Consider the following 260,409-nt stretch of genomic DNA (forward strand, 5'->3'; position numbering starts at 1 on the left):
ACCACCTAGAAACTTAATTTTTTAAAAAAATTAAAGCTGAGAATCCAGGCCACCTAATGGGCTAAACTGGCACTGGGTGACATGGATAGAATCTGGGTAAAACCCAGCTAACCAGCCAATATGGCAACCCTACTAATAATCAAGACTGCTGTTATCTGCTTAGCCCACCCCGGGTTCTATTTCTTGCTCAAGGTAGATGGACAGCAATAAAGTAAAAGAACCCAGGAAATGGCTTCATGCCTTAGGGCAGCCTTTCCCAACTAGTGGGCCACCAGATGTTGTTGGACCACAATTCCCATCTTTCCTGATCATTGGCAATGCTGGCTGAGGCTGGTGGGAGTTGTGGTCCAACAACATCTGGTGGCCCACTAGTTGGGAAAGGCTGCCTTAGGGCTTGTCCGCACCCAAGTTTAATGTGGTTTTGAAGCTCCTTGTGTCTCTACATTTTTTTCAACATCCACATGACGTTCTCCTCATCAAAGTGGCAGCCCACACTTCCCCACCACCACCACTAATTTTGGATTTTCCCAATCCATGGATAATCCAATAAGAGGGGAAAATCTAATATAAAATGCTGAAGTGCATTGTGTGGGTGCACTTTTTTTTACATGTGTGTTGATGTGTCTCTGTGTGCCATCTATAGCCACACCCCCTACTTCAATTTTATTTCCATCAGTTCCAAGGAAAGGTTGCAGCCTGGCCTTTTCCACCAGTTGCCTGCATGTAGAAATGGAAGGATCTGTCAATATCGCTTATCTCCATTTATTATTTATTTATTTGATTTTATTATTTGATTTATATCCTGCCCTTCCTCCCAGCAGGAGCCCATTTTTTAAAAATATCATTTTTAACATCTTAAATTCAATTCTCCACATTTCTGCAGTAATTTGGGGGGGGGATTAAATCCTCATGAAAATTGTTCAGAATTTTACTGCAAATTTCTCCCAATAAACACAATTTTGTATGCAGTTTTGACTAATATACACAATTTTGCAAGCAATTTCTCCTAATATAGTGCATTATGTATGTTACTTTCACTGATATATTCATTTTTATGCAGACTTTCTCCTAATACATGCATTTTTGTAAATATTGTTTGGTTGCAAACTGCATTGCAAAATCCAGATGAGTGCAAATTTCAAAAGATTCTCTTGTTGTTTCAGAAAGGGTGGATTTGATAGATTCAGCATTAAATGAGAACTGAATTGAATTTCTGCCCCATCCTACCTACATGGTAATTATTTTAACAAATTTAAAACAGCTCTTTTGTGCAGAAGTGCTCTGGCACAAAACAGCTATATACAAAATAAAAACAAAATTTGACCTTGCAGGTACAGAAAGCTGGAAAGGAAAAGGAAGCAACACTCCATGCCAGTGACTCTAAATCCTTGCTTGGCTTGGAGGATACTTTTATTAGTGTTGTTTTGTGCAAATCTAGTATCTCAGAAAATGTGTGTTTCAAAAATAACAGAAAATTTTAAAAAAGCATGTATACAGGTGAATAAATACCTGCAGGCATGCCTACATAAGATCTAAAGTTACCTGGCTTGAAGAACACACATTTTTAATTATTATTTCTGACTGCTCTTTTGTGCAAATCTGCTATATTGGAAAGGTTGTATGCCCACAAGGTATGGTGGGTGGGGAAGTACTAATTGAGGAGAGGGGACAGGAACACACCGCAGGAATACATCCAATCAAGCACCACAAACTAGTGTGGACAGAAACACTGACATAGATTTTGGAGACATAAAATTTAAAGCACTCGTGTGGATAAAGGTGCACAAATATGAACTTGAAAAAATTGGCCCACATTTGCCCGTAGCGTGCACACAGCCATATACTGTCATCATAGGAGGAACTGCAGAGTGGTAATCCTTCCTCAGTGGCATGCAGTAACATGAAAGAACCAGGCTACATGGAAAGAGTTCAAAGTGTGGATCCTACCCATGTTGCAGAGTGGGCATTTCCCATGTGGCTTGCAGTCCTTCCTGGCAACTTGGAAGAGATGGTGCTACCATAACTCCCACATGGGCAGCATAATGTGAAAAGGGGGGGACAAGGTATCTTAGAATCTAAGCAAGACTGACTTAACAAAGCTGAAAGAGATTAGAGATCTTTTGAAAGGTCCACTAGAAATTAGGTGCGAGAAGGGGACAGTGCAGATAAGGTGAGGCCAGCAAAGACTTTCAAGAAGAAGGTTGAGAAGGGCTTTAGAGAGGAGCTGGAAGACTGTTTGAAGGATCAGGTAGAGTCTGCACTTCATGAACTTTTGCTGGTAGGTGCAGTATTGGATTTAGCAACTCTTTAGTGTTATCAGAAGTTACATAAAAATGAAATCAGGAAGGATGTGAAAAGTGTTATCAGTATTTTGAAGAGACACTGTGCTATTGAACTGGTATTTGTCTTCAGCTGATAGTGTGAATATTTTGACATTTTTTCTTATTATTATTAATCTCTTTGGCCAGTCTTCCCCAACCTGGTGCCCTCCAGATGTTTAGGACTACAGATTCCATCCTCCCTTACTTTTGGCCATACTGACTGGGAGTTAGAGTCTAAAACATCTGGAGGGCACCAGAATGGGGAGACTGTCTTAGACCACAATCATAATTCCCTCCCTTGAGGGAAACCTGAGACATCTCAACACCATTGCCAAACAGTAACTCCCGGGATCCTTTGAGGTAGGCGCTGACAGCTAAACAGATATATAAATCTATTATTATTATTATTATTATTATTATTATTATTATTATTATTAGCCTGTCTAGACTTAGAGTGCACCCAGACTAGATTGTTGTCATTTTATAATTTATTCTGGTAAATTTGTTTCCATTCACCCAAAAAGAAAAAATAAAGGGGGGCTTGATAACTCAGAGGTAGATCACATGTAGAAGCTCCTGGGTTCAATCCCTGACATCTCCAGTTCAGAGGATTAGGTGATGGGAATGATCCTTCTCTGCCAAACACTGGGAGTGACACTGTCAGTCTTGAGTAGCCAATACTGAGCTAATGAACAAATTGTCTGAACTGATATAACGCAACTTGCTATGAGATAGGATTGCAAGAGCACAAAGCTGTAATTCATTCTCATTCGAAATGGTGTATTATTGGACTATTCCCTTTTCCCCAGGGGACCTTTCCAACAACTCTGAATTCTAGCCATTCAAGGGAGCTCTGCTAAGCCTTTTTTCCCCTTACATGCTATGAAATTTGCTGAACTGTTCTCCAGCACAACTCAGAAGCAAAGTACGTGTGATGTTAATTGTGTGAATGCAATGAATGCACACGGCTTTTGTATGTAAATAGCTGCTAAGGGGAAGCCTGAGCAGCCCGAAAAAATGTGCTGGGTGGGGAAAAGGAGGAACATTGCAACCTGCCATACACTGAGTCCAATCCTTGGTCCATCTAGCTCACTGGCTGGCAGCAGCTCTCCAGGGTTTCCCAGCCCTACCCAGAGATATCAAGGATCTGCTGGTAAAGCAGATGTTCTAACACAGAGCTACAGCCTCTTTCCTGCCATAATCTGAGGTCATGGTGGGGAACGCCTCTCCACAACTACTCTTTGCTTTTGGAGACGTGATTTTTTGTAGGAACCATTGCAGGCCTGTAGCCAGCCTAAAAGTTGGGGGGGGGTTACACCAAAAAAAGTGGGGTGCAGAATTTTCTGTAATAAATGTATTTTTTTTGTACAAAAAAAGGGGGGAGAAAAATTTTAGGGGGCGTGGGGTCCTAGCTCTCGTGGCTATGGGCTCAAACCACAGTATGGAAAGAAAGAGTGAAACTTCCCCCTCCCCCTTTCCATGGTCCCTATGCTGCTCAACCTTCCCAATGGTTGCTATTTACATAACAAAAACATGCAGAAATTCCTACTTTTTTTATCACCTTTGCATCCAGTAAGGCAAGGCACCTGCTGCTGACTTCGCTGCATACGTGCTGAGAACAGCATAGCCACACAGGATGAATACATGGCCTGTTTTGCAACTCATGCACAATCAGATGGGTTTTTCCAGTTCCTGCGTTAAAAAACCAAGCTTGGGCATGCAGGGCCTGATGGCTTTGCTTACAGCTCTTGCCAAACCCCAAGCTTTGTGGTTTCACCAAATGCATGATTAAGAATTACAATGCAGCAAGGCCTTTATGCAGCTAAATGGCTTGGGGACATCCCCCTATGTATATATAGAGATTGGTATCTAGAAACAGACAGCCACAAATATTAATTGGGATGTTACCATTATAAAACTTTTAACTTCTAATTGCCTTTTGGGGAAAAAAACAAATTTACATTTCAGAGGTAAGAAACAAAGGAAAAAGAGGCACATACATTGGCAATTCTCTTACAAAGGGATGTTGCTTTTTCTGGTTGTTACTTTTTTTCTGGGTGTGGCAGCTGAGGGAGTTCACTTAAAGCTGCATAACAAGGAATGGATGAATCACACAGATGTGGCTCTCATCGACAGTCTCACCTGTGTCAAGCTAGACATGGGTTGAGGACAGGACAGGGGGCAAAGGTGATAACTTAGTTCATCCCAAGGTTGTTCACTTACAGGCTAGGTGGTTCTCAAGGAAGCAGTCAGACAAAAGTACAATAAGCCAACTGAGCAGTATTCAAGTGTTATGGAGACATGGTGGAATAGAAAATAAATAGGGAGGAGGCTGAACCAATCAGATTTCAGTGTAGAAACAGTAGCAGAACTCACCTTAAGCTCTCCCAGCTATAGTTCCTCAGCCCCCAATGGATAGGATTGCCCATATTACACTCAGCATCTTTAGCTCAGAGCAATGTGGTGGATCCTATTTGGGCACTGCCCCAAAACTTATGTGGGGAAAGCATGTGGAAGTAGTGGATGGAAAGAACAGGTACACCTTGATTCAGCAATCCGATGCATGCTTACCCACTGAGCTCAACAGGACTTGCTGTCCAATAAAGGGGGAAATTTGGAACAGGCAGTCAGCCTGTGGGGAAAAGGTCAAGCTGTTCCGCTGCTCAAAACGGCAGCCTCATGAGTTGGTTTGTTGTTGAATAAAATGGCCATCAGGGCATTTATATGCAATGTGTCATTTGCCTTCCCTGTAGATTGCAGTGCAACCTTGTGAATACTCAGAAATAAGTCCCACTATCCTCAATGAGGCTTACTTCCTAGTAAATATGTTTAAGATTGCAGCCTTAATTTCTAGAGCTAACATGGCAACTACTGTTTATTGTAATTAACATCAGATGATAATCATAGGGAGGGATGATGGTGAATCTGAATAACTAGAAATTCTGATGGTTCCCAACCGCATAAAGGATGTTCTACATCTTACTTTTATTCAGAAAGCTGTTTGTGTCTGCAGCCAATGAAATCTGAAGCCCTCCAGCACACAGCTGCTCGGCAAATATAATTTTCCTATCAACTTTGACAAAGAAAAATTGCTAAATGGTTCCCACTTCTGCCATCATTGCTCTTGACAGTGTTTTAACAAGCTAAGTGTTTTCATATGTTTGCTTTATGTAAGAGATACAAATTGGCAACATCCAATGACGGCGGCTGCTAATGCCAATGCAGGCATTGTTAACTCCAAAGTTGTAAAATTTAAAACAAAAAATCGTTTCTTTTTCCCCAAAGGAGGATTCTGATCTGATCTGGTCATGAATTTTTTGTGCTTCTAATTAATAAAATAAGCTATTAGGCACTGAAGAGCCCAGCAAGTTAGAAGATGGCTCTGTGCACCACTAGGACTGCTGGTTTGAAAAGGGAACTACAAGCATTTCCCAATGGGACACACACAACCTTCCAGAATCCTCCTGGCCAAGGGAATCTGACACTTGATGGCCAAACTGGTGATTGGTATAACGCTTGCCAGTGTGGGCAGCTTGTACCTATGGGAGGCCAGTAGGTTCTCTCTCTGGTCTGTCAGATTGCTGCTCTTTGGCCTGTCTCCCTTGTCATCTGCTTACCCAAAGTATATGATTTATTTGTTTATTTATGCATGAAGTCTCAGTGAGTTCAATGCCATTAACTCGCAAATAAATGTGCATGTAGGATTGCAGTCCTAACAAAGCATTACTGTTTCAAAACTTCTGTTGCCCAGAATTTGTGCCTGGCTTCTCCACCATGATGCCCAGGGATGTCATGGTGTCCGCCAAGTGGCACCTGCAAGGATCTTCACTCCCCTCCATGTTTGATTAAGTATGAACTTAAGGCTTGTGCTGGCATTTGTATCCCTGAAGCTGCCCATGCTCTTTGCTCCATGTGCTCAGTCCTTGACCACTGCCATGTTGTAGTCTGCAGGAGGCTTCAACTTGCATTCACTAGAACGTGAGTAGAACCTTCTGTATGACTGAGAACACTAGTAACAGCAAGGCCACCAATCACACAAGCTGGGAATGAAGGGGCAGGGACAGAGATGCTAAGAGAGGGGTTTACATGTGTGACCATGTTTTATGTCTGACCACGCCCACCATTGTAGCCATTTTGTGACTGGGCAAACCCCACCCTGGTAGCCATTTTGTGATGAGGCCATCAAACACTTTCTCAAAATTCTCATAAAAGGTTGAGAATCCTTGCTTTATGCAATCCAAAGAGATTACCTTGGTTTTATATAATCTACTGGGGTCCCATGTGTGGCAAGGCATGCTGTGCTATGTAACTATAATGGTCCCAGGACAGAAACTGAGGTAGAGACTGGCCCTCATCTCCAATGGCTTTCTTCTCAGGCAATACAAAGGAGCACCACAGTTCACACCAGCCTAGTCAGCTTCTGCAAAACCACTGTCCCACACTGTCCACATCTACTGTGACTCTAATATTTGCCAATTGGAGGACCATGAAGAATGGCAGGGCCTTCAGCAGGCTGATTATTAAGGTTGTGGGAGAAATTTGATTCAGTTCACATTTAAAGGTGAACCTAACTAAGTTGCACTTTCCAAAACAATACAAGAAACAGAGCTGTGCACTGGAATTGTCCGAGGCCTGAGCCAAATCGGGCCCATTCAGACGTTTTTGGGTCTCAGTCAAGTAGGGCTCTGACAGCCATGGATCACTATGGGCCAAATTTGATCAAGCAGGAAGAAGAGGCAGCCATGGCTCTTCTTCCTGCCTGATGAGCAGAGGTAGCAAGCCTTCAGGGGTGCAGGTGCTGTTTTGTAATGCACAAAACAGCACTGTATGGGATCTTTCCACTCATGAGCTGAGGGAGTGTCTCAGGAAAGCCCTTTGCAAAACTGTATTATAAAGAATCACTCCCTCAGTTCATCGTGCAAGATAAATTGACCCTGCTCTCAGTCAGGAGAGAGGAGGAGATGCCTCCTTCCTCCTCCCTGCCATGTTTCATTAAGGGTTTTTACCCTAATTAAATATGAAACCTGCCCCTGAACTTTTTCAGAAGTAGGCAGGTGGTCCCCTGGTCAACCTGATGCCCCCCCCCCGGACTGGAACCACAGGTTGGATAGAGGGGTCTGTGCACAGCCCTAATGAGAACCAAAACACAACCATCCTTCTGCCCTTCTGTGGATTTTGCAATGCAGTTCTCCAGAATAGGCACAAAAATGCATACATTGGGGTAAAGTGTGCATAAAAATGCACATAGTAGTGACAGTAACATACAAAGTGCATGACAGTAGTGAAAATATTATTGCAAAAATGTGTATATTAAGCAAAATTGAATGCAAAAAGTATGTATTAGGGAGAAATTCACACTAAAATGTAGATTAATTTTCAGAAGGTTTTTTTTAAAATGCAAACTGTGGAAATGTGAAGAACCAAATTTAAGACTGGAAGAATAAGAAGCTGAGAGCAACCAAAATTAATAGATTCACCCATCCCTACTGATGATTGACCTTTTATGCATAAGAAAGGCATGTCTTCCCACCCTCCATTTAACAACAGTTGTGACTTCATTGATACTGCAGGACCCACAACCTTATGGAAACATCTTGGTTTATCATTGTTATATAATGCTTAGCATGCATTATTAGTATTATTGTCACTATTGTGACATTAATAATAATATTCTCACACCCTTTGCCAAAACAATTGTGCTGGCCAAAAGCATGCCATATGAAACGCACATCATAAGGACATCAAAATCAGGGCTAAGTTGGACTAGACACTACAGAGAAAGAGGATAAGATTGCTGTTTGGGGCAACAGACCCCTTTTCCTTGTAACATGTAACTCCACTCTTAAACACATGCAGTTCTGGTAAGACTGCTAGCTACCCAGCCATAGTTGTCTGCCTCATTTTTTCAATTCATGGGTCAGTTTTTCTCTCTCAGAGCACATACAATGTTCGCATTCTGTGGTTCTGTCCACATCAATGGGCAGAGAATGACCCCCTAACCCAGCGTTTCCCAACTAGTGGGCCACCAGATGTTGTTGGACCACAATTCCTATCTTTCCTGACCATTGGCAATGCTGGCTGAGGCTGATGAGAGTTGTGGTCCAACAACATCTGGTGGCCCACTAGTTGGGAAAGGCTGCCCTAACCAAACATGGTCATTTACCATATGGGCTTTGGCAGATTGGTAACAGGGACCAGATGGTCCGAACATATAAAACCGATTCTGGCCCACTTGCATTGGTGCCTGTATGTTTCCGAGCTTGATTCAAGGTGCTGGTTTTAACCTATAAAGCCTTACACAGCTTGGGACCACAATACCTGATGGAACACCTCTCCCGATACGAACCCACCCGTACACTACGTTCAAGATCAAAGACCCTCCTCCAGGTGCCTACTCCGAGGGAGCTCGGAGGGTGGCAACAAGGGAGAGGGCATTCTCAGTGCTGGCCCCCAAATTATGGAATGATTTATTTGACGAGGTGCGCCTGACACCAACACTGTTATCTTTTCGGCGCCAGATCAAGACTTTCCACTTCTCGCAGGCATTTTAGCATGTGTTTTAAATTGTGTTTTAAACTGTTTTTAAAAGATGTGTTTTTAAATTTGTATATTTGTTTTAATGTTTTTAGTTACTGTAAACCGCACAGAGAGCTTTGGCTATGGGGCGGTATATAAGTACAATAAATAAATAAATAAATTCAAAGTTAATGTGCAAAGCAGAATATAGCCTACAACAAAATCAAACAATGTGTCACAATTAGGCAGGATCAAAGCACAACAGTACCAAAATGAACGGATTTAGTTAACATTTTCTGATCAGATTCAGCTTTAAATGTGAACTGAATCAAATGTCTGCCCCATCCCTGCTTGCGTCATGTTGCAGCACCAGGTTAAATAAAGAAGGAAGGGGAGGCCCAAAGAGGCAATCAGACTGGTGGATAATGATACAAATGAGTCACATATCTTTGGGTCAAACTACACAAGACATTCATCACATATACTTTCCCCACTAATTTTTGAGACATTATTTATTTATAGTTATATAATTATCTTTTTCAAGTAAGAAATAATAATAAAACAAAGTAAGAGAACATTGTGATGATGCCATCAAGTGTATGAAAGTGTGGGGCTTTCTTTAAGATGGCTAGCCCTCCAGATGTTATTGGACTACAACTCCCAACTGCCCACGGTGTTTGGGGCTGATGAGCGTTGGGGATTAAGCAATATCAGGAGGGCTACAGATTTCCCATTAAACAACAGAAACAAAAACCCCTGTAATCCTCTCCTCATCCCCCATCCAATCTGAGATCAAATTACAAAGATATGCAAAGGCTGTAATCCCATGCACACTTACCTAAGAGTAATCTCCATTAGATGTGATGGGACTTACTTTTACCTGAGCAAACATATATGTTCTGAGTCCGTGGTTCTGAAACCCACTTTGCCAGACAGTCAACTCAATCTCTCTCTTTTAATCAGAACTATTTTATTAAACCAGAAAACACAAAGGTATATAGAAACTTAAAGGAAATCATACAGTCTCTGGGGATGATGAACTGAGGAGGGTGATGATGATGAAGAAGGTTGATAGCAGGTAATTATATTGCAGGATTGTTGATGAGGTAGATTAAATGGAGGAAAGTTACCTTCTGAGGAAGAAGCTTCTGCAAGAGGCAATTCTGGTAGAGAAGTATCTTCTGCGAGAGAGATAGCTTCTGAGAGAGAGATAGCTTCTGAGAGAGAGAGAGATAGGTAAAAAAGGAGTGTTGTCCTCTGGTGCTACTAGGCCTGCTGCTAGCTTCACTGATGACTGAAACAAACTGAGGCAGGTTTTTGGAGGGAAAAAATAACTAACCAATTAAAGAGAGGGGTGATGTCACCTGACAGGAAGTTACTATGAGGCTAAGGGAGCATAGAGACAGCCCTCTAGAATTCCATAACTCTTAACCAAATAAATGCCTTATTTAACATAACAGGAGTATCTCTATATACAATTCTAACCCTGCGGAGGCAGAACAATATATATGATTGCTCTGCATGACTGCAGTATTATGCACACTGCCTTGGGAGGGAGTACATCACATTGAACTCAACAGGATTTACTTCTTAATAATCATGCACAGGATTGCACTGTTATACAGTGTTTAAAAAGATGCAACATGGGAAACTGCCTTCTACCAAGTCAGCTCATTAGTCCATCTAGTCTAGTATTGTCCACTCTGGCTGCAGGGGCTCACCATGGTTTCAGACAGAAATCTCTCCCAGTTAGGGTTGCCAGGTCTCTGGATTTTTGGGGTCCTCTACAGGTCTCTGGGTGAGTCACCCCAATCTCTAGACTCTCAGCTTTCATTTAAAAAAAATAAGTTTCTAGGTGGGGTGGTTCAAGAGATATACCCCAAAACGTCAGCCCCCCCCAACTTGTTAAACGAGCTCATAGCTGACTGCTCTAACACTTGCCCTTTCATGTTTGTAGCCAATAAGTGAAGTCAGGGTTGTGATTGACAAGGGATTTGTTGACCTCCAGGCAGTAGCTAGAACCCATTGCAAGGCCAGAAAATTGTTGTCTTTTCCTGCTTATCTGAAAATCTCATAAATTGTTTCCAGGTCAGGAAACGTAGAACAAAAAAATCACAGCAGGATCGCGGTAGGCAATTCTTTACCATAAATAATTTCCATTATGATTATAATGAATGTGTACATGCAGGGTTTTTTAAATTACTTGCAAAAATAGCATGTTATACATTTTATCTTTAATTTTTTTTTAACAGAAATTCTACTACCCTTAACAAATTGCAGTTCCCATGTTTCTGTGGTGGGATTAGTGTGCTTCAAATGTGTGTTGAACATGCTTTTTGCATTTTATTACTTGTATTTATTTATTTATTTATTTTAGTCTTTTAGATTGGTTTGATTTTTTTTATTTTTTGTAAGTCACTTTGGATTCACATGTGTGAACAGAAGTGACTAACAAATGTAATTAATGATCAATAATATTAATAATAATAAATACAGCAAGACATGACAGCATGACAATATTGTGTGGGTATGTGTGGGGCCTCAGCTAGCAGGTCACCATTCAGAATGTTGCTTGTACTGCTCTAACACTGCTCCAGCAAATCTCACAAGATCTAGAGATGATTAGGTACACAGACACAAGGAAATAAGTTCCCATGAATACCCTCAACCAAGATCTACAATTTGGCTTCAAATTTCTAATGGCAACAGGGTTTCAGCTTCAGCTGTCCTTTCCCCTTCACACCCCAGATCTCCAGGTCTCAGTAAAATGCACCTTCCCACCCACCCCCATGTTTTATTTATTTATTATTATTTATGTATAAAATTTACATCCTGCCCTTCCTCCCAGTAGGAGACCAGGGCTGCAACCCCCCCACACTAAAAGCACTCTAAAACACCATAAAAACAGACTTTAAAATGTATTAAAACAAAACATATTTAAAAAAAAATTAAAGCTTTAAAAACATCTTAAAAAGCAATTCCAACACAGACGCAGGCTGGGATAAGGTCTCTACTTAAAAGGCTTGTTGGAAGAGGAATGTCTTCAGTAGGCACCAAAAAAATAACAGAGATGCCTAATATTTAAGGAGAGGGAATTCCAAAATGTTGGTGCCGCAGCGCTAAAGGTCCTAAATTGTGCGGAATGGACCTCCTGATAAGATGGTATCTTTAAGAGGCCCTCACCTGCAGAGTGCACTGACTGGGTGTATAAGGAGTAAGATGACATTTCAGATATCCTGGTCCAAAGCTGTTCAGGGCTTTTTACACCAAAACCAGCACCTTGAATTTAGTCTGGCAGCTAATGGCCCAACAGCTAATTTACAGGAGATGTTTTCTTGTGTCCTTTTTTAGAGAAAGCAGACACTCAGCCTGTAATCTTTAATAGGAGAGCAGTGTGGGGAGGAGAGCATCTGAACCCTTGCCCATTTTCCACTTCCAGTTTACACACCCATGCCTGCAAGTTGCTTATGGTCGCACAGGAGGAAAAGTATGAATTTGGGAGTAGGTCTGAATGACCTCTCAGGATCTCTTCCAAGGCAGCAACTCTGACAGTAAAGGACTCAGGATAGCAAGAGCACACTATAAGAACTGGTTTGGCAGGATCTTTGCCCAGACATGCTCCTCTGTTGACTGGTGATTACCAGCTCAGGCAACTGCTACTTTTGTGAATAGGCCAGAAAGACAGGAACATGACTCATCCTTTTGTCTCCCACCTGGCAAAATGGATAAGCCTATAGTTTAGAATAAAAAAGAATCAGGTTGAGGATATGAGGGTTCTGCTACAAATCTGATGGGAAGCAATGAACTGATGGAGTTGTGTTTGTGTTCCCTTATGCTCAGCTAGTATATGTGTGTAAATAAAACTATAGTATATCACAAAATGCCACTTTCCTCCACTGACCTCATTCTCTGACGATGTTTTGAAGGCCTGAGGCCACCTCCTTGCTGAAGCTAAGGTGAGTGCCTGGATGAGTGGCCACCTGGGAACCACAAGTGCACTACCTTTGTTGGGTTCCATGGCCAAAGAAAGGTGGGAGAGAAATGTAAGTAAACAAATTAATTCAATAAAATACAACCTGGGAACACACTGCTGCGGCCCTAGAGGTCTCAGTTAGGGATGGAAGAATTGGTCAGTGTTGGTTCTCTCTGTTTCTCATTTTCCCAGTTGTTAATTCAGTTCTCTAGGTTTCTCCAGCAATTTGCAATTAAAAAAAAACTCATGAACATTCTGCAGCATGTTAGTGTACATTTCTCCTAATACACATTTTTGTATGCAGTTTTAAGTATTGTACACATTTTTGCAAGGAATTTCTCCTATAATGCATTTTGAATGTTATTTTCACAAATATGTTCATTGTTATACACATATTCACCTAATATATGCATTCCTCCTGCTGGGAGGAAGTGCAGGATATAAATCAAATAATAAATAATAAATAAAATAAATATTTTTTTGTAAACATTGGTTGGTTGAAGAACTGCATCGCAACATTCAGATAAGTGTGAATTTCGAAGGATGCCTGTGTTAAGGCTCTCATATTGTTTCAAAAATAGCACATTTGATAAATTTGGCTTTAAATAAGAATTGAATCCAATTTCTCCCCCACCCCTAGTCTCAACACTACAAGAACTGGGACAAGGGTGACAGTACAGTTTCCACCCTTTTATTTTCTCCAGTGGAACTAAAAGCAGTTGGGAGGTGCAATTTGAACATGGGAAATTCTCTTGCTTTGATACTGTTTGCTTTTCCACCTCCCAACTGTTTGAGAAGATTAGCCACACCACCCAAAACAACAAATGTAGACAATAGAGACTAGCCAGAAATGACTTGGGGCAGAGGTGCTGTAGCTCAAGTGGAAGAGCACAGACTTTGTATGCAAGTGCAATTGCTTGACATCTCCATTTAAAAAAAGTTGTCAGGCAATGGGGAAGACCCTTCTCTGCCAGACACTCTGAAGAGCTGCTTGCAATCAAAGGAGTCTATATTGGCCTAGATGGACAAATGGTCTGACCAGGTATAGGGCAGCATCCTATGTTCCTCTGTCAAAAGGGTAACAAGTGAACTGCCATTACTACCACATGAACTGGGATCATAACGTGGTTCATTTCTTTGCCTTCCTGCCAGCTGCTGCCAAGGACATGGATTGGAGCTGGGAAGCTTTTCGTGTGATGAGGCTAAATCGTCAGGTGCCATTTGGGAAATATTACCATGGGGGTGCCAGTCTGGTCCCAATGGCAACTCAGCTCCAGGCTCCAGGAACAGCCATCCAGCTTGTACAAAGTAGCTCACGTATTGGAGTCTGGCAGCTGGCATACTGAGGAGAGTAACCTAAATTGCTGCTGGTTCCATGCAGCAATACAAGTGCAAGCTAACTGTGCCCTGTGGCTTGGGACACATTTCTGTCAGGCCTGGCAGTGCTGAACAACCTTCATCTAAAAGGGTGATGTGTTCAGGGTAACGTGCCTTAGATGTGTGGCCTTGCAATCTGCGTTCGCTGCTCCAAACAAAGTTATGGTGTTAAGCCCTATAATGTTTGTCTAACTCCATAATCAAAGGGATTTAGGTTTGGAACTTTAGAGACTCATCTGGCCCAGGATGTCTTTTGGAAAAGAAATATTGATTTGTAGCTGTGCACCTGTTTGCAAAGATTTATGTTTATGCAGATGGATATTTCTAGATCTTCTTCCTGAAGCTTAGCCCTTGGCAATCTACCCACTCTGGTGCTATTTAAAACTGCATTAACTGTTTGGGTCCTCCTCCCCTTGCTCTCCCCCCTCCCCATTTCTCAAGTATCTATGGTGAGCTAATAATGTGAACAATAAGACTCTCTTTATTCTTAGTGATCATAAACTTCAACTTCTGTATGCTTGGCACTCCGTTTCTCAGCACTGCTGCCTAGGAATGTGTTCTCCACCATCTCTGTGGATTAAAACACACTGCGAGAGCTTTTTGCAGACAGTTTGCCAACTGTATTTAATGTTCTCATCAGAGCTCAACTATGGAAAAGAGACCAAGAAAGTCATAAAGCATTCTCTGGGTCCAACAGAAAAAAAGGTACCTAAGTAAAAGAAGCCTTAACCATTTCTCCTCAATAGATTGGTCAAATCCCACAGTCATTACTGTAGCTTTGACCCCCTGGCTCCTGACTGGTAGCCTTTTCTGCTTGGCAGGCTAGGGTCATAAAATGGCTCCCCTCAAGAAGCAGGAAATACAAGAGCAACACGATGGACAAGTAGAGATCTGCAACATTTGAGGCGTGGAAAGGGCTGTCCAGGCAACAAGCCCTGGTGTCTCACCAAGAAGGTTGAGGAGGAATGGTCTACTTTAGACCACGCTCTTACCTCTTTTCTCAAATAACTGGAACAGTCACGGCAAGAAATTGTACAAACCAATTTCAACCACAACTCATCCACTTCATGCTCTACTCACAAGCAGCTCTTATATCAACTAATACAGGATTAATATATTAATTGATTAAAAAGCTACAATGAACATCTGTAAATAAAATAAATACGCTTCCTTACAGATGAAAATCCATATGGGTGTGCCTCAGCATCATGTCAATGTGCAAGTGCCCTTTACTGTGGCATGTGGACAGTACATCACCATGTATTTGCCAGTGCCAGTGTTCAGCTCAGTGCCAGCAACTGAGTCAGCCTGTGCTCTCTAAACCTGCTTGAAAAGGCAATGGTGAACTTGAGCAGGTATAGAGTGTTAAAAGTCTAAAAAAAAAATTGCACTGCCTTCCTATACTATTGTAAAGGGAGGTAGAGGCTATGTTTAAGTTTTTAAAAGAAGGTGCCAGGTGAGGAGTGGCTAACCTGTGGCCCTCCATATATTGTTGGACTCCAGTTCCCATCAGCCCCAGCCATCATGGCCAATGGCCAGAGATGATGGAAGTTGTAGTTCAGCAATATCTCTGGGGGGCCACAGGCTAGCCACCCTTGGCCTTAGACCAGCAGGGAAATCCTCTCCAACAAGTAGTCCTTAATACTACTTGTGTGGGGATGCCTTCAATTTCTTAGTGGTCCTTCTCATTATCATATAATATCTGTTTCTTTATAGAGGGACATGGATTGAGGGATGGTACAAAATGGGTGTAGTTAAAAGCATCTACAAGATATTGTGTTTATCCTTACACTGCTAGTCAGTCTCACCTCTTTTTTTAGCTGTGTCAGAAGAACTGTAAAGGAAGGTCTGGATTAAAAGAGTTAAGGTGGGCAGGATTCGTTCCCACCAATGCTGCTGGCATGCATTTTATATTTGAAGGAACTCTAAACCGGAAACTACAGCTTGTCTCCCACAAGGCCTCGTTGAGCCCCATCTTTACAAAGAGCTTGCTAAGAAGCGCCACAACATTTCAGCTTAAAAACTCAATTTGCAGCAAATGTAGCCTGAGAGATTTTGTGGCAGGTCCAGTCAGATGCAGTTTTGACCCTAAGAAGCTACCCCGGGATGAGAGGGATTCGCTTTGGAGTGAGGGAAAGATCAGCATTATCTAGTTTATCTATTGTATAAAGCTGCTGAGGGGAGGGGATGGCACTAGCTGGTGGATTAGCACTTTGACAAATGCCTTTCTTTTTGCATTCATTCTGGATTAGCACCTGCCCAGACTAGCTCAGGAGAGGTTTCACTATACTGATTAAACGTTACAGAAGCACCTCCAACACCATTTCCTTACGTTTAGCAGTTGGCAGCTTCTTCTCCCCCTTTTTTTTCCAGTTTAGAAAGAGGCTTGTCATTTTCCTTTTCCCTGATTGGCTATTTGAACAGCGTTTTAGTACAAAGAGAGCCCTAGTTGTCCTTATAGTGTAGATTTATATTCAGTGCTTCCTGGGAATGTTTTAGGCTACTGATAAAGGCTGCCCCCTTGTGGCAATTAGTATTAAAAATAGCATATCCAAGAACAATTGGAAAAGTTAAAATCAAGGGAGTGCACATTTTAATAATTAGATTAATCAGGTGAATCCTTCACAGAGTAACCAGTGGGGCTGGGTGTTATGACTCAGGACCGGGAGGGGCTTTGAGGAGGGGGACTCTGACTTTGAGGTCTGGGGAGATGACTTGAGGGAGGAGGGCTTGCAGCGCGCCCTGGCCCCCCTGTGGAAGCGCAGCCTGGGCTATCAGAGGCTGCTCCTTTGAACACTCTCCCCTCTCCCGCACCTGAAGTGCCGCCTTGCCAACTTGCTGATCCCCAGCCAGGCGCCCAGCCGCTTCCCACACCTGAACAGACTGTTAGCCCCTCTCATTCAGAAGGGAAAGCTGAGGTACAGCCCCCTTCACCCCGTTCCCGGCAGCTTTGGAGGCGCAAAGAGCAACGGTCAAGGTTAAGGAGGAGCCAGCATCTTCGTGCAAAAGAGAAACCTATTTAAAGTGGTGCTGAAGGGGGGAAGTTGCTGCATCAATGTCTGTGGCTGCGAAGACATGCTTAGTCAGTGTTAGAGAGGGATTTAGTTCCTAAAAAGCATAGTTAGGTGAATGAGTGGGAAGGCTTTTGACATAACTGTAACTCTAATAAAAAGAGAAAACCTCACAGAACCGTGTGCATCTGCATCTCTTGGCTTCAGGCAGGACAGTTTGACCCAGCCACATCCTTCTCCCTCTGACACCACCATGACCGAAACGATGGAAGTGAATGGTGGAGCAGGGAAGGACCTTCACCAAGCCATGCAAGCCATGTTAATCAAAGTCCAGAGCCTCCAAACTGAAACCCAGTTCGTTCGAGCCGAGAATCAAGCCTTGCGTCTTCAAATGACTCAGTTGGTGACCCAGGGACTCCCTGTGCAACAGGTGCAGGGAGGCCCCCAGCCCCGGCCTGCACCTTGAAGCTAGGCTCCAATGGGAATGCCAGCCTGCTATAGGGGAAAAGTCAAGCTATTCTCCACATTCTTAGCCCAGTGTGAACTGTACATGCGAGTGCAACAGTTGGAATTCCCCAATGACGATGTGAAGGTGGCATTTATCACCAGTCTATTGGAGGGAGAGACTGCCCAGTGGGCCACCCCATTGCTGCTTTGAAATGATCCTGTCTTTACCCAGTGTACTGCCTTTGTTATTGCCATGGCCGAGATCTTTTGGGACCCCCAGGGCAAGAAAACGATGTCCAGACAGTTGGGGCGCTTGAAACAAGGGAAAAACTCAGTTGGAACTTACACCAACTCTTTTCAAATCCTGGCTCAAGAGACAGATTTCAATTACTTTGGACTGATGTTTTTATACCAGCAGGGGCTCAGCTTGGAGGTTTCACTGAGCACTTTCTCAGAACTTGTTCAGCTTTGCCTATAGATCGACAGCCGGCTTGAGGGTCACTGCCAGGAACGCAGGGCTGAGGCGGCTCGAACCCTGCCCCCCTTACCACTCCCCCACATCCACAATCCACCCAGCGTGAGAACTTCATTGCAGTCAGGGGTGAAGCCCATGCAGATAGAAGGGCGCAGCCACGCCTAACAGAGGAGAAGGAGAAGAGGCGCAAGGAGGGCCTATGTTTATATTGCGGGAAGGCAGGGCAAGTCGGAAAAGGCTTGGCCCCGCAAAGTCAGAATAGGCGCTGGTGCAGGAGAACTACAAATCCCAGCCCTTGTAGAGGTCCAAGAGCTGGGATTGTCTGCAAGTCAGCGACCTCAAGTTAAGCCTGTCCCACCAAGATCTGCCTTACATCTACCTGTTCGCTTAGCCTTGCCAGGAGGGGGAGAGGATCAAGTGTTTGCCATGGTGGACTCAGGAGCTTCCAGTAATTTTATGGACTTGGAATTTGACTGGAGGCACAAAATGCCCATCGTGGAGCTTGAGTTGCCCCTCATGGTAAAGACCATATATGGGCAGCCGCTGAAATCTGGAGCAGTTGCCAGAGCTATGGAGCTGTTGAGGGTGGAAGTGCTCGGGCATGTGGAACGGCTATTTTTCTATCTAGCTGCCTTGCCATGTTTCTGGTGGTGCTGGGTATGACCTGGCTGGCTCAACATGATCCTGTTATTTCCTGGAAGGAGGCTACCGTGACATTCCAGTTGGATTATTGCAAGTAGCACTGTCAAACCCCCAAGAAAACTACACCTTTAACGTTGGCTGCCATGTCCCTGCCTGAAGAGATGCACCTACCCGCAAAGTATCAGGAATTCAAGGATGTGTTCGATAAAAAGGAAGCTGACCAACTGCCCCCTCACTGCCCCTATGGCTGCACCATAGACTTGTTGCCAGGGGCTAGTATTCCATTGGTATGCATCTACTCCCTGTCAGAGCTGGGAATTCCTGTCAGCTTTGCGGGAATTCCTGGATACTAACCTGCAGCGAGATTTCATACGGCAGTCCAAGTCTTCCGCTGGGGCGCCACTGTTGTTTGTCAAGAAGAAGAACAGGGAGCTATACCCATGTCAGGATTACCGTGGGCTGAACAAAATAACTATTCCCAACCAGTACCCCCTCCTTTTAATTGTGGAAATGCTGGAGCACTTGCTTTCGGCTAAAATTTACACCAAACTGGATTTACGTGGAGCTTACAATTTGGTCAGAATCAAGGAAGAGGATGAGTGGAAGACTGCTGTCAAGACATGTTATGGACACTTTGACTACTTAGTCATGCCGTTTGGACCCTTGAATGCACCAGCTGTCTTCCAGTATCTCATGAATGACATCTTCCAGGACTATTTGGACCGCTTCATGATAGTTTATTTAGATGACATTCTCATTTATGCAGACTCCAGCAAACAGCACGAGGCACACATGAGAGTTGTGCTACAGAGACTCAGACAGCATCACTTGTACGCCAAGCTAGAGAAGTGCAGGTTTGACCTGACCACTTTGGATTTCTTGGGGTATCACATCTCCCCTGCAGGAGTAGAGATGCATCCAGAGAAGGTGCGTTGTGTGCTCTCATGCCCCCCCCCTAAAACTAAGAAGGATCTCCAGTGCTTTTTGGGGTTTCCTAACTACTACCGCCATTTCATCACTGCCTTTCCCAACAAGACAGCCTCCCTTACTGGCTATTTAAAGGGTTCGGGACCTTTTCATGGGACTGACTCTGCACAACAAGTGTTTGAAGAGTTAAAGCAGATGTTCACCTCAGAACCAGTACTCCAGCACGCCGACTTCCAGCAGCCTTTCGTGGTGGAGAGTGATGTGTCAGACATGGCTATTGGAGTGGTGTTATTGCAGCCAGCCCAGAAAGGGGAGGGCTTGCGACCCTGCACTTACTTCTCCAGAAAGCTGACAAGTGCTGAGCGCAACTACACAGCATGGGAGAAAGAACTCCTGGCCATTCAGGATGCTTTTGAAACCTGGCATCACCTTCTGGAGGGGGCACGACACGAAGTGGAAGTCCACATAGATCATCGAAACCTGGAGAGCCTTCAGACGGCCTGGAAACTGAACTAGCGTCAAGTGCGTTGGGCGCAGTTCTTTGCTAGATTCTGCTTCCACATTAAATATATTCCTCAAGCACAGAATCATTGGGCGGATGCCTTGTCCTGCAAGCTAGAGTTCAAGGAGGAGCAACCTGCTACTTCAGAGCATCACATTATACCGTTGGATAAGTTGGTGGTGGCCAGTTCTAACTCTTGGGCCAAGGACTTGCTTAGCACTCAAGAGAAAGTCCCGTATGCTCAGGAGCAGATATGAGAATTGGAGCAAGCAATGCAGAATTGTGCACCTGGATTCTCTAAAAGGGGAGGGCTGCTTTACCACTATGAGGCTTTGTATGTGCTTTCTGGAGAGTTACAATCTAAAGTCCTCCACCAGTGCCATGACACCCCCACTGCTGGACATTTTGGGGTTTTTAAAACCTTGCAGACAGTCACAAGGGGCTTTTGGTGGCCAAAAATTAAACATGATGTAGAGACGTATGTCCAATCCTGTCCCACTTGTGTGGGGCCTAAACATGTGCAGGGACGACCCTCAGGCTTGTTAGAGCCCCTTCTCATACCCAAGGGGCCATGGCAAATGGTGACTCTTGACTTCATCATGGATCTCCCCGCTTCCCAGGGGAAGACGACTGTTTTGGTGGTTGTAGATGCTTTCAGTAAAATGGCACATTTCATACCCTGTACCAGGTTGCCAACTGCTCAAGAGACTGCCCAATTATTTGTAGAGCACATTTTTTGGCTCCACGGACTCCCCTCCAGTTTGGTTTTGGATCAGGGAACCCAGTTCACCGCCAGCTCCTGGCAAGCATTATCCGTCCACGCACCACCCCCAAACAGATGGACAGAGAGAGAGAGTAAATGCTACTTTGGAGCAGTATATCCGTTCTTATGTAAATTTCCAGCAGGACAATTGGGTAGCTTTACTGTCTTTGGCAGAGTTCGCATATAACAACTCTGTGCATGCCTCGACGAAGCAGACTCTGTTCTTTGCCAACTTGCGATATCACCCGCTCACTTTTGCCCATCCCAGCGCTACTCCGGCTGTACCGGCGGCAGTGGAGTTTGTGCAGGAACTGTAGGCAATGCAGCACTTAGCATGGGTGAAAGCTAACTGTAAGTGGCAGGTGGATCAACACCACCAGGCCCAGAAATACAGCTTGGAGACAAAGTGTGGCTGTCCACACGTTACTTGCTCAGAAGGGTTCCTAGTCAGAAATTGCAGGCTCAAAGACTGGGACCCTTTGAAGTAGAAGCCCAGATCAACCTTGTGGCATTTCGTCTCTGCCTCCCACCTTCCTTGAGAGTCCATCCTGTCTTTCACTGCTCTCTGCTTACTCTAGAGCAGCCACTGGATCCCCATCAAACAATGGAAGCCCCGCCTCCCCCCTTGGTGGTTGATGGTCAGGAAAAGTTTGAACTGGAACAGATCCTGGATTCTCGGCAGCGCCAAGGGAAGTTACAATACTTGATACAGTGGTTGGGGTACCCTCCAGAGGAACGATCTTGGGAGGCGGTGACCGACGTGCATGCACTGGATTTGATGAGAGAGTTCCATGAATCTTTTCCAGACAAGCCCAAACCCCCAGGGTTGAGAGAGCTTCAGCATGGGAGGGGGGATGATGACCAGGAGGACTCTGACTCTGAGGACTGGGAAGATGGCTTGAGGGAGAAGGGCTTGCAGTGTGCCCAGTCATCTGCCCCCCGCCCCCCAACGGAAGTGCAGCCTGGGCTGTCAGAGGCTGTTCCTTTGAACACTCCCCCATAGCCCATGCCTGAAGCACTGCCTTGCCAACTTGCTGATCCCCAGCCGGGCGCCCATCTGCTTCCCACAACTGAACAGACTGTTAGCCCCCCTCATTTGGAGGGGGAAGCTGAGGTACAGCCCCTTTCGCCCTGTTCCCGGCAGCTTTGGAGGCACAAAGAGCAACGGTTGGAGTTAAGGGGGAGCCAGCATCTTCGCGCAATAGAGAAACCTATTTAAGGTGGCACTGAAGGGGGGAGAAGTTGCTGCATCAACGTCTGTGGCTGCTAAGACATGCTTAGTCAGTGTTAGAGAGACATTTAATTCCTAGAAAGCATAGTTAGGTAAATGAGTTGGAAGGCTTTTGACATAACTGTAACTCTAATAAAAAGAGAAAACCTCACAGAACCGTGTGCATCTGCCTCTCTTGGCTTCGGGCAGGACATTGGGAGAAGAACTCACAGCTTTTATAAATTGTGAGGGTATTTTGGTTTTGGGGTATTACTTTAATAGTTAATTGACTATTTGGTCTTAGTTTATTATTGTAGGGGAATGAAAAGAATCAAATATTTAAAATAGCATTTCATTCTAAAAATGAGTGGTAATTCCTGCTCATTATGTAGTTAACTTATAGATTCTTCAATATCTCCAAAATGATTCTCATATTGGTAACAACCAGATTTAACTGAAGCTAATCAATTAAATAGCTATTTTGACACACAGTGAAAGTAAGATTATTTAACTGACTGACAATCCTTATTAAAATCCCAAGGAGGCTTTAAGCAACATTTCAGTCTTGATAAGGCCTTTAATTTGTTCCGCTCAGTTGCTGGGCAATTGGGAAGAGTGCGATTGTGTTAATGTCCTACTTGTGGGCTTTCCACGGGAAACTGGTTGGCCATTGTGGGAAACAAGATACTGGACTGAGCAGGCCTTTGACCTGATCCAGCAGAGGTCTTCTTACGTTCTTATGCTGCAGAACTGATCACTATCCAGTGAATAACAGTCACTATACTTAAGAGAACAATTTGAAAGGACAGTTGCACCCAGGGACAATTGATTATTCTATGGAAATCTGATGATGTTTCTCAAGGTTTGAACAAGAATTTTTTTTAAAGAGTGCTGTTAACAAGAGCTGGCAGAAGAGCTTTTTCCCAATTTGCTTTACCTTCATTCATTTCTGCATTTTACTTAAAACTTAAGGTTTTCCAAATGTCGCTGGACAATAGTTCTCATCCCTGACCATTGGCCATGCTGAGAGTTGGGAGTCCAACAGCATCTGGAGGGCCACAGGTTCCCCCACCTCTGATTCAAAGACACAGGAAATGCAAGATTCAGCATGCGCTGGCTGGGGCTGATAGGAGTTGTAGTTCAAAAAAGTAACTTTTCCAAGCTCTGCTTCTAACAGGGGCCAGGCTCTCCTCCCTCACCCCAAGAGCATGTAACAGGAGCAGCTGTTACCCTGGGCTCCTACTTGGAGGAAGGGCGTGATATAAATTTAACAAAGAAATGAACAACAACAACAATATATACAGTAGCTGAGCTCCCTTGCTGTTTTGCCCCTTGACAGAAAGGCAGCTGAAACATGGGCTCATTGATAATAATCATCATCAACTGCATATCACATGGCCCCAGCAGATAATCATAGAATCATTGAATAGTAGAGTTGGAAGGGGCCTATAAGGCCATCGAGTCCAACCCCCTGCTCAATGCAGGAATCCAAATAAAGCATTTCCGACAGATGGCTGTCCAGCTGCCTCTTGAATGCCTCCAGTGTCGGAGAGCCCACTACCTCTAGGTAATTGGTTCCATTGTTGTATGGCTCTAACAGTCAGGAAGTGCTTCCTGATGTCCAGTCGAAATCTGGCTTCCTGAAATTTGAGCCCATTATTCCATGTCCTGCACTCTGGGATGATCGAGAAGAGATCCCGGCCCTCCTCTATGTGACAACCTTTCATGTACTTGAAGAGCGCTATCATATCTCCCCTCAGTCTTCTCTTCTCCAGGCTAAACATGCCCAATTCTTTCAGTTTCTCCTCATAAGGCTTTGTTTCCAGGCCCCTGATCATCCTTGTTGCCCTCCTCTGACCCTGTTCCAGTTTGTCTGCATCCTTCTTGAAGTGCGAAGACCAGAAAAGCTTCTTCCAGAGGCTGCAAATCTCAACAGAGGAGCACTGCAGTGGGAGCAGGGATGTATGGTTAACCCATATCCCATCAGCCATTCCCCAGTCAAAATCTCTTCCAGGTGCATGTTTACAAACAAGAGAAAATACACATTGGTTCCAGGGGTGGGAGAAGCAGCTGGGGAGGATTTTCAGCAGGAAAAACAGCTGGCAGGAAAGGGTTACACACAGGTACGCCACTGCTTCTTCCCTCAAACTTGCAGTCTCTTGAAGCTACGTCTGATTGACTACCATGATTTTGTTGCACATATTTGCATATATTGTCTGGTTTCCTCAGCTTCACTCTACAGAACAGTGCCATGAGTCTCAGCATCTGCGGCAACTTCACCAATCCTTAACTGGGAGTCCTGGACCATGGACCACCATACTGCAGCCTAGGCCTGGAGGATGTGGAGAGACAAGAGGCTGGAGCCAATGGGCAACACATACTGCTCTCTTGAGCTGCCAAAAGCAGAAGGCTGTGCTCCTGGCTCTGATACTGGGCCCAGCCAATCAAGAGGCCTACCATTCACAGGTGCTGATGCCATATGCTCCCATTACTCTTCTGTACCTGAAGAGAGGACTGGAGGGGGGGAGGCTTGAGTTCCCCAAGGTAGGCCCTGGCTTTCATCCACTGGATTCCTAATTCAGTGACAAACTGCGTTTTGCCATTGACTTCTGGAGTGCTAGAACCTATCAGCCTGCTCCTTCAAGTGACCTCTGTGAGACTCTGAGAGATTTAAATTGGAATCCCCAAGAAGAGCAGATGGCTAGGAAGAGCTGCTGTTTTCAGCATTTTCCTCAGACTGAGAAATTATTTGCATGCCCCTTGTTACAGCTGGAGATGCAGATAGTAACTGAGATGCTTGCAGGCAAAACAGGATAATGATGTAACAGCTTTCCAGGCAACTAACAACAACAAAGCCTGTTCCTCAGCCTTTAAAAAATGTTATTATAAGAAAGATAAATAAGAGATACACACCTTAGGAATTTAATGCAAGTAACGGGGTGAACACTTACCTTGCAAAAATCAGAATTAGAACAACAAACATCACCCCCCCCCAAAAAAAGACAAACCACCATTACAATATTCTGCAGGTGCTCCACTAAAGAGTGCAGCACCTCTGACCAACACTTAATTTCGCTGCAGTCAGCATCAAAGTGAATGCCGTTCATTGGATTCTACCACATTGGAATGCATAACTTGAAGTGCCTCTTTGGAAGCACTCTCTCATCAAAATCTCCCTACTTGTAAGGAGCCAACACCTAACTATTTTTGCTTCTTCTGCAGTTTCCTGTTCTTGGGGAAGGTGATTGAACATATGGTGGTAGGGCAACTCCAGGGACTTTTACATATCACTCATTATTGAGATAATATATCAGGCTGGCTTCAGGCCCAGTTTTCATACAGAGTCTGCCTTTGATAACCATCTCTGGGAGAGAGACGAGGAAAATGTAATCTTAGACCTCTCAGTGGCTTTTGCTCTCATTGACCATAGTATTTTTTGAGTCCGGCTGGATGGGTTAGGAAATGGAGGCATCTTTTCCCCAGTCATTCCTTTCTTACCTGTCTGGCAGGTTCCAGAAGATGGTGCCTCAGGTACAGCAGCTCCATCCCATGCGTGTTGTCTCATGTGGTGCCACAAGGATTCATCTTATGTGGCATTGCTCCCCAACCATCTTATCATTTATTTCAAATCTCTGGGAGAGCTTGTCCAGAGGTTTGAACTAAGGTGCCGCTACTACCATCCTGATGACAGCCAACTTTGGTTCTCTTTATCAAAGGTGTGCAAATGTTTGGGCATGAAAATTAGTTCAGAGAAACTCAGAGCTGCAACAAAATGTTGCAGTGTGGAGTGCTCCTGTTCAGTTCCAGCCAGCCACACATCTTTTATAAGACTACACTGTTCAGTTCCCCTACCCCCCCCCCCCGTTTTCCTCCCTCCTCCAAAAGTCAGCCAGCATTTTATGGTTCCTGAGCAGGCTTCAGTCGTGAAGTTTCACCCCCAGTTTACGTTTTCCCCCTAAATAATGTGCTTTGATGAGGCCGTTTTGGCTACATAGGGCTTCACACTCAAGAGTATGAATTTGTTATTATTATACAGGATGTGGTGGGCCCATAGAATAAGCCATAGGAAGCCTATTATACCCGTGCAAAGAGAAGTTGCAACACCTGGCACCAACACTGGCATCTTTTCAGTACCAGGTTAAGACTTTCTTCTTGTCCCAGGCATTTAATGGAATATGATACAGCTGTGTCAAGGCTTTATATTATTAGTGCCACTCAAAGTTGCTGGTTAAGTTTTCTGTTTGTTTTCTTCAAAGGCTGGCATTGTTTTATGAATTGATTTGTTAAATTTTGATGGCTGTTTTTAATAATTTTATATGTTTTTAAAGTTGATTGTATGTTGGCTAGAGACTGCCCTGTGTTAGGCAATGAACAAATTAAATAAACTACAATAACTGCACTGGCTCCCAGTTAGTTTCTGGGTGCAATTTACAGTACTAGCATTAACCTTTAAAGTCCTAAGTGGTTTGGGCTCAGGAATTCCTTTGGTATGACTTCTATTTGGCCCTGGTTCAAGTGTCAGCATTGTCTGAGGCGAGATGGGGTTGTCTGTCACAAGCAGGGCCGGCTGCAGGCATGCGGGGGCCCTTGAGCATCAGCTTGCCCTGGCCCCCCGGTGGGTGGGTGGGTGGACGCGTGCGCGCCCCCCCACACCCGCCCACCTATCTAGTCTTTACCATTGCCCTTAATGAAGATTACGGCTGTGGTTTCCCTAAGGGGAATGAAGCCTCCGCCACCATCTTTGTTGATGGCACACGTGCATACTATGCGCGCACATCTCTGCCATCAACTAAGATGGCGGCAGCGGCTTCAGTACCTTAGGGAAGCTGTGGCTGCCATCTTCATTAAGGGCAATGCTAAAAAGCTGGCTGAAAGGTAGTGGGGGCATGGGGGGGCACGGATCACGGAAGGGGAGCAGAGGGCCCCTGAGGGGCCCCTCGGGCTCCTGTAGCTCCGGGGCCCTCAGGCCAGTGCCCAACCTGGCCGCCCTTTAGAACCGGCCCTGGTCACAAGGATCAGAACCTTTTCAGTAGTAGAGCCCACACTGGGGAACTCCTTCCCTACTGAAATTTATCAGTTCCACCTCCCTATAGTCATTTTGCAAGCATGCAGAAATTTTTTAAAAATGGGAATGTTATGGTAATTAAGGCTTATTGTGGTTAATGCTGCTTTTTCTTATTATTGCTATAACATCTTGTTCATGGCACTTTCACTTTAAAAAATACTATTTTTATTAAATTTATATCCCACCCTTCCTCCCCATAAGGAGCTCAGGGCAGCAAACAAAAACACTAAAAATACTCGAAAAGATCTTAAAAATAAAAGACGTTAAAACACATTGAAACAAAAGATCTTTAAAAACATATTAAAGCAAAACATCTTTAAAAACATTTTTGTTTTTTATAAAAAGCTTTAAAAACATCTAAAAAGTAATTCCAGCACAAATGCTGACTAGGATAAGGTTCCTACTTAAAAGGCTTGTTGAAAGAGGAAGGTCTTCAGTAGGCACCAAAAAGATAAGAGATGATGCCTGCCTAATATTTGGAAAAATGGAACTGGGACTGCCTTCAAGTCGATCCCGACTTATGGCAACCCTATGAATAGGGATTTCATGGTAAGCGGTATTCAGAGGGGGTTTACCATTGCCTCCCTCTGAGGCTAGTTCTCCCCAGCTGGCTAGGGCCTGCTCAGCTTGCCAGAGCTTCACAAGCCAGCCCCTTCCTTGTTTGCAACTGCCAGCTGGGGGGCAACTGGGCTCCTTGGGACTATGCCACTTGCCCACGGCTGCACAGGTGGCAGGGCACGTAACCCCTGAGCTAGTCACTGTGCGGGTGACCTTTAGCTGGCCCTTGACACCCAGGAGACACGAGCGGGCATTTCAACTCACAGACTCTGGACTCCCAGCCAGGCTGTCCTCCCCACTGTGCTATACCAGCTGTGGTCTAATATTTAAGGGGAGGGAATGCCACAGGACAGGTGCTGCCACACTAAAGGTCTGTTTCCTATGTTGTGCAGAATGGACTTCCTGATAAGATGGTATCTGCAAGAGGCCCTCACCTGCAAAGCACATTGATCGACTGGGGTAAGATGGTCTTTCAGGTATCCTGGTCCCAAGCTGCACAGGGCTTTGTACATCAAAACCAGAACCTTGAACTTGGCCCAGCAGCTAATGGACAGCCAGTGCAATTATTTCAGCAGCAGGGTGACATGGTGGTGATACCCTGCCCCAGTGAGCAGTCACATTGCTGCATTTTGCACCAGCTGTAGCTTCTGGACAAACCTCAAGGGCAGCCCCAAATACAGCACATTATTGTAATCCAGCCTGGAGGTTACCAGTGCATGGACAACAGTGGTCAGGCTATCCTAGTCGAAAACTGACCACAGCTATCTTACCAGCCAAAGCTGGTAAAAGGCACTCCTAGCAACTGAGGTCACCTGGGCCTCTAGCAACAAAGATGGGTCCAGGAACACCCTCAGACTACGGACCTGCTCTTTCAGATGGCTTACAACCCCATCCAAAGCAGGCAACCAAGCAATTATCCAAACTCGGAAATCACCAGCTCATAGGATTCATCATCTTGCTAGGATTCAGACTCAGTTTACTGGCCCTCATCCAGCCCACCTCCAAGTCCAGGTACCAGTCCAGGGCTTGCACAGCCTCTTCCGATTCAGATGTTACAAAGAAATGTAGCTGGGTATCATCAGTGTGGTGTAGTGGTTAAGGTGGTGGACTATGCCCTGGGGGATCAGGGTTCAAATCCCCACACAGCCATGAAGCTCACTGGGTGACCTTGGGCCAGTCGCTGCCTCTCAGCCTCAGAGGAAGGAAATGGTAAACCGCCTCTGAATACAGTTTACCATGAAAACCCTGTTCATAAGGTCACCATAAGTTGGGATCGACTTGAAGGCAGTCCATTTCCATTTTTCATCATCAGCATACACTGCACCCCAAGTCTCCTAATGACCACTCCTAAGGGCATATAGATGTTAAACAGCACTGGGGACAAGATGGTACCCTGTGGCACCCCACAGCACAACTGCCAGGGGCCCAAAAGACAGTCACCCAATGCCGATCTCTGAAAACAACCCTGGAGATAGGATTGGAATCACTGTAAGAGTTGACTCAGAAGGATACCATGGTCAATGGTATCAAAAGCTGCTGAGAGATCAAGTAAAAATAACAGGATCATACTACCCTGTCTGTGTCCTGATAAACGTCATCCATCAGGGCCACCAAGGCCAATACAATCCCATAACAAGGCCTGAAGATAACCCATTTCATTCAAGAGTACTTGCAATTACCGCACCACAACCCTCTCAATCACCTTCCTTAAAAAGAAGGTATTTGAGACCAGTCGGTGGTGTCACAAACCAATGAGTCCAGGGTGGGCTTTTTCAGGAGTGGTCAGATCACTGCCCCTTTCAGGGCAGCTGAGACCACACCTGGGATCCACTCAGTTGAAGTACAAGAGGATGTGTCTCTGCTCTGAGTAGCTTACAATATAAAATTTGATAGGTTACAGAGGAAAGGAGACAGAGAAAGGAAGTGCATTTATTTAGCACTCCATGCAAGCCTAAGCAGGTTTAACATCAAATTAAGTCTGATAAATTCAATGGGGCTAACTCCGAATTAAGTCTGATAAATTCAATGGGGCTTACTCTTTAGTAAGTGTGTATTGTTAGGTACAATAGCGTATAGGGACAAAGTGGTGTGCCAAAGGTTTCACAGGAAAGGTACATCTGGAGAAAGAAAGGTGGCGTCACACATTTTTAATGTATGTTTTATTTGAAGTTATGTATTGTAAGCTACTCAGGACAGAAATCCAAGAAGGCTTTTTAAGAGTAATGTGGAAAGATATAATTTAAAAGCATGTGCGCACGCACACAGAGCAAGGGAGAAACTTTAGCTAGAAGTGGGGAATTTGTAAGGCGACTTCTATAGTTCCCACAAATTCTCCTTGAGAAGGGAAGGAATGAGGAGCGGGTCAGGTTACCTGCAGGCCCAAACACACATACTAGGGGAAAATACCCAATGAAATTCAAAGATACTTTTGAGTAAACATACTAGAAAGAGATCACATTATTACAATTTTTGGTTTAGACCTCACCTTATTGCTACTACCACCACCTTTAATCCATAAATATAGAATGTATACCACTTTGGTAGTAAGACTCCTGCACCTTGGGAAAATGGGACATGAGGACTGACCATTAGCCACAGAGCTAGCCAGTAGTAGGAATAAAGATATGGGAATGAAGGGATTAAGCGTGTTGCTTAATTCTCCACAAATTAATTTTGAGCCATGGGATACAAGACTAAGGACAAAAATGCTTCCCTCTCTAAGCGCATGAGAAGATTAATTTGTTTTCAAACATGGCAGGTACAGGCAGATACCAATCAAACTGAACCAAAAATATAAATTGTTCGGGTTTTGTTTTAATCCGATCACCGGCAGGCAAAATTTTAAAGTTTCAAGAACTTGCCATTTTTTCAAATAACTCTGGCCCAATAAAGCACCGTTTCACCTGTTCAGTGTCATCTAATCAACACTGAAGTTTCTCTGGGTAACTATACTGCTCTGCTGCTGCACTATGTAACAGCAAAGGCCTGAGAAACAGAACATGAAGTATGGGCTGGATTACTATTGCCCTCTACAGGCTGTATTGCATAGCCTGCAATCGCAGACATTGTTTAAAATAATCCTCAAAGTAGGAATTGGTCTTCACACATACATGTGCAGGTGTTTTGAGAGATTGAGCATCAACATCAATTCAGATTATTAAATTTATGTCTTTGGAAATGAAGCAGAGACTCAAGACACAAGCAGGCTGGGAGCATTTAGTGAACTGAGTTCAGTGCCTCAGGTGTGCACAAATACATATACAGAAAAGGTACGATATTGCACAGATTTCTGTGAACCTTTTCACCATGTAAATGGCACTACCATGTGCACAGACTGCAGTTTCAATGATCTACTGGGGGAAAGCACAAGGCCAGTGCAGCTGCTTCCTGGCTTCTAGGAAATCAGGTGCACAGAAGAAGCATGTACGAGACTTCCCCACCGCTGCCTGGGAAGTCAACAAAATGGCTACTGGTTTATTTTGTCTGTTCTACTGTTTCATTTTATTTTTTATGCAATATGGGGGGAAGTTCATGCAAGTAGGAAATTATAGCTGATCACACACTTAGGCTGCAATCCTAACCCCACTTACCTTGGAGTAAGCCCCACTGAAGTCAATGGGACTTAGCAGCGAGCGGAGATGGTTACAATTGCAGCCTTACTATCACAATTTCCTTTTCATACACATCTTACAGGTTGAGAGTACATCCTTGTCCAGATAGATCCATTCAATTTTCTATACTCTGAAGAAAATGAGGTCAACTCGAATCATAATTTTTTAGAGACATGGGGGTTATAGTTCCAGAACTAACTGGTGATTATCTTACCATTGCTGATAAAACCTCCATTACGTTTGCATGATTGCTAAGGCAGTATGTTGTATCAACACTTTCCCCACATTTATATTGACAATCGCATTAAATGAAACACACATAATGTATAAAGTCAAAAAGTCTATATGCTCCAAGAGTGATCTTGTCAAGTTATGTCCTTCCATTACGCAGGAGATCTCCAACTTTTGATAAACACATACTAGAGAAACTGAACTGCATCAGTTATTATGTTGAGTTTATAACAAAAACAGAAACGTGGATTGGTTGATAAACAAGGCTGTTTATATCAAATCAAAGAATGAAGATTGCACAATGACAGGGGAAAGTAACAAGCAGGTTACAATGGCAGTAACCACACACTAAATTTAAAAACAAAACCCAAAGCATTTCCAAGACAGTTTAAAGCAAAAAGTGCTACAAGACTGCTATCCATCTTGTTCCTGAACTTCCAGTTCTCTAGTATTCAACAGTTTTATAAACTGTTTCATCAAATATAAAGTCTTCAAAGTGGTTGTGTTGAACCTTGTATCAGTTTCAAGGAGATATCCAATGTAGAAGTCAACATTTCTACCCTAGTGTTGGGAACACCTCAGTCAACAGCGTCATCAAACTGGCCATCCACCGGCACGGTCTGGAGCTGTCTCAAAGGCAGTGGTGCTACATGATGCAAACTTGGGTCATACAAAGGTTCTTCTTGAACTGAACATGATGCCACTGGATCTTGATCCATACCTCCACAGTGAATAACATCTTCAAAATCTAAAGAGGTAAAGTAGCAGACTGTTAGTGAGAGCTGTGCTTAAGCCACCTGTCACCAATCCTGGGTCTCATCCTTGTCACTCCAAACGCTGTAACACCTGTGTGTACCTCAGGGAGACAGCTACTTTTACAAGCACTAGGACAGGCAGGACATATTACATCAAACAGAACATCACCTGCAGGTTCTGCAATATAATTTATGTCATCGAATGTAAAAGACCAGGATGTTATATCCAATATGTAGGTAAAACCACAACTGACCTATGCACACGCTTCAGAAACCACAAATCAGCAATCTTAACAAAAAAAGTGGAGCAACCAGTTGCAAAACATTTCAACATGGATGGTCACAGTCTGTTGAACTTTTCTATAACAGCGATGGAGATGCCAACGGACCCAGCAGCACTGACTAAAAGGGAGAACTTTTGGATTTACTCTCTGGACACATTGGCACCACATGGCCTGAACCTGGAGGACAGTACCACCACTACTTAGCTTTTGCAAATGAAGCCCCTCTGAGCATTCCATCCTCAAAGCTCTATAACTGCCACCTTAGTAACAGCATTTGTATGTCAGCAGCTGATGAAGGCGGAAGCTGAAACGTTTTGTTAATACAATAAAAACCTCTGTTTTGTTAATTTCAAGCAGGGCCGGCTCCAGGCATGCCAGGGCCCTTGGGCACCAGCCTGCCCTGGGCCCCTCCGCTCCCCTCCCGCGCAGGACAGGAGCTTCCTAGCTGCCTGCCATCCCCCCGCTTCACCTACCTTTCTCTGCTGCTTTTTGTGGCTACACGCATTGCGAGCGCAGGGTTGCCATCAAACAAGATGGCGGCAGAGGCTTCAGCCCCTTACGGAAACTTCAGCCGCCATATTGATTGATGGCAACCCTGCACACACTGCAAAAAACAGCAGAGAGAAAGGTAGGTGAAGCGGGGGGATGGCAGGCAGCTCGGAAGCTCCTCCTGTCTTGCGATCTGCAGCTCCTGCCGCAGATCGTGGAAGGGGAGCAGAGGGGCCCTTCAGGGGCCTCTATAGCTCCAGGGGCCCTCAGGCCAGTGCCCCACATGGCCACCCTTTAGAACCAGCCCTAATTTTAAGAACCCATGCTAGGGAATAAGGCCCTACTGACATCTGAGTAATATTTTTTTATTTTAACTATTACTCCTCATACTTATACCCCTCTCTTCCTGCAAGGAGCCTAGGGTGGCACACATGGAGAGGACCCATTTTATCTTCACAACAACCCTTACAACCATGTTGCCAGCTCCTCCTTGCACCAAAGAGATCAGAAAACTAAATACATGCACAATATTAAATATTAGAGCATTTATCCTAGTTTTAATAAAACCAGATCACTTTTATTACTGGGTCTCTGTCTATAAAGACTGGATCTAATAGACGAGTGAGATCATTTTATCAATTATAGTAGGACATGGAAGAATTTAACCCTTCCTTTTTTGAGTATTTAAAAATTAAGAGACTTTCTAGTCAATTTGATAAGAAAAGTACAGTGAAGACCTGCATGCTAGCTGCTCCAGGGTGTAAGTGGCTGGATGATTTTTGGAGCTTTGTAGAAGGATTTTTAAAAAATAGAAAGAGGCAATGATGCAGCCCTCGAACCAACTCATAATCCTAAAGTGGATCCGATTTGGATCATGATCTGTCTAGATCAAATAAGGTGAGTTTGCTCTGGAATCTGAGTTCTGTGAATTTATCCTCCATCCCTGCTCATAATACTAGAATCTGAAGTCATCCAATGAAGCTGAATGTTGGAAGATTCAGGAGAGACTAAAGGAAGTACTTTCTCACACAGCATATAATTAAAAATGATGGAATTCGCTACCACAAGATAGTAATGGCCAACAACCTGGACAGCTTTAAAATGGGACTAGACAAAAAAAACATGGAGAGTAAGGCTATGAAGGCTACTAGTCATTATGGCATGCTCTGCCACCAATATCAGAGATGGTATGCCTCTGAATACCACTTGCTGGGAACCACAAGTGAGGAAAGAATGTTGTTGACAGTTGTATCCTGCTTACAAGCATCTGATTGGCCATAGTGAAAACTGCATGCTGGACTAGATAAGCCTTTGGTCTGACCCAGCAGGGCTCTTCTAATGATCTTACAATATTTGCATTAGTGTGTTAAAGTGTCTGTCCCAAAAGCAGTTCTATAGATATCTTCTCACACACACCTCCCCAGACACTTGGCTTTCTAGCATTTGTTCAAAGAAACCATATTGAGGCACCCACCTACCATACGGATTATTATTTTCACTGTCTGCCAGCTCTTTATCCCAGTCCTCTTCCTCATAGTGGGATATAGTTTCCACCTCAAGAAAAGCTGTATCTGTGAGCACACTGCAATCTTCATCACCAGAATCCCAGTCTTCACAGTCTGACTTCAAGTCTTCGAATTCCTCAACAGCACTTGTTACTTTCTCCACTACACCTTCTTCCAGACCTATAAAAAAGAACCCATCATTAATTTATTTGAAAATTAAATAGTGAGATCAATCAAGGAACCTAGGAAGTTTAGTGGATTAAAGCTATATATCAGCTTAGCCATTTCCTCATTTCATTACTTGGAATAGCAGAAAACATTGTATTGAGCACCAGAATACAGCTGGATCTGTTAGATCCAGTCTTTATAGACAGAGACCCAGTGACAAAAGTGACTTGACTTTATCAAAATTAGGATTAAAAAACCCTGTTGTGATTGGAAATTGACACCAATGGAGTTCTTTTCCTCCTAAAGCCAATAGCAGTGCAGGTGGCAGTTTTCATAGGTATCACAGATAAGGAGGATCTTCTTTGAGACAACCTTTAGCAGTATTTGATTATAAATTCACACATGATAACCTTCTGTTCTCAAACACTACAAATACAATTATTCTAACCTTATCTTAGCAAAGCATGCTTTCTAAATCCACTACAAAATCTACTCAATTATCCCAAATTCTATCTTATTTTCCCACATTCTTGACAACAAGAAGCAGGAGCCACATGTACAAACTGTGTACCAACTATGTTTTCATCCATGACTCCATCCCAGTGTTCTTGAAACAACTTTCACAGACTCTGTGAAAGAGTCTGGGGAGGGAGACAAATGTTCCACTGACACTTCTGCTCTTGGATCAGCCAAGATTTACACCTTCTGAAACAGATCATGTTTCTCATTTTGGAGTGCTTTGTTTTTGCTGAAATCGGCCTCTTTCACCCCCTCCCCACCCCCATCTCTCTGATTCAAAACTGCTGTTAGCCAGCCTAAGGACTGGCAATAAGCTGCAATGTAGATTTTAAGCAGAGCGTCACCTGTCCTGAGTGGCATATTTTTTTGAGTAGTGTGGCAGATGATATATGCATATTCATATTTTTGTGATGAGATATTTGTTGAATGTTTCTGCTTTGCTTTTAATATATTTCACAAGGATGGTTGCCCGTGGGAAACAGGCTAAATAAAAACAACTAGTTGGGGATGAGACAGTTCTCAGCAGTTCTGGCAACTGCTGCCAAGGGAATCGGAATGTTGGGGAAGTGACAGTTGGGGCAGTCAGGCCAGAGAGAGGGAGAAAAAAAGGAATAGTGGGGTCAGTGAACACTAAGAACGTCCTGTGAATTTGTTAAGTAGCTCTGGTGAAGGGAGAACTCTGATCAAGTTCTGGAAGTGACTGTGGCAGACAGAGATGGAACAAAAAAGCAACAGAGGCAGAACAACTGTAAAGTGTGGCAGGATCCAGCAGCCTGCAACCTCAAGGAGCAACGTGAGTGTTGCCTCTGAGAAACATCTGGGCAACACTGTGGCATCGTAAGGGACTCAACTGAGAAAAAGGATGAGTGTTGTTTCATTTTACCAGAAAGGATACAGTCTTGTAAGGGTATTATGTGCTAAGCAAAGTTATTGCTTTCCTCATTTATAACGAACATTGTTTTAACAATGTTGTTTGAGCAGGCCTCCAAACTTCTGTCTCAAATTGTGAACATGAGTGTGGTGGCCTTCCACCCCTCACAGCAGCAGATATTGAGGTAAGACAGGTGTCTGCTATCTGCACTCTGCAGAAACAATTGAATATATATTTTGTTCTGACAAGCTTTCCTGGCTGGATGAATAAATCTCTGCCATGGGTGTCCATTTTGTATTGTTTTTTAAAATTAATCTTGTTATTTTTGTGCCATTTTAAACTGTGTGGTTTTAAAAACGTTTAAAAATTATATTTTATACATCAACTTGAGATACGAGGAAGGCATTTAACTGACAACAACAGAGCAGTAGCAGGAGCCTTTGCTCTAGTTCCAGCATCATAGATCTCATTTAAAAAAAAAATGATATAAGGAGCTACCATCTACTGAACAGGACCAATGGTTCACCTAAACCAAAAGGACTAGCAGTGGCTCTCCTCTTTCCCAAAGCCTCTTACAGTGACTGAGTTTGCAAGATATACAACATATGTATTCTACCACTGAGCTATAGGTCCTTCTTCCAGACATATGGAAACCTCTTCTATACAAAGCTAGAATTGTACCTCTCAGCCACTTCCCCCAATACCTTTTCCAGGCCTCCAACTGAAAGTCTTCACCCTCTTCACTTCAACTTCCTCCTGTTCAGCAAAAACAGATTCATCAGCCTTTTTCTGCAGGGCAGAAATGCTTGTTTAAAAAGTCAAATTATTCACATCTTCTATAAGAATCCTCATGAGACTGGCTGTTAGCAGACAATGAATGATCCTACTCTTGAGGTTTTGCTTTCTTTTTGAAAGATTTTTATTATATTTTATTTTGCTAAATGTGTGTGGCCAATTTATGTGTATTTTACTGTTAATTTCACTGTTAACGTGTTTTGATGAAACAAGTTGTTGACTGATGATTCCCAACATATGCTTATTATTAGCTAGCCTCACTTTCTAAACCTCATGAGAACAATTCCCAATACCTGTCTTAAAGAAGTGATGTTGGGCAAAGGGATCAGGGCAATGGTAAATGCATCCTTGGAGGAGGGTGCAATGCCATTAGCCCTCAAGGAGGCAGTGATAAGACCTATTTTGAAAAAGCCCTCCTTGGACCCCCAAGATTTAAACAACTTTCGCCCAGTCTCCAATTTACCATTCTTGGGCAAGGTGATTGAGCGTGTGGTGGCTAAACAGTTACAGACACACTTGGAGGAAGCAGATTATTTAGATCCTTTCCAATCGGGCTTCAGGACTGGACACGGAACTGAAACAGCCTTGGTCGCTCTGGTGGATGATATGAGGAGGGCGTTGGATAGGGGAGAACATACTTTCCTCGTCCTCCTGGATCTCTCAGCGGCTTTCGATACCGTTGACCACAGTATCTTGTTAAATCGCTTGGAGGGATTGGGAATGGGAGGCACTGTTTTACGGTGGTTCCGTTCCTATCTCTCCAACAGATATCAACGAGTAGCGTTGGGGGATGAGGTTTCAGACCCTTGGCCCCTTAATTGTGGTGTGCCACAGGGCTCTATCCTCGCCCCCATGCTATTCAACATTTATATGAAACCGCTGGGAGCTATCATCAGGAGTTTTGGGCTGCAGTGTCACCAGTATGCGGATGACACGCAGCTCTATCTCTCGTTTAAATCCTCACCAGAGTTGGCTGTGGAAACCTTGTCCAATTGCCTGGAGTCCGTAAGTGGATGGATGGGAGAGAACAGGCTGAAGCTGAACCCCGACAAGACCGAGGTGTTACTGGTGGGGAATAAGGGAAGGTTGGGAAACTTTGATCTGGTGCTTAATGGGGTGAGATTGCCCCTAAAGGACCAGGTCCGCAGCCTGGGGGTCATTTTGGACTCTCAACTGTCCATGGAGCCCCAGGTAGCTGCAGTAAGTCGGGCAGCCTGGTACCAACTTCATCTGGTACAGAGGCTGCGACCCTACCTTCCTATACATCTGCTTCCACGAGTGATACATGCCCTGGTCTCCTCTCGATTAGACTACTGTAATGCACTCTACGTGGGGTTACCCTTGAAGACGGTCCGGAAATTGCAGCTGGTACAGAATGCGGCGGCACGCTTAATAAAGCAAAGCCGTTGCCGGGATCATGTCACCCCAGTGTTGATGGAGCTACACTGGTTGCCAGTTGTATACCGGGCCCAATTCAAGTTGTTGGTATTAACCTTTAAATCCCTAAACGGTTTCAGCCCAGTTTATCTGAAGGAACGCCTCCAGTATCACCAAATATGCCACCAAACAAGATCGGCCTCACAAGACCTTCTCTCGGTCCCACCAGTGAAAACAGCTAGGCTGGTGCGGACCAGAGAGAGGGCCTTCTCGGTCGTGGCCCCCACCCTCTGGAACTTGCTTCCTTTTGACCTTCGACATGCGTCCTCCCTGATGGCTTTTCGTCGAGCCTTAAAGACCTTGTTATTCAGGCAGGCCTATGGGATTTCTGGGGTGGGTTAGGCTATTACTAACAGGTGGTTTACTGTTGTATGAATATGTTTTAACTTGTGTTTTATATTGTGTAAGTCGCCCAGAGTGTCTGTTAAGTCAGACAGATGGGCGACTAACAAATAAAATTTTATTATTATTATTATTATTCCACTAGATGTACAAGGGCATTATGATACTTGCTCCCTTAGACTCAGAAAAGGAAGACATGCAAAGTATTACACAGTCCAACACTTTTGCTCAGAGGTAGGAAATTCTACTTCTAAAGCAGGATATTACCAAATTTATTCAAATGAACAACAACAAAAGCCTAACAGACTCCACCAAGATTGTTCATACTTGATTGTTCAAACAATAGCGGTTCAGGGACAAAACTATAGAAAGGGAGAGATGTGGGATCAATCACAAGGAAAGACTCTAGGGAAGGTGGGAAAGCCTTCAGAAAGTAAGTAATTTCTCCAGTGAACCCTAGAAAAATAGAAATGGCCCAGACATGCGTAACATCTAGCCCAGTACCGACTGCTCTGACTGGTAGTAGCTGAAATAGTCTATCTCATCTTTTGGTACCTGAAACTGAAAATTAAATGTTCACTGAATGGGCCTAGGAAATCTCTGAGGGTGTACAGACTACCTTTATAATTACAGCGCTGAATATAAACAAAGTGAAAGACATCTCATTTCCACTGGCATAATTTAGCCTAAGTTTAACTGTCTAGCCTCTTTAAAAAAATTATCATTTTGCGCATTTCCCAAATAACTTTGTGAGGTTTTACCCCAGTTCTACTTTCTCCTTGGCTCTTTCTTTCCTTCCGCTGTTTCCTTGGGTCCTTGCTTTTCAGCCCACCTAAGCCTATTATCTACTCTCAATCCTTCTTTCAGCCACCTTGCTTCTAGGCTCCCTGCCCTTTAGCATTTGTGTGGGACCTTTTCCCAGCTCTTCCCACAAAACAAATCTATCCCTAGGGCCTGCAAGAAATTTAATCCCAAATTTAACAAGTTTCCCTTATCTTTCAAAAGCTGGGACGACGACTGACAGTTTTGTTCCCTGGGAAGTTGGAATTTTATGAACATAGACCACACCCCTCAGATGTTCAAAATGAGTAAGTGGAAATGTGGCCATGAACATTAGCCCCACCCCAATGTCCCTCAGGAAGGTAGCTTCAGACTTTTGTGCAGTGACGTCTGAAAGACTGTAAGTGCAATCAACTGAACATACTTAGAATCTCATTTCAGACCTTTGCAAAGTAGAGCCAACACACATAGGGAAGTTGGGGGCAGGGCTTACCCATGCATCCCCCACTCCCTTCCCCAGTTTAAGTTCATATGCATTCCACATGGTTCATCTGAATATGACTCCCATGTAATTAAGCCAATCTATGCCAAAGGCTTCACCACAAGTCCAATACAATACCATTGATGACCATTTCAGTCACGCTAGTGCTCCAGGCTTGATTTGAATTTTTTTTATATACAAATCAGGTTGACTAGAAATTACAAACGAACTACCACAATTTTATTCAACTGATGTTCTTGGTGCAGTTAGTTAACACAATAAATCAGGTCCAAGATAGATGTGATGTTAAACACATCATTAGGAAGCCCATCAGAATGTGTTGGACTTTTTTAGTTAATAAAGGCTTGATTTCGCCAAATGTGAGCTTTGGGAGGATGGGGAAGTAGCATGAGGTGTGATTTTCATCTGAAGTTAAAATCAATGCAGGGGGATGGTTTTCATGGGGACCACAGCTGGGAAGGGAAGGGTCACTTACACCAAGCATCTCTGAGCCTACCAGTAAACACATTTTAAACATATTTAGTGTTACATGTAGATTGATCTTCAGACACAAAGAGGAACACAATAAAAGGGCAAAAATGTATGTGGAAAGCAATTGTAAGTGACAAAGTGGAAGGGGAACTTTTTTTAGATCTTCAAAAGGCTGCCATGAATACACTGTAGGTAGGACATGAGGCTGTAAAGAGTCTGGATAAAGTTTCCTTAAAGGCAGCTTCAGTCAGTTTTCCCACCATGCGGAGAGATGGATTATGTGAATCCTTAAAGCAGGCATGAGCAAAAGGTATATTGCCAGCTGATTTGCAGTAGATCAGCAAATGATTGAGCCCCAATTGTTCAACAATAGCAAAAACAGAAGGTCCCCCATCTTCTAAATTAGGCTTCTGTGATTAAGAAAGCTTGAAGGGAAAACCAGGAGCGCATTTTTGTGTGACAGGATGAAAAGCTCAGTTCTGGTACTGAAAACAAATTTCTGGGCTGAGCATGTAGTCAGAAGTACTCCAGGGAATAGTAATTTAGAATATCTAGAAACTTTGCTTGTTTGTCATGACTGGAACACATATGCAGCCAGTCTATGTCCGGGTAGTTGAAGTCACCCATTACTACTACATTTCCTAGTTTGGATGCTTCCTCAATTTCATATCTCATCTCAAGGTCTCCCTGAGCATTTTGATCAGGGGGACGATAGATCGTTCCCAGTATTAAGTCTCTCCTGGGGCATGGTATCACCACCCACAACGATTCTGTGGAGGAGTCTGCCTCTTTTGGGTTTCGAGCTTGCTGGATTCAATGCCTTCTTTCACGTATAGAGCAACTCCGCCACCAATACGTCCTGCCCTGTCCTTCCGATATAGTTTATATCCAGGGATAACCGTATCCCACTGGTTTTCTCCATTCCACCAGGTCTCGGTTATGCTCACTATATCAATGCTCTCCTCTAAGACCAAGCACTCCAGTTCTCCCATCTTGGTTCGGAGGCTCCTAGCATTAGCGTACAGGCACTTGTAAGCAGTGTCTCTCTTCAAGTGTCTTTGGCACTTGTGGTTTGGCCTGTGGTAATTTTGCTCTTCTGAATTTATATCCTGTGCCCCTGATCTCACAATGCCTACTTCTAGGCCTACCCCTTTTAAAATTTCATCATTTCTTTGGTTTTTATCCCAGGGGGGAGGTTTATTCCGAACCGGACCTTCCTCAGCTCCTGTCGGGTTTCCCCCCTCAGTCAGTTTAAAAGCTGCTCTGCTACCTTTTTAATTTTAAGTGCCAGCAGTCTGGTTCCATTCTGGTTCAAGTGGAGCCCGTCCCTTTTGTACAGGCCCGGCTTGTCCCAAAATGTTCCCCAGTGCCTAACAAATCCAAACCCTTCCACCCGACACCATCGTCTCATCCACGCATTGAGACTGCAAAGCTGGGCCTGTCTGGCTGGTCCTGCGCATGGAACTGGTAGCATTTCAGAGAAAGCCACCTTGGAGGTCCTGGCTTTCAGCATCCTACCTAGCAACCTAAATTTTGCTTCCAGGACCTCTCCAGAACTCTTCAGTAGACTGGGTGTTAAACAAAACATAATGCTGTTGCCCTGAAGACTGCAGTTTATAAGTCTTAAGCTGGCATGCAGGAGGACTTAAGCCTCATTAGATGCCACAACCAGTGGAGCAGAGACAAAGCACCACCACTTATTTCACAGCTTATTTTTCTGACTGGGAGTGCTGTTTGCCAATCCTCTGCATTCCGAATAAGTTTTTCTCAGACACCCACCAAATAAGCAATGCAAAAGGTATATGTTACATTAATATTATGGGTTAAACTGCCACTTTTATTTTTTTAAATTCCAACGTTTCTTTATTATGACTAACCAAAGTATAAAATAGTAAGCAAGATTTTGAGTCTATTAGAACTCTTCATCAGGCTGAATGTTAAGTGAAGGGGAGGAGGGTGAATAAAAAAAACTGACTTGGTAGTGAAACCACAATGTATGGCAGTAGTGAAATACTCGTTTTTGTTGAATGAAAAGGGATGGCTTTTGGGGGCTATCATAAAGAGTGCCTGCTGGTCAAGTTAGATTTCAGGTGCACTACAGAGGCAAAGAAGAATCAATGTCTCTTCCCTCATTTTGAAAATAAAACCCAGTAGTTACTCAGTTCTGTCTCCAGTCCAAATTGGAACACACAGTTTCCTTGTGAGAACAAAATAACATTTATATTGCTTTATATTAGCAAAGCTGAGGTTTAACTTTTACTAGTGCACTAAATGAAAATCAACAGAGGCCAAATTGGATAGCATTACCTAGTGTTTAGATTTACCTCCAAAGAACCATAATAATGTTCACTCCCTTCCTACAAAAAAACCCTTGGTCTGAAAGCCGCCTCAAGTTATCCAAAACAAAGCCACCCAGGTATCTGGGAAGCTGTTAAATACACAGTAGAGGAAAAATAAGCCCTTCAATCTCCAATGCTGGGGAGAAGAGAATTTTAATATACCCTATTCCTAAAACATTTTTCTGCCACCAGGAAGTCATTCTCTTACTTCCAAATAACCCTGCCCCAAAGTAGCCAAACTCTTCGTGTATCAGAGCCACAAAGCCAGGATCTTCCACATGCCTCCGAGTGATCCTCTCTCCTGCCCGCCCTCTTTCTGTCCGCACGCTAAATTAACGCTCCGTTCATTGCCTCTTTCCTCACCCGCTGCTCTAGGATACGCCCTGGAAGATCAAGCAGCCCGGCCGTCTCCATGCCCGGCGGGCGATAGGCCTGTCTCTTAATTCTCCCCCTCAGCCTCTCCCAACCATGACACAGCCACCTCTTACAGCCTAAGCGGCAAAAGCGCTTACTCCGCAGCCAGGCACACGCACGTCACGTGCCCAACCCCGGGAGTGACATTAAGGAACCAACCAACCCGCGTCCAGAACCGAGAAACATCCCATTGCGAACTCGCGCGCGCCACCTGCGGCTTCCCAGAGATTCGCCCGAAGTCGAAAGGAAAGCGTGGTACTCTAAGGGCTCTGCTTATTTTTTTTTAGTTTCTTTTTAACTACAGCCAGTAGTTACTCGGTAGCAATTCCCACTGGATGCAACGAGGCTTAGTCCGAAGTCATTGTTCGTAAGATTGCTGGCATGCAGCCTAGCCCTATGCATGTTTACTCGGTAGTTGGACCTCCCTTGTTTTATAATTTATAAAATCATTTGTGGACCATACTATTGTTAATACTAAGGCAGCGGTATTAACAATAATTTGAAAACGTCTGCTGGTGAAAACACTTTTATTCCCAGTGGATCTTACACAACAGGGCATGATTTTCTGTTGCTCTGATGCAGCGTCACATACTGTATTGAGGGGAAATACCCCCTGGGCAACAAGCAGAAAGGCACGCTAGTGCTAGCAAGCTAAGGGCCGGTTACATAATAGACAGAGATTAGTATTTCTAAAGAAACGAATACAAGAATGCCTGGAAGGCCTGGTTCCTTTTATTTTAATATATTTATATTCCACTTTTCCTCCGAGGAGCTCAAGGCTGTGTTCATTATTCTCCACATTTTATACTCACAATACCCCTGTGATTGGCCCCAGGTCATCCAGTTAACTTTATGGCTCAGCGGGAATTTGAACTTGGGCTCCCTGGTTTTAGTCCAACAAGCATGGCCAAGAAGTGTGTGCGTGTGTGGTTTTCAGGCTGGTTGTCAGAAAAGAAAGGGACAATGACAGCTTTTTCCTGCCCCATTCCGCCATTCATATTTTTGAAAAGCACTACGCATAGATTGAGAGCTTTTAGACTGGATATTGTCCCAGACAATAAAACCACTGGGCTCCATCCAGATACTAAAGTTATTCCAAGAGTTGGCAACTCTACCTGGTGACTAAATCCCACATGTGTGTGTTAAGCTATCGATCAATGACTACTGACTGATAGCTGTGGTGTGTGTACTTCTATCAGAGGCAGTATGCTTCTGAATACCAGTTACTGAAAACAGAGGGGAGAGTGCTTTGCACTCAGATCCGGTTTGCAAGCTTCCCTTGGGCATCTGGTTGTCCACTGTGAGAGCAGGATGCTGGATTAGATGGGCATTGGCCTGATCCAGCAGGCTCTTCTTCTGGTTTTATTGCTCAGTGGTAATTCTGGCAAGGAAAATGTATTCTGTATATACTCAGAAACACTCTTTTCTCCAGGACTTCACTTTCAAGGCTGAACCCTGGCATTAACGTTCTGTATGTGCTCAGAGGCACTCATGTACAAAAACTGGATCCATTGCAGACCTTTCAGGGCCAAGCCTTGCCTCAGGTTAGGTCTTTTCTAGGCATTATAATTTTATAGACACCACAATTTGACAAACTTCATTTTTCCATATCATACTTGTCTGGTGCTCAGGCCCAAGAGAAACAGAGTAGTATAAGTGGATAATGCAGTTGTCCAGCAAGAGGATCTGGCATTGTACTTCAGTACAGCAAAGAGGAATTCCAGGCAAACGGGAGAAAAGCAGGAAGCAAAGAGGGAGAAGAAAAAGCTTAAATGCATCTTGGATTTCTTAGGCCCTTCATCAGGGAATTTCCAATAAGGATCTGGCTTTGTACCTCAGTGGCAAGTTGCACAGACCAAGGGAAGATTGTAGCAGATGCCAGAGTGATATCCAGCATTAGTCACACTTGGAGTTGGACCACTGAAATCAATAGACTTTATTTCAGTGGCTGTACTCTGAGTGTGACTAATATGACTGAGTATGCCATAAAGAGGATGGATATCATCCTCTTTATGTCAGTCAGTATCACCAGATTGGCCCTCTAGCTACATGACACCTGATGATCCCAGGCCAGGAGGAATATTGTGCAAATAACTCAGCTGGAATTACCTGTAGTTCCCTTTTCTAACCAGTAGCACTGGTGATGCAGGGGCCAATGTCTGATTTACAGAGCTCCAGGCTCTATGGGCTTGTCAATACGTAAGTAAGATTATGACCTAGTAGTCTGCATTGATGAGAGCCAGTGTGGCGTAGTGATTAGAGTGTTGGACTACGACCTGGGAGACCAGGGTTCGAATCCCCACACAGCCATGAAGCTCACTGGGTGACCTTGGGCCAGTCACTGCCTCTCAGCCTCAGAGGAAGGCAATGGTAAACCCCCTCTGAATACTGCTTACCATGAAAACCCTATTCATAGGGTCGCCATGAGTCAGAATCGAGTTGAAGGCAGTCCATTTCCATTTCAGTCTGTATTGATAATCATTCATTGAGTGCTACGTACTCACAATTACTTGTAGAGATTTGATTCACCACTTCATCCATACAAATGCATTCAGGCAGGTGCAGAAAAATATTAGCATTTCAGCCACCTTGATTCTGGCTGGCTGTGAAGGAACAACTCATTGGAACGTGCCTTTTTCTCTGAATATGTGCTCCTTTCAGGACTGTCACTCCAGTATTTGTGAAGATTGCCACCTCCATATATATTTATTAAAATATAATAAATATATAAAATAATTAAAATATGATGCAATGTTTGCATTTCTGGTACAAACCCCCAAGTATAGGAAATGTAGGATTTGGTTAGCAAGTTTTTTGAATAAGAAGCTTTCTGGTAAAGACTAGCAACTTTTTGTGAAGTGTGTTTTTATAGCTAGATTTCCACACTCACTATATATGAGGTCTGGAAAAGGTACTTGGGCTTAACGTTAATGCAAATTCAAAAAGAAATCAAATTCTTGGCATGTCAAATAGATTATATAGGATTTTCAGAACTGTGTTGATTTGGTTCTTTCTCCAGCACCATGCATGACAAAATATATGATAAACAATGCCAGCACAAACAGGTTTTGCTTTGCTTTTAACGCATTGTAAAGATATCCATTATGTGGCAAGAAAGTGCTAAACTAAGTTTATAGTCAACAGAGTTTGTTAACACATTCATAAGCTTTAACGGTTTTAATAAAAACCAAAATTAAGAAATGGTTTCTGTTCAAAAGTGAGGGAAAACATCTACTGCATTTCCATTATTATACTTCCTATCTTCCAACTGTTTACAACTACAAACTTTGGGTTGCATCCACAGAGGTGTAAATTTAGTGATTAGCACATTCTGTTAACTATGTTCCAAGTGCAGGCAAAATACTGCACAGGAAGAATCTGGAACTGCATTAAATATGTCTGTACATGGATTACATTTAGTTCCTCATTGGAAAGTGAGCCCTGAATGCAAAGTGTTCCTTCCCCCTTGGAAGGTGCTTGCAAATACAGCCACTTTAAATCCCCAAGCCCTGGACAAGCAAGTCTTGCTGTCCAATGGGAAAAATGTGTCTTCCACCCATGGGGTATGCTTTGCAATGTAGAACTGCATGTATTTTTATTTATTTATTTGTTTGTTTATTGTATTTGTATACCGCCCCATAGCCAAAGCTCTCTGGGCGGTTTACAGTAACTAAAAACATTAAAAACAAATATACAAATTTAAAACACATCTTTTAAAAACAATTTAAAACACATTTAAAAAATTTAAAACAATTTAAAAAACACATGCTAAAATGCCTGGGAGAAGAGGAAAGTCTTGACCTGGCACCGAAAAGATAACAGTGATGGCGCCAGGCACACCTCGTCAGAAAGATCATTCCATAATTTGGGGGCCACCACTGAGAAGGCCCTCTTCCTTGTTGCCACCCTCCAAGCTTCCCTTGGATTAGGCACCCGGAGGAGGCCCTTTGATGTGGAGCGTAGTGTACGGGTGGGTTCGTGTTGGGAGAGGCGTTCCATCAGGTATTGTGGTCCCAAGCCATGTAAGGCTTTATAGGTCAAAACCAGCATCTTGAATCGAGCTCGGAAACATGCAGGCAGTCAATCCAAGCGGGCCAGAATTGGTTTTATATGTTCGGACCGTCTGGTCCCTGTTACCAATCTGGCCGCTGCATTTTGCACAAACTGCAGTTTCCGAACCATCTTCAAAGGCAGCCCCACATAGAGTGCATTGCAGTAATCTAGCTTGAAGGTTACCAGAGCATGGACAACTGAAGCCAGGTTATCCCTGTCCAGATAGGGGCGCAGCTGGGCCACCAACCGAAGTTGGTAGAAGGCACTCCATGCCACCAAGGCTACCTGAGCCTCAAGTGACAGAGATGGTTCTAGGAGAATCCCTAAGCTATGAACCTGCTCCTTCAGGGGGAGTGCAACCCCATCCAGGACATTAGGACTTTCTTTGCCCTATGTAAGGCACTTATAAAACAGTTAAAACATAAAAAGTGAGGGTGGTAAACAGCTTGTACAAAAGGAAACAAATTTCTAGTTTTCACTTAACTTTTCTAGCACAGTGCTCTGCTGCTAAGTCAGAAACAGTGCTTCCTTGAGCAGAAGAGGCTTTCTGTTTACAGAAGGGCATTTTTAAATCTAAACTATTGGCACATTATAAATAAAGTTGAAAAGAGCAAACTGACTAGTCAATTTTAAGTTCACTTTAACCGGGATAATATCCACACTTTCCAAAATGTCTGACAAGAGTGCTTGGGTATAAGACAGTGGATTATATATTGGGCAGCTGACTAGTTGCTCCATGAGCATTGCTAGCTAGTTAATGTTAGTTAGAAACACAATTTATTTAGGATTTGCACTTATAGTCCATCCTTCAGTGTATGGGCCAGGGCAGGTTATAAAAATGTCACAATTAAAGCAAGCACAATTTACAATTTCTGGACATCATACTTTAAGAAGGATGCAGACAAACCAGAACAGGTTTCAGAGGAGGGCAACGAGGATGATCAGGGGACTAGAAACGAAGCCCTATGAGGAGAGATGGAAAGAACTGGGCACGTTTAGCCTTGAGAAGAGAAGACTGAGGGGAGATATGATAGCTCTCTTCAAGTACTTGAAAGATTGTCACACAGAGGAGGGCCAGGATCTCTTCTTGATCATCCCAGAATGCAGGACATGGAATAATGGGCTCAAAATTACAGGAAGCCAGATTTCAACTGAACATAAGGGAAAAATTTCCTGTTAGAGCGGTAGGACAATGGAACCAATGACCTAGGGAGTTGGTGGCCTCTGCAACACTGGAAGCATTCAAGAGGCAGCTGGACAGCCACCTAATGGGTATGCCTTAAGTTAGATTCCTGCACTGAGCAGGAGTTGGACTTGATGCTCTTATAGGCCCCTTCCAACTCTACTATTCTGTGATTCTGTAGGTACAATACAACCACAAAATAGTGCTATAGGATTGGGGATCAGTTTGGTGTCTTCTTTGGATCCCTTCAACAGCGTGTGGTTTATATCTGCAAACAGTAGTGTAGTGGCAAATTCAGAAGTGCAGGGCCCCTTCATGTTAGTCACACACCCTTCCCTTCCCCCCCCTTTTTTTTTTGCTGCTCGGTGGAGAATGAGATCCTTGCTAATGCCTTCTCCAACAACATCTCTAGGAGACAAAGAACATGAAAAGGGAGCGTGTTAGCTACTGAAAAGAGTCTTCTCAGTAGCTGACTTATGTCCCTTCACTCAGATAGCTCCAATGAGCAGAAAAGGACAAGGAAGCATATTAGAAGACTCTTCTCAGTGGCTAACACACTCCCCATTTATGCTGATTGGGTCGTAGGATGCTGGAGACACAGGGACTCTGCTGGGACCCTGCTCCCAAAAAGGTAAGGGGTCTAAGACCTCCGAGACCCCAGACGACTACACCTGTCTGCAAGGTTGGGTTCTGTAGAGGGGGGAACTGATGAAGTGGTCAGACTATCCTCTTTGTTAAATTAACTGTTAAGCATCTTTTTGCATGACAAAAGAGTTGGCCAAGTACCAATGTATTGTCATACAAATGACTTCCTAATGATGCTTCTACAGGAAGGGGGCAGGCCTTTCCCTCTCACTTGGCTGAAGGTGATGTCATCTTGGAGGTAGGAGAACAATAGAACAGAGGCCAGTCTTGTCTGGTCTTCTGTTGGGCTGAAGATGGGAGACAAGCTTGACTTGCTGTCTTTGCTGAAACTAAAGCTATAGCTTTGTTCCCCTAAAAGCTAATGAGAGAGCAAGATCTGCTAGTGTTAATGCTGTAAGCCTTTTCATCAGATGCTCAGCCTGTAAATATATGTAAATAAAACCATGTATTACAAATACACCACTTTCATTAGGGTCTTTCATTACAAGGAAACCAAACCTGAGGTATGTGCTGGCACTTCTCACTGACTAGTGCATGTAACAATAGCCAATGACAAAGTAACAAACTGGCAGTACAGAACAGCAGTGAACAGCACTGCAGAAGGAAATCACACATCTGCAAAGTGGCTCAGTGGCAGAGCACATGCACTGTACACAAAAGGTCCCAGGTCCAACCCCTGGCATCTCCAGACAGGACTGGGATAGACCCGCATCTGAAGCCCTGGAGAGCTGCTGCCAGTCAGGGTGGACAATACTGAGCTAGATGGACCAATGGTCTGATTCAGGATAAGGCAGTGTCCTGTGTTGCAGGGCAGTGTGCAGCAGCTGCGAAGATGGCAAATTCCCTGCTAGGGATCATTAGGAAGATATACTGAAATAATGCCATTATATAAATCTGTGCTGCACCTGCATTTGGAACGCTGCATACGGTTCTGGTCGCGTCATCTCAAAATGGATATTGTAGAGCTGGAAAAGATTAAGAAAAGGGCAACCAAAATGATAAAGGGGGTGGAGTGACTCCCCATGAAGAAAGGTTGTAACATTTGGGGCTTTTTAGTTTAGAGAAAAAGGCAAGTAAGAGGTGTCACGACAGACCTGTATAAAATTATGCATGGCATTGAGAAAGTGGATAGAGAAAAGTTTGCCTCCCTCTCTCATAACACTAGAACTCGTGGGCATCCAATGAAGCTGAATGTTAGAAGATTCAGGACAGACAATAGAAAGGACTTCTTCATGCAGTGTAGTAAAACTATGGAATTTGCTCTCACAACAGGAAGTGATGGCCACCAATTTGGACTGTTTTAAAAGAGGGCTACACACATTCATGACGGATAAGGCTGCTGATGGCTACTAGCCACAATGGCTGTGCTCTGCGCCTCTATAGGCAGTCTCCAGGGTCAGTCCAAAGTCAGAGTCCATAACAACAACAAAGGGGGTGAGGCAAGACCAAGATCAGAGCAGCCCAAGGTCAAGATCTAAGCAGTCTAGGGGCAGAGTAGGGCAAGGGCGAGGCAGGAGGCAGGTCTAAGGTAACGGCTGCAGCCAAAAGATCAGCAGACAGGCCAGATACAGAGCTGGTGTATAGACATTGTTCCAGCAACACTCTGGGAAACATCCCGTGTAAGGAGGGTGAAATCTGTACTGTGGAAGCTGGCTGTTCTCACTAACAAGCTATGAGCTCATTAGAGACACCTGTGTAAATCAGTCTCTGACTGGCTGTCAAGGCCAACTACCTTAGCTACTGTGTGAATGCATATACACGATGGTTCTGAAATCGCCTGGAATATTACATCTTCCAGAAACCTTAGGATTAGCCAAGGCTTGCCATAGGCCTAGAAAGCTCCAGCCAATTTGCCCCCGATTGGTCAAGGCTTCCCCCAGGCGTAGAGGAGTCCAACCATTTACCCCTTTGATTGGTTCCAGCATGCCTAGGCCTGGAACATTCTGTCCATTTGTCCCTTTGAATGACCCAAGAATCTGCCTTGCTATTGCTAGACTATTCCTATAAAAGTATTTGGAAAGTCCTAGTTAGCTGCCCATTTTCGTCTAGATTCATTGTGACCCCGACTAGTATGTTCAAGAGTTAGGAACATAGCAACACTTCTCAATTGTCTCTTTGATGTTTTGTGCCTACACAAGGTTTAAGGAATTTGCTGCTGCTCTATGTATTACCTGTTTTGATGCACATTTATATTTTTTGCATATTTAAAAAAAATATTTTTATGCACTTCTGATATTTTTAATAAAGCTACCTCGTATTTATTTTGGTGCATATTCTTTCAGGCAACCAGGTATTGAATTCAGTACCTTGGCTTCTTTGACTACAAGCTGTTGAGTAAGTACTCTTTTTGGCCTGAGACTCCAGGAGCAGAACACGTGGCTTTTTAGCTCTTGCTTCCTTGGAATTCCAGGCAGGTCCTGTTTTATTTTTGGGAGCTTGGATTTTTCCCCTTAAAGAGTGGTGGTGGCAGCTTATCTACCTGGCACAGTTGGGTTTTGGTTCTCTTTACCAGCTGTGGTCGGACTGGCATATGAGGGTGCTTTATCAGGGCTGGCATCCTCTTTTGAAGTCAAATGCGACTGTGTTGGATTTTCTTGGCAACTGTCCATTTACATGTATGTTTAATTTAATAGCACTGTAACTGCTTCCAATCGGTCTGACAACACTTACGTCTTGCATTGGGTTAGAATCTTTCATCAACATAACCCACCCACCCAAAAGCCAGCAGTGAACACAGAAACACCCCAAAGTAAGTATTTATTTGCCTTTGGGTGAAAACAATAGCACACAATGTAAGACGCATCTGCAATTACATTTCTCACAGGTGCCCAGTTTGCAGCAACGTGTACTTTGAAATAAAAGTTTCCACATGTTCTCCCTGCAGTGTTTTCATAGCTCTCCAGTGAATACTGCCACAGTTCTCAGGTTTGCCTTGGGAATGATTCAGCTCCTCTCTGATGTAATCCAGCCAAAGATCTTCAAAGGGAAAAAAGCCTAGTTAATATTGTGATAATGGAAATGCTACATGAAGAGAGGTTCCCATAGGCCCAAAACGTAGCAATGTATGATCCCGTGTATCTCACTGGGGACACCCAGATTCTGCAAATGCAAAGTGTTTTTGCAGAAGTCCAGCACAAGTGCAAAGGACTAAAACTTGACAACTGCCACAGAAGCTGTAGTAGCTCCTTTTGAAGATTATGTACTCTGTTACAGAGAGGGGGAAGTGGTTGCAGCAGCTGTAGTGATGGCTGAATCCCACAGGCAGCAATCCTATGCATATTTACCTGGGAGTAAGCCACAATGAAAACAGAGGCTCCCTTCTGAATAGATGTTTCCTTATCCTATATATTTCCTCCAACAACTGATTCCCAGCTAAGAAGACAGGCTGACAAAATCTTTCCCCAGTCTCAGTTTCCAACAAAATCTCCCCAATCCATAGGAGGAAAATTACAGAAACACATGCTTTTGTTCATTAGCAGAAAGAAAACTGAACAAAAGATCCATCTACCTCAATTTGTTGACTTCTTGCTTCAAGAAAGAAGAAGGCAAAAGCAACAGACTACTACATGTTTCTGACTAAAATACGGACAGCCATCCTCTCTACAAAGAGGGTTGTCCTGCCATCACCAATATGGCAGCTTCAAACTGATTTGTTACAGGAATGGTAGCGGCTCCTCCTTTGAAATCCTATCACCATTCTGAAATGTTACTTATTGGACAAGGATACTTATGGGGATGGAAAACTTTAGATTGGATGGTATGCCCTTGCCCGACACCTGACATGAAGATATGATTGTTGTAATCTCCAAGCCCTTCAAAAGACCCCTTGAAAACTGAATCCTAGAGGCGTATTTCGATTCAACATGGGTTACAGATATTCACTGGTCTGTTAACAAAGAGATTGTTAGTAATATTGCATTTTATATATCCAGACTGAGAAGCCTATTAGGTGAATTTTGAATTTACCTCAGCAATTGTTGCTATATACTCCACCTCCCCTAAGTGACTCCAAAAGTATACCATTAAATCTTCAAACTAAACAAGGTTTCCCTCCCCCGGCCTCTTGTGTGGTTTTTTATGCTAGAACCCTTGACATGCCACCTTTGGAACAACCCTGAAATAAAGGATATATATGTAAATAGTTTGCCTCATTTACTTAGTTTATATGCTGATGATATGGCAACTATAACATCAGACTCCATGAGAGCTGTGCACCCTATCAAACGAGAGCTGAACCATTATGAAGAGATAGTAGGTTTATAGGTAAACTTTAATGTCAGAAATATGATGACTTTTCATGTAACTCCAGTGGTACAGAAATTGTTTTCCAAAGTATTTGTTTACCCCTGTTTTGAGAAATTTAAACTGATCGCTCCTGGCCAACTCCAGACCCATTTGGAAACAGATCAGGCTGGATATGAACGTGTGTTCCAAACTTAAATTGACCCTGCAAGAATAGCAGCAGTTAAAATGTCATTATTACAAAAAATGACTTTCTCTTTCACTCTCTCCCAGTTGGAATCACAGATAACCAATTCAGCTTCTGACAGAAAGAACTTGAAAACTTTATTTTTAGCAAAAGAAAAGTTTTAGAGTGAAAGACTGAGAGACAAAGGTAATGTATAGGGTAGTGACAGTGTATGTTGAACAATGCCATCGTTGATCATGAATAATCTTTGGGCCAAGTTCAGAGTAAAATAACTTGAACACCATTTATTGAGAAAATATCCCTTCCCTCCACTCCTGCCCATTGGATGGCTATGGCTGCCAGCCTCAGCCAGCTCCAGGTTAACTAGATGCTTATTCCAGGGACTGGGGAAGGGGGAGGAGTTCATCTGAGGGGATTTGCCATTTGGACTGCCTGCCTATTTATCTGCTGACCTCTGTCTTCTTTATTACCATCCTGGCCCAAGTAGGCTCTCAAGCTGACTCACAATAAAATATCTAACATCAAGTTTTCTTTTGTTTGCTTTTAAAAAATGTAGCTCTAACCAAAATGCAACGGAAGAAAGACTACTTCACTTGGAGAAAGAAAGTTTCTTACCAGAGTCTGTGGCACCAAACTCTCTCAAGGCACGTTCGTAATATTCTCGGATATTGAACATTTTACAGGATTCCTTTAAAAAAAGATGGGTAGGGAAGGGGAGGAATAACTTAGCAGGTTGAACTTACCTTCATGCTACCAAAGATTATGGCAGTTAAATACACTTGCTATATGGACCAGATCGGAATATTTCTGTAGTAGTGTGAGACATTCCATGTACATAAAACAGTACATTTTTGCTCTTCTGTCCACAGAATCAGCTCCATGAATTAAAAATGGACAGGAGGAAGGGAAGAGGCCGTGGCAGACTTGGGCAATAAGCTATGAGGAGCTTTCCCCTTCTACTCTCCAGTCACATGGCTCTTTTTCCTGCCTCACCCCCCAACCCGTGGGCCCTGAACGTTTCTCTAACCCCTGCCCATCATTCCAGCCCTGAAGCAGCCTTCCTTCTCCACTATCCCACACCCAGGCTCCCAGGAACTCCCTGAAATCTGTCAATAAAAGTGCACACAAAATTTATTACTTGAGATATTCATATCCTGTCAAATAGATCTACAGGTGGCAGCTAATGTGAAAGTCAAAAAATTAAGAAAACACACAGCAAGCACATAAAATGCTACCTTATACTGAGTCTGCCCCTTGGCCCGTCTAGCTCAGTGCTGTCTACACTGACTGGCAGAGGCTCTCTAGGGTTTCAAACAGAAGCTGGGAATTGAACCTGGGACCTTCTGCATGCAAAGAGATGCTCGGCCACTGAGCTACAGCCCTTCCCCAAAACACAAAACAATGTAAAATCAAGCAACAGATACAACACACAGAAAACAAAGGGCTGTAAGTAATAACAAAAATCAACCAAAGCTTAGGCCAAGAGGCCTGTCAATACAAAAAGTTTTGGGTCACAGCAAAATGCCATCAGAGAGGATGCAAGATAGATATCCCAAGGCAAGGAGTTCCAGCGAGTGGACACTGCAGCCAAGGAAGCCCTCACACATATCCCTGCCAACCGTGTCTCAGATTGAAGGGTCAGCGAGCGGGGCTGAGACATGCAAGAGGGCCTCCCTCAATGACCTTGGCAGACTAGCAGGATCATACAGGAGGATACACTCTCTTAGATATCTTCGTCTAGAGCTGTTTATGGCTTTAAAAAAAACCCAAACAGCATTCTGAATTGTGCCAGGAATAGCAACAGTGCAATCCATATAGGTGAATGCTTTTTAAAAAAAACCTGGCCGTAACAGTCTTGTTGCAATGTTATGGATTAGTTACAGTTTCAGGATGGTTTTTAAAAGGCAGCTCATAATAGTCCAGTCCCAACATATTACAGCACATTAACTGCTGCTTCCTTTAGAAAATTCACAGTGATGCGATACAGCATGTCATAAAACTAAGTTTGCCCTAAGTTACATTTAACACTTACTTGCTCCTTTTCAATCTGAATCATCTTCTTGAAGAACTCAAGCGAAAATGGGCGGCTTTCATGCAAGCTAGGACATAAAGATGGTGTGTGATGAATGCAGTTGAGGAAGGTAGAAGACATACATCATTTTAGATGTGTGCGTTTTAAAAGGTGGTTTTCTAACCTGGTAAAAATCTTCTTTGCTTTCTTATAACCACCAGCCTTGTAAGCCCATTCAAGGTACTTTTCCTTCATGGTTACTGAGTTGGCAGGAAGCGTGGCAAGTAAAGATCTCTGCAAGTTAAACAACAAAATGAACCTGAACATATTTAAAGAACACCTATGAAGCTTTTAAGTATGTATTATCGACTAAGAGAAGTCAGTATAATCTAAATTAAGCTTACGGAGAGGGCCCTGCTAACGTACCAGTCTTGAATGGGATATTTCAACCCAAATCTAAGGACACAGATTGAGTACAGGACATAGGTAACTAGATGGAAGAATACTCATTCAATCAAGTTTAGAAATCTGTTCCAGAGGGTTTTCATCAGTTTTTCCTATGCATTTGATGTTGTGATACTTATATATTATGACTTTGTACATCGCTCAGAGTGGCTCAGTTTCCAGCCAGATGGGCGATAAATAAATCGCAGAAATAAATAAATTTCATACTTTTGAGATCGTGCTTGCAAATCAATATATTTAGAACTGGAGATGGTGTATAAATGCATTCATACACACACTATTTCGGGGCACTTTTTATTTTGTGCCCTTGTTTTTTGCTTTTGGTACCATTGTCTCCAGTCATCCCATCCCATCCTGTTTGTCCACACCCTTGTCCACCCTTCTTATCTTGTTACCTCCTGCTTTGCCTGGAGCCTTCACTACTCTGTTGTCAAGAAACAAATCTCAACACCCACATCTTCAGTAAAGCCACTCTGCAATTATGGTAGTCTGTGTTCATTTACAGATCTGACACTACATGATCCTCCCTACTTTACCAAAGCCGTCTGTAAGCCCTCGGGTCCAGCTTCGTCTGTCTCCTGTACGCTACAAGGCTCTGACTTGGGATCATGTCATTTCTTTGCTTGGTAGATTATCCCGCACAGCGTTAGTTCAAAAATTAATGTTAAAATGATAATGTTAGTAGTAGAATAATTTCCATTTGCTTTCCCAATAGTTACCCCATGCTGTGGTGTTGTTTTTTTAAATGGGATGTATAGTACCTGATAGAGTGCTTCAGTTTCGGCTGTGCTATTGACACTTTCACTCAATTCTGTACATAAAATCCACAATGGCAAGCTGTCCTAGGAGCAAGAAGAGGTAAGATTAGACCAAAAACAAAAAACCCTGGGCAAGAGCTGTGCTACACACACACAGAGCATACCCAGCATTCGGGACTTTTATATTGCAAAGTACAAGGCCATTCAGCAGGTTTTTAAAAAGCCACCAGAAAGCCCAAGTGGTTACAGGGAACAGTATGGTGGCAGAATGAATGCGTTTCTCTTCTACTGGAGGAAACCAGATAGAACAAGCAGCTGGAATCCTTTGCTACAGAGATTAATATCAAAGGCTTGCAAGGCGAAAATAAGGATGTTTGGAGGACACCCATGTTCCTATTACAACTATGTAGGCTGGTCTCCTGTCCTGTAAGTGTTACAGGCAAGGGGTGTAGAAAGCACAACAGCAGTAACACTGGGATGCGTCACCATAGTTATGCACCATGCCCCAAATGGCAATCGTTACTCACCCTGGGGGGGGGCGGCAGATTATATGAATGCACTAAAGTGTTTACCAAACAAATGCACACATATATCCTCCCACTAAGGCTAGGGACAACCCATGTGCTGGTGTCATTCCAGGGGCATTCTGGGAGTAGGTGGCCAGAGCTCTGCTCTGGCTAACACCAAATACAAGTGGCAAATGAAAAAAGCTCCTGTCCTTGCCACCACAGCAACATCCCTAATTGCCCTGTGCCCCTGAAACAAGGCAAACATTTTCCCTATGAAAAATCAGCACCCCCCCGCCCTCAATTTGCCACCTGCAAATGAAGGGGCATACTGGGGAGAGGGGCATTTCAGGTAAGTTCAACCTGCCACTGAGAGACTCGCAAACATAAATCCTTTCATGCCACACAAGGCCGCTTACCTTCACTTTAACCACTTTAAAAGCTTCCTCGAAACAAGAAGCGACACCATCAGCGTTCAGCTTGAGTAGCAACTGCAGCCTCATCTCCCACATTTCTACCAAATGGCTGAACTGTCTGGTTGCTGCTGCTGCCACCTCTTCAGCTTTCTCTTGGAGGTCAAGCTCCAGTAACAGCTGAAGCTGATGAGATGCAATTCAAAGATAAAATAGAAGTGTTTACTGAGACATGTGTTCAAGAGCCAAATCCAGTCTTCCTGTTCTATGTGATGAGAAGCTTTCTTAAAACTGCAAGAGCCACATGCATCCTTACCCACTGCTTATAGAGAGAAGCTGGCAGCAGCTGCGATTCATGAGCTTGACTGAAAACACTTAAAATCCTTTTCAGCCTCTAAGTAGGGATAAGAAATGAATCAACAAATAATTAAAAATATAATAAAAAATAAGAAAAGAATAAACTTTACTGCTGTGGAATAAACTCCATGAAAATAAAAGTAAACTTTTGAAAGCCAGAATCCTTCATACTAACAGTGAATTCATTCTTTGCCTGAGCATAGATCCTTATGTAGCCAAAATGGGATCATCCATTTTAGCAGATTGAGGGGAACCCCAAGGACTGCAGAAGTAAAACAGAAAACCTATTGGGGGGGGAAATGGCCCAATAAGAAGTAAGTATGCTTAGTGGGCACAGAATACTGGCTGGCTATGGAGAGTGGGGAAGGAATGGAGCATCCTGCAAAAAGCCATGGCTGGCTTCGGCACCCTATACAGGAACACTCCACACTGCAACATTTTGTTGCTGGTCTTACTCATATCATACCACCTTTCAGCAGCAGAGGGAGCACCTTATTCCTGTAAAGCAGCCGGCAACAACTGGGCCTTTGATATTATATCTACAATTGCACTGTAAGTTGCAAAACTTCATTTCTACTTCAATGTTCAATGCATCTATCAGGTTCTTGTAGCCCCCCCTTTTAAGCACGTGTTTCTAGATCAAACCTTTTAAGTTGGCGGCAGTGTCTGGTAAACAGCTTTGGGCACTTTAAGTCACACAGTGTCCTGCATCTGCACACTGACATTACAACAAACAACCCTAAGACAGTTCATAAATGCTCCCTATCCTGTTTCTGAAAGCATCTACCCACCATTTTCCACTAAGGAGCCTTTTAGTCCACTTGATTTTGCCAAGTAGACCAGGATGCACATCGTCAAGGTCATAGGTATTCAAATGAACAGAAGAACATATATCAAAATAAAGTATCAAGACCTTTATTTGTGTTACTAAAGACTTTCCTCTTGTAACAGGGACCACAAGTGAAAACAGACACAGGCTTAGTCATCATATCTTAGTTTTAAGGGATGAAGTGCGTTTACACTTTTGCAGGCTGCATTTTAGCACCTAAATTAAGGAGTTCCCAAGGAAGTTCCTCCAGGAGTGATCTCACACACTCACTCCCCTGATGGCAAGAAATCTACCTTTTGCCTTAATTCTTCACTGTTAGTCTTCCGGTTAAATCTCTCCAAGCAAAAAGTGACGTAACATTTCCACATGTCCTCTGGAGGATTAAAAACATTTTAAAATGGCAGTTACTCCTTTCAAACAACAACAACACAGCCTTTCCAAGGTCCAGAAAAGAAGAACTCAGTTATCAAGCAATCTCTATCAAATCAACAATTAAAAAAAAATTGTCACAAGACCAAACTGCTAATTTACAACAATTTTTTTCTTCCCTCAGTTTTTATTTAGTTAAAAATGTAAAAACCGCTTGATCAAAATGCTCTCCAAGCAGAGTACAACTAAATTTGTAGATAAAACAGAGCTAAAATCCACAGGGTACAGACATGGGATTGCCAGTACTAACCCCAAGGCAACTCTGGGTCTTTCTCCAGCTGCTTTCTGAGTCAGCTAGAAATGAAAGCATATAAAATCTGACTTAGAGAGACGAGTGAACCGTGAGGGGCGGGACACCAATGAGCAGTCACATTCTACCTACCTTGTGCTCTTCTCTGCTGCCCTAGCCATACAAGAGGCAGTGGATGCTCCTTCCCTTTGGAAAGGATTGTTTCATGGTCCTTGGGAGGAAGTGAAAATGTAGTTCTTTGCCTACCAGGCTTGTTGAGCTCACTCAGCTATTCCCTCCTCCATGCAAACTATACAGTGTAAATAGGTCCCTGAGGTGAAGCAGTTAGTAGCAAGGCGCAGGCAAACAACTTGCCCTACAGGAAGATGCAGTGCAGCCCCGCTCCTTCCCACCACCAACATTCTGGATTACTTCTCACCTGCAGCACCTGTCCCACTTCAGATTGCAGGCTGGGATTTACAGGATAGAATGATCTCTCATGAACAATACCACCGTCCCAATCACAGAAACCGAATGTGTCAAACAGAAGGTTAGCTTAGAACCCTTCTCCTTGAAATCCAATTTTCTGCGTGGCAGGATTTGGTGTTGCGGAATATTCAGTCATGCAAATCCCCACCTGCAGTCCGAGAGGGTAACATTCAGACACGTTTATACCACCTCATCTGCTGTTTGCTAGAACTAGCTGCCTCAGCATGCAATAAGCCTCCAGCTCCTCTTAAAGCTTAACCATTATTTTTGCATGAATTATTTTTGTTGGAAACTAGATTAGCACACAAGTGGATGGGAAAGATAGGCTGGACAGATACTAAGAAATAGCTCTGCCTTTCTGTGCTTCTGGACGGGCACTTATTCTGAATCGGATGCTCATCACACATGTAAATTTTTCACAGCATCCATGTGACATTGCTGGCATAAAAATACCAGCCTGTATTGCCCGCACCCCATTTAATCCAGATTTATCTTTCCTGGGGAAAATCCAAAAAGTTACACTCAACAGTAGTCCTACTCAAAGCAGACCCACTAAATTTCATTAATTTCAAAGGGTCTACTTTGAGTAGGATTCAGTTGAATACAACCCTAACTGCTGAGCTATCTCAAGGACCTGTTCATAACATTCAGCCCCCCTCTGGAAGCACTCTTCATTGCCTTCCTTCATAGTTTCGTAATAAATTCAGGAATCTTGACCACATACAGCTTCAAAGCTCTACTACAAGAATTGGGGGGGGGGGGAAGAGAGGCGGCAAGTACTATTTAAATTTTAGAGATTTTTATCGTTTATACATGCTTCTAAATAAATAAATATCCAGGCTAACCTGTGGGAAGGGAGGTGACAGCTTTCTCAAACACTGTGCAACAACGTTCTTCTTTGTGGGCCACTTCCAGGGCTTTTGACTGTTTAGACAGATGTTCTGATGATGGCAATGACTCTTTCCCCAGCTCCTGACGTGCCACGTAATCCCACATAAGAGGATCGTTGGCGTATTCCGCCTGCAAGCTAACAGAAACCTGTATTGTGCCATTACTCCGTGTGCCACCCTCTTGGTACAAGGAGTATTAAGAGTGCTTTGTTCTATAATTAAACAATGATGTAACAATATTTTCCTTATTCTAACATATTGTTGACATTGATTTAGGTGCAGCGATGCCAGACATAGCCTGGTCTACATCTCCAAAGAACAGAGTGAGGGTAAGGTGATGGAGATGTGAGGTCGTAGAAGAAAATTTACCACTCCAAGACTGTGGGTGAGGGATCACATTTCGATGAATCCCGTATTAATAAATAAATAAATACTCCTAGGAAGTAGAAAACGTGCACAGCAGGGAATAGGCTGGTCTGGCAACTTTCTCCTTTCTCTGCTAGTGAAAAAGAGATTAGAGGTACTCTGTATATCTAAGGAGAAGCATGCTTACAGAGCAATCCAAATGCTGGGGAGCTGACGGAGGAGGAGCCATCGGAAAGGTCCGTGGGATCCTCCTCCCGCTCAGCACCCGCTAGCCCAGCTGAACGCTGGCTCTGTCAGGAGCAGTGTGCACAAGCCAGCCAGGAAGCACCGGCTCCCACAAACAGGCCTCTCAGGGAGTAAGTAGTCCCCATAGGCCATAGTAGAAATTATTTTACTGTGCCGGCCTTGTCGCCAGCAGAGCTTCCGGGTGCAGCGGGACCCGGGGGAGGGCTCTGAATGTGAGGAGGATCTTACCAAAATCCCCCCATGCCTCCTCCACCACCATGTTCCTGGAAGGCCCCATTTTCGGGGCTTCCGCTGGCCCTCTGTCTGCCGGGCTGGCTGTCCCTGGCAGATCCCCAGGGCCACCGGCAAGCCCCTGACAGCGCAATGGCTCAGCCATGGCAAAGGGCTGCTGCCAGCTTAGCCGGGGATCCACAGCATCCAACTCACCCAGCGTGGCGGAAAGGTGACTGCACCCTTAGTGGATTATTCTGTGCTTACATTACAACAGGAGCCTTTGCCATACTTGCCCTAAGCACCTCAAATCACTTGATTGGCGTGAGTGCGTGTGTAGCCTCCAAGCATTTCACATTGCTAGTTTAAGCTAGTGGCTGATGGTTGAGCTGACTTGTACTGATCACTGCTGCCATTTCTCCATGCTTTTATTATATTTTTATTGCAATGTTTTATTTTAATTCTATACCATCCTGGAAGCTCATGTTGAAGACCGGCTAGCAATTTTACTAAATAAATAAATATAAGCAAACAGTCAACAATGTAGCATGCTTTCATCTCTGCACTAGAGGAGCCCTGTAATGGAGGGGAAAACATCCTCATTTTGAAAATATGTGACCAGAACAGAGACCAACTTGCATAATTAATGTCAACCACAATTCCTAGGACAAGCTGAAAGTAAAATTCTAGACAACAAGGGACTAACAAGGGACTATTAGGCGTAGATCAATACCAGCAAAGACTGTGTGGGCTGAACATCAAGCCATGGAAACCATGCCTTTTCAACACCCACCCCAAACTTACTTCTCCAGGATTTCTTTTTGAAGGTCATGTGTAAAATCAAAGAGTTTTGCAACTGACAGCAGTGACAGAAGAAACTCTGAACCTAAAATGAAAAAAGAGACATTAATTATCCAAGGTCCAGAATCTTACAGCACTCTCTCCAAGACATCAAACATTTAACTTTAAATAAAGCATGTCTGTTCTAAACCAAGCCTAATTGAAAATGCCCATAAAAACTATCCAAACTCTTCTTGAAACAAGTTGATCTAATGTCGCGTGTCAATTTTGCCCAAAGGCTTAGATAAAGTTGTGTTTGCACTTGTCTACTCAGATCTTGAATGCTCAGTACATGCAGGTAATAATGGGCCAGAGACAACTGGTCCATCAAGTGAGGCATCCTGAGTTTCCAAATCTGGATTATTCAAGAAACTTAACATGGAAGGCTAGAGGTATTTGCTCCTTTGCAGTAGACTGAAATGAACTGCACCCATTCAAGGCCTTAAGAAAGCTAAACAATTCATCGTACGTACTAGGAAACATATTTATTTAAAAAAGCTTAGATGCTGCTTTTGATTTATAAATTCGAGCCTCAAAACGATTCACAATATACACAAAACCGTTAAAATCAATAAATGATTGTTAAAATATCCCACATAGTAATATAATTTCAGCAACTAGAGAACAAAAAACAGAACTCAGTTATCAACATGCAGGAAATGCCAGGGCAAACAAGGAAGTCTTTAGCTAACTGTGAAAGCATCCTATCACAAAGACTTGCACTGCACAACAGGAGTTCCTCCCCCTTTCTTTTCCCTGAGCCCCCCCCACCTGCTCAGGAGGGTTGGGGGGAAACCCCAAATAGACTGTGGGGGAGGGGGGAAAGGAGAGGAAGTGCCATTGTGGATGCAGAAGTCCTTGCATTAATGGGACAATTTCATTGGATACAAACTCTGATCTCCATAGGAAGCTCATTCTGCAAAATCGATACCTCAGTAGTAAAAGCTCTCCTCTGAACCCCAGCCAACCAAACTTCAAGAGGTAATAATACATTTATTTTTAAAACGTATTGCATAGTTTATTTATTTATTTATTATTAAACTTAGAAAAACACACACAAAAAAACATTTGGTTACCTTTGATTTTTTGAATAGCATTTCTGCAGACAATTCGAGCCATTTCACCGTTAAGTACATCCTCAGAATAACTGAATTCGCCCTAAAATGGTAGACAAAGTCCTTTTACAAGTAAGCTTTCATTTCCTAGATATTTTCAGATGAAAACACCTTTCATGGCACATGACCAAGACTTTTTCCTCCATAAATCAAGTTGCAGTTTGAAGCTCCATTTGGGCTCCATCACACATATGGGCCTCTACACAAAAAGGGACAGCCACATACTCCTCAGTGTCAGAGAAATGCTCCACATATATTGACAGGCATCAACTACATTCCCAGATATTTTAGAGAATACAGTACGGTCTCTTTTTCATCGAAGTCAAATCTCCACTTGCCCATGAGATAGGAAGATTGCAGTACAAAACTTTTAATGAGCCTGGTGATGACTGAGTATGTTAAGTGGGCACAAAAAGCTGCTTGACTATTGGGGAGGGGGGAAATGAAAAACTGTGTGTATGTTAGGGGAAATGGAAAGGAGTATTCTGGAAAAGGGTGTTGCTGGCTAGCTACAAACCAGAACCAGAGCACTCCAACACTGCAACATTTTGTTGCAGGTCCCACTTACAACAATCTCTCAGCAACAGCGGAGTACCTTATTCTTGTAAAGCAGCCAACAACTGAGCCTCAGATATTATATCTACAACTGCACCGCAAACTTCACTTTCACTTCTCCTTTAATGCCCAAAGTTGAAGAAGCATACCTAACTGATTAGCTTTGTTGGCATTAGACACGTCTATTTTCAATCAGTGACAGGGGAGGAGAGAAGGAAAAATACACCAGGTCACAAGAAACTTGCAACCAGGGCTGTGGAGTCGGTACACCAGACCTTCGACTCTGACTCCTCTATTTTTCTACTGTCTGACTCCGACTCCTTCATAAATGGCAAATGTATATTAACTAGTAATAACAAATTTACTGTAGTAAAATGGTAGCACAAGGCATTTCATCACCACCACGTGAATCCAGAGCTTGGAAAAGTTACTTTTTTGAACTACAACTCCCATCAGCCCCAGGGATTGGGCTCGTGGGAGTTGTAGTTCAAAAAAGTAACTTTTCCAAGCTCTGGATTCACGTGGTGGTGATGAAATGCCTTGTGCTACCATTTTACTACAGTAAATTTGTTATTACTAGTTAATATACATTTGCCATTTATGAAGGACTGCCGAAGTACCTTACATTGTTTTTGGATGATGCACAAGCTTGACGCTTGACAAGTTGCAAGCAGGGCTGTGGAGTCGGAGTCGTGGAGTTGGGAGCAATTTTGGGTGGAGTCGTAGTCGGTAGAAATGTACCGACTCCGACTCCACCCAAAATTGCTCCCAACTCCACGACTCCAACTCCACAGCCCTGCTTGCAACTTGTCAAGCGTCAAGCTTGTGCATCATCCAAAAACAACGTAAGGTACTTCAGCAGTCAGGAATAGGAAGGGACAGAAAAATTGAGCTTATTCCCTGGGATGGGGTGGGGCGTATGTTCAATAGGAAACAGAAATTAAAAAGATACTTGGCAAACAACATTTTTCACAAGATTTGTGATCTCTGGAAGATCGCATTCACTACATGAAACACAATCCAATTTTCATTCTGCATCTGTTAACAGCTACACAGCACATCTGTACATTTCTGACTTAACACTACTACAGGAACACAGACACATAGTTGAACAGGAGAACATCATGCTAGCAATGTTCCTGGAGCCAGAGAGACTCCCTTGCAAGTCCTTCCTGCACTTTAGGGACAAGCACAAAACCAGTAAGAGATGGCTTGGATTGCTTTTTGCTTTAGATCTACTACATGGGACACAGAGGACAGGAAATGTACTGTACAAATAAATAAATGTGTGGTATAAATGTGCAGTAATTACTGCATCCTAAACAGACACTTCACATGCCAAAACTTAACCATCTGCGTCTGGAATGGGGAACCTTTTTCAGCTCAAGGGCCAAATTCCCTCATGGGAAGCCCTGTGGGAGCCGCACGTCAACGGTGGACAGGGGCCAGGAGGAAAAGCAGGTGGGACAAGCAGCTGTGACGCTTACCTCTGTACAGCTGCTACATGTCAGCAGCACAACACTCAGAGGTTTGAACACACAGGCGCTTCTCCATACAGGCAAGGAAGAGGCATTTTCACAGTTCAAGAACTCATTTCAGCCAGGAAAAAGCACTTTGAGAAGGGCGCAGAGAAGGGACGAGGGGTGTGGCCAGGAGAAACGCCCAAGCGTAAACTAGACAGATCTGGACAGCAGTGTTTGGCCCTTAGGCCTGAGGTTCTCCACCCCTGACCCAAGAGGAATTTTTCCTGCCATGGACAGACATTTTGAGTCACAAAGACATCTGATTTCTTACCAAGTCCATCTTTGCTTGCTCAAATTCTTTCTTCTCTTGCCTTTGCTTTTCAGCATGCATTAGTTCCATTCTAAAATACTACATAAACGAAGAAAGGAAAAGGGGAACATGAAGAAGTGACAGCTTGAAACCTGAGTTTCAACTCTTGGTTCAGAAGGACCCCTTGTTAACATATGGTTAATAGTGGTGCTGATGTAAAACTTAGCTACAGTTAACTCTGGAAGGGGAAATGTGCAATTCTTCAGCTCACTTCCAATACTATAACAGTAATTTAAGGACTCTCACCATTATGGCCAGTCCAGGAAAAAAACACACACAGCAGTTTTCTTCTTCATGAACTTTGTCGTGTTTGTTCTTTGGACTTTTTATCTCCCACTACTGTCCTTGAAATTATTGAAGATTTTGCCCAGTTAAGTGCTTCACCAAAAACTAACATCATGATTATGGATTATCAGTTTAAAGCACAACAGTATGTTCAACCACATTTGCCAGTGAGTATGGAAAACCAGCAAGACATTCCGTCCGATGTTCAACAGCTAATTGTCCATGAACAAGAAGCTTTTAACAGAAAGGAGCCAGCTGCACATGTGGGGTGAGGCACAGGGAAAGCACCAGAATCGCCCCTTACCTCTTGATAGAGTTTGGGACATTCTGGGTGGAAACGCAACGCACGAAGGAACAACTGCCGGGCACTTTCAGAGGACAGACGGTCCTCCATTTCCCATTTTGCAGCCATGATCCAGAGAGCTACAGCAGAGAGAGAGAAAGAGAGAGAGAGAAGGGTGATGCTGTTCAGTACAGCCTCTGCAAAACCAGCTGACAATCAAGAAGTCATTCCAAGTAGCAGTTCTTATGCCCTGTTCTGCTAGCCCAGCCTTCCCCAACCTGGTCCCCTCCAATATCCCTGGCCATTGGCCAGGCTGGCCAGGACTGATGGGAGTTGGAGTCCAAAAACATCTGGAGGAGACAAGACTGGAGAAGGCTACTCCAGTATATCAACCTAACTTGTTCCATCAATTTAAATGAGCCCGTTCAGGCAAACTAAATGTGGGGCTTCCAGGTCCCATCAGTCTCTTCCAAGACTGCCTACTCTCCTCCCTTCATTTACAAGGAAGAGTTACTTACTATACCTGGTTTGTGTGGATGAAGGGCTAACATGGAAGAAAACACCTTGCTCAGCTGTATTTTCCTGTTCTATTAGGAAACAGAAAAGATCTTATCACATTCTTATATTGTTCACTTTTCAAGCTGAGATACCTTCATTACAGAGGACTGTGATACTGTTGGCTTGACACCCTACAGTGAAAGACATATAGACCTGCGGTGCAAACAGTTTACGCATTCCCCACAACAAAAGCTCAAGGTGTTTGAGTGAACAAAGCCCAAATAGCACCAAGACTGTAAAAGAGCACACAGTCACCCAGGAAAGAACAAATCACCTTTTGTTCTGGTAGAACAATAGGAAACCATGAGGGGTAATTCACACAACCATTTTTGGCACAGACTTCCAATTTCAATACAGCAGGGGTGGAAGCCTTTGGCCTGCAGGCCAATCGTGGACCACTAGCAGGTCTAAGTCGACCCCAAAGCCATTTCTCCCAAAGGTGCTGGCAAAGCAGACACCTCCCCCACCCCACAGGTCAACTTTGACAGATGGGCAGGACCACCCACCAGTCAGTCACCTGATGCGGCATCATATGATTAACAGGTGGGTGGTTCTTCCCATCTTTCACATTTGACCCATGGGGGGGGGGAGAGATAAAGAAAGGTCTGGCCCACTGCTGCCATACAGTGACAATGCCCCAAAAGTACTTTTAAGCTGAAGTAACTTGTAATCTTACCAGGGCAGTAAACCACCTCCCCCGGTAAGAATGGAAGAGGAAAAATAATTTTGTAGCAGCTTTTTCACCTTTAAAAACATGGCAATGAATACTGGTCCACAGCTAATATTCTTCTTTCCTTTTCTTAACCAGTTCCTTCAGAGGCCCACTGCTCTGGGTATTGCAAACTCTATCTGTTGTAAACTCTGTCGTGTATACTCATACATAAGGAGGTGAGACTCACTCACAAGCTTTCCATAGTATGAGCAGGTAAAAAACAAAAATGCAAGTCCAGGCATTTCAGTAGAGTTCTTCCAAATTACCACCAATGACAAGACTACATTCAGTGGCTCCCCTGAAGAAAGGCTGATATCAGCTCATTTGCAATACACAGCTTGACTGGGCCAACACTCACCCATTTCTTGCAAAATGCAACATGAGACAGCCACAGCTGGAGGTCATCCTATTGGGATGAAAGAAAGGGCAGGGAAAAGAAGGATAAGCTAAGAACATGACCACCATTCATCCAACATAATGATTCTTTTTATAACAGTCAGTAAAAAAACCATCAGGAGAAAGATAGGGGGGAAAACAACACTTCCACAGGCTGCAGTTCAGAGACAAGGCAGGATCATGAAAGAGCATCTCACCTGGCAGCCACTGATGGCCCTGTCTTCCAGAAGCAAGAGGAACCAGCATGCCAATACAACCATTTTAGAAACTAGAAAGGTACAAATAGATTATTTGACCATCTGGTTTGTTCTCATCTTACCACTCATGGTTTGTTTAGAGCAAGACAACGCACAAGCCCGGCTTCACAATAATGCTAAGCCAAACCATGCCGTAGCTCCCAGAAGAGTGGTAGCAGCAGGTCCAGGCGAAGAGTGAAGCAGCTGCGATTTCCTAACTGTGCATCAGCACACTTGCTCATTCATGCTACATGTGAACAAAGTCAACATCGTATCAACCAAAGAGGTTGTACAAAACTGTCAAGTTCCACAGAATAAAATAGGCTTACCTTCCATTTTGTTGTGGCACGTTTGAAGACACCATGTATTCTCTGCACAATGGAGTACTCAATCTCATCTTTCTTGAACGAGTAGCCGGTGCGCTAAGGAAAACAATAACTAACTTTACAATCCTTGAAAATTCCATAAGAACTTCTTCAAGTTTTTGGTGACTTGTTAACTTACCAATCTTCTTTTCTTAATCAGTTCCAATAGATTGATTTCATACTGGGAAAGAAAAATATTTGCAAGGTCAACAATACTTCAAGTTTGATCAAGACTAAGTAGCCAGTATAGGAAAAGCATGCATTTATTGTTTGTACAAGTATATGACAACTGCAGTTAAAACCTGCAGTACCCAATTCCCAATCATCCTATCTACCAAGGGTGGAAAAACCCTCCCCCACAACCCAAGGGCAAACACGTACCCCATTCTCTCTTTCTCTCTCTCACATACAGGCACTTTTTGCCAGGTAGGGTGCAGAAGACTCCTGTCTGCAATTGTACAGAGCTGCTGCTAATCCATGTGTAGATTGGGGTAGGAAAGCCGTGGACCTCCAGATATCGTACTGCAACTGCCATCATCCCCAGCAAGCATGATAAACTATTATCTAACCCTGGTGTAGACACTGCTCTGACAGTATAAGCCAGCTTCCTGTATTCTTAAGATACCCTCTCTTCATCCTTTATTTATTATTTGATTTATATCCCACCCTTCCTCCCAGTAGGAGCCCAGGGTGGCAAACAAAAGTACTAAAAATACTTTCAAACATCATAAAAACAGAATTTAAAATACATTAAAACAAAACATATTGAAAAGCATTTTTAAAAAGGTTTAAAAACATCTTTAAAAACAAGGTTTAAAAACATATTAAAAAGCAATTCCCACATAGATGCAGACTGGGATAACGTCTCTACTTAAAAGGTTTGTTGAAAGAGGAAGGTCTTCAGTAGGTGCCAGAAAGATAACAGAGATGGTGCCTGTCTAATATTTAAGGGGAGGGAATTCCAAAGGGTAGGTGCCACTACACTAAAGGTCCACTTCCTATGTTGTGCAGAATGGACCTCCTGATAAGATGGTATCTGCAGCAGGCGCTCACCTACACAGCACAGTGATCGACTAGGTATATAAGGGACAGGACAGTCTTTCAGATATCCTGGTCCCAAATTGTATAGGGCTTTGTATACCAAAACTAGAACCTTGATACCTTAATAGGTAGCCAGTGCAATTCCTTCAGCAGCAGGGTGACATGTTGGGATACCCTGCTCCAGTGAGCAGCCTCGCTGCCACATTTTGCACCAGCTGCAACTTCTGGAACAACCTCAAGGGTAGCCCAACATAGAGCGCGTAATCCAGCCTGGAGGTTACAAGTGCATGGACAACAGTGGTCAGGCTATCCTGGTCCATAAATGGCCGCAGCTGTCTTACAAGCCAAAGCTGGCAAAAGGCACTCCTAGCCACTCAGGTCACCTGGGCCTCTAGTGACAAAGATGAACCGAGGAGCATCTCCAGACTACAGCCCTGCTCTTTCAGATGGAGTACGACCCCATCCAAAGCAGGCAACTGACCTATTATCCAAACTCAGGAACCACCAACCCACAGCGTCTCCATCTTGCTAGGATTCAGACAGTTTATTGGCCCTCATCCAGCCCACCACCAAGTCCAGGCACTGGTCCAGGTCCTCTCCCAATTCAGAAGTTACAGAGAAATACAGCTTAGTATCATCAGTGTACTGCTAACATCTCACCCCAAATCTCCCGATGACCGCTCCCAAAGGCTTCATATAGATGTTAAACAGCATGGGGGACAAGATGGTACCCTGTGGCACCCCACAGCACAACTGCCAGGGGGCCGAAAGACAATTGCCCAATGCTACTCTCTGAAAACAACCCTGGAGATAGGATCAGAACCACTGTAAAACAGTGCCTCCAATACCCATCTCACCAAGTCGGCCCAGAAGGGTACCATGGTCAATGGTATCAAAAGCCGCCAAGAGATCAAGTAAGAATAACAGGGTCGCACTCCCCCTGTCCTTTTCCCAATAAAGGTCATCCATCAGGGCGACCAAGGCCGATTCAGTCCCATAACCAGGCCTGAACCCAGACTGGAATAGGTCAAAAATAATCTGTTTTATCCAAGAGTACTTGCAACCGCTGCGCCACAACCCTCTCGATCACCTTCTCTAAAACGGGGGTATTTGCAACCAGTTGGTAGTCATCACAAACCAATGGGTCCAGGGTGGGCTTTTTCAGGAGTGGTCAGATCACCGCCTCTTTCAAGGCAGCTGGAACCACTCCCTCCCTATCCTTATAACTGCACTGAAAATAATGAAGAAATTTGATCCAACAAAATTTAGACCCTAGAAACATACCAAACTGTGTAACTGGCCGCTAAGTAGTACTTTCCTACATTATGTTTTTGGTTCATACTGATGAGAAACAAAAGACAAAGCAATTTATGTAAGATATAACACATGCTAACTATGATAAATATCAAGAGATGAAAACATCTAGAAAATAACTCTCTTTAAGAAAGCTACCTGGATATAGCTGATAAAATCGTCCTTATGAAGTGCTCTCCGTTGTATTTTATATTCAAGGGCTGAGGTCTTCTTAATAACTGCCCTGCAGAAATATAGAAAAGCAAAATCCTTTCATGGTTCCTGATCCATACAACATATAGGCATTACACCATTTTTGAGAAGAGGTGCAAACAACTTGATGGGGTTTACACTCTACTTTCTCCTAATCGCTCAAGTCTGATGAGGCCATGCAGGTTCCAGACTGGTGCCTAGCTGCTATAATGGGCTGGATGAGAGCCAATGAAAATGAAAATGAATCCTGATAAGGTAGAGATGCTGTGGCTTGGCTGTTCACAGGTCTGGGAATTAGGTGAACAGCCTAATGCCACTGAAGGAGCAGGTTCATGGTCAGGGGATTCTCCTCGATTCTCCTCTGGAGACCCAAATGTCTGTAAAGGCACAGAATGCCTTTTCTCAGAACTAACTGATTTGTCAGGTACAGACACTCCTGAACAGGGATAGCCGGGCCACAGTAATTCATGCTCTGAAAATCTACCAATTGGATTACTGTAAATGTGTAAAATGTAACTCAAAATTGCAGCTAATGTAAAATACAGCAGCCCAACTTTTGAGTAGAGCTGCTAGCTGAGCCATGTTATACCTGTCCTTAATTGGTTGCCAATAAGTTTCTGGGTCAAATCCAAGGTTTTAAAGATTTATTTATTTATTTATTTATTATTTGATTTATATCCTACCCTTCCTCCCAGCAGGAGCCCAGGGCGGCAAACAAAAGCACCAAAAACACTCTAAAACATCATCAAAACAGACATTAAAATACATTAAAACCAAACATCTTTAAAAAAACATTTTTAAAAAGCTTTCAAGATCTTTTTTTAAATAAGATTAAAAACATATTGTTGATGACTTATACAGTAGGGCCCTGCTTCTCGGCACCCTGCTTTTCGGCATTCCGCTAATACAGCGCCAGCGGGGCGATCAGCTGGAGCTCCCCGAAGATCAGCTGTAGCACGCTACAGCTGATCTTCTCCTCTTCTGGTGCGATCAGAGCCCCATGCTCCAGCTCGTCATGCTGGAGGAGGGGAAGATCAGCTGTAATGCACTACAGCTGACCCTCTCCTCCTCATGGGTGATCAGACTCCAGCGCTCCAGCTTCCGGCGTGATCAGACCCCCACGCTACAGCTGATCTCCTCTGGCGCGATCAGCGGGTTAGGTTCCAGACCCCTGCGCTACAGCTTTTTGGCGGTTTTCCCTTTTCAGCAGGGGTCTGGGACCTAACCTGCCATATGAGTGGGGCCCTACTGTAAAGCTCTGAACTTGGGACCCTAGTATTTGAAGAAACATCTTTCCCTGTACAGTCCCACCCAGGAGTTGTTCAGTTTTTTTTATTGTAAAAAAATTTTATTGAATAAAACATACAATATATGTGTTTACAGAGGACTGGAAGGATATTTTTTCAGGATCATTTATCCTAAAACATACCTCAATAGCAACAACAAATAAAATAAAGTACAGGATCATTGTACTAACATCTCCATCCAGGAGTTTAAGGTCTGCTGAAGAAGGCCTGCTCAGTGTCCAACCATTAGGAACTATACATCATGCTGTGATAGGTGGGCTTTTTCTCTTGTTTTTGAACTCCCTACCAGGGGCATCTACGTTGATGTTATTTATATGTCAGCTGAAATGTGGCTTGTTATACAGGCGTTTGGAAACTTGTTGATGCTCAGACAAGATATACTTGCATTTTTATATATTTCTGTGATTTTATTGGTGTAACATTGTTATTTTGATGAAGTTATCATTCCTTGCCCTGGCATCTTTGAAGGGCACAGTATAAATATTTAGCCTGATAGATATTGGGTAACTTTTAGCATATATCCTTCTATAGCTATATGGGGAACCACAAAGTTTTCTATATTCCAGTAACTGAATACAGATATCAATAATCAAATTATGTCCAGTATTTTAAAGTATTTTGATTTATATCCTTCTCTGTGTTTTTGTAGAATCTTAATTCAATCACTTTTCCAAATCCCATCCACAACATTCCAGATTCCTACACTACAAACAAAAATTTGACTGGAGAATAGTATATACAAATTATGTCCATTTATAGGAGCTTAATTTAATGTGCATGATTAATTATACTCACAGAACCTGTATTGCTTTCAGAAATAGTGGAATCAGAAGAGAAGAGAGATGTTACATATGGGGGCAGAAAGTGTGTTTGATCCTATTAATCATGAGAAAGATCAGAAAAGTGCTTTCATATCTGTAGAAAAGTCCCTTGTAGTTGCAGGCTTATCTCCTTATTCAAGATGTATAGAATCTCCATTAACACAGATTATCAGGATTTTTTATACATGGAGTACAATCCTACCCATCTTTACTTGGAAATAAATTCCACAGTGTTCACTGGGACTTACTCCCTAGTAAGCACATTTAGGATGGAAAGCTTAAACTGGAAATTATAACCAGCTTTACATTTTAATTTTCAGACAATTTACCAAATTATTTCTATGATTAACTCAAATTTAGTTTGAAAACTCAGACTCCAGTGCCTACAGATTGTACAAAGACAAAAATATTACTTCACAGCTTCAGTACAACCCAACATTGGTAGATGATCTAACATGTGACTATAGGCTGCAATATTCTATGGTTTTCTTCACATAATACTCTGCAGAAAATGTGTTCTTCTACAGGAGGGGTTGCTAATCTTTGGCCCACCAGATGTTTCCATACCACAATTCCAATCATCCCTGACTATTGGCTGTGTTGGCTGGGGCTGATGGGAGTTGGAATCCATCAACATCTGGAGGGGCACAGATTCCCCACTGCCATTTTATAGAGTTCTGTGGTTTTAATTTGAGATTAGGTTTCTCTAATGCAGAAGTGTACACCAAGAGAAAGGAGGAATCAAGCCATACTTATGTAAAGGTTTAACTTGACCATCCTTTACTTGTCTAATAAACTAATTAAACTGGGGCTATTAATTACAGTAGAGTTAGAAACAAGTTCTGTAAAAGCAATTATTGATGAGCCATCCTATTCATATAAGAATCACAGGAAGACAAATACCTATTTCACCAGGTTTGGGAAACAGGATAACCCGAAAAAGCATGCTACACATTTCCAAGCCCTCACCGATGCTCCTCTGTTACAGATATCAAACATATGACCACCAGTCAAAAAAGCTAGGCGTATAATCGAGATCCCGAGTTAATAATCGGGAGACTGGAGGTAGAGAATATAGTGGTTCTGGATTATTCAAAACCATTACAAAAAAAACCCCGCGTGATCATGCATATCTATTGAAGGTTTCTACAAATTTGCCTCTCAACCAAAGCCGAAAAAGAAACGTTTTTCCATTTTTACTCTCCCTATCCCCAACAAACGAGTCATTTTTCCTTCCAGCTCTCATGAACATCTATACGTCCCCTGCTTCCATCCCCGATCACTAGGATCTTTACTTCCCTAGAGATCTCAGAAGAGAGCCCTAATAACCGCGTATGCCAAGACCTACGCCCCAGCCTCGCTCACCTGATCTCTTTACGAGTGAGGAGCCCAACCCTCTCCAGCTGCTCTAGCTCGGGGATCCGGTCTTCAATGCGTTGCTCGATCCTCTCCGCCATGACGGGGGAAAGCGTTCAGTCTTCAAGCGGTGCTCTGTATATGCACAGCAACACACGCACATGTAGGACTCTCGCCTCTGCTTCCTGTGGGCTGAGGAACGACCGCTCCGGGTTGTCGCCGCGTTCCCCTTCCGCCCTAGACTGAGCCCAGGGCTCCATCTGCTGCCCCCTTGCGGCTCCCAGAGCAACTGCAGCACTTCTGGCTCGGGGCAAGAAAGATAATCGGGACGTATCTACGCCACTGTGACCTACGGCCGGAATCCTGTCCTTCGTTACTGCAAGTAAAGCCAGGTCTAGACATGCGGTAAAATGAGGCGGTTACATCCTGAACTGGTAGAGTGGGTGGTTTCATAGAACTAACATAGGATGCTGCCTTATACCGAGTTAGACTATGGTCCCATCGAGCCCAGTATTATTATTTATTATATTTGTTGGTCGCTTTTCTCAACAAGGTGACCCAAAACGACTTACATCAACCAGAATCAGTAAAACATAAAAACTCTTCTGATAATTAAAAACCAGTTAAAATAAACACCATCAATACAAATAAATACAAGTGAAGGGCAGCTGTACAGGTCCCACCCCACTAGAAGAGGTCATCACTAGCCAAGACCCTATTGATCAAAGGCAAAAGGCCTGGGTAAAAATAAAGGCCTTTGCCTGGTGCTTAAAGATGGATAAAGATCGTGCCAGGCGTGCCTCCCTGGAGAGAGCATTCTACACCCAGGGGGCCACCATAGAAAAGGTCCTTTCTCATGTTGCCACCCTCCAAACCTCCTGTGGAGGGGCCACACAAAGAAGGGCCTCTGTTGATGATCGCAGGGTGCAGATTGGTTCATATGGGGAGAAGCGGTCCTTGAGGTATTGGGGTCTGAGCCACATAAGGCTTTAGAGGTCAAAACCAGCACTTTGAATTGAGGCCAGAAACTGATTGGTAGCCAGTGCAGTTGTGCCAGAATTGGTGTTATAGGTTGAGCAGGGATGGGTGAGAATTTTGATTCAATTCTCATTTCCAGCAGAATTTATCAAATTCGCAATTTCTGAAACAATATGAGAACCGAAACACAGCCATCATTTGATATTCACATTGATTAGAATTTTGGGATGCAGTTCACCACAAAACAACATTTACAAAAATGCATATATTAGGGGAAAATGTGCATAAAAATGAATACAGGAATGAAAATTACATGCAAAAAGGCATGAAATGATGAGAAATGGCTTGAAAAATTGTGTACCTTTGTCAAAACTGCCTACAAAAATATAATAATAATAAATAATATAATAATAAAATTTTATTTATGAGTCGCCTATCCGGCCGAATTAACACCCACTCTAGGCGACGTACATTAATACAATAAAATACAATATACAATCAATAAGACCATCATTTATCTAAGCACCACTCTACCAATTAATAACATTAATAACTAACCCGCCCCAGAGATCCCATAGGGCTGCCTGAATAGCCAGGTTTTCAAGGCCCAGCGGAAACCTATTAGGGAGGGGGCATGGCGAAGATCGAAAGGAAGGGAATTCCAGAGGGTGGGGGCCACAATCGAAAATGCCCTCTCTCTGGTCCGCACCAGTCTCGCTGTTTTAACTGGTGGAACCGAGAGAAGGTCTTGTGTGGTTGATCTCGTCAGGCGGCATAATTGGTGATGCTGGAGGCGCTCCTTCAGATAAACTGGGCCGAAACCGTATAGGGCTTTAAAGGTCAACACCAACACCTTGAATTGGGCCCGGTAAACAACTGGTAACCAGTGTAGATCTACTAACACTGGAGTAATATGATCACGGCGACGGCTATTCATGAGCAACCGAGCCGCTGCATTCTGTATCAGTTGTAATTTCCGGACCGTTTTCAAGGGTAGCCCCACGTAGAGTGCATTGCAGTAGTCTAAGCGAGAGGAGACCAGAGCATGTATCACCCGTGGGAGCAGATGGGCTGGAAGGTAGGGTTGTAGCCTTCGTATCAGATGTAATTGATACCAAGCTGCCCGGCTCACAGCCGAAATCTGAGCCTCCATAGACAGCTGGGAGTCAAGAATGACCCCAAGGCTACGGACCTGGTCTTTCAGGGGCAAGCTTACCCCATTGAACACCAGGTCTATATCTCCCAATCTTCCCTTGTCGCCCACTAGCAACACTTCGGTCTTGTCGGGGTTCAGCTTATTATTTATTTATTTATTTAATTCAATTTTTATACCGCCCATAGCAAGGCTCTCTGGGCGGTGTACAAATAAAAATATATTTACATTCAATTTAAAACCACCTAATCACCAAATCAACAATTTAAACATATAACAAAAGCAAGATTAACATAATAAACCCATATTAAATACAAATCAAAAGTAATTCAAAGAAAAAGATGGAACATATAACTATCTAGGCTTCAGCCTATTCCTTCCCATCCATTCACTTACGGAGTCCAGGCACTTGGACGTGGTATCCACAGCCAACTCTGGTGAGGATTTAAACGAGAGATAGTGTTTATTTGGAAAAATTCGCACTAAAATGGTGGAGAATTTTCATGAGCATTAAAAAAAAAATTGCAGATTGCTGTGGAAATGTAGAGAACTGAATTTAACATTGGAAAAATGAGAAACGGAGAGAACCGAAACTGACAGATCTTTCCATCGCTAGTTCAGAGTAGACCAACTTACCCTTGTCAACAGTCTGCTGAATTCTGCACCAGCTGCAGTTTTTAAACTGGTCTATGTATAGCATGATCTATCTAAACTAGCTAGCAGTGGCTGTCTATGGTTTCAGGTAGGGGTCTGTCATCTGACTTGGAGATGCTGATTACTGAATCTGGGACCTTCTGCAAGCAAAGTATGTGCTTTATCACTGAGCTATAATCCTTCCCCCACTATAGGCTAGAGGTGTGGGTAGGGCAGTACCATTTTAATACTGTATGTATATCAGTCAAATAGATTATATAATTGGTAGTAGAAGATGGAGAAGCTCCATACTTTCTGCGAAAACAAGACCAGGAACAGACTGCAGTAGAGATCATGAACTGGTCATATCGAAAAATCAGAGTAAAGCTAAAGAACGACGAAGCAATCATAATGCCAAAATACAATTTAAATAACATCCCAGAAGAATATAAAGATCAGATAAGGAACAGATTTGAAGCTTTAAACTTAGTTGATAGAGAACCAGAAGAACTATGGATTGAAGTCAGAGATATTATCAGGGAAGAACGCAAAAAGACAATACCTCTAGTTAAAAAGAGAGAAAGACCTCAATGGATGACTGAAGAAATTCTTAACATGGTTAAAGAAAGAAGGAAAGCAATAGCAAAAGGAGATAGAAACACGGTCAGAACCGTAAATGCAGTGACTAGTACGTAGGGACAAAGAGAACTATTACAATAGTTATTGTACAGAAATAGAAGAGAACAACAAAAAAGGTAGAACAAGAGCCCTATTCCAAAAGATTAGAGAAATGAAAGGGAAATTTAAACCAAGTATAGGGATGTTGAATAATCAACAGGGGAACACACTGACTGACCGAGGTGAAATAAAAGGAAGATGGAAGCAATACACTGAAGAACTCTATAAAAGAGACGCAAGGATGACAGATTCATTCACAGAACCAGAAATTTTAGAATGTGAGGTGAAAGCTGCTCTTAAAATACTTGGAAGAAACAAATCACCAGGAACAGATAGCATACCAATAGAGTTGCTACAAGTTACTGAGACTGAATTGGTCCAGATTTTGACAAAAATTTGTCAAGAAATATGGAAAACTAAACAATGGCCCACAGACTGGAAGCGTTCAATATATATCCCAATTCCAAAGAAAGGGGATCCCAGGGAATGCAGTAATTGTCGAACTATTGCCTTAATATCCCATGCAAGTAAAGTAATGCTCAAGATTCTACAACAAAGGCTGTTAGCATATATGGAGTGAGAAATGCCAGATGTCCAAAATGGATTTAGAAAAGGGAAGAGACACCAGAGATCATATAGCAAACATACGTTGGATAATGGAACGGAGCAAGGAATTTCAGAAGAAAATCACCCTGTGCTTTATAGACTATAGCAAAGCCTTTGATTGTGTAGATCATGAAAACTATTGAATGCTTTAAAAGAAATGGGGGTGCCACAGCATCTGATTGTCCTAATGCACAACCTATACTCTGGACAAGAGGCTATTGTAAGGACAGAATATGGAGAAACCGATTGGTTCCCGATCAGAAAGGGTGTGAGGCAGGGGTGTATTTTATCATCCTATTTGTTTACTATATGCAGAACATATCATACGGAAAGTGGGATTGGACCAAGATGAAGGAGATGTGAAAATTGGAGGGAGAAATATCAAAAATTTAAGAGATGCAGATGATACCATACTACTAGAAGAAACCAGTAATAATTTGAAATGAATGCTGTTGAAAGTTCAAGAGGAAAACACAAAAGCAGGACTACAGCTGAACGTCAAGAAGACTAAAGTAATGACAGCAGAAGATTTATGTAACTTTAATGTTGACAATGAGGACATTGAACTTGTAAAGGATTATCAATACCTTGGCACAGCATTAACCAAAATGGAGACCATAGTCAAGAAATCAGAAGAAGGCTAGGACTGGGGAGGGCCGCTATGAGAGAACTAGAAAAGGTCCTGAAATGAAAGATGTATTTCTGAACACTAAAGTCAGGATCATTCAGACCATGGTATTCCCAATCTCTTTGTATGGATGTGAAAGTTGGACAGTGAAAAAAGCGGATAAGAGAAAAATCAACTCATTTGAAATGTGGTGTTGGAGGAGAGCTTTGCAGATACCATGGACCGCAAAAAAGACAAATAATTGGGTGTTCAACAAATTAAACCAAAACTATAACTAGAAGCTAAAATTATGAAACTGAGGTTACCATACTTTGGGCACATAATGAGAAGACATGATTCACTAGAAAATACAATGCTGGGAAAAACAAAAGAGAATAGAAAAAGAGGAAGGCCAAACAAGAGATGGATTGATTCCATAAAGGAAGCCATAAACCTGAACTTACAAGATCTGAACAGTGTGGTTGATAACTGATGGTATTGGAGGTTGTTGATTCATATGGTCACCATAAGTCATAATCGACTTGAGGACACATAACAACAAACAACAACGTGTTTATATTTTTTAATCTCCCTTAAACAAGGAAACTAGATAATCAATGTTAAATGTTTTCTCCTTGCAAACTGTCCCCCTTCTCAGTTCCAATAGAAACATTCAAAATTGTGGACTTCTTCTACCTGCCATCTACAGTGGTGCACTGACGTTGGAGGGGACGCTGGAGTCGACAATCCATTCTATCACCTCAGAACTATACAGCCTCAGGTGCAGATTAGCGTCACATCTCAACCCCACTGAGTTTAATGGCTCATACATAAACCCATGTAAATGTACACGGGATTGCAGAATAAAACTGGTTTAATAGTCAATTCTTTTCACCATCTTTTGTGAAAGTGGTGGCACCAGAGGTCTTAAATAGATAATTATTTTCATCTAGGGTTGCCAGGTCAGAAGCATCCCAAACCCTGAGATTTCAGGGGCAGGCCCTAGTGATGTTGTGGGGGCAGGTCATAGTAATGTCAAGGGGTTGGACCGTAGTGATGTCATGTGGCGGGCCCAAGTGATGTCACAGGGACAAGCCTTAGTGATGTCACAGGGTGGGCCCTAGTGATGTCATTAAGCATGCTACATTAAGCATCAACCATAGTTGCTTGGAGCATACAATTCAAATCTTAGCGAAAAGATAGAGCCTGGATAGGGATAATTTAATCTGGCCTACTTGCTTCTGGCAATAAGGGTTTAAGTGACCTCAGGTGAGCCCAGTCACCAGAAGGCTGTTGTAGGAAGAAAGGAGCCTAGTGTTGTGGTGGAGATGTTAGATGGGAGCACTCAAGAGTAATGGATGCCCCTGAAGGCTACAATTCTAAACACACTTACTAAGCCCCATAGAACCCAGTAGGACTTACTTCTGAGTAGATATGGTTTGGGTTGTGCTGTTGGTAAAGCTTGACTAGGGATCCTCTGCAAAGACATCCATATCCAAGCAGGGTTGGCAACCCGCTGCCTGGAATGCCCTGCCCCTACCTTTTAACATGGCTGCTCCAAACCTCTTTACAGTTTTGACCCTTCACTTCATAAAGAGGTTTGAGAAATGAATAAGATTCTCTACCCTTTTCTGTCTACCTTGTGGGCTGATATAAACTCACTTTGACAGCCAACCCAATTCCAGTGAGTAATAACTGACAGACAGAAAACTTACCGGGTTTGGTCTACCTTCACAAGCAGCAGCTTGAGAACAATGATTGCAGCCACACTTTCCAGTATGTGAATTCTCTTGTACCACTGTCGGGCAAGAAACAAACCATCATGAAACCAACAAGGCGCATCATCAGTGGGTTTAAGGGGGTTGAGCTGAGTGCATGGAACCACTATTGTTGCTTCTATGGATGTAAAGGAGTGAGGTTAAAGGTAAATGCAAACAGAAAAAGAACAACAAAAGACAGTGATGATTTCCTAAATGCTATACCATACCAACCACAACAAAATTCCTATGTGTAAGGAAGAAAACTCAGTATCCCACAACCAGTCAGGATTCCTAACCAAAAACCCAAACTAAAAAAATCCTGGCAGCCAGTCAGCCAAGGTCACAGTAATCCCCATGCAGCACGACCAGTCTTGGGGGCTGCAGTCAGGGCAGAATGCTGGGGCACAATTGCTGACAAGAGTGAGACCCTATCAGCGCATAATACCTCTGCTCTGAAATCTGCACTGGTTGCCGATTTGCTACCAGGCCAAGTTCAAGGTGTGCTTTCCATGTTACAGGTGCCACATAGTACTTGTTCTGCTCTTGTAAGAAATCAGTCCTTTTTTGTGGCAGCACCTATGCTTTGGAACTCCTTGCCTATTGACATTAGACAGACGCCTCTTTTCAGCACCTGCTAAAAACATTTTTGTTTAGGCAAGCCTACCTAGGCAGGTAGAAGCTATTGTGTTTTTTGTGTTTTTAACTCATTGTTGGTTTTATTATTTTGAATGTTTTTAAATACCTCTTTAACTGTTTCTGCCAATAATTTTATTGTTTTAATTCCTTCTCTAAACCGCTTTGAGATTTTTTACAATAAAGCAGTATATAAATGTGGTAAATAACATACATAAATAAATTTTGGAGTCACCGTGGCCCTTCAGTCTCTTCCCACTTTTAGGAACAAAGGAATCTGCCTTATACCAACTCAGGTCATTTGATACCATCTAGCTCAGTACTGATGACATGGACTAGCATTGGCTCCCCAGGATTCTAGGCAACAGTCTTTCCTGAGATTAGATTTTCGACCTTTGCATGCAAAGCGTATGCCCCGCCACTGAGCTACAGCCCTTCCTCTGTTTAAACAAATATATTTTAAAATAGTTACTTTCAATTCACTAATGAATGCACATCATACCTAGGGCAGATCCACATCATTCTTTTAAGCACATGCTATCATGAGTGACTAACCTCGACTACCTACATTGTAGCTGCTACAACAATGTAGAGGTGTGGACTAATGCATGTGTTCCAGTATGTGAAGCAAATCCAAATCTGCAAATTAATGATATCCAACAGTTTGGATCCTAATGAAAGTCCTTGGAATAAAGGTTTCATGCCTCCCTACCCCTCCAGTTCCCTGAAAAGCCTGTTGGGGAACAATTTGGGATGGGGGGGGAGGGGAACAATTGCCCAAAGTCAGGTTTGGATCTTAAAGTAAATTAACTTCAGGAAGTTCACAGAAGGAAAGTTTCCTGTCCCCTTCCCTTTTAGCAGCCTCCCATGCCCGTTCCACATTGCTCAAGAACCCCACCCCTGATCCTCCAGAGTGCCTTTTATGGGGGCACATGGGGAGGAGGGAATAAGAAATGTTCCTCCCTTGGACTTCCTTAAGTTGACTTATCTTAGGATCCAAGCCCATATAAAAATACTTGATTTTGTGCATACATTGGTAGAAATAATTCATCTCCTCTGAGTATAAACCAGTTCTATTCATAGACTACACTCCGCTGTTTATCCTCGCTATCCTTTTCTTCATTATGTATGTGCAAAGAGTATGGTTTCATAAATATAATGAAGCCTTTATTTAAGACAATTAAAACTTTTAAAATCCATCTGAAGCATTCTTTCTTGGTCCCTACCAACATTCTGGAGAATAGATGTTTGGCATGATCTCTCATTTCCTCAAACCTTGAAGACAGACGTTAACTGGAATATTCTCAATGCAATAGCTATGAAAAATGGAAATGGACTGCCTTCAAGTCGATCCCGACTTATGGCGACCCTATGAATAGGGATTTCATGGTAAGCGGTATTCAGAGGGGGTTTACCATTCCCCAGCTGGATAGGGCCTGCTCAGCTTGCCACAGCTGCACAAGCCAGCCCCTTCCTTGTCCGCAACTGCCAGCTGGGGGGCAACTGGGCTCCTTGGGACTATGCAGCTTGCCCACGGCTGCACAAGTGGCAGGGCATGTAACCCCTGAGCCACTCACTGTGGGGGTGATCTTTAGCTGGCCCTTGACACCCAGGAGACACGAGAGGGGATTTGAACTCACAGACTCTGGATTCCCAGCCAGGAGCTGTTGACTGACCATTGTCACAGGCTTCTGTGTGTTTACTGTGGAGGCATTAAAAGCTTTACCATTTTGGATTTATAGGACAATATATCTGTATGCTACATTACTATTTTACCACCACCTGAATTGATGGTATTTTCTTCCATGGTTTCTTTCCTCCTCTCCATACCATATTAGGATGTGGCATGCATTTCATCTGTTTTGTGACTGCAGCATGCCATCCAATATTCTTTATAATAGGGTCTATTCCCCCATAACTATGGATTCAGCAACTTTATAGCTCACATCTATAAAGATCTCCCATCTTCTGGAGCAAGGATGATGGTGGGATTCTTGCTGTGCTGTTATCTAGCTGGAATCCATACATTTGAACTACAAATATATAATTGCTACTCTACTGTCCCAAGGAATTGCAGGTCGGTAGAATGCCCTGCCATGAAGCGCAGCTGCCTCAAACACTTTTTTCTGTAGTTACCAGCAGGTTATATGAAACACCTTCTAGAATATCGGTTGGGAATCTGAGTGTGCACAGTAACATCCTTCATTGAAAAAACAGAACTATATTATGATTAAATTAAAAGAGGCATTTGCTACCAGGAATAAATGAGTGGTATCATCACTTGAAAAAGGCAGGCTTCTTTTCGCCCACTGGCTAATTGTGATGTCTCAAAGCACCCTTAGGCTGCAACTCTGTGCAAGCTTAATTGGAAATAAAAACCACTGAACACAGTCGGACTTAGTTATGAATAAACATGCCAGAACTGGACTGCAGATGTAAACAGGAAGCAATGGAGAGCACATTAAGACATAGTAACCACTCTTTTGTGCCCCCTTACCTGGAAATATAATGTTATAACCCAGTCAGCTTCAGGGAAGAGACAGTGATGAAATACTCAGTAACAAGACCATCAAAAATGCCATGTGAGCCCTAACAGCAGCAGAGCTTTTTTCACTACTGTCATCCAGCTACAGGCTATCAGTATTACTGCTTAGCAAAAGCTGTTAATGCAGACATTAGCAGTAGTGAGTAAGGTGGTGAGTGAAAGAACATCCTATTCACAATAGGAAGAATAAACTCTGAGGCAAGACTTGGGAATGGAATAGCAACTTCAGTATCTCTTTGCTGTATCAATATGCTTAAACCCAGCAATACTTTTGAGCTGTAATCCTGGCATGATGCAAAGTGGGAGACAAGACTGTGTGATTTAATTTTCCTACCGGTGAAAAGAGGAAAAGCAAGTGGGGAGGAGAGTAGTTTTTCCTCTTCCCTTGTTTTCACTTCACTAGCCATCCTTATGTTGAAATACCAATCTACTCACCAGTGTTGGACATACAAGTTATTCATATGCTGTCCACAAAAGAATAACAATATAAAGCAATGCTGACCCATTGACCATTAAAAGCACTTGTCAAGGTCTTACAATATCCCAACTGATATGAGCATACAGGCAAAGCTGAAACCACTCTGCATGACCCATAGCTGGTAGACTCAAAGCAGAACAAAAGGAAAGCAAGTAGTGTATAGCAGGACAATGGAATTCCAAAGGTTGTCTACTTTGGGTGTGCCATAAAGCCTCTTTGCTAAAGATACAAACACTGAATGACAGCAAAGATATTTAAAATGTAGAGACAAACTTGGGGGTGATGTTACATGACTAATTTAAGTACAATTAAGAACTGAAAAAAGTCATATTGTTTCTGAAAACAATATCCCTAAAATAGGCAGTATGTGCACTGCACATAGCAGTCCAACAAACTAATCCTTAGAACAATTAACATTATGGACTGTCAGAAGTACTCAGACCAAAATAACAAATGCAGTGCATGGCAGGCAAGCAAAAACCAGACCCACAAGAACGCTGCAGAGTAGATTTGGAATGCAAATCAAAATGCAACCTGACATGTCCTTTGTTCTTTCCCCCTTCAGCAAATCTACTTTAAATGCTTCCCATGTGCGCTTTTTGTGAGCTTATCATCTGAATGGATCATGGAAAATTAGGGGGAAAGGATCTATTCCACATAGTCGGGAAGACTATCTCAGAAATGCTGCAGTGGGATAATCAGAAGGTGGCCCATTACTGTTCCTCATGCTCTGTTGCTGCTGCAATCTTTTAATCTTATATTTGCTTAAGAGCAATTTGCCCTTGACCAAATATATCAAGTACCATACATGACTCTGATCCTCATGGTACAGGTTTTTGTAAGTCACCTAAACTAATGCTGCTAAACTAGGTCCCATCAAAGCATGGGCAATGACCACACAAAATAATATTGTCAGTGTTTGTGTAAGGATAATCAACTTAACCAATTTAAATGTAATTTATGGAACATTATGTGCCACTTTTTAAGTTGGTTGAAGAAATGAGATCTTAGCCATTTCCTCCACTAAAAGAATAAATACTTCAGCATTCTGAAATAATCATACTGAAAGGGTTCTATTGCTACCCCTTACTTTTCTTCATAAGCCTTTTCTTAAGAAGAAACATCACTATTCCATATGTAATTTCTGGTCAAGTATGGTATTCCTCTCATGATACTCTCCCGCTGCTATACCAAAGGGTACAGCACAATTGCTCTTCATTTCAGTAACTGCAGAAAACAGTGGTAGAATGTTCAAACATCGTACATGGCTGGGGAACATGTGGCCCTCCAGATGTTTTTGGACTCCCAACTCCCATCCCCCCCCCTTGCTAGCATGTCTAATAGCGAGGATGATGGGAGCTGTAGTCCAACAACTGGAGGGTCACAGATTCCCCAACTCCGATATATGACAAGGAAAACAGCCCTAAATTTCTGCTGTCAGTAGCAGAAACAATGAGCCTATGCTTTCTTTGGATTTTTCTCCTGACCCAACAGTTGAGTCCAAATAATCCTTATCATTTGTTTTATATCCTTTAAGTAGGCAAGACTCAGGAAGACCTTACCTGCTATTGAAATGTGGTTTCTGAGCCTGAACTTTTTATGACACATAATTGCCTATTATTCATACTCGGACCAAAATGAACTGCTTCTTGCCTCTGGATTCAAACATCTGTAGGCAGGACATTTTCTGTACGTGATGAGATTGGTATGACTTGAGTTTTCCCCTTAAATATTAGTCAAATATAGCTCACATTTTGTAGCATATCTACTCTACTGTCTGCATGAGACACTAGGAAATCTGCTGAGGCCTTTTATTCTGTTTGAACCCATTAGTATTAGGTTCCATGCAGAAACATCTTTATTACTACTGTCATTCCCACACTTTTTACTAAGACAAGATACTGAACTTTGTTTTCTTCAAAACCTGTTGTCAGTCCCATCCCTTTAACCAGGATTCGTTTATTTGGCACTTGGAGCTCTTTTGTTCTCCAGTTCCTCTGCCAGCAGAAGACCACTCACTCACCCAGAAGAATGGAACTATGGTTGGCTGTGACGCCCTTCCCTGGCTCTCCCTGTCAGGTTCCTACCTGCGCGTGGCTACTGCCTGTCACTAGGCACCACCAGGGACTCCACCAGTCCAGACCGCTCTCTCTTATGGTTTCTCTCCCCGCTCTAGCACAGATCTCAACAGATCCCCCTGCTAGGCAACCACCAGTCACGTCCTAATACTAGTATTCCCAGAGACTCTGAATACTGGTATTGTTATTCTCTTCACCGCTGCCACCATTTGTTACAGTTTCCCTTCAGCCTTGGTCATTACCTTACCCTCCCTTCTGGTCTGTGAAACCCCAGCCAAGGATCAGGCCTTTGGTAAACCAAATTAAGTCTTTATTAAAGATAACAAAGCTAACAAGATTAACAAGATTTCTTCTTAAGGCACATAAGCATATGGTTTTACTCAATACTAATCCGAACTCCACCCCCCTCCTTCTCCACTCTCTCCTGGTAAACCACTCTCTCAAACCCACCAAACAACCCACTCTTCTCCCCCCAGATTCCACTCTCACTCTTCCTTTTATACCTTCAGCCATTTTAAACACTCAGCCAATCATCTAGCATTCTACTGCCCATTCACTCCCCCTCCTCTTTCACTCCACTTACCATGTATCTTCTAAACAACCAACACTTACCATATATACATTAATATAGGAACATCACATTTCCCCCCCCCCTTAAACAACGGCAGAGTATTATTCCTGTTCCAGGATTTATACGTTGCGTTAACAATATAAACAAGTCTCTATGGGGAAAATGTCTTTCTTTGTCCCTCCGTCTGGTCACGTCACTGCAGTCCCGGCCACTTGCCTGGAAAGTCCATCGGCCAGTACATTGTCCTTGCCTTTTATGAACTGGAAGTCCACTTGATAGTCCTGTAGGGCCCAGGACCACCTCTGCAGCATAGTGTTATGGTTTTTCATAGTCTGCAACCATAACAAGGCCCGATGATCCGTAGTTACTGTGAATCTTCGTCCCCACACGTATGGGCGCAACTTGTTCAGTCCCCACACGACCGCTAGGCACTCCTTCTGGACCGACGAATAGTTTTTCTCCCTTGGCGTCAGCTTGCGACTCAGGTACGCCACTGGATGTCTGGTGCCTTCTCCTGTAGCAAGACGACTCCCAGCGCCAGGTCCGACGCATCTGTAGCCACAATGAATGGTTTCTCATAGTCTGGTGCTATTAATATGGGTCCTTGGCACAAGGCTTGCTTCAGTAGATCAAAAGCCTTCTGACATTCATCCGTCCATACCACATGCTCAGAACACTTCTTCTTTGTTAATTCATGCAAGGGGGTTGCTATTTCCCCAAAATTTCTCACAAACTTCCTATAAAATCCACCCACACCCAGAAATGCCCTTACTTGTTTTTTGGTTAAGGGGATAGGCCACGCTTGTATTGCCTCCACCTTGCTCCATAAGGGGGTGATTTTCCCACTCCCCACCTTATGTCCTAAATAGATTACTTCCTTTAGTCCAAACTGGCATTTCTTAGCTTTTATTGTGAGGCCTGCTTTTCTTAAGGCCTCCAATACTGTTGTCAGGTGTTGGACATGCTCAGGCACCGACTTGCTAAAAATGGCCACGTCATCGATATAGGCCACTGCAAAATCTGACATGCCTCGCAACACAGTATTGATTAGCCTCTGAAATGAACTTGGTGAGTTCCTTAGTCCCATGGGTAAGGTCACAAACTCATATAACCCATCTGGTGTACTGAAGGCAGTTTTGGCTCTGGATTGCTCGTCTAGTTCCATTTGCCAAAATCCTTTACAGAGATCTAGTGTAGAGATAATGGTTGCTGCCCCCAATAACTCTAACATTGCGTCTACCCTAGGCATAGGATACGCATCTGGGACAGTAATTTTATTGATTAGCCGATAATCAATGCAAAACCTTGTCGTTCCATCTTTTTTCGGAACCAGGACAATACTTGAGGCCCAGGGACTGATGGATTCCCTGATCACTCCTAATTCCAGCATATCTTCCACCTCCCTTTTGATCTCATTTAAAATTTTCCCATTCACACGGTACGGAACAGATCTGATTGGGGCATGATCTCCAGTATCAATGGAATGTATAACTATACTGGTTCGGCCAGGTTTGTTGCTAAAGAGATTCCTATAGGTTTTCAAAACTCTCAGAATCTCTTCTTTTACTTCCTCCTTCACCTCCTCTGACCATTCCACTTGATCTACCCCTCCTTTGTCTTTGCTTTCCTGTACCAAATCTGGAAGTTCAGGCCCACTTCCCTCAGGGAATAAGGTAACTTGCAACACCTGTGCATCCCTGGTATGGTAAGGCTTCAACATATTTACATGAACCACTTTGCTTTTGTTTAATTGGTCTGTGGTGATTACATACGTCACTGTGTCAAGCCTTTTCTCTGTAAGTTAGCCTGTAATTTGTCATGTTTCCTGGGTATGAACGCCATAACCATATCTCCCACATTATACACACGTTCCCTGGCTGTTCTGTCATACCAGTAACTTTGCTTCTGCTGAGCTTGACTGAGATTCTCTTTCACCACTTCCATCATTGATGTTAATTTATTGCGGAATTCCAATACAAAATCTACTACAGATGTTTTGTACTCTCCCAGGGTTCCTTCCCATGAATTTTTTAATAGTTCCAAAGGTCCCCTCACTTTTCTAGTGAACATGAGTTCAAAGGGTGAGAAGCCTGTTGACTCTTGAGGGACTTCTCTATATGCAAATAAGAAGCATCCCAACCGTTCATCCCAGTCTTGTGGGTGATCTTGAACATAGCTTCTGATCATATCCTTCAAAACGCCATTGAATCTCTCTGTTAACCCATTAGTGGCGGGATGGTAAGTAGTGGTCTTTAGATGTTTTAGACCACAACATTTCCACATACATTGCATCACTTCTCCCATGAATACACTGCCTTGATCCGTCAGCACTTCATGAGGGAAACCCAGCCTCATAAAGATTTTTAATAAAGCCTCTGCCACTACAGGGGCTTCTACAGATCTTAGTGCTTCTGCGTCTGGGTACCTGGTGGCAAAATCCACCACCACCACTAGATATTTCTTGCCATGCCTTGTGGGTTTGGAAAAAGGGCCCACCAAATCTATTCCCACTCTATAAAAGGGTTGTCCAATTATAGGAAGGGGCTTTAAGGGTGCCTTAGTCTTTACTCCACTTTTTCCCACCTTTTGGCATATTCCACAAGATAGACAATGTTGTTTTACATCTTTGGAGATGTTTGGCCAATAATAATGTTCCGCCAATCTCCTCTTGGTCTTTTTTATTCCCAGATGTCCTGCACATGGGACATCGTGGGCTACCTCTAGCAATCTGGTTCTGTATTTGCTAGGCACTATCAATTGCTTCACTGGTTCACATTCATCCTTTCTCTCAGCGGGCATCCACAGTCTATATAAAATCCCATTTTCACACACAACTTGATTCCTCAGTTTGTCAGTGAAAGGAATCTGTTGGGTCAGAGCTTGTTCCTTTATCTGCTTCAAACTTATATCTTTATGCGGCTCTTCCCTGAATTGCTCTGCTTCTTTCTTATCAGAGACCACTTGATACAGTTTGTCTCCTTCAGCAGGCCCGCTAGTGGTTGCTATGGTGACCTGAGGCTGGTTAACAGATTCCACCCTGTTTGTTTCAGCCCCCCTTAATATGGCTTCTTTTTCTCTGCCAATTTGCTGTCTGGTCACTACATATATCTTTCCTTGGGCTCCCATTACATCTCTTCCCAGTATTATTGGTTCTTGTTGCTGGGCATTAATGCCTACTTTATATCGGCCCTCTCGGCCTCTCCAAGTCATTTCCACCAGTTTGCCACAGGCAAACTTTCTGGTTGACCCCTCACTCCTTGGATAGTCACAGTTTCCTGAGGTAATATTACCTCAGATTTTATTAAATCTGGCCTCAGTAATGTCTGAGCGGCACCAGTATCAAGCAATGCCCAATAATTTGCCCCTTGTACACTCACTTCCTCTCTCAGACTTGAATCAAGGTCTGTTACTTCTGTCCAGTTTATCTGGCAGAACTGAACCTTTTTCGCTGTTTCTAAAGCCTTGGGCTCTGTTTTCACTGCCCTTGTCTGAGCAGGATTACTAATGGGGTTGGCAACCTCACATTGAAAACGTAGGTGCCCCGGTCTACCACATTTGTGGCATAATTTCTCCTCACTTTTAGGGTACACAGATCCACTCTGGGGTGTCCTGTGCCCTTCAGATTTTACTGGAGGACTCACTCGCTGTGGTACCACATCCCTTCTGCCAGCATTATATGGTCTGGGTTTAAAATCTCTTGATGTTTTCCCCACCCAGCCAGTTCTGTTGGAGGCGAAGTGATCCGCCATCTCTGCGGCCTCCTGCACCGATGTAGGGGAACGGTCTTTGACCAGGAGCCTTATTTCTGGTGGTAACTGATGGTATAATTGATCCAATATCATGAGGTTTTTCACCTCCTCCACAGACTGAGCTTTTGCACTTGTCAGCCATTTCCCAAATATGTCCATCAGTTTTGCCCCCAGCTCCACGAAAGACCTCCCTGTCTGTATCTGGCAGTTTCTGAAAAGCTTTCTAAAATAATCAGGCCCCAATCTGAATCTTTTAAACACTGCTTCTTTGAATTCAGCATAGGTGACGGGCCTGTCTGAGGGGAAATATTGGTATACCTCAGCCAATTCCCCTTTAATCAGGTTTGATAAATACTGCATGTATTTATCTTCAGGTAGCCCCCACAACTGAGCTGCCTTTTCAAAGGTGCTGAGATAAATTTGAGGATCTTGACCAGGCTCATAGACAGCAAAGTCCTTTGGAGTAATTTTTATTTTTGCTCCATCTCTGTCCTTTCTTGTTTCATCAGAATGAAACTTCTCTCTTTCAAATTTTAACTTTTCTACTTGTAATTCAGCATCCAATGCTCGTTGCTGCTCCCTCTCCTCAAACACCATTCTCATTCTCTCAGTTTCCATCTTCAACTTCTCAGTTTCCAACTCCCTCTGCTTGTCTTTTTCCTCAGCCTCCCATCTTAACTTCTCTCTCAAGTACTCTATATAAGCGGGATTGCTTAAAAATCCTTCTGGGGTCTCTTCTCTGACAGGTTATTTTTGCTGGGCAGTTGCAAATCCTATAAGTGCTACCCTCAATTCATCTACCCCTTTACCCTCGTGAGGTAAATTGAATGTTATGCACTTCTCCACCAGCTCCTCTCTTTTCATTTTTATGTATTCAGCCATGGTGTTTGAGTTCACTCACTCTTTGCCACACACTCTTTGCCAGTCACTCTCACAAGTAATCTTGATTTGTTATTTCTGTTTGACACACCACTGTTAGGGATTCTCTAGTATTCGTATCTCACTGCTACAGCCAACACCTGCGACGTATTCTCCTGTGTTCGGATCCCACCGCTACTGCCACCACCTGTGACGCCCTTCCCTGGCTCTCCCTGTCAGGTTCCTACCTGCGCGTGGCTACTGCCTGTCACTAGGCACCACCAGGGACTCCACCAGTCCAGACTGTCCTTTTTTATTGTTTCTCTCCCCGCTCTAGCACAGATCTCAACAGATCCCCCTGCTAGGCAACCACCAGTCACATCCTAATACTAGTATTCTCAGAGACTCTGAATACTGGTATTGTTATTCTCTTCACCGCTGCCACCATTTGTTACAGTTCCCCTTCAGCCTTGGTCATTACCTTACCCTCCCTTCTGGTCTGTGAAACCCCAGCCAAGGATCAGGCCTTTGGTAAACCAAATTAAGTCTTTATTAAAGATAACAAAGCTAACAAGATTAACAAGATTTCTTCTTAAGGCACATAAGCATATGGTTTTACTCAATACTAATCCGAACTCCACCCCCCTCCTTCTCCACTCTCTCCTGGCAAACAACTCTCTAAACCCCACCGAGCAATCCACTCTGTTTCACCTCATCCACCCCCAGATTCCACTCTCACTCTTCCTTTTATACGTTCAGCCATTTTAAACACTCAGCCAATCATCTAGCATTCTACTGCCCATTCACTCCCCCTCCTCTTTCACTCCACTTACCATGTATCTTCTAAACAACCAACACTTACCATATATACATTAATATAGGAACATCACATTGGCTCTCCCCATCATTTGAGAATACTCAAATATTAGAATAATAGTGATCCATTTAGGTAACTAGTATCACACACATGGATCGCTTACACAATTTTTAGTTCAGATGACAATTTATTATTAATAATAAAAGTCACTCAACAGAAGCTCAAATTGGCTTCCAGAGTAAGTTGTATCTCCACACTTGCCCACTTTTGTTTACTTTGTCTTCCATTAGCTTTTAACAGAGATTCACTGGTGGGAAGCCATTACTGCAACAGTTTCTTACTGGTGCTTACAGGAAAGTTCAAAGCGCTGCTTTTGATTTCTGATCCTCTAATTACTTAAGCTAAACTTATTTAAAAGACTGTGAAGAGTTCTCTTTTAGATCTCATGATATCTAAGATCAACTTTGGATACAATACTAGACGTACTTGCTTGAGAATAATTTTTATGAAACCATGGAAAGTCTTACTTTAAAAACACTAAATTGCCTATGTTGGTGGGGTTCAGAAAGTCAGAACATGTAACATCAATTTTACATCAATTGCACTGGCTACCAGTGTGTCCAAGCCCAATTCAAAGTGCTGATATTAACCTTTAAAACAGGTGGAGAAACTAGTTCCTCAGATGGATCCCAACTTCCATTAGCCCCAGCCAGCATGGACAATGGTCAGGGATTATAGGAGATGTAGACCAGAAACATCTGGAGAGCTACAAGCTCCTCACCACTATGTGACTTTGGACCAAGTTATTTAAAGGACCTCCTTCATCCACATAACCCTACCCTTATATTAAGATCAGTTTAGATTCCTGCTTGTGTGCCTGCTGGTAAGATTGATTAGGTCAATAGACATGAGCGACTATTCGTTCTTAGTGGTGGCCCTATGACTATAGAACTCCATTCTAAATGAATTACACATGGTTCCTTAATTGCTGGCTTCCAAAAGGGGTCTTAGAAGCAAATATATTTCAAGCTGCCTTTCCTCAATGTTTTAGGCTATGTGACTCAGGCAGATCAATCCTAATTCCAGCTGGACATCATTGTGACATGGCAGAGTGGTATAGTTATCACATCCACCACTCATTCTGGTTGCAGTGGAAGGTAGCCAAATCTTGTTCCACACTGGAGCTAGGATAGGTATTAAGAACAATGCCATAAAGAGATATCAGTGGGGGCAGCTCAGATCCAGTGCATGCTGAGCTGTCTCAGCCCCTCCCTACACCCCATTTTGGAGCTTTCAGCAGGCAGAATGGGGAGACCTCCACACACATCCCGCTTCCATGTAGTGGATTGAAGATTTGGATTGCACCATTTGCAAAACCCTATGGCTTTATTTAAGACTATGATGCCAAAGTGCTGTCTCTCAGTAATTAATTGTAATTTGATGTATCAACTATTTATCTATGTATCTTTTCCTTATTATTTATTTATTTATTTATTAAACTAAATAACTATTATCAATCAATCAACATATATTTTCCTATTGGAATCATATAAAAGGATCAGCCTTTTGCAGCTAAGAATCTCCAAACTATAGGCCATGATGTATATGCAATATGTGGGTAAGTCATGATCTTACACATGTATCCATTATGGCTGTTATTCTCCTGAATGAGTTTGCTCAGTGTAGGAATATATTCCTTGTCAGGTCATCCTCACATAAGTATAAGATTCCTTTAAAATGCAAATTTTCTTAAAATCATGTTAAGATTATTCCTAAAAGATATATGGCTACTTGAGTCAGGTGATTATTAGCATCAGTGAAAAAGGCAACAATGGCCATTATAATGGTGCTGCATAGAAATATGAGCCCTCATTCCTATGCATTTTTAACATGCTTAGAGGTAGAATTTGAAAATGATGTCTCACAATGGGAACTGACATGCATGCTCCAAGCAAAAGAGATCTTTCCCAGCTGGTCCCCTCCAGATATTTTGGACTACAATTGATGGAAGTTACAGTCCAAAATACCAGGAGGGCACCAGATAGGAAGAGGCCAATTTAACCTGAAAAGACTCCCTAGAAGTGACATTTCATTTTCTAGGTAACTGTTGAAGGGGTGAAGAACCCAATCTTTTTTTTCTTAAATTGTTGAAATTGTATATTTATATTCCTGGCTTTAATGTATACCACTTCAAGATCTATTTGATAATAAGTGGTCTATGAATGACAAATAAATAAATCCTTCATTGTTGCCTGTTTCAAGGTCCTGCAAGGCTAGGTAGGGAACTGCTCCAAAGCATCTCATACTGCTCTTGAGCAGTGCTTTGTCATTACCCTCCTCTACACTTCTCTTTCATTGCTGTTACCCTCCTCTGGAGGAAAGATCAAGGAACCAACTGTGAATCATGCAGCCTGGTAAGACCCTTCCCCCTCTGAACTGTGTTGATGGATTGACTGCCTGTTAACTTTCATTTTGCTTTGTGCTTATGTATTAGGCCTAGGTTTTTTTTTTTGGTACTGTTGAATTTACTCTATGTTTGTTAAATTGTTAATTTTGTCCCATTTGAATTTATTAAGTTTTGCAAAACTGGTTTCTCTTCCCACCCCAATGTTTTGTATTCTAAGTGGATGTTTGTTGTAAGCAGTTTGGCGTGGAAAGGTGGCACAGAAATAAACAGACCCAAGACAACAGCTACAAGGATAATCACTCACTAGTAATTCCGGGATTTTATTGTCTTTAAATTGCCATCTGGGCTACCTTTTAGTAATGTGTTAAAGAGAAACAGTTTGAGCACTTATGAAAAGTGCTATTATAAAAACAAGTCCAATAAGTAACAAACTAACTAACCAACAATTCCATAAAAAAAGTTAGAGTTTGCAATGTAACCAATATCTTGATAAAGAAAACAAGGCATCTAACCATAGGTATCTGCAGGAATTTTACTTAGGGGTGGGATTTTTCCAGGGGCTGAGGGCAAAGTAGAACATTTAAAGTGGAGACAAATAGTGCATGTACATTTTTGTTATATCTCAGGTTCTACAAATGCTAGCTCATTCTTTAAAAAAAAAAAGAAAAAAAAGAAAGCTGGAAATGTGGGGATTATGGTTCATCAGGGAGCCTGCCTCTCTACCATGGACACCTATGCATCCAACCAACAAAAACAATCACAGAATCATAGTAGAGTTGATCAGTCCAACCCCATGCCCACTGCAGGTATCCAAATTGACAGCATATCCCACAGGTGGCTATCCAGCTGCTTTTTGAATGCCTCCAATGTTGGAGAGCCTGCCCCCTTCCTAGGTAATTAATTCCATTGTTGTACCACTCCAACAGTTTAGGAAGTTTTTCCTGATGTTCAGCCAAAATCTGGCTTCCTGTAATTTGACTTTATTATTCTGTGTCCAGCACTCTGGGATGATCGAGAAAAAATCCCAGCCCTCCTCTGTGTTACAACCTTTCAAGTACTTGAGGAGTACTATCATACCTCCCCCCTCAGTCTTCTCTTTTCAAAGTTAAACATGCCCACTTCTTTTAGCCTCTTCTCAGAAGGCTTTGTTTCCAGTCCTCTGATCATCCTTGTTGCACTCCTCTGAACCTGTTACAATTTGTTGGCATCCTTTTTAAACTGTGGTGTCCAGAACTGGATGCTGTACTCAAGATGAGGCCTAACCAGTACCAAATAGAGGGAAACTAGTACTTCACGTGATTTGGAAACTATACTTTTGTTAATGCAGCCTAAAATAGCATTTGCCTTTTTTGCAGCCACATTGCAGTCTTGGCTCATATTCAGTTTGTGATCAACAACAATTCCAAGATCCTTCTTGCATGTAGTATTGCTAAGCCAAGTATTCCCCATCTTAAAACTGTGCATTTCGTCTTTTTCCTAGGTGTAAAACTTTGCACTCATCCCTGTCAAATTTCATTCTTTTCAGCCCAATGCTCCAGCCTATCAAGATCACTTTGATTTTGTTTCTATCTTCCAGAATATTAGCACATGGCCTTAGCAACAATTCCCAACCTACCTCTCACCTAGGACAGCCCACTCGCTTCCCCTCTCTCAACCAACAGACTCTCACTCTGCCATTTATGAGCAGCTTAACACGAATCTCTCACCCAGTATCAACCACTATTATATCAGAACATTCTGGGGCAGATAGGCTCTAGGATTCAGCCTGGCAAATTAGGATGAGTCCGAGATTAGGGTACCTCACGCTTTCCCCTCAAAAGAAAGAGTCAGGTTCCACCATTTAGATCTAGTCTACCCATAGAACTGTGGAGCAGTGACTTTCTAGAATGTTCCCCTATACCATGCAAACAGAAAAGCACCACCACCCCATGGACCAAAACAGCCTTCCTTAGTGCAGGTTGGGGCTAATGAGAGCTGTAGCCCAAAACATCTGGAATGGCCCAGGTCAGGGAAGGATGGGGTACAATTTTTCCCGGGCTGGGTGTGTTCCGTATGCCAGCGTTCAAAGATGGTAACCGACATCTTACTCCGCAGCACGTGTGGACATAGCGTCACTATCGCGTAATCACAGGCGCCCACAGACATATAGGTTCAGTGCGCTCAAACTCGGGCTTTAATAGGGAGAGCATTCCAGAAAACACGGACTGGCAATTTGGAGCGACCTCTGTAATTAGACGTGAGACGTTGGTTCAACGACAACCTAGCCTAGCCCTTTCCCGTCATGCACCGCAGCGGTGAAAGCGTGGGGGGAGGGGGAAGGAGCAGCTTCGCTTTCCCGCGAATTCAGTTCAAAGGAAGAAGAAGGGGGAGGGGGGAAGGAAAGCTCCCAGCGGAGAAGCGCGCGGTCCAACCAAACTCTTGCAGAATCATTCTGCCGTCACGCCTGGGCGGGATCTCCAGTGCCCAATGATCCGGCGCGGCGCCATTGCGGGAGCCAATGGGCGCACGGCGGTGGGGGCGGCAGCGGCGGCGGCGGCGCCGTCGGGTTTGGCTGGACAGAGAGGGCGCTTGAGGAGACGGAGCGAGGGGGACTTCGAGGAGTTCAAGCGCCTTCACTTCCTCATCTCCTCACCTTGCTCATCTCTGGTCCTTATCTCCCTCCCCTGCTCGCTGCCGATCCCCGTGTCGCCACGCTCCCGCCCCCGCTCCGGCGGAAAGGCCCTCATGGCTCCCCAAAAGCACGGAGGCGGCGCGGGGCCCAGCTCGGCTGCTCCTAGCGGAGTGGGAGGCGCCGTCGCTGCCACTGCCACGAGCGGAGGTGCTGCCGGTGGATTTGGCGGCTCTACCTCAGCCGCCGCGCCGGGCGGTAAATCCGGTGGCGCTGTCGGCGGAGGTGGCGGCAGCAGCGGTTATTCTGGCGGCAGCGGCGGCGGCGGGGGTTCCTCGGCGTCCTCAGCGGCGGCTGCTTCGGCGGCGGCCCTTCCCCCGGTGAAAAAGCCGAAGATGGAGCAGATCCAGGCCGACCACGAGCTCTTCCTTCAGGCCTTCGAGAGTGAGCTTGGGGTGTTGGGGTGGGGAGCGAGCGAGGGTCGAAAGTAACAACTCCCCGCTCCTCCCGCTGCCGCTGCATGCCCGAATCGAGGCGTGCTAGGCGGGGAGGAAACAGTGTCGGCCGTTCTATATGGGACGGCGGGGCTGCCTTCTTTTTCCCGTGTGCCCGCGATGTGAGGCTTCCTCAGGTCCTTCGGCGGGAGGTGTTGCTGTTGTTGTTGTTTGCTGGGGAGGGGGCGGCGGCTCTGTTGCTCTTCTGTCAGGGTTGTCAGTCCCAGGGGTGCCCATAGGGAAATCCGTGCTTCATTAATTGTTACATTAATGAGGCAATGCCACACACGCCCACCTCTGAGCTTTTCGGGGGCAGTCAGTTTGCTCCTCTCTGTAGGATTATGTTTTGGGGCTCGAGAGAGAGCGCTGAGGATGTAAGCTGATACCATGTTGTTTGATGTGTCTTCGACTCTACCCTTGAGAACTTCTTCGGAAATAGGAATAAAGACACCATCGGAAAGCGATTTAATGACTGTCCTCGTTCTACAAAATAAAACTTCCAAAGTTGAGATTTTGTCAACTATAAGAACAGTTAAGGGAGGCATAGAGGGTTAGACAGGTTGCCTAAGGTTTAGGAAGTTAAAAATTGGGCCAAGGTGGCTTATTCTACTTAACTGCTTAGTACAAATTTCAGACTTACCATTTAAGATTGCATCATAAAGAATGAAGGTGTGGACAACTGTGGTTTAGAATAAGTAATGGAGAATGTGTGAAGGAAACTTGTGGCCACAAATTAGGCCCAATTCCTAATGAAGAGTGCCCAGATCCAGTGTTTGTTGGCCTTGCAAAATCACTGGATGCGTAGAAAATTTTTTAGCTGATTTTCCCATTTGGTTGACTAGTTCTTAAACTTAACAGGCTGAGTTCCAGTAATTTTGATCTAACGGGACAAAACAGTTTAAAAAACCCAGTTGCCCTTAGAATATTTAAAATTTCTTCTGATTCTAATGACAAAAGAACTTGCTTGTAAAATGAGGTTGTGAATGGAGGTTGTGAATGGTAAACCTCTGATATAGTTTATTGGATTAGATTTAACTTGCATGGGAGTGGAAAACAAATGACATTGTCTGGTGACTTTCTTAGTTCTTAGAAGTCAATTTTCCAAGTATTTGAGAAGTTTTCTCCTAACATGGTTAGATTTTTTTCAGAGGTTTTGTAGAAAGTTGTAGGTTGACAAGCATACTTCTTGTGTAAGCATCTGAATATTCATTCTGTGTCCCCCCTGCTCCACTGTGGATTTTTCTCTCTCTGTAAATACTGTTTTTCATAGAGGCTTTGCTAATAAAGTAGCTTCCCTTGGTTTTTTAAGTGTCAGTAACATAAACCTCCATCTTCATAAAAGTATTTTTAATTAAGTTATTGGTCTTAATGTTGTATGTTCAGGGTGTTTTATTGCCTAATACATAGAGCCACATTTACCAATGGTAGCTGGGGTGTCGCACAGTAACAGTTTTTTTGTTGTAGTTGGTAGTTACTAGATTACTACTTGAAAGTTCCCACTCACCTCATTACAGTCCAGGTATTTATATAATAAACATGTTTGATGTGAGTGGATGATGTTGCATATTCAAATCTGTTATGCTTATGGAAAAACTAGTCAAGTGTCAAATTGATTGCTTTATAAAAGATTGCTTTACTTTCTCTCACAGAACCAACACAAATATACAGATTCCTACGTACCCGCAATCTTATAGCTGTGAGTAATTGTTAATCTTTGTCTTTAGTTTTATAGAACCTCTCATGGCAATGTTGAATTGACTTTTTTCCTTTTCTGTTGCAGCCAATATTCTTGCACAGAACTCTTACTTATATGTCCCACAGAAACTCCCGAACAAACATAAAAAGGTAACTGGATATTAAAAATGTTTATTTAATATGGTAAAGTCATCCCCTCTGCATCAAATGAGATAATATTGTGGAACTGTCCATGTATTGTATGAATGGTAACTCTCTGAAATTGGCACCAAAATTCATTTGGCAATATTCAGTTGAAAATGAACTTAATGACTGCACAGCATGCGTTTATGTAAGAGAGGCTTAACATTGTAACGTATTTGTCTTAAATTGCGGTTTGGTTTGGTTTGGTTTGCAGTATGAGGTTGGAAGTGGCAGGTGTTTGGAGATTTGCTTTCTTGATGCTTAGCAATGAAAAATATCAGCTGTTTGCTAGCAAAGATGTTAAAGATTGCGCAGATCAAAATAAGCATAAAATTTGATATACATAAGTAATTAAGAGTGTTTGCTAATTAATGTGGAATAGTGCATGCCATTTAGCTGTTACTGCTTTTGCTACTACATCGTAAGTCATAATGCTGCTCTTCAGGTCAGTGTGGCTAATACTTTTATCTTAAACGTCTTGGTATAAAGTATTTATAGCCAATGCCCGGCAAGGTAAAAAAAAAAAGGTATTACTAACCAACTGTTCATATTTGAGCTCTCACAGTGGGTTTAACAATCGGGAACTTGAAATACTAATACACTTAAAAATAATTAAAACTGCCTTTATCTTTGAGTCCCTTGCAACATAATGTTTTTATCTGAGATAAGCTACAAAGATTAAATTTGTAACTCCACTTGAATGGAACTAGTGGTACAAAACACTGAGTCAACAAGATACACGTAACATACATCAGAAGATGGAAAGAACATAACAGGGATTAAAATGTAAGACCTACACTGTTTGAAGGAATGGCATAGAAAAGGGAGCTACGGTGGGAATTAATCCTTAAACATATAGAGCTGCTGTGAACTATTAAAATAGATATCAACACATTTAATGTAAAAAGGTTTAATTAGTCATAAGACTATAGTGGAGTAAAGTTCAGTGAACACCTTAGAATATTGTTGGATATTTGTAAGAATTGAGTTTGTGTGCTGTAGGGTGTTAGTGCAGGCAAAGCAATAAAGCCTTGATCGTATTCTGATTCTGGGATATTTCATCAAAGAACTTATCATGTTTAGTACTCTAGTAGTCATTGCTGCTACTGGATGATGCGGAATACTTGCATGTAGTTTTTTCCCTTGTATATCTTCTTTTTCTTGTATATCTGGTATTGAAAGAGCACTGGCTACTCCATGCTAATATAATTTCTCAGACCAAATCTATTTTTTTCTCCAACAGTATCTTACATTTAGCCATTTAAAGTATTGGAGCCTGCTGCTGCAGATTGTAAATGAAGATTTTTTTTTACTGCATCACCTGTACTTTGCTTATATTTGTCTGCAGTGTACTGAAGAAAGATGACTTTGCTATGTTTGCATGTCATGGTAAGCCATAAACCATGGGTTGCCCTGTATGAATGAACTGTGTCTGCTTCACTCTTTCACATGCCTGCTTGGAAGAAACAAACCTAGCATTCCTAACAAAGGGTCATGGTTTGTTTCCCCTACTTTTAAAAAGCCATGTTAATAAGCCAAGGTTTGTTCTTGGCTTGCTGCTTGTAGATTGCTTGAGCATAATAAACCATGATCTCCGATTTGGATGTAACATGGTTTTATCCTCCCAGCATGAGTGAGAAGGAGCAAAGCAGGTGCTATTCTCCTGTGCATAGTAAGTCATAGCTTACTGTCATGTGCAAATGCTTCCATTATGTATATTCCTTTCTACTGCTGCAGCTAATTGGTTGAAAGCATTGGTGAAAATCGTACTCTAGTCTATAAAATGGCCTAGATTTTTACCTTTAATCTTTAAACATTTGGCAAGAAATTGCATCCAAGAAGCCAGGAAGTGAAGCTTTTATAAATGAGAGACGTTCGCTATCTCTTCCATTTATGTGACATAAATGGCTAGTTTGGATCGGCTATTAAAATGTGTTAAAGCTTATAACTCCTTGAGGTGTTCATAAAAAAATACTAATTTGCAAACACAGTAATGAGAATTGCGAAATAAGGTGATACAGGTAGGAACTCTATTGTAGGTGAATGATTGTTGTTTATGGCTGTCAACTATTTTGCAAGAAGTAAAATTATTTGGTTCAAATTATTTTTCTGTCTTTTATACTGAAGTGTACTCACGGCAGCTCACAACTACAAATTGTAAAATACAAACAATGAAGTGGTAAAAACCAGTAGTTGAAACGAAGAGGCCAAATTAGAAGAATGCGTGCTGAAATAAAATTTTCTTCACCAGTAACCAAAAGGCAGGATATGAGGGGGCCATGCCACACTTCTGTAGAAGAGCCACAGCTGAGAAGTCCCACTCTTGTGCTCGCTCACCATACTTCAGATGACATGGGAACACATGAGGGCCTTTCATTATGGAATCTAGAGGAAGCCTTCTGTTGTGGAACAGAGTTCTTGAGCAGATTCATACAGGAGATGGTGATTCATGGCCTCACTATCTAGGACTTCAAAAATCAAAGCCAAGCCAATCTTGAATTGAGTTTGGAAACAAATTGGTAACCAGTGCAGTTGATAAAGGATCAGAGTGATGACCTCTGACCTCCTGGCCGTTGCTGAATTGCTGGGAGCTGTGTTCTGAACCAATTGAAGTTTCTGGACTGTCTTCAGGGGCAGCTTTACGTAGATTGTGTTACAGTAGTCCAGCCCGAATGTGGCTAAATTATTTGAGGCTTAGGTCCAACCTCTGCAGGGAAGAGTATAGCTGGTATACCACATGGGGTTAGTGAAAGATGCTACTGGCCAACACTCCTACCTGTGCATCTCAGCTGAGTACTGGATCTAGGAGCACTTGCAAGCTGTAAACCTGCTGCTTCAGCGGCAGTTGTAACCCCATCCAAACAAGGCTGACACGTTCCTTAGCACTGCCAGATCCTCCAAGTAACAGTACCTTTGTTTTGCCTGGATTAACAACAGTACCTTTGTTTTGCCTGGATTTTTCATCCATGCCCAAGCCAAAATTGCTCCAAAGCACTAGTCTAGAGCACTTATCTTCCTGGGATTGGACAGTAGAAGCTAAAGGTAGAACTGGGTGTCATCTGGATAAACACCCACAGCCATACCTCTAGACAACCTCAGCCAGCAGCTTCATGTAGATTTTAAACATGGGAATAAATGGAACCCTGTGGCACATCGTAAGGCAAATGTTATGGGGCACAGCAGCACTTCCTGGAACTTACCATAGAGAGAAGTCTGAAGCCGCCACAGTACACTGCCTCTCAGCCCTATCCCAAGTAGGTAGCCCAGAATTATGCCATGGTAGATTGTATCAAAAGTGTCTCCAAGGTCCAGAAGAATCAACCGGATCACACTTTGCCTGTCCAACATCAGGGCAACCAAGGAAGTTTGTTTCCTAAATCAGGCTGGAAATCGAATTAGAAAAAAATCCTAACAAGTATTATTCAAGAAAACCTGCAGCTTGTTTACCACAATGTGATTAAATATTTTAATCAAATTGCAGATTAGAAACAAGGCAAAAGTCATTCATATTGCGGGATTATGCAACAGTATTTGCAAGAGGGGCTTCACAGTTATTTTCTTAAGTCCTGTGAAACTACCTCTGCAACCAAACCCTGTTCTGACTGATTTTACAAGCCAGGATGGACAAGAGATCAAGCGTACAAATGATGGGTGTTCCAGTTTCAAGAATCGTGTCCAAATTGTGCAAACTGAAAAGTATTCTTACCAAAATGATGACATGGAAACATAGTGCCAATCAGGGCTGGCTTTAAAATAAGCATGTCATCTAAGAGTGGATGTGATGATTTTGTCTCCAATATGTCTTACAAACTGGGTAGCATGTCAGAAGTCTGATCCTTTTTGCCCCCTTGGCCAGGATGTAACAAGGTGCTTAACCTGGAACAGCCCCAGTGATGGCACTGAATGGAAGAGATCATGACAGAGAAAGAGACTGGGCCCTAAAATGGAACCTATGAGCATTTGGAATCAGCCTGAGTCTTCTCCCATTTCCGCTCTGGTCACTGCTTTACTAATTTCACCACCCCCAACTACTCATAAACCAAGGAGAAAGTTTGACTCTGTGGGAGAGCAGAGGATCACTCTTAGGTGCTTTGAGAGCCTAGACAATTTCCACATTCCAGTCATACCCCAGGATGGCAATAGGAATGCTAATCATATTAGTAATGAAATCCTCCAGAGACATCAGGAGACCATCCGGATTCATAAGCCTCCAAGGATAGGCCATTCCAATAGGCTGTCCTTGTGTTGAGGTCAGAGGACGTTCGTAGTCTAAAACTAACTAGGTAGTAATCTGTTCATGAAAAGGAACCACATCCAGTGCCACTACGCAGTTCACTCTCTTCCTGCCCAGAGCAGAAGACCAAATCTAGGTCAGAGATAACCTAAGACAGACCCAGGGTTTTGATGGTGATGATGAATTCCTGATCTGCAGTTGACAATGCAGCCCTGGTGTGCATGTTGAAGTATTTCAAGATAAGCCAAGGGTTCTCCCAACACCACCTCTAGTAGTTGAGGCAGGGAGATCATTGGGCAAAAGTGTGGACAGTTTACCAACAGAATCCCTATCGTGCCTCATAAAGCCAGTTTTAAGTACAAACACAGGAAGCTTAGCAGAGTGCTGGACAAAGCTCCTTGAAAAGGATGGATTCCAACGACCAGGGTGACACCCCCATGTGTTCATGCAGTTCAGGCTGCTGCTGTATCAACCAACCTAGTGGGAAGAACCAAGAGAGATTTGCACCCCCTCCCCCAACCAGATCTTGGTAATATACAACAGGTCCACTTTCTCATCCAGAATAAAATCCTGGATGAGTGTTGTTTTTGTGATCACTGACCTTGCATTCATCAACAACATTTAAAGACTCACTGGATTGCTGGCAAGGCTACCTGAGTTATCAGGACCGGAGGAAGAGGGGTCAGAGGTGAGGAGAGAGAATTGTGTGCTATCTTACTTTCCCATTACCAGGCATGTTCTTCACTATCCCAAACCTCTTCTTGCCATACATATGTTCAATAACAGGGCCCCATCAGCCTGGCCTTACAGACATACTCCTCAAAACAACAACAACAAAGTACTTCACAAATCTGTAGCAGCAGTTCCCCGCAGTTTCACGGTAAAGGGCTGCAAGAGTAAACAATTCATAAACTATTTTTTTAAAGCCTTGAGCTGCAAAGGCACCAAAATACAATGTTTTTTACATTGAATTATTAGAGGCACAATTTCTATGTGTTCTAAAATATTTTTAATGATAATTTTTATAGGATGTAAAGTAAAATTGCTTGGCTTAATGCATAATCAGTTTTTAGAAAAGCATCAAAATGCTGCAACTACAATTGCTGGTTTTCTGAATGCAAGAGGGCTACCTGCCTGGATGACTTTGGAATATGTGGTACTCATTTTGGAGTGGATTGTTTTGCATAGAGATATTTTCATGTTTCTATTTGAATAAATTATTTACAAAGTTATGAAATCTCAACCCTATAAAGGACTTGTGCTGCTGTTGCTTTTTTACTTTGGTCCTTCACTTTACCAATTGTAGTTAGGCCTTATTTGAAATTTCTCATAATGTTTCTTAAAAAGTAGGTTGATGGCAGCTCCATGAGTAACTTGGATGTTATATAAACGTTTTCTCAAAGTATTTATATTTGATATATCTACAGTCGCAGATTAAAGTACTTTCTAATTACCAACTTTAATTTCTCAATCATTCACAACTTGAGAAATGAAAGTACTACGGCTTGACAAATCCAGTGCAATCCAGTGAAACATTTAAAGATCCATTTGATAGGAAACCAGCATATCTCAATTCTTAATTCTGTTTTACTGTTTGGCAGGCTGATGTGAACAATGAAGCAATTTTGTTTAGTTATCTCCATGGAGAAATACATCTGGCTAACACTTATTGGGTCCTTCTTGTGCTGTACTATACCTAATGTCCAGTAAAGGGCTAGTCATATAATGGCACCAGTAGACTACTAAGCCTGAATATTTTTAGTGTGAGGAATGTATGTGGCTAATATTCAGTTGACCTCCCACAAAACAAATAGCAATTCTAAATTCAAATTGTAGAACTCAAATCATGATGCCTTTGTGTCAACATGCTGTGGTCTGAAGGCACATAAGGCCAGCTCCCTGCTTAAAGCTAAGCAGGGTCAGGTCTGGTCAGTGCCTGGATGGGAGGCCGCCTGGGAACCATATGTAAGCCGCCCTGGGTTTCGTGAACAAGAAAGGCAGGGTATACATGTAGTAAATAAATGAATAAAATACTGAAACATTTTGAAAATAGCCATGGCTGAAAAACACTTGAAATATTTAAGGATTAACACCACACAAGACAGCAGCATTCTGTGCTATGTTGTGAAAGATGTCACAATTTTGGGTACCTGGGACTTTTCTAGGTCTACAAAAAGGTATTGGAAGAAATCTTTATAAAACAAAGCTTACAACATAATGGAGATCAGTGAAATTTCAAAAACAAACTTTTATTACAGGAAAACATTCAGAGTAGACGGGATGCTGACGAAAGTAGAGAAAACAAAGGGAGAACACGACTTGCAAAGGTAAAATTAATTTTATGCACTGATAATGTTTCAGTAACAGTGTTTCAAATAGGACTAAATATTTTCTATGTCAGTAGAAGTCATGCAGAAGTATGACATGAATTATAATGAAATTCTGAGAATAATTTACATCTGCTCCCATAATAAAATATCTACAAACTAATTCTGCTGGAGGTATTGTGTGTGGTGTCTGTTTGTTCTCTGGTAAACTTGTGCTATAACATTTAGCTCTTAACACAGATGAAATAAAACATGAGATGTGTATAGAAGGCTTCTGTGCACATTCTTCCAAATAGGTACTAAACATGCAGACTGGATCTAGTAATGTATTTTTTTGAAATTTCATTGATTTCCATTATGTAGCTGAATCACCATTTATTCTGTACTGTGTGGATTAGGATGGAAATGTACCTTCCCTTCTATTATTATAGGTTGCTTGTTGCCACAACCCCTTGTTGTTCAAGACCATTGTTGCATTGAGATCAGTGAATATCCTGAACCTTGGACAGTTTAATTCTTGCTCTAATGGAATGTCTTCAACTAGCGCCAAGGGGATTTCTCCCCTCTCCACTAGCATATGTCCTGCACCATTACCATATCTGCTCTGGAGGGTTGGGTGGAACCCAGAACTGACGTAGGGCGACTGCTGGGAGAGGAGAGGGGGGGAATGTTCAGTTACAAAAGGAAAAATCCTTGCTCTGACAGAACATTCAACTTAGAGTGCTACATTGAATACAACCCTTTGTCAGAAAACCTGTATAAAAATACCTGTAAGTTGTTTGACATATGTTATGGTAGAATTCTCCATGTAATTTATTGCAAATTGTTGACAAATAGATGCTGACATTTCATGGAGCGAAGGTTGCTATCTAACTGGAAATTTAAATACAACCAGCACACTTTATGTCACTTTGTGTATTTGACAATCTGGGGGGAGGGGGGTTGAAGAAGAAAACAGATGACCGATTTATCTCTAAAAGAGTCAAATTGCAAGACTGCTAAACAAAAAGGCAAAACTACTGGAAAAACTGATGTCTACCATCAGTTTATGGAGGCTTCAAACACAAAACTGAAATTAAGGTTCTGGCCATCTGATCTTATTTATACATGGTGGATAAGAATAAGTTAAATAACGAAGATAATAATTGCTTTAAAAAGCAATAATTTATATTATAATCATACTAGTTGTTAGAAGAGTAGGTATCCCCTTGAAATCACAGGTTCATAGTTTGGGAGTAATTCTGGATCCAGCCTAGACCCTGGCTTCCCAGTTGACAGCTGAGGTAGAAGATGTTTTTGCCCAGTTTAAGTTGATGTGCTACCTAGATCCATTCCTCAAAGGCAGATTTGGTTAGGGTGATCACATTGCATATGATCTTCGTGGGGAAGCCTTTGGAGAGTGTTTGCAGAATTAAACTTGTTCAAAATATGCGGCTAAGGTGTTAAATGGCTTTCAAGGGCATTTTACACCATTGTTAAAACAGATGAATTGGCTCCCAGTTGTTTTCTGGACCCAATTCAAAGTGCTGATTAGGACTTTTAAAGCCTTGTATGATTTGGGACCAGAAGGGTCACTTTCTCCATTATGAGCCTGTTCAAGTATTAAAATCATCTGCAGGAGCCCTTGTGCTCCTGGGACCAGAGAGAAGGCGTTTTCAGTGGTCTTGGAACACTTTCGAACCCGCTTTCCAGAGAGACCTGCCTTGTTGCTTTCCCTGATTAGTCTTCCACTGCAATGTTAAAACCTTCCTTTTTAGGCAGATCTTTACTTTGTTAATGATTTTAGTGCACCTGATTGACCATTCTTAAAGTTTTAATGTTTTTGTTGCTCTGATGCTTTTAGGTAATTAAGTATTGTTTGAATCTTGATTGTATTGTATGTATTTATTTTTGTCAGCCACCTTAAACTTTTTGGAAAGGTGGGATATAAAGAAAAATAATTAAATGCCTTTGTTTACACTTTCATGACCTTGTTTAAAAACTTGAATTTAGCACAACACCAAGCTATTTTGAACTTGTTAAAATAAATATGGCCCTGCTACCATTTATTTTATTTAAGCAGTCTATAAATCTTTAAACAAGTATACACGTGATAATTATCGATAAAACAAAGGTAGAATCAGTGAAACCTTTAAAAACAGATAACTAAATTATATGGGTTGCAGCCAGTGCTGGCATTCCACTTGTGCAACCCCTTCCTCTCCTCTTCCCTGCATGCAGCCCCCATCCACCCTTAAAATCTGCTCCAGAGAGTTGGGGGAATCTCTGGAACAGATTGGTGGGAGGAGTAGAGCAAGGGGAAGTTCGGTTGCCAGGATGGAAAAAACTGCCCACACAGCATTGGATACAACCTGATATCTGGGTAGGCTTGCTGAAAGACAGTTTTCAGCAGGTTCCTAACACAATATACCAAGAGCACCTACCTGACCTCAATAGGCAAAAAATTCCAAAACATAGGTGCTGCCACAGTAAAATATTGACTCCTCGCAAATCATATACATCGTTCTTGTTTGCAAATGATGTTAGACTGTGGTTGGTTAAACTCTGTGGTTGGTGTTGTATGTGAACCCTGCCTAGTGGCTTAACTGTGGCTAGTTTACTGCTAACTAGCCATGAACTGAAGCCATGGTTTGTTACAATCATGGCTTGGCATTATGTGCAACCCCAACACCCTTATTTAATCATGGAAGGGTGTTGACTACCCCACCCCAGATGCTCACCAAACTAAAAGGCATAAGGGAAGGTTAGCTGGGAAACAATCCATGGTTTAATTGCCTGTTGAACAACCAGTGGTTTGTTACACACCATAGTTTAGTAATATATTTGGACTAAACCTTTGAGTAAAGTCTGCTTTTCTATATAAAAAAAATAAGTGTGGCTGGGGCACCTCCGAGCAGAGATCTGTCTAGTTAGCATCCTGTTTCCCACAGTCGCCAACCAGATACTTCTAGAAAGCCTACTAGTTAATTACAAAGTCAGTAGCCCTCTGCGATGGCTATCCTCCCGTAGCTGTTCTTCAGTGGCATATCCATGGAAGCTGTGTATAGCTGTCATAGCTATTAACTATTCATCTATCCTTCATGAATATAATTGCTCTTTAAATTAAGCTAGCAGGGGGCTGCAGATTCCATATATTTTGTTGCATGAAGAAAATACTTTATTCTGAAATGTCATGCCAATCCAACTTTATTGGGCAAGCCTATTCATGTATGAAATGGAGAGATGGCTCTCTCGCGTGCGTTCTCTCTCCCTACCTTCTCCGCCCCTTGCATAATTTTATAAACTTCTGTCATACAGGCCTGAAGCCAGACTTCCCCCAGGTAGAATCCCTTGCGTGAAGTATTACCCGAACAATCCTGTGATCCTGAATAAATGGTCTGTCTTTGTGTATTTGCATATCTGTAAGAGAAGACAGGCAGAACATTAATTCACAACTGACCCCTCCTGTCTCCAAATAAAATTCTGTGGATTATCCTCCTATATTGTATAAAAGCTCTGTGTGCTTATAAATCAGTATGTGGTGTTGGTCATCTGTTAGGAACCTAGGAAGCTGCCTTATACTGAGTCAGACCATTGGTCCATCTTGCTCAGTTATGTCTACACTGACTGGTAATGGCTCTTCAAGGTTTCAGTCAGGGAGTCTTTCTAGTCCTGTCTGGAGATTCCAGGGATTGAACCCAAGAAATAACCTGGTTTAAATTAGTTTGTTATGATTAAATGCTGAAGTTATTGAACAAATATATAAATACGTAATTTGGAGTCAGATTGAAATTGTGAAAATTGCAAGAACACATCTGTCTTATGAAAGGTTTTATTTCCTAGGCAGCAAAAGCCATTTCAAATATAATGGTCATGTAGTGCATATGAAAATTTCAGTCTTGGGTGAGTTTTAGAAAAGGAGACCCAAAATAGTGCTGAAAGCACTGTGCACTGAAAGCCTTAATTAGCAAGTTAAGATGAACAATCAACCTTATTTTTGTGCCACTTTTCCATTTAAAAATGCTGAAACAGATAACTAAGGTTATACAATTAAAAACTAATTTAAAACATAACCAAGAAAAAGTTTAAAATCCCACCTTGGCACATTACTATTAAGATACCATGTAATCAATTAAAATGCATCTCCAAAGTGCGCTGGAAGAAATACATTTTCACCATCTATCAAAATATAAATAGCAATGGAGTCAGATCATGCCCTCCTGGGGGCATGTTCTGTAACTGATGCTACTGCAGAAAAGGCCCTGTTCCTTACCTACCCACCATGCTTGCATTGGCAAATGGATGCAGAGCAGAGATCAGAGATGGTTCTTAACTGTAATCCTTGCTTTAGGGTGTTAAAGGTCAAAACCAGCACTTTGAATTGGGTCTTGGAACAGATTTGATAACCAATAAAGATAGGAGATGAATTGCATGGTTTTACAACGTGGCAGCTCAATTTTGAATGAATTTAAATTTCTAAACTGTTTAAAAAGGCAGCTTCATGTAGAGTGCATTAACTTAATATAACCTGGATATACGTATTGCATGATTTAACGAAACTAGGTTAGAAAAGAAAAGGTGTAGATGATGTACTAACTGAAGCTGGTAGAAGGCACTCTGCCTGACTACCCAGAATCAGTGCCAGGTCCAGGAGCACCTCAAGGGCAAATCTGATTCTTAAAAAATCTGTACACCTAATCTCAGTTCAGTAGACCCTTCAGTCAACTACTTCTGTTTTTCTGGAGTAAGTTGATCTTGGGTCATTACAGGACAAAGGTTAGGAACTGAACATAAGAAGTTCAGTGGGTGTTTTTAACAGGTGCTCAAACGTTGCTTGTGGTATTTATGTTTTAGCAGGTAATGTGTAACATGAATATAAATTACTTTATTAAATGTGCATAGATGCCTAAAGAGTTAATGTCTTGTATACAAGAGTAAACTCTACTTTGTTTTCTTAATTTAGTTTGTCTGCTCATCTGCAACTCACTTTTACTGGTTTCTTCCATAAAAATGGTATGTATTTCACCTTGCACTTTTTCTTTCAATGCCATTAACAAGATACTGTTAGCATACAGAGTCATGGCGTAAGGCTAAGACAGTATAAACACCAAGTGCCTTCTTGCTTCATTGACCAATTAATTCTAACCCCCTGCTTTCCAGCGCAGTAGTAAAATGTTAGACAGATCTATTGATTCATTGGCTATAACATTTGAGGTTTTCAGGTGATAAGCTTAAACTATTTTACATAAAATATGCAATGCATGTATAGAATATTAATTATAGATCTTAATAAGAAACATATATTGGAACTGCTGTTCACAGGTTTGTAAAGACATGCTTTTCTTACCTGTTACTGAGTTTGAGTTGAGTACTGAGCTGCTATTGAAAGAAGAACATACATATGGAAATAATGCAGTTATGATATATAATACTTTGTCTAAATCTGTGGAAATGGAATTTTTCTTTAAGTATTAGTTACAGCGCGGGCTTTATTATTTGATTTATATCCTGCCCTTCCTCCCAGTAGGAGCCCAGCAGGAGCTAATTATGACTGACTTGAATAGTATCTCGTAAAGTTTTATAGTATGCAATATTTTGGGGTGATGAGAAGAAATAACTTTTGTACAATCTGATTTACTGGTAATATATAAACTATGTACTGTTAGATGAAAACAGTTCTCCTGTGTTAACAGCAAAGACAACTAAAAATAGCAATGAAAATGAACTGTGCTAGAGGCAAGACATATTTAAATTTTAGTGCTGTAATTCCAGTGGGATATGTGCAGGCAGACACCAGTAAAACCTGGCCTAATCTGTTGAATGGTATTTAATAGTCAGGAAGTGTGTCCTCAGTTGAGATCTACTTGTCTATGAAAATGGCAAAAATTGTCTTGTACTGCAGATTACTATTTGCTAGCTCCCCTAAGTGAACAGCAGTTGCATGGTTGGCATCAGATTTGAAGATGCCCTGGGCAGTGCCCTCCTGGGGTGCCTCATGCTTCCCTCATCAGGACAGGAATCACTTTTGGAAAAAATGTTACTGATGTGGCAAGTTATGAAGGACCAGACTAGGCAAAGCTGCTGCCTGCCATCTTTATTTCCCTAGAATGTATCTGGGCCTAGTAGTGGCTGCAGACCCACCTGACCTGGTATAGTGCTGGGCTGGGTACTGTTGCCCTAGTTAACAACTTGAAAAAGAAATGGATATATCAGGGATCAATGTTGACCCTGTCATTTGTCCCACCATGTGGAAATTGATTGGACCTGAGTAGTTGCCTCAGTATGTACAGTTGAGAGTCAAAGTGCACTTGTCCATCCAACTTTTCAGTTATCTCCCTCTCTCCCACCCACCCCCAGTCCTGGGGAAATGGGTACAACGCTATAAGTGCTGTGCATAAGGCTCTATATTTAAAAGGCCAGTAATACGTTAAAGCAAAAGGACAGCACCTATCCTGACAGATAGCGTACACTGTGTATAGTTTACCTGGGCTGTACTGGAATAGAATTCTTTTTTCAGAATGTTCAAATAATTTCCCCTTGGGTTCTTTTAGATAAGCCATTGCAAAACTCAGAAAATGAACAAAGTTCTGTAACTCTGGAAGTACTGCTTGTAAAAGTTTGCCACAAGAAACGAAAGGTAAGTTTAGGAGTGGTTTAGCAATACCAGGAGAAAGCAGAATTTAACTATCTATACCTGGTAGCGTTTTAAAAAATATGTAAATATTTATTGTTAATGACAATATACAAAGGTGTTAAATACAATGCAATACAATAGTACTTATCTTCCATATTATATCAAAATCTCACAATGTCATCATGCTGAAGTTTTGCTTGGCCACAGATAGGTGGCTCTGTGAACTACAGTGAGGCAAAAAGTGGTGGATGGGTGACCCAGGTGGGCCTTGGAGGGATAGCCAAAATAGGCTGCAACTGTCTCCCAGCTGAGCTAGCTCCTCAGCCTGTCAGCCATGGGGCCCTTGCATCTGGGAACCAGATCCCCAGGTCGACCAGTGCTGCTTTTGGCCATGTTCGTCCTCAGCCAGTTTCAGGATTCACTGCTTCTGCTGCCCAGCAATTAAGATGAAGAGTTGGTCTGGCAGGAGGAGCAGCTCAGGAAAGTGGAACATGACCAAAAGCGGTGGCCAGTCAGCCTGGTAATGTGCTGCTGCAACTGCCACTGGCTGCCTTTCTCCTTCCTGCACTGCTCCTCCTGCCAGACCAACTCTTTATGCTAATTGTCCTGTCAGCAGCAGCTTAAGGTGGAAATGAGAAGGTCTGTTGGGATCCTCCCTGCCCTTCTTCTTTGCACCTCTGACATAGAAGTGGGGGGAGGATCATAAACACCTTGTTGTGAACTCTAAGGAGAGGTGAGTGATTTCAGTGAGGAGGTTAGGTGGTGGGATGCATGAGTAAAATGAGCATGGGCAGCAGCCCCTAGTTAGAGAAATACCAAAAATTTGTTTATAAATTGTAGCAATCATTTAAATATTTCTACAAATCCTGAAGAAAAATGTGTCTAAATCCTCATTTTCTAGGTTACTATTTTATCTACTCTTCCTACTTTTAAACTTCCCCAACAAAGAATATTGGTTCACCAAGTCTTTCATTTTGTTGTTGCAATAAGAAATAAGCAAAATCCATTTCTTTATAAAATAAATTTATTCGTTGTTTACCCTCTCTTACTTTAACCAGATTTGTTAACTTCATCATACACATTCCAGACTTTTGACTGACCAAGCATCTATAGAAGGGGGATGGTGCTTTTCTAGTTTTGAAGTATTATCATTCTTACTGCTATTAGCAAATGAGTAGTCATTTCTGTGTCATCTTCTGGTATGCTGGCCTTGAGATAACCAAATAATAATACTTTGGGAGCTCATGGCCTAAAATATTTTTTACTTTTGTTAGTACAGAATTCCAGAATATCTTATCGTTGTACCTGTCCACATAATGTGGATACCTAGTAAAGTTTTATAGCTTGTGGACAATAGGGCTGTTAAAACTAGAATGCTGTTCTTTCAGAGGGTATTAATTCCCCCCCCCCCCAAAAAAAAAACATTGACTTGCCTTTTGTTATAGTTACAAATAGGGGCTGTTCTTCATTTCCCTTTAGAGTTTTGGACAAATCTGGGAAGGCATTTTGGGTGAAAACCTGAAAAGGGAGGTGTCAAGTGATTCAGAGTGGGGGCCAGAACTGTTCAGGGAGGTTATAATTAAGGAAGGCTTCTTTCCTCTATTTTGTCCCCCCTCCAAAATCACAGCACTAACTGATACCTTAATAACATCTAATATTGTAGATTGTTTTAAGTAAAGTTAATTTGCCTAGACTCAAGAGTCAGGTAATATGATATTGAGCTCTCCACTAACAGGAAGAGATACATAAAACAATATAAAAAGTATTAGTTATTTGGACCCACGGGTTTTCAGAAGAATTCTGTAAAAATTGGGTGGGCTCCAGATTTGTCTTTCCATGAAAAGAACTCCTTTCAGTAGTAGAAGAGACTGGATGCTATAGGAATTTCCCTTTCCCTAGTAATACCTACAGCCAGGGCCGGCTCCAGGCATATGGTGGCCCTTGGGCATCAGCTTGCCCTGGCCCCCCGGTGGGTGGGTGTGTGTGCGTGCGCGCACAGGCCCCCCACGGCCCTCTACCTGTCTAGTCTTTACCATTGCCCTTAATGAAGATGGCGGCCACGGTTTCCCTAAGGGGAATAAAGCCTCCGCCGCCATCTTTGTTGATGGCACACGTGCGTGCTATGCGTGCACATCTCTGCCATCAACTAAGATGGCGGCAGTACCTTAGGGAAGCTGCGGCCGCCACCTTCATTAAGGGCAATGCTAAAAAGCCGGCTGGCAGGTAAGTGGGGAGCATGGGGGGGCACGGATCGTGGAAGTGGAGCGGAGGGCCCCTCGGGCCAGTGCCCAACCTGGCCGCCCTTTAGAACCGGCCCTGCCTACAGCCCCAAGCATTGCAACCTATGCTATTCCAGAAGGTCCTTAATCCCTTGGAGCAGGTTTTCTGGGGGTTGAAGGGTAAAACTGAAAACTGTCTCTCCTGCTTCCTCCAGCAGAAGAGTCCTGTGTGCAAAATTCCTAGTGTATAAAATGAGTGACTAGCTGTGGCTGTTGCTGAACTATAATTCCCACCAGCCCCCACCAGCAAACCCAATGACAAGGGATGATAGGAGCTGTAGTTCAGTAACATCTGATTAGCCACTCCGGCATAAAAGTTTTAGTACCACCTTTTGACTTCTCTATTCAATGAATATGTTAAAAATAATCAATTACTAAAGAGCTGGAAAGAAACTAAAATAATCCTGATACGTAAACTAGAAAAAGCTGGGCTGGAAGTGTGTAAGAGTCTTCAGGTAGCAGTGTCCAGACTTTGCTCTCTGCCTGCATTTCTTGCTCTAGAGTGGGAAAGGCCAGCAAGGGATCAGTTTGGCCAGGTGTGGCCAAGGATTCTCATGGCTGCTAAACAGTTCCCAGCTTTTCTCTAACTTTCGAGTTGGTGGCGTTTGCCTGTAGCTTCAAAGTTAGAAGAAAGGCGAGCTGCTCTTTATGCTCCCCAGAGGGTGGCACAACACATGGCGTAACTAGTGGATTTTTTGAAGCCTGCTTAGACTCATTTCACTTCTAAATCAAGATTATTAAAACTTCATCGCAGTCTACTAAATTTTAAAAAATACGTAAGGATCAGACAGATTTTGCCTTTAATAATAGATAAAGGAGTCCTTTCACTTTAATACTTTATGGCATAGAAACAAATAATGATGTGTCATTCCTATGCAGGCTTACTACTTTGTCTTTTAGATTTAGACTACTTCAATGTGATTTATGAAGCAGTTGCTAGGTTTTAGGAAAAAATGCTTTCTAGTAAAATTTTTATTTAAGACTAATCCCGTGAAGCGTGTTAACTCATTGCCAGTGCTAGATCATTGGTCTTCAGCAAATGGAGTGGGACCCACATGTGGGTCACAGGCTAATCTCTGGTGGTACTGTTGCCACTACCATTTTGTTTTGTGAGGAAGAGGGACCCCCTCTTCCTCTTAAACCTTGAAGACTGAGCAAACTGCTAGTGTGATGTTCGCCAACTCCCATTGGCCTAGAAAGAGAGGAGGTTGTATAGAGCAGTACATGTTCAGAAGGAAAAGTGTACCAACAGGCAGCAGCTGCCTTTCAGCTAAAATGGAGTCTGTCCCCTTTCCAGATTTGAGTTGCTCCTGTGTTTGCAGATTAGTGCTCCAAGTGCATCCCTCCTTTTTGCAAGTTGAAAATCAGTGGTTTTAGCCAGTAGGTTGTTTTGATTGAAAAGGTGGTTTGATTATTCTGCATGTACTGTGTTCCTGTGTCTCAGTATTGCAGATATTCTGAGCTACACTCAATCTTCCAAACTTGTTGGAGAATAATATGCTTTTTTGTGTCCTGGTTTCAAGGGAAAGTGAAAACCACTTTGACAGCTAAGACAAAAGCCTTAAAGACTTGTACTTGTAGCTTTATTTGTTAAATCTGAATCAACCAACTGTATTAAAGAAAAATTAAAATTAGTATTCTAGTATATGCTTTGCTGAGCTGGTCTTGTTTGAGTATAGTTGGATTGATAAGCATTTAAGTTCTAGTAATAACATGTTCCATCATCTTATTTATCAACATTTTTAAAAGGGTCTTCATTTAACCTCATAAGCATTTCTGCTTTCCCTTTTCAGATACTGAGAAATATTAAACAAATGTATTTTATGTCTACAGGATGTTAGTTGTCCAATAAGGCAAGTACCTACTGGTAAAAAGCAGGTACCGTTGAATCCAGACCTCAACCAAATGAAACCAGGCAACTTTCCATCACTTGCAGTTTCCAGCAATGAATTTGAACCCAGTAACAGCCATATGGTGAAGTCTTACTCATTATTATTTAGAGTAACTCGTCCAGGAAGAAGAGAATTTAATGGGATGATAAATGGTGAAACTAATGAAAACATTGGTAAGCATGTTAAGAACTTATTTATTTAGTCATTCCATCTAGTGAGTAGATTAGCTGCTTAAAAGAAAAGGATAGAGCATGTTCTTGAATGTGTGGATGTTCATTGCCTAATAGTTCAGTCCTGTACTCAACAGTTTTGCTAGCTGTGGGGTGTTAGGATGAGACAGAATGTTCCTGACAACACTGCTGCTGCTGTAGACATGTCCATGGAAATGCCTCCATGCACTGCAGAAAGGCTTTGGTGAAGTTGTGGGTGGCACAGGGGAAGAGCACATCTGTGCCTGCCTCTAGCCTCTCTCATTCCATGGATAAATCTACACCAGGTCAGAAGCATGGTGTAAGTAATTTCCCTCCCATTAATAATAATAATTTAGAAATTGCTCCCTTTCCTACTTCCTGAGCTGGAAACTGTTTGAATGCCACACTGGCATAACTATGGCACTACCACCACTCCAGCTGCAATGTGTGTATAGGATTTTAAGAATGCACTCTGCAAGAACATTAATGTCTGGGTTTGAACATGAATTTTTATCACATTAGAAGGAGTTTCCAATTTTTAGGTGCTCTTGGAGGATTCCTAATTGATCCTGATTTTAATAAAATAATATTTACAAAGTGCCTTTGTGCCACAGTGATTGAGTCAAACAGAAAAAACCCTGCCGCAAGCTTATAGTCCACAAGACCAAGAGGAAACGTAAAAAGACTCAAGTATAATTGATGACTTTGCATAATTTTTGAAATTATTGTATCATTTGTTGGAATGCCAGCTGCTTTTTTGGGACAGAAGACAGGGTACAAAGAAACACTGAAATGAAACATCCTTCTGACACAATCCCACAGATCTTTTAGGGTTTGCTGCCATTGTTGACAGTGTAGAGTGAAACTCTATATGGTCTCGAGAGGGTTGAGTACCCCTGTATCTAAATAGTTAGAGTGCTTTCAGGTTTGCTATAAACCTGCTGTGCCCAAGACACCCTAATTACTCACTAGTCTGCAAATGGGAAATCTTGGATATATCCCTTGAATTGGAGGTCTTCAAATGTAGCCTCCAATTGGTAAAAGTACCTTGCTATCATTGAATGGTCAATGTTTGAGACATGGTACGCCTTATAATAGAGGTCAGCACTGAGTAGGCTACAGTATAGGACTGAGTGTTGGATTCTAGGGATTGCGTTTTTCTTTCACATTGCTTGCATCAAGAAGCTGAATTGGATTTCCATTAGCAGCCAGAAATGTGTGGTGTTGCAAAATGCAAGCTGAATTGACTTGTGTTTATAAAAGGCCAGTTTCTGGCTCTAGTCCCAACCAATTTCTGGTCAACTGCATTCTGGTGATTTCTAATTAGAGGGTTTACTGCTGTTGGGAATAATGAGAAGTCAAAACCTTTCCTGGGATGGGGGCCTTCCATACACCCAATAATACAGAAGTAGGCAACCATTTTTCTGATCAAAGATTACATGGGTGGGGCTACCCCCTTTGTCTCTGCTGCACTCATGAAATTAAGTCAAGGAACATAGGTTGTCATCCCCTATAATGCATTGTGTATTTTCCAGTGTGCATTGGAGCCACTATGTCCACAAGGAATTTGGACATTTATTTAAATACAACAAATGTTTATAGTATTTTTTAAAGCTCAAGGTAATCCTAACTCCTTGACTTCTTATGTCCATTTACTAAAAATATGGTTTTGCTCAAATTAGTTTTGATTTTATATCTGAATCATCATGGACCTCATTACATTTCTTGCTCCTCTGTCCCTGCGCCTAGATTCAAGTCATTTGCTGAATAGCAGGACACATAAGGGATATAATATCTCTTTGTGTTCTACTCTTTAAGATCTGCTTAGTGGATGAGGTGTTTTTATTGTGTTGCGCTTTTGAAGACCCTGATACTGGCTGAGCTGGTGCAGTAGCTTGGAATATTTAGCTGCTCAGGAAACTAAACAGTTTATAATCCAATTTTTACAAAGAAAGGGAAAATTGTTAGTGTAGCTGGGATTAAAATTTCACACAGACTAATAATTGGAAACATAGACCCTTGGAACTCAGAGAGATGAAGGGACATAGAGCCTGATGGAAGGATTTGGAGTATGCAATGTACTGAAGATGAACTTGAAAAAGAATAAGTAGAGTAAGAGGCCTGGAAAAGGAAAGAGGAGACAGGAAATCAAAGCAAGAAGGAGCTTAAAGAAGTTCTGAAAACTTCACAGTTAAGATGAAAGATTGCATGCTATGGGTTAGTTGAGCGGAGAGAAGAGGGTGAGGGAGCTAAAAGTGGGGGAAATTGGCTTTGGCTTGAAAATCCTTGAAAAGCAAGGATTGAAGAAAATTGAGTGATAAAGAAATGCTTTTGAAGAAAGGGTGAGCCAAGTAGGAATATGGGGGAAATACACAAAACCTAAAAACTGGAGGGACTGTGTACTGATAACAGGACGTGGACAGGCATCAGAGGGGCCAAACAAGGCATAGAAGATCAACCCCGTGTGATGGCACCTCAGCTGCCCCCTGGTTCCTGTGGTGTGTGGGGGAAAGGAGTACCCCTCTGCTTGCCAACCCTTCCCTTTAGACCTTTCTGTTGCCATCAGGTGAAAGAGTTATTATAGCCTGGCTGCCTTTCACCAAACAGCCTAAAACCTGCCTTGTGTCACCCCAAGAACAACTTGAAAGCACCATGACACTTTGCTTAAGAGTGGGTAGTGTATAAAGGAGAACATAAGGTTTTAATGAAACAAAGAATAGTGTGCTAAGCAGATTTTTAAAAGATTGTATTTAGGGAAAGGGTTTTACATAGGAAAAGTTACAGAAAACCAGCATATCCCACCCATGAAGCAAGAGAACAAATAAGCACAGAGATACACAAACCATTTTTTCTCTAGTTACAAACCATCATGATTCTTTTGTCTGCTGAGATCACACCTTGATCTAACTCTCAAAGCCAGTTCCTGGCAGATAAAGCCTGGGGCTAGTGACTCCAATCTGCAAAACCTCAAGGATATACTTGGGATCTTTGCCCAACAGCAGGATAGATTTATATTTCTAGCTAATACAAAAAAATCTATATACTATAATATAAAAACAATCTGTTTCCTTCACACCCTGACTGGAGATTTTCCAGATGTGACATCCTACCACCACTGCAGCATTGCGACCTGGGAACCTAATTAGGCAGCAAGTGTCAAAAAGTAGAGTGGTATCTGAATTCCACACTAACACAGATGCTACAGTCTTGTGGGACAAAGAAATGCAACCATTACAGCATTGAAAGTCAGACAAAAGGGGTTCTAGGTTGGCATCAGTCTGTTCTTCGTTAAACCTCCAGTTCAGAGAAACCTATAGCCACCATAAGCGAGGGAAAAGCCCTCTTCATATATTTGAACCAAGGTAGGATGAATGCATAAATGGAGGAAGAGAGGGTCATGTCATGTCTTCTGTCCTAGACCTTGATCTGAACTTAGAGATCAGGGTCTGCGATGGTAGACATGATGTCGCTTCCTCCTACTGATAATTCTTTGTGAGATTCAAGCATGAAAAGATAGTGGCAGCTGAGGATCAGGTTAATATCCAATTCTTTGGGGTCAGATAAATCCTTGTTTCACCAGGCGACTCTGCGTAATCCAGCTCCTCATCTAAACAGTTGGGTCTGTCACCCCCATTCAGTAAGATGGTGTCCTGGCACATCAAACACATGCCTTGGCTTACTAGCAGGGGTGTAGTCGTACAGAGTCTCAGAGGGTCTTAGACCCTTTACTTCTATTGGGAGCAGTTTCCCAGCAGCGTCTCTATGTCTCCAGCATCCTGTGAGCCAATCGGCATGAAAAGGGAATGTGTTAGCCACTGAGAAGCGTCTTCTGACGTGTTTCCTTGACCCTGCTGATTGGAGCCAATCAGAGTGAAAGGTGAGTCAGACACTGAGAAGACTCTTCTCAGTAGCTAACTCTCCCTATTTGTGCTTATTGGCTCCTAGAGATGTCTGTTGTGGGGGAAGGCATTGACAGCAGGAACTCAACAGCAAGAAAGGAAGAGAGGGTGTGGCTATGACTAAAACAAGGAACCCTGCATTTCTGAATTTGCTGCTACACAACTGTTTACTAGCCAGCACTTCTTTGTTCTCACCAATTCCTTTCCTATCTCCCATGTCCTTGGGCCTGTGCAGAGGGCTTGAGGGGAGAGGCACAGGTTTTTCTTTATACTGTGGTATAAGGAAAGTGAGAAACAGTGGGAGAAGACTTCTGCTGTTCTTAACCTTGCCCAGACTCTGGCGCATATGAGAACTTGAGGGGGAGGGGACGTGTGCATCACACTGAGTGTCATTCCCAGGAGCAGTCATGAGTGTTTTGTAGATAGATACCTCCTGGCAAGTGAAGTAGTTAACTCTGTTACTTCTAGGCTGTAGTTTTGCTGGACTCATGTCATGGGCAGTCCTGTTTAGAATTTGGAGGACTGTATAGAAATTATTTGGACTCTTTAATAATCATCATCCTATTTGTTCAGCTACAAAATCAGAAGGGAATGAAACAAACTTTCCAATCATTTTTTAAAGAGCATTTTTATTGGTTTTCAAAGGTATGTATACAATATTATCCATGAGTAGTACAGACAATATGAAAACCATTTCATAATATACATAACATAACAAAACTTTCCAACCATGTTTGTGTTGATCTAAAACTAGGAAGATAGGAGCCTGTCTTACACCAAGTCAGAGCATTGGTCCATCTAGCTCAGTAATGTCGACATAAATTAGTAGTAGCTCTCCAGGGTTTCATACAGGTCTTCCTCGGTTACACAGGGGATTGAACAAGAAAGAGACATCTTGCTTGTCTAAAATTCTATACTATCATTAAAAATCAAACCTCATTAAATCTAGTGACTCTAGTACTGAACAGTTATACCAGCAGATTTGTGTATGTTTATCCCCTGCAACTAGAATGTTTGCTGTGTTTAAATGCAGATGTTAATGAGGAGCTTCCAGCTAGAAGAAAACGCAATTCTTCCAACCGTGAAGATGGGGAAAAGACTTTTGTAGCACAAATGACTGTATTTGATAAAAACAGGTAATATTTTTAAAGAAGGGGCATCTGCCTGAGCATGTGCTTCTAACTGTAAACAGTATTGAAATTTCATTTTAATCTTTTAAATGTCTTCTGCTAAGTGAGTGCTTTATGTCTGCTTGACACTGGAGGCCTGGAGGATGAATAATTTTCTTTGTTTTACTGTAATGGTAATGGTTCCTTCTGTTTTTATTGTTTTTTACCTGCTCCTCAAACTGGCAAAACCAAAAGAGATGCTAGGTTCTTTACAATTTAGCAGCTTGTAGCTCCATATGTAAAAAACAATTGAACATAAATTCAATTTGAGATTGTCTGGACAAACTGTACTTTTAATATACCAAACATGATAATATTATGGCAAATTAGGTTTTACATAGTACATTTTACATTCCTAAAGTAACAACATGACTTGATGGGTAAAGGGCAAAAAATAATAAAAAATAGAGTTATTACATATATAAAAGATGCTGAAAGTCTAAAGCTTGTGATCTGACCATGACAAGGGACTGTTGTTAATATCCCCTGCTTTCAGATCACCCTGTTTCTGCCTAGTCACGAAAACAAGATCCAGAGTGTGGCCTGCCACATGCGTCAGGCAAATGACATGTTGGGACAGCCCCATGGTTATAGTGGCCATGAAATCCTGAACTGTCCCAGAATTAATGGTCTTTGTGTAGATGTTGAAGTCTCCCAGAACTAATAGTCTGGGAGTCTTCAACCCGGTCTCTAAGACCATCTCTGTAGCTCAGACGGGGAGACTGCTGGGCAGTGAGGCGGGCAGTAAAACAACAGAATCCCTAATCTGTCCCAGTTACCCAGTGCCAGGTACAAACATTCTAGGTCCCCACTCAAGTAGACAGGAGGCCTGGAGAGGGGGATTGAATCTCTGTAGGTCATAGCAGTTCCCCCTACCCGATCCTCAAGTCTACCCTGATGCTGCACTGAGTGCTCAAGTGGGCACAGGTAGGTGAGACCAACTCCAGTAATGCAGAGTAGGTTGGCCTTCTTATCCACAATCAGGTCATATATAAGGGAAATCTTATTTAAAGCTGATCAGCCTTCAGTAGCAGCAATTGCAGACCCGAGGGCTGGCTGGTAGGACAGCCACCATTTCTTAGACTGGAGAGGAGGGCAGCCCATGGTACAACCACTAAATTTCTGTGCTGTGTTCCCCTTACCTGGCTTGCCCTTCTTCCCACACCATACCTCCCCATGCCCAGGACTGCTGCAGTTGGGGGTCCCCTTGCACTCCCCAGCTGCTTTTGTCCCAGACACATTTTCCTTCTTCCCACCCAGAAGTTTCACACTATAAAATCCAAGCAGATAGACACTCCTCCCTTGGTGTCCAGACTCAGGCAGGGAGGCAAGATTTCAGGACAGCAACAGCGTGCAGGCAGGGCTGGTTAAATGGCTCACCTGCCAAGGTGAGTGGCTCCAGCTGTTGCTCCCTGTTCAGTAAGCCTCTTCAACTTTTCCAGTTTTTGGGGGGGGGGGGAACAGAAGGTTTTTGGGGTGGGGGACTGCTTCTTGGAGATCTTTTGCTCTTGCATGTTTGCTCTGCTCTGGTCCTTTTCCTCTCTGAGACTTCTTGTATCCTTTGGAATAGCATTATATTAATGGATAAATTATTTAGAAATTGATGAAATACTGTCAAGAAGTAAAGCCAACATGCTTCTGACTTATGTGCTCCTTTTAAAGTGTGTATTTACTGGAATTATTCCAATCTGGTAAAATGCTTAAAATATTAAGGAAAAAGGTAGAACATATATCCTTTTCTGTAAGTAGGCTGGACGGTTGTGATTAAATTGTAGCACACTGAGTGCACAAATTCTTCACATGAAAACAAAGCAAAAGCTACAAACTTGCAGCTCTTAAGTTTTGAACAAAATTTAATCAGCCAAGTTTTACTACTTCTGTTCTGTCCTTTCATGCATGATACTGGAACTTGAAGTCTAGAATTAACATGTTGCTAACATAGGTATATGTAGGTTTTTTCAGGTCTGCTGTAATGGGTTTAACATAGCCTTGTGCTTAGCTGTTTGCAAGGGCAGCTGCTGTTATTCTAATGAAATTGCACCTTATTAAATATTTTTTTCCCAGATTTAGGAACATTTGTGTTTGGTTTTTATGTAAAGTTGGGTATTTAGCAAACTGGCTGGGATTCAGAGTACCCCTTCTTCAGATGTGGATTTGGGGTAAAGGTGTGACATGCAGCTGTAATAGAAAGGGAAGCTTTTAAAAGCCTGAGTGTGCATGCAGTCCTGCCATGATATATGTGATGGATTCATGCAAATTACAATATAATGTAACCATTATTGAATATCAGCAAATGGAATTAAATTTTTATCTTTTTTTTTGTGGAACAGACGGCTGCAACTGCTTGATGGAGAATATGAAGTAGCCATGCAAGAAATGGATGAGTGTCCAGTCAGCAAGAAAAGAGCAACATGGGAGACTATACTGGATGGGAAGGTATGTATTTATTTATTTATTTATTTATTTATTTATTTATTTATTTTATATTCTGCGCTTCCTCCCAGAAGGAGCCTAGGGCAGCAAACAAAACACTAAAATGTCTCAAAAACAGATTTTAAAATATATTAAAACAAAACATATTTTTTAAAAAAGCTTTAAAAAACATCTTAGCAAGCAGTTCCAACATTAGATACAGACTGGGATAAGGTAAAGGGTAAAGGGGTGGTTATGGATAATAGCAGCCTCATTCCCCAACACTATGGCTCCCACTGAACTCCTTTTTTCAGCACTCAGCATGTGTTGTCTTTGGATGCTTGCTAAGTGCCATTTGTTAGTTGCTGGCTGTTCTGAATGTAGCCAGTGAGTTTGCAAATAAGTGTTGGCTTTGAGAAGGGGCATGCAGCATGTATTCCTCTGTTCAGTTTTTCTCACTGCATCAGCCAAAGCTTGCATGGTAGCATCTTATCACTGAACTATACCAGTGGCTTGGAATTAGTAGGATGGTCAGCAGTTTTGGGGGAATGGGAAGATGAATACTGAGGAGGGCAAACCCTGGGACCTCTAGTGCTACCCCCATTCTATCTGGGCGCGCCCTCCCCCCAAGAGTGTATCAGATCATACAAACCCTAAGTGTGCATAGGCTTGGGCATCAAGAAACACAGCCATGGGTGGGGCTATGCAGATAGAGCAATCTTAATTTTTAATAATGGGGGTCACCAGATGCAAGGAGCTGATTTAATCCTGACCACAGTGGCTTCTCTTATACGGGAATAGTTGTGCTTCAAATGGGAATGCTGCTGTTGTAGAATAAAAACTTATACCCTATCCCCAACATTGGATGGCCCAGTTCTCACTGAGAAGGGTCCTGGTGAAGGTGAAATTAGAAGTGGAGTGCATTGTGCTTCCTGTTTGATTCTTGCCATATAAACACAATATCTCCAGCTGTAATGGCAATAGTATTTTTTTCTCATTTCAGACTTGCAATATTTTTAAAAGCACTGAATGTCTTTTTGAAACTTCTCTTTGAAAATTTCAAAAAACAATATTTTTATTCCAGAGGCTGCCTCCATTTGAAACATTTTCTCAGGGACCCACACTTCAGTTTACCCTTCGATGGTCAGGAGAGGCAAATGATAAACCTACAACTCCTACAGCTAAGCCCCTTTCAACACGGAATTCAGAAAGTCTTCCTCAAGAAAACAAGCCCAGCTCTGTTAAACCTACACAGACTATAGGTAAGCAAATACTTGAAGTTGACATATGCCACCTACACAAATAACACTGCTTGCTTATCTTAGATTTTGTTTTCCTTAGCCCACTTCTTAAAACTGTTCTAATGTAGTTTTTGTGTGAGACTATTTGTAGTCTAAAATCAGAGCAAGATGTATGTTTGCGTGAAATTTAGCCAAAGTTTGGTAGGATTATGTGGATCATACTTAAATGTATTCGTTTGGGGGATTATCTACATGATCTTGTTGTGTCAGAATGCAGAATGTGCCTGTTTGCCCCCTGATAGGTTGTCCAGGAGAGATTCTGTCAGTTGTATGCTGGTCCATCTACGTTGCTTCAGATTTGTTCCTAGACCTAATTAAAGACGTTCAAATGTTAACCTTTAAAGACCTTAATGGTTGCATCCTGCATACCTTTGAGAACACCTGCTTCTATATTCATCACACCATGAGATCAGCAAATGAAGGCCTTCTCTGTGTCCCATCACTTTCATTGGTGAAATCTGTAAGGGGTCTTGGGAGAATGTTTTTTGGAATTCTGTGCCTAGGGAACTCCTGTTGATCCCTTCTTTATACAGGGTCTCTGCTCATTATTGCAGGTTTTCTAATGTTTGTTTCTGTTGGTGATTGTGACTTCAGTTTGTTCAACTGGTTTTAAGTCTATTGTGTTGATAGGTTTTTTCTACTTGCAGTTTTATTTCTATGCCACTTTAAATGCTTTTATACTTTAGATATGTATAATATAGAACAAATGTCAAGCTGTTAGCAAATGCTTGTGTTACCTGTTTTTCTGAAGCATCTAAACAGACTTCAGTATAACTCAGCTGTATTTTTTATTTTATTTTCATGGCTTGGATCGAGAGACATACCAATGGGGACGGGTAGGGAAAGGTGATTTTACACAGCACCCCAAAAGTATGTCACAAGGAATGAGGGATTGTCCTGAATGGGTTGGGCTGTGTGGTGAGATGCTAAGCAGGAGGAAGGGAGTTGCCAAAGATCAGATAGACAGCTTCTATAAGTGGAGCTCCACTTGCCAATGGGGCCTTCACTTCACATCTGCAGCATGTTTGTGATAGTTTTTTAGTTACACATAGTTTGATTAATTTTGTAAAATTTTCCATTTTCATCTTTCAGCAATTCATAAGCGACAAGAAATTGAGATTTCTGATAAATTACAAAAGGTGTTTAGGTTGAAGTAGGCTTACTTGGGTTTGTGGAATCCTAAATTATGCTTTTTGAGCTTTTTCGCAATCCTTATCCTCTGCTCTTGGCAATAAAACTGGGATATTCTGAATCCTAGTGTGTTTTGGAATGCAGGTGACTATATTGTGAGGAAAACAGCTATTTGCAATGTGTGTATCGTGTTCTCAAATTGGTCAGCCACATCTTGACAAACCCAGAAGCCTATTTTTAACAAGAGAATAATCTGACAGGTACCGATTTTTAAATCGTTCAAGCTTTGTTGCCTTTTGGTTTTGAACATTTTCTTGACACTCTTTCTTTTTTTCCCCTCAGCAACCTGTTAAAGCTTACTCTAAAGACTTCTCGTAATGGATTGGGAGTCGAGATTCAAACTGTAAAAACTCTAGTATTTTAAATGTTTCAGTAGTTTCAAGCAATGCTGGAAAAATATTCTTAGAACTGGTTTGATTCAGTTTCTTTGAATACTTGACCTAGGGATGGCTGAAATTGTGTTTATTTTTCCCCCAGGAGCTTCTAGTTCAAATGTAGAACAGTAATGTTCTCATGCATTTAGAATGCAGTATGGTGAGAACAAAGTAGTATTGGAATCTCCTTTAAAACAAGACAACTGCATAGGGGATTTATTTCCAATACTGTACTGAGTTAATGGCTAACTTTAATATTAAGATAGTTTGTTTGTATGTGATAATAGTCTCTAAATGTATGATGTAGTTTTTTTCATAGCATTCTACTTTTGTCGTTTATGAATTGCCTTTTATGCTCAAAGGCGATATATAGTCAGATAATAAAAACAGCTAAAATAGTTTTTAAAACAGTACAAAAAACTACTGAAAATAGATTTAAAAGCAAAACAAAATGAACACCTGAGGCAGAGAGACTGTTTCACCCAACTGGAAAAGCCTGGCAAAACAAAAATGTCTTCAATTGTTTCAGAAAAGTACAAATAGTGGGTGTCTGTTGTGTCTCAGCAGAAATGCTGTTCCATATTTAACAGCAAGTTGTTAAAATGATTTTCTTTGTATGTGTAAGGATAAGTACTACGATGCAGTTGCTGACTATTGTAACAATTAGAAACGTCAATAAATACCTGTGCAGACAACCATTGAGTGCTCCCGCCCCAAACAAGCAAATTGCTTAGACACGCTTTAACAATGCTGTTGGTTAGCAAATTCTGGTTAAAAGGAAACCCTGGCTAACGTTAGCATTGCTATTATGTCAGCAGAAAAGAACACAAGAATGGGTAACAGTTCCTTGGGGCGGTTGCAACAGTGGCAAAGTGTGCATAATGTGTGAGCCGTATCTCTAATGGGCATACAAAAAAAGTGGAGGTGGGAGCCTGTTTTTACTCACCTTGGCAGCATCTTAAGAGCCTGTAGATACAGAGCAGTTGTGGATGCGAGTACAAGTTTGTACCTAGTTCTTGGAGGAGATGGGGAAGAGAAGAGATGTGCTGTGTCCTGTCTACCACTTGCCAGACATTAGATGCCACTTGAACTACAGCAGTGCACTCCGCTAATTCTGCCACTGCAGCTATAGAGCAGCCTTATAGGGTCTGACAGTAAAGCACTTTGTAGCACGTCTAGATTACCCATAAAGTTAGGAAATGAGTCTGCTGAGGACATTTAAGGATAGATATCTGATGGCCCCTACCAAGAGTGTGAAAGGCTTATTGATTAACATTGTTTGTCTTTAGCAGTAAGGACTCTTGAACCATCTGTGTAGTTGCACAAAATTTCCATAATCTGAGTTGCTTCCGGTTTTTTTCATCAACATATAGCAGTGATACAAGTACTGTGAAGATTTAGATGCAGAGCAGTTTTCGCTCCCCAAAAGGTGGGAGAAGTGAAATTGATGTGAGAATGGCATGCATTTAGCCACAGTGACAGAGGTATTATAATGTCTGAAACATCATTTTGCCTTTTCTTTCTGAGGGTTGATATGGCTTTCTTCTTATCAAAAGATTCTCTAAAACCATAGTACGCTGCCATGCATATGGGTCAAAAGGAATGATCTACAGGGAGAAATTAAAATACAAGGTGTTTTTGTTCAGTTACTTGTTAACCAGTTCATATATTCACTAGGTTCTAGTGTGATATAGTAGATGGTGTGTCAGACATAGCTGCTCAGCCATGAAGTTTCTGTGTTTGCAATATTAACTTAATTATTTCTTCAAGAACAAATCTAGGCAGTATGTCAAGAAGGATAGATTGAAAGTAGTGCTAAAACCTGTCCTACATGTTGTCTTAATTAGAACACCTGTCTTGTGTTCTGAAACATGTTTAACTTTTCATTGAGACCACTCAATTGCCTTTTGCTAAACCAGCCATTAATAACAAAATTGTGGTACTCTGCTGACAAAACATTGAGTCTTATACAGAGTGTATTAAACTGTAGTACAGTTAGTGACAGCTATATTCTCTTTCAGCTGTAAAAGAACCTTTGCCACCAGACCTTCAGGCAAGAAAAGAAAGGGATGTTCCAAATGAGTCTCGACAGAAACTGAGAATATTTTATCAGGTATTGAAAATCTAATGTTTGACTGATAACAGCATATGATTAAACCTGGCACTAGCAAGCGCTACTTCCACTCTGCATAGAAAAAGAGGAGACAACTTTATATTAATACAAACTGTTGTTTTTGCCAGTTTCTGTACAACAACAATACAAGGCAGCAGACCGAAGCTAGAGATGACTTGCATTGCCCTTGGTGCACGCTGAACTGTCGTAAACTTTACAGCTTACTCAAACATCTCAAGCTATGTCACAGCCGGTTTATTTTCAATTATGTGGTAGGTATTCTTCCTTGTATCTCTAACATCTCTTGTATGGACAGAATCCAGTTACTGCTCTTGTTCTCACAAAATGACTTTTGATCTAGCGGAGGCATCCACTAACAGAAGAGTACAAGAGGTAATTCTGCCAATTCCCCATCCCCCATGCATCCCTGGTAAATCAGCTCCAGAGAGTTGGAGTATCCTCCATAACAGTGTGGAACATGGCATGGGGGACTGCAGGGGAAGATGCTTCCACTGCCTCAAACACCCTTCTCTGAGCCAAGGGTAGCAATTGGTATTACCTGCATGGAAGATTGTTCTTTTTTTATATACATTTATGTGATAGTGAGTCAGAAGGTCAAATGGAACAAATTGGTACTTCCAGTGCAGAACAACCAAGAGCGCAGCTACAGTAACTGTCATGAATAATGTGTCTGTCACTTTTTAATACATTTAATAGCTGAAAACATACTAATGATGGCTGAAACTCGGTTTGTAATCATTATGTGACAAGATTGGAAAACTCATTATTTTCAATCCTGTTAGCACTGCTTTTTCAGTATCCAAGGGCTTTAGCTAGAGTAAGAGATGGCCAAAAACAGCAGTTTCACTAAAGTAGAATTGTTGAGTTGTGGGAGGAATACCTGCTTGCAGTTAACCCTTACTGTGCTAAATATTTATTTATTACAGTATCATCCAAAAGGTGCTAGGATAGATGTTTCTATCAATGAATGTTATGATGGCTCCTATGCAGGAAATCCTCAGGATATTCATCGTCAGCCTGGGTTTGCATTTAGTCGTAATGGGCCAGTCAAAAGAACACCAATTACACACATTCTTGTATGCAGGTTGGTAGAAAACTGTGTTCTGCAAATATCTGTAAATTTTTGTATTTCCTATCTGTAAGATATTATTTGTTTGTTGAAACATTTCTGTACTGTCTTCCATTGAAAATCTTGAGAAAGTTTACAACAGTTTTATTCCAGCGAGTTCTTGATCATGTTTTTCTTACATTGTCACATTGGAAATTTAAAATTGCCCTCTTTGTTACGACATGGATATTATAGTGGTACATTCCATTAAACTTTACTGGTACCTATGCTGCTTGTAAAATAAAGCCAGTGGTGGTGACTGACGTAGAGCCAGAGCATTTCCTCTCTGGCATGACCTTTCAAGTAGAGACCTTACCCCAGTCTGCGTCTGTGTTGAAATTGTTTTTTCTTGTTTTTAAAGCTTTTTTTTAAAAGATGTTTTAATGTTTTTAAGGATGCTTTGTTGTAATATTTTAAAGTCTGTTTTTATGATGTTTTAGTGTGTTTTTAGTGCTTTTGTTTGCTGCCCTGAAATCCTGGGAGGAAGGGCGGGAAATAAATAAATAAATAAAAATCAGCAAGTCTAAACAAAAGTTAAATTTAGGACCATCAACTGAAGAAGTTTAATTCTGTCTGCCCTTTAAAACACTTGCATATTACCAAAAATCATGGTCGCTTTGCTCTTCCCCAGTCCTGGAGCTAAGCCGTTGTTTTGATTAGCATTATATCTGAATCCGGGCTCATGGTTTGGCTCCCCAGGCAGCTTGTGGTTTGTTTTGGAGCAAGACACCATTAGCCTGAATTCAGACATAATGCTAAGTCAAACCATGGCTTAGCTCCCTGGAGCGCAGCAGAAGCAGGGAAAGAGCAAAGTGGCCACATGATGCTTGCTTGTTCATGCCAAGCCATAGTCTGACATGGTGTTACATGTTAACATGGCCACTGTGGCAAGTGAAAATGTGGAAGTCTGCGTTGACATATTGAAGGAATTATTTTCAGTAACTTAATCTGCAGTCCTAACCCTTTTACTTGGGAGTAAGCCCTGTTGGATTTAATAGGACATACCTCTGAGTAGACAAGGTTGGGATTGTGCTGTTACTGTAGTGATCAGAAACCTATAGCAATAGGAGTCAGAAAATTAAAAATGAAATCTCTTTATTCTTATTCTGCAATATCCAACTAATGTTGTTGGCAGGGTAGTGTCTGTGACGCTCTCCTCTTACCAGATTGTGATTTTGAGTCAGGGTCATGGATTACATGATATGCAATGGCAGAAAACTCAAAACTGGCTCTTTTGGGTTCTAGGAGATGTGATGTAACTGAGAGCTGACTCTGATCCAATTCAGATACGTTGCAGATTCCTATTTCATTGCTGCCAGGATGTTTATGTTCCTGCTACAAAGCATGCATGCTTCCTTTTTTAGACCAAAGCGTACAAAAGCTAGCATGTCTGAGTTTCTTGAATCTGAAGATGGCGAAGTGGAACAGCAAAGGACATATAGCAGTGGGCACAATCGATTATACTTCCACAGTGATACATGCTTACCTCTCCGTCCACAAGAAATGGAAGTTGATAGTGAAGATGAAAAGGACCCCGAGTGGCTAAGGGAGAAAACGATCACGGTAATTTTGTTATATAGCCAAACTCATAGAGTTAATCTGTGTGGATCCACTTGCAAATAGTCCTTATTTTGCTAAGCAATATTTCTGCTTTCCGACAAGCACAAATCCACATAGTATGCCTTCCACCTGGTATTCTTGCACAAATCACTTTGTGCTACCCTGTCTTAGTCTACTAACATAATTGTGGGTTGGTGAAATCTTGGATGAGAACAACAGATAAGGAGCTTGGCGATAAAAAGAGGCCAGATTTATAGTTGTGACTGGCAGAGGGCAGTTATGATAACATGCTCACACATCTTGTGCTGAAAAACATTTCTAGAATTGTCAGATACTAAATGTCTGTTAGTAGCTATTACGGCAGAATACATCTCTTGGGCAGTATTGGAATATTGAAGAATACTGATAGGGCTAATCTGGCAAGGAAACATTTTTAAGAGTGGCATCCAATGTCAGATAAGCAGACTTTGCCTGCCTCTCCTCACACCTGTAGTCCCCATGCCCCCACCCCAGATCTGCTCTGGAGGGTGCCCCACCCTTCCAGGTTTTTCAGGGTGCTGTAGAAGAAAGGGGAATTCCACCACTGATGTCCATGATGGCAGACTGACATAGTTTGATTTCACCCTAATAATGCTCCTAATACCAAACTTTGGCCTGGCAGAGTTTGCGGTGATGAAGATCTCGCCTCGGACCAGAAAAGGATCCCAATCCCCGTTTTAAATCTTTAAATATTCCATATCGATAACACCTTTAGATTCCATTAATTTGATACAATTTCCTTAAAACACACTATTTTTATTCAACTCCAGAATTTTTGTTTCACTGCAATCTCACCAAATGTGTAACATACGCTTTTTGATGTTTGCCTATCCAGCATTCAGCTTTACCTCCCATTTTCATCTTTGATTTAACATGGGGTCGTATCCTATCTAGCCATTATTTTAAATGAAATCTCCAATTTGAAAAACAGTAAATTTAAACAAAACCTGTTCGGGTGATTTACATCCACCTGTAAAGGGGTGAGTGGACTTCTGCCTCTCATTTCTTTGCCACGGGAAAAAGTAAGCAAAAGAACCAAAGCTATTCTCTGTTAGTGTAAGCATTTAGATGTGAGTGCAAGCCCCTCTCCCTGTATTCCCCGTTTCCATTCCCAAATATCTTTAATGTTATGTTTTCGATTTCTTTCTAAAGGAACTTGCAGGACAGTTGGAGTAAAACCTTTTGTCTTTATACAGCTCTAGCTGCATAGTTCTAGCTGTGGGGCATTGTACAGACTATGCAGAACAATTAAGGCAATAATAAGCACACGTTGGGGAAATAAGCAAAGCATCACCACACTAAAAATCATGCATGTTTATGACCTTTAAATGGTTGTCTCACTGCAGCAAATTGAAGAGTTTTCTGATGTTAATGAAGGAGAGAAAGAAGTGATGAAACTATGGAATCTACATGTTATGAAGCACGGGTATGTTTGAACTTTACATGTCTTCAAACTGGAAAGTGATTAGGTTACAAATAGAAATAAAACAATAACTGTTTTAATGTGTCTTTTTTGGTTGTGTGAAGTACTGAACGTTTTAAAACGCACATGTAGGAATCATGGAGAGGCAAGTAATTCATGACAGCATGTCTGGACTGGATACTGAGAAAATATTGAAAACCCCAATTTTGGTATTGTAGCCATCTCTGTGCACCCAAATCTGTAATAATACCTTGCCTTGTTTTTTATGCTACAGGTTTATTGCTGACAATCAAATGAATCATGCCTGTATGCTGTTTGTTGAAAATTATGGACACAAAATAATTAAGAAGAACTTATGTCGAAACTTTATGCTTCATTTGGTCAGTATGCATGACTTTAATCTTATAAGCATAATGTCAATAGACAAAGCTGTTACTAAGCTTCGAGAAATGCAACAGAAGTTAGAAAAAGGAGAGTTTACTGCTACCACAACAACTGAGGAGATTTCTGAAGAACAAACTGGGATAACTAATGGCTGCAGTGAAACTAACACTAGGGAGAGACCTTCGGAAATGGATACTATCTCATGCATGACAAAACAAAATAGAAAACAGAAGATCTGAAAAGAAGAGTAAAGGGCATTCAACGGACAAATACTGAAATGACATTTTAAGATGCATGAACTATGTAAGGAAAGATGCACAAGGTTCCTAACAGGCACTGCTGGAAACAATGGATTTCAACAAGGATAGTGTTAATATGGTTCCTATTGAGTTAATTATGCAAGTGCTACATGTATATCAGTTCTAGTGATGTAATGACAATACTCAAAGTTTGAGCATGAAGAGCAATACAATTTTTGGGAATTTTAATTATGAATTGTACTGAATTTACATAACTTCAGTATATGTAAACCAGTTTTGATATAAAGATTTTTTGCATCTGTACTGGCTGTCTTTCCTACCATGGAATTAAAAATTAGGGAAAGAGATTAGGACAGTTTATGATTCGTACTTAAACATTCTTTAGGTTAACTTTTTGTGGCAAAGTACGTGCCATTTAAAGTTTACCTTGATCTTTTTTGTTTTTATAAATAAGTGTCAAACTACAGATTGCAAATTTTTAAACACACTTTTTAAACATTCAGCTGTAACATAGCACTTCTTTGTCTCATGTCTGTTTGGAAAAACCTTTCCTTTTCTCTTTGCAAACACAGGGAAATACTAATTGTGACCGTAGTCCAAAAGAGTTTGTAGATAATAGATCACCAGGTATACTAGATCAAAACTTTTACCTACTTAAGCAGAACTGTTTAGATATGTATAATGGAATGCTGTGTTAACACCTAGAAATACTGAAGGCTATGGTGGGCAGTGCCTGGATATGTGCTTATTTTGCCTATATACAGACTGCAAGATCAAAGCATGGAGTTAAGAGAATTTTTGGATGCCACTTTTGAGGGGGAAGTGCACTGTAAAATTAGGCCAGAAAATGTGTTGCACTTATGCAAGTATTCTGTCATGTATTGCATTCAATACAGATGCTAACTAAATAGTCTTGTGCAGTCTTGCACTGCTGTTAACACATTTTATGCATATGTTTACAGATTTTCTTTTTTCCAATGGAAAGTAGTTTCACTACTGGTACAGTATCAGCACCAAGGGTTTATTCCAGCAAGCACTGTGGCTGAGTGACATCACCTCATTTTTTAAATTCTTAAATAGTTCATTTCTCATATTCTTTATTTATAAAGGATTGATTATGTAAATACAGGTATTGCTATTTTTTTTTATTTCATTCCACCACCGCAAGAAGGCAGTTTCTTGTTTTTTGTTCGGGGTGGGGGAGAAGCTTTTTAATGGTTTTTTCCAGAAATTTATAAAACTGTAAATACTGACTTTGGTCCCTAAAGATGTGTTTAACTGTGAGACTATTTAACTAATGGTGTGGCTGTGATTTGTCATCCAGTATTAAGTTCTTGGTCACAGATTTGTGTCAATAGGAAAGAGGGAGACGGCAGCTTTCATTAGACTTCTTGATTTTTCTGCTCTGAGTTGTAGCAAACTCTTACTACACATAAATAGCTGGTCAAGCATTTCTCTTGAGCTTTTATTTGCTAAAGCTGTGCACATATGTAAAAATATATATTTTAGGAGAGATGTAGTTCTAGATCTATTGCTTATGTCACTTCTTAAGCAGTCGCGCTCTTAATGCTTAAAAGGAGGCTAGCATTGTTTGCACAAAAAGTTGGTGACCCCCAAAAATAGTAATGAAATTACTTCTGTCCAGTAAACTTTGTATGTCATGTCCATTTATAATAAAAACTGAGAATCCCTTTGTTTCTATTTATAATAAAGATGGATTTTCTATATGTACCCTTAATGACTCTTTCAAGAAATCATGTAAACTGGGTGAACATTTGAATGGTACAGTAGATATAAAGAGAAGTGTTTAATGGACCTTTTTGTTTTTACATTAAATGTTTATTTGAAATTGGATTTTGTACATAAAGTTCAATAATATAAAATCTGCCAAGGTGTGCTGTTGAATCTTTTAATGTGCATCCAGATTCTTTTTTCATAAAAAGTATGATTCGGACTTGGAACCAGGCATATCTAGTTCTGAAAACACTTTATAGTGTCTGAATTTAGAAGATGTATTGTGATCTGCAGTCTGACATGAAATGGACAGTTCTCTAGGCATTGTCACTATATTTTTCTTTAAATTATATCTGCGTATTTTCCCCTTTTTAGCAAAAGACAAGCTGTTACAAGCAATCCTCATTTCATGCCTCTGAGCTTGAAATGATTTAGCCAGGCATGCATTTGACTGGTGATTGCACAGTAGTTCTTAATAACCTGATCCCAGAATTCTGCCTTAAATTCATGAATTTGTTACTAACGGTAATGGAGGCTTTAGGAATTTGCACACCCCAGTGGCAACAGTGTATCCATGAACGTTGAAGCCATTTCCAATTTATGGATTAAAGGGTACATTTAGCCTTGTTTTTACTTCACTTGAACACTAGGTGTGACTGCTTGGCCCACTCTTGATAAATATGCAGAATCTCAAAGCAAGAATAATGGGAGTTCGACAATCCAGCCCTTTCAGTGCTTCTGAATAAATGTAGAGTTCTGAAGAGTGAGTAGCTGGCATCTGGTTGCCTGCTCCTAGCTCCTTTGGGCTGCTGTCTGTCCGGACAGCTGAAGTCCCTGGTTAGTGCTGCAAGGACTAAGACCCCCTGCCTGGCCCTTGCTCCAGAGAGAGGCTGTAGTTAATCTCACAGCCCCTTGCAACAGCTGCTGGTTCGGCCAGGAGGCATAAAAGCCCACCTGTCCTTGGGGAGCCCCTTAGGGAGGGCGAGGGCACTACCCCCTTCTGTTACTTATTCTTGTTTTGTATTTCTTAATTTGTTTTCTGTTAACCAGTCTAGAGGGGATTGGTGGTGGGGAGGGTGTGTGGTGCATGTGTAGTTCCTGCACAGGGTGGGAGCCTGTGCAGTGAACTGAATGAGAGGAGAAAGTTGCCAGATGCCTTCAGAGTGAGAGTCTGTAACTGGCAGAAGGCTGGCCCTCCCTGGGTGTGAGACAGGAGGGGGAGTCGATGGGCCCTGTGTGAAAAAGTTTGAATGGGTGTGACTGTTCCCATTCCTCACAGAGGCCTACTGGGATAATTCGCTCCGGCAGGCTTTGTTGGTGGGCTTGTGTTGGGCCCATATTAGGTGTCTAGGAGGAGTCAGTGCGGAGGAACATGGGTGATGCTACCCCAATTTCAGTGATTACGGGCAGAGGGAAATATAGCCATGGGGAGGTGGTGAATTACCCTAGAAGGCGAAGGCAAGGCTATCTGCGCCTTGTTCCTTGCTGCCACTCCTCTCATGGTTTGGTTCCTCGTTGCTCATCTGCTGTGCCCACTGGCCTGTGTGTGTTGTTGTTTAACGCCAGATCGGTACATAACTCTCATCCATGACTTGATTGTGGATGAAGGTGCCGATTTGGTGTGTATTACCGAGACATGGGTGGGTGAGCTTGGAGGGGTTGATCTGACCCAGCTTTGCCCACGTGGATACTCGCTGCTGCACCAGCACAGGCTGCAGGGACAGGGGGGAGGAGTTGCTGTGGTCTACAGAACTTCCATCTCTGTCACCAGGAAACCACTCTGTCTTGGAGCTGGCTGTGAGGGCCTGCACCTGGTGTTGGGCCGAGGAGACAGTAAACTAGGATTGCTGCTGGTGTACCGTCCACCCTGCTGCCTCGCAGCTTCTCTGACCGAGCTGATGGAGGTCATCTCGACTGTGGCGTTGGAGGAGCCCAGAACAATAGTGCTGGGTGATTTCAATGTCCATGCTGAGGCTGCCTCTAGTGTTCTGGCTCGGGACTTCATGGCCTCCATGACGACCATGGGGCTGTCTCAACTTGTTACTGGGCCAACACATAGGGCAGGGCACACCCTCAACTTGGTTTTTGCTCCAGGTGGAGGAAGGGATGGTCTGGAGATAGCAGGGGTGGATGTCACTCCATTGTCATGGTGAGATCACTTCCTAGTGAAGTTTAGACTTACGGCTCCAATCCCTTGCAGGGGTGGTGGACAGATTAAGATGGTCCACCCCTGGAGCCTAATGGAATCCACTGGATTCCTGAATGCCCTAGGGGAGTTCCCAGTAGATAGAGCAGGTGACCCTGTTGAAGCCCTTGTCACGCTGTGGAACAGTGAGGCGCGTCGGGCTCTCAACACAATTGCCCCCGAGCGCCCTCTCCGGCACTGTGGAGCCTGGCTTGCACCTTGGTACACCAGTGAGCTAAGGGCAATGAAACAGGCTGGACGACAGCTAGAGTGCAAGTGGCAAAAGACGTGCTGTGAGGCTGATCGGGCACGAGTAAAACAACATAACCGTGCCTACTGTGTGGCGGTGAGGGTGGCAAAGAAGGCCCACTTCTCTGCCTCCCATCGGACCCTCAAGTAGCTGTCTGGTGGAGCTTTTCTGTATTGTCAGGGGTCTGTTGACATCAACTCCAGGAAATGGGAGTTCTAGACCCTTCGGAGGCCCACTGTGAATTGTTTGCAAGGCACTTTGAGTTGCTCGTCTCCTTAGCAGTCTTGATGCCCCATCCACATCTACTGTAGTCCCCAATGAGGTGTCCAGTGCAACGTCTGCTGCAACTTCTTGGGAACGGTTTCAGTTGATGCAGCCTGATGACGTGGACAAAGTGCTTGCGACGATGTAGCAACATGTCTTCTCAACCCTTGCCCTTCTTGGCTTATTAAAGCTGCTGAAAGGGTTTGACTGAGTGGATCCAGGATGTGGTCAATGCATCATTGCGAGAGGGAGTGGTTCCAGCCGCCTTGAAAGAGACAGTGATTTGACCTGAAAAAACCCACCCTGGACCCATTGGTTTGTGACAACTACCAACCGTTTGAAAATACCCCCTTCTTAGGGAAGGTGATTGAGAGGGCTGTGGCACAGCAACTGCAAATACTCTTGGATGAAACAGATAATCTTGACCCATCCCAGTCTGGGTTCAGGCCTGGTTATGGGACTGAATCGGCCTTGGTTGCCCTGATGGATGACCTTTATTGGGAGAAGGACAGGGGGAGTGCGACCCTGTTGTTCTTACTTGACCTATCAGCGGCTTTTGATACCATTGACCATGGTATCCTTCTGGGCTGAGATGGGTATTGGAGGCACTGTTTTACAGTGGTTCCGATTCTATCTCCAGGGTCGTTCTCAGAGAATAGCATTGGGTGACTATCTTTCGGCGCCCTGGCAGCTGTGCTGTGGGGTGCCACAGGGTATCATCTTGTCTCCCATGCTGTTTAACATCTATATGAAGCCCTTGGGAGCAGTCATCAGGAGCTTTGGGGCGAGGTGTCAGCAATATGCTGATGATACCAAGCTCTATTTCTCCATAACATCTGAATCGGGATAGGCCATGCAAGCCCTGGTCCACTGCCTGGACTCGGTGGTGGGCTGGATGAGGGCCCATAAACTGACTCTGAATCCTAGGATGACGGAGGCACTGTGGGTTGGTGGTTCCCGAGTTTGGATAATTGGTCAGTTGCCTGCTTTGGATGGGGTCGTACTCCCTCTGAAAGAGCAGGTCCGTAGTCTGGGGGTGCTCCTGGATCCATCTTTATCACTAGAGGCGCAGGTGACCTCAGTGGCTAGGAGTTCCTTTTATCAGTTTTGGCTGGTAAGGCAACTGCAGCCGTTTCTGGACCGGGATAGCCTGACCACTGTTGTCCACACACTGGTAACCTCTAGGCTGGATTACTGTAATGCACTCTATGTGGGGCTGCCCTTGAGGTTGGTCCGGAACCTGCAGCTGGTGCAAAATGCGGCGGCAAGACTGCTCACTGGAGCAGAGTATCCCCAACATGTCACCCTGCTGCTGAAATAATTGCACTGGCTACCCATTTGCTACCGGGCCAAGTTCAAGGTTCTAGTTTTGGTGTTCAAAGCCCTATACAGCTCAGGACCAGGATACCTGAAAAACAGTCTTACCCTTTATATACCCAGTCGATCACTGCGCTCTGCAGCCTCCTGCACAATATAGGAAATGGACCTTTAGTGTGGCGGCACCTAACCTGTGGAATTCCCTCCCTTTGAATATTAGGCAGGCGCCATCTTTTCGGCGCCTTTTGGAGACTTTCCTCTTTCAGCAAGCCTTTTAAGTTGAGACCTATCCCAGTCAGCATCTGTGTCAGAATTGTTTAATATGCTTTTTAATAATGTTTTTAACCCTTTTAAAAAAAATTTAAAATGTTTTTAATGCAGTTTTGTTTTAATGTATTTTAAGATCTGTTTTTATGATGTTTTAAAGTGTTTAGTGCTTTGTTTGCTGCCCTGGGCTCCTGCTGGAGGAAGGGCGGGATACAAATTGAATAAATAAATAAATAAATAAGAGCAACTGAACTAACTAGTATGTGAGCTCTTCACACGTTTAGTTGTCAAATGACCTCAGTGGATCTGCCTATTCTTAGGTTCCTTAAATCATAATTTTAAGCACCTCATCTTTTCCTTCATCCGTGCCCCTCTTTATTCTAATGGCAAATGGTAGAGAAGGGTCAATCTATCTATGAATAAACAAACAAACGGAAGTGCTGGTAGTGTAGTGCCTAGATGATACTTGTTAGTATAAAGGCATCTGAAGCCATAAATGCATTGCTCAATAGCCCTGATCTCTTCTGCTTAGTCTGATGCATGTTTATACATTTGCTACTGTTCTATGGTCATGTATTAAATTTCTAATTATTTTGGGTAACAGTAAGAGAGTTCAACTGGTGCTTAAAACATCCAATCTCAGCTGTATATTTTGATGGACAATGCATAATATGATCACTCCTTTTTATAATTAGATTTTATTTTGACATTAAGTTGAAAATAAAAAATGTAAACGTACTGCCTTCAAGTCCATTCCGACTTATGGCGACCCTATGAACAGGGTTTTCATGAGGCTGAGAGGCAGTGACTGGCCCAAGGTCACCCAGTGAGTTTCATGGCTGTGTGCGGATTGGAACCCTGGTCTCCCAGGTCGTAGTCCAACACCTTAACCCAGTGATTCTCAAACTTCTTTGTTTCGCGGCACACTGTGAAACATAAAAATTTTCTGGCGCACTTTGTGTACAAAATTAAATATATATTAATATATTTTAAACTATGAATAAAAATAAACTATAGAAAACTATTACCCTATACAAATGGGTTTCTTCTCATTTTTAATATATACTTTCATAATATTTGAGGCACACCTAGCTACCTCTTAGGGCGCGCTAGCGTGCCTGGGCGCACCGTTAGAGAATCACTGCCTTAACCACTACGCCACACTAGCTCTTAAGTGGAAAATAGATGCCTCCTGGAGAAAGGTGCATGAGAAATTGTTGAGGAATCCAAATTACATTCTTGAAAGGACGTGTATTTTTTTTCTTACAAGTTGAAAATAGATGCGAGAAAAAAATACACCTCCTTTCAAGAATAATATAATTTGGATTCCTCAATAAGATAACCTTTCCCCAGGAGCCATTAGGTAGGGCCATGTTTTAATGCCAATTAAAAGTCCCTGAGAGCCATATGAAACAAATGTGGAGATGGCTTCTTTTGGCAAGACCTCATATACCTCATTAACACAACTCACTTTTTTCATGATTACAATACTAAGACATACTGAACCCTAAAGCAGAGGGCCTGAGAGTTCAGAATTGAATAAAAGGATTTTATTTGAAAAATTGTCTTCGGAAGACAGCTATTTTTAAAGTAAGCGTGTTTGCTGTTACAGTGCTCTGAATCAGAGATGGGCCTTCCAGAAGTTGGTGGACTCCAAATCACTGATGGGACTTGGGACTCACATAGGGTTGCCAGGCTCAGGGCCTGAGAATGATTCTGTATCTTTAGGAGAAGAGAAAATTCAGCCAAGTGCAGGTTTTCTTGCAACACTATAATGGGAAAAAACACAAGGTGAAATTCTCCCTTCCCCCTGCACAACTTTTAAAGATACAGAAGACCTCTTGGAGGCTGGGCCTGGCAACCAAGAGGTCTTCTATATCTTTAAAAGTTGTGGAGGAGGAAGGGAGAATTCCACCTTGTGGTATTTCCTGTTACAGTGTTGCAAGAACACCTGCACTTGGCTGACTTTCTCTCTTCTCCTAAAGATACAGGATCAGTCTCAGGCCCCGAACGTGGCAACCCTAGGGCACAGTCATGGCCCCTTGCTAAGCGTTACACCAGTTTAATGAGAAGCGAGGGGTGGGGAGGTTCTATGGCTTAGAATTAGGAAATGGAAACTTGGCAATGTAGGAAAGGCAAGTTTGAGGATGGTCAATGCTGAGTTTGGGGTAGAAAGCATAAGAAATTGCTTATTATGTATGAGGTAAATGGGTGAACTTGTGACCTGGAATTTGACAGGTGATTTTGCTTCCCTAGACTTTGATGGAGTACCTTTTAGGAAAATATTTCTTCATTTGTACTGTCTTTTGGGGAAATTGTTGTGTTTAGGTCAAGGGAATATCTAGTATGCGCCATTACCCATGAGTTGTACAACATGTTTATACTTTTCATTTAAAAGGCAATAGTTTATAAATGTGTCTGTCACACACACCCGCCTACATGCTCAAAATGAACCTGTTGTGAGAGTAGGTTAAGTTGTGTTGGGGAGGGGTAAATGTAATGTTGAGTGGCCAACAGGCAGAGGAGATTGGTTGGAAAAGGACAGCATGGCTTTCTGAGGGACAGAAAAGGATGGGGGGCGGGGAAGAAATAAGAGATGGAAATATTTACCAGTCCTCTCAGTCTTTAAGTGAACTTGATCCACCCAGTGGGCTGATTGCCATTGACAGGGAGCTGTTTGCAAAGGAACAATTGGGAGCTCAGTGATGGTCTCAATAGTTCCTTTGTAGCCATGTCTGTGGGATAGGTGGATGTGGCTTGTGAGAAATGGCCCTGTGGGCCCAATTGGAACCCATGCCAAGCCAGAGGTTTCTTGCTGCTGCTTTAAATGACTATAGTTCAAGAAGGTTAAAAGATACAGGTGTGAATGGAGACAGGGAGAAGAAATCACAGGTGGAGGCATCGGGAGAGGTGATATTTCAGGGGCTAGATTTCTGACCAGCAGCTTTTGAAAGGCACAGGTTTCCTTCCAGCTCTGTCATTCCATTCCATAATGTTGTTTCTATTTAATTTAATTTTTGTATATTGTATTGCTTATATTGTATATTATTATATTTTTATACCTGTGTTTATTTTTCTTGTAAGCCGCCTTGAGGGCCTTTGGCCAAAAGGCGGGGTATAAATAAACTTTAATAATAATAATTTAATAATAATAATAATAATAATGTGGATGGTACTGAGTACCATTTGGAAACGTGTGACGTGGAATGGTAGCTTCAGTTGCACAGGCCCCATGTATCTATTCCATTGGAGAGACACTGGGACTTAAAAGGTCTGCCACTGAAAGCCATCTGACTCTAAGGAAGTGGTGAAGCTGGAAATAACCACAGACCAGGATACCATATCAATATTCCCTAAATAACGTATCTGTCAAGGGCATGGCATTTTGGAGCTTGGATGAATATGGAAAGCCCTTAACATGTAAAAACAAAAGGGTTTTTGTTAATTGAATTGTTACATAATTGGAAAAATAATACTTTCTGGAGAGTGGGGAAGAGAAAAACTTGTCACCCTCCCCTCTCCTGAAAGCAGGGGAAAGTTTTTAGCACACATTACGGCTATACCATGGATGAGAGCCAGTGTGGTGTAGTGGTTAGAGTGTTGGACTATGACCTGGGAGACCAGGATTCGAATCCCCACACAGCCATGAAGCTCACTGGGTGACCTTGGGCCAATCACTGCCTCTCAGCCTCAGAGGAAGGCGATGGTAAACCATCTCTGAATACCGCTTACCATGAAAACCCTATTCGTAGGGTCGCCATAAGTCGGGATCGACTTGAAGGCAGTACATTTCATTTTTTTCATACCATAGATCCTTCAAGCAAGGCAACCCTCCCTTATTCAGGGAAACAGCTGCAGCACTGGGGGACTGGAGAAGACCTGCCCTGGGAGTGAGTACCTGAGCATCTGGGTGCTTGTTCGCTCTGCGTTGCTGTCTCAGACAGTTGAAGTCCCAGGTAAGTGCTGCAAGGACTGGGACCCCTTGCCTGACCCTGACTCCAGAGAATCTTGCAGCCTCTTGCACCAGCTCCTAGCTGGTTCAGGAGGCATAAAAGCCCAGCTGCCCTTAGGCAGTGGGTCTGCAGCTGGTGGCGTTGCCCCTTGGGGAGCCCCTTAGAAAGGGTGAGGCTGCTACCCCCTTCTAATTAAAAAATAATCTGGAGGAGAATGATAGTGGGGAGGGTATATGGCATATGTGTACTTCCTGCACAGGGTGAGAGCCGGTGCAGTAGGGTTGCCAGATCTATGGCCTGAGACTGATCCTGTATCTTTAGAAGAGAAACTCAGCCAAGTGCAAGTGTTCTTGCAACTCTGTAATGAGAAAAACCACAAGGTGGAATTTTCCCTTCCTCCTCCACAACTTTTAAAGATACAGAAGACCTCTTGGGGGCCGGGCCTGGATACTCAGTGCAACAACAGCACAGACTGCAGGAAAGGGGGAGGGGGAGGAGTTGCTGCAGTCTACAGAACTTCCATCTGTCACCAGGAAACCACTCTGTCTTGGAGCTGGCTGTGAGAGCCTGCACCTGGTGTTGAACCAAGGAGACAGTAAACTAGGGTTGCTGCTGGTGCAAGCAGCTTCTCTGACCAAGCTGGCGGAGGCCGTCTCGGCTATGTATTGGAGGAGCCCGGAACAATAGTCCTTGGTGGTTTCAATGTCCATGCTGAGGCTGCCTCTAGTGTTCCGGCTTGGGATTTCATGGCCTCCATGACGACCATGGGGCTGTCTCAAGTTGTCACCACACCCTCAACTTCCAGGTGGAGGAAGGGGTGGTCTGGAGGGAGGGGGGTGGATGTCACCCCATTGTCATGGTCAGACCACTTCTTGGTAAGTTTAGACTTATGGCTCCAATCCTCCCCTGCAGGAGTGATGGACAGATAAGATTTTCCACCCCCAAAGACTAATGGAATCCACTGGATTCCTGAATGCCCTGGGGGAGTTCCCAGTAGATAGAGCAGGTGACCCTGTTGAAGCCCTTGTCATGCTGTGAAACACTGAGATGCATGGTGTTTTGACACTGTTACCCCTGAGCGCCTTCTCCGGCATTGTGGAGCCCAGTTTGCACCCTGGTACACCAGTGAGCTAAGGGCAAGACGAAACAGGCTGGACGACGGCTAGAGTGCAAAGTGGCGAAAGACGCGCTGTGAGGCTGATTGGGCATGAGTAAAACATAACTGTGCCTACTGTGTGGTGGTGAAGAAAGCCCACTTCTCTGGCTCCATTGCATCCTCAACTAGCCATCCAGTGGAGCTTTCCCATATTTTCAGGGGTCTGTTGACATCAACTCCAGGAAATGGAGTTTTAGACTGTTTGGAGACCCACTGTGAATTGTTTGCAAGGCACTTTGAGGGTAAAGTTGCTTACCTCCATATCTATCTTGATGCCTCATCCACATCTACTGTAGTCCCCACTGAGGTGTCCAGTGCAACGTCTGCTGCAACTTCTTGGGAACGGTTTCAGTTGATGAGGCCTGATGACGTGGACAAAGTGCTTGCGACGATGTAGCAACATGTCTTCTCAACCCTTGCCCTTCTTGGCTTATTAAAGCTGCTGAAAGGGTTTGACTGAGTGGATCCAGGATGTGGTCAATGCATTGTTGTGGGAGTGGTTCCAGTTGCCCTGAAAGAAGAAGTGATTCAACTGCTCCTGAAGAAGCCCACCCTGGACCCATTGGTTTGCAACAACTACCGCCTGGTCACAAATACCCCCTTGTTAGGGAAGGTGATTGAGAGGGTTGTGGCGCAGCACTTGCAAGTACTCTTAAATGTAACAGATTATCTTGACCCATTCCAATCTGGGTTCAGGCCCGGTTATGAGACTGAATCAGCCTTGGTCGCCCTGATGGATGACATCTCGGCAGCTTTTGATACCATTGACCATGCTTTCCTTCTGGGCCGACTTGGTGAGATGGGTATTGGAGGCACTGTTCTACAGTGGTTCCAATCCTATCTCCAGGGTCGTTAGATAGCATTGGCCAATAGTATTTTGGCTCCCTGGCAGTTGTGCTGTGGGGTGCCGCATGGTACCATCTTGTCCCCTATGCTGTTTAACATCTATATGAAGCCCTTGGGAGTTGTCATCAGGAGATCTGGAGCGAGGTGTCAGCAGTACGGTAATGATACCCAGCTCTGTTTCTCTGTAACATCTGAATCAGGAGAGGCCATCCAAGCCCTGGACTAGTTCCTGGACTCTGTGGTGGGCTGGTTGAGGACCAATAAACAATCTGAATCCTAGCAAGATGGCGATGCTGTGGGTTGGTGGTTCTCGAGTTCGGATGACTGGTCAGTTGCCTGCTTTGGATGGGGTCGTACTCCCTGTGAAAGAGCAGGTTTAGGGGTGCTCCTGGATCCATCTTTGTTGCTAGAAGCCCAGGTGACCTCTGTGGCTAGGAGTGCCTTTCACCAGCTTTGGATGGTAAGACAGCTGTGGCTGTTTCTGGACTGGGATAGCCTGACCACTGTTGTCCATACACTGGTAACCTCCAGATTGGATTACTGTAATGCACTTTATGTGGGGCTATCCTTGAGGTTGGAACGGAAGCTGCAGCTGGTGCAAAATGCGGCAACGAGACTGCTCACTGGGACCTTTAGTGAAGTGGCATCTACCCTTTGGAATTCCTTCCCCTTAAATATTAGACAAGCACCATCTCTGTTATCTTTTCGGCGCCTACTGAACAACTTCCTCTTTCAACAAGCCTTTTAAGTAGAGATCTTATCCCAGTCTGCATCTGTGTTGGAATTGCTTTTTAATATATTTTTAAACCTTATTTTTAATGTTTTTAAAGCTTTTAAAAATGTTTTTAAAGATATCTTGTTTTAATAAGTTTTTAATGGTTGTGTTTTAATATATTTTGAAGTCTGTTTTTATGATGCTTTGAAGTGCTTTTAGTGCTTTTGTTTGCCACCCTGGGCTCCTACTGGGAGAAAGGGTGGGATATAAATCAAATAAATAATAATAAATATTCACACCTTCAGTAGCTCCTAATACTGTCCCACTTTCATTAATATATATATATATTGGGAGGGTCACAACTATGAAGAAACTGCTTCCTTAATGTTTGGGTATCCGTCTATTTCTGAACTGATAGGCATGAGATCACATATGATATTAAATAATTATTTTATACTTATTTGTGAAAATAGGTTTCCAACAGCAAGAGGTTTTACAGTAAAGCTATTTATCAAAGCATAAGTGGAGAAATATATTGAAATAATAGACATGGGGTAGTATTCATTAGAAAGGGATTCTGCTTTTTGGAAACTGATTTGTCAGACATCTAGTGAAGGATGGTTTGTCTGTCTGTTGCCTCTTGTTACTGATTTAGGTCTAGGCTCTTTTCATATGTTTCCAGTACAGGCCTTGGCCACTGTTCAAAACTGTCTCTTTGCTGTAGCATGTTGGCACATAGAGGTAAAGATGAGTAGAGAAGATGTGGCCACTTTAATCTTACAGCATCTGCTTCATTTTGAGGTTTGTTGGGAAATGGTTAATATGTTCAATTGACTAGTACAACATTTCCTATCATATGATTCACATATCCTCTATGGAAAAGTTCAGTGTGTCTTTTTTTTATTAAGAGTGGATGCATGGCGACTCTCCTAAGGTGCTCAAGCAAAATTGGGGTCAAATTACATTTGACCCACACCACCTCCATTTTAGTTTTTTTCTTAAGTGTACTGAAATGTCTCTAGCACTTTAAATACAACGTGGAATGTGTACGAGGCTTTCAACATGGAGAAATGTAAAACAAAGTAGCACTATTTTATATTACAGTAAGGAAGAATGGCATTCTCACTTCTCATCTTTCGTAGACACATACACTGTCCAGTCAAAAGTCTTAATGTTAGATTAAATCCAGGCCAATCCAGGTTCAAATTCCTACTAAGTGAGTGATTTTGGACAAGACACTCTCTGTAACATATCTCACTGGGTTGTTGGGAGGATAAGAGTGGTGGTGGTTGGGAAGAGTAGGGAAGCAATGTATGGGTATTTGTGTATTTTATGGAAAGGGTGGGATAAAATGTAACAAGAATATTAACCATGTAATAACGCTAGCAGATGGACAAACTTTTATTAAAAAGTCATAATACAAAGTATGCTGAGGTAAATAGATACAAGTTTTCTAAAACACATTCCTATCCCAATTATGCCTCCAAGTACTGTTAGCTTGGTGACACTGTATGGGGTAATGTCTCTTTCAAGAGACCAAATACTTTTAGGTATTAAGTATGAAAAAATACAGATTACTAGCCAGGCATTTTATCACATAAATGTCCAGGTTCCCCTACATCCCATTAACCCTTTTGGTCCTCATATCAGCTTTATTTGTAACAGCTTCAAGCCATGACTCTGGATAGCCCTACTGTTTCCTAGTACAACTTTCTCACACATACTTTCTCTCCCCCATTTTTTCCAGATGTGAGGAGTCAGCCAATGGTAGAAAAGTGTTTAAAGAAGAATATTAGAAATGGCAAAACCTTAACCATGGGTCCGGTGGCTCGCTTGTACTTTGTTCTCTTCCTCATTTGGGAAAATAGGGTTGAAAAGTACATTCTAAAGAAAAGATCCTACTTTACTGTTGTAGGAGTGGTGAAGCCTTCTTTTACAGACAGACCTAGACTGTGCATCTCTCACACAGTGGGATACTGAAAGTGAGACTTGGCCTCCTGCTCTCCACCCCTCAGTGTAAAAGGTTTTATATGAACCATGTACTTTACACATGTGGTGTTGTTTGACTCCAGTTCCCATCAACCCCCTTCCAGCATAGCCAATGGTCTGGAATAATGGGAACTGTAGTCCAACAACATCTGGAAGACCACAGGTTCTCTGTGCCTGCCATTGAGGGAGGGCAGCCAGATAATTGGGCAGGGTATCCTTTTACTCAAAGATACATTTACAAGTGCTGGTTCATTTATCTAACATTCCCACCCTCCAGAGCTGAATGTGAATTGGCCCCTATGTAACATTAGGGTGGCATCTAGAGTCTGCCTGCTCATACAACAGGATTTCTCCTTCTCCAACACCTGTGGACCATTAAGGAACATACACAAGCAGTTTTGCGGGGGGGGGGGGGGAGAAACGAAGAGTAAATTCTGGCATGACAGTGGCAATTAACATAACATTTTATATACTTGTTTTACTCTCTATTTCAAGTACGTATTTGCAAAGATCAACAGCAACACAGAAAACCCACTGGTATTTGGTTAGAACTTTTATTTATTTATTACATTTATACCCCGCCTTTCTTTTCATGATAGAAACCCAAGGCGGCTTACATATGGTTCCCAGGCGGTCTCCCATCCAGGCACTGACCAGACCTGACCCTGCTTAGCTTCAACAGGGTGCTGGCTCATGTGCCTTCAGACCACAGCCTGGGGCCTTCTTTTAGGAAGAAGCCTCTAATTCTCCACCAGTGTTAATATGAAAAGACTAAGGTAAGCTTATTGTCCAAGTGCAAAAGAATATTTTGGTAAACGGCTCAATTTCAAAGGGAAAAAAATGGTTTTATGTGGCTCAAGCAAATCCAAAGGCCACAACAAAACCCCAGCTTTCTACTGAACAGCTTGAGACCAAGGGGTGTGGGAAGAAACCTGTGACTCTTCAGATACTGCTGGACTACAACTCCCATCAGTCCTTGCTTGCTAGAGCAGATGGAAGCTGTGGTTCACCAATATCTGGAGAGCCAGAGGTTCCCTACTCCTGAGCTACAGGATTGTGTCCAGAGTACCAAGTTATACTTCTTGAACCAAAGAAGCTACCATTATTGCTGTTTCAGGCTTCAGGAAAGATGCCCTTATGTGGTGCAGCAATGGGCTTTTTCAGAGAAGAGGTAAGCCATCCCCTTGTGCCCCAATTTAGGGGTGTCTGGATGTCCTATGCCAGCACTGGAGCTCTCAGCATCAGTGCAGCATGAAGACAGCCGGGATATATAGCAAGGTGCTTTCTTGTTCTTAATCAGCAACTTCTTACCTTGCTAATCCCCACAGGATGGTGTGGTAAACAGAGTCTTGCTGGTGAAGAACAACTACCGTTTAGGACAAGACCTGGCTAAAAAGTAATAGTTAATGAGACCTTTCTGGTGCAGCATAACTACTACAAAAACTGGGATGGGCAGGGGTACCCATTGTGAGAAGGGGCACTCATGATTTGGACTATATTTTAAACAAGAAGTGAAACCCTCTTCAAAATGACGTGTTTCACTTGTATGGGTTACATCTCCCTGTAATTTAGGCCTTGGATACATAAGCGGCATACATGTGCTACATAGCAGTTATTCCCTGTTTAATATCACTATCCTGTCTGTGCACTGACTTTGTTAAGTCAGCAAAATATTAAAATCCATAATGGATGGTGCACTTACAGGTTCCTTTTTCTGCTTTAGCATCATTCACATACTACACTACCTTCACCCCACTATGTTACTGCCAAGTTATTCTTTGAACTCACACATGGGTAAGAAACAATGTAGAAATCGGGTTAATTTTGACTGCCAATAGCTGTGGATTCCCACAGAAATGTTCAGAAGTTATATGAAACCTTCTTAGAGAAAATCCCTACAGAATGGGGGTGGTTCACTTTTTTTGGCCCACGGGCCACACTGAGGGTTGATCAACCCACTAAAAACCACATGCCAAAAGTGGCCAACATGTTCACCATCCATATAACACTCAGACGGCCCCTTCCCGTTGGCTGATCGGCAGAAGGGGTGGGTTCCTTTCCTCCTAACCCACAGCTGCCATGAGATGGAAAACCCTTTTTACCTTGGAAAAGTCCCTTCTTGCAAGAAAGAGCTCAGGGAACAGGAAGAAGGGCTCCTTCCCAGTTACTGAGCCTTTAAGACCTTCTTGCAATAGTGCTATGTCAGAGGGAGAAGAGACCTTTTTCGAAGGTAAGAAGGGTTGCCTGATCTTGCAGGCCATTGGAAGTGGCTTCATGGGCTGGATCTGGCCTACAGGCTGGCAACCCCTACTGCAGAATTTTTTGTGATCACGCACCGTTACCGTGGTAGAGGCACTTCCTGTGAGACTTTCTACAGTGATTCTGAAGCAAAAGGTAATAAAGCATCATTTAAATATGGAGCTCAATTTAAATGCCAGTCATTTAGTGGCACTTAACTGGGCACTGCATGGCCACCTTCGAAAGCTTATTCTCCATCCTATTCAATACTGTTCAATTAAACCAAGGCACATAGGTAGAGATAAGACTGAGGTACTGCATGTTAAAACAAATGTTTCAGCTTTGACTTCTCTATTCTGCAGCAGTAAATAGGGTAAACTGACAAAAAATAAAGCATCTGCTGACAGCATGCCCAGCTATAGTTTCAGTACCATATTATGATGAATAGGATAGCATGCCTATAACTTTGGTCCATTAATCCTGAGCCAAAAGAACAGCTATTAGGCAAAATTAGGGCTGTTCAGTAAGCATAACCACACAGAGACAGGAGCACAGTAACATCAACTCTGGATTTTTTTCTCCCTCAAAAAATAATACACATTTGATAGCAACAATGAAGCCTACTTATTTTACCATATTACTCTAAACGCTTCAGTATTTTAAATTGCATCCAGTAAAGAGAACAGGAGTTCAAGTAATATTTATCACATAGACAGGTTGTGTTAAGAGGCTTACTCCTGGCACAGACTCACATCAGTGTAATAAAAAAGCCTGCATTAGCAAATGATTGCATCACTGAGTCCAACCATGTGAAGAATGATACATTTTAAAACAATCACTGCTTCAGAGGTGAAAAAAAAGTTAAAACACCAGCACTTTCCAGCCTGGATAGGAGAACGAACACCCAAAATAGAGTGAACCGCAGCACTGATCAAGTACCCAGTCAAAGACCACTTCCCTGTTGTTGGAGCCAATTGTCACTCTGAGTTTGAAGTTCCCCCCCTCATTATTATTGGAAGGGCCTAAATTCACAGCTTCCATGTCAAATGTCACAGCTGATCCTGAAGTAACTGCAGGCAACTGGTTTGTCATCTCTTTTCCATTTACAAAAACAGCACCTGAAACAGACAAGGCAAGAAACATTGTTGATGCACCATCACTAACTGGACATGAAAATCCAGTTAAGTCTGAGCTATAGATCTGAATATATCCACACCCTTAACAGCCCTGCAAACAACATTTGGCCCTCAAGAAATCAGCACTTGGAGCTCATTTCCCTCTTCTAAGAAAGTTGCCTTTTCTGTCTTCTGGAAGCAGATGTCTTACTTGCAGCAGATGATCAGGCAACTGGGTATTTAAAAGCCTGCTCTAAAAGCCCTACCTTTGCTCCATTATACATTCATTTTATGTACGTTTCCAGAGGGACCGCAGTGTTGCAGTAAAAACAGCGAAGAATCTTGTGGCACCTCAAAGATCAACAATTTTATTATGGAAGAGCTTTCATGGACACAATCCTACTTCATCAGATGCATGATATGTTGGATGGAAGATATATAACAGAGAAAATGGAAACATGAGAGTTGAATGGTAATGAGATGCAAAAATTACAGTCCACAATAATAAGTGCTTAAAAGTATGCTAAACGGGCACACTTTTTGCTGAGGCCATCAAAGGGAGAAGCAGCAACACCCAGGTACCCCTCCATCATGCCTAGATACAGGTCCAGCTGAGAGCCACTGCTATGTATATGGAGCTAAGTTACCTTGTATGAAACTAAGCATCTTTTGTAAGCTGACTTGGGAGGGCTTGGCCCTGAAGGGTAGCATATAAGTACTAAGAAAAAACAAATAATTTTACCATTCTAAGATTTTATATAGTCCTAGAATTTGTAAGCTGTTAGAGGACACAGTAGGACAGAATATGAGTGAAATAAAGATACTCTCACTGTTACACAAAACAGTTATACATGTGAATTCTTATTACCCCTATGCTTTACTGACTCCACTGGCTCCCAGTTTGTTTCCGGGCCCAATTCAAAGTGCTGGTTTTGACCTTTAAAGCCCTAAACAGCCTTGGACCAGTGTATCTGAAGGACCGCTTGTGCCCATATGCTCCTGCCCTGGATTTAAGATCATCTGCCTCTGGTCTCCTCTGTGTGCCTGGAATTAAAGATGTCAGACTGACAGTCACACAAGAGACAGCCTTTTCAGTTGTGGCTCCTAGGCTTTGGAATTCACTGCCTCAAGAAGCCTGTTCTGCTCCATCTCTGATGGTTTTCTGGAAACTCGTAAAAACTATCTTGTTCCGGAGAGCCTTTGAGAAGGTCTGAAGGGTGAGTCTAACATTGTCTCTATATTTTCTATTTTTAATTTTTTTAAAAATTTTTATCTTGTCGTTTTTACTATTGTTTCCACATATATGCACTCATGTTCTGTTTGTTGCTTTCAAAACTGTCTATATATTTTCTCGGTTTCTTTGTGTATGTATGCTTATTGTATTTTATGTATTTTAAATAATTGTATTTTATCTTACTGTTTTGTCTTGTGTTTTTATTCTGTATAATTTTACTATGTATGTGCGTGATTTTATTGTAAGCTGCCCTGAGTGCCCCATTGTGGGGTAGAAGGGTGGGATAGAAATATTTTAAATAAATAAAATTCTTGAGCAACTCACCATTTGTGCCAACACACACTGCTTTATCTCGCTGCAGAGAATCAAAGCCGTTCTGCTGCTCCACACAAACTCCTATACTGTCTTTTTTGTCTGGCTGGCCAACTGTTTCAATTCTGTGAAGAAGCAAAGTAAGATGGCTGCATTCTGAAATTTTAATATTTAATATTTAATGATAATGTTATTTAATGATAACATGCCCTCTTATAACATTATGGTCTAAGGCTCCCTGAACTATAGTGACAAATGAGGGCTTTTCCATTCACTTCAGCGTTAAGATTATCTCAGCATATAGCAACACCATGTGCAAGTAAGCTACTCAACACTAAAGGAAACAGGAAAAGCCATGACAGCTCCAGAGGTACGATGGAGCCAATATATTCACGACAGCTTTGTCTAATGTACTTACAATTTTGACTATGGGTGCTCTAACAATGTTGAACAATCACATTCATGAGAAATGCAAAGTGCTAAGAGAACACATTAAAAATGTTTCTAGATTCCACTGCCAACAATCACTGGTGCTTTTTTTTAAAGATTCTAGTCCTACAGATTTAGAGAACAATTTTAACCAAAAAAAAAATCACAGGTTTTCAGATTTTAACTCAACTTGTATTGACTCTGACCAAGTCAAATATCACATTTATCTTCCTATTTAATCAATGTGACATAAGGGCTACTATGTGAAACCATTATTGCTAAGAGGTGGATGGGCCACTGTTGTTTTAAATAAGGTAACCCATGAAAGTACAAGGGTCTTCTACAGTAGTGGACAAGGGAGTTGTTTTGGTAGCTGTCTAGAGGTAGTAGTGGGGGCACTGTGCAAGCACAAGGTTGCTGACTGGCTATCAGCTCCTAGCTTGGGCTGCTGATATCAGGAAGGGCTTCTAGCCAGTCAGCAACCACAGGCATGTGCAGTGCTGATGGAGCTGCCCCCTATTGTCACTGCCATCTCGATGGCTACCAGTAAAAGTAAGAATTCCCCTGCCCTCAGATGGCCACGCAACAATGGTCAGTGATTCTCACTAGTGAGCCACTTCAGCAACTGCTGCCAGTTCCCCTTTCTGCATATCTTAATAATGGACTATTTCCATTTCTATTATACGGAGGGCAACGAGGATGATCTGGGGACTGGAAACAAAGCCCTATGAGGAGAGACTGAAAGAACTGGGCATATTTAGCCTTGAGAAGACCGAGGCGAGATATGACAGCACCATTCAAATACTTGAAAGGTTGCCACACAGAGGAGGGCCAGGATCTCTTCTCGATCGTCCCAGAGTGCAGGTCATGGAATAATGGGCTCAAGTTACAAGAAGCCAGATTTCTACTGAAGATCAGGAAAAACTTCCTAACTGTTAGAGTGGTACGACAATGAAACCAATTACCTACTTACCTAGGGAGGTGGTGGGTTCTCTAATACTGGAGACATTAAATGGGCAGCTGGACAGCCACTTGTTGGGCATGCATGTATTCCTGCATTGAGCAGGAGGTTTGACTTGATGGCCTTATAGGCCCCTTCCAACTCTACAATTCTATGAAACTGCAGTGGGGGTGCAACTTCTATTGCAGTTATTTTGTTTAGTTGCTAATGATGCTGTATTTGATTTTGTATGTTTAAGAGAATATTTTGTTTTCCTGTTAATCATGCTCTTTAAATGTGTATTTTGTATTTGACCTTCATTTGTAATTTTTTTAATTTTGATACTTTGCAGTGATCTGATATTTGATTATTTAAGTTAGGTTGTGTACTGCTTTCATTTTTTTTAAAAAAAATATAAAGCTGCCTAGGAATTATTTAAAAAAATAATAATCCAGGCAGTCACCAAAGTCAGAGGTTTCAACACCCCACCCCCAAGTCTCCATCCAGGCAAAAAATAGGCATCCCCATAGTTCAAGGATACTTTTCAATCATGCAAAAGCACTCACAGATGCAGAGCACAGCTAGCGAGGGGTGTGGCATGGGAGATACCCAAGGGCCTACCAGAGAGACTCGAAGGGCCACATTTGGTCCCCGGGCCTGAAATCTTCACCCCTGGGCTAAAGGAAAGACCTGCAAAACAATGAGCTAGTCCTGCAGAACACCATTACGCAAGATCTGGGCATATGACCCTCCCTAAGTCAGGCCTACTTCTTTAGAGTTGGACTGAGCAAAGAAGAAATCTGCCCCAACCTGGGCTTTGTTGTCTCAGACCTTGTAATTGCTCACAAGAGCTCAGGAGGAGACAAGTCTGTCATTGCATCATGGAGGGAATTGCAGGTCAGTGGCAGAGCACATGCACTGCAAGCAAAGGTCCAAGGTTTAATCAGTGGCACCTCTATTGAAAAGAATTCATTTGCAAGTGATGGGAAAGATCTCTGCTCAAGCCCTTGTACAGCTGCTGCCAGTCAGAGTAGGCAATACTGGGCTTTTAAATGTGCACTCTAAATGTATGTTTCTGGGTGGATTTTTAAGAATTTTCCATTTAAAACCTGCCTGGAAACAGGAGAGGATGGGCTTACTCACATTCCCTCTGAGAACTAGGGCAGACCAGACTTTAACAGATTTGCCCATCCCTCACTGGATGGACTAATAGTCTTTACCTGGTGCATGGCAGTTTCCTATATTCCTATGATACTGGGCGGCACCATGCAATTCCTCAAACAAAACAATGAGCTCTCCATCTGCAAGCATAAGCTAGCAAGATATTTGCTATTGGAACTCATTGCTGCTGTCTTTTTCTTTATGGTCTAAACAAATTCTTACATTTGCATCTAATTCTTCCAAAGGTGTCTTGGAAGACAATTCTACTACCAGTGGCTCCATTTAATTAGCAATGTAACAAAATGGCAAGCATCTGTTATTAACCTCTGAAGTAGTTAACATAGCTGAATTTTATAATGGATTGGATCCAGACACAACTGGGAAAGTTCTGGGTGTGCCATAGTGGAGGGGAACATGATTTTTTCCCAATTTCCTGCTTTCCCTTGCAGCCCTTTGAAAATGTGCTCGGAACAGCAGTGTAGAGGCAGCACAAGGAACTGGTGGGGTGGGAGGGAAATTGGTGACTATTGCCTCCTCTGCTTCTTCAGTGGGCATCTCAACCAGACTTTGGTCCCTTCTATGAATGGATGGAGCCCTTCTAACCCAGTATTAACAATGTAAACAGCTTGAAGTAACCTACTATGTGACAATCTGCTGCATGGGCAGATGTCAGATATTTTGATGTCGTAACGACCTGATCTGCAGCGTATACAAAAATGCTACCCCAAGCAAAATAGGACGAGTTACTTTCAAGTTCCCTTCCGAATCCATAGTTATGACTCTAACAAAAGCTCAACATTTGTTAAGAACGAATCGTTCCATTTGAAAAAACAAAACACAACTAAATTTAAGGAGGACGGCTATCAGGCTGACCAATGAGACAAAGCACCTGCAGATCAGACCTACACAAGGTGAGAAGCCAATGTGCTTCAAACATTTATGGTCAGCATATCAGTGAAGTTGCAGGCACAAGACAAAAGGGGCCAGTTTTGTAGAGATGACATTATTATTGTAGAGATGACATTAGTTTCCTAGCGCCTGTAATGACGACAAACTGGATATAGAATGTGTGTCAAGCCATGCAGAAATTTAAGCATGGCTTGACGTTTTCAGAGAAGGAAATAAAAGTGTTTGGTTTGGATTTCAAAAAAAAACAAGGGCAGATTGGGCAATAATGAGTTAAACATTTCAAGATATTTTGAGTGCAGCTCAAAACTGGAACCATATTCTGCTACTAATACATTTGAAGAAGAAAATCACCCTGTGCTTTATAGATTACAGCAAAGCCTTTGATTGTGTAGATCATGAAAAACTATGGCGTGCTTGGACAAGAGGCTATTGTAAGGACAGAGTATGGAAAAACCGACTGGTTCCCCATCGGAAAGGGTGTGAGACAGGGGTGTATTTTATCACCCTATGTATTTAACCTATATGCAGAACATATCATACGGAAAGCGGGATGGACCACAAAGGAGGTGTGAAAATTGAAGGGAGAAATATCCATAATGTAAGATAAGCAGACGATACCATACTACTAACAGAAACCAGTAATGATTCACTAACAGGCAAAAAACCTTGCGGTTTAAGAATGTACCTATAGCCCACAGATATTTCTATCAAATTAAAAAGTAAAGATATTGGGTAGCTATAGTGAATGCACCAGGGGAGCAGGAGACTTGACCTCCTCTCTGAGATATTGGACTGCCTTACAAATTTGTCAAAATGCAAACACCATTTGGGTTGGTCTTTCACAGTCCAATCCACTTCCTGTGGAGCTTGGAAGAATTTGGTAACATGTGCCTCTGAGCATATGGTGAGTGGTGGCAACACCTGCGATCAGTCCAAATAATAGAAGGAAGACATGTGCTGTGCTCATCTTGTTTTAGCAGGGAGGAAGCAACATTATTAAGACAGTTGATATCGTTCAGATGGTCACTTTAAATATGTCTGATTTGCTTTGCAATTTAAGTGACGTTTCCTATAGGAAATCATTTTCTTTTGTTTCTGTTTTTGTGAATATGTGAAGTACAGCAAGAGTTACACTACATTTGCAAGATTTGGAAGATTTATACTAAAAAAACTCCAAAAATAATTGTGGAATAATGGCACTGATTATTCTGCAGAATAGTCTCCAGTGGTCATCAGGAGTATCTCAGTTGGCACTGAGAAAACAGTGGGAGGTGAAATATATTCTAGCAAAATTCTAGGTGCGCTCTATGTTTTTAATTGACTGTGCCCACCTTGCCTTAAATAAAGTGGTTTAAACATAGCAGGCTGAAAACTTGCATCCTCTTTTTTCCAACAGCTAGAGTCACTGTTGAAGTACCAACATATTGTAACCAGTCTGATTTTACATCAAACTGCAGTTTCAGATCCAACTGTCAATGCACCCAAAACAGAAATAGAACATAACCTCCAATTTGAAACACAAAATGAGAAGACATGATTCACTAGAAAAGAGGGCAAAACAGCTTTAGGAGCCCAGAGATTCCTATTGCCTGGTGTCCAAACAACTCACTTATCAATCACATTTCTGACTTTACTCATTGGCTAATAACACTAACAGGCAGGAGCAGCCACGCTGGCTTAAAATAAGGAAGCACTTAGAGGGTACCTGCACATTTTGCTCTATAACTTTTCTTTTAGGAGGGCTAGAGACTTACTTTTAAAAAAAATGAAAGCTCAGATTCTGGGCTACCTATTTGGGGCACCACTGAAGGCTGCCATGGTGCCCATGAGGGATGGGTTGGCGACCCCCAAGCTAAGGTCTCTGCCAAGCGGTGGGGGGAGCAGGGCACAACTGTGAAGGAACAGGTTTGTAGTCTGGGAGTACTCATGGATTATAACTTGTCACTAGAGTCCCAAGTAACTTCTGGGGTTAGAAGTGCTTGTGCTGGTTCACCAGCTACATCCATTCTTGGACTGGGATAGCCTGGCTTTAGTTGTCCATGCTCTAGTGACTTTCCATCTGGACTACCATAATGCACTATATTTAGGGGTACCTTTCAAGACAGTCCAAAGGGTGCAACTAGTGCAGATAGGCTGGTAAGCCCAATGGGACCATGTGTCACCAGTCCTGAAAGCACTGCACTGGCTGCCTATGAACTACTGGACCCAATTAAATGGCAATGTCATTGAGCAAGTCTTTCATATGAAATATCTTGGAATCCAAATGCAAAGCTCTGGACTTTGGTCTCAACAGCATAGGCAGGCAATCGATTTAGCGAGTCTTAGCCAACAGCAAATTTTAAGATTTTTCTTTTTACAAGGTGGCCAATACATTGGTGCCGCTATTCAAATCTACAAAACAAAGACAGCTTACATACGGTGTTCCAATCTGGATTTTGGGCTTTAACTCCCATTTGGAAAGAATTCAATAAATTTTCCTTAGGAAATTACTGGGTCTTCCCCTCTGTGTGAGTAACGCTGCTATCTACTTAGAAGTAGGTATCTGCTCGGTAGCTTGCAAAGCCTGGATCGACACCCTGAAGTGGTGGCTGCGACTACATTTCCTAACACCTCCTGGTAGCTATCTTTCCCTACTGCTCTCAGATTCTTTTGAGAGCCGCTGGATGCACGCAGTGGTGAAGAAAATAAACACCTCGGGTTTTTCTCTTGAAGTGCTGGGGAATTATGGGCTTGAGAAGGCTCAGATTTCTGTTGCTCAAAGATTAACTGATATAGATTTGCAGCACTTGAGAAATGTAGCTAACAAATTCTGCTCCCCATTAATCTATAGAAATTTTAGCAATTATGGAATTACTGTAGCCCCCTATATGTTTTCATTGACCATTCCAAAATATAGGAGAGCATTTACTCTTGCTCGATTTAACGTGCGCCCTTCGGCGCTGTTGGAGGGCCGTTTTAATAAGATTCCAGTTAGTGAACGGATATGCCTCTGCGGAGCTGGTGCAGTGGAGTCTGTAGAACATGTTCTTCTATCTTGCGAGTTATATAAAGAATACAGAAGGAGGTTAATTTCCCCTTTGGTAACTGCTTTGCCTAAGGGCAATCCCGTTAATCTGGTGTCGATCTGTCTAAGTGATGTGTCATCTTATGTCATCGCTAATGTCGCAAAGTTTCTTCTCATCTCAATGCAAATTAGGAAAAAATGTTCTCAACCCGCTCTTTAAAGAATTGTCTATGGGCTTTTGGAACTATGGTAGCTTTGTATCCTAAATATTTAAATCCTCCATGCTGTATGTTTGCTTTTTTATGTCTCTCTTTTAATATCTGGTCTGCGACCGTAATAAAATGATTCAAACAGGAGCCCCCATCCCACAATGCTGCCTGGCAAATCTCTTTTGAAACAAGGGGGAGTTCCATAAACTTTGTGACAAAGCACCAAGAAATGCCATTCAAAAGGGAGGAAGTTCAACATTGCATTGAGTATTCCCAAGGCTTTCGGTGGCAAGTTTTCAGAACCCATTTTCAACCATTATCTTCTTTCCTCTATTTATATCTACTTGTTATACTGGACCCAATTCAAGATTTTTAGTACTAGTGTATAAAGCCCTAAATGACTTGGGAACCAAATATGTAAAACAATGCCTTCCCCACTATCAACCATCTTGAACCCTACAGTTGGCAGGTGAGGCCTTGTTAATGGTGCTGCCACTGGGGCCTGCCAGGCTGGTGTTGACCTGTGGCAGGGCCTTTACAGTGGTGGCCCCCCATTTGTAGACTGCCCTCCCAGATGAGGTGTGTTTGTCTCCATCATTATTGACTTCTAGGAGGAATTTGAAAACATTCCTGTTTACCCAGGCATTTGATGACTGAATGAGACTTTTTCTGGCAACCTGGAAATCACAGGATGAAAGAATGTGTTTTTATAACTGTTTTTAGAAAGCTTTTTTTTAAAAAAAAATGCTGATATGTTTGTCACCCTGGCCTCCTTTGGGATGAAGAGCAGGATATAAATTCAATAAATAATAATAAAAAAGCTGTGGACGCAGAAGCCTTTCATTCAATTAATTAATTACCTACACACAGAACACTACTGTCCCCCAGCATAGAGTTTGGGAGCCACTGTCCTAGAAACTGTGATGAACATTGTGGGATGTAAAACTATTGACATCACTCTTAAGATGACTCTGTCAAAGCAATTCCTGAGTCAGAGATTCATTAGCGGAGGAATAAAAAAAGGTGAGCTTTGTGGGCGGACAGCCTAATGAGAGTTCTGAGGCAGCATGTTCATTTGAAAACATTTCCATCCCACTTTTCTGTTTAAAAAGGGTCCAGAATGGCTCATAGCAGCAAAATATAATTAAGAACAGCCCACACAACAAAACAAATCATGGAGAAAAACAGCAGAAAGAAAAACACCACAATGGAAGACCAATGCAACAACAATGCAGGATAAGAAAAAGAACCCTCAAATACCCTCCAGAATAAATTTGTTTTCATTAATCCTTTTACTTGAAACATTCCTAGGTCTGCATGGTGGGTGACCACAAGAGAAAGGGCCTTTTCTGTGGTGGCTCCACAACTTTGGAACTCTCAGTATGGATATGGCAGGCAGCTTCACTTAGGCTTTTCAGAATGCCTTTAAAGACTTATTTGTTTTGATTGGCCTTCCTTGAGGAATTTTCTGTCTCATTCACTGGATGGAGGTAGGAGTATTGTCACATGGTTGAAGTTCTGTTTTATTCTTGATTTTAGTCATAACTGATATGTTATACTTTTACCGTTGCAAGTTGCTTTGGATGGGCTCTGCCCAGAAAAGCAGCATACAAAATGTTTTAAAATAAATTTTATACCCCACTTTTCTTCTGTCAGGGTAGGGTACCTGCAATTCCCAGGTGGTTGCCCATTCAGGCACTGAACAGACTTATAGACTAGCTTAGCTTCAGCAAGGTGGCTGCATCATGTGCTCAAAGTCTATGACCTGGGAGAGTGTTCACATCCTGGTGGAAACCCAAAAGGGGGGGGGAGGCAAACAGGCTTCTCAGGTGGGGGGGTTCCAGAACCTGGCTGCAATAGACAAATAGGCCCAGTCCTATGTGTCCACCCACCACTAGCCCTGGAAGACTGGAGGATGGAAAGTGGGTCCTAGCAGAGCTATACGCAGCTTGTTACAGCAAGTGCAAAGCCTATTAAACGAGGCTTGCTAAAGCTAAGCGTCTGTGTAATACAAGGACAGCCGCCCCAGGCACTGAGAAGCAGGGCAGTTGCCCCGGTCCCCACGCTTTGGGGGCCCCTGCGCTTTGGGGGCGCCTGCACTTGGCGATCTGCTCACCAGCCGGCTCCTCCCTCCCTGCCTGCTCGCCCTCGCCACGCCAGGCAGGGCGCAGTGCTCGCTCACTCTCTTTCTCTCCACCTGGGACAGGGGCTCGCTCGCCTGCCCGCCATGCCGAAGCCGCCACCGCTGCTCCTTCTGTGGTCAGCGAGATGGGCCGGCAGTTCCAGGACTGGTGCCTGCGCACCTACGGCCACTCGGCCAAGACCAAGACAGTGACCTGGAGCAAATGTGGGGGGGCCCTGCACATGCTAAGGCAGGGCCTGAATCCAAGAACATGTCTCTTACCCTAATTACAACTGGCACCAGGTCAATTCCACAGGGGCCAGAACAGCCTTGTCCAGCAGAAAGCAGCTTTGCCAAGATTTCTAATCTCATTGTCGTGAATTAGAAAGCTTAAATCCAAAAGCCAACACAGCGCAAGCTGTCTCCTCCCACAGGGTTTCCTCTGAAGCCATCCATCCCAAGCTTAGTCTGAGCTATAATTAAGGTGGGGGGTAGCAAACGTTGGACATGAATGACTCTATAAGCGTTCACATGGAAAGAAAGCAGCTGCAAATGGAATCTTTATAACAGCTCCAGCAGAACAAGCAAGCTTCTCTACCCAGAAAAGAAATGACTAGTTAAGGGACCACTCAGAACAATTTAGGACTCAGTGGGCTTTAAAGATCTTTGAATTAAGGCTGATCAAAACATAATTAGGATTAGTCATGGAAAGAGCCTTTCAGCTTCTGCAGTGCTTGTAGGGCATCTATAACTGGTGTTCACAGCAATAACATGATCACATGCGCTAAGCAGGCGTTGTGATCCAACAAAATCTGGAAGGGCAACTCCCATCATTCCTGACCACTGGTTGTGCAGTTGGGGGGGGGGGACTGATGGAGTAGGGAGTCCTACATCATCTGGAAGGGCCACTGGTTAACCACCCCTGCAACAGATGCTCTAATGCCTATTAAGGACATGCAGCTTTCAATGTAAAGGAAGCATGTGGATGCCCCTTCTCTTTCTCTGTAAGCCCTCTCGCCACCTCTCTCTTATGTCTCATATGCTTTTCTCTCCACCACCCAAGAAGGAAAATCTTAACTCCGGGATAAAACAAAACCCAAACTAAATTTTATGACTAGTATATATATGTCGGGGGGGGGGTCAGAGCTGGGATCCAGAGAACTGCTTTGGCTCATGCAAGGAGCTTGCACTATATTTTTTACCTCCCCCGCCCCACTTTGAACAGCAACCACGCTACAGCACAAAACTGCTCCTGAAACTGCCCTCCGTTTCAAAAGAAGTTGTCAAATGGTGGCTGTTTTGAGTCTCAAGGTCCCTCTATCTTTATTTGTGTTCTTTTTTTTTTCCCAAGTATTATGGAAGGATTTTTTCAGAGCTCCCAGTCACAAGGCAATGTCAGCTTCGTATTTTGGGAGTCTCTTAAGCAAGATGGCCTCAGTAGAACCCCTCCCCGCTGAATGGGCCCACCTCCTTGTCACTGCTATCACTGCCTTTGTTTGGATTGGGGGAGGGGGGAAGAAACTGTGGCCCTCCAGCTGTTCTTGGACTCCAACTCTATCAGCTACCAGTCAAGAAGGACAGGGAGTTGTAGTCCAGCAAACCTGGAGGGCCACAGGTTTCCCACCGTTACTTCAGGTACCAGGAAAGCCTCTTCTGGTGAGGGCATTCTACAACTGGCCAGTGGCCTGGGATGATGGGTGTTGTTGTCCAACAACATCTGGAGGTCACAAGTTGTCTGTTCCTGCTCTGCTCCCCCCCCCTGCTCAGCACCACTATTCAGGGGACTTTGTGGGTCATCAGTGGACTCCTTGTTAGGATGCAGCCCTTGCCACGTGGTTGATGATGCCACCTAGCCCTGTTGCAAAAAATACAGTTGTGACATTATTATGCTCCAGTAATGCTGGGTACAATAAGACAACACACAAACAGTAGAAGGTATCAGCCACTGAGTCAACAAGTGAGGTGATTACAACTCTCACACTAAGCTACAGCTGAAGGCAGAAAGAAACAAAAATTCATGAAATCCTACTTGGAAAAACATGACATAACATGCTATGCCATGTGATCTATGCAGCATGACTTACCGGAATGTCAATGTCTGACCACAATAGTAGGTTGGAGCCCTGGAGTACAGCACCCCACCCACTTGCGAATTATTTCGAAGTGCGATGTTTCTTCTGCTGCTCAAGCTGTAGCCTTCAAAGCCAGTTGCCCATTCTAATAAAGTAAGTGTAAATAGTAACTATCACACATATGCACATCACTCAGATGTGAAAAGTGGCTTTAAAATGCTACATAGTCTTCTCAGGTTGTTGGCACTATGGGCTTACCCCCTGGGAAAACAGGTACGACGACGTTCATTTTTAGAGTATGATCATCTGTCCTCCAAAATGGGAAGACTGTGTTATTTTAAAACAGGAAAAAGTCTCTGCAGAATGCATGCACTTCAATAGCTTTTCAGAGATAAGGCTCTGATCCCAAACAGGATTACAGTACAGTTTGACCCAAAGATGTTTAGTCAGAAGTCAGTCCCACTGGAATCAATGTCTTAGATCCTAACTAAGTTTCCACTGGCAAGAGCGTTCCTTGAGCTGAGTTCCACTCATGCAACATTCCCATCAGCTCAAAGTGGAAGGAGGTGACTTTCACAAATCTCCCCTTCTCCTCTCAAAAATCTGGTCTCTGTGGCAGCATGAGAGGCAATGCAGGGGTTGCTGGGGAAAGGGGAGATTGGAAAAAAATGCTGCCCCACCCCATAAACTAGTCCCAGGTCCTTCTGTGAATGGAAGGAATCCATCTGCAGAGGGTTAGTTAGGATCCAAGCCAGATGGAACTTGCATCCTTGCAAGAATGCTCAGGATAGCATCTTTACTTGGAAACTAATGCAAGTTACTTCAAATAAATGTCTCCATGGCTGAGATTGGACCATTGGTCTCACCTGAAGGGTGATTTTCATAGGAGGACTGCCATCAAGCAGGTAACATAGCTCCACCTATCGTCCAAAGGCAAGAATGTTTTGAAGTCAAGACTAGGGGCATCAGGCCCCTCCCACTCTCCAGTTCATTCGCAGTGAGTCCAAAGAGAGATATCTAAAAATGCAGGAAAAAAGGCCAACGGGCCTACCAGCAAGAACATAACACAATAGCAATATTTATAATAATATGACTCTAACATAGCGATATAACAGTAATAGCAGTCTTGACTTCACTAGTAAATCTAAATATAATAGCGTAACAGGAATATATAAAAACCCCAGAAAAATGTCTAGGTATCCTCCAACTGGGAGGGTCATGATGGCAGTCCTCCTATGAAAATCACCCCTCAGGTGAGACCAATGGTCCATTTTCCACAGGAGGACTGCCATCAAGTGGGATGTACCAAAGCAGCCCATAACAGGGAGGGACCACCCACATCCTAATCATCATTAAGAACCTGTTGCAAAACTTGCCTGCCAAAAGAGGCATCGGCAGAGGCATAACGATCTATTTTGTAATGCCTTATAAACGAATGTGGGGTAGACCAAACAGCAGCTCTGCAAATATCAGCAACAGGAGCGTTGGTAGCCATAGTGGCCGCTGCTCTAGTGGAATGAGCCGTTATTTTAGATGGAACAGGAAGCTTAAGGGACTCATAAGCTAAGGTAATACATGCGCGCAACCAGCAGGATAAGGTGGAATTAGCTACTTTATGCCCCATAGAACGTGGATGAAAGGATACAAACAAAGACTCAGTTTGTCGTATATCCTGGGTCCGAGACAGGTAGGTCTTGAGAGCCCTACGAACATCCAACGAATGCCAAGCCTTCTCTAGAGGATGGGTAGAATTCAGAAAAAAGGAAGGAAGAACAATGTCCTGGTTGCAATGGAAAACTGAATTGACCTTGGGATGGAAGGAAGGATCAGTCTTCAGCACAACAGAGTCCTTGTGAAAAACACAGAGATGGCGGGCAGAAGACAATGCGCCCAGTTCCGAAACTCATCTCGCAGAGGTGATCGCGATCAGAAACAGGACATTGAATGACAACAGACGTAAAGGCACAGTCCTAAGGGGTTCGAACGGAGGACGTTGTAAAGCCTGCAGAACCTTCGACAAACTCCATGAGGGAAAGTGGTGGAATACAGCCGGTGAGAGTAGAGCGGTTCCCCTCAGAAAACGTTTGATGAATGGATGCGAGGCAATAGTAGCACCAGTGGAGGACACTGAGAGAATGGACGACGGAGTGGACGCATGTCGACGTAAGGTGTTGGGTCTAAGCCTCATCATGAGGCCCCTATGAAGCAATTGCAGCACCTGTTGTATTGTGGCCGGATCGAGGTTCTGGGACTGACACCACCTGGAGAATGCCACCCAAGTATGTTGATATATACGAATAGTAGATGGTTGTCTCGAGGCCAATATAATGTCAATAACAGCGTCAGACAGGCCAGCAGACCTCAAATGTCCCCGTTCAAAAGCCACGCTGTTAGGTTGAGCCAATTGGGGTCCTGATGCCATATTGGGCCCTGGGATAAGAGGTCTGGCCTGACTGGGAGCATCCAAGGGTCCATCACTGACATGGCAAGGAGATCCGAGAACCATGGTCGATGGGGCCAAAATGGTGCTATCAGAACCAGCTTGGCCCTCTTGCGTCGTGCCTTCCTCAAGGTTCTGGCTAAGTGGTATTGGAGGGAAGGCCATCCGGCCACGGTAGTGACAGAGCATCCACCGCTTCCGCTGTTGTGTCCAGGTATCGTGCGAAGTACCTGGGTAGCTGGCAATTGCGACTGGAGGCAAACAGATCGACTGAGAAGACGCCGAACCGACGCTGAAGAAGATGAAAAATGGTCGGATGAAGTTTCCATTCTCCCGGAAAAACCTGTTGTCTGCTGAGCCAGTCTGCTGTCACATTCCAAATTCCTCTGAGATGTTCTGCTTTCAAGGATTGTAGATGTTGTTCTGCCCAGTCCAATATGAGGTAAGCTAGATTCTGCAGAGAACGGGACCTGGTTCCCCCTTGTCTGTTTAAATGAGATTTCGCACACGTGTTGTCCGTTTGAATGAGAACATGGTCCAAGGGGAACAGAGACTGAAAATGGAGCAGAGCTAAGTGGACAGCCTTTAGTTCCAGCCAATTGATGCTCTGAGTCTGCTCTGCTTCGGTCCAAACCCCCTGAACGAACTGGGAGTTGCAGTGGGCTCCCCAGCCGAGGAGACTGGCATCTGTGGTGATAACAGTCCTGCGGGGTTCTCTGAACGGAGTGCCCTGGGTGAGATGTTGGACCCTCGTCCACCAGCGGAATGACAGGCGCAGTGCGGGGCTCAAGGGGATTGTTCAATGATTGGACCTGGCAATGTCCTGCTGAAACGGTAACAAAGCCCACTGAAGTTGGCGAGTATGAGCTCGGGCCCATGGCACAATATGGATGGTGGACACCAACATTCCGAGAGCCCTTGCTAGAAGCATGTTGTCTGCGGTTGCGTGGTGCATCAGAGACCGTGTGATGTCTATGATAGCGGTTATGCGGTCTGGAGACAGGAACACTGTCGCCTGCAGGGTGTCTAACATCGTCCTTAGATGTTGTAGGCGTTGGGTTGGTTGGAGATGGCTTTTGTTGAAATTGACTAGCCAGCCGTAGGTCTGCAAGACATGGAGCGTGAGCTTTAGATGGTGATGAGCCAGCTCCCTGGAACTCGCCCGTATTAAAAGATCATCCAAGTAGGGGTAGATATGCACCCCTTGAAGCCGGAGATAAGCCACTAGGATGAGTAGCACCTTGGTAAATACTCTCGGGGCAGACGAGAGACCGAACGGCATCACTCGATATTGAAAATGCTGGGGGCCGAAGGCAAACCGAAGGAATTTTCTGTGGGCTATGCAAGTAGGCACATGGAGATACGCTTCCTTTAGGTTGATAGAAACCAGGAAGTCTCCTTCGTGAAGGCTTTCTGTAATGGAGTGGAGCGATTCCATTTTGAATCTGCGATACTTTACGAAATGGTTGATGAACTTGAGGTCCAACACTGCCCTCCATGACAGATCTCGTTTGGGCACAGTAAATAGGAGGGAGTACACCCCTTCCGACCTCTCTGTTGTAGGGACTGGCTCTACTGCCGCTGTGTCCAAGAGGTGATGTATGGCTGTCTGCATGAAGCAGTGCCTGGATGGTGCCTTGGGACGAGAGGGATGAAATCTGTCTGGAGGGGTTGCCCAAAACTCTAGTGTATAGCCATAACAAAAAAGATCTCTGATCCAGGTGACCTGAGTCAGACGCAGCCAATGGTTTCCAAACAGAAGCAGTCTGCCTCCGACCGGTATCGCGTCTGTACTGTCTGTGCTGGCGAGACCCTCCCCGATATGAGGACATTGAGGTACCTCTGCGTCCCTGGTACTGACCTTTGCCTGGGAAACGTCTGTTCCAGGCTCCCCTGGAGGAACGGAAATCATTGGTTCGGAAATCATGGCCTCGTCCCCCGGGCCGCGCTCCTCGAAAGGGCTGGGTCGTGCGGTATGAGGTGAAACGTCTGAAGGGCCTGCGATCAATGTTCCTGACAGTGGCCAAGACCGTCTTCCAAGCATCCTTGGGGTCAACAAGTACTGCCTTTAGGGCTTCCTCGCCAAAGAGTAATGAGCCCGAATAAGGTGCCCTTGATAAGTTAACCCTGGCTGTAGAGTCCGCTTGCCAGTGACGAAACCAGAGGGTCCGCCGAGCGACTACCTGAGCTGCCATAGCTCTTGCTCCCAGCTGATTTGCGTCCAAGGTGGCATCAGCCACAAACGCCACCGTCTTGCGTAATTTCACCAGTGACCTCCTCAGAGAGACAGGATCGGGATTAGGATCATCTAAGAGGTCATCCAACCATATCATCGCTGCCCTGGAAAAGATGGAGGCTGATGCCGAGGCTCGCATGGAGAAAGCGGTGGCCTCATGGTTTTTGTGTAAGGCGAAGTCCAGCCTCCGCTCAGTGGCGTCCTTTAAATGTGAGTCCCCTTCCTTCGGCAAAAGGGATCTAGAGACTAGACTGGAAATCAGCTCGTCTATGCTGGGGCCGGCCAGTCTACTTGTAAAATCCAGAGCCAAAGAGTAAAGCTTGTCCGCAAGGGCGTTAAAACGGCGTGTTTGTAATGGGTGAGACCATTTGTCCTTGGCCAGTTTGGCAATAGGATCTGGCACAGGAAGGTAGTGCTCTGCTGGTGTGGGGGATTTCAGGACCCTGGCCCCTTTAATAGTGAGAGTGGTAGCTGCAGGTTGAGTAGATTGGAGACCAAGGGTGTTCAATACTCTGCGAGCAAGGGGCTGATAATCGGAGGCATCAAACAGGCGATAAGATGTATCCTCCTCTTGTTCCGACTGATCACTCCACTCGTCTTCTTCGGCTTGCATAGCAAATGATGGATCCTCCCCACAAGAAACGTCATCAACAAACCTGCCCCTGGCAATGTCAAAAGGGTTTGAAGAGCATGATGGATCTGCCTCATTGCGTGCATAGTGGCTCATATCATCGGGTTGTCTGCAAACACTCCGCTGAGGCATGGCAGTGACCTGTGACTGTGACTGCGTTTGAGAGAAGAACGACAGCATGTCTTGTAGTTGCAATATGAACTCCTGAGAAAGCTGCAGCCCCGGTGTGGGAGATGGTTGCACTTGTAGAGGCAAAGATATGGGCGTTTCAGCAAGGTGAGAAGATGAATGAGCCCTAGGTGGTAATATGGGAGGAGGATAGCTGGCTGCTGGCTCGTCAGGAAACCCTGCAAAGTCCTCCGCGGAGGATGCGGCCGGAGAATTAAAGAGATTCGTTAATGGTTCTTGGCCCGCCTCCTCAGAAACCGGGACAGAGACGTAGCATGCCCGCTTGGTTGTGCTGTGGCTGGATATATGCTTGGTTTTGGCAACCGCTTTGGTGTGCTTGTGCTTGGTTGCCTTAGATTGTTCAGGCTTGGTTGCCTGAGCTGTCACTGGCTGTTCCGCCATCATATATTTTCGAGGGGGTTCAGTACACGGCCACAGATGGGGCAGAATGTACAGACCCAACAGGCTCAGTACACGGCCACGGATGGGGCAGAATGCACCGGCTCAGATGGCTAAGTATACGCCCGCAGATGGGGGAGAATATACAGTTCCAAACAGCCTTAGTACACGGCCACGGATGGGGCAGAATGTATAATTTCGAACAGCCTTGGTACACGGCCACAGATGGGGCAGAATGTACAGTTCCAAACAGGCTTGGTACACGGCCACGGATGGGGCAGAATGTATAATTTCAAAAAGCCTTGGTACACGGCCACGGATGGGGCAGAATGTACAGTTCCAAACAGCTTCAGTAGTCAGCCTCAGTCAGCAGTTTGAGTTGAGAGACCTGTGTTCTACTCTGCAGCACACACAGAAACTGACAAAAAAGGCCTTGAAAAGAATCCTTTACTGTTGTAAGGGTTAACCAGAAAGGGCGGGAAAAGGGGGAACAAATAAAATGGCGCCCGCTAAAAGAGCGGGAAAATAAGCCAATCAGAAAAGTGTAGGGACGAGGAAGAAGCAATGGCGGTCACTGAAGAACATCAGTGAGCTGAAACAGGGCTGACCAAAAACACTGCTGCAGCAGAGCGGCGTCAAAATAAGCTCTACAGCCGTAGGGCTGAAGGACGCAATCGCAGCTTTAAGGGCCAGCCATGAAAATCACTGCCGAGGAGGCAGAACGGCCTGCGAAATCCCTACAGTCGTTGAGACAGTCGCAGCTAGCGGGGGGGGGGGGCAATCGGCAAAGAAAGCTGCAAAACGGGAAGGAGCCGCAGCCGCAGGCTCCTGAGGTCAGTCGCGGCGAGATTTAAAATGCTGTGGAACGAGCCGGGGAGGGAGGGAGACGGAGCAGCCCAACTAAAGAGCCACTGGAAAGGCAAAAAGAACCGCAGCCGCAGGCTCCTGGGGAGGAAAGACCAAGGGAGCTGCCGCGAAAGTAGGCAGCAATCTATAAAATACATGAGACAGCGGAGGCGCAGAGCAGGAAGCTGCAGCCGCAAGCTCCTGGATTAAGGCTGCGTCCGCCGCCTGAGGAAGGGAGAGCCGCAGCCGCGGTCTCCTAGTAAGTCGCCGTTCAGGCAGGGACTGAGGAAACAGGGGCGAAGAGCAACCCCCCAAAGAAATTCCCCAAGACAATAAAAAACAAAGACAGAAAAAGATCAATCAGTCCCACACACACTAAATTAAATAACAGAGGGAAGGAAACGACCAGGAATACACACACAAATCTCTATACCCTGTCACACAGATACACAAAACTTATCTACGCTATCTTATACTCCAACTTGCATGGACAAAAGGCAATAATGAACTGGAGAGTGGGAGTGGCCTGATGCCCCTAGTCTTGACTTCAAAACATTCTTGCCTTTGGACGATAGGTGGAGCTATGTTACCCGCTTGATGGCAGTCCTCCTGTGGAAAATGCAACAAGATTCAATTCACATTAAACATTTATACAAGCGATATTTAGCATCATATGAATGAGGTTTTTAAAAAGGTAATTTCATCATAGAGTTCCATGATATAGAGCAAAAGCACAAGGAAGTTATAGGGGCAAGGAAAAGACAGAAGAAGTGAGGGGACGGAAGTGAGCATGATCGAAAAGTTAGGCTGAAACATTGCATAATTCTCTGTCCTGATATTGTCTTATACAATACCTATAAAAACAGTCAATAACAGGACATGATAACTATAAAAGTAAAATAAATCAATAATAGCAGGGATAAATGATGATTATAATTATGTGACATCCTATTAGTGCTCTTCGTGCTGTTGCACCAGCAGAACCATCTGCTCACAGAAGAGGAGGCAAGGTGAGTTTTACAGATTCCCCTTTCCCCCAGCAGCCTGCAGTGTCCCCCCTTAAAAAAAATCGGTTCTAAAACTTCCCCGATGATCTAAAACAAATTTGCAGGGGGAAGGTGCTAGGGGCTGCCAGGGAATCAGCAAAAATCACCTTGCCTCCTCTTCCATGAGCAGGCACCGCCCCTTGGATCAAAAAGTCTTTGCGCCAACCGGGCATCACCCAATAGTAGTGATGATGATGATGATACCATGAGGCCCTAATACTGAACGACCAATAATAATAATAATAATAATACCGTGAGGCACTAATGTAGAACGACCAATCTGAGAAACACTCCATGGGCTCCATTCCTGACGCCCATCTCCTCGAGCACAAACCCTGAACTGGTAATCGACATTGGGATCAATATGAAGTACTATGAATTCTGTGTCTGAGCCGACATACACATCTTCAAAGTGACTGGCCGTACTCTTGCAGTACTGAAGCCTGTAGTCTTGTGGTATGAAGTCGTCATCAACCTAAAACAGAGTCATTTATTAGATTAACACGCTACCTTTAGTTTTCCTTCACTAAACTGTCTTCCTAGCTCTTTGAAATGCAATGTGTCAAGGCAATATTGCACAGCAGTAACACATATCCTTGCTGGTTCAGGGATACACTGGGCAGGAAGTCCTCAAGAAAACTCTTCCAAGGAACAGCAGGGCAATGCAGGTTCTCTTGCTACAGGAGCAAAAGAACAAAAGTCTCAGAATCAATTGTAGTCTGTAGCTAAAAAAAAAAAAAAGTGCCCAGGATGCAGCTCAATCCTGGGCTCTGAATAATGTAAACAGGTTTTTATGGAAACCATGTTCAATTTGCAAGGAATACTCAGTTTGCATGTTATATTTGAATCCCGTTTTTTTGGGGGGGGATTTCTTGGGGGCCTGGAGAAACTGTTGAGACAAGCATTCCCCTGAACTTGAATCTAACTATTCATGTTCTGATCAAACTATTTTAATTCTTCTTTTAACGGTTTTAATTCTTAAGCTTTTTAGCAGGTTTGTTTGATTGTATATTTTAATTATGGATGTTTTTAATGTTTTGATGGAATTGTTTCATTGCATATTTTAATTCCATGTGGATGTTTTTTAATTGATTTTATACTTGTAGACTGCTTAAAAGCCATTTTGATATGTAAGCAATACATAAATAACCACCACCAACAAACAACAACCTGGGCAGCTTCAGAAGTAAAAGTATGGGACAAATGGGAGGTTGCAGTGACACGCAGCAAGAAATCACAAGGAAGAGAACATGTAGCCATGAAGAGCAAAAAAGATGTCTCCTGAACACTGGAGTTTGTTTGGCTGTGGCAAAAATGCTATCAGTGGCAGAAAAGACCAACTTTGTACAAGTGTCAGGAAATTCCCTCAGAAAAAATAGAAGAGTATATATCCAAACAGAATTTGCCCGAAATTACAGATCTTCAGAGACAAGCTATTAATGGTCCTATTACGTCAAGAGAAATATCTGAGGCTATAAGTAAAATTAAATTAGGAAAGGCGCCAGGACCGGATGGACTATCAGCAATGTATTACAAATGCTTGGAGGAGGAACTTTTACTACCTTTACAGTATACAATGAATTCTATTTTACAAGAGGGGAAGATACCGGATAGTTGGAAAAATGCCAATATAACATTAATACGTAAAGAGGAGCAGGATTTAACTAAAACAAAAAAGTATTGGCCAATATCTTTACTGAATAATGACTATAAAATTTTTACAATGATTTTGGCTGAAAGAATGAAAATAATATTGCAACAATTTATTCAGGAAGATCAAGCGGGGTTTTTACCTAAAAGACAACGTGATAACGTCAGGAATGTTTTGAATGTGTTTGAATATCTAGAACAACGAAATGACGTACAGGCTGCTTTGATTTTCTTGGATGCTGAGAAAGCATTTGATAATTTGAATTGGAAATGTATGTTTAAGGTTCTAGAGCAAATGGACTTTGGAGATAATTTTATAAAATGGATCAGATCGATTTATACATCACAGAAGGCACAGATAATTGTCAATGGGGATTTAACGGACTCATGTGAAATACAAAAGGGTACAAGACAGGGATGTCCATTGTCCCCCCTTCTATTTATTCTGGTTTTAGAAGTGCTGCTTAGAGACATAAGGCAAGATAAAAGGATTTCGGGAATAAAGATAAAAAAAGAGGAATATAAATTGAGAGCATTTGCTGATGACTTGATAATTGTATTAGAAAATCCCTTGGAAGGAATCAAAGTATTGATGGATAAATTAGAAGAATTTGGACCATTAGCAGGATTTAAGATCAATAATCAAAAAACGAAGATGCTGGTGAAAAATTTATCTTTAAGAGATCAAAAAGAGTTAATGGAGAAGATAGATTTTAAAATAGAAGAAAAGGCGAAATATTTAGGTATCATTATGACAAATAAAAATTCAAAGTTGTTTCATAATAATTATGAAAAACTATGGACAGAGATTAAGAAAGATTTGTTAAGATGGGATAAATTACAGTTGTCATTAATGGGTAGAATATCTGTAATAAAAATGAATGTATTGCCGAGAGTGATGTTTCTATTTCAAACAATACCTGTCATATACTCTGATCTACCTTTCAAACAATGGCAAAAACATATTTCTAAATTTGTTTGGCAGGGGAAAAAACCAAGAGTTAAATTTAAATTATTACAAGACGCCAAAGAAAGAGGAGAGCTGGGATTACCAAATTTGAGACTTTATTTTGCTGCTTGTTGCTTAGTCTGGATAAAGGAATGGATTCTATTGAGGAATAAAAGATTATTGGATTTGGAGGGTCACAACCTGAAGTGGGGATGGCATGGATATCTATGGTATGATAAAGTAAAAGTTAATGTGGATTTTAATAATCATTTTATAAGACGTCCTTTGTTGAATATATGGAATAAATACAAAACAAGGGTTTTTTTTAAAATACCACTATGTGTTTCAAGTCAAGAAGCATTTTATAGAAGAGAAATGGCTGGAAAAGAGAAATGGTTAACTTACCAAGAACTATTAGAAAATGTGCATGGTGAATATATAATGAAAGAGAGAGAACAACTAATAAAGGAAGGATATAGTTCACAATGGTTTGCCTATTTACAATTGTTAGAAAGATTTAAAATGGACAAGAAAATGTATGGGTTTGAAATAAATAAATCTGATTTTGAAATAGGTTTGTGTACAAATGATGAATGCATAATTGCAAAAATGTATAAATTTTTATTAAAAATGGACATGGAAGAAGAACAAGTAAAAGAGTGTATGGTTAAGTGGGCAAAAATTTTTGGTTATAATATACAAATGGATCAATGGGAAAATATGTGGAAAAAAGGTTTGAAATTTACATTATGCTATAATCTTAAATAAATTTTTTATAAAATGATGTATCGTTGGTATATGACTCCAGAAAAGTTGTCAAAAAAGTATAGTAATGTTTCTAATGTATGTTGGAAATGTAAACAACAAGAAGGATCTTTTTATCATATGTGGTGGTTGTGTAAACAGGCAAAATTATTTTGGGCACAGATAGGTAGGATGATGCAAAAAATCTTAAAGATAAATATTCAGTCAAAAACAGAATTTTTTTTATTGGGTTTTATGGATAAACAAAAGGAAAAGAAATATGGAAGAATAATATTATATATGATCATGGCAGCAAGATTACTATATGCACAAAAGTGGAAAATGGAATCGATACCAACAATGGAAGAATGGCTATTGAAATTAATGGACTTAGTTGAGATGGACAAATTGACATGTCTTATTAGAGAAAAACGACAGATACATTTCTTAAGGAATGGAAGCCTCTTTTGGACTTTTTGTTGAAAGAAAAAAATGAAATGATGATAATGGGATTTGACGATTAATTAAGATAGACTTTGGAAAAAAGTGAATTTCGTATGTTCTAGGAGACAGGTTTGATATATATTACATACTTATAGCTGATCTGTAACAAATCGGAAGTCAAGTTTTTCTTTTTCTTTTATTTTTTTTCTGTTGTATTGTTTTTGTTGTATTTGTATTTGTTTTTATAAAAATTTGAAAAAAAAAAAAAAAGACCAGAAAGCAGCCACTGACATGATGATCTTTTTTAACTGCCCCAGGGGCTTTCCTTGTGGAATTTTTTTAAAAATGGATTGTTATGGGTGCTTACTATTGCACTGTATTTATATTTATTTATTATTACATACTTATCCCACCTTTTCTCCAAGGAGCTCAAGGTGGTGTACATGGTTGTCTTCCCTCTCCATTTTTTCCTCACAACAACCTGTGAGGTAAATTAGTCTGAGAAACTGTGACTGGCCCAAGGCCACCCAGCGAGCTTCATGGCTGAGTGAGGATTTCAACCCTGGTCTCCCAGGTCCTAGTCCAGCACTATAACCACTACACCACAATGGCTTTCAATCAATGTTATATTCTGCTCTTCTATACAGTAACACTATCCCTAATTTTTCTAATCTTGGCCTACAGGCCACAATAATAATATATATATTTAAAATGCATCAATCAATATGTGAACATTGTAGCTCTTTGATGTCACTACCAGGGAGGTTAGATACTTGCTTTTCTTTAAAACTGAAAAACAAAAGTTATCCAAAAAATGCACCATATATCAGCTCCTGTTGATCCTGTTCTTGATCCACTAGATCACAACCAGCTCACAAGTGATACAGAATCATTTTTAAGAAATATTGTTCATCTTCTGATGAATGTTGTTACGATGTCCACACAAAATGCAAAGCCACTTAATTTCATTTCAACCCACTTTGCGTTACTGGGGGGAAAAGATATTTTAAAAGCATAAAGAGGATTAGAGGCTGGGACTCACTCACAGGCTCTATTTCATAGTGTGCCAGATGTCAGGCAGACCACTGGATTAATGTTAACTCAATGAGGGCACCATCTCAGAGCAGACCAGATCATGAGGTTAATAATTGCTATTTGTATTATAAACTCATGGGACAGCCTTTAATTTGTGGGGAAGCTTCCTGAGTCTATGAAATATGAAACAATTAAATATACTATATTTTCAAAAAGGGAATAATTTGGGTCAAAGAAACAAAGAGAGAGGAAAGTATGTTTTCTGTACTCCTCTTCTCATCTTTGGAATTAGATGCTGCAACTTATTTTTGTTTTGTTGTAAACTGCAAGAAACCTGCAGAAACTGTTCAAAGTATCCTAAGTCAAAGCAGATAAAAAATAGATTGTTGAACACCTGGAATTCATATAAAAAGACGATAACCAACTAAGGCTGCAGTCCTACATCCTGCTTACCTAGACGTAAGTCCCACTGAATTCAACAAGACTTACTTCTGAGGAGATATGGTTAGGACTGCCTTGTTAGTCTATGAAATTGTAGTAACTGCAAGTTGTCTTGCATGAGAATCAAAAACCATAAACTGTTCTAAATAAAAGCGATTTAAGCAAAAATCAAAGGAAAAAAATTCATAGTGTGACTGATCTTGAAGAGACTCTTTTCTGCCCACCTTACACCATTTCACAAGGATACCTCCAGGCTTCTCAATCAGCTCTTCTATCTGTATTGGTGGTCGAGATGCTACTGTTCCATGGTTAAAGATCTGACTTTTCACTATTGTAAGGAGAGAGTCATCCAGTTGAGCTGATAAACAAGGCACATCAACCAACGACGGCACTTCTGGCAAACTAGAGAGAGCGAGAGATACTATTAAGAACTGCTAGTAACTTGATAAGCACCAATTTTCATCCACAGCCTTAAAAAAGAAACCAACAAGGGTTTGAAGCTCTTGATATGGTTATTGAGAGAAGATTTACAAAAGAATGCACGTGTATTTGATTATCTCCCCCACCCCCACAAGTGCTGCAAAAACCTGGACATCAAGAGAAGAATGTCAAAGGAACTTCAAGGTCCAAATGTCAAAAACTCAAAATAGCTGAAGTTCAGCCCAATTGAGTTTCATAGTAAACTCTTCTGAAATCAAGGTTAAATGCCACAATAAACACCAGTTCTGCCAGTCCATATATAAGCACACCAAGAAAGTCTAACCAACCTTCCCCAACCTGGTGCAAGGTTGAGGAAGGCAGGTCTAGACTGTACCTTCAAAATAAGAGGTTTTCCTCATTCAAATGAGCTCTCCTAGGTAAGAAAGAGGAAGGCAATGGTAAACCACCTCTGAATACTGCTTACTATGAAAACCTATTCATAGGGTTGCCATAAGTCGGGATCGACTTGAAGGCAGTCCATCCATCAAGTAAGAACAGAGGGATCAAGATCAACCCTCACACACATTATCAGTCGCTCACTGAAGTATCAAATTTCCACCTGCAATTCATGGTTCTTACCTATCCAGCTGAATATGCAACGCCTTTTTGGTAAAACTGCAAAGCTTGCCACTATCCGCCCCTGTTACACCATGGATGACCATTTCTCCTGGAATCAAACAATTTGTAAGAGAGTCCTTTAAAGAAGTAACCCTCCTTCACATGACAACAAAGGGTAACCTGAACAGGAGGCAGCAATTAGACACATGCAACATTCACTGATGTGTCAAAAGTTATTTATACAAAATATACTGTAACTGCTGGGAAATTATTAAGGTGAACCGAATACAAGCTGCTTATAATGAGGAAAGGCCAAATGTGATTAATACCAATCCTGGCCATGAAGAACATTCTTGGAGTTCTCTATATCATTCCATTCCAGAACTGTAACAAGATGACCTCAGGGGAAAAGGGGGGGGAATAAATCAAGCTGGTCTCTTTAATCATCACTGCACTCTGAGCATGGTCAGGGTGTGGTGCACAGACTCCTTACCCAGGATATACCATCCACATCCATACCTCTCTCAGCCACCCATTTCTGCACGGCTTGAAATAGCCACAGGTGAGAAAGAAAGGGAATATGCCAATATCTTTTCATGTCCCTTTTTTCCATCCTGATCTGCTCACTGTCTGCCATACATATAATATGTTGCTATCATCTCTCAGTCTTATTGTGATGTGCGAACCCAGAGACTGTGCACACTTCTCTGTAATGCAACTAGAGAGAATGGCAGATAGAGAATTGGTACAAGCGTGATCCAAAGTTAAGCTTTGCAGGTTTTTCATATTTAAAGTTTTAACAATTTTATTTACTGATATTAATGACGACTATTGTTAGTTTTGCTTTTATTGTAACCCACCCTGAGATTGCTATACAAGGAAGGGTGCGATAAAATAATAATATAAATTATGTTGAGCATTGCCCTGCCCTGCATCATTGGCTTTTGATTAGGTGTGTCTGTGTACATATATGTATGTGTGAATACTGAATGGGATGATATCATGTCACAGAGCTTGTTCAAATAAACGTTACTGAGGTGACCCAGAAGGAGATATGGGGCAATGGCAGACAGTCACACAATCCCCTGGAAAGCTGCTGACAGAGCTGGCAGCATTGAGCTTGATATTCCACCTTTGGTCTGGCTCTGTCTATGGCTGTTCTTGGCACCTTCTTGCATTCTGCTGTACATCACGCAGACAAAACAATGCCACAAATATGCTCTAATCTTCATTTTGGGATTGAAATGTCCCTCAAATCTAAATTCCCTGCCTGGTTATATTTGTAATCCACCCCCATGCATTTAGCACAACCAACCCCACCCTGGTGCCCTCCGGGTGTTTGGACCTGAACTCCCATCATCCCTGTCTGTTGGCCATGCTGGTTGGGTCTGATGGGAGTTGTAGTCCAGCAACATCTGGAGGGTAACAGGTTGGAGAAGACTGATCTAGCACAATGAGCCCAAAACCTTATGCTATGTGTACTGTAAATGAAAATTAATGCTTGTTGGAGGGGGTTCACATAAGGCACTCCATGCACTTAAAGCACACTTGGAGGGAAAGACTGCACCAACTGTCTTACCCCCAACTAATGACACATGTGTACCTATCACAGCCCGGCACATTTGATAGTCATGTGAACAGGTCCTAAAAGCATCCTAGCATATGTGCATTGGGCTCCTCTGCCTGAGGGAGGAGCCAATCAGGATTCCACTCGCTTGGAGGAGCCCTGTGTGCATATGTTGGTATGGATATAGGGCCAGTTCACACAGCTGCTATGAAGGGGGCATCATCAGGAGAGGAGTGTGGCAAGCCAGTGGAATCCCTTCATGTGTGCTTTCAGCAAGCAAGGGGGCTTATATAAGCCCCTTATGCTAAAAAAAAAAACCCTGTTATGTTTCTAAGATCGCTTCCTACCTTCCTGGAGGAGTTCATCAGCGGTGCCAACTCCATGTTCTATTAGCTTCTGGCACTCATCCAAGGGTTTGATGCTTTCCTGTTCTATGGAATCCACTTCCTGCAGCAAGGACACTAGCCGCTCATCCAGCAACTTCCTCAAGGTCCCTTTTAAATCATTAAAATGCTGTTCAAGCACATCCCTTGTCAGCGCAGCACTGTCTTTGATCTGGATGGAGACAAAATACATTGTAAGTCAGGCCAACCTGGGGTGAGCCAAAACCAAACAGGCTCTTACCATTCAGAATTTGGATGCCCACATTTGCTGGCAGGAAGACATACTAACATTCACAAACTTTCTCACAAAAATTAACAAATGCAATCAAATATGGTCAATGTCATAAAGCGTCTTGGAAAAGGGCACAGCTCAGAGGAGATGACAAAGAAAATAAACCGTCACCATTTTGTTCTACAGAACAACCAAGACATAAAAAATAGCCTTTGTAACAAAAAAACAAACCAAGAGAAATCAGTAAGTTTTGCACAGGATTTATTGACAGGTTGTTTTAAACGGCATCCTTTATGCTGGTCTTACCACATTTACTGCTGAAACCTATGCATGTTTACTCAGAAGTAAGCCCCTCTGAATTCCACTGTAGTTACTTCAAGGTGAACATAACGCAGAATTGCAGTCTGCCAGGAGCCTTCCCCTGAAGAAGGTAATAAACAGATAGCCTTGGGCTGAAGAATAGTCACCTAACATGTTTTAGGAGCACCCTCTAAACAATTTAGCACAACAGAACAGAATTAGAACAAGTCAAATATTATGATGATTTATAAATGCACTCATTACATCCGTCAGAAAATGACAACAAACAGCGCAATCTGTATTCTTAAATCAAAGAAGCAAGGTCCCCAATCTAGATCACCCCCTCACAAAGCTATTGTTAGCTTCATGTGGGGGGGGGGAGAAGATACATAATCCCCCTCAAGCAGTAACCGGAGCTTCAGGGACGGTGGGATGTAAACACTTTGTGGGGAGTTTGCTCCTATAAAGGTTATAAAATGTAACACCACAACCTTTTTGGGAATAAGCTCCTCATGTTTTCTCCAATATCTAAAATATTGTCATCGTTGATAATATTTTAGATTGAAGAAGTGGCACAGGAGGGTGCAGCATCTCCTTCTCTCATTGCCGCAATCAAACCTGGCACTACCTGCATACATTTTAAAGTTAAAAAAAAAATAACCCCAAGAGGTAAGGAGATCTGATTACAGATCTCCCACATCACATCTGGCTTGACCTGGGGCCGCTTAGCATTATTCATCAAAAGGATCTTCCTCACAGTGGGAAAGCAAATATGACAGAATTAGGTAACTTTCCCCCCAGAATTTCAAACATCCCTAATTAACAAAACAGAACAAAGCATCCTGCTTGCATTAAGAAAAACACAAAGCAGTGTCTGCCCCAAAATAAGGCTTTTTTTTAAAAAAAAGTGATTGAGCACAAGACATTCTCATCCATTCCACAAAGGTTCGTTGCTGTCACTCCAGTTTCATCAACAGGTCTTCCCTTCTGTTACTACAACAGAAGGACAATAATACAAATTAAGAAAAGCCAGTAAATGTATTGCAACTGGCTTAATTTATTCCAAACGTCTGAATTTCAGAACAGACATTCTGACGGAAATCATCACTGCAAGGTGCCAAAACTTTGTTTACAATAGTGGTTCACATGACAGTCAAAGAATATATATATATTAGTATATATTGACTAAATTTAGCTTGGAGAGAGAATAAAATCACTGAGTAGCAAAGAAATAATTCCTGGGCCAGATGGGAAAGTTTTTAAAGCTCTTCATTCAGAAAGACTGCAGAGATGTTAGCCAGATGTAACTCTTGATCTTCAGAAGCACTCACAAACACAGGATGCTCTACCGTTATGTAAAGCTCAACTTCCTCTTTAAGCCACATTCAAAGGGCTTTGTGTCCCCTTGCAGTTAAGGCTTTTCTTCACTCGGTCTTTCAGTACTTCAGAAAAAAGGAAGTATATGGCTAGATACATGAAACAGAGGTGGCAGGAAAGGGAGAAGGGAAGAACTATATTTCCCCCCCAGATATTTTAGTCCTCTTAAAGTCTAATTCCTTTGCCCTGCTGTGCAAAACAAAACAAAAAAACACATAGGACCAGATGAAAGGACTCCTGGCTGCATAACTTATCTTATGAGCTGTATATTGTAAATACCTAGGAAAGTAAGGAAAGCATCAGTGTGAGAAAGGCTGCACTGATGCAGCAACTGAGAACAGTCTAACCGCACCGTGCAAGGCCTTTTAAAAATGATATATATTGTCCATTGAAATTGATTCTAGGGCTGTTTACAATAGATGAAAACTACATCCACGTTTAAAAAATACACTACCAAAAGAAGTTTAGCAATAAAACTGAAACAGTAATTAAAATGCTTGGGCAAATAAAAGGGGTTCCATTATCATTTAGGTTAGGGATGGGGAACTTGTGACCCTCCAGGTTGTTGGGACTCCAACTCCATCAGCCCCAGCTAGCATGCTCTGGCTTTGGATTTCTTGCATCAAGCAGGCAGTTGGAAAAGATGGCCTATAAGGCATCTCTCCATCTCTATGATTCTACGAGCAGACACTTGCATGAATGAGCCACTGCGCACAAAGAGCGGTACAGCACACAGATGTAGGATGGGGAAAGAGTACCATTAAGTGTGATTCTATCAATTGAGTAATGGAACTGTCTTGAACAGGTGCAATACTTCAGTAACAAAACACAAGCATCCATGCAAAAATTTTAATGCCAAGGCCCATAATCTCAACAGAGGACAGGATTCTGATTCAGAACAGGATCTAAGATGCCAGGTTGCTCCAGTGAAGAAGGATGTGCAGGCAGCTACAGACTTGGATTAGGTTTCTAAACAGCCATTTGTTTGGGCATCTAGAAAGAATGGAGATTGAGTACTTTTTTTTCTAAGTAGTCCACACACAATCTAGATCTAGTGCATATTTTTTGCTCCTGAGAAGTACTTCTTGAGAAACTGATTTCACTCCAAAAAGAATAGCTCACTGAAGATTGATTCTGCATTATCTCACAGTATGTCCTTTTGAAAATAGATGTAGGTGGTCCCAGCAATGGAGGGAGGGGGAATCTACACCTGCCCTATGCCATTGTGGATGGTTGGATACCAAGATGACAATCACCAGTTCCTTCTTCTTTCACCTTGGACATGTGCAGGGAGGAAACAGCTTTGATAACCTAACTAAGGGGAGGGTTTTCAAATGCGTATCACGTAACCACACCCACCCTTATGGACAGCAGGATCTAGAATAAATCTAGATCAAAAGCAGCACGTTGAGGACAATCATGAACAACAGCAGATTGAGGAAAAACTCCATTTATCCACAGGTTAGTGTGTATTCAGCATGGGGGAAAATAAGAACTGCATCTAGCATACCCAGTAAGAAACATTTGCTCTAAATTTGATTGTTTTCTTTCTTTTAGGCCACAAACAATTAACACAAGCACAGACGGGCAGGTGATCTGATAAACAATGTTGCGGACTATGCCTTCTGTGGACTTGCTTGTAAGGTTCGGTAGATATACTTCCAAGTTCATGTGTTAACAGAATCTCGATACAGTACTAACAAATATTCATGGACAGATGAACAGAGGCAGCTGCCTTATACTGAGTCAGGCCATTGGTCTATCTAGCTCAGTATTGTCCACCCTGACTGGCAGCAGCTCTCCCGGGCTTCAGGCAAGAGTCTTTCCCAGCTCAGTCTGGAGAGGCTGGGTACTGAAGCTGGGGCTTTCTGCATGCCCTGCAATTGTCCTTAGGCGATATTCTAAGGCACAAGATCAAGGAAACCCCCCCCCACCTGTCCTCAATCAATGACAATTACTATTTTAAAGAAATATATCTGGGAAGCAGCTGCTGTGGGTACCTTCCTATGTTTTATATGGTATTTACTATATAACAACATGTCCTTTCAAAGTCAATCCCCCCCCCACCGCGAGCTCTATTGTCCTAGGATTGCTAGAGTATGTAGGTACAGGGAAGTTACAGCCGATGGAGGATAAGGACAAGAAAAAGAATGCTGTAACAAACACAAGGTTACTCACCATGCCTACTCAGAAGGAAATATTTCTGAGTTCAATGGAGCATATACCCAGGTAAGTGGGTATAGGACTGCAGCCTCAGTTAGCTTCATGGTTGAATGCAGTTTTGAACCCAGACCTCCAGTCCAAGCTCAATATTTTATTTATTTATTCGATTTATATCTCGCCCTTCCTCCTAGTAGGAGTCTTGGGTGGCATTCTAACCATTACACCACACTGGCTGTTGACATTCTCTAAGTTCAGATTTACATTTGGCCTCAGAGTCACCATGTGGCTATTTCCCAGCATGAACCTCAGTCCATCAAAAAAGGACAGACGTTTATAAAATTATGTATGGCATGGAAAGAGTAGACAGAGAGGTTTTTTCCCTACTCATAACCTTAGAATGTGTGGACATCCAGTGAAGCTGAACGCTAAAAGATTCAGGCGAGATATAAGAAAGTACTTCTTCACACAGTGCACAGTTAAGCTATGGAAATCGCTCCCGGAGGAGGCAGTGATGGCCATCAACTGGGAGGGTTTTAACAGAGGATTAAACAAATCCATGGGGGATATGGGTATCAAAGGCTACTAGGCACAATGGCTACTCTCTGCCTCCACAGTCGGAGGCTGTATACTTCTGAATACCAGTTGCTGGAAACTGCAGGAGGGAGAACACTCTTGTGCTCAGGTCCCGATTGCAAGTTTCCGACAGGCATATGGTTGGCCACTGTGAGAACAGGATGCTGGACTAGATTGACCACTGGCCTGATCCAACAGGTTCTTCTTATGTTCTTATTAAGTCATTATGACGATCAACCTACAGTTGTTTCGATTAGAGAGATTAGATGCACAAATACAAGGGCAAATAGCAACTGGATTTTGCAGCAAACATTTATCTGGCACCAACAAAGGTTGGCAGGAACAGGCGCCAAAAGTCTGAGAAGTTTTAGCGATAAGCAGTTGTAGTTAAATGCTGCCGCTTCTGCAGTGAACAGAGTGCCATGAAAATATTGGATAAATGAAAACAACACTGTTTGGCCATTGATGAAGGCACAAAACTAACAGAACAACAAGAAAGCAATCAACAATGATCCAAGAAGTTTAGTTTTCATTTATCCAATAAAATTTTATGACACTCTCTTTACTACAGAGAAGGCAGTGGCTGAGTTCAGATGACCTGCTAAACCAGGTGTGGAGAACCTCTAGCTCTCCAGATGTTGTTGAACAATAACTCCCATCAGCCCCAGCAAGCATGGTCAATGGCCAGGGATTGTGGGAGTTGTAGTTCAGCAACAACTGGAGGTTCCCTACACCTGCGCTAAAACATAGTTTGTTGTGATGAGAATGTGTTGCAGCAAGCTTTAGGCTTGTGTGCTCCCCACTCTCCTCCAGCACAGCCGCAAGGTGGATGTCAGAAGATTTTACTTCTGAGTTCAATTAACCATGGTTTAGTGTATAATTGAAATCTTAAACTGCAGTTAATGTTAACCATGGTTTGTTTAAACAAGCCAGTTTCATAACTCATAATTCTTGATTGCACAGGCAGCTTAACATTTTATGCTGATGCCTAAAAATGTTGACTATTTTTTTCCATGAACAGTACAAGGTTGGTGCTGGTACATGTCAAACTGGCTCCTTTTTTAAAAAAATATTATGGTATCTAAGATTTTGAGATCTTCTTACAATCCTTTAAGAATTTAAAGTATTTCAGATCCCATCAAATTCTCAAGCACCTGAGAGTTCTTCAACCTTGTTAAAGGTTGCTTTTTGAGTTGTTGTTAGAAGAGCTAAATACTCAGCCATTGACCCACATATATCAGCTCCCCAGAATAGGTATGCAACCTCCAAGGCTGCTTCTGGAGTATGCTCTTTTGTATGTTCCACTTTGAAAATTGAAGATACTCTTCCAATGTGACTCAGAAGAAACAACTTTTATCTGTGTCCTCTAAACCAGGGATGAAGAACCTGCAGCTCTCCAGATATTCTTGAACTCAATTCCTATCAGCTCCAGCCAGTATGGCAAACGGTCAGCAATTATGGGAACTGTAGTCCAGCAACTTCTGAAGGGCCAGGGATTCCCCACTGTGACATTAAACTATGTACCATGGAAAACACCACATAAGCCCCCTTTACACAAAATGCTACCATATGAAAACTGATTGGTTCCAGTTTAGAGCAGTATGAAGGCAAACAACATGGCAGCCAATCAACATGGTAAACTGTTATTATACACAATTCACTTGCAACAGGGATAGAATTTAAGGCAGCCACTTGGCAGGCCGACCTGGAGCCCTAATATAAACAGAAGGCACCAACAGGGCTTACACCTTATTTCTGAGGTTAGAGGATCAACGTCATAAAACACATCCCTACAAGGGAGCGGGGAATAAAGCTGAATGGAATATCATCTCTCAAAATGACTTACTTGCTTCCTAAAAATGGCAAGAATTCTGACCAAGAAGCTTACGTTATATATTCCTTCCTCTCCCCCACCAGAATAATCTGACACACAAGTTAGTAGTATGTTCATATCTACGTTGAGGCCATAACGTGAGCTGTGTCCCAGCCCTCATATATCCCACCCTAAACACAGACTTCTCAGCAATTTCTGCTTTGTCACCATTTGCAATCCAGTTAACAACAGGTGCCAATGGAGCCAGATGTCACCTGGGTTCATGCCACATTATCATAGATATGCTAATCAACCAGCACCTCCTACCTTTCCTTCTAAATAAAACAATCCTAGTTTTACTTAATCCTGCCCTGACCATCCAAATGTGGTAACTTCAAAGGCACACCCACACTCACAGAATTATGGCTTCAGAGCCAAAGCTTTATACAAAAATTACAGTGATGCACAGCGGTCAAAATATTGAACTGCATCCTAGATTTTTAGCCATTTCCAAGAGAGAGCTGAGACAGCGGGTTGAGGAAGTCTATGAAAAACCTTCAGCTATTGAATTTTGTTAAGTTCATTGCTACATAGAGAACAAGAACTGCATTAACACTTTCAGACCAAACACCCAGTCTCGTTCTTCCCCCCTCTCTTAAGCCCCTCTGACACATATATCTATATGTCTCCAGCTCTTCACAATAACTACAGGCATACCCCGCTTAACGTTGCCCCGCTATAACGTACATGCTCCATTCGTCCCCATACCCCGCTTAACGTTTGCGCGCTTCGCAATAACGTATACTTTATTGGCATGACGCCGCTGCCATCTAGTGGTGATTGCATGCAGTACAAGTGAAGACAATTGCTTCACTTAAAGGTTATTTTCGCTTAAAGTATACTCTCCAGTCCCATTGCATACATTAAACCGGGGTATGCCTGTAACTGAAATCACATGAAGTATTCACCCTAGTGAGGTCAGATATGTGAGCACCACAATAGTTCAATTGAAGGCAAGACCAATAAACTAAATGTTAGAACGATCAAGCTAATTCTATCATAAGGCCACAAGAAGCACGTGCAGTACAGGGTTTTGTTTTTCTCGGCTCAGTAGTCACATCACCAACACATGCTTTCAAGCAGTTTCAAAAGATGCTTACAGTGTGGCAGTCAGGGCAGGCTGTTGTACAACCCTGTGTGACAACAGTAAACACTTTTCCAAATCGTAGCTTGATGAGGACAATTAGATTTCAGCCTTAGGAAATTTTTAGAACAATATAACACCAACTTTCTTAGAAGAAAATCTCACCAAAACCAATGAGACATTTCAGAGTAAATGTACTTTGGATCAGACTGCAGACCTCATAAGAGCAGCCCTGCTAGATAAGACTGCCAAAGGTTCACCAACCAGAGATGACCAACTAGGGTTCCGAGGAAGTTTGCCAGCAGGTTTGTTGGCTCTTGCCCCATAGCAACTGGCCTTCAGCAACATATTGCCTCTGAACAGTTTGGTTTCATTTAGCTATATCATTCCTAAAAGACACTGATACGCCTATCTTTCATGAATTTCCCCCTTTAAAGGTACCCAAGCCATTAGCTATTCCAACATCTTGTGGCAGTGAACCCAATTAACTTTGTGCTCTGTGAAGATTTTTTTCCAAACCAAAAACCCTTTTTTCATATGGAAGATGCTCCAATCTCTTATTTTTAACCCACTTATTGTTTCACACTACAATGAGGTAGTGCCATTCCAGAAAGGGCAAACAGGCCAGTGCCTACAGAAAAGAATTAATGGGCACATCAGAAATGGCAGTATTCAGAAACAGGCAAAGATTTCAATAAACTGATTTCTGCTACTGATCATAAGGTGGCCATCCTTGAACAAAGGAATTTCAAAGGGAGCCTGTAACTGGGGATAATATTTCATGCATTGGATGAAGTGGACTGTAGTCCATGATAAATCTGTTAATTTTTAAGGTGCCACAAACATCTTTGTTGCTTCTGCTGCAACACAGACTAAAATGGCTACCCTTCTGGACACTATATTCATTGAAATTGCTTTTAAAATGGTATTTTATATAATTTAATTCCACATTTAACTAATCTGGTTTTAAAGTGGCAAAAATGGCTTTGAACTTTTAGAAAAGGACAAGAAACAGATTATGATCTATTTCATTCCTATCTACTGAAGAGGCACAAGAGTTGATTTGCATTTCAAGCTGTCCGGGTCCATTAAAAACTATCTCCTATGGGGGTCATGCTCGCAGTTCTTCTTGTAATCAAAACAACCAAGGATTTCATTTAAAAATAGAAAAACATTTGAAAATTGCTTTGTACAGCAACAGAAAGAGACACATTCATTGTATGTGTTTTTAAATCATTCCTGTTTGGTTGTTACTTCCTTAAAGCATGAAACTATTCCTCTCACACACTTAAAGTGGCAAAGTGTGTTTTAATCTTTATCCACACAACAATCCAGGGATGGAAATGGTTATTGATCAGGGTATTGATATTTGCCCTGGGAGAAGTCACCATGGTTCTTGCCAGCATGCAAAGGCTTTCCTCTGTCCCTCCCTTTGGATCCAAAACGCTTCAAACCATACAGTACGCTCGATCTCAGTTGCTGAAATGGTAACTGCCTTCCCGCTGAATGCCATCCCTTGAAGCAGCCACACTATGCAAAAAAGAGCAGGGAGCGATGTTAGGAGGTGCGGAATGTCATGCCTGCGCAGCAGCTGTTGAAGGCACAGAAGCCGTGCCAGCAACAGACGAGTATGGTAACTCAGTTTAATACTCCACCAAGCTGTCTCGAGCACCTTAAGAGAATTTTGCAATGATACTCCGGCAGTTGCAGTCTGAGGCAAGAGCTGAAATATTCGAGCAGAGAGCATTTCGCCGTACTGAACAGAGAAACGCATTTCCCTGCCCTAGCCTAGAAGGGCTCAATGCACTGCGGAAGGGCGTGCATCCCCCAGGTTTTACCTCGCGCCCGCTCACCCCCACCATCTTCACAGGACGGGTCCCCGCCAGACTGTGCTCGAGCAGAAGCACGCCCACTCCGTTACCTGCTGGCGGGCTAGATGCAGCCCCTTCAGGCGCTGTTGCAACTCACGGCGATAGGTACGCGCCGCCTCGATGCTCTCGCGAGCCTCCAGCAACAACGCCTCCGTCTCCAGTTCCATTCCGCTGTCGCCAGCTAACCGTCGTTCAGCGACGAGGATGGCAGGCCGCGATAGACCTACTACTGGCAGCGGCCTCACACACGGAAGAGCCCAACATCCGGGTTTCCAGCCGTGAAAGGGCAGGAAAAGGGCGTGATCTCAGAACTTGCGCTCTCCCTCTTTCTTGCACTTTTTTTTCTGAAGGCGGGCAGATAAACGGGGACAGGCTTACGTGTAATAGGTTGTTTATTTATTCAAAATATTTTTAGCTCGCCCTTCGTCGCAAAGCGATCTCAGGGCGGGGTACAAATAGAAAATTAAAACAATGGATTTACTGTCATAGATATGATTGCAATCTTAGTTTTCAAAGGAGTTTGGTTTACTGTTTTAGCAGTCGCCGTCATTACTCCAGCAAATATTTTATTCACCTTAAAATAATATAACGAAAATATGGTGTGTGATTTAAAAACCAGAGTCAAACAAAGGAAGAGGAATAATCTCAGGCTGCTTAGACCTTTAAGCCAGTATGGTCAGGACAAAAAACCTTTAATATCCTCACGTATGAAAATAGCAATATGATAAAATTACTTTTGAACCCAATAATAGAAGAAAATGCAACCTAAATAAGATGCAAATATAAAATTATTTTACAACGTTATTTTTAAAGATCATATGCCCAGGGGCGGATTATCCATTAGGCTTAGTAGGCTGAAGCCTAGGGGCCCAGAGCTCTTGGGGGCCTGTGGGGCATTGACGATCCGTGGAAGCAGGACAGGAGCCGCGGATTGCGGGATGAGCTTCCAAACCGCCCGCCATCCCCCCGCTTCACTTACCTTTTTCTCCACTGTTTTTGCGGTTTGCCATCAATCAAGATGGCGGCCGAGGTTTCCCTAAGGGGCTGAAGCGTGCCTAAGAGGAGAAGGGCCCCCCAAACACCAATCAGCCTAGGGGCCCTCCTCAGCTTAATCAGGCCCTGCATACGCCCTGATATAAACACTCTGCATTCTGGATTCACTCTGAAGCAATTATTCCATTTCAAAATGTGCCACTGAAGATTGTGGGGTCAAAATGCATTTGGCTTTCAGTGTTGTTCAGTCAATAAGACTGTTCATGACAACTGGAAGTATTTTAATTTGCAATGGGCGGTTATGCCAGTTTGTCTGCTTTTCTGGTAAAAAAATGAGGTGGGGATAGATTATGGGGAAATTGAGGCTTCCACTGATAGGCAATTACTAACATTTATTCGTAGTCTCTACGAAAACACTCGTTTGCAGGTAAAATGTGACCGAGTTGGCCATCTGTCTGGTCCCATTCCAACTTCCAATGGAGTTAACAGGGTTGTATCCAGGCCCCTACCCTGTTTAACTTCTACATTAATTCCTTGGTCAAAAAAGTAACAGATGCCAATCTTCACCCCCCTAAATTGGCATCCAGATCCGTGTCAATTCTGCTTTATGCAGATGATGCGGTCCTTCTGTCTCTGACATGCATAGGGTTGAGGTGTCTTTTAAGAGCATTAGACTCCTATTGCAAAAACAAACTGTTGTCTGTTAACTATACTAAGACCAAGGTACTGTTTTTTACTAAGAAGAGAATTAAGCACAGATGGCAGATAAATGAATATACAAGTGAACAGGTCACATCCTATAGATATTTGGGAGTAGCATTTCATTCATCAGGCTCATAGAATCGTCAAATAAATAATGCCTATGAAAGAGACAACCCTGGTCTCAAAGGAGCCCTAAATGAATTATACAGCCATGAGAATAGCTGTATACTAAAGTCAGCATGGATTTTTCGCATTCCGCAATGTTAAATGGAAAATGCCCCCCATGCCATTCTGATCCTTTCCATAAGCTCATTTCAAAACAAAACCTTACAAAACAGTCCTGAACTCAGAAACACTTGCTTAACAACCCTCTAAATTTGCATGGTGGTACACAAAACAGTCAGAGAGAATTGAGAGTTCAAAGTGTAAAAAGAGAGAGAGAGAGAAACAGACCCCTTTTGGACTTTTTTCTGCCAGAGTTCTCAAAATCTGTTGAAGTTAATTAAAAATGAGCCATGTTCACAGAGTACCTCTAATCCTATAACTGACCTTGCCTCATATTCTTACCTTCATCTTCTGCAGTTTAAAGGTTTAAAAAATGCCTGGCTGATTTTTAATTAATTTAAGAACATTTGGTTGGATGCAATGATAATGTCGGGCATGCTCAGTAAGAACCAACTGTCAGTGTTCTAAAAGACAGACTCACAGCTGCTAGGCTTGCCTAATCAGGGGACCACATCCACACCAGACTTTGATTTCATGTGATACAGTCATAGTTTCCCCCAAAGAATCCTGGGAAATCTAGTTTGTGAAAGGTGCTGAGAGGAGATTCCTATTTCCCTGACAGAGCTCCAGTGGCCAGAGTGGTTTAACAGTAAGATGCTCTGACTGAAGTTCTGTGAGTGGAACAGAGCATCTCCTAGCAACTCTCAGCACCCTTCACTAACTACATTTCCCAGGATTCGTTCAGAGAAGCCATGACTGCCTAAAGTGAAATAACAGTCTGGTGTGGACGTGGCCAGGGACAGCTTTGGTTTCAATTTGGGTAGGAGGCTACATGTGCCTGCTGTAGAATAAAAAGGTGGGGGAAACCCTGAAAAAGAATGATACTGTTTACAGTGTTTTCCTTTTGGAAAGGAAGGGGGCTTTCCCATTGCCCACCCACTCAATCCCCCTCCTCTCCCCTCCCCCCCACCCCTCCCCCAGGTCAGTTTCACCTATCCTAAGCATGATTGCACAAGAGTATATCCCACTGAACTAAAAAAGCATGCAAGGGATCAACCCTGCCCTCCCTTCTTCCTCCCTCCTATCCCCTCCCTCTTGCCCCCTCTCTATCCCTCCCCCATCCCCTTCCAATCCCCTCCACCCCTCTGCCCCCTCCACCCCTCCTCCTCCTCCTCCTTCCCCCATGGTCAGTTTTACCTATCCTAGGACTACAACCTGGGTGACCAGGATACAAATCCCTACACAGCCATGAATTTCATTGGGTGACCTTGGGCCATTCACTGCCTCTCAGCCTTAGAGGAAGGCAATACTAAACCACTTCTGAATGCCACTTACCTTCAAAACCCTATTCATAGGGTCGCCATAAATCAAAATCGACTTGAAGGCAGTCCATTTCAATTTCAAGCATTATTTCATGGGAGTAAATCCCATTGAACTCAAAAAGTATGCAAATGATCAAACCTGCCCTCCCTCCCCCCTCCCATCACCTCCCTTTTGCCCCTTACCTCCTCCCCCTCCTTCTGCTCCCCCTCCCCCTTCTTCCTTCCCTCAACTCCCCCCTCCCCCTCCTCCCCCCTCCTTCTGCTCCCCTCCCCCTTCTTCCTTCCCTCAACTCTCCCCTCCCCCTCCTCCCCCCTTCTTCCTTCCCTCAACTCTCCCCTCCCCCTCCTTCTCCCCCCCATGGTCAGTTTTACCTATCCTAGCCATGACTGCACAGAAGTAAATCCCATTGAACTCAATAAGCATGCAAATGATCAGACCTGCCTTTCCCTTCCTTCCCCTCTCCTCTGCCTCCTCCCTTCTTCCTCTCCTCTCCTCTTCTTCCTCCTCCCCTGCCCACTCCAGGCTTCCCTCCCCATGGTCAGTTTTACCTATCCTAAGCAAGATTGCAGGGAGTAAATCCCACTGAACTCAATAAGCATGCAAATGATCAGTCCATTCTCAGCAGACTTGCACAGGATCCCATTTCTTACCTCCTGGGCTAAAAAGTAGGGAAATTCACTAATAGGCAAAAAACATTGCTGTTTAAGAATGTATCTATAGCCATTTCTATCAAACTTTAAAAAGCAGGGAAATTGGGCAGCTATAGTGAATGCACCAGGGGAGCAGGAAACCCGACCTATCTGAGATATTGTACTGCCCTACAAATTTATCAAAATGCAAACACAATTTGGGTTGGTCTTTCACAGTCCACTTCCTGTGTAGCTTGGAAGAATTTGGTAACATGTGCCTCTGAGCATATGGTGAGTAGTGCCAACACCTGCAGTCAGCCCAAATAACAGAAAAAAGACATGTGCTGTGCTGATCTTGTTTTAGCAGGAAACAACAATATTAAAATAGTTGATATAGTTCAGATAATCACTTTAAATATGTTTTATTTACTTTGCAATTTTAGTGACGTTTCCTATAGTAGTTCTCTTTTGCTTCTGTTTCTGTGAATATGTGAACTACAGGAACACTTTGCAATACTAAAAAAAAGCTCCAAAAACAATTGTGGAATAATGGCACTGACTTCTGCAGAATAGTTTCCTTTGGACATGAGAAGTATCTCAGTTTACACAAGATCAAACATTGGGAGGTGAAATATATTCTAGCAAAAGTCTAGGTGTGCTCTATGTTTTTAATTGACCATGCCCACCTTTCCTTAAGTGGAGTAGTTTAAGCATAGTAGGCTAATAACATGCATCTTGGGCAGGCCAAGTTCCCCCCCCAACAGCTGGAGTCATTGCTTATGTAGCAACATATTGTAATCCATCTGATTTTACATCAGATTCAACTGTTAATGCAGCCAAAATAGTAATAGAGCATAACATCCAGTTTGCAACACAAAAGGCTATCTTCATCATCATATGACATTGACCAGTAAAAAGGCTTTGCAATTAATAAAAATAAATTTGACACAGATTTCTATGATGAATAATGAGAGAAATATAATTTTCTAGGTTAGATTCTCTGTAGGAACAGTAGTAACACAGAAAAGAAGCCAAGTAAGAAGAACGCCAACAAACATACAAAACTGTAATTCTCCATCTTTGGAGATGGCAGGTATTGCCCCCACTCACCATATGCTAATATGTTACCAAATTCTTCCAAGCTACACAGGAAGTGGACTGGACTGTGAAAGACCAACCCAAATTGTTTGCATTATCTCAGAAAGGTGGTCAGGTCTCCCGCTCCCCCAGTGCATTCACTACAGCTGCCCAATTTCCCTGCTTTTTAAAGTTTGATAGAAATGTCTGTTGGCTATAGATATGTTCTTAAACCACAAGGTTTTTTGCCTATTAGTGAACAGAATCATAGTTACAGTAGTTGAACAATTCTGCACATGGAGTTTTCCCGTGGAGAGGTAAAGGTTACAAATAACCGCAGGACCAAGTTCTTGGGAAGACAGCTGAACAGAAAAAGGAGGCAACAGGGAAATAAATCGGGAGGAAACATACAAGTCATGAATGAACTACTAGGCTGTAGTTTAGGCTTCCTTTCGGTAGCCAGGCTGAGAACCTTTAGGCTCGCGCGACTTGGCGAAGCAGGCGGGACCTTCCACCCTTGTTCTATGCTCCCCTGTCACGTGACCTCCACCGGCGCACGCCCCTCCCCTTCAAAGTCACACAATCCTCGGCGTCCGTCCCGCGCGCGCTTTTCTAGTTTTGCCTGATTGTTGCCTGCCGCGCGAATTTCTGACAGGCTTCTCCCGCTGAGTGGCCGGCGAGAGTCAGTAGGCAGCGGAGAGGGGGAGGAAACACGAGCGGTTTCCTCATGCCTCCGAAGACCTGTTGTCGGCTCTGAGGGACAATATCGCCGGCCGTTACGGGGAAGGCAGATGGTGGGGAGAATGGCTATGGCCGCGGAAGCTGCGGCTTCCCCAACCGGCGGAGACATTCAGGTGAGAGGGCAGGGGCAGCTTTCTCTATCTTCGCGGGCTGTGCGTGTAAGCGAAATGAGTTGGGAACGGCTTGGTTTGGAGGGAGGGTTGCGAGACGGCTTCCCACGGGCGCCAGGGGACGGATTAGAGATGTCAGTTCGGAATGGCAAAAATAAGGGTTAACAGTAACGCTCCACCACTGCACAAGCCTTTTTTCTACGATCTCGGTGTTTCTGTTAGTCCGAATGAAGATCTATACGACTAAATCGGGCGTGTCTTCATGTTTGTCATGTCATGTTTGTCTGCATTGAAACAAATAAATAAATCGGTGGCTTAAAAGTTGTTTCAAAAAAGTCAGATGAGAGAAGATCTAAGATGGTGGTTTTTGCTGTTTCACTGGAGTTGGTAGGATAGGTGAGGAAAGTTTCCAGTACAGATGTCCCTTGTACAATATGAAAGATCACACAGGAGGCCTCAAGTGAACCGCTTTATTTGTAATGCTGCTGAGGGTGTATTCGCACGGTGGAGTTAAACTGGTTTAATATCTCATTTTCTGTCAGCAGGAAATCCTGGAAACAGTAGTGCTGGGTGAGAGAGGGCTAGGAGTCTGTAACGGAGAAAACGTAGCAACCTTGTTAAACTCTGACCATTATTATTGTCTGCACGGTAGCTATCTCCCCTGTTCTCAAAGGGATCATCTTTCAAAGTAAATGTATGTATGTTGTTGTTTTTAAAAGAGCCCTGTAGGCTTCTCAGTAGGGAATGCTGGTCACAGTCCAGCTTAACTGTTGAACATCCCACTGTGATCCTAAGGCTCAGGGTGAGGAATAAGTAGGGAAGAGGAGGGTGAGGAAGTATCAGCTGAGAGTCCAGGTGGTTGAATATATTTATATTGTCCTTTGTGTTCTGCAAAGCTGAACTCTGAGGTTCCCAGGTCTGAGCCCAATTCTGTGTTCAGGTCTGAGCTCAATACTATGGTTTTATATATATATAAAATTAGAAAAATGCATGTCACTTGTGTTTGTAATAATATTCCCAAGGTCTTCAAAATAAGCACTAAAGTTCATGTCAGTTTAAAAAGCTTTGAGTTTGCCTTTGCTATTACATTTGCTTTTTTCAGACATTGGGTATTTCATTAAACCTACCTTCATAGGTGACAATCTGCTGTAAAAATATGTCCAGCTTAAAGGTTTCTGAGCAGACATGTATAGGATAGGTCAAAGCTCATTTTTATATTTCTGTTAACAATCAACATGGCTTTCCTCTGGAATTTGCTTTGTTGCCCCTTTTTTAAAAAAAATAGAAAAGCATGTAACTTTTGAATAATAAGCATAACAAGCATGTTAGACAATTTGTTTTCTGAATATGGAAGAAGACAGATAAGAGATAAGTACATGAAGAATTCTCACGCTAGCATTTGTTTATATAAAACAACTTTGCTTTTCCTTTATAGCCATGTAAGAAACGGAAAGAAGATGATCCTTCAATTAAAGCAATTACAAAATATTTTTCACCATTAGGAAAAAACGTTGATAGAGTGTTGTCACCACCGAAGTCCAACAATATAATGGATTATTTTAAAAAAACTTCCCCCATAAATGAGAAGATTATTTCACCTGTGACAGAGAAGGAAAGCCAAACAAACAGATCATCCTTGGAAAATTCTTCAAAAGCTTTGTCAAGGCTTAAGAGGAGAGGGAAGAGATGTAATTTAAATCATAAACTAAAAGAAATGAAATCAGTTGGGCATGACCTTGTGATAGAAATTAATAGCGATAATAGTAGAGAATATCTCAGTCCAAAAGAAGAGGACTCTAGAACTAGTTTCATGGGTTACAGTGTTTCTGCGATGCTTGGGCCCACAAATGTGGAAGAAATGTTAAATGATTGCAGCAAAAAGCCTCTCAGCACTGTTAGCTACAAAAATGAAGAAGGAAAAATGAAGACAGATGGGGATGGAATAAAGAGCAACGTGAAAAGAACAAAGAAACGGAAACACAAAGATGACATGGAGTTGTATGAAAGCTTTTCCGCTGAAATGCTACATAAGGATCAATGCAAAGAAGTTGATGATAAACAACTTGTATCTACTAGTGGGCCAGGAAATAAAAGCATAGAAAATATTCTGCATCCTGAGACTAATGCACATGAAACACCACTTTTAAATGATTGTACAGTAACTGTATCATTTGAAGACTTTCTAAAAAGCCAAGGTGAAAATGAAGTTGATCAAATTCCAGAAGCACAAACACCAGATAGTTCCAGTGCATCCTATGAAACAGTCAATTGCCAAACTGCACAGCAGCTCCCACTTAAGAAAGTAACTGTCCTTGCACAAATTCATTCTGTCCCTCCAAAGTCTCCCTTCTCTAGGAAAATAGCCTCTATCTTTTTAAAGCAAAAAACCAAAGAAGCTAAAAGACAAAGCAGTCTGTCTGCCCCAGAAGTGGCATATGCTGAGCAAATTACTCATAAGCGAAAATCTAATGTGGTGATAGCCGAAGAAGAGTTAGAGCTGGCTGTATTAGAAACTACAGGTTCAGAGACTGTGAAGTCAAAATGTACTGCAGAAGAAAGGTACCAGTTTATGAAAGCTTTTAGACAACCAGAATCTGATGCAGCAAAAAATGGATCTAAAAAAGGACCTGGTAAACAGAAGGAAGTAGCAGAAAAATCTTCAAAACACAAACTGGAAATGGAAGAATTTGAAAGTGTTTCTAATAAAAAACTAGGAAATGAAATAACATCTGATTTTGTTTGTGGTGATTCCCATAGTAATAGTAGCAAAAGGGATCGTACCAAAGTAAGAAATAACAAGCTCAGCAGGAAAAAGGTGACACTGGAAGCAAAGGAGAAAGACTTAAATACTAATGAAAACCAGAACAATGATGCTGATGATCAAATTAAGGGAACCACTTCAAGTGAGACACAAAGCAAATTGTCTCAGGAAAAGAATGGATTGAGAAGTCCACGACAAAAGAAAAGCCAGGGTTCCATAGATACTACACCAGAAAAAGCAAGGTTTTCTGGGACTGTTGCTGAAAACCAATTAGGTGCTATCCCTGTACAGGCGTCTACTCCCAAAACAAACAAATCATTTAATAAAAGTGACTTGTACAAGGCTGAGATGATTACAGAACTCCTTGATTCAAAGAGCCCAATAAGGTAAAATTATTTTTAGAGTGCAAATCATTTTTGTTTTGGCATCTACATTTTATCTGGAAATGGTAGCTCTGAACATATGCAACTTTAGCACTTTGCTCTTTTCAGTATGAACGGGTGATTTTTTAAAAAAATAATAAATGGGATTTTTTTCTCACACAGGATGAAATTCACTCGAATTAATACATCTGAAAGATTTATGCAACAAAGTGTTAAGGTATTGTATTGAATAAATGGGACTGTAATTAAGCATTTGAATATGACAGTGCAGTAGTATGAAATATTTCAGTGTGAAAAGTTGTTGCAAGCCCTTGAATGATGTACCAAATATTTCTGTTGTGCTGTTCAAATGATATTCTCCTTTCTCCTCAGGCTCACTACTTCTATAAGCAGCATATGCTTCTGCATGCCCTCTTTCCAACTTCCTCGCTGCACGTAGGCTGTAACAAATTAGGAGATGCTATCTTCATGACCCTGCAGTCCAAATCTTGCTTTGAAATAAAGCTGGGGTGATATCCAATAAAGTCATACTTGATTTCAATGTGTTTGTTTTATGACTTACATTGGCTATCACTCAGGATCTCCTGTTCAGGCATTATGTTTACACAAATGAATGGTGTTTGTAAGGAGGGCAAATCTGGGACCCCTTTTGATCTTGGTGCACTTACAGGTTCATGGAGTGAAAGTATTGTTTGAAAAGGTGCTTGAGATAGACCCATATGCTTGGGTAGAGCAATTTTTGATTACTGACATATACAGTATTTCTTTGTCCAGGGAGAAATAGTTAATATAATTATTTCATTATTTTCACTTTTTATGTCATAAATAGTTTTAAAGATTTACCCTTTTTTATATATCAAAATACAGTGGCTCTGATCCAATAGGGCTTTACTGAGCAGAAAGCATTTCTGTTTATACAAGGCATGGTGCCTAATTTTCACCAATTTTCCCCTACCTGTTGCAGCTCCATGTGATATCCCATGCTGCTCTGGAGAGTCCCCCAGCCCTCAGGAGCAACTTTGGGGAGTGGGGCTTCAATGAGTAGCAGGAAAATCCTTTCCACTTGTGCATCTTTAGATCCAAGCAACAGCATTTATCTGCTCCTGGTCCATTAATGGTTACTTTTAATTTTATGATAGATGAATTCCATTTCTAACAATGTATCCAAAGCAAGGAAATTGGTTGAGAAAGCAAAGGTTTTCCAGCATAACAAAGCAACAAGGATTATTGAAGAAACATTACACACACCTCTACGACGCTCTTCTAGACAACAAGCCCTTGCTGAAAAGAAAAAGTTACAGAACACAGAAGTAAGTACATAAATTTGAGCTTATTTATAGAATAATCTTTGCTGTTAGAGTTGACTTGCTTTAAGCAATAGTTTGTCTCTGACTCTTTCTCTATTCTGCAGCATCAGGGGGTTTGAAATTACTTGTGATGACATTGTATACTTAACATAGTCATTGCTATGAATTTGTCTGAAAGCTTTTTTTTAGTATATGTTCTAATGAATGTGATAAAATTGATGACTGTAAATGCTGAACAATCCCAAATTAATTTTATGAATAATGAAAATAGATCCTGACATCTTCAGTGAAAGCTTAATACCCTTTTTAGAAAAATTGAACTGATAGTTAACTGTATCTGTGCAATGTACTCTCCAGTCCATATGTCATTTGCACAGCAGCCCTGGCCAGTAAGTCATTCACTATTCCTGCTTTACACATGGGCACGTGAGACCAGGGGAAAGTGGCTTGTTCAAAGATACCAAGTGAATTTAAGGGTGAGCAGGAATTGAGCTCAAGTGCCCACATGCAGCTCTGCACTATATCTGGCCTACCACACTGGTTCTATAGAGAGGATTGTTTTTATTCAATATAATACAGGGAGAAGCTTGTATGAAAATGTGAATGTTCATTTAAAATATAATAGTAGTAACTAATGCAGTAGGAACATTGGAACCAAATCCAAGTTGTTGGAATTGCTTTTGTTATTTAGTATTAGATCTTTCATTTTGCATTTATTTATATTTACATGTTTTTAAAATATTTAAGATGTGTGGATTGTTTGCACAGTTTTGTACACCACCTTGCAATCTTCGGCAGTTAATAGATATTTTAAATAACAAAATTAATGTCTGGACTGAGGTGTAAGCACAGAACTTGATGCAAGTATGTACTTGCTTGTCTGGGAGCCTCTGTGCACTAAGAATGTGTGAATTATCTAACAGGGAAGTGAATGGTAAGAGTGTTTTTCATGCAGGGCTCCATGTGCATATTTAAATTGCATCAGAGTATAAAACTATAAGAATTTTAAGAGAAGGTTTACACTAGTAAACAGGTCGTTAAAAATATTGAGTAAATTCTGCAACTATTTCCAGTAGTAATATTAATTAATCAAGTAATATCTATTCTGTTTGTGCTCAGGAGTCAGTGATTATTCCTGATTCAAGCATCTCTACTGTTTCAAAAAGTGTGAACAAACCAAAGAAACTGCAAAGCTTGAATGATGTATTAGGGAAGAAGGCTGGAAATGTGAAGAGAACTATGAAATCAAACGGTATCCAATTTTACTTAGCCATCTTATTCTTTTCCAGTTTCTAGCCCACCCTTCATTGCTTCATAATGCCAGCATGGGTTAAATAAACAATGATAAAACAACTCACAATTTAAATAATATTTTTTTAACAGTCATTTTAGCAAAAGCAGAGAGACAATTCAGTAATTTGCAGCTGTCCTCGTTACATTTGCTACTATGGCAGCTGCCATAGAAGCCTGGGAAAAGAGATATGGTTTCAAGTGGTACTGAAAAGTGAGCAACATTGGCATAATAATTTAGTGGGGAGGGCATTCCACAGACGGGGTGTCATCACAGAGAAAGTACTATCCCACAGTGTACTGAACAGTGGGACAATGTGTATGGTATTAAGCAGCTATCATAGAGTCAAAGTAAATTGAAAGGTTGGAGTTTTAAGTTTTCATAAAGGCAGCCACAGATTTGGTTGTGGGAGTTATTTAGCTTGGGACCATGATACTAGGGGCGAAGGTTAGCTCTTTCAACTTGTACTATTTGCCCAATGAAAATAACTTCAGCATGGGGGGAGATGCATGTTATACGCTCTATTGAGGTAGTACTAGCTGTGGTATGGGGAATTTCTGTCAGGAAAATCCTTCAAGGGAAAGGGTCTTGATCTGGATTCCCCCCTCCCAGCTGCTTTTTGTAAAGAGACAGGAAATATGATCTGTTGTTGGATCTCCAGGGTCTTGCCTAATCTGGCCATTAAGCACTAACTATCAAAGTTTTTAAATATACGTGTCATAGGTAGTTTAAACATAACCCTGTTGCCTATGTTCTTCTGTTAATTGGGGAGTTTGGGCTCAGTTTTGTATGCCTAAGGAGAAAAATGCTTATGCAACTTGTGAGAACTAAAAGCGAAGCTGACGGTAATTCAAGAGCAGCTGCTAAATAGCTACAGTCACACAGTAATTTTGTGCTGAGTTGTGAAAATTCCTAATACTTTTTACAAAATTAATATCAGACATTCTTATGGTAATAATCTTAAAATGAATTTATTTGCTTTTTCTTAAATATGTGCTCTATGCTACTCATGTTTGTTCAGGTAGGGAAATGAACTGTGAGTAGTTTTGTGCTTATAGAAAATTAAAGAGTTGTAGAAACTGGGAGAATATCTGTCCTATGACTATGTGTAATGTAGGACTGTGAAATTCAGCTATAATCTGTGCAGTTATTATATCATGAAGGAAATTAAATGGTATACATTAAAACATTTTATTAAATCATTTGAGAATCTGAGATACAGTGCCCAATTAATTATTTTTGTGATTAACTAGATTTATATCTGTTCCTTTTATTACTTCATGATGCAGCACAGAGTTAGGGCAGTAGTATTACCTGCCCATACTTCATTGCTAATATGGCAATATTTTATTTTTAAAGGCAAAGACAAAGTGTCTTCGTTAATTAGGAAAAAAGTCCAGAAGCCTACAGATGAAGCAGCTGCTGTTTTTGATGAAAGCAGGTCAGTTTGTTAAAGATTTGTAGGAAATGAAATAATTATTTATGGAAGTTACTGGATTTCTAAATGCAAGCTGAAAATAAAATTGCATTTTGATGCTGTGTGTTTGTTGTTCCTACTCTAATGTTGCAATTCTGTTTACGTGTTTTGCTTATTGGACAGGAATAGGATCACTCCTCAGTCATCCTGAACTGGTAGGTGTCAGGTCCCTTCCTGTCAGGATCCCACCTCAGGCGCCACCTGCTAGGATCCTGCCTGTGGTCACTGCCTTGTCACGGTCCCACCTCAGGGTCCTGGTCTTTAAACAGTTCTCTCACCGGCTCTAGCAAAGATCTCTCAAGATCCCACTGCTAGGCAGCACCACCAGACACTCCTTGTAAAACAATATTGCCTTGAGACTGTGCCTTAGTCTCCTCCTGGCCTATTGATACTTTGTGTCTGGGTGCACTTGCAGGCCACAACCCCCCTGTATCTTTGTGCCTATAAAGAATACAGCCCTGGGTTGCTCTGGATACCTGATGATGTTACACTATCTCTTCACCGCTGCCACCATTGATACTGTTTCCCAACCTTGGTATATGCCCTGCCCACCCTTCTGGTCTGTGTAAACCCAGCCAAGGATCAGGCGTTTAGGTAAACCAAGAAATGTTTATTTATATACACAGGGAATAACAAGATTACTTAAAGGTATAGTCAACAAGCATGTGGTTTCATAAGATGCGTTACTCTTTATGTTTCTAGTTGTCAATAACCTGCCTCACTACCCGCCTAATTTAATCCACCCTCCAAAACCCAGAACCAATCAATGAACTCCTAAACCCACCAACTAAAACCAACCAAACCAACTCCTAAATCCACCAACTAAAACCAACCCCAAACCAACTCCTGTCATCCTCTCATTTATACCTTCAGACCTTCAAGCGCTCAGCCAATCATAATACAACACATATCAACATTCCAACCCATGTACTCCCCCCTCTCACTCAGTCCACTTACCTCATTTACGCTAATAAACCCACACTTACCATATTTACAGTATTATAAATACAGAGGCGTCACAGTAGGCCCCAAAGATTTACTCATGGAGGGAATCCACATCAGCAAAGTTACATCTTTCTGCCAATAGAGCTGAATCAGCACAAGAGGAAAAATGGGGCAGAGTCGGGAGTGTGTGGTGAAGCTTAGTTGGAATCCTTTTCTCAAGCCTCACTACCATTGCCTGTGACAGTGTAATGTTATACAGTGCCTTGCAGAAGTAATCAGACCCCTGAGCAATGCTCTCATATTACTGAATTACAAATGGTACATTGTAATTTTGTTCTGTATGATATTTTATTTTGAAACACTGAAACTCAATATCAATTATTGTAAGGTGGCATTGGTTTTATGTTGGGAAATGTTTGTAAGAAACATAAAAAACTGAAACATGTTGCTTGCATGAGTATTCAGTCCCTGTGTTGTGGAAACGCCCAGTTTACACAGATGAAAGAAACTGCCCTATTGAGGACACAATTACCTTACCATTGGCCTCCACCTGTGAACCATTAAAGTTGCTGGCACATTGTCAGGATAAAACCCCCACTGTTGATGGAGCATTCTACAGAAGTGAGAGATAATGTAATATGAATGCATAGATTAGCAAAAGGGTACAAAATATTATCCAAGTGTTTGGATATCCCAGCAAGCAAAGTTGGATCAATAATCAGGAAGTGAAAGCTGCATCACACCACCCAGGCACTGCCAAGAAAAGGCCGTCCCTCAAAACTCTAACAAGGAGACTTATTAGAGAAGCCAGAGAGGCCAACAATCACTTTGAAGGAGCTACAGAGTTCAGTGGCTGGGAGTGGAGTAATGGTGCACCAGTCAACCATATCAAGAGCTCTGCATAACACTGGCCTGCATGGGAGGGTGGCAAGAAAGAAGCCGTTACTCAAAAAGTACCATCTGAAAGCATGTCTGGAGTTTGCCAGAAAGCATGAGAGTGCCCCAGCTGCGATGTAGGAAAAGGTTTTGTGGTCAGATGAGACCAAGATAGAGCTTTTTGCCAAAAACTCAAAGCGCTATGTGTGGCAAACCTAACACTGCCCATTCCTCAAGACACACCATCCCTACAGTGATGTATGGTGGTGGCAGCAACATGCTGTGTGGATGCTTCTCATCAGCAGGGACTGGGCATCTTGTTAAAGGAAGGAAGAATGGATGGAGCAAAATACAGGGAAATACTGCAAGAGAGCCTGCTTCAGCCCACTAAAATGCAGCTTGGGAGGAAATTCACTTTTCAGCAGGACAATGATCCCAAGGCCAAAGCAACATTGGAGTAGCTTAAGAACAAAAAGGTGAATGTCCTACAGTGGCCCAGTCAAAGTCCTGATCTCAATCCCATTGAGAATCTGTGACGCTCTTTGAAAATTGAGGTCCACAAGCAACATCCAACCACCCTGAACGACCTGGAATGAATCTGCCAAGAAGAATGGGCCAAAATCCCTCCGACACTGTGTGCAAAGCTGGTACATACCTACTTCAAAAGTCTTAAAACTGTTACTGCAGCAAAAGGTGGCTCTACCATATATTATTGTGTGGGGGTTGAATACTTATGCAAGCAGCATGTTTCAGTTTTTTATGTTTCTTACAAACATTTCCCAACATAAAACCAATGTCACCTTACAATCTTTGATTTTGAGTTTCAGTGCTTCAGAATAAAATATCATACAGAACAAAATTACAATGTATCATTTGTAATTCAGTAATATGAGAACATTGCTCAGGGGTCTGATTACTTTTGCAAGGCACTGTATGTGCAAAAGAGGTGGTAAAAATAAAAACATTCATTGGAAATAATGGAGAGGCGTAGACAACTTGCTGTCTCTGCTGCTGCAGGCAACAGGATTCTTAGTGATTCATAGTAATTGTAGCACACTTGTATGAGTTTATAAGCCAGGGAATACATTTCATGTACATCAGTAGAGGTGGCAAGGCCCTGCATAACTCTACATCCATGTTTATAGAATCATGAGCAGTATAACATAATGCATGGAGAGTCTGACTAAGACTGACCCAGGCTTCTGTCCCTGCACATCTGTGAAGTTCAGTGAACGATCCTGACAATTTCTATCAATGTAGCTTAACCTCACAGGTTGACTGTGAGGATAAAATATGATGGGGTGTTTGCAGTAGCAGGGTGGCACAGCTGTGGCTGTCTTACTGATGTGGCTTCCCAATGCCAATGCCATGCCAGTTACCAAGAATGAGAGGAGCAAGGCAGCAGGGAGCTGAACACAGTGCAGGCACCGTGTTGGGAACCATTGAGCTCCCCACTGTCTTGCCCCCCCTCCTCTTGGTAACCAGCAGCAACATGCAGCGTTGGGAAGCCAGGGCAGCAGTGCAGTCCTGCCCACACTGTCCCACTAGTCGCTACAGGGTATTTTACTGTACAGGTATTCCATCTTGAGTGCCTTGGAAAAGAGTGTGTTTTAACATTATTAGCACACAAATGGAAACTTGGTGAAAGGGTAGTCTGGTGCAATAAATCAAATAGTGATGCTGCATAAAGTGAAGGGTGAACAATTATTGTTTGGTGGTATTCTCCCAGTAGAGATTGTTTTGTTTTAGTATATAGCAGGGCCCTGCTCATATGGCAGGTTCCTTTCTGGACCGCCGCCGCAAAGCGAAATCCGCTGCAAAGCAGAACACATTGACAAAAATGGCGCCTGGCGCCCGAAAAACGCCGTAAAACTGGAACACGTGCCATAGGAGTTGGGGCCTTTCTGAAATTGAAAACCGCTGTATCGGTGGAACACTGCAAAGCGGAGTGCTGCAAAGCGGGGCCCTACTGTATTTTAAAGTCTCTTTTTAAGGTGTTTTAGAGTGTTTATAATGTTTTGTTTGCTGCCCTGAACTCCTGGGAGGAAGGGTAGAATCTAAATTTAATTCATCGTCATCATCATACAACTAATGGTCATGGAGAAGGTGAGACAGGGTAGGATGCTGAAGGCTAGGCAAAATGACAGAGATCTTGGGCTGATGGTAGCCAGTCTTTGCATGATTTACTCTGGCTTTTCACTACAGTGACATGCAGTATTAGCCAGGCATAGTGGATACCAGCACCGTGGGACAATAGGATTGATAAATATTATTTACAGGTCAATATGTATTATGCTAATACCTTGCTGGCTGTTCCTTGAAAATACTTGTCTCCCATTGCTGATCTTCTCATTGAGAAGTATAGTAAGCTTCTGAGGAGTCTCAAATTTTTCCTGAACAGTTCCAAAACCTTTACTGTAAGGAATGTATAAATATATGTAATGTTGAAACTTATGTGCTTTTGGTTACTGCTTATATCAGTGATCAAGATTCCGAAAATTCTCAAGATGACAAGCAGTTCAAAGCAAAACGTGATTTTTTAACGAGTGGTTTGCCAGAATCATTAAAAAGGCAGATTGCAAAGAAAGCAGCAGTGTTGGAAGCGTATTCTTCAGCCAACTCCTGTTTTCAAACAGTGGTCCATGTCCAGCAGAAGGATTGTGGTGAGTATTGACCTCATGAATTTCTTGTAAAGAATGCACGTTATTGGAGCTTTTACCTTTAAAGGATAGCTTGACACTTTTTTCACTGCAAGAGCCAACAAATGCTTTGATGTTATAAATTTAGAGGAGTTTTAGATAACAGTAAACAATATACTTAATATTCTGCCTGGAGTTAGAGCAGGAGTGACCACCATGGCTTGGACCCCCTCCTTTTCATAAGCTGTTCAGTCAGAAGCAGCTGAGAAGGGAAAAGTCTTTGATGTTGTGCAGAGTTTTCAATTAGAGCTCCTTCTCTGCAAGCAGATCTATTACAAGAAGATCAAAGCAGAGGGGGAAATATCTTAACAGAGAGGTAGAACTGTGTTCCTTGCAAGTATGGGGGAAATCCACACATTCTGCAATTTTGGGGGGATGCAATTGCAATTTTGAAGTTAGAGGATCTGAATAGCTAATAAGGCAGGGTTTTCAGTTCACCTGTGCATTGACATTATTTGCATTATTTTGCTGGGATTGCTGAGGGTTTTTTACCTTTTGAACAGTTAGCACAGATAAAGGGTGTTGGAGAGCTTTTTTTAACAAAGTTTTACAAAGTATGGAGAAAATGGAAAGTGAAACTTGAGTAGAGTTTGAGTAGAGTTAAATATATGCCTCTGTCTCCATGAGAAATAGCTGTGTGTGTGTGTGTGTGTGTGTGTGTGCGCGCGCGCGCGTCCGTCCGTCCGTCCGTCCACCTATTGCTGGAATGCAGGCTCTGACAACTTTCCATTGTGATAGTGGAGTCCTCAGCTCAAAAAATGTTCCCTACCCTTAGCTTAGACAGCAATTGCTTCTTGCTTTTGAGGAAACTGAAGATGAATAGTCCTGTGAGAATGTGACCATTTCCTTCATATGGAAGATGGCAGGGACCAGAGTAAATGTGAATCTAATCCTTTCTCTCCTCGCCCTTGCCCCAACTATAAGAGGTAATGTTGCTAAACATTTTTAATAGCTGGGAGAACTAGTAAATTATTAACGTTTGTGCTTTCCTAGAGATGTATAATATTAGAAGAATGATAGCTCTATTGAAGAACCATAAGAGATCAAATGTTAAGGACAGCTTGCATAAGAACAGCCTAGAAATATATATTTTAAAAAGCGAATACTAGTTTTTTAATGGCATGTATAGGATGGCAAAGTGCTGACAGTGCATTCCAAGGTAAGTTGGTCACTGGTCCATTACTTTTTGGCTAAGAGACCTACTTGTCAGGTTCCTTGAATTCAAGTGTAGCCGTTGAATCTGAATTCATCCTTTTTTGTTTCCTCTTCTCCCAGGCATTTTAGCATGTGTTTTTAAATTGTTTTTTTTTAAGTGTTTTTAAATTTGTATATTTGTTTTTAATGTTTTTAATTGTTGTAAACTGCCCAGAGAGCTTCGGCTATGGGGCGGTATACAAATGTAATAATAATAATAAAGTAATGCTTTTTGCAAGAAGCCTGCCTAATGCCAACAAGAGTTTTACAAATATGGAAATACTCCCCCATTATTTGATTATCCTGTAATTTCTATCCAGTAATATATTTCTGAAACCTCTCTTGTTAACTGAGTTTTTATTCTTACATAGGATCTTTGATGTGGAGATTGACACCACCCTCATACCCTCTTCTAACTAATCTGAGAGAAGTAAATTCTGAAGTAACTGATATTACAAAACTTACTTGTTCACTTGGTGAATTTTCCATTTTAAAAACACAGCCTAATGGCACTGATTCTCCAATTATTGTGGTTAGTATTTTGTAAATGTCTATTGCCATGGTGATTTTCATTTCACTTGATCTGTTGAATAAATACTCTGTTTCAATTTTATTATTAAACTGATTTGTTCCTACTTAAATGATATTTTAAATTGCATACCTCATTCCTTTCTTGTGTCAGTGTACTACTAAACTGTTTATTAAATACAAAAATATTGTGTATACAAATATTTGTGTTTTTTCTATTTTGCAGTCTTCTGGATGGCGACCAGTTTTTTCTCAAACACAAAGGCATTGTTTGTTGAAGGAGATTCAGTCTTCCAATACCCAGTTTCCTGTGAAACAATACTTTGATTTACTCTTGAAAAAACAAGCTGCTTCTGAAAATAACAAACAAGGTCAGCAATATAAGTAATTGAAATTTAAAATGTTGCCCTAAGTAGCATCTTTGTTCAATGGAACTTACTCACAGGAAAGTATGCATAGGATTGCGGCCTAGGTGACTTAAAAAATCTTGGCTGAAATCCAAAGAAGCCTATGCGCACAAGCAGAGTTCTCCTGCAAGCATGTAGTGGTGATGGTTTGACTTTTTCCTGCTGGCAGCAGCTCCCTCTTTCTTAAAGGCAGCAGCTGCTATTGCAACAATTTCCCTGACCTTTGGGCGGAGGATGGCGCAGATTGCTTGGGAGTACACAAGGTTGTAAGAGGGAGCTGAAAAAATCCCATGTATATGCAGAACACTTCACACACTGCTTTAGATTTGGGACTTTGTTACTAAAGCCTTTACTTCTCGACTAGTTGGTTGTGGCAACAGTGAGAGGTGCTGGGAATTGCTCAGTGATATAACATGCTGCATATTTTGTTTTTGTCTCGGACTAGTAAACAAATATGAAGCTGGGACAAATGCAGGATCTGATAATCGAAAAGAAACAAAAAGAAAACGAAAAACTGAAGATCACAAATCCAAAAGAAGGAAACAAATGGAAAAAACAGAGATTACATTGACAGACAAAGTACATGGAATGGAAAACATAATCCCCACAGTAAATATAGATGAGACAGAAGAGTTTGAGACAATAAAAATAGAAGACTCCGAATTTGGATCAGAAATTAATTCTGTTTCTGGTAACTTTTACTTCATCCATAATATTTTAGAACATGTTCAGTATGGCTGTTGTGATAAGAATATAGTTCATACTTAACTTGATATAGAAGCGCCTCCAATGGCTGATCTGAAATGTCCTCAGAGTAATCCCTGTTGCACTCAGTCTTTTATAGATACTAGTGAAGTTGCGGGCTATTGAGTCACGGAGAACCTTATCAGAGCACAGTCCAATTAAACATAACTGGGATTAATGTTCAAAGAAATAATTAAAACTCCATTACTTGGATCCTGTATCAATAGAAGGCATTTCCACTTGTGCAAGATTTGGCAAATTTCCTTGTCAACCCTTGAAAAAATTATTTTATGGGCTTTTAAAGTTCTGGACACAGTTTTTTCAGGGAGAGGGTACCGAGAGTAGCACACAGAGAGTGGGATCTGTAACACACACATGCTTTCTGCTTGAACTGCGGAGTCTTTTGAGTCCAAGCTGCTGAGTTTTTTATGGTACTATTTCATAAGGAAGACCATTGATTTTTTTTAAAAATTAGTTTCTTGCAAACAAAACTACAACTCTCAGTGTAGTTATTTTCAGTCTACTTATTCTGGAGATATCTTCAGAGTGAGTAGTTTGAGTATTTGTCTTAGCTTTTATTTCTCTCAAAAACCAGATTTAATAATACAACTTACTCACATTGAGATAAATATACTAAGATCCTGTGCTGCCTGTTTGGAAGTTATTTCTGTTGAAAATTGTAGCATACACTTTCAAGTAACGCATCTAATACTGAAATGTAAAACATTATATAATTAGAGATTATATTGTATGGTGAAGAAGGGATTTTCCCACAGCGTTGACTTATAAATATTGATCACAATTGATTTTACTTTTTTATTTCCGTAAGCCAGACTTCAAAAAGTGAAATAATCAGTTTTATTTGCATGAGTTGATTATTAAAATAGGTAGTTTCTGTGTTCATGCCTGCAGATTTTGCAAATGAAGACATGCTCTGGACAGAGAAATATCAGCCACAGAGCTCCAGTGAACTTGTAGGAAACACTGCAGCAATTAAAAAACTACACAGGTTAGAAACTTGAATTTCTTGTATCAATTTTTTAATTGCTTGTTGTAACAACTGGGTTTCCCTATGGAATTTATATGATCTGCTTTGATGATTTTTCAAAGCCTGCTGAAGGTCATTCCGGTTATACTTAACTAGGTGTAACACTATACCATAGTTATATGCTGGCATAGGGGAGTACATGAGTACTGCTCCCAGTCCCTTAACTTGGTTAACACATTGACGCTGTTAAGTGTGCATCAGCTCAGTAGCTATGATTGCACTGGGTCTATGTGGGCAACTTCATGAAGTCCCCAAACTGCTTTAAAAAGCTCTGAGGATTTCACATAAGAATCTCCAAAGAGAAAACTGTCTCTGGTGATGTGCACTATTCCACTGCCTATTCAGTGTTCTGTTTGGATGCACTGCACGTTTAGACAGTGGCCCTGTTTGCATGTCATGTAGAGTAAGGCATCACATGCTTTAGGCTCATGCACTCCCCTGTTTACCTTCCAAGCAAATGAGAAGAGGACTTCAGCAGTTTCCCCCCTCCCTACTTTCTCTGAATCTTGGCTTGTCATCTGGACCAAGGATTGTGGTTTATAACGAACTCTGGACATTTCATTTATTTTCAGCGTTTATATCCCACCCTTCAACTGAAGGTTGCAGGGTGGGTTATAACATAATACATTATATAATAAATCAGCCTTTGCAAACCAGAACTTTTGGAGGGCATCGCTACAATCAATGATATCACATATATAATTTAATAATAAAACTTGTTAAATGTGGTACTTCATCCAATACAAAATTACCTCTCATCTTTAGGGGAAAGTGGAACTAAAAGCTGCCCAAGTTCTGCTTATGTATGTCTTGCTAAATCATGGCTTAGCATGATATATGTGCTAGTCCTACAGTATATATCGCAGTATATAGATTTGTATATATGTTCACATTTGCACAAACACACACACACCAACAAAAATAGAATTATATCTTTGTTTTTAGGTGGTTATGTGAGTGGAAACAAAGAGCTGATTGGGAAGAAGACAGAACTCCAAAAAAAGCAAAAAGTGGCAGTCAAGATGGTACTTTTGAATCTTTCTCCAGTCTGTAAAATAAGGAGTTTTACATTAATATGAATTGATTATGAATTTTTGTGTGATCTACCTCAAAAGTAGAATTGGTTTTTTGTTTCATCTTTTTGTCTGTAAGCTGCTTTGGTTTTTGTCTTAGGCAGGCAAAAAATATATTAATAAAATAATGCAGCCAAACATACATAAGAATTATTTATGTTTATACCATCCTTGTTTTCACCTTTGATAAGACTAATATTATGTTTACTTTGATATTAGAATCTTTCGACACTCAGGATTTTAAAGATGGCAGATCAGACAGTGAAGAAGAGACTGTTCTATGCAATACTATGCTGCTTATCGGCCCTCCAGGAATAGGGAAGACTGCAGCAGTTTATGCTTGTGCACAGGAGCTTGGCTTCAAGGTTTGTATTGGGTAGCTATTTTCTAATAAATGTGGACTTTCAAAGTAATTTTGATATTAACAAATTAATTTTATAACTTCCCTACAGATATTTGAAGTTAATGCTTCCTGCCAGCGCAGTGGAAGGCAAATTCTGTCTCAGCTAAAGGAAGCTACTCAGTCTCATCAGGTCGACAAACAAGGTGTAAATGCTCATAAGCCATGTTTCTTTAACAATTACACTAATGCTAAATCACCCAGTAAGTAAGGTGCTTCTTTGTTTTATCAGTAGTGTAGTGAAAAAAACAATTGGAACATGAAGTTATACATATACATATACATGAATATGTATATTCCACATCTTTATCAAAAAATGTATTTCAGGGCAGTGTACTCTCATCGTTCGTGACTAAAAAGACTTTTGACATCTTGATTTTCATGTAGGTGGGACTCCGATAGGATTGTCAGGTCTCCGGTTTTTGCCTGGGGACTCTGGATTTTGGGGAGCTCTCCGGGTGACTCATCTTAATCTCCAGACTCTCAGCTTTCATTTTTTAAAAAGAGAAATTTCTAGGTGGTCTGATTCACTAGATACAGGCATACCCCGCTTAACGTCGCTTCACTTAACATCGCCTCGCTATAACGTACATGCTCCATATCCCTGTATTTCTCCAGCAGCAGAGGCTTTAGCGCATGGGGGTGGAAATAGACGCGATCGCGCCACCTCAAATCAGCTGGGAGACGCGATCGCGATCAGCTGAGAGGCGCAGCGGCGCAGCAGCAGAGGCTTTAGTGCGGGGCTTTGAGGCTCCGCATGAAGGAGAGGTAAAAAAAGTTTTGAAAGGTAGTGCTTCACTTTAAGGACATTTTTGGTTTACGTACCTGCTCTGGTCCCATTGAGTACGTTAATGCGAGGTATTACTGTATACACCAAAGTGTCCGCCCCACCAGCAACTTCTGTCAAAGGAGTTTGTAGCTGGCTGCTGTAACCCCACCCTTTCAGGTTTGTAGCCAATAAGTGAAGTCAGGGTTGTGATTGGTTGCTCTCCATGCAGTAGCAAGACCCCATTGCAAGGCCAGAAAACTTTTTTTCCTGCTTATCTGAAAATCTCATAAGTTGAGTAAGAATATAGCTTTCACTTTTTTTCTCTCGTGTGCAGGAGTCAAACAAGTTTAAATTTCCCTGGGCTGTTGAAGAGGGCAGTGTTTTGAAAACCTTCCCAATAAGAAGCTTTAATCCAATACTTGCTTTTCTGAGAGTAAAGCTGCAATGCTAATCCCACATACCTGGAGTAAACCCCATTGAATTCAATAGGACTTTCTTTTTATTAGACATGATTAGGATTGTGCTGTAAATTAATGGGACGTTTGAGTGAACTGTGTTTGTGTTGTAAATCTTTCTCTCCCCCACCAATCCTATTGTTAAAGCAATTAGGCAGGACTTACTTAGGTATCACTGCTTTTATTATGTAGGAAACTAATACTGATTTTATTTTTATTTTTTTAAAGTTATATCCTTTCTCCCAGTAGGAGCCCAGGGCGACAAACAAAAGGACTAAAAACACTTTAAAACATCATAAAAACAGACTTGAAAATATATTTAACCAAACCAACCATTGAAAACATTAAAACAAAACATCTTTAAAAACATTTTTTAAAAGCTTTAAAAACATTTTTTTTAAAAAGGTTTAAAAACATATTAAAAAGCAATTCCAACACAGACAATAAACTATTATGTTTTGACAAACTATTATATGGGGTGTATGTATTTTTAATCTCCAGTGTGTGCGTGCGTATGGAGTTTTTCCAACTTCCCTGTGAGGAGGTAGGGTTGCCGACTGGAAACCAAGGCAGCTCACTATAAGAAATAAATCCCTTTAAAATTCAATAACCATAAAAACAAGTATAAACAGTTACAAAACAGCTTAAAGTGGCATGATTCTAAATTTTGGGTTTGGTGAATGAAGTTCCTTATCACTTGAAGCTGCAGCCCTGTGCAGGCTTCCTTGAGTAAGCCCCACTGAACATTGGGACTTGCTTCTGAGTAAACAAACATAGGATTGCACTATAAATATCTTTACAGGTTGTGTAAATAATAAACATCTTTGACATTCATGCTTATATAAATATTTCTTCATACTATGTCCCAATAAGTATCTGATTTCACACAATTGTTATATATTATTATTTCCTCTACATTTTAAGTGTGCCCTTCTTCCTTGGGGTGGTCATGGTTCCTCTCTGTTGTTCTCATCCTGAGGAGCAGATAGGCTGAGAGATGGTGAGTAGCCCATGGCCACTTAGTAACTTTTACAGCTCATTTCCATTTAAAAAATTAATTAAAATGATTTACATGCAGGCAAAGTTTATTAAGTAGATCCATACAATACATTTAAAGCACATCCAACTCTCCTTTAAAGTGCATGACTTCCCTCAAAGAATCCTGGGAAAAGTAGTTTCCCCCTCACAGATATTGTTCCCACCACCCTTAAACTACAGTTTTTATTATTCTGTGGTGTGATTCCTGTGCTTCAAATGTGTGTTGAATGTGCTTTAAATAAATGGTGTGGATCTGCCCTTGGTGTGATGTAAATTCATTACTGAATTGAAAAGAACAATTTTAAAAGAGACTTTTTTAAACGAGGAAGGGCTATAGCTCAGTGACAAAGCACATGATTTCAGTGCAAAGGTCAAAAATCTAATCTCAGGAAAGACTGTTGCCTAGAATCCTGGGGAGCCAATGCTAGTCCATGTCATCAGTATGGAGCTAGATGGTATCAAATGGCCTGAGTTGGTATAAGGCAGATTCCTTTGTTCCTAAAAGACGAAAGAGACCCAAGGACCACAGTGACTCCAACATTTATTTTATGTATACTGCTTTATTGTAAAAAATCTCAAAGTGGTTTACAGAAGGAATTAAAACAATAATATTGGCAGAAACAGTTAAAGACAGGTGTTTTAAAACGTTCAAAATAATAAAATCAACAATGAGTTAAAATTGGATAAAATACATAATAGCTTCTACCTGCCTGGGTAGGCTTGCCTAAACAAGAATGTTTTTAGCAGGTGCTGAACAGATTACAATGAAGGTGTCTGCCTAATGTCAATAGGCAGGGAGTTCGAAAGCATAGGTGCTGCCACAAGAAAGGACTGATTTTCCTCAGGTAGCCTGCCATCATTTGGGTACTAGCGCCATCTAGTGTCCGAAGGCAAGAATGTCTTGAAGTCAAGACCTGGGGCATCGAGCCCCTCCCACTCCAGTTCATTTTTGCCTTCGTCCGAGGTGTTTGGATTTTGCTCGTTTAGCTAAGTTGGTGATTGAGTGTGTGGGACTGATTGGTTTTCCTTTTTCTTTCATTCCCTTCCCTCTTCCATCGTTTTATTTACCTGGGACATTTGTTGGGGGATTTTTTCTTTACTTTTTTCTTACCTTTTATTCCTCTCCTCAGTCCCTTTGATGGGGGCTCCGGCGGCGGCTGTTCCCCCGCTTAGGATCAACGTCTCTCATGAGACTAGTCTTGGCTGGGAGCCGCAGCTGTGGCTCCCCTTTACAGCCTTTTCATCTCCTCGCCACCGCCTTCCTTTCCACTGAGGCAGCGGTGGTTTTTATTGTTGGCTGCCTTGTTGCCTTCTGTAATTCCAGGCGGCGGCGGCTTGTAATTTGCTGCGGAAGGCTGCAGTGGCTATTTTTAGCACGCAGTGCTTTGGAGCTTGCTCCGGTGGCGGCAGCTTGTTTTTCACTGTGGGAAGCTGCTGCGGCTATTTTTAGCATGCAGCACTTTGAAGCTCGCTCCTGCTGCTCTTCTCTACGAGCTTGTAGGCAGTCTCGTGACACCAACCGCGGCCTTTAGATCTCTTCCCCTTCCTGGCTCGCTACTGTGGCTGTGAAGGGGGCCTCGACTCGTTCCCTCCAGCTCACTACTGCGCCATTTGGAGCACGCGGAGGCAGCTTTTTCATTATTTGGCTGTGTTTTCATCAAGATTCCCTTTGTTAAGGCTGCAGGTGCTCCCTTACGACCGCCATTGCTTCGTCTCCTTCCCGGCCGCCATTTTGATTTCAAATTTTCCCACCCTTTTCAGCGGGCGCCATTTTGTTTTGCCCCTTTTTTCCCGCCCTTCCTCTTCAGACTCTGCTGGCTTCCTTTCTGTGTGACATAGTTCAGAATTATTTAGACCGTTTTTTATTTTAAACAAAGTGCAAAAACTAGACCGTTTTTATTTTAAACATATAATGTGCAGAAAAAGTTTTCACAAGGCACCTCCACAACAGCGGTTCTATAATACAGTGCATTTGGGGCTGTACATTCTCCCCCACCTGTGGGCATGTACTGAACTCTCCCCCCACACGACTTACCAGCACAACAGCTGCACATTTGGGACTGTACGTTCTCCCCCACCTGCGGGCGTGTACAGAAGTTGACTTGGCTACACAACTGCTGCACTGTGCATTTGGGACTGCACATTCTCCCCCACCTGTGGGCGTGTACTGAAGTCCGATGCCACACCGCATCCCCACCTCTGTGCATGTATTGGTGATATTTACCGCATCTCTGGGCGTGTACAATGGCGGATCAACAACCAGAAGGACATTCGTCTGGGGCAAAGCAGCCCTGCAAGGCCTCGCATCACACGTCTGCTAAGCACAAACAGCCCAGACTTCACTCCAAGGCTGTGGCTAAAACCAAACACCTATCTAGCCACAGCACCACCAAGCGAGCATGTTACGTTTCTGTTCTGCCTTCTGATGCTGCTGGCCAAGAAGGATTAACAGCCCTCTTTCATTTGCCAGCTAGGTCGTCTGAGGATGACTTCGAGGGTTTTCCTACCCAGCCTGTGGATGGTCCCTCTCAACCCATTTTATCTACTACAGCTCATGCATCTCATCAATCTAGTGAGCCCCCTGTAGTGGTGCCTCAACAAGGGCAACCGCCTGCTTCTTTACTGGGACTGCAGCTGTCTCCTGAATTCCTTTTGCAGTTGAAGGATATGTTGAGCTTCTTATCACAAGAGCAGTTGAGAGTCCAAACGATTCCATTACTTCAGCACAGTGATCAATGACTTTCCTGTGCTCCGGCTCATTGTGGCTGTAGTGATGTGTGCCCTCCTTCCTCACCTAACCCATTCGTTGTCATCAGAGGCAGGATTGAAGATGAGAATCCCGGCTTGGAGGATCTAGCGTATTCTCTTCAAGCCGAGGGAGATGAGTGGAGCGATGATGCAGAACTTGAGGAGGACACGTCCTATCACCTGTATGATACGGTCGACTATCTTCCCCTTGCTCGTAGAATTCTGGGCATGTTAGGCCTTCAGACCCCATAACCTGAATCTACTGCTCCTCTGGTGAAGGGGGCTAAAGTTCTCAAATCTCCAAGATCAATGGAGTACTACCTTCCTGTGCCAGACCCCATCGACAAACTGGCCAAGGAAGAATTGGATCGCCTGCTGCAGGCGCACCGCTTTTCTATCATGGCTAAAAGACTTTATGCATTGTCCCCGGACTTCATGAACCACCTGAGTGACCCGGGAATAGACGAGCCGGTCTCTAGTTTAGTTTTGAGGTCCCTCCTCCCAAAACAAGGAGAATCACAGCTAAAGGACCCGTTTGAACGCCACATGGGCTACACCCTGTGTAAAAATCATGAAGCTACCACCTTTACTATTCAGGCTTCTGCTGCAGCTTCCAACTTTTCAAGAGCGTCTATGATGTGGCTGGATGAACTCTTGGATGATCCGAATCCAGATCCAGTAAATCTCAGAAAGGGCCTGGTAAAGCTACATAAGACTGCAGTATTTGTGGCTGATGCCACCTTAGATGCCACTCAGCTGGGAGGGCGAGCCCTAGTAGCACAGGTGGTCGCTCAGCATATGCTTTGGCTCAGGCACTGGGACACTGATTCTACTGCCAAAGTCAACTTGTCTAGGGTACCTTTATCTGGGTTCGGCATCCTCTCAGTGGACCTGTTTGCATCCAGTCACAATTGCCAGCTACCTTGCTACTTCTCCAGGTATCTGGATGCCAACACAGAATCCACAGATGCCCTGTTAACACCGTGGCCGGAAGGCCTCCTATATGCCTTTCCCCTGATAGTGCTACTGGGCACAACCTTGAGGAAGCTGTGACGCGAAAGGGCCTGCCTGATCCTGATAGCCCCATACTGGCCTTGCCGGCCGTGGGTCTCAGATCTGCTATCCCTGTCAGTGACGGACTCTTGGAGGTTGCCACTCAGGCCAGATCTCCTCTCTCAGTGTCCGATATGGCATCCGGATCCCGAATGGCTCAGTCTGACAGCGTGGCGTTTGAATGGGGACACTTGATTCATTTGGGACTTTCTCAGGAGGTTGTGGATACAATCCTCGTGTCTAGAAAGCAGTCAACCTCTCGTATCTACCAGAGCACTTGGTTTGCCTTCTCTAACTGGTGTGACTCTCAGAACGTCCAACCATCTCAGGCTACTGTTCAACAGGTACTGCAATTTCTACATAGAGGTCTGAAGATGCGACTTAAACCTAACACCTTGCATCGCCACGCCGCCACCATATCCTCTATTCTCTCTGTCACATCTCCTAGTGCTCCTATGGGCTCACACCCACTCATCAAATGTTTTTTGAAGGGAGCTACCCTACTATTGCCAGCAGTTTGTCACTGTTTTCCATTGTGGAGTTTATCGAAGGTCCTGCAAGCCCTGCAGCATCCTCCTTTTGAGCCCCTTCGATCTGTGCCATTACGACTTTTATCCTTCAAGTTCCTGTTCCTGATGGCAGTCACCTCAGCGAGAAGAGTGTCAGAGTTGGGGGCACTGTCCTCAGCCCGCCATCTCTGTATTTTCCATAAGGACTCAGTGGTATTGCGTCCAGATTCCTCTTTCTGTCCCAAGGTCGAGTCGCCGTTCCACTGTAACCAGGACATTGTTCTTCCTTCTTTTTGTCCGAATCCCGTCCATCCACTGGAGAAAGCCTGGCACTCGCTAGATGTCCGCAGAGCCCTCAAGACCTACCTGTCTCGAACCCAGGACATACGCTCAACTGATTCACTGTTTGTATCCTTTCACCCTCATACTCTGGGGAAAAAGGTGAACAGTTCTACATTATCTTGTTGGTTGCATGCCTGCATTTCATTGGCCTATGAGTCTTTCAGCTGCCAGTGCCTTGTAATATAACGGCCCACTCAACTAGGTCAGTGACCACTACTGCTGCTTTCGCAACCAATGCACCTCTTGCAGAGATTTGCAGAGCGGCTGTATGGTCTACTCCACATTCCTTCATAAGGCATTACAAGATAGGCGGTTACGCTTCTGCGGATGCCTCCTTTGGGAGGCGTGTGTTGCAACAGGTTCTTTATGACAAGTAATCAGGGGGCGGTCCCTCCCTATTGGGGGCTGCTTTGGTACATCCCAAATGATGGCAGGCTACCTGAGGAAAATGAACCATTGGTCTCACCTGAAGGGTGTTTTTCTCAGGTAGACTTGTCATCATGGTCCTCCCTGTTGGGGGCTATCTGGCTAGTTTGTACTTCTCAAATTCTCACGCTTCAGAGTTATACTATTTAAACTATTTAGTCAAGTCAAGACCTTTTTGGAACTGTTAAAGTGCATGTAGTCTCTATGTTATTATTCGGGACAATGTTTTCCTTGCTGGTAGGCCAGTTGGCCTTTTGTGTCTTTTCAGATATATCTCACTTCGGTCTCGTCACGAATGAACTGGAGTGGGAGGGCCTCGATGCTCTAGGTCTTGACTTCAAGACATTCTTGCCTTTGTACGCTAGATGGTGCTAGTACCCAAATGATGGCAGTCTACCTGAGAAAATCACCCTTCAGGTGAGACCAATGGTCCATTTCTTAAAAGAGCAGAACAAGTACTCTGTGGTACCTGGCACATGGAAAGCACACCTTGAACTTGGCCTGGTAGCATATAAGCAACCAATGCAATGCAGATTTCAGAGCAGAGGTATTATGTGTTGATAGGGTCTCACTCATGTCAACAGTTGTTCCACTGCGTCCTGCATTAACTGCAGTCCTTGGGTCAGGTTGTGCTGCCTGGGGATATCTGTTACCTTGGCTGACTGGCTGCCAGGATTTTTTTAGTTTTGGTTAGGAATCCTGACTGCTTATGAAATGCTGAGTTTTCTGCCTTACTCATAGGAATTTTGTTGTGGGTGGTATGATACTGCATTTAGGAAATATCACTGTCTTTTGTTGTTCTTTATCTGTTTGCATTTCATTTACCTTTAACCTCACTCCTTTACATCCATAGAAGCAAAAACAGTGGTTCCATGCACTCAGCTCAACTCCCTTAAACCCACTGACGATGCACCTTGTTGGTTGCATGATGGTTTGTTTCTTGCCCAATAGCCGTAAAAAAGAATTTTAGTGGGCAGTGTGGCTGCAATTGTTATTCCCAAGCTGCTAACTGTGAAGGTAGACCAAATCCTGTAAGCAGCCATGTTAAAAGATAGGGGCAGGGTTGCCAACTCTACTTGTATATGGATATCTTTATTGAGGATCCCTAGTCAAGCTTTACCAACAGCACAATCCAAACTATATACCTACTCAGAAGTAAGTCCTATTGAGTTCTATGGGGCTTAGTCCCTTAGTAAGTGTGTTTAGAATTGTAGCCTTCAGGGGCAACCATCTTTATTCCCGAGTGCTCCCATCTAACATCTCCATAACACTAGGCTCCTTTATTCCAACAATGGCCTTCTAGTCACTGGCCTGGCCTGAGGCCACAAACCGTTCTTGTCAGAAGCAAGTAGGCTAAATTAAATGTTCTCTACCCAGGCTCTATCTTTTAGCTAAGATTTCCATCTTAATTTCCAATCAGAGAAATGCTTTTGTTTGAATTGTATGCCCCAAGCAACTGTGAAAGTGGAAATGGACTGCCTTCAAGTAAATTCTGACTTGTGGCGACCTTATGAATTGGGTTTTCATGGTAAGAGGTATTCAGAGGTGGTTTACCATTGCCTTCCTAAGAGGCTGAGAGGCAGTGACTGGCCCAAGGTCACCCAGTGAGCTTCATGGCTGTGTGGGGATTCGAACCCTGGTCTCCCAGGTCATAGTCCAACACTCTAACCACTATGCCACACTGGCTCTGTGGTTGATGCTTAATGTATCATGCTTAAAGACATCACTCGGGCCCACCCCTGTGACATCACCTGGGCCCACCCCTGAAATATCAGGGTTTGGGATGTTCCTGACCTGGCAACCTAGACTCTGATGTTACCTTATTATGATTACCATGTATAGAAGTGGTATACATACATCTTGATGATGTAATACATACATATTGCCCTTTACTGCTAGGATGCAATTAAGGAGCAGTGCTGGAAGAAACCCCATGCTTTCCTCATAACAGCAGATTCTCAGCTCCCTGCCAAGGGAATGAAGTTGTTTCCTTCCCAGTTGTGCTTGTCAGGGCTTCCCTGCTGTCTCCCCATACCTTGTCCATAGTAGCAGTAGTACTCCTGACTGGCACCATGGAGGCATCCTCTCCAGCACCACTTGGCCACATGGATACTTTAGGTTGTACATGGCTCTCTGGAGATGTAGAAGGTGCAGTGCATCTTAGGACCATGGCCAAATAAGGGGAACTTTTTATATAAAAATGGCATTTCAGAACTTTTGGTAATGCTGATATGTTGGTGTTTCTGTGTAGAGAGCATACACAGACTGGGACTTTCAGAATGGTCCTGAGGCAAAGAAACCACACTACCTTCTCCAGTGGTTCCCTAGGACTGTCTCACCCTCAACTAAATCAATCCCAGAGAACAGATCTCTGTACCTTCTGTTTATTTGAAGAATTACAAGGCATGAAAATGTGAACCTAACCTCCTCCTCTCCGTCACTTCAGGTGAATGATGGCTGAGGTTTTAAAGACTACTTCCTTGGAAACTGTGTAAAATGGTATTGTGAAAGTGCATACTTATTGCAGGATTGATTGATTTTATGTAGAACACTTATATATCGCTTTATGGTCCTGAGAGCCTCTTAGAATAGCTTATAAAAGATTATCAAAATAAAATCTCAGATTGTGTACAGAGACAGAAAATGCATGGTGTCCATACAGAACCAGGAATATTCAGGCAGCATTTCTAGATACCATCCTTGCTTTTTCTCATGCCATGTAACAGCTACCCTAAGCAAGGCAGTGGGATCACATTTTTGTCATATGTGATGGAAGCACTCTTCCCTTGCTGGCAGTTGCCAGACAGCAGCTCTCACTATAGTCCTCTGAGGCAAGAATGTGACACTGACAGGGCCGGTCCCAAAGGGTGGCAAGGTCAGGCCCTGGCTGAGGGCCCCTGGAGCTACAGAGGCCCCTGAGGGGCCTCTCAATAGGATGGGGAAGGAGTAGCACTCCTTTTCCACAATCCTCAGCAGAGTAGCTGCCGCAGATCGCAGAGAGGTAGCTTCTTCCGTCCACCCATCTCTCCTATCTTTTGAGGCTGCGCAGGCTGTGCGTGCAGGACTACCATTAACCAAGATGGCAGCTGAGGTTTCCCTAAGGGGCTGAAGCTTCCGGCGCCATCTTAATTGATGGCAGCGCTGCACACACATAGCAGCCTGCACAGCCACAAAAGACAGGAGAGACGGAGCCAGCCAACGGGAGAGCGGAAGAAGCTCCCTCCCTGCAAGAGACAGGTAGGTGTGTGTGCACGCGTGTGAGCGTGTGTGTGTCAGGGCCTGAGGTAAGCTGGTGCCCAAGGGCCCATGCATATCTGAAGCCGGCCCTGGACACTGAGCACTTGGATTTATAGAAGCAAATACTTTCCCTTTGAAATCTAAGGCTAAAATAAAATGTGTATTTCAGAAAAAAACTCTCCTAGAAGAGAGTGCTCCCCAAGAAAGGCTCCAGTTCCACCCAGAAGAGTTGGATTAAAGCAAGGCCTAGCACCCAAAACTCTAGCAGGCTATTTCAAAATTTCTTCCAAGCCTAAGAACAAAGAAGAAAAGGTACAGGGACACAACAAAGGTAGGTTGTTTATCATCAGATGTGTGTGCCTGTTCTCTGGAGATGGGAAATAAAGATCATACTGTGTTCTTGTAGAAATAGAATCCACAGCGTGTGTTGTCAGGCATAAAAACTAAGCCATCATCTATTGCAGCCACGTAAATAATTGCAGGGAGAGGGTTGCCCATTTTGCCAGCTAAACACTTGCTGAAGTGGAGCCATCCTAAGTGCTAAAGCAGGTCAGTTCCCTCTTCACCCTCCCCCCCTGTATAAAAACTTCTTTTTCTTTATAACCTAAGGTACTTCAGTGTATTTCAGGAGTTCTTTGAGTATATAGAAATAATTGCTATTTTTGGATGGCCGTGTTTCATTTCCAAACTGATAGGAATTATTCAAAAGCACTGTGTACACCCTCCATGGTCTAGCCCTGTGTTAGAACAGCACTGTGAAGGGCACACACAGGGCTCCCTGCCTTTTTTATCCTTTAAGAGCCAGTAGAGGAATAACAGGCATTGGTGCAATCTGTTAGTGACAATCTATTCAAGACTAGACAACCACTACGTTACAAGGTTGTTATTTTGGGAATGGTCCCCTAAATTTTGCAGCGATTACAAAATGGAACATGTAGAGAGCCTGAGCAGAAATCATTGAAAAGATTAGCTGTCTGAAGCACTTCTGTGTAAACATATGTGATGCCTTCCACATATAAACAAATGTTTGAGACCATTGTCAGGCCCTTTATTTTCCACTGATATTAACTATACTGCATTATTCACACAGGAAATACAGAAAACGTGCCTAGAGAAAAAGTGCAGGTCAAATCAATAACAAGGGGAACCGGAGAAGAGGAATCCAGTAAAAAACGTGTAACATCTCTTATCCTCTTTGAGGAGGTAAGGCATAAGTGCAGATCCTACTTTCTGAAGAAAAAGCTTCAACACCATCCAGAATAAAGTAAGAGGGTCAGAGTTGGCGAGCTATACTGTGTCTATTTCCTCCCAAAATTCATAACAGCCTTACTATAGGTTGACTAAAACGTTGAGTGAGCAGAGTACCACTCTTGCAGTGAGACTTTGCCTTCCTTTCCTCCTCCATCCCACCCCCCCAGCAATCCTCATGCTCCCCCTAGAACCCCCAGTGTTCCCCCTAACATCTACTCTGGTCAGTCCCCCAAACCTCCAGAGGAGATGTGCCAGGGAATGTGGGGAAATGCAGTGGGGATGAGAGGAAGTGGAAGTCCTGTTGCATGAGTCATTCACAGACATTGTTGGATACAACCTTACACTTTTTTTGTCAGCGCAACTTTGTAGCAATGTTTAAGCATACAGGGCAGCTCCCATATTAAGATTCTGTACTGCCCAACATTGAAATGGAAATGGACTGCCTTCAAGTCGATTCTGATTTATGGTGACCTTATGAATATGGTTTTCATGGTAAGGGGTATTCAGAAGTGGTTTACCATTGCCTTCCTCTGAGGCAGTGAGTGGCCCAAGGTCACCCAGTGAGCTTCATGGCTATGTGGGCATTCGATGTTAGCTATCTCGAATAGTTTGAAGTTGGGTTGTATTAAATTAACCATAGTTAATGTTAACACAGTTTGTCACTCCTGATAGCATAGGAAACCATGATGAAATAAAAGCTCAAAGCTTCTGAACTCGTGTGTGTGTGTGTGGGGGGGGAAACTACGGAGGAGGCTAAGCTCATTTATATTAAATGCTAAACCATGGTTTAGTGTGATGTCCAAACATGGCCAGTGTCTTGAAGGACTTCTGTACATTTTTTATTTGTCCATCATTCTGTCTGCTTCCTTTCTTCGTTATGTTTGTATACCTGGATAAAGGTTCACAAATGCCACCACCAGTTCACCAGTGGTAAGTGCATCTTTTAATCAGATGAGAACTTCTCTCTGAACTTGGGTTTCAGACACATTTGGTAAGCAGTCTCACTGCTTTCTGAGTGCCTCCAAAGTCTTAAAAAGGAAAGTTGAAAATATATCTGTCCAGAGTTCCTTATGTTTGTACACAGGTAGAATATTGCTAATATGTTCAAAATTTAATTACTTGATTTGATTTAGAACTGAACATGTCCTACTTCTGACATTCTATATTTAACTTAAACTTTAACTTATATGGATTGGATCTAGACTAAGGCTGCAATCTGACACACACCTTCCTGGGAGTAAGTTCCATTGAACCCAATGGAGCTTACTTCTGAGTAGACATGTACTGATTTTCCATAGGAGGTATGCCATCAAGCGGGTAATAGCTCCACCTATCGTCCGAAGGCAAGAATGTTTCTGAAGTCAAGACTAGGGGCGCCAGGCCCCTCCCACTGTCCAGTTCATTCTTGCCTTCGTCCGTGCAAGATATATTGCTTAGCATCTAGATAAGTTTTTTGTATTGTGACAGAGTGTGGAGGTTCTTCTTTTGTGTGTCTACTCATGCTGTTTCCTTCCCTCTGTCTTGTTTATATCACCGTGTGTCTTGTTATTCTGGGGAATTTCCTCAGGGGGAGTTTTTCGCCCTTGCCTGGGCCGTTTTCCTCCCCAGCTTTTAGCCTAATGGCTTTTTGAGAGACCGCGGCTGCGGTTCTCTCTTTCTCAGGCGGCGGTCGCTGCTTTTAAACGGGAGCTTGCAGCTGCAGCTCCCTGATTTACCCCGCCTTTTGTTTCATGCCTCCAGGAGCCTGCGGCTGCGGCTCTCCTCCCGAGGCTTTTAGTCGTCGGACTGCTCTGCCTTCCCCAACCGTTTCGCGGCCTTAGATCTCTCTCCGCGGCGGTCTCTGCAGTCTGCGGCTGCGGCTCTGGCTCTCTCCCTTATATCGGGGTCTTCCCTGGCTGACCTGCCTCCCTGCAGAGTCTCCCTTTCCTTATTTAACAACCGCGACTAAGTTCTCAGCCCCGCGGCTGTAGAACGTCTTTATGGCCGCCCCTTTTTTGCAGTTAAATTTCCATTGCCCCTGCTTCTTTCAACCGATATTATTGTACAACGTATCTGCCATTTTTGATTAAAAAATTTTCCCGCTCTTTCACGGGCGCCATTTTGTTTGCTCCCTTTTTTCCCGCCCTTACTGTTTGGTCTATCCCATCCTAACAGCGGGCCTAGCTTGAAAGAGCTGTGGCTAGCAGCTTTATTAAAACCTCAACGCTGTCTTCCCTGTGTGTGTGTGCGCTGCAGATAGAATCCTATAGTACACAGAATCTCCTACTGTTCCAACTATTTGACTGCTACAACTCTTGAATCCACACATTCTCAGGACTGTCTCAAGGCTGTGGCTGTGAACCAGGCTGTCTGCATTGTACATTCTGCCCCACTCGTGGCCGTGTACTAAGACTGTGGAATTGTGCACCGCTGCTCGAACTGTACATTCTGCCCCATCTGTGGCCGTGTACCAAGGCTGTTGATACTGTGCAAAGCTGTGCAAATATTACATTCTGCTCCATCTGTGGCCATGTACCAAACCTGTTGATACTGCGCAAAGCTATCTGGACTGCATTCTGCCCCATCCGTGGCCGTGTACTAAGACTGTTCATAGTGTACATTCTGCCCCATCCGTGGCCGTGTACTTAGCAATCTGCCAGTGCATTCTGCCCCATTCGTGTGCCGTGTACTGAGCCTGTTCGGGTCTGTGCATTCTGCCCCATCCGTGGCCGTGTACTGATACCCTTTTAAAAATATATGATGACAGAACAGCCAGAGACAATCCAGGCAACCAAGCCGAAACAACAGCCAGAGACAAATCAGGCAACCAAGCCGAAACCATCTAAGGTGGTCAAGCATAAACATTCTAAAGCGGTTGCCAAAACTAAACATCTTTCCAGCCACAGCACAACCAAGCGGCCTCGCTATGTCTCTGTTCCAATTCCAGAGGGGTCAACCCATGCACAGTTAACGACTCTCTTTCATTCTCCTGCTGTTTCCTCTGATGAGGAGGACTTTGCTGGTTTTCCTGAACAACCAACGGTCAGCCAACCCGGGGCTTACTCCTCTTCACTGCCTGTGGGGCCGTCCACACTTCTGCCTATACAAGAGCAACCGTCTACATCTCCGGGACTGCAGCTGTCCCATGAGTTCATTTCACAACTTCAGGGCATGCTGTCGTTCTTCGCTCAGAGGCAGTCACCGTCTCAAGTTCCCGCTATTCCTCAGCACAGCGGGGACCACTTTGTACACAATGAGACGAACCCATCATGTTCTCCAAATCCGTTTGACATTGCCAGGGGCAGGTTTGTTGATGACGTCTCTTGTGAGGAGGAGTCCGCATTCGCCCTGCAAGATGAAGGAGACGAATGGAGTGACCATTCGGAACATGAGCAGGATACATCTTATCGTCTCTTTGATGCCTCAGATTACCAGCCCCTTGCACGCAGAGTGTTGAATACCCTTGGCCTTCAATCCATGCCAACTGCAGCTGCCACTCCCACTATAAAGGGGGCCAGGGTGTTGAAATCCCCCATGCCAGCAGAGCACTATCTTCCTGTGCCAGATCCCATCGCTAAACTGGCCAAGGACGAATGGTCTCACCCTTTACAAGCACGCCGATTTAATAACCTTCCAGACAGACTTTATCCTTTGGCTCTAGACTTTATTACTAGACTGGCCGTCCCTGGCATAGACGAGCCAATTTCCAGCTTAGTTTCCAGATCCCTTTTGCCAAGGGAAGGAGATTCTCATTTAAAGGATGTCACTGAGCAGAGACTGGACTTTGCCTTACGCAAGACTCACGAGGCCACCGCCTTTTCTATGCGTGCCTCTACATCAGCCTCTATTTTCTCCAGGGCAGCAATGATGTGGTTGGACGACCTATTAGAGGATCCTAATCCAGATCCTGTTTCTCTGCGAAGATCACTGATAAAATTGCGCAAGACAGCCGCTTTTGTGGCTGATGCCACCTTGGACGCAAATCAGCTAGGAGCACGCGCTATGGCGGCTCAGGTTGTTGCCCGACGGACCCTCTGGCTTCATCACTGGCAGGCTGACTCTACTGCCAGAGTTAATCTATCACGGGCACCTTATGCCGGATCATTACTTTTTGGCGAGGAAGCCCTGAAGGCAGTGCTTGTTGACCCCAAGGACGCTCGAAAGCCTGTCTTGGCCACTGTCAGAAACGTCGAGCGCAGACCTTTCAGACGCTTCGCCTCGTACCGCACGTCTCAGCCCTTTTGAGGAACGCGGGCCGGAGGACGAGGTCGTGAGTTCCCAACATATGATTTCCGCTCCTCCAGGGGAGTCTGGAACAGACGTTTCTCGGGCAGAGGTCAGTACCAGGGGCGCAGAGGTTTTTCAACGTCCTCATACAGGGGAGGGTCTCGCCAGCGCAGATAGTACTAATACAATACCGGTTGGGGGCAGACTGCTTCTGTTTGGTGAACATTGGCTGTGTCTGACTCAGGTCTCCTGGATCAGAGAACTTTTTTGTTATGGATATGCACTTGAGTTTTGGGCAACACCCCCAGACCGATTTCATCCCTCCCCTTGTCCCAGGGTATCAGCCAGGCACTACATCATGCAAACAGCCATACATCACCTCTTGGACATAGCAGCGATAGAGCCAGTCCCTACTACAGAGAGGTCGGAAGGGGTATACTCCCTCCTATTTGCTGTGCCCAAATGAGATCTATTGTGGAGGGCGGTATTGGACCTCAAGTTCATTAACCGTTTTGTAAAGTACCGAAGGTTCAAAATGGAATCCCTCCACTCCATTACAGAAAGCCTGCACGAAGGAGACTTCCTGGCTTCTATCGACCTAAAGGAAGCGTATCTCCATGTGCCTATTTGCATAGCCCACAGAAAATTCCTTCGGTTTGCATTTGGCTCCCAGCACTTTCAATATCAAGTGATGCCGTTCGGTCTCTCATCTGCCCTGAGAGTATTTACCAAGGTGCTACTCATACTAGTGGCTTACCTCCGGCTTCAAGGGGTCCATATCTACCCCTATCTGGATGATCTTCTAATACGGGTGAGTTCCAGGGAGCTGGCTCATCGCCATCTAACGCTCACGCTCCATGTATTACAGGCCCACGGCTGGCCAGTCAACTTCGACAAAAGCCATCTCCAACCAACCCAACGCCTACAGCATCTAGGGGCGATGTTGGACACTCTGCAGGCGACAGTGTTCCTGTCCCCAGACCGCATAACTGCTATCACAGACATCGCAAGATCTCTGATGCACAAAACATCTGCAGACGTCATGCTTCTAGCCAGGGCTCTCGGAATGTTGGTGTCCACCATCCATATTGTTCCATGGGCTCGAGCTCATACTCGCCAGCTACAGTGGGCCTTGTTGCCGTTTCAATAGGACATTGCCAGCTCAAACCATCGAGCAATTCCCTTGAGCCCCGCACTGCGCCTGTCATTCCGCTGGTGGACGAGGGTGCAACATCTCACCCAGGGCACTCCGTTCAGAGAACCCCGCAGGACTGTCATCACCACAGATGCCAGTCTCCTCGGCTGGGGAGCCCACTGCAACTCCCAGTTCGTTCAGGGGGTTTGGACCAAAACAGAGCAGACTCAGAGCATCAATTGGCTGGAACTAAAGGCTGTCCACTTAGCTCTGCTCCATTTTCAGTCTCTGTTCCACTTGGACCATGTTCTCATTCGAACGGACAACACGTGTGCCAAATCTCATTTAAACAGACAAGGGGGACCAGGTCCCGTCCTCTGCAGAACCTAGCTTCCCTCATATTCGACTGGGCAGAGCAACATCTGCAATCCTTAAAAGCAGAACATCTCAGAGGAATTTGGAATGTGACAGCAGACTGGCTCAGCAGACAACAGGTGTTCCCGGGAGAATGGAAACTTCATCCGACTGTTTTCCATCTTCTCCAGTGTCGGTTTGGCGCCTTCTCAGTCGACCTGTTTGCCTCCAGTTGCAATTGTCAGCTACCCAGGTACTTCGCTCGATACCTGGACACGACAGCGGAAGCGGTGGATGCCTTGTCGCTACCGTGGCCGGATGGCCTATTGTACGGCTTCCCTCCAGTACCACTGTTGGCCAGAACCTTGAGGAAGACGTGGCGCGAGAGGGCCAAACTGGTTCTGATAGCTCCATATTGGCCCCGTCGACCGTGGTTCTCGGATCTCCTTGCCATGTCGGTGTCGGACCCTTGGACACTCCCGGTCAGACCAGACCTCTTATCCCAGGGCCCAATATGGCATCAGGATCCCAATTGGCTCAAGCTAACAGCGTGGCTTTTGAACGGGGACATTTAAGGTCGGCTGGCCTGTCTGACGCTGTCATTGACATTATCCTGGCCTCGAGACGACCATCCACCACTCGTATATATCAACATACTTGGGTGGCATTCTCCAGATGGTGTCAGTCCCAACACCTTGATCCTTCTCAGGCCACAATACAACAGGTGCTACAATACCTTCATAGGGGTCTCATGGTGGGACTCAGACCCAACACCTTACGTCGACATGCGTCCACTCTGTCGTCCATTCTCTCAGTGTCCTCCACTGCTGCCCCTATTGCCTCACATCTGTTCATCAAACGTTTTCTGAGGGGAACCGCTCTACGCTCACTGGCTGTAGTCCATCCTAGTCACCCTAGTCAGAGGCAGCATGCTTCTGAAAACCAGTTGCCAGAACCCTCAGGAGCGGAGAGTGTTCTTGCACTCGGGTCCTGCTTGCGGGCTTCCCCCAGGCACCTGGTTGGCCACTGTGAGAACAGGATGCTGGACTAGATGGGCCACTGGCCTGATCCAGCAGGCTCTTCTTATGTTCTTATGTTTTCCTTCATGGAGTTTGTCGAAGGTGCTGCAGGCTTTACAACGCCCTCCGTTTGAGCCCCTCAGGACTTTGCCTTTACGTCTGTTGTCATTCAAGGTCCTGTTCCTGATTGCGATCACTTCTGCGAGACGAGTTTCGGAACTGGGCGCATTGTCTTCTGCCCACCACCTCTGTGTCTTTCACAAGGACTCTGTTGTGCTGAAAACTGATCCTTCCTTCCGTCCTAAGGTCAATTCAGTTTTCCACTGCAACCAGGACATTGTTCTTCCTTCATTTTGTCCGAATCCTACCCATCCTCTAGAGAAGGCTTGGCATTCGTTGGACATTCGGAGGGCTCTCAAGACCTACCTGTCTAGGACTCAGGATATACGACGGACCGAGTCTTTGTATCCTTTCATCCACGTTCTATGGGGCATAAAGTAGCTAATTCCACCTTATCCCGCTGGTTGTGGGCATGTATTACCTTAGCCTATGAGTCCCTTAAGCTTCCAATTCCACCTAGCATTACCCCTCATTCCACCAGGTCAGCGGCCACTACGGCTGCTTTTGCTACCAACGCTCCTGTTGCCAATATTTGCAGAGCGGCTGTTTGGTCTACCCCACATTCATTTATAAGGCATTATAAAATAGACCATTATGCTTCTGCTGATGCCTCTTTTGGCAGACGAGTGTTGCAACAGGTTCTTAATGAGGATTAGGTTGTGGGTGGTCCCTGCCTGTTATGGGCTGCTTTGGTACATCCTGCTTGATGACATACCTCCTATGGAAAATGGACCATTGGTCTCACCTGAAGGGTGATTTTCATAGGAGGTATGCCATCACGACCCTCCCAGTTGGAGGATACCTAGATATTTTTTGGGATTTTTATTTATTCCTGTTACGCTATTTTATTACATTTATTAGTGAAGTCAAGACTGCTATTACTGTTATCTCGCTATGTTAGAGTCATATTATTATGAATGTTGCTATTATGTTATGTTCTTCCTGGTAGGCCCGTTGGCCTTTTCTCCTGCATTTTTAGATATCTCCCTTTGGACTCGCTGCGAATGAACTGGAGAGTGGGAGGGGCCTGGCGCCCCTAGTCTTGACTTCAGAAACATTCTTGCCTTCGGACGATAGGTGGAGCTATTATCCGCTTGATGGCATACCTCCTATGAAAATCACCCTTCAGGTGAGACCAATTTTCCAATTGCAGCCTAAGTTAGTTAACTTAAATCATGACTAACCAGCCTCACTGATTTCAATAGAAGCTAAATTTGACTAACATAGTCTGGATTCAACCTTATTTTTAACCTCAGACATCACACTGGATCTGGATTAATTTGAAAAATTGAAAGCAAAGATGAGATGTGTAAACTATTTACATGATTAAACATTTTCCACTTCTGATAGGTTGATGTCATATTTGAAGAAGATGTTGGATTTCTAAATGCAGTAAAGACATTAATGACCACTACCAAGAGACCTGTCATTCTTACTACCAATGGTGAATAATATTAATTTTTTAAAAACATCCAGATATCTTGTTAATGCTTTAAAATCATACTGAACATCAGAATACTGAAACTTCCATTTTGGAGCATAATTGAGAGAACAGACTGAAATCTTTAAAATTCAACAGGATATTTCAAGCAATGTATAATCTGTCTTTCTGTCTGGTTTTGCTCAGTGCTATATTCTGATTCTTTAGTTAGAGGACACAAATAAGGTAAGTCAAAATCCACATTCTCTAACTTGAAAATTAGTGTCCTCTGTTGCTCCTATTGTCTTGCCATATCATGCTACTGGCTTCATCCTTTTCTGCACTCAGGCTTGCCACTATAGGTCTTTTTATTCATTTATGGTATGCTTTTTTGCCTAATAAATAGAACTTGGGGTAGGATTGTGGGAGTGAAAGAAAATATTGCATTGGAAATACGATACTTTCATGTTTCAAAACTGAAAGATGTAATTCTGCTATCTTAGGCCACAATTCCCATTGAAAAATTCTGTGGGGTTAACATCTGAGTAGGCATGCATAGGATTGCACTGTTAATTGGCATTCAGCCTGAAACTACAGGTGACATACAACTGTATCTATACTTTTCCCAACTTTGTTAAAGCCCAAAGAAGGGGGGGAGTGCGTAAGCCTCTTTCCTCTGGATGTTTTTCTGTTCTCAGTCACTTCTTGGTAGTAGTTGATGGGGGAACAAATTATGCTGTTGCTTTTATGGCTGCTTGTAGGCATGCCAGAAGCATCTGGTTGGTCACTCTTCCAAACAGCATGCTACATTTAGTTCTATCTGCAACCCCATCTGTTCTGCCCACTTTCACCACTCAACACAGGTCTGCTTGCACCCTACTTCTGTTTCTACCTTTATCTTTGTTTTTCACCATATTACACAAAGTGATACAGTTTCTTACCAATTGTGACAATGAGTAAATTATTCCGCTAGCACTTGCATAAATGTTTGTGGAACAACACTGAAAGCTGTTTTCCAGTTCAGGAGCTATTTTAGCGTGTAAGCACTTGAAGGTTGACTTCTGTTCTCTTTCCCCATCTTCCCAGTTGTGAAAATATACTTATATAAATTATATTTTAATATTTTTTCAGGTGTTTTGATTTCTCTAATCCTTAGAGAAAAAATAATTCTTGATTGTCAAATTTTAAAAGCCTTTATTCTTAATCTTTTGTGTAGATCCATCATTTAGTTTAATATTTGATGGCTGCTTTGAAGAAATCACTTTCAGTACGCCTTCTTTGGTGAGTCTTTCAATTGTGGAATATAAGCTGGTTTACAATTTCATAGTATGACAAAACTGTGTCGGACTATTATTGAACTGCAGCTTGTTTATTTATCAATTTGATTTATATCTGCCCTTCCTCCCAGCAGGAGCCCAGGGCAGCTTGAATATGTTGGTTTATTTACTAATTATAACATCACCCATGCAAGGGGCTTCATTTCACTATTGTACAGAAATGAGTTATAAACTACCTTCTTTATTTATATGAACCAGTCTAACAGAAATTTTGCTTGGGCAGGCTTGAATCCTTGTTAGAATATGCAATGCTCTTCAGGTTGGTTGATGTAGTTTCAGATGTGCTTTAGTTTGCAGCCAGCCTTCTGGCCATGACCCTGCCCTAGAGATGTGAATGCCAGAGGGGGGGAAACAGGTTTCCCCCATTTTTTCCAATATTTTTTTTTTGGGGGGGGGACTTTTTCCAGGCCTTCCCATCTCTATCCCACCTGACACCTCATCCTTCTGCTCTGCAACAGCTTAGAGCATTCAGGACCTGTGTCTGTGCTGGGATACTAAACATTGGTCTCATAATTCCCATTATATAAGGAACAATTTGCCCTGTTGCTGTTGCATAATAGCTCTTCAGTGACAACACAGCTTTAAAAATAATTCACCATGCAGTATAGTTAACTTTTGATAGAAGTGTATAAAATTATGCATGGCACTGAGAAAGTGGATAGAGAAAAGTTCTTCTCCCTCTCTCATAATACTAGAACTCGTGGACATTCAAAGAAGCTGAATGTTGGAAGATTCAGGACAGACAAAAGGAAGTACTTCTTTACTCAGCGCATAGTTAAACTATGGAATTTGCTCCCACAAGATGCAGTAATGGCCACCAGCTTGGACGGCTTTAAAAGAAGATTAGACAAATTCATGGAGGACAGGGCTATCAATGGCTACTAGCCATGATGGCTGTGCTCTGCCACCCTAGTCAGAGGCAGCATGCTTCTGAAAACCAGTTGCCGGAAGCCTCAGGAGGGGAGAGTGTTCTTGCACTCGGGTCCTGCTTGCGGGCTTCCCCCAGGCACCTGGTTGGCCACTGTGAGAACAGGATGCTGGACTAGATGGGCCACTGGCCTGATCCAGCAGGCTCTTCTTATGTTCTTATGTTAACTATCAGAATACTTTATAGTAGTTAAATAACATTTCATGCTGCAATTAGGAACTTAGGATCTTGGCATGTAACATAGTGTGCTTCTGTTGTGATTTTTCAAGCTGTATTGTTATTTTTTTAATCTCTTTTACTTTAGATAAATGTTGCTAGCTATCTCCAAGTTCTCTGTTTGGCTGAGAACTTAAGATCAGATGTAAGAGACTTTGCTGCTTTGTTAACTGCAAACAACTCTGACATCAGACAAAGTATTCTCCACTTGCAGTTCTGGATTCGAAGTGGTGGTGGCTATTTGAAAGAAAAAGGTATGGTATTGCACAAGCAAGTCTGACTCAGTTAAAATAGTTTTTAAAAATTCACATGTCAAAATTGGTGGTGGTTGTTTACCTTCATGTGGCTCTGAAAAATTATTTGAGACTTTGAAGAAGTAGTTTGGGCCATTCTAGTTTATAATATTACCATATTGTTTGCAATACAGATTGGAAAGTTACGATTTGAGAGACTTTAAATACATCTTTAAATAGATTTCAGAGCAGAGAGAAGTCTCACCTAGAGAACAGAATGAAACTTGTGGGGGAATAGGGTTGGATAGAATGTTGATAAATGACAGAAATGCTGAGGTTAATTGACAGTATGCAAAATTTGGATCTGCAGTACAATATTGTCTCTTCCCACAAATAGGAGTGCTTCCATTCATGGCTCCAGACAGCCTGGAACAGGTTCCTTATTGAGGAGGGGGATGGGTTTTAGAAGTGGGGAAGGGGACAAAACACACTTTTTCTCTCCTCCTCTTCCCCCCCCTCCCCCCAGCTATCTATTATGCTAGAGGGCTGGCAACCAATCTGAGTATTTTATAGCTATATATTAGCAAGCATGTAGTCCTGGACATGGGACATGTAAATTCACAGGTTCCTGTCAGGCACTGTTTGGGGTGTTTGTGTAATATTTTCTCTTAATTCAGAAACCTAAGTACGTTGGCATGGCTAGGGAGCCTCCTGGGTATGCAGAAGCCACTGCATTATTTTTGGGTGACACTGTTTTACTTCTAAATTAATAGGCACCACTTGAATTCCCTGTTAGAGAGAACAAGTGGGACCTGTAACAAAATATTGCAGTATATCCTTATCCCTTAATAGAATTGTTCCTGTCCAGAGATCCAGCAAGCCATGTCCTCCCCCAGAGAGTTATAAACTGTAAGGAGCTGAAGCAAGCCAGTTTGCTCTCCCTCAGTTTTTCCTTTTCCAGCTGACAACATTCTGTAATTTCTGGAGGTCGCTGAGCATGCTCAATCTTCACTGAGCTACTTTTTGCTTTTTGGGGTTTTTTAAAAATATTTTTTACATCTGCATATTTCAGTTTTCACCTGATATTGCCTCCTTTTGGCCCCAGTCCTGTCAGCACCAGGGCTGTGGAGTCAGTACACCAGACCTTCGACTCCAACTCTGACTCTGACTCTGCTATTTTTCTACTCTCCGACTCCTTCATAAATGGCAAATGTATATTAACTAGTAATAACAAATTTACTGTAGTAAAATGGTAGCACAAGGCATTTCATCACCACCACGTGAATCCAGAGCTTGGAAAAGTTACTTTTTTGAACTACAACTCCCATCAGCCCCAGGGATTGGGCTCGTGGGAGTTGTAGTTCAAAAAAGTAACTTTTCCAAGCTCTGGATTCACATGGTGATGAAATGCCTTGTGCTACCATTTTACTACAGTAAATTTGTTATTACTAGTTAATGTACATTTGCTATTTATGAAGGAGTCGGAGTCGGTACATTTCTTCCAACTCCGACTCCACCCAAAATTGCTCCCGACTCTGACTCCACAACTCCGATGCCACAGCCCTGGTCAGCACTCAGATTTTGCTATTAGAGAAAATGATTCTTGTGATTTATTGAATGGATGAAGAAGCAACATAGAACAGATGGGGAAATGACAGAATGAAACTGCTACAAAGAGAATTTATACTATAAGAATTAAACAATAGAATGAGTATAGATAGCAGAGAGAAAATAAATTCCAAACTTCAGAAAAAATACTATGTAAAAGTCTACGAGGATTCTCTTGTGTTTTAAATTTTTTTAAACAGAAGTGCTACACTGATGTCAGAACTTGTCATTCTTACAAATTCAACCTGAAACTCTTTGTTGTAGGAAGAGAGAAAGAAGTAAGTGACACAGATCAGACTACTTACCTTGAAAAACCAAGTAGCTCCAAGACCACTAAACCTGACCCTCCTGTGAGTCTTCCAAAATGTGAGACTGGCTGCATTGAGAGCTTGCTTGGCCTTAACAACATATTTTTGCCTTCAGAAGATTTGTTCTCATTTCTTAAGGTACATTTATTTTGGTACAAGACAGTTGCCTAAAATGAATTGCAATATTTATCAATATAATATCATATTGTGCAACAACCTCACCTATTCAGTATATCCATCTTAACAGGCATTTTCCTAGGACATGCTAGTGATTACTAAGTTAAAGAGAATACTGTTACAACAAATTCTTCTGTGGCATCTTGAGGATTCAAAACATTTGTGTCATGGGGTTTTGTAGGCTGTAGTCAAATTAGTACTACCCAAGCAGAATGGATGAGAAAACAGGTTGGTACACGAAATATACTTTTAAAAGAGAGAGAAAATTTCTAAGGAATAAAAAAATCTCAAATATCCTTTTCTCATTTAAACTAAAGCTGCACAGCCCTGAGCTCATGATGATTGTTTTAGAAAATATTATTGGGTCTGTTTTATTTATTGGCTGTTCCTTGCATGTTTTAGTAAGTCCCTTGGGATTGTGTAGGCTGCAAATCCATTAAAGAAAAACTGTAAAATCATTAGTTAATTTTATTTTTCACAGCATGAAATCACAACAGAAGAATGGAGTAGACTGATACATCTGCTCACAGAATTCCAGATGAAGGATGTGGATTTTATTTATAGTAATCTTGAATTCATTTTACCTTTACCAGTTAATATACTTTCAAAACCATCGCAAATGACTAATCCTACATGTAACACAATTACCAAAAAATCTTCAATAAATAAGTCTTTTGACAGTGACTGCTTGGAGGAAACTAGCCCTGTGAAAAAGGCTAAACGAACAAAGTGCCAAAGAAATATGGCTTTATTGGATGATAGTGATTTATTTGAAAGTGAATTAAACTACTCTGGGTTCATTACTGTGCCATCTGACATACCCAGTTCATGCTTGGAAGAAGAAAAGGGTAGACTGGAACTTGGAAGTGATACGTTGGAACCTGCGAGTGGTAACACAGCAGCTCTGAGCAATGGAGCACCAGCAAAAGCAAAAAGCTCTGTTCCTGCCTACCAGTGTCTAAATTCAATCACTGAATTTGTGGACAATATGTCTCTCTTAGATTATTGCTTCAACAGGAAGTGTCTGGAATCAACACAGTTCTGTAAATACGAGGAATTCATTTGGACAAAAGGGAAGATAAAAAATGGTCTGTCTGATGAGTTTAGTGCGGAGCATACTGACTGGTGGAACTTCCAAAGCTGTAGTGAACTGAAAGCAATGGTGGAGGCACTGAGTTTTAACGAATGCTTTAAGAATATTTCAAAAATTGTGGAAAGTAACTCTGATAAGATGCCTGGGAAAGATGAATTTGAAGAACTTGCACTCCATGTTTCAGAAGACAGAGCCAATTTATACTTTGGCCAGTCAATAGCTAATCCCAGGTAAGGTCAAATTACTACCCGATGCATGCTGAATGAAGGGGAGAAAAGTAAATAAAGCAGAAGTTCCAGAGAGAGAGCAAGGGCATTCTCGTTCTGTTTTAATGCTGCAAATAAGTATGTGTGCACAGGTACCTCTATAGAAGTGAAGCAAACGGGGAAGCCTGCTTGCACAAGAACGTCACGTACGTTTTGGAACAGCCATGGAATTTTGGTGGTTGGCTAATTACAAAATTTAATTATTAAAAATATACACTAATGTTCTGATTTACATTAATTAATTCCTAGTGATTCCCAGCCTGGTTTCTAGTAGATTTTGTTTGTCATAGGCAAATTGAGACTATAACTGGACAAAGATGGTAGCAGAACTATCTTTCAAATGTCGGTCTGCCCCAGTCAAGTGTGAAATGCAGGGAAGGAAAAGATTTTAACAGCAAAAGGACCTTGTGAGTAAAATACACTGAATCCTCTCTCTGCCAGCCATCTTATACCTCCCTACAGTCAGCACCTTTCCTCATCACTTTTTTCCCTAGCTGGTCTCATTCAGAGTCTGGCTGAGGGGAAAGTGCCTTGAGGAGAGAGGTTGTGGAGCATTAAGATTTAGGTGGGGAAGGTTTAGCACCACCTGCCCATTTTGCACTTAAGTCCAGACTCTATCTATTTCCTTATAAATGATATGGGTAGACATACATCTAGTTGTTTTATTATATGTCTATCCTGCCCTTCCTCCAAGAAGCTTCAGTCTAAGGCTAATCTTGTTGCTGCTTTACTATTTTAACATATCAGTAAGTTACCTTGTTCTTAATTGTTCTTGTTCTTATTGTGTAATCAGTTCAGCAAATTATTTTGTGTTTCTTAGATCTGCAAAGCAATCTGCTTCCATTTAAAATCTTTTTGTCAATATCAAGCAATTACAAATTATGAAATGGGGTTTGACTTAATTTTGAAGTTCTAGTAAACTGACTGTCTTTAAAGCCTGAAGTTTTAGACACATGTTGCCTAACTTTAAATCTGTTACTTATTTAAGTTTATGTATCCACTTCAAGTGAACCTCACAAAGCATTTTACATTCAAACTGCTTTTCATAGTGTATTTGAAGAATATTCGCTTTTAATGGGGTTCTTACATAAGGCTAAATACTGGGTTCTATAATGGTAAAAATACTAGAACTGGCTCCTAAAGTTTCAGGAATTAAATAGGTGCTAGTTCAGGACAGCATAACAGTGACTGTGCATTGTTTGAGCACACCTGCTGACATTTAATCTTCAGTGTTGTTTCTTATTAACCTGTAGATGGGACAGAAAACAATGTGTGTTTTTATTTTACAGCATGCACCATAACGCACAGAAGAGGTTGGAAATAATCAAAACTGTATTTTCCAGTAGAACTCCTTTAAATGTCTGTAACAGACAAACCATCATAGTGGAGTACCTGCCTGTTCTCCGCAGTATCTGCAAGTTGGAGAAACAGAAAGAACGGGGGAAAACGAAAAGAAGGTAATCTTCATTAAAGTTATTAACAGTACAATTGTATTCATAACTTCACAGAAGATAGAGGCTGCAATCCTATACACACTTACCTGAGAGTACGCCCCATTGAACTCAACAGGACACTTCTGAGTAGGAATGCACTTGAGTGTTGCGAGTGATATACACGTAGTCAGACTGCATTAAATATCCTGATTCGGAAACAGTCGATTTCATGTCACTTCCATTGTATTGCATTTTCTTTTTCCCCCCTTTCATTCAAGAAGATGGCTAATTTTTCTTTCTTTTCAAACAGATTTCTCCATTACCTTGAAGGAATTCACTTTGATTTTCCAAGAGAAATTTTGAACAGCCTGGCAAATGACTTCCCTTAAAATGGCTGCCAAATACCTTTGTACATATAAAATGATTAATGTATATCAAAGTGTTTATATTTTGAATCTTTTAAGTATTTAAAAATGCAAACTGTATATATCTATTGTCAAGGTGCTTTCCACATTCAAAATGTGGATGACTTTTATGCTGAAATGTACACCAACTGTATTCAGATACATTTTTTGAAACATATCAAGCCCATTGCTAAACTGAATTGACTTTGACCTTTTAGAACGTGGGTTTTGTTGTTGAGATGCTCATTCCATCACCATCAACAAATCCATATATTCAGTCATAAGACTGTGTTTGTAAGCAGCTGTTCCACATAAGTAGAATCATAGAATCATAAGTAGTATGGTGCTACTTACGAAAAGATTAGCCAACGGATGTAGTTAAACTGTAAATGTTTCTGCAGTTTCATTGCAAAACTGCTTTTGAGTTTGGTTTTGTGTGCACATGCACAGAGGCCAGTACGTTCTCCCAACATAGTAAGATCTTAGATTACAGTCAAAGGAAATAGTCGAGTTTTGTAAATTATACTTAAAGGTCTTCTGGGCTGTATAGTAGCATTTATCTGTAACCCTGTACATTTTATTTTTATACTGTATGTGATATTTTACTACCACTACACTTCACGTTATTCTGGATAAATTTGGTTTTGTATCTGCGATGAAATAAAAAATACCTGGATGGGGTTTGAAACTTTCCTTCCAGGGTGACTTTTAGGTGTAAGAGTACATAATATCTCCAATTACAACAAATCTTACTTCTGAAAGAGGAAAGTAAGATTATTAATATATTTCTGTTTCCTGACTCCTAACTGAGCACAGCAGAGGGAGCTGTCTCATTTGGTCCACAGATGAGATATAAGCAAGCCAGCTTTCAGAGAGAGAGCAAACAGAGCGAGTGAACAGGGAGAGCAAACAGGAGTTTGACAGGGGAGGTCCCTTTAAAAAGAATTCTTGTACAATGCACAGCATACCAGTGGGACTCTCAAGTTTGCCCTGAAGTAGGACAGGACAAAACAGAGGCGACTGCAAAACAGGTAGTCAGAAACAAAAGGTAGAAGAGAGTGTGAACAAGAAGAATACTCCAGTGGTTGTGACCTGCAAGGTGTGTGCCATGTTTGTTTTCTCGCCTGAGAACAACATGGCATACACGTGCAACAAGTGCAAGCTCGTGGCACTCTTGGAAGAAAAAGTGAGAGACCTGGAACGGCAGGTGGCCACACTGAGGACTATAAGAGAAGATGAAGAGTTCTTAGACAAAATGCTGGAACAACAGCAGCAAAGTGGGGGTGGAAGAGCAACAGCATGTGGTAGCAGAAGAGGAGGCTGCTTTGGAGAGGAGCAACGAAGTGGAGGAAACTCAGTGGGAAAGGGTGACAGGAGCAGAAGAGCTTGAAGACACCCTTCACCTGTGGAACTATGGAACCACTTTCAACCACTCGAGGATGAGACTGGAGAACACCCTGTGGTACAGGAAACCCCGTGCTACAACGAGCAAGAGACTGAAGCTCAATCAAGCAGGGGCAATGAAACCACGCCCCACAACAAGAAGAAAAGAGTACTAGTAGTGGGAGACTCCCTACTGTGTGGGATCGAAACTCAAGTATGCAGAGAAGATCCATGGACTCTCCAGGTATGCTGTCTACCAGGAGGACAGATTAGAGATGTGATGGAAGGGTTGCCATCACTCATGAAGCCCACCAACAGGTATCCCTTTCTCTTCATCCATGTGGGAACAAATAATACTGCCAAACGAAGCTATGAAGAAATCACATCAGACTTTGAAGTTCTGGGAAGGAAACTCAAGGACTTTGGGGCCCAGATAGTTTTTTCATCCATCCTTCCAGTACTTAGAAGAGGAGTAGAAAGGTAAAGAAAAATACTCCGTGTGAATGAATGGCTACAAAGTTGGTGCCGACGTGAGAGATTTGGATTCTGGGACCACGGGCTATGCTTCCTGGAAGATGGACTGCTGGCAAGTGATGGGTTGCATCTCACAGGACTGGGAAGAATGTGCTTGGCCACAGCATGGAGAAGTTCATCAGGAGGGCTTTAAACTGAATCCTAAGGGGGAGGGAGACGTAAACTTGGTGGTAACGACTGATGAAGGCTTGTGCACAGTAATGGGAACAGAGATTGGCTCTAATAGGGCCCAGTAACAGTCCTCAGAAAAATGTAGTAAGGAAGCCAAGCCACAAATCACATGGACTTTGATGTCTGTATACTAATGCACAGAGCATGGGAAACAAGCAGGACGTACTTGAGCTCTTCATACAGGCGGGTAATTACAACTTGATAGGTATAACTGAAACTTGGTGGGATGACTCCCATGACTGGAATACAGCAATTGAAGGATACAACTTGTTCAAAAAGAATAAAAAGGGAGGTGGAGTCGCTCTATATATTAAAAATATATATCCCTGCACAGAAATACAGGAAGATGAGCTTGGTAGATCCACCAAGAGTATCTGGATTAAAATTAATGGGGCAAGTATTAAAAGGAATGTGGTGCTTGGAGTCTACTACTGACCACCCAATCAAGGAGAAGACGAGAATGTAACTTTTGAAAAGCAAATTGCCAATGTTTTGAGGAGGCATGATGTAGTAGTAATGGAGGACTTCAATTATGTCGATATCTGTTGGGAGACAAACTCTGCCAAACACGGCCCCTCCAAGAAATTTCTGACTTGTGTTGGAGATAACTTTCTCCTACAGAAGGTGGAGGAAGCAACCAGAGGATCAGCTATCCTGGACTTGATTTTGACCAATAGAGATGATTTGGTGGATGAAGTGGCAGTTACGGGAACTCTGGGGGAAAGTGACCACACCATACTTGAATTCTTGATTTTAACAGAAGCAAAAAGCTGAGAGTAGCCATACACGCACCCTGGACTTCAGGAAAGCTGATTTTAATAAACTCAGAACAATTGTAAGTATGGTTCCATGGCAAGCCACCCTAATGAGAAAAGGAGTCCAAGATGGGTGGGAGTTTCTAAGAAAGGAAATTCTAAAAGAACAATGGCAAGCAATTCCAACAAGGAAAAAAGGGGGAAAACAGCAGAAGAAGCCAATGTGGCTTCACAAAAAGCTTAGAGCTGACCTGAAATTAAAAAAAGACACATACAGGAAGTGGAAAGAAGGCCAGGCCACAAAGGCAGAGTACAGGCAGGTATTACAGAATTGCAGGAATGGTGTCAGGAAGGCTAAAGCTGAGAATGAGCTGAGGTTAGCGAGGGATGCTAAAAGCAACAAAAAAGCTTTCTTCAGGTACGTCCATAGTAAAAGACAGAGAAAGGAAATGGTGGCACAGCTACTCCGTGAGGATGGCAAAATGATAACAGATGACAAAAGGCAGAAGTGCTCGATTCCTACTTTGGCTCAGTCTTCTCCCAAAAAAGGATCTATGACCCTCCCGGGAAACATGAAGTAGAAGGGACAGGATTGGAACTTGAGATTGATAGACAAATGGTCAAGGAATACCTAATCACTTTGAACAAGTTCAAATCGTCAGGGCCCAATAAACTGCATCCTACAGTATTGAAGGAACTGGCTGAAGAACTCTCAGAACTGCTGTCTATTTACAAAATTGTGGAGGAGTGGTGAAGTGCCGGATGACTGGAGGAGAGCTAATGTTGTCCCTATCTTCAAAAAGGAGGAACCAGGGAACTACAGACCAGTCAGCCTAACATCAATCCCTGGAAAAACTCTGGAGCAGATCATAAAGCAGTCAATCTGTAAGCACCTTGAAAACAATGCAGTGATTACTAGGAGCCAACTCAAGTTTATGAAGAACAAATCCTGCCAAACTAATCGTATCTCATTTTTTGATCGGGTAACCTCCCTTGTAGACTGTGGGAATGCTATGGACATAATATATCTCGACCAGCAAAGCTTTTGACAAAGTGCCCCATGATATTCTGATTAGCAAGCTATCCTGAACTTGATTCTAACCAATAGAGATGTTTGGTGGATGAAGTAGCAGTTATGGGAACTCTGGGGGAAAGTGACCACACCATACTTGAATTCTTGATTTTAACAGAAGCAAAAAGCTGAGAGTAGCCATACACGCACCCTGGACTTCAGGATGGAACAACTGGATGTGGGCTGGATGGAACAACTATCGGGTGGATCCACAGTTGGCTCCAGAATCTTATTCAAAGAGTGCTTATCAATCATTCCTTCTCAAACTGGGCGGATGTAACAATTGGGGTACCACAGGGCTCGGTCCTGGGCCTAGTGCTCTTCAACATTTTTATTAATGACTTGGATGAGGAGGTACAGAGTATGCTTATCAAATTTGCAGATGATACAAAATTGGGGGGCACAGCTAATACCGTGGAAGACAGAACCAAAATTCAAAGGGACCTTGATAGGGTGGAGCATTGGGCTGAAAACAACAGAATGAAATTCAACAGGGATAAATGCAAAGTTCTACACTTAGGAAAAAGAAACCAAATGCAGTTAGAAGATAGCAGATACTTGGCTCAGCAATACGACATGTGAGAAGGATCTTGGAATTGTTGTTGATCACAAGCTGAATATGAGCTAACTGTGATGTGGCTGCAAAAAAAGCAAATGCTATATTAGGCTGCATTATAGTTTCCAAATCGCATGAAGTATTACTTCCCCTCTATTCAGCATTGGTTAGACTTCATCTTGAATACTGCATCCAGTTCTGGTCTCTGCAATTCAAGAAGGATGCAGACAAATTGGAACAGGTTCAGAGGAGGGCAACAAGGATAATCAGGGGACTGGAAACCAAGCCCTATGAAGAGAGACTGAAAGAACTGGGCATGTTTAGCCTGGAGAAGAGAAGACTGAAGGGAGATATGATAGCACCCTTCAAGTACATGAAAGGTTGCCACACAGAGGAGGGCCAGGATCTCTTCTCAATCGTCCCAGAGTGCACGACATGGAATAATGGGCTCAAGTTGCAGGAAGCCAGATTTCGATTGGACATCAGGAAAAACGTCCTAACTGTTAGAGCCATACGACAATGGAACCAATTACCTAGAGAGGTAGTGGGCTCCCTGACACTGAAGGCATTCAAGAGGCAGCTGGACAGCCATCTGTCGGGAATGCTTTGATTTGGATTCCTGTATTGAGCAGGGAGTTGCGCTTGATTGCCTTATAGGCCCCTTCCAATTCTACTATTCTATGATTTGACAGTTGCTGAAGACTACTGCACACATGTTGACCATTTGGAGAAACAGCCTGTTTGTGTATATTAACATTTCTATACTAATCTACTTCTATACTACTAAGGTTTTTTGGCTAGATGAGAATAAACTCAGTCTGAATCCTAGCAACATGGAGGCACTGTGGGTTGGTGGTTCATGAGTTTGAATAATAGGTCACTTGCCTGCTTTGGATGAGGTTGTACTCCCTCTGAAAGAGCAGGTTCGTAGTCTAGGGTTGCTCCTGGATCCATCTTTGTCAGTAGAAGCCCAAGTGATCTCAATGGCTAGGAGTGCCTTTTACCAGCTTCAACTGGTAAGACCGGGATAGCCTGACCACTGTTGTCCATGCATTGGTAACTTTCAGGCTGGATTACTGAAATCTCTATGTGGGACTGCCCTTGAGGTTGGTCCAGAAGCTGCAGCTGGTGCAAAATGCGCCAGCATGACTGCTCACTGGGGCAGGATATCACCAGCGTGTCCCCTTGCTGCTGAAAGAATTGCACTGGCTGCCCATTAGCTACCAGGCCAAGTTCAAGGTTCTGGTGTACAAAGCCCTTCTCAGTTAGGGACCAGGATACCCGAAAGATCATCTTACCTCTTATGTACCCAGTCAGTCACTGCACTTTGCAGGTGAGGGCCTCCTGCAGATACCATCTTATGAGGAGGTCTGTTTTGCACAACATAGGAAATGAACCTTTAGTGTTGTGGCACCCACACTTTAGAATATCCTCCCTTTAAGTATTAGACAGGCAACATCTCTGTTCTCTTTTCGGTACCTACTGAAGACTTTCCTCTTCCAACAAGCCTTTTAAGTAGAGACCTCTTCCCAGTCAGTGTCTGTGTTGGAATTACTTTTTAAGATCTTTTGAAAAGATGTTTTAAAAATATTTTATTTTAATACATTTTAAAGTCTGTTTTTAAGAAGTTTTAGAGTGTTTTTGTTTGCCACTGGGCTCCTACGGGGAGGAAGGGTGGGATATAAATTTAATAAATAATAAAATAAGTGGTTTATACCAAAAACACTACAATGAAGTCCAAAACAATAAAAATACTTAGTGCCATTTTTGGAAGCGATAGAGGCTTTGTATTGATACAGAGCCTGCTGTATAGTTCATCTTAATAGCAGTCATTGTTGAAAAATCTGTCTCACAAAAATATGTACTATGAAATGGCAACCGCACATATATTGCTTCACCAGCAAGCTCAGAATACTCAGTGGTAACATGAAGGCAAAATTCAGATAACCTTATTTCCAAGAATTTGTCTTTGAGGGTCCTATTACATGACAGTTCAATTAGTTGTTTTTGTACAGAGAAAAACAACTTTGTGACATCACTTAAACTTCTGTTGCTTCAGCAGAAAAATAGACAAATTTTAACTAAGCAAACGTCAAATCACCCTTTGTTTAACTCTTAACTAATCCTGGTGGCAGAGCCAGTAATGGTTTGCCACAAGATATTCATACAGGGAGTTCTTTTGAGTGACTACTACAGCTTGTCCCTGAGGTACAGGCAGTCACTGCAAAATCTAGAAGTGTGTGGCTTGATGCTGAGCTGAATGGAAGTGTAATAGATCAGGTCCAGAAGCTATGGGATGACAAAGGCTTTGAAAGGAGGCAGAATTGAGTGATCAAAGATTTAAAAGTAAGCAATATATAGAGAATGTTACAGAGCACACTTTGACAGCACTCAAAAATTCCAAAGTTGAATGTAATTGGGGGAAATACTATGTCTTTGTCTTCCTCTCCAGACAAGGACAGGACCGATATGGTGAAAGGCAATGCTAAAACACAGGTGCAGAATAGACAAGTTTATTAAAAGACAGCAATGATGATACTGATGAGGAAATCTGTAAACTCAGACAAGCTTTAATCGCTGATTGGGGGGCAGCCTTACAACCGTTGGAGACTAAAATAGAAGCTATGTCCGCTGAAATTTTGAACATTGCCAAAACAGCAAATGAGGCAATGCAAATAGGCCTTGATAATCACACTGAACTTCAACTTGTCAGAGGGAGGGAGTATCACTACTATATGTGATGATATGTTCTCTTCCAGGTTTCTGGCTTTCTCAAGTATTGTCCGGTTCAGAGCCGGAAGGACGAGGCTGGAGCGTAGGTGCGAGCAAATCTCATTTTATTAGAGTAATGGATACATCAAAGGCAGTGTGCTTCATAGAAAACCCTGCTCTAGCTCACTAGAATTCCTAACTACACTCTAGACATGCTCTGCAACGTGTGAAGGAAGTTGATTCAACGACTTCACACTGTAAGTGGCAAGCTTATGAAGGGAATGTTTTCGCACGTAATCTCTGACTCCTACGTAATTCCTGTCTTTGCCCTGTCCGTTTCTCGCGGTGGCGGGCGCGCGGGGACAGAGGGCGTGCTTCCAACGGCTCATTGGAAGACACCTGCTCCTGAACAACAGGCTCAAGATCAGGGGGCTGTGCCACACTGGAATCCTCCTGGGAACTGCTTGGCAAGGGAGGAGCTGGCACTGTCTCTGGAGCTTCCCCCAACACGTCTTCTGCATCAGCCGGGGGCAGTGCTCCCTGTTCCTCGGAGAGTGCGGTAACCGTAGAAATTGGCTGGTGTGCATGCTGACCCCCACCTGCAAGGTCCTGTTCAGACTCAACAATTCCCAACTCCGCTTCCTCTGGCGGCAGAGGCGCCTGAAACTCATGCCTCCCCCTTCCCTGTCCATTCTGGTTTAGCTGAGGCTCAACATCATCCCCCCCCTCCATGCATTAACCCTTCCCACCCCCGAGGTCTAGGTTTCGCTGGATAAGCCTCATGAAATTCACCAAAGTCAGAGCGTGCACATTCTCCTGTTTCCCAGGAACGTTCAGTTGGATTGTAACCCTTCCAATGAATCAGGTACTGAATACGCCCTCGGCGTTTTGTCGAGTCCAAAATCTGTTCTACTTCATATTCCTCCTCCCCCTCTACCCACAAGGGCGCTGCGGGCTCCACTTGCAACCGGTGAAGGTCGGGGGGAGAGTCCTTGGTCAACAATGCCCTGTGAAAAACTGGGTGTATCTTGAAAGCTGATGGCAACTTTAGTCTGTAAGCCATGGGGTTAATCTGTGCCTCCACCTCAAAGGGCCCTACACGCCAATCCTGCAGGTTATGACATCGGCCAGGCATAGATAAAAAACGTGTAGAGAGACAGACCTTGTCTCCCGCTTGAATGAGGTCTCCCTCTCGCCGATGCTGGTCAGCCGCGCGGTTGTAATCCGCCTTAGCCCGTTCCAGTTGCTCTTGGAGTAGCTGTTGCATAGCATGAAGTTCCTGCAAGAAATCCTCAGCGACTGGGACTGAGAGACTGTCCTTTGGGGCAGGGAAGGCTTGGGGGTGGTAGCCAAAATTGGCAAAGAAAGTAGTCTGTTTCGTGTGTGAATGCACAGCATTATTATAAGCAAATTCGGCTAAATGCAGGTAGGACATCCAGTTGTCCTGCTGATACCCCACAAAACAACGTAAATATTGTTCCAAAAGTGCATTCACCTGCTCGGACTGTCCATCCGTTTGGGGATGATGGGCAGACGACAGTCTTAGCTCGCTTTGTAGCAACTTCCACAATGCTTGCCAAAAACGTGCGGTGAATTGTGTGCCCTGATCGGAAACCAGGCTGTCTGGCAGTCCGTGCAGCCGATACACATTTTGCACGTACAACTTGGCCGTGTCTTGAGCGCTTGGGAGCCCTGCACACGGTATGAAGTGAGCCATTTTCGAGAAGGCATCGACTACCACCAAGACTGTGGTTTTCCCTTGCGAAGGGGGAAGGTCTGTTATAAAGTCCATAGTAATCATTCGCCAAGGTCCTGCGGGAGTAGGAAGGGGTTCCAACAGCCCCGGTGGCTTCCCAGTGACATGTTTAGCCCTCATGCAAGTGGGGCAAGAGCGAACGTAATGCTCTACGTCCTTCTTTACCTTGGGCCACCAAAACTCCCAGGTAACAGCTTGAATAGTCTTAAAGACCCCAAAGTGGCCTGCCGTGGGGGCGTCATGGCACTGACGAAGTACTCTCGCTCGCAGTTCTCCAGGGGGCACATAAATAGCTTCCTGATGGTGCAGTATGCCATCCTTCCATATAAAGTCCTTCTGATCTGCCTTGGGTGGCACGTCCTCTTCGACCGCTGCTCCTGCACGAAAGGGTCCTGTTGTTGCGCCTCATGCACTTTATCTCCCCAAGAGTCTTGGCAGGCCCCTGGCAGGCCCCTACCACTCCCCTCTCGGGAGGAATAATGTACTGTAATGGTCTTGGGGTGGGATATCCCAAAAATTCAGGTTTCCTTGAGAGGGCATCCGCCCGTTTATTTTGCGCTTGGGAGATATAATGAATTTTGAAATGGAACCATGCGAAGAACTGAGCCCAGCGCACTTGCCTCTGATTGAGTTTTCGGGCGGTATGGAGACTCTCTAGATTACGATGGTCCATGCGCACCTCAATTTCATGCTGCGCCCCTTCCAGATGGTGTCTCCAGGCTTCAAAGGCATCTCTAATGGCTAATAGCTCCTTTTCCCACACAGTGTAGTTTTGTTCAGAGTCGGTTAACTTTCTGGAAAAGTAGGCACAAGGTTTCAGTCCTCCCCCTTTCTGGGCAGGTTGCAAAAGAACTGCTCCAATCGCTACATCTGACGCATCCGACTCTACCACAAAAGGGAGCGCGGGATCGGCATGCTGTAGGATGGGTTCAGTAGCAAACCTTCGCTTCAGGCTCTCAAACACCTCTTGCGCAGCTTCTGTCCATTGGAACGGTTCTGAGCCCTTCAGGCAATCTGTGAGCGGAGCAGTCTTATGGGAGTAATTGGCTATGAACCGATGTTAGTAATTGGCAAACCCCAAGAAGCGTTGCAAGTCCTTCTTGGTCTTGGGGGGTTGCCACATGAGTACACAACGAACCTTTTCTGGGTCCATCTCTACTCCTGCCGGAGAGACCTGATACCCCAGAAAGTCCAACGTGGTTAGGTCAAACCCACACTTTTCCAGCTTCGCGTAAAGGCGGTGTTCCCGTAACTTCTGCAGCACTGCACGCATGTGTGCGTCGTGTTCTTCGGGAGTATTTGAATAAATCAGAATATCATCCAGATACACTATCATGAAGTGGTCCACAAAGTCCCGGAAGATGTCATTCATGAAATTTTGGAAGACTCCAGGAGCTCCCGACAGCCCATATGGCATTACTAAATACTCGAACTGACCGTAATGGGTCTTAAACGCAGTCTTCCACTCATGCCCCTCCTTAATCCGCACCAAGTTGTAAGCTCCTCTTAAATCCAGTTTCGTGAAAATTTTGGCGGAGCACAACCAGTCCAACATTTCCCTGATGAGCGGCAGCAGGTAACTGTTGGGGATTGTGAGCTGGTTTAGGGCTTGATAATCATTACAGGGATGGAGCTCCCCCCCTTTTTTCTTCACAAACAGCAGGGGTGCTCCAGCTGGGGATTGCGGGCGAATGAAGCCTTTCTTCGAATTGGCATCCAGAAACTCTCTTAACGCTGCCAACTCTGGTTCAGATAGAGAGTAGATCTGCCCGGCGGGGATGCGTGCCCCAGGCACCAAGTCAATGGCACAATCATAGGGCCGGTGAGGAGGGAATTGCTCCGCTTCCTTTTTGTCAAAGACGTCCCAAAAGCTCCCATACTTGATGGGCAAAGTTATCTCTCTTGGGGAAGGCGCCCCTGCCAACACCTCTGGTTCCTCTTCAGGCTGGCAATGTTGATGGCAGTACTTGGAGATAAAAACCACCACAGCTTCATCCCAAAAGATTGTGGGGTTGTGTCTAACCAACCAAGGCATGCCCAACACCACCAGGAAGCACGGCAAGGATGCCACATAGAACGACAGGTCTTCCCTATGTCCAGGGACCATCACTTCCACGGCCTCAGTCACCCGGGTCACCCCCCCAGACTTCAGAGGCCGGCCATCGATAGTTTCCACTGCCAATGGCTGACTCAGTTATTGTGTGGGAATAGCGTGGTGTAGTGCCAACTCTCGGTCTATGAAACAAGAAGATGCTCTGCTGTCAATCATAGCCTTGGCCGAGAAGCTCTTGCCTGAGGGTAGGGTGATGCGAATGGGCAACAGGAGAGCCCCTTGGGATGGAAGGGGTCGTGGCGGAGGCTCAGTGTCTGTGGCACCCCCCAACTCTCTAGCCTCTACGAGAGCTGGGATGTGAAGTTTTCCGGCGGCTGGGGTCTTCTGGTTTTGGCTGCACAATTTTGGGCGTGGTGGCCCGGCTTCCCGCAGTAGAGACACAGTCTTTCTCTTTGGCGCCTTTCCCTCTCTTCTTCTGTCAAACGTGGTCTAGCCCCCCCAGTCTGCATGGGCTCCTCTCCCGAGACAGTAGGAATGCCAGGATTGGGCACTGGTCGCGCACGGGGCAGCGGAGTAGCAACCTGGCTCCAGGAAGGTTCCATTCTCCGCTCCAACTTCCTTCCTTCTAGGCGGCTGTCTATCTGCAGACTCAGTTGCGTCAAACCCCTCAGTGAGTCAGGGGGGGTGGAGCGCGCCAGTTCATCCAACACTTCTGGACTCAGTCCATTTCTGTAAAAGTATATCAAAGCTGGATCATTGTACTCTGTCTCCTGAGACAAAACACAAAAAGCATTGGTGTACAATCCCACAGACCCCTTTCCCTGTCTCAGCGTACGTAGTTGGTGGGTGACCGTCTCCTTCCTCTGGGGGTCTCGGAACATGTCCCCCATCGCATTTTTAAATGCGTCAAACTGGTGCAATATCTGGTCATTGCGAATCAAATATGGGGTGGCCCATTTTGCTGCTTCCCCTTCCAATAAACTGATGATGAACGCCACCTTCACGTCATCAGTTGGGAACTCAGCTCTGCGCACCTGAATATACAACTCACATTGGGCTAGAAATGTGGCAAACTGTTCACTCTGGCCCCCGTATCGCACGGGGAGCCCCACTGGAGACTTCACAGGGGCTGCCGCCCCGGGGGGCGCAGCCTGGACTTGGGCAATCAAGGCTTGGAGATTCTGGTTATCCACTTGCAAGGCTTGCGTTGTGGCTCTGAGGTTCTGGTTCTCGGTTTGTAGGGCTTGCCTAGTGACTCGGAGGTTCTGGATCTCGGCATACAAAGTTTCCATGGTAATGGGTACTCCCCCTCTTGCTCCGTTCTGGTCCATGTCATCCGCCATGGGAACAGATTCGAGTAGGGATGTTGGTTGAGTCAAACTGTCTGGTTCAGAGCCGGAAGGACGAGGCTGGAGCGTAGGTGCGAGCAAATCTCATTTTATTAGAGTAATGGATACATCAAAGGCAGTGCGCTTCATAGAAAACCCTGCGCTAGCTCACTAGAATTCCTAACTACACTCTAGACATGCTCTGCAACGTGTGAAGGAAGTTGACTCAACGACTTCACACTGTAAGTGGCAAGCTTATGAAGGGAATGTTTTCGCACGTAATCTCTGACTCCTACGTAATTCCTGTCTTTGCCCTGTCCATTTCTCGCGGCGGCGGGTGCGCGGGGACAGAGGGCGTGCTTCCAACGGCTCATTGGAAGACACCTGCTCCTGAACAACAGGCTCAAGATCAGGGGGCTGTGCCACACTGGAATCCTCCTGGGAACTGCTTGGCAAGGGAGGAGCTGGCACTGTCTCTGGAGCTTCCCCCAACACGTCTTCTGCATCAGCCGGGGGCGGCGCTCCCTGTTCCTCGGAGAGTGCGGTAACCATGGGAATTGGCTGGTGTGCATGCTGACCCCCACCTGCAAGGTCCTGTTCAGACTCAACAATTCCCAACTCCGCTTCCTCTGGCGGCGGAGGCGCCTGAAACTCATGCCTCCCCCTTCCCTGTCCATTCTGGTTTAGCTGAGGCTCAACAAGTATTGATTACCTATTTGCATCAACAGACTTGTATCCCATGATTTCGCAATTAGTCATCAACATCATCATCATGTCTGACCATGCTTCAGTTTTAATAGATTTTCGCTTGACAGACTGTTCCAAGATATCTAGAAGGTGGTATTTCTCAATGGAACTACTCACTGATACTATTTCTTGAGCTAATCTTAAACAGACTATACAGTACTATTTCCAGAAGAATGATACACCAGGTATGGGAATTCATGTGTTATGGGATGCAATGAAGTCAGTGACACATGGCCATTGCGTTAATGAGAGGGTCAGACTAAGAAAAATAAGGGCAAGCAAAAGTGAAGTATTAATAAAAGATATAGGTATTCTAGATGACATTTTTTTAAAAAACACTCTAAGGAGACTTACAACCGACTAGTGGCAAAACGTTCAGAACTGCAAAGCTTAGAGACGGAGAATTTACGCTCAAATGGCTTGTACCAGAAGTAAATATTATGAGTTTGTGGTTCTCTAAACTGTTTGCTCATGCACTCCAAAAGAAGCATTCAAGAAATACTATATTAGGTATATGCAATAAAAGGGATTTACTTTCAAATTCCAGAGGTATTTTGCAGAGATAATTTACAAACTTCCATACCTCCCTGTACTCCTCAGACAGTCCCGATGCTTGATAGGATGGATGGATGGACGGACGGTGTAGGGAATTCTTGCAGGGTCCAGTGTTTGAGGATAGAGTGATGCTGTAAATAAAACCCAAAACTGGGAAGTCCCCAGGGCCTGATGGGTTCTTGGGGGAATTTTACAAAGTGTTTAGCAATGAACCAACACTTTGGCTCACCAAACTATTCAATGAGGTATTAGCGGGAAGGAGGATACAAGAAACAGCAACACTCCAGGCTTGTGCTCATTTTGAAACCGAGCAAAGATCCTAGCATGGTGGGCTCGTATAGGCTGATAGCCATAGAATCATAGAATAGTAGAGTTGGAAGGGGCCTATAAAGCCATCAAGTCCAACTCCCTGATCAATGCAGGAATCCAAATCAAAGCATTCCCGACAGGTGGCTGTCCAGCTGCCCCGCTGCCCCTTGAATGCCTCCAGTGTTGGAGAGCCCGCTACCTCTCTAGGTAATTGGTTCCATTGTCGTATGGCTCTAACAGTTAGGAAGTTTTTCCTGATGTCCAGTCGAAATCTGGCTTCCTGCAACTTGAGCCCATTATTCCGTGTCCTGCACTCCGGGACAATCAAGAAGAGATCCCAGCCCTCCTCTATGTGACAACCTTTCATGTACTTGAAGAGTGCTATCATATCTCCCTTCAGTCTTCTTTTCTCCAGGCTAAAGATGCCCCGTTCTTTCAGTCTTTCCTCATAGGGCTTGGTTTCCAGTCCCCTGATCATCCTTGTTGACCTCCTCTGAACCCATTTCAGTTTGTCTGCATCCTTCTTGAAGTGTGGAGACCAGAACTGGACACAAGATGAGGCCTAACCAGTGTTGAATAGAGGGGAATTATTACTTCACGTGATTTGGAAACTATACTTCTGTTAATGCAGCCTAATATAGCATTTGCCTTTTTTGCAGCCACATCACACTGTTGGCTCATATTCAGCTTGTGACCAACAACAATTCCAAGATCCTTCTCACGTCGTATTGCTGAGCCAAATATCCCCCATCTTATAACTGTGCATTTGGTTTCTTTTTCCTAAGTGTAGAACTTTGCATTTATCCCTGTTGAATTTCATTCTGTTGTTTTCAGCCCAATGCTCCAGCCTATCCAGGTCCCTTTGAATTTTGTTTCTGTCTTCAATTAACTGACATAGACACAAAACTACTATTGACAGTTATGGTAGGTTGATTAAATATGTTTACTGAGAAATAAATCTCAGATCAGACGGGATTTATCCCACAATGTAACATTGCAGACTCCATACAAAGGGTATTAAATATAGTTCATGAGGCTAATAATAAAAAATAAAGGTAGCATTGGTATCACTAGATGCCTTTAAGGCCTTCGATAGAATCGAATGGGGCTTTTTAAAATGTTTATTACATAAAATGAATTTTGGGGAGAGATTTCTACATCTCATCCATCAATATTATTCAATAAAAGCAGAAATAGGAATCAATGGGTTTGACTCCCCAAGTGTTAAGCTGTGTAGGCACAAAGCAAGGGTGCCTATTGTTACCTCTGCTGTTTGCACTCGTTATTTAAGCATTGGCAAATAACATTAGATCTCATCTGGAAATAGTTGGAGTAAGCATTCGGGGAGTGGAAGACAATCAATCTTTTTGCTGATGACATGCTCTTAATGAGAGATCCACTGAGGGCTCTACCACGCTTAAAGGTAGTCTTAGAAGATTTTCACAAGGTGGCTGGTCTTGAAATTCATTATTCTAAGTCACTAGTCCTTCCCCTAAATATGCCCAAATGGGAAAGAGATCTATTATTTAGATCATCGATCTGGATCCCATCCTACGGGGGCTTCCATTACCTCTGAGTAATTATCCTAAAGGATCTCAATCAACTGTGTAGAATAAATTTTGGTAACCTACACAATTCAGTGTTAAATGAGTCACATTCATGGAAGTGCCTTAATTTCTCATGGTTAGGAAGGATAGCAGCGGTCTAGATACCTATTCTCCCAAATATTTTATTTCTGTTCCAAATCCTGCCTGTCCATTTGAAAACGAAAAATATAAATGCTTGGCAAAAGTTACTCAATGATTTTGTTTATTGTGGGAAGTGGAGCAGGATTATTAAATCTTCATTATATAGACCGAAATATAAACGTTGTTTAGCTATGCCTAATTTGCAGTTATATAATGACGCATTTCAATTGAAGCAAATGGTGCATATCATCAATGAAAATGTGAACATTCCATGGGTGCAAATCGAATTGCTTTTAAGACAGCCCTCTCTTCAAGCAGTTCCCTTTTTACATCTATCATGGGCGGTTACACATAAAACACTAAATCCCTTTACCCTTGCTACTTTGATGGTATGGAAAAGATGGGGAAATGTTAGCCTCAAGGGATTCCCCCTTAATCATTTTCCTTTATCACCCAAAGTTCTGCTTTCTGGAAAAATATAAAGTTTCGAGATTGGAAGGAGAGATGTTCAGGATCAGAGACCTAATAGAATTGGGCCATCCAATAACTGAACCCTCTTTGAGGGAGAAATTGCATGGTCTTCAAATCAATTGGTTTAGCATTGTACAGGTCATGGCTTTTATTAAGAGGCTACTGAGGGGCGGGGTTTGTCTCCGCTCCCTCACTTAATTTGAACATCATTGTATTTCTTCAAACACTGCATTAAAAGGATCAGTGTCTTTTATATATAAAATATAGGCAACAAGATGGGGAACATGGATACCTTTTGTTGGGCCTGGGAGGATGATTAAGACATCCAAATGGAGGAAACCAAATGGAATAACCTATGGGCATCTCCCCCCTTGAAAACTACGTCAGCTCGTATACAAGAGGCAACATTTAAAACCCTACTATGAAGGCATTGGACTCCAATCAGACTTTCTCACATCACAGGTCAAGTGTCACCATTTTATTGGAGGAGATGTAGTGAACAAGGAACATTAATGCACCTTTGGTGGAATTGCAGGCCTTTTTCTGAGTTCTGGACACGCATCTTCACTGAAGCATTCCACGACACTTCAGAACATAGTTAAGGACCCATCCTTGGCACTGATATCTCTAGAGAGTAACTTAAATCCTAAGGTAAATCATAGGGAGCTGATTGCCTTACTGTTTGCTGCAGCACACACAGAAATAGTGAGACATTGGAAAGATCCTTTAGGACCCTCACAGTCGGGCTGGTTAGAAAGGGTATGGGAAACTGCATTGCTGGAACACTTGACTCAATATAGAAGGGTGGTCTGTGGTCTTGCAAAATAGGACAGGTTTGAAAAAACATGGTCCCCCTTCATTACTTTCATCAACAAGAAAGAAGGGAATATTCGTCTTCCGTGTACGCATGGGTCCATATGGAGAGGTTATGTAGGCGTATTATAACGAGAATGTGGATGTAAGATTTTTTAAATTTGGAACAATACCTTCAAATGAATCTACTCTGTAACTTTACACTTTTTATGAACTACACTACACAAGTTTGTAGTTTGGTTGTTTATTTGAAAAATGCATGTACTGGATAGTATATGCTGTATGTTTTTTGAAAAAATAATAAAAATATTTTTTTGGGGGGAAGCAGTCACTGGATCTGCTTGCCAACCACTAGACAGCAGTTCCCAAGTGTTAAAATGTAAGCCTTGAGCATTTCCAATGTTCAGCAGCAATTGTCAACAGCATTATAATATAAAACAAAAAGTTGTAATAGCTATTCATCACAGCAGTTAAACATTAAAAAGCAGCAATTATTTTGAATTTTCTTATAATACCTGCGCCCCACTTGCATAGGCTTCATATCCCACAGGTTGGGAAACACCGGTCTATAATATGATTCAGTCGGTGTACAGAGATATTACTATTTTAGATGGAGGTAGCCAATCTGGTGCCCTCTGCATAAGTGTTGGATTAAAAACCCCATTATTTCTGACCGTTGGACATGCTGGCTGGGGCTGTTGGAATTTGGAGTCCAAATCATCTAGAGGGCACCACATTGGCTAACCCTGCCTTAGACACATGTATCCTGTGAATGCAACAGAAGTTAGGTTTAGGGCACAGATGGGGAGCTTGCTCCCCTTCATATGTTTTTGGACAACTCCCATCATTCCAGATGATTAGCTGCGTTGGCTAAGGCTGGAGGGAGTTGGAGTCCATCTGTATCTGGAGGGTTATAGGTTCTCCATACCAGGTTTCAGGTTTTGCACCACAGGTATACACACCTTTCACCTCCCTCACACATGCTGAAGAGCTGTTATTAACCCTTGTTAAAATGAACCCATGTATGCTCCTAAACTTGGCTTCAGTCACCTTTAGGCTTAAAAACTCCTTGTTATTATTGTTTTGACACAAACCAGTTCTACACATTTTGTAAGTTTAATATTCCCTATCACCATCTTTAAACATTCCTTCCATTGAAATAATTAGAACTTGCAAGTGAGTAAGGTAACCAACTTTAACTACTATTCAGTGGCAAAAATTGAGGAAAAGCCTCACTGC

At 42.7% G+C, this 260,409-nt stretch overlaps 6 protein-coding genes across 16 annotated transcripts in view; 2 read left to right on the forward strand and 4 right to left on the reverse strand.

The window, feature by feature from the left end:
- Nucleotides 1-31,878: 31,878 nt before the first annotated feature.
- COPRS (coordinator of PRMT5 and differentiation stimulator) lies at nt 31,879-43,451 on the reverse strand. Of its 2 annotated transcripts, none has more exons than XM_061621767.1 (4): nt 43,250-43,448; nt 36,925-36,976; nt 34,636-34,842; nt 31,879-32,377 (listed from the first exon to the last, which is right to left on the reverse strand). In XM_061621767.1, the coding sequence occupies exons 1-4, from the start codon at nt 43,298-43,300 to the stop codon at nt 32,208-32,210; spliced, it is 480 nt and encodes a 159-aa protein (XP_061477751.1). In that variant the 5' UTR covers nt 43,301-43,448; the 3' UTR covers nt 31,879-32,207. The 2 variants fall into 2 exon arrangements, with proteins under 2 accessions (XP_061477751.1, XP_061477752.1); XM_061621768.1 differs by having other exon boundaries at nt 32,292-32,377; nt 34,632-34,842; nt 43,250-43,451.
- Nucleotides 43,452-51,921: 8,470 nt separating this feature from the next.
- On the reverse strand, nt 51,922-75,264 carry UTP6 (UTP6 small subunit processome component). Its single transcript, XM_061615341.1, has 19 exons — nt 75,027-75,264; nt 71,480-71,564; nt 69,126-69,167; nt 68,951-69,043; nt 68,348-68,395; nt 67,243-67,306; nt 66,741-66,859; nt 66,113-66,190; nt 63,725-63,806; nt 62,613-62,694; nt 60,942-61,123; nt 59,243-59,322; nt 58,080-58,157; nt 57,770-57,949; nt 56,848-56,928; nt 55,806-55,915; nt 55,643-55,709; nt 54,226-54,298; nt 51,922-52,157 (listed from the first exon to the last, which is right to left on the reverse strand). The coding sequence occupies exons 1-19, from the start codon at nt 75,116-75,118 to the stop codon at nt 52,000-52,002; spliced, it is 1,794 nt and encodes a 597-aa protein (XP_061471325.1). The 5' UTR covers nt 75,119-75,264; the 3' UTR covers nt 51,922-51,999.
- Nucleotides 75,265-97,945: 22,681 nt separating this feature from the next.
- SUZ12 (SUZ12 polycomb repressive complex 2 subunit) lies at nt 97,946-137,225 on the forward strand. Of its 2 annotated transcripts, XM_061615342.1 has the most exons (16): nt 97,968-98,620; nt 100,320-100,366; nt 100,451-100,515; nt 107,041-107,109; nt 112,052-112,101; nt 113,640-113,725; nt 117,835-118,066; nt 123,017-123,119; nt 125,483-125,588; nt 126,649-126,826; nt 130,452-130,543; nt 130,672-130,815; nt 131,491-131,648; nt 133,037-133,235; nt 134,618-134,697; nt 134,969-137,225. In XM_061615342.1, exons 1-16 carry the CDS (start codon nt 98,035-98,037, stop codon nt 135,315-135,317), a joined length of 2,544 nt encoding a protein of 847 aa, XP_061471326.1. In that variant the 5' UTR covers nt 97,968-98,034; the 3' UTR covers nt 135,318-137,225. The 2 variants fall into 2 exon arrangements, with proteins under 2 accessions (XP_061471327.1, XP_061471326.1); XM_061615343.1 differs by lacking the exon at nt 107,041-107,109 and having other exon boundaries at nt 97,946-98,620.
- A 12,187-nt stretch (nt 137,226-149,412) lies between these two features.
- Nucleotides 149,413-196,629, reverse strand: CRLF3 (cytokine receptor like factor 3). Of its 4 annotated transcripts, none has more exons than XM_061615351.1 (9): nt 196,610-196,629; nt 191,300-191,593; nt 181,741-181,948; nt 179,848-179,935; nt 179,013-179,190; nt 173,778-174,000; nt 165,772-165,904; nt 154,926-155,038; nt 149,413-153,370 (listed from the first exon to the last, which is right to left on the reverse strand). In XM_061615351.1, the coding sequence occupies exons 2-9, from the start codon at nt 191,414-191,416 to the stop codon at nt 153,114-153,116; spliced, it is 1,317 nt and encodes a 438-aa protein (XP_061471335.1). In that variant the 5' UTR covers nt 191,417-191,593; nt 196,610-196,629; the 3' UTR covers nt 149,413-153,113. The 4 variants fall into 4 exon arrangements, with proteins under 4 accessions (XP_061471335.1, XP_061471334.1, XP_061471336.1 ...); XM_061615350.1 differs by lacking the exon at nt 196,610-196,629 and adding an exon at nt 192,229-192,334; XM_061615352.1 differs by lacking the exon at nt 196,610-196,629 and having other exon boundaries at nt 191,217-191,300.
- A 132-nt stretch (nt 196,630-196,761) lies between these two features.
- ATAD5 (ATPase family AAA domain containing 5) lies at nt 196,762-242,959 on the forward strand. Of its 5 annotated transcripts, none has more exons than XM_061615344.1 (23): nt 196,762-197,052; nt 198,485-200,196; nt 200,356-200,410; nt 201,333-201,503; nt 202,620-202,752; nt 204,151-204,232; nt 208,571-208,752; nt 210,354-210,514; nt 210,737-210,881; nt 211,363-211,608; nt 212,574-212,670; nt 213,655-213,734; nt 214,002-214,147; nt 214,235-214,385; nt 224,929-225,090; nt 225,850-225,962; nt 234,195-234,288; nt 235,481-235,545; nt 236,834-236,999; nt 238,851-239,032; nt 239,553-240,394; nt 241,720-241,887; nt 242,174-242,958. In XM_061615344.1, exons 1-23 carry the CDS (start codon nt 196,990-196,992, stop codon nt 242,250-242,252), a joined length of 5,295 nt encoding a protein of 1,764 aa, XP_061471328.1. In that variant the 5' UTR covers nt 196,762-196,989; the 3' UTR covers nt 242,253-242,958. The 5 variants fall into 5 exon arrangements, with proteins under 5 accessions (XP_061471328.1, XP_061471329.1, XP_061471331.1 ...); XM_061615345.1 differs by having other exon boundaries at nt 214,235-214,328; XM_061615347.1 differs by lacking the exon at nt 224,929-225,090 and having other exon boundaries at nt 242,174-242,959.
- A 15,096-nt stretch (nt 242,960-258,055) lies between these two features.
- Nucleotides 258,056-260,409, reverse strand: part of TEFM (transcription elongation factor, mitochondrial) — a 10,572-nt gene continuing 8,218 nt past the window's right edge. For both annotated transcript variants that reach the window (XM_061615359.1, XM_061615360.1), the window contains exon 4: nt 258,056-260,409. This exon is cut by the window's right edge and continues 682 nt beyond it. The gene's annotated coding sequence lies outside the window, so the exon portion shown is untranslated.

The sequence above is a fragment of the Rhineura floridana genome, chromosome 3 (genome assembly GCF_030035675.1).
Source record: "Rhineura floridana isolate rRhiFlo1 chromosome 3, rRhiFlo1.hap2, whole genome shotgun sequence".
NCBI lineage: Eukaryota > Metazoa > Chordata > Lepidosauria > Squamata > Rhineuridae > Rhineura > Rhineura floridana.

Coding starts and splice junctions, on each gene's coding strand:
- COPRS (XM_061621767.1), bottom strand. CDS start 43,300: ATGGAGACGGCCGGGCTGCTTGATCTTCCAGGGCGTATCCTAGAGCAG. Junction 34,843..36,924: donor CAGTTGGAGGCCTGGAAAAG/GTATTGGGGGAA, acceptor TCTTTTTTATAG/GTCTGGAAGAAGGTGTAGTG. Junction 32,378..34,635: donor TGAAAATAATAATCCGTATG/GTAGGTGGGTGC, acceptor TTACCTCTTTAG/ATTTTGAAGATGTTATTCAC.
- UTP6 (XM_061615341.1), bottom strand. CDS start 75,118: ATGGCGGAGAGGATCGAGCAACGCATTGAAGACCGGATCCCCGAGCTA. Junction 63,807..66,112: donor AGCAAGCAAAGATGGACTTG/GTAAGAAATCAG, acceptor CTACCATTTTAG/GGCGAATTCAGTTATTCTGA. Junction 61,124..62,612: donor CAAAAAGAAATCCTGGAGAA/GTAAGTTTGGGG, acceptor GGTTTCTGTTAG/CTTGCAGGCGGAATACGCCA.
- SUZ12 (XM_061615342.1), top strand. CDS start 98,035: ATGATCCGGCGCGGCGCCATTGCGGGAGCCAATGGGCGCACGGCGGTG. Junction 112,102..113,639: donor TGGTTTCTTCCATAAAAATG/GTATGTATTTCA, acceptor GGGTTCTTTTAG/ATAAGCCATTGCAAAACTCA. Junction 134,698..134,968: donor CTACATGTTATGAAGCACGG/GTATGTTTGAAC, acceptor TTTATGCTACAG/GTTTATTGCTGACAATCAAA.
- CRLF3 (XM_061615351.1), bottom strand. CDS start 191,416: ATGGAACTGGAGACGGAGGCGTTGTTGCTGGAGGCTCGCGAGAGCATC. Junction 174,001..179,012: donor TCCTTGTGAAATGGTGTAAG/GTGGGCAGAAAA, acceptor ACTCTGTTTTAG/GTTGATGACGACTTCATACC. Junction 153,371..154,925: donor AGTGTGTGTTGGCACAAATG/GTGAGTTGCTCA, acceptor TGTCTGTTTCAG/GTGCTGTTTTTGTAAATGGA.
- ATAD5 (XM_061615344.1), top strand. CDS start 196,990: ATGGTGGGGAGAATGGCTATGGCCGCGGAAGCTGCGGCTTCCCCAACC. Junction 213,735..214,001: donor AAAAAGTGGCAGTCAAGATG/GTACTTTTGAAT, acceptor CTTTGATATTAG/AATCTTTCGACACTCAGGAT. Junction 234,289..235,480: donor TGTCATTCTTACTACCAATG/GTGAATAATATT, acceptor TCTTTTGTGTAG/ATCCATCATTTAGTTTAATA.